Source organism: Siphateles boraxobius, unplaced genomic scaffold, assembly GCF_051911475.1.
Source record: "Siphateles boraxobius isolate OS27281-9 unplaced genomic scaffold, OSU_SipBor_1 66, whole genome shotgun sequence".
Lineage (NCBI taxonomy): Eukaryota > Metazoa > Chordata > Actinopteri > Cypriniformes > Leuciscidae > Siphateles > Siphateles boraxobius.
In genome coordinates, this window is record NW_027509193.1 from 13,300,994 (window position 1) to 13,511,103 (window position 210,110).

General features: G+C 39.0%; 6 protein-coding genes across 22 annotated transcripts; 2 read left to right on the forward strand and 4 right to left on the reverse strand.

Moving 5' to 3' along the window:
* Positions 1–431: 431 nt before the first annotated feature.
* st8sia6 (ST8 alpha-N-acetyl-neuraminide alpha-2,8-sialyltransferase 6) lies at positions 432–69,853 on the forward strand. 7 transcript variants are annotated; one of them, XR_013196769.1, is made up of 15 exons: positions 432–1,217; positions 21,533–21,604; positions 21,834–21,914; positions 22,179–22,323; positions 22,407–22,519; positions 22,749–22,841; positions 25,856–26,332; positions 40,792–40,954; positions 66,109–66,165; positions 66,574–66,605; positions 66,882–66,932; positions 67,193–67,257; positions 67,661–67,725; positions 68,069–68,228; positions 68,713–69,853. XR_013196769.1 is itself a non-coding variant. In XM_077212426.1 (8 exons), exons 1-8 carry the CDS (start codon positions 1,123–1,125, stop codon positions 40,799–40,801), a joined length of 1,086 nt encoding a protein of 361 aa, XP_077068541.1. In that variant the 5' UTR covers positions 474–1,122; the 3' UTR covers positions 40,802–41,444. The 7 variants fall into 7 exon arrangements, 1 of the variants encoding a protein (XP_077068541.1); XR_013196770.1 differs by lacking the exons at positions 66,109–66,165; positions 66,574–66,605; positions 68,069–68,228; positions 68,713–69,853 and having other exon boundaries at positions 474–1,217; positions 67,661–67,724; XR_013196766.1 differs by lacking the exons at positions 66,109–66,165; positions 66,574–66,605; positions 66,882–66,932; ... (2 more) ...; positions 68,069–68,228; positions 68,713–69,853 and adding exons at positions 40,456–40,526; positions 57,186–57,841 and having other exon boundaries at positions 474–1,217.
* Positions 38,056–75,569, reverse strand: gjc1 (gap junction protein gamma 1). 2 transcript variants are annotated; one of them, XM_077212413.1, is made up of 2 exons: positions 75,431–75,569; positions 38,056–39,681 (listed from the first exon to the last, which is right to left on the reverse strand). In XM_077212413.1, the coding sequence occupies exon 2, from the start codon at positions 39,625–39,627 to the stop codon at positions 38,194–38,196; it is 1,434 nt and encodes a 477-aa protein (XP_077068528.1). In that variant the 5' UTR covers positions 39,628–39,681; positions 75,431–75,569; the 3' UTR covers positions 38,056–38,193. The 2 variants fall into 2 exon arrangements, with proteins under 2 accessions (XP_077068528.1, XP_077068529.1); XM_077212414.1 differs by lacking the exon at positions 75,431–75,569 and adding an exon at positions 40,466–40,599.
* A 5,929-nt stretch (positions 75,570–81,498) lies between these two features.
* Positions 81,499–134,278, reverse strand: eftud2 (elongation factor Tu GTP binding domain containing 2). 2 transcript variants are annotated; one of them, XM_077212379.1, is made up of 31 exons: positions 134,193–134,278; positions 134,016–134,063; positions 118,836–118,887; positions 115,772–115,937; positions 113,660–113,772; positions 113,383–113,548; positions 113,221–113,299; positions 113,065–113,140; positions 112,896–112,961; positions 111,178–111,213; positions 110,990–111,080; positions 106,927–107,009; positions 106,564–106,730; positions 103,495–103,619; positions 103,338–103,401; positions 103,168–103,258; positions 102,907–103,042; positions 102,676–102,803; positions 96,971–97,164; positions 96,134–96,245; positions 95,902–96,042; positions 95,576–95,677; positions 95,396–95,478; positions 95,175–95,261; positions 90,046–90,172; positions 89,565–89,652; positions 88,211–88,329; positions 87,892–87,986; positions 87,574–87,727; positions 82,043–82,150; positions 81,499–81,944 (listed from the first exon to the last, which is right to left on the reverse strand). In XM_077212379.1, the coding sequence occupies exons 5-31, from the start codon at positions 113,759–113,761 to the stop codon at positions 81,849–81,851; spliced, it is 2,916 nt and encodes a 971-aa protein (XP_077068494.1). In that variant the 5' UTR covers positions 113,762–113,772; positions 115,772–115,937; positions 118,836–118,887; positions 134,016–134,063; positions 134,193–134,278; the 3' UTR covers positions 81,499–81,848. The 2 variants fall into 2 exon arrangements, with proteins under 2 accessions (XP_077068494.1, XP_077068495.1); XM_077212380.1 differs by lacking the exon at positions 118,836–118,887 and having other exon boundaries at positions 134,193–134,274.
* kcnj12b (potassium inwardly rectifying channel subfamily J member 12b) lies at positions 134,220–152,100 on the forward strand. 7 transcript variants are annotated; one of them, XM_077212421.1, is made up of 5 exons: positions 134,468–134,567; positions 134,728–134,819; positions 145,075–145,428; positions 145,536–145,785; positions 146,820–152,100. In XM_077212421.1, exon 5 carries the CDS (start codon positions 146,894–146,896, stop codon positions 148,160–148,162), a length of 1,269 nt encoding a protein of 422 aa, XP_077068536.1. In that variant the 5' UTR covers positions 134,468–134,567; positions 134,728–134,819; positions 145,075–145,428; positions 145,536–145,785; positions 146,820–146,893; the 3' UTR covers positions 148,163–152,100. The 7 variants fall into 7 exon arrangements, with proteins under 7 accessions (XP_077068538.1, XP_077068531.1, XP_077068533.1 ...); XM_077212418.1 differs by having other exon boundaries at positions 134,276–134,819; positions 145,093–145,428; XM_077212419.1 differs by having other exon boundaries at positions 134,370–134,819.
* A 2,401-nt stretch (positions 152,101–154,501) lies between these two features.
* LOC143721692 (uncharacterized) lies at positions 154,502–169,592 on the reverse strand. Of its 3 annotated transcripts, none has more exons than XM_077212337.1 (23): positions 169,331–169,592; positions 169,035–169,112; positions 168,856–168,921; positions 167,262–167,419; positions 166,574–166,658; positions 164,700–165,123; positions 164,059–164,155; positions 163,041–163,161; positions 162,437–162,541; positions 162,218–162,274; positions 162,045–162,113; positions 161,864–161,953; positions 161,681–161,790; positions 160,853–161,360; positions 157,629–160,043; positions 157,399–157,546; positions 156,119–156,224; positions 155,785–155,944; positions 155,593–155,700; positions 155,232–155,318; positions 154,848–154,953; positions 154,694–154,767; positions 154,502–154,612 (listed from the first exon to the last, which is right to left on the reverse strand). In XM_077212337.1, the coding sequence occupies exons 1-23, from the start codon at positions 169,451–169,453 to the stop codon at positions 154,541–154,543; spliced, it is 5,367 nt and encodes a 1,788-aa protein (XP_077068452.1). In that variant the 5' UTR covers positions 169,454–169,592; the 3' UTR covers positions 154,502–154,540. The 3 variants fall into 3 exon arrangements, with proteins under 3 accessions (XP_077068452.1, XP_077068451.1, XP_077068454.1); XM_077212336.1 differs by having other exon boundaries at positions 164,700–165,126; XM_077212339.1 differs by lacking the exons at positions 164,059–164,155; positions 164,700–165,123; positions 166,574–166,658; ... (2 more) ...; positions 169,035–169,112; positions 169,331–169,592 and adding an exon at positions 163,777–164,046.
* A 2,313-nt stretch (positions 169,593–171,905) lies between these two features.
* On the reverse strand, positions 171,906–183,109 carry eps8l1a (EPS8 signaling adaptor L1a). Its single transcript, XM_077212412.1, has 16 exons — positions 182,996–183,109; positions 182,640–182,687; positions 181,269–181,356; positions 181,092–181,144; positions 179,544–179,685; positions 179,364–179,452; positions 179,148–179,222; positions 178,817–178,965; positions 178,307–178,451; positions 177,913–177,944; positions 177,722–177,830; positions 176,503–176,640; positions 176,285–176,411; positions 175,116–175,281; positions 174,885–175,017; positions 171,906–172,275 (listed from the first exon to the last, which is right to left on the reverse strand). The coding sequence occupies exons 3-16, from the start codon at positions 181,354–181,356 to the stop codon at positions 172,189–172,191; spliced, it is 1,533 nt and encodes a 510-aa protein (XP_077068527.1). The 5' UTR covers positions 182,640–182,687; positions 182,996–183,109; the 3' UTR covers positions 171,906–172,188.
* Between the last annotated feature and the right edge of the window lie 27,001 nt (positions 183,110–210,110).

The following is a 210,110-nucleotide window of genomic DNA, read 5'->3' on the forward strand; positions in this document are numbered from 1 at the left end:
AGTGTCATCATTTACACTCATGTCATTCCAAACCTGTATGATTTTTTTGTTTTTTGTTTGTTGTTCTTTATAAAATGATAGTCAAAGAGGTCCCGTTTTGTTTTTTTGACTTTCACTGTATGGGAAAAAAAAGTTATCCAAATTATATTCTTATAATACATGTTTGGAATGAGGTGAGTAAATGAAGACACAATTTTAATGTATTGGTGGTCTATCCCTTTGTGTGTTATTTATACAGTTTCACTTACTAGAAAACAGCACATGTATACTACATTCACAACTTCTGCATGTTCCCTTTCTCAAACTACCAGGAGAAACTGGGGTGGCTGAGGGGGTCACATCAGATGAGCATTTGATTGGCTGCTGCCTTTTGCATTCTTTGACCATCATTGGCTACTGCCCCACATAACCGTTACTCCCAGTCATGAGGTGCTGCTATGGGCTAATTCTGTACTCTACACTCGTATTACCCTGGGAGAAGGAGAGAGAGAGAGATAGAGAGAGTTACTGTGTGTGTGTTGAGTGACACAGAGGGAGGGGCAAGCAAGTTGTGCCCAGGGTGAGGGAGAGGGGGAGGGCTTGAGAATGCAGGAGAAGCAACAGATTTCTAGGGAAGTGGACGGAAGGAAAGTCTGAGCAGATTCTAAGACAAGGAAGTACAGAGGAAACAGGCTGAGGTGGAGAAGTATGGGGAAAAATGGAAACACGTCTCAATACAGAACATAGGGGACAAGAGAGGAGTGGAGGAATTTGTTCTTGTGTGAGCCAAAAAGACATATGAGAAGAAAGTGGGCTGATGGATTAAGGGGGAAAGCAAAGCAGCAGAGCAGTGACAAAAAGCCAGGCCTGTCAGAGGAGAAAAGAAAAAGAGAGAGAAAAATAGAGAAAGGGGCAGTAACATTTAGAGGAGGGAGGGAGAGTGAAGAGATTAACTGTCTGAGAGAAAGAGAGAGAGTAAAGAAAAGGGTGCAGTTGTCAAGAAATAAGCGCACGAAGGAAATAACGAGAGGTCAGCAGAGCAAGAGAGGAAGTCATTGGCAGCAGCAGCATCTGCTTTTGAAAGAGAGTTTACCAGAACACATGCATGTCAGCGGCTATGTGTGCGCTTGTGTGTGAGAGTGGATGCACGTTATGAAGACTCTTATGCTTTGGATTCTTCCTGTTATCCTTCTGTGCTCCTTCTGCAGTGTGGCCTTCTGGATATTCCTTTCTAACAAGTGAGTATATCAGTTTCAGCCTGTGTGTGTTTATCCTTCTATTTGGAGTGAACTTTAAAAGACCTGAGTGTTTAAAAATATCGTTAAGGTTTGCTGGCAGCCTAGACCGAAATTAAGTCTTTGTTTCTGTCAAGTAAGCAATATATTTTTTGTAAAGTTTTTTTAAACCTCTCTAATCTTTGCACTGTCAGATAATGGTTTCCCCAAAGAGATCTGATTAGTAAAAGAGTATTACATCATTACAGAGGAATTTTCATTGAAGCAAAACAAGAAGATAATTCTCACATTTTGGAAAATGGTTCAATGTTTCAAAATCCTGAAAGGTCTAAACAATGGACTTTAGAAGTTCATTTTTACTTTGTTTCAGTAAAGTTTCGTATCACATTACACATTAGTAAATAATTGCAAGTTTTATTTTTTTGTCTGAACGCTTATCTCTTACATTCAAACGATTATGTCAGTAAACTTTTTACATTTTAAAGCAAAAAGATAGATAGCTATACAAAAAAGCTTTATTAATTATTTCAGCCAAAGACATCCATTCTGCTCTCTCTCTATACATGTAGACAAATAATATTCACTCATATTGCATAATGTATTAATATTATAGCATGTAATGCAGTCATGTATGGAAGCTTGTTTCCACCACAGAATGAAAAATAAAAAAGGTAATTGGGACTTTTTATCTCACAGTTCTAACTTTATTTCTCAGAATTGCGAGATATAAAGTCAGAATTGCGTGAAATAAAGTCGCAATTGCGTGTAATAATGTCAGAATTGCGAGATATAATGTCAGAATTGAGAGATATAAAGTCAGAATTGCGTGATATAAAGTCGCAATTGCGTGTTATAAAGTCAGAATTGCGAGATATAAAGTCAGAATTGCGTGATATAAAGTCGCAATTGCGTGATATAAAGTCAGAATTGCGAGATATAAACTCAGAATTGTGTGATTATAAAGTCACAATTGTGTGTTATAAAGTCAGAATTGCGAGATATAAAGTGAGAATTGCGTGATATAAAGTTGCAATTGCGTGTTATAAAGTCAGAATTGCGAGATATAAAGTCAGAATTGCATGATATAAAGTCGCAATTGCGTGTTATAAAGTCAGAATTGCGTGATATAAAGTCGCAATTGCGTGTTATAAAGTCAGAATTCTGAGATATAAACTATTCTGAGGGGAAAAAAGTCAATTCCCCCCCCCCACCCATAGAATTGGACTTTATAACTCGCAAATTGCGACTTTATATCAAGCAATTCTGACTTTATAACACATAATTGCTAGTTTATATCTCTCAATTATGACATATTTCCTCAGAATTGTGAGTTATAAAGTCGCAATTGCGAGTTATAAAGTCCAATTCTATGCGACTTTATATCACGTAATTCTGACTTTATATCTCGCAATTCTGACTTTATAACACGCAATTGCGACTTTATATCACGCAATTCTCACTTTATATCTCGCAATTCTGATTTTATAACACACAATTGCGACTTTATAATCACACAATTCTGACTTTATAACACGCAATTGCGACTTTATAATCACACAATTCTGACTTTATAACACGCAATTGTGACTTTATAACACGCCATTGCAACTTTATAATTACACAATTCTGACTTTATATCTCGCAATTCTGATTTTATAACACACAATTGCGAATTTATAATCACACAATTGCGAATTTATAATCACACAATTCTGACTTTATATCTTGCAATTCTGACGTTATAACACGCATTTGCGACTTTATTTCACACAATACTGACTTTATATCTCGCAATTTTGAGAAATAAAATCAGAATTGCGAGATGTAAACTCAGAAAGTCAGAATTGTGAAATAAAAGTTGCAATTATTATTATTATTTATTTATTTAGTGGCGGAAACAAGCTTCCATAGTCATGTGATGAATGTCTTTTGATGCAAACTTATTTTTTTATATAAAATATATTTTTTTCAATTATTTTTTAGTTATCTTTTTAAACACCAACTGACCTTTAAAACATTTAAGAAACTAAATGAATTACTCGTCCTGGTCTATAGTCACAGTTCAGCTCATGTAGCACGGCGTTCGTGGTTCGACTGGTCGAGACTTTTTTCCAAAGATGGCTCCTGTTTGTATACGTGAAGTGAACTGTCTTCATAAAGTATCTTCTTATTAAACTGTCGGTACACTTATAAAGTTCTCAATGCTTCGGTTTGCAGGTAGAGACCCTAATTATGCTACCGTGTTCGTGCGGGGCTATTTTGAGCCTTGTTAGTGGTATTAACTAGTGATTTCTATTTTTACTTATTCTATGCCCTACACCGTAAAAACAAATTTGTTCAGTTTACTTAATTAAATTGTGTAAACTCGTTGCCTTAATTTAAGTAAGCATAACTTAATTACATCAAGTTCTTCTTACTTAATCTATTTAAGTTTTGTCAACTTAATTCTATCTGTGGTCTTAGGAAGTGTACTCCCAGAGTGCATTGCGGAATGAATAAATTAATTGCTTTGTTTTACCATTTTTGGCTTTATTTTACCATTAAAAGTGTATTTGCTATCATTATTGGGGTTATACTGACAAGATACAGCAAATAAAATTGTAATGGTCTAATTAATTAAATTAATTAAAAAAAAACTTGTTACCATTGTCGCCTGCCTTTTTTTTTTTTTTTTTTGCTTTGGCAAAATGGTACTCAAACCAGTCAAGTAATGTTTACTAGGGTTTTCTGGGTAATGAAGGCATAGCATGCAAACAGTACAGATTAAAATTTTTTTTAAGTAAGTTCAACACATTATTGGAGATTAATAATTAAGTTAAGTTAACTAAACAATAGTTAGTACGAACAATGTTAGATTTTACTACTAGCGTTATAAGTTAATCTGTGGTAAAACTAAAACTAACGATAAAACTGGGTACATTCGATTATCATGAAAACGCATCCCAGAGAACGATCGACTCGGTACCCATGTGTTATTTACCCCTAGGTTCATTTTTGGCCGGAATTGTCCTTTAATATTAATGTAATATTGTTGCGTGGTTTTCAATCCTGGTCCTGGGGACCCACAGCTCTGCACAGTTTGTATGTCTCTCTCATTTAACACACCTGATTCAGATCATCAGCTCTTTAGGAATGAGCTCTATGAACTGAACTGGGTGTGTCAGATAAAGGAGACATATAAAATGTGCAGAGCTGTGGGTCCCCAGGACAAGGATTGAAAACCACTGCAGTGTATAAGGGTTTATTCTGTAACAGTAACCTGCTGATTACACATTTCACTCTTACATAACAAAAATGAACTCGGCTGCGTCCGAAAACTGATGAATGCTGCCTTCGGAGGACGCATTCCAAGGTCAGAATGGCATCAAGACACGTCTGAAAGCAATGTTAGCTTCACTTTCTGTCTCCTGAGATAACTTCATCTGATCAATTTTTAAAGGCAGCATGTAGGTTTATCCTCTGCTGCCTTTGATAACCCACAATCTTATGCTTTCCATTCTGTGACAGTTGAGCTACAAAAGTAAAGATCGTCTGAAAGTTGCGGCTGGTCATCAACTGGTGTTGCCTAAATGTAGCCTACTACATTTTTCATGTAATTTCTAGCGCGAAATCTCTATTGTAGGCTTTAAATATTTACTTAGTTTTCACCGAAGCGCGCTCTATTTTTCTGTAGATTATTAAACCGTTACACTGCCTCAGAAGTCTGTCCGAAATCAGTTTTGTGGAAACGTCACGCTCATAAGCTGCCTGCAAAGTCATTGCCTGATAGGGCAGCGAGGCAAAAAGTCAGCTGCCTACGTTTCAGATGCATCCAGAGTGTGTAGCCTAATATCGGAGTCGATAGGAGAAAACCCGGCTGTGATCAGAATCGTTTTGACACGACGAATTTACCAATCGACAATTGTCTCTTTTATTCAGAGGCGGGACTTATTCCGACATATTCCTTCTTTCTCACGTTTTTCACCCAAAACGGCAAAGTCGCATTTGTCATCTGTCACGTGACAGCAAGTCGACTTTTGAAGCTGGAATTATGAGTGGATTAAACAAGCTCTTTCAGTCGGCAAGAGAGGAATAACGTGATGCAAGGAGGAGCAAATCTATTTTTATTTCTTAGAAGAAGATGATCAAATAATAAATGAGAATAATTTTATTTCATCATAAACAGGGTTAAAAATTTAATAAGGAAACATAACATGAACATTTAAAATCCCTACTAATATTAATCTAGTCTAATCTAGTCACACTCTGAGTATAATATTCTCGCCTAAAGGAAAATAAAGTTGTTGAGAGATCTTTCTTTGAAAAGACAGGTTGCAAAAAAGCCAGGTCTGCGTCCAAAGGATGGACTGACTTATGCAGAAATCTATCTTCCTTTCAAGCAGTTAACTTAGAGGCACAGAGCCAATTTCCTCTTTTCATTGTATATGGAGCAAAGCAGTCTTGCCTGATGCAGCAATACAATTAAAATATCGGTCACACTCTGATGGTTTCGCACCTTTGAATGAGAATGCAAATTGTTCTGGACCAAACCATAGGTTCACACCATAGTGTGAAATTGTTCATCTTAATACAAACAAAAACATAGAGAAACTGCTTTTGCTCCTCCTTTCGTCTAGCCAGATGTCTTTTCTGCTGACTTTATATTTAAGTATGGCTTTAACAAAAACATCTTGTAACAATGTGGTCTGTCTAGTGGAACTTTTAGATTTCTGCTCACATCTTACAGAAAGAACAATAGGTTAAAGGTGCATTGTGTAATATTTCTGAGGATCTATTGACAGAAATGTAATATAAGATCCATAACTATGTTTTCAGTGGTGTATAAAGACCTTGCATAATGAACCGTTATGTTTTTATTACCTTAGAAGGAGCAGTTTCTATCTAAATACATCGCAGGTCCCCTTACATTGAAATGCGCCGACATGTTTCTACAGTAGCCCTAAACGGACAAACGCATTACTATGTTGCTCTTCGTGCAAGGAAGCAAGCTTAGTTCAGCAAATAAAACACTGACACAATGATGAACAAGTAACAATAATATTCGCAATAACATATAGATTTACTGACTAATTAAGTAAACATAATTTCTTAATTGTAAAGAAACCTCATTGCTGAACTGGCTACTCTCTGCTGTCTCAGACGATGACATGTTTTCCTGTCGGCCACCGTAACTTTTGTTGGTTGCAATTCGTAACCTCACCACCACAAGATATGATTGATTGCATTTGATTAAATGAATGAATGATTAAATTATAAAATTTCTGATTCATTATCATGGATACAACTTTCTTGGCAAGGATTAAATGCATCACAGTCAGGTAAGGGCAAATAAATGCCTTCTGAAGCATGCGATGTTCTTTTTTAAGAAAAAAATATTTATATTTAAAGCTATAAACACTAATCACTGGCTTCCGGCAACGTCAGTGTTCACGAGACATGTTCGGTTGGAAGGGTGACCTCTGACATGATGTAGGACGTAGACGTAGCGCAAGCTCAGGTGAGAATCAACGAACTCAGAAGCGCTGAGGATAGAGTAAAACAAAACAAAACACTGTTCACTTAGAAGTCTAAAATGAGAAGTTTTGAAAAAATGTCAGAGGATTTCAATATAAGAGAAGAGGAGAGTTTTTTTCTTACAAAAACCCATTGCTTAGCTTCCTTTTAGCTCATTTACTAACCCACTGGATACTTCAAAAACTGGAGCTTCAAAAACTATTCCGTGCATTACAAAGCTGTAAAGATCCAGGATATAATTTAATATAACTCTGATTGTGTTTGGCTGAAAGAAGAAAGCCATATACACTTAGGATGGCTTGAGGGTGAATCAATTATGGGGTAATTTTCATTTTTGGGTGAACTATTCCTTTAACACACACATTTTTAGATAAAGTAGAAATTCAAAGTCATCAGGATATTTCTTTATTTAAAGTATGTTTCCTCAATCTTCCATGCTTCACATTTGTTGTGGCTATATATCATACTCTGAGACGGCCTCTTATCACTGTCATCATATTAGATGATCAAATTAGGCAATGAACTCTCATTATAATTTTTTTCCTACATAGTCGTAAACGTCCCTCCTTCATTATGCTTGTTTTCGTTTTGTTTACATTCTCGCCCTCAGTCACCTGTGACAGACAAAACATGCAATAAACCTGCAATATGCAAGGGTTGCATTAGATTAGAGCATTCTGAATCTTGACTCATTGATAGAAATTAAGATACTGTGTATTCAGAGAAATGTCAACAAAATATGTTAATATGTTATATGGAATTATTTACTGAATTTTGAAGTGTCAACGGTAATAATATCATGCATATTAATTATGGTGATAATTACCGACTCTCATCTTGCAGAATACCGCCACATTTCTAATATTATAATAGTACATTTACTGTATATAATACAGTATAGTATAATAATTTGTATAGCACAAATATATTTGAGAGTCAAATTGAAATTACATTTTAAAATGTGGTTTCTAGTGTTGTATTAAATTGTGTGTCTATTTGTTTTTATTCTTCGCCAGTTATATTACATGCTTAATAATTGTGTGCATTACTGAAATCAAGAGGAACTATACAAATGTTTAGCCATTGCATTAATTATGTTGGGTGTTTGCTGCCATGGCTGTGACCTTTCCCTTATTATGTGCTGTTTCACTGGCAACAGCAGCCTTTAATCACAACAAGGCATGTGGGAGATTAAACTCCCTGAGAACTTCACAGCGACACAGAATCACTAGGTGCTCTGCTCCACCATAGGGAATGTGAATTAGGCTTCTATTTTGATGCCAAATTACAGGAAAGACAAAAGTCTTTAAAGGGGGGGGGGGGGGTAATAATGCCCTTTTCACAAGATGTAAAATAAATCTCTGATGTCCCCAGAGTGTGTGTGTGTGAAGTTTTAGCACAAAATACCCCACAGATATTTTTATAGCATGTTAAAGTTGTCACTTTTTGAGGGTTAGCAAAAACGCACCGTTTTGTGCATGGCCCTTTAAATGCAAACGAGCTGCCTCAGAGGGCGGGGTTTCAAGAGCTCGTGTGTGTTTGTTTGTTAGCAGAGCGATTACCTCGCTCAGACACACTAAAATGACAGAAACTGTTCTGCCTTGAGTCAGACAAAGATGGAGATACTCAAGAAGAAGTGACAACATGTAGAATGCAACAGGACGTCTCTGAATGGTTAGTTGATGAATTTATGTTGCTGATGTGGAGTTAACTATCTTCAAATAGCATATTCTGTCCTGATAATCTATAAATCGCTCATATAGGAACTGTTGTGAGATGCACACAGAGTGACTTTTTATTGCATGTGAAAAGAAGGATGCTAAAGTTTGAGCTGACTCACAAATGTACTCTTATACAACAACTTTACCTCTTCTCAACATGGACTGCGTGTTCCGAGGGAGGGGTTTATGTACATTTTATGGTTGCTGATGTCACTAACCCGGGAGGAATGTCGGGTAGTCCATACCTGCCGTTTGTTGTAGTCCTTTTCTTTAAAAGCAAATATCTCCCTTTACTTTGAACTTTGAGCATTGTAACTTTGCAGATGTTGTTTATGCTCAAACAGCAACATTTCACACTAGCTAAAGATAGAAAAGTGAAATCGTGTTTTACCACCCCTTAAATATTTACTTGAAGATAAGTATAATGATTATATTGAATGACATCTGTAACTTTCTAATGCTATATTGATACATGGGCCTCATAAAGAGTAAACCTAGACTCTAGCCAAAGTTTGGAAGGTCAAAGGGTCACTTGTGTGGCCTACAAAATCTCAGTAGTATAAAAATCATTTTAAGCTTTGTTTTGCCAAGGCTGTTTGTATAATTGCTCGTCTAGGGGAAATCATTTCTGGTTGAAGTTTAGATACGGGTCTTTGGTTTTGATCCATGTGTGAATTGCTCAGAGGAACAGTAACCTATCAATCATTAAATTTAACATTAACATTTCAACTCCTGGCTTGAAAAATGTAGTACTTCAAACAAATGAAAGATACAGCACCTTTATGCCAGGCTGTGTTTACACTGGCACAAAAAAATCCATTCTGAGCCACTTCCAAATGTGGTTTTAAATCAGATACATATCCGATATCTGGACATCTGACCTACATCTAAACACATATATCCGATTCCCCTTGGAATTCCAAACCACCACAAGGCTTGGGCAACATGTTTGCCCACAAAGCTTTTAATGTCGTATTATAAAGCAGACGTGCCTGTAGCCTATGCACTCGCACTAAAACTCACAGCTTTGTTTTTTTTACTGAGGTGGAAACTTTTATAGTTAAATTCCGCACACACAGAAACATCCAGGAGCATAGAAACTGGTTTTCAACCTCTGCCCCGTGAATTTTTTAAATAAAACAGCTTCACTACTGAAAGCTACATTATAGGCCATTTCTCAGCAATGAGGTCATAACTTCGCTGTTATTGTAAATAAACTAACGAGCTTCACTATTACATTCAGACGCACACAAGTTAACCTCTCTCGTTAATTCCTTCTAATTCATTCAAATAAATTAAACCTTACCACGCTACTAAAATAAACGAAAATTATCACTATTTTCTGGTCTATATCCATTCAGTCAGACCTTGCGCTGAAAACATCCATGACAACTTTAACTTATCCATGCTGGCAAATAATCATGGCCACCCAACAGGAATTATAATTTTAGTACGGCCATTCAAACCCTGACGGTCAACCATGTCACAGATAGTAAAGCGATCACCAATAGAATCATTTAGATATCGGGTGCCAGTATCGTCTATAAGTGAATTTAAGCAGGCGGGACCCCTCCCCAGACCCCCCCCCCCCCCCCCCCCCCCCATCGGTGCATTGAGACTTGTAGTTTAAATGCATAACATTCAGCTCTAACCAGTATAGTTTATTTATTCTTAAAGACGTCTGGTCTGGCTCCATTTAGCAAACAATGCATAAGGGAGACTGATAGTGTGGGCGTGGATGAAATGGAGTAACAGACAATAAGTGAGGGACAGTAAAAACAAAGATAAGGAGACAGAGGGAGAAATATATGATGAGACAGACAGGGAGGGAAAGAAACACGCCTTATATTTGTAACGTTAAAGAACAGATGAGTTGTTTTCTTTTTTTAAATTGATTGGCTGTTTACAGTAGGCCTATACTGATAATTAAATTAGTCATTAGAATGAATGACCAGTAAATGTAAATATTGTACATTTGTACTACAATTTTTACTCAGAAATTACTAGTAAATTTCACAAATAATTACAAAGAAAAGGAAAGCAACAACATGAAATTCTTAAGTAGAAAGACTGACAGTATGTTTGTAAAATGTACTCTATAATAATGTTTTTTATTTAGAAATTCTATTTTTTTTTTACAGTGGTGTTGACACCTGTGGTACAACATGTCTTGGTTGACTACTGTGTATTAGTTACAAATTTACCATTGTGTATGTATAGCCATAACAATGCAGGCTAAATGGGAAGATGCAGCAAAAGACAAAATGCTGCCAGTGAGCCATAAGGGTAGGCTACATCATGAACTAATAGCAGTGGATAATAACACTGAATTTTTCTAACCTAATTTGCAAAGGGCTTCATGCAGTGATGAACATTATCATCAGAGGAAGGATAGACTGTTAGCTGAAAAACTGCTCTAGTTTGCTGATGAGTTTCTTCAACTTGCTTGGAAAATGAAAACAGCTGAAGATGGCAGTAATAATGTATTGTACAAGAGTTTGCTATAGCTTAAAGGTTCATGAAACCACCCTCTTTCCGCTCAATTCTAGCCAAAGAGTATAGAAGAACAAGAGGCGAAACTCAATAAAACGTTCCATTGCAACAAAAGCGCCCAGCAGCAGCGCTATGCCCCTGCCATTTTGGGGTGAAAGCGACTTGGCAGTCCACTAGTGTTGATGTGTCGTTCGTGAACGAGCCGCTCTAAAAGCCGATTCTTTGAAAAGAGCCGGACTTCCCATCACTATCCACTAGCTTTTTGCTGTCGCTATGGCAATATCAGCTGCTTTATACATTTTTTTTTAAGTACATTAAAGATCAAATCCAAACTGAATGATGACAACACAGAATAGGACTAGTGATCATCAAATCTCTTTTAACAGTTTATTTCACAGACTTAGTCAAATTTTCTACTTTTCCCCCACAAAACCTTTAGTATTAGCATTACAAACACTGAATAAATACCAACACATAAAATGAAGTAAAGGACATGCTATATCAGATAATTGGAATGTTGGGCAATAAATATATTATAACAGCAATAGAATAGCTTTACGGTCAACTGTTTTTTTTTTTTTTGCAGTACTATCTTATATTAATGACCGTCAAGACTATGTAAACAAAAAAACAGCCACTGTCCATCATGTTCTATAAGATCATCATGTTTGTAGCATGATCCAGGGGATTAAAACTTACAAAATATATTTCAGGCCTAGTGGAGTTGGTAACTAATAATAGTAGTAAATGTGTAAAGTTGCATAAAATGGAAATACTCAATAAAGCAAGAAAAAAACTACCTCAAAAAACTGCTATCTGTGCTGTTGTCCAGTAACTCCAGTTGGAATTTTCACCCCAAAATGGCGGCGCGTTTCCAAAAAAGCATCAGAGTTTCGCCTCTTGTTCTTCTATACTCTTTGGTCTAGCTCACAATCTTTTTGAAAAATGCAACTAAAATGGGCTTGGACCTGCAGAGGGAGGAGCTGAGGCGCTAGGAAAGGAAGCGAGGAAAGGAAACGAGGATGCACAAATAAGAAATGAGAAGCACCCATAGTACCGCATTACTCGCAAGACGTAACTTGCATTGGTCATCAACAAGGCTGAAGTCCACCATTCTCCAGTTCTCGAAGCTCTCTCGAGAAAAATGTTTGCTGGCTGCACACTTAGAATTTATATGTGTCCGTGGTTGATGGCCAGCCTTGGCAGCACCGCGAGGAAACATATTCAACGCACTTGAACTTTTGCATCATGAAAACAAACACTTGCGTCCCACGATTGGCTCTCTTATCTACTACGCGATATCACAGTTTGACATGTCTGTGATTGGAAAGATCCACGTGGTGTTATAAATAAATATGAGACAGTGTCTTCTCATAGGATATGAAAACTCAGTCTCATTAATAATTATGAGACATCGATGAGTCATCAAAGCACTTACAGTGCTCTGCCACGTCACAGCCAGTGACGTGGACACGATGAAGATTTTAAACCCAGAAGACGAAAATAGCGGGAAAAAACTAACATTAACCATTTTCACCCTACTAATAAATCTAACAGATGCTAACATTGACTACGTTTACAAGCATCCAATATTCGGGTTATGGTTGGGTTAAGGTCACTATTCGGCTTTCTGAAACATTAGGAATAACCCGTTTACATGCGTGAGCAGAGAGAGTTACTCCTGTATACATAGAATTGCAATATCCCGATTTAAACGGCGACGCATGGTTAGCGTCTGGACGTACGGACAACCTCAAAATGCAAACGTCATTTCCGATTCTTCTTCCTGTATCCAAAGACAACAACAACAGCAGCAGCACGCGGATAATGAATAGTTCGGGACAGATAGCGATTGCCTTTGTTTGCGCTTTGGTGCTGGTACTGACCTCGCTCCAAAAGTATGCTGTGCTGCGTCTCGCCCAAGGGGGTAATCCATCAGCCGGAAACTGAAGCCTCGCGGGACCCGCCATTGTAGCAGAATTTCACCTGCTGTTAGCATTCCATTGACTCCCATTCATTTTGGCGTCACTTTGACAGTGAATAACTTTACATCTGAGGCGTCCAAAGACTTCATTTGTCCATTAGTTATTTCTAAAGAAACACGACAATGTATAAAAGGCTCCATTACTATGTATCTTACGTTATGGCCCGGTAGAAGCCGTTTTTTGTAAAAAAAGGCTAACGATTGTGTCATAACCACGCGACTTTCTGTCGCACAATAGAGACATTACCGTACAGACAGGAGGAGTAGCTCGCGACAATCTTTTACTGTTTATGAGGCAATCAGGGGGACATAGAGGCATAAAGTCAAGGGAGAAGCCCATAGAGAGTCCATAAAAGCAAAGGGACAAAATATTTCAACAACGTTTTTGAGGAATTAGGTGATTCAGATTTGTCTAACTCTCTGCTTAATAGTACGATGCATCGTTGAAGAAATCAACCACGACTGTTTTCCGAAACCAGTGTCGCAAATTTGTCATTCAACCACGTTGGTTAATGATGTCATGAACTTGGAGTAACTTCTTTTAAGAAATCGTTTGAGATCGAATTAATACTATAATTTTTTCTGCAAATTACGGACATGGCACCAGATCGAGGACTAATTCCAAATTTTCTCAGTTATTTTCCTTTATTTCCAGCTCAGAGACAGGGCGCATTTAGGCCACGCCCACACTGGGGGTGTACTCTCCAACCGTCTCCATTGACTTTGTATTCCTTTAAGTTGCCTCCTTGTCATTTCTGATTTACAACAAAAAACAAAACAGTGTCTAAAAGCTGCTATACTGTAGTTTTGCTGCAAACAAGCTAAAAAACCCAGAACTACGTTTTTATGAGCTACCGAAACGTAAAAGCCAGCCTTTGAGGAAACAAATGTGGATGCAGGCAATAAGACGTGAAGCATCAGCAGGAAGAATGGGTAAATTGTGGGATCCTGACACTCAGTAGGCTATGAAAAATACATTACGTGTGCAATACAAAACATGTCCCTTCATTCTCCCAGCGTCAGATTGGTGTAACAACCCCACCCAGTTGCCAGAGGTGTCTTACCTGGACATTTACTCGTAGTTGTACTCCATCGAGTAACCATGGTAAGCAGTGAATGATTTTACTTCGATTTTGAAAGTAAACATCTTTAAATATATAGATTATGTCTTATAATATACATTATAATATATATAACCCCACTGGGTGGGGTTGTTACATCAATTTGATGCTGGGAGAATGAAGGGACATGTTTTTAAATTGACCAAATTAAGTTTGTTGATGTATCTTTCACGCTCTATGGCAAGCAGGGTGTAGGCTACATATAATTACTTCACGTTTAATGTTAGTGATTTCTTAAGTTATTCACGACTGCTGGCTGTGTACAGACTTTGTTTTGTGACGCTATTTTGTATTGAAGTCTATGTGAAGTCTAGTTTATTTTCCCCTAAAAAGGGGCGGTGACGAAATCGACAGGTAAGTTCCCGGATGTGCCGGTAGTACGTATCGCCGATTATGTTCCCCTCCAGTGGGTGTAATTCAATATGACATGTTGCGCTCTTTCTAAATTGCCTGTATCCTCTTTTGTATCCTTAAACACTTGTTTTTTTAGGTCAACCAATAATAAAAACTTAGATAACGACAGAACTTGCGACCATAGTTTGATGCTTTTGGGAAACGCACCCAGTTCAGTAAATGAATGAATGACAAACTCATAAAGGCTGTTTGTCCCAACTGGCTAAATGATGCATCATGCAGAAAGAGTCACTGAAAATCCCCAAAAATCGAAGACACAAGAACTTCCTGGTTGCGTATGCAACCCACCGTTCCACGTAGTCGACGTCGACTGAATGGGGATCACGCCAGGGAGCCTATCATCTTCGAGTACTATTGAACGAGCCAATGTAATTGGTGTGCATGATTCGCATCACACACTCCGCCCCCACGGTGCTGGTATAAATACGGAAGTGGATGCACGCACTAGTTGCTTTTTCGCTGAGGAGTCGAGTGTAACCCGGAGTCAGCGGTGGTCCAGCGGTAGTGGCAAGGGGACTACGTCCTCCATTCCCTCCTTCAGGGAACGGTGGGTTGCATACGCAACCAGGACGTTCCCTTTCAGTCGATAACGTCGGAGGTAGTCGACGTCGACTGAATGGGGATAACCTTTGAAAACGGCACTAAAGCTGCCACCTTCCAGTGCCTAAACAAAAGCCCCTGCAATTTTAAGGCGGGGAAGGACAGGGCTTAGGCCACGGAAGTCACTGCTGTTCCTACAGGACCACTGGGAAAGCGTTCCCGACATTGGAAGGAAGGGACGCTGTGGAAGCCACATCCTACCCTAGGGGAGGTAAAGTGGAGAATACACATATGAACTGGGCAGATGGCTCCAACATAAGACTTTACACTCATCATAGATGAGCTCAACACTTAACTCTAGTCTTCGGGGTCGCTGATCACGCCGGCGTGATCAAGTTACATGACCAGTTTAAGACGTCGAAGCATAAAAACAAAGTCACGTTGAGCACTGCCGTCCACTTCTGTCGAAAGTGCTGGCTTGAAATTCTATTTTACTTTTTGTTTTGTGTTGATAGACCAAGTAAAAACGGAGATATGATCATTTAAACTTTATATAAAAAAATACTGACGCGTTCGAAAAAGAACGCCAGATGGGATGCGACAGGCGTTGCATTTATTCTAATAACTTTGTCGGTTTTTGTCATAAAACAAAACAGAGAAAAATGTGTGAATCTGCTGACTCGGCTCTTCAGGCTGCACATTTTAGGGAATGGAGGAGGAGCCAACTGAGCAAAGACGCGAAATTGAAAGGCAGAGGATTTACGGAGTTGATAAAGAGAGACATATATACGTTATATATAGAGAGAGAGATTATTGCTAGTTTTTGGAAGAGTTTGAGTAGATTTTGAGAGTAGTTTAGAAGCAGTGTAGATAGTTTAGGTAGTTTAGGAGTAGTTTAGGTAATTTAGGAGTAGATAAACTGTTTTGAGGAGTGGCACAGATAAAAAATAAAAATAAAAAAACACCTGATATTTGTTGTATATAGTTGTATGTATAATTTGATTTTGTGTTCATTTTACCTTTTGTATGGTATATTTGCACTATTGAGGACCCTCTTACTCAAGGAATGAAATCCCTGTAATGTAGCTATCTGTGTAATTGTACATGAAGTGTTTTGTAGAGTTTCTAAGCAAAAAAGAAAAGAAAAAACGCCTATTGCCACACCTGCTTTTTGCTGCATATAGTTTAATTTTATCTCAATTTTACATTTGTTATGTTGTATTTGCACTATTTGCGAACCCTCATACTCTGGGAATGCAAGGCCTTAAATATAGCTCTCTGAATAATTGTGTGCACAACATTTTTTAAAAAGTGGCTTTGCTAAAAAGAAAGAAAAAAAGCCTATGGCTACACCCGCTTTTTTTTTGTAAATCATATTTTTTTTGTATATAGCTTGATTATATCTGAAATGTACCTGTATATGTTGACATTTACAACTTGTGTTTACATTTTAAACCTTTTAAAATGCTTCATTGAGCATGTTTGTGTTTTTTGTAGTAGAAAAGCTATAATTTTTCTATTCGGATTTTGTGTTTTTTGTGTGATTTTGGGTCCAGTATGTTGATACAGTACATCAAAGTGAAAAACTAATTATCTGATCGTATAGGTTATGTTGTGCTGAAAATAATTATACTAAACATTGGTATGGTAAACATTTGTTTATGTTGCAAAATTTAAAAAAAATAAAAGTACTCAAAAACGGCCAAAATAGCCCAAGACTCCGAAGGGTTAAGTGGACATGTTGCATCTCGGAATTTTTTACCGAAATGAAAGTAAGCACTAAGTGGCCAACTTTGCTTGGAAACAGCCTTCCCTCTTTGCTGAATTCCTAACAGATAAGAGCTGGTCTGAGGTCTATAGCTTGCGTTCTGGTCACGTCTAACCGCTATAAGCGAACGGACAGAGAAAGCCGGGGCTGGATTTGCCTCCTCCGGGGCAGCGCTTGCAGGCTCACCACCTGCTCCTATTACGGGAGAGTTAGGAACCTTGGGCACAATCCAGGCCTGGGTCTCAGCTTGTGAGAGTTAGCCGGCCCAAACTCCAGGCACAATACGTTGACCGAAAGCGAACCCTCTAGTAGAGACCATGCGAGAAGGATAACTGATATAACAGAATTTTTAACTCACTGCCTGCAGTGGCTCAGGGGCGGTCTCTGCAGTGCAGTTGCACCAGAGATAAGGCCCAAGAGGATAAAGAGGTACGCAAGGATTTACATTACCTTGCTCCTCAGGAACCTGTCGATCAGGACGTGCTTCTCCATACTTCTGCATCACGATGAGCGTTGTTTAAACACCGTGGCAACATCACTTTGAGGGTGAAGGAAAACAGCCTACTCCAACCCATCTTGCAGGAAAGAGAGCACTGAAATGATCGAAAGCTTTCAGGATCTCCTCTGGAGAGAAGACCCACTCAAAAACTAGGTTCAACTTCTAAAGGTGTAAGCACGCTACCCATTTCTAGGGGGTGCTCGCAGAAGTGATGGTAACTATCACGTTCCCTGTGATAGCCACCTAAACCTCCGCGTTCAGACGTAAGACTGCCCGGAATCTCCAGGGGTAGAACGCGGGTGCCATCGTGCCCCGTCCCTGAAAAAGTGTTCAGGGGAAGTCAAGAAGGCTGTCGATGGGAACCAGGTCTGGTTGGGCCAATAAGGGGCAACTATGAAGACCTGCTCCCTCCTGACTTGGCACCAAAGGTGTAAGCGATGGGCTCAAAAAGACAGGAGCACTGCTCAACACAACATGTGAAGATCACTGAGCTTCAGGAGCATTTCTGCTGAGCACTTGAGTGTGATAAGTTCACTGAACTTCATGAGCATTTCTGCTAAACACTTGCGTTTGTGATAAATTCACTGAGTTACATGAGCATTTCTGCTCAACACTTGAGTGCGAAGAACTTCACTGAGCTACAGGAGCATTTCTGCTCAACACTGAGTGTGAAAGAATTCACTGAGCTTCAGGAGTACCGCTGCTCAACACCTGAGTGCGATGAATTCAGTGAGCTACAGGAGCATTGCTGCTCAACACCTGAGTGTGAGGAACTTCACTGATTTTCAGGAGCATTTCTTCTCAACATGAAGTGTGATTAATCCACTGACTTGAGCAGGCGCCAAGCGACCATGAGTAGCAGTCGCTTTTAGGAGGCTCACTGGGGAAACGCATTTCTGCGGGCCCCGGGGCAGCTGAGAGCCAGTGTCTGTCCAAGGGTCGTCCGCTTGGACAGAAATAACTGGCAGGGAGACAAAACCAGAGAGGCAACTGAATGGCCCCGGAGTGGTCATGACTCAGCTGGACCCCAGGGGATGGAGTCTCCACTCACCCTGGCTGTAACTGTTGTGAGGCTCGTTGGCGGCACGATTGAGTAAAGCGGGAAGAGTGGAACAAAGCGTCCTCAGAAGCTTCTGACTCCAAGAAGGAGGTGACGGGTGAGTTGTGACATGCAAGCGAAGCTTGCGCAATGGTCGCAATGTCTAACAACTCGAAGCATGAATGCCTGTGTAGTCGAGGGTCACCCCCGTTAAAACACGCCCTTTATACATGGCCCCTCAGTTGAAGAGGGTTTGGCAGCAGACCGGGATGACTATAGTCAAACAGGGTGAGCTGCTCTGCCACGGTCACCTCGGGACTCGATCATGAAGCTAGCGCTGAAGTGGTCATATATTGAGGAAGCCAATGGCTGCACCTACCATATGCCCCAGGAGCCTCTGAAAGTTCTTTCAGTGGGACCCTTTCTCACTTCAAACACCAGCTGAACACATTCTCATTGGAGAGACGTGTTGGACCGAGTCCATCTCCAAAACTGAAAAAGAGATACTCAGCCTGTGGGCGAGATTACTCTCTCCCAGTTGACCTGAAGACCCAACGGGCTCTGGAGCACTCGAAGGGAAGGACTGATACTTCAACCCTCACAGGCAACACACAGGATGGCCTGCAGTGCGGAAGGTAGAGATCTGAAGCACATGTCTTTCAGGTCGGAGCTGCAGACCAATCTTGGGCCAAGATGGTCACGACCCACCACCTAGTAGCACGAAGAACGAGTTTACAACTGGCCTTCATACCGGCTGGAGGAGGGGCTATATCAAATCCTTCCAAAGCCAGCAGGATAAGATGAGCATGCACAAGTCAGGAGCACTGCTCAACACTAGGTGTGATGAATATCACTGGATTTTCAGGAGCACGTCTTCTCAACACCTAATGTGATGATTATCACTGACTTGAGCGGGATAGCCGAGCCTGAGGTGGGGCAGCAAAGTAGAAAGAGTGGGGTTAGTGTGCTGTGCAACACTTACCTGTCTCCACTAGCGGCAGGGGGCGCGTGAAAAGGCGGATGACGGGTCCTCGAACGCACCAAGCTGCCTGCTGGCGACCAAGGGCGAGCTGAGGGGTGTAAGGCTATACAGGGTGACCCTCTTGGGACCCACAAACAGATGAATTTGCTCTATCTTTGAAGTGTGGGTACTGCTTGCTCCGCTTTTTTTGGGGGGGGGGGGGGGGGCAACTCCAAGAGCATCTCATCCATCCCTGGGCGGCCCGCTCCGGAATGCTTTCACTGACGGTTGCCACCTGGCTTGGCAGCGCCTGGAGCGGGCTGGTCGTCTCTACTGCGGCCGGCTCCATGCCGAGGTCTGGGTGGAGGCTGTTGCGGAGGCCCAGCGGGAGTGGCAGCCGGGGAACCCCCCCTTGCCGACGAGCAGGCGGAGGAGCTGCCACTGGCAGCGGGTGGAGGCAGCAGCTGGCCGCCGGGGCAGGATGTGCCGGATGACCTCCGCCTGCGCTTGAGCGGCAGAGAACTGTTGGATGCAGTTCTCTGCCGAGTCGCCGACCAGCCCAACCTGGGAAATTGGGGAGACCATGAACCGAACCTTGTCCGCATCCGCCATATCAACCAGGCTGAGCCAACGAGCCAACGACAGACTGCTCCATTGGGGGGATAGCCTTGCAAACCTTCACCGCTCCTCCATCAAGGGTAGTGAGGGGGAAAAGCTATTCAGGCAGTTTCTGGCAGAGAAAGGTGCCGTCCACAACCTGGTAAGCTCTCCATGCATTTCGTGAAAGAAAGGCACTGGGGCGGCGAGCTGAGAACCAGCGCGGCCCGCCCCGAGATACCAAAGCTCCAACTGAGACTGAACGGGACACGGTGGAGGTTCCACTCGAGCCCGGCAGCCTCGGTGGCCCGTTTCAGCATAGCTGACATTCCTGGATCTGGCTCGGGCAATGTTACACTCCCAGAGGGAGATAACACAGCCGAGTCATCATTTCCAGAGGCCAGCTCACCCTCGGATGCTGCTATCGACATCTTATCCTCTGGGGGAACCCCCATTGAAACAGCTGATCGGTCCATTACAGAGGGACCAGCATGCTCAACAGGAATTCCATCGGCTGCGGTGTGATGGAGGAGTGAGGAGCCCACAAAGAATGGTTACTGGGCAAGACATCCATCACTATCCTCCGATTACCCATTCCCACACGGCACCCGGGGGTGGGGCATGGTAATGGGGACTCGCGCTTCGCGGACTAAGGCAAGTCTCGATCTCAACACCGCAACAGTCATATTCCCGCAATGAGAACATGAGCCGTCCACAAAAGCTGCCCCAGCATGCCGAACATATAAATATATATATACATATTTATATACATATAAATACATAGCTCAAACACGTGATGCAACAATTGTGACCGTCAGAGAGGAAAAGGGAATGACCGCATCCAGAAACGCACAGGTGGAATGACATGTTGAAAAAGACTTTCAGAAAATAGGACCATCACCAGTGCCGGAGAACACAGGGGAATGACCGCGGCAACACTGAACAGTGAACTGAAACAGTGAAGCACTCACTTTTCAGCCCTCTAACCAGCCGTCAACACACACAAAAATTTTAAATTTGTTGCTGTTAGAACAGCAGTTGAGAGCTCAAAGCTCGCGATCACCGCTGCACTCGCGCTGTAGAACACCAGCACTGGGAGAGTCTTCCTGAAGAACACCGACACACTCGCTCGTTGTAAACAACAGCACTCTCAGAGACATCAAACGATCGGCTCCGAAGCGAAAGGCTACTAGTGCGTGCATCCACTTCCGTATTTATACCCGCGCCGCGGGGGTGGAGTGTGTGATGGGAGTCACGCACGGCAATTACATTGGCTCGTTCAATAGTACTCGAAGATGATAGGCTCCCTGGCATGATCTCCATTCAGTTGACGTTGACGTCCGACGTTATCGACTGAAAGGGAACTAACTGATGTATGGTTAATACTCTCCCAATAAAGCCAATAGCCTCTGGCATTTTTCCACTGTTTTGTGAGCTGCAAGCATGCCTACATGTATGTAAATGTATTCCTGCAATTCCAAAAAGAGTGACATTTGCGGTTATTATTATATGATAATTTGAATTCCCACTTAAATATTTCAGTGGTTTTGTTTGTTAATTTTCTGCTATTAATGAGCCACTGAACAATATTTGAACCATGAATATTCAATAACTAATGAGTGATCATTTTTGGTTTGTAAAAATTTTAAATCTATTTTTCTTCGCAGTAATGTAAACCCTAATCCTTCATCTAAGATTCCTCAAAAAGTCTCAGATACACAGTCTTGCAAGGGATGCAAGTAAGTATGCAAACCTGCTTATTACACATTACACGTAACCTCTTTTTACATGGCAAACACCAAAAGTAAACACATTCAGAAGAGATCTTTCATGTTTTATCATTTATTTTAATATTTAATAATTTCATATTTATTGACTGTTCATGTTTACATGTTAGATACTTAAATTAAACCATATCATATTTTTTAAGTTTAATATAAGATGTTTGATTGTGTATTTAATTTTCAGAGAGAATGTATTCATTTCCAAAGCACTGGGGAACTACTCTAATAGATGGAAAAAACACGAGACAAACTTTAAAAGATTCAGGTAAAACAGTAGCCCAGAGGAGACCATGAGCTGTTCTCATAAAGGTTAAACTTAGACATCTGTGGCAAAGCTTTGTTAAAGGATGAAAGTAAAAGTACTGTTCTGTTGATTATGGATCATATATAAACCAGTTTTTAAATAGACAAATACACTACAAAAAATGCTTACTTCAAGGCATAGTTCACTTAAAAATTAACAAAGGATCTATTCCTTTAAGGTTAGATTTTATGTCTTACATCAGACTCAGTGTCTTTTTCCTTCCAGGTCATTGCTGAGTGGCAAATGCCATGCTGTGTCAAAGGCTGTTGTCACACAGAATAACACCCCACTTGGGTCAAATGTTATCTATGATGGAGAGAGGAGAAAGCCAATACAGGTGACACAAGCCCTGTTCAACATCTTGCCTAAGGTAGTGTATAAGCATTCAAACATTGGTGAATTACAGTTTCTCTGAAGATTTTGCAGTTACATTGTGTGCGGGTCTGTTTGTAGGAGCAGCCCTTTGGAAATGCTACTTGGGAGTCATGTGCCGTGGTGGGGAATGGTGGTATTTTGACCAATAGCAGCTGTGGAAAAGAAATTAATTCTGCCTTGTTTGTCATTAGGTCTGTATCAGATCAAATCATGTGCCCTATTGCCTAGATAAATATCAAAATTATCAGAATCTCAATCCTCATTGGCATCAGTCTGTAATGTTGGTGCAACAATATTTAGGCTATCTATGCTTTTTAAGCTCCTAAGTGTAGCCTTAACACTGTATTTGATGTAAGCCAAAACTTTTATTTCCTATCAGAGCAATGGCCTAACTAACCTCTGTCCACCCCTGCATTTTAGATGCAACCTTCCACCACTGGATAGCAGATATGTGAAAGATGTAGGCAACAAAACCAATCTCGTGACTGCAAATCCCAGCATCCTCCATGAGAAGTGAGTCTGTGTGTAATAAATGTCCATTGAAGACAAGCTGTTAGGAACCCACGTGCTGCTTTATTCCAAATAAACATGCACCCAATAAACAATGACTTGAAACAACAAGAAACATGAACTAAATATAAACTTACCAGCGGTACGGGGGACAAAACTAAACAAGAGCCAATGGAAACATGGGGGCTACATACACACAATAGCCTTGTTCGACTTGAACCGGCACTGCACAGAACGATCGGTTTATCACAGTACCGCGAGAGCGATTCTAAAGCATGAGGAGCCGTCTACTCTCTATTAGTGATGGCAATTTCAAAACACTGCTTCATGAAGCTTCGAAGCCTTTACGAATCTTTTGTTCCGAATCGGTGGTTCGGAGCATGTATCATTAGGTATGTTCTCGGCTACGACTGGATGTAACTGATCGGCGAGAGTTTCCGCGGGTAGGCGGGGAGGAGCTGCAAACGGAGACGTGAAGTCGGACACTTTCTGCTTCCCGTAGTGACCGCTCACGTGGTGTTTGCATACTTTATCACACCTGAAGTGAAATAAATGCAATATTTGCAAAATGCACAGATGTTTCAGAGGCATTTTCATTCAACAATTTATGTACTGCTTCATACAGCGTTTGTTTGAACAAGAATAAAGTTCAACATAATCCTACAGCTACTATCAATGAAGTGGAGTCTACGTTTTTCAATCAGATTTATTTTGATAAACATGACACAATATAACATCCCGACTACATGAAAAGAGTGCTTACTGCAATAAAAAACAGATTTGTGTGCTTTAGTGGAACTAAAGGTGTGAGAATAAACACGAAACACACGTGATTGTTGTCATGCAGTGAATCCGGGCAATCGTGGAACAGCGGTGTCGTCATCAGAGCTCGTGCAGCCGCTCTTGAGAAGCTGTGCTGGCTGAGTTTTCCGGCTACTCTCGAATCGCTCTCGCAGTACTTTGATGGCAAACTTACATGAAAGATTTTACTTTCAATAAAAAAATTGCAATAGATTTGTAAATGGTGTTTTTATGCATGTTTGGCACAGGTTTTTGTTGCATTTACACTGTTCCGACCACTAGGGGTCACCGTGGAGTTGGGTGTCAGATTTCTTCAAAGCCTCGACACAATACGGCACATTTGCTTCAACTGTTTCAGTGTTCCACGAAGCCTCGATCTGCTCACCCCTACTCGCTATTTCGCTCTCGCAGTACTTTTATGTCATTCACCGATCAGTCTGTGCAGCGCCGTTTCAGGTCGAACAAGCCTAAGGACTAATGACTAACAAGAAACACCTGTGAACAGTCGAGACAATAAACCAATCACAAAACAGAACAGAGAAACACATGACCTGAACAACCAATCAGAACATGACACAGGAACAGGGGAAGCACATGACAGGATCACATGAGGGGAAAAGTGGATCACATGACATGACCAGGAACTAAGACTATGAGAATTACAAAATAAAAGGCATGAAAACAAACTTAAACAAAACCACAAAACAGCACCTATTGCTTGTTTGCCACTCACCATAAAACGCCCAAAGAAGAAGATGACACTGCAAAACAGACATGACACTGTGGTTGTGGGTTTGGCTTTAGTGACAAAAAAGATGTCATACTGTTTTGCCAATTAATCAGTTTTCTTGCTTAAAAAGTTGAACATTAAATTCCAGCAGTGCCTAATACATCATATCTTTGACAAGGAAGACGATTATCAATCCATCATTTAAACTCACTCAGAATGGTTATCCATGCGTAATTTTTCTATATGATTTGATATTTTTATATATACAGATGAATCACTGGAATAAAAGCTGAGCGATATATCAGATACCGTTTGTTGCATGTGTATTCTTCTGCTGATGTGGACAGAACATGGTACTAAAAGAGTTTCCTCTTTTTTTCTTACACATTCCGTGAATCGGTTCTTTACAATGAATTGAGAATATATGACCAATGTAGTCGGACAAAAGACTCAAATGACTTGAAAACAAATGACTTGGTTTTCATTAGTCAATCAAACACAGACTACAACTTTGAGATCAGTGTTACTGGTGAGAAACGTACCGCAAAAGTAATGTAATTACTTTACTTTCCAAATTACTTTCATTACATACATTTCTTTCCAAAAAACGTAACTAACACAATTAGTTTTTTTTTTAGCGAGTAATACAATATTGTTACGCATTTCTTTTAAAAGAACCTTTCACCAACATGGGCATCCTAACTTGCCCACATTGAGCCCATCAAAGTGTCCACTCTGACCACATGGCCAGATGATGCCCATATAACTCAGATAAATCCAATGCCCACATAGTTCACTGGTGTAACGTGGGAGCAGTGACGAGGCAGAGAGAGAGAGACTTCAGATGCAAGCACAAGTTTATTAGAGAAGCATACAGGTAAATGCAGAATAATCCAAGAACAAGAATATAATCAACACAGAGACGAAAGGAGAGCAACAACAGAAACACACATGCAGGAGCAACAACTGACAGACAACAACTGAAGCACAGAGGTTTAAAGAGACTAGTTAAAAAGGGGCTGACGAAGGACAGGTTTCGGGTATTAGTCATGGGAATTAATGAGGGTAACTATGGTGACAAACAAGGCAGGCAAGACAACAAGGGAAACAGGAACCAAACACAGGAAATGAGTAAGGAAACAATGGGAACGGAGTATACACTTCAACATAAAAGTCCTTACAAAAACACAAGACACAAAATCAGGATAATGACAGCTGGGATTATTTGTTTAGTTTGGTTGTGATATAGTTAAGGCCAATTATCAGATTGCATGTATGCATGCAGTCTGAATTCAAAGAATTCAAAATGGATTTAGGCCTATTATTGATATTGTTTTATAATTTGTCAATGGAATTGCATTTCTTTTTTTCACAAATATTTATTCCTGAAAAGTACTAAAATTTTTGCTAATGGGAATGGTATTATTGAGTGGAATATTTAAATAAAACACACACTTAGGCTTTTCTTTATCCTCATCTGTTACAGGTACAGTGGTCTGATGGAGCGCCGTCGTCCATTTGTTGAAAGCCTTCGTCCTTATGGACAACCCTTAATGCTTCTGCCAGCGTTCTCTTACGGTCACAACACGGCTGTATCCCTGCGTGCCTTTTACACACTGGAGGACTTTGGCAGCAATGGCCCAGTGCCTGTTTTCCTGAATCCAGAATATTTGAGAAGTTTGACAAAGTTTTGGCATGAGCGAGGCCTTAAATCGGTTCGTCCCAGCACAGGACTAATCATGGCCAGCTTAGCACTAGAAATCTGTGCTAACGTCCATTTGTACGGTTTTTGGCCTTTCAGTAAACATCCAAATGACAGTCGACAGATCACCAACCATTACTATGATGATCGGCAGAGCAAGAAGAATGTACATTCCATGCCGGCCGAGTTCGAGCATTTATTGAAACTCCACAAGCAAGGTGTGGTTCGCATACACCTGGGGGATTGTCAACCCACATACAGGTAAAACACGAGACTGGCTGCAATCTAGACCTTGCCTGTAATGTACATTGGAGCATGTACTGTAAACCCCTACAGAATACTTCTCCATTTGATTAGAAATACAACAAGCCACCTGGATGAGTGTCTGGAAAGACACAGCTGTGAATGGAATTGTGCACTGAATCTATATTGCTTATAATGCTGTGTGCACACTTGCTCAAAGAAGAAGCCATGACCATGTACAACAAATTCATCTTTTTTAAGTTAATTTGAGATAATCTTGCACATAAAATTAGCTGAAAAGGAATGTACTGATTAGCCTTGGTTTACTGTGAAAGAATTGAATTAGGAAAATGACTCCTAGAGCAGCACCCCTAAACACTCCTAAGTGGTTTTGCCTTAATCAGCCTTTAATGTGCTCGCTATCGGTGCTTCTCCAGCTCTGTTGCATTCATCACAAGTGCCAGTCTTTCCTCTTTAGCATGTATTAGCAGTGAATGTGAATTTGATCTCAGGTGTGGAGAAATAGCTGTAATGGCAGCACTGTATTTAACTCTAGACTTTGATTCCAGGACTAAGATCTCAGCTAAGAGATTGCAGAAATGTCTGGTGGTTTGGAAGCATGATGTCACTATCACAATGTGAAACAATAAGAAGCATGGATGTAGTTAGTGTAACTCAAAGTAAGAAACTAGAGGTGTAAAATCTGAAAATAGGGGCAAATTTCAATGTGCCAATTCTAAATGCCTTATCTGAGTATGACATTACTCTTACAGCAATCACTCTAATGTAAATAAATAAATGGTGTAATAAAGTGGTGTAGTTTATGCTTAGACATAAGATTTCTCTGTTTCTATGAATAATTTAATTGACAAATGAAAAATAATCATGACAAAATGACATCAAGGCTTGATTATTGTAATGCTCTTACAGGTGGTTGCCCTGCACGCTTAATAAACAAACTCCAGCTGGTCCAAAATGCAGCAGCTAGAGTTCTTACCAGAACCAGAAAGTATGACCATATTAGCCTGGTTCTCTTACGAGAGGTTCTCTCGTATTGCGTAAGTTTAGCTTACGCTACGGGAAAGATTCATCTTCTCGAGATACTGAAGCCAAAAAATTATCCTTAATTTTGTATACCTTGTCAACGCAGTGCAGCAGCTAGCAGACTTAGAGCAGGCCATCTCGCGTGCTCATTGGCTGCCCTGCGGGCAACAGCTGCAGCATACCAGTGAGCCCGGCGTGACGTCACACCCAATGAAGGGCGCCCGTGCCTTTATAGCGTCACAGCCCGCCAGATAGGCGTGGCTTAGCGTATAAAAATAGGGGCTGTAGGCTGAATTCTCTGATTTTTCGACTCTTCAGCGAGCTCTTCGCATCGCTGGATCTGAGAGAAGCCACCGCCGCGTCGAACAGCGAACAGCCAGCCTAGGACAGCGCTGAGGAAGCCGGCCGTCTTCGCCACCTTCAGCCATCCGTGCGAGCTACGCTATCCGGCGACGTATCCTTTTGCCTTGCATATTATTCTAAAAGAGCAGCAAGCGTCTTTTTAAAGATGCCTCGCACTTCCTGCGGCTCGTGTAAAGCCCCGCTCAGCGCCGGAGACCGCCACCTGATCTGCGCTCTCTACCTGGGCCTGGAACATGCAGAGCTCGCCCTCGCGTCCGGGGGCTGCGAGCTCTGTGAGGAGCTTCCGCTGTCGACCCTGCGGGCTCGACTCGAAGCTTTCAACACCACAGCAGTCACTCCGTCCCCTGTGGGACCGTGCAGGAAGAAGCGCCGTTCCCTGAGACAGCCGGAACCTGTGGCCACAGCAACGCGCTCGCCGGAGAACCTCCCTCAAGCCTCGCTCTCGCCTTCCCCACCTCTCCTCACTGACGCGCAGCTGCCGCTTGCGAGCCTCACTGCCGTCGCTTCGGAGGATGAGTCCGAGGGACACGTCACAAGAGACTGCTGCTCTATCCTGGCATCAGACAGCGAGGAATGGTTGCTTCACTCCGCCACCTCGTCAATCCAGGAATCCACCCGTACCCGTGCTGGAGCTGATGCGGAACTTATGCGCCTGCTGACACAAGCTGTTGACGGTCTCGGGCTCGAGTGGTCGCTGCCGAAGGAACCTGCGCCAAACAGGCTCGACGGCTGCTTCCTTCAAAGTCGCCGCCGCGCAGTTTCAGAAACTAGGCCCGCTCCATTCCTGCCGGAACTTCATGCGGAGCTGACGAAGTCATGGAATACACCGTTTTCTGCTAGACTTCAGTCACAGGCCTCCGCGTTGCTCTCCCGAGTGAACGGCGCCGCCGAGAAAGGGTACACAGCTATTCCCCCTGTGGAAGAGGCGGTCGCAGCGCACCTTTGCCCGCCCTCCGCGAGATAGCGGTCACGGTCAGCCCTCCCGTCTAAAGCCTGCAGAGCCACGTCCGCCTTGGTCGGCCGCGCTTATGCCGCCTCCGGCCAGGCCGCGTCTGCTCTACACTCGATGGCTGTGCTTCAGATCCTGCAAGCCGACCTCCTCCGTGAATGGGATGAGAAGGGCCGGGACCCAGCTAGGGTTACGGATTTGAGAAGTGCGACGGATCTCTCTCTCCGCACCACCAGAGCCGCAGCCCAAGCCATCGGACGAGCCATGGCCGCGTTAACCGTGACGGAGAGGCACCTCTGGTTAACGCTTGCGGATATGAGGGAAACTGAGCGAGCCACCTTTCTGAACGCGCCACTCTCCCCCACTGGTCTCTTCGGCCCAGCGGTGAACGGGATTGTTGACCGCTTCTCTATGGTGCAAAAGACCACGCAGGCCATGAACCTCTTCCTGCCGCGACGCTCGAGTTCCGCTACAGGCCGCTCTCGCGAGAGACAAAGCCAGCCTCCTGTGCGAACCAGCACCCAGCGTCCAGCACAGCCTCAGCCTTCGCAGCGACGTCAGGGCGGCCGCCCTAGATCGCGCTCAGACAGCCGTCACAGACCGCCGCCCCCCAGAGGGCCTCGGCAAAGAATCACGCTGAAGTCCGAGCACGCGAAGCCCTCCTAACAGCGAGAGAGAAAAGACGCGCGTGTCCCGCTGCGGCCGGACCGCCGTCAAAGTTCATTTCCCTGTCAGTCCCCTTCGAACAGGCTACTGCAGTGGTTCAACTAGCAGCCAACGAGCCGGTTTATTCACCCTCTCGCCTGCACAATAAATAAATAAATAAAGCAGGGCTATACACTTCAATTCATTCGCCGTCCCCCGCGCTTTCAAGCCTGGACCGCGACGATAGTGAATGCGGAAGTAGCACACCTACTTCACGCAGAAATAGCAAAGCTGCTGTGCAAAGAGGCTATAGAAAAGGTACCGCCTTCTCTGAGCGAGTCAGGCTTTTACAGCCGATATTTTCTCGTACCCAAGAAGGACGGAGCCTTCAGACCTATCCTAGATCTGAGATATTTGAACAAAGTGCTTGCGAAAAGACCGTTCAAAATGCGATTGGCTGATATTGGCACAGTCAGAGACAGAACTACTATCCCACAGAACAGTGCTTCTCAGTCGTCTGGAAAGCTTGGGTCTCACAGTCAACTGGACCAAGAGCTCATTACTGCCCTGCCAGTCAATTTCCTTTTTAGGAATAGAACTGGACTCGGTGACCATGACGGCTCGTTTATCGACACAGCGCACGCGCCGTGTTCACCACCTAGCCGCATCTTTCCAGAAGGGCAGCTTTCTCCCTTTGAAAACATTTCAAAGGATGTTGGGCTGTATGGCATCAGCTGCAGCGGTGCTCCAGCTGGGCCTACTGCGCATGCGCCCGCTCCAACACTGGTTGAACGCTCGCGTGTCTCGCCGAGCCTGGGTGTCTGGCGGCCAGAAAATCAGAGTGACTCAGACCTGCATAGCAGCTCTGCAGCCCTGGTTAGTGGCCGACTGGTACCAGCAGGGAGTAATGATGGGAACCATCTCTTATCGGAAAGTCATCTCGACAGACGCGTCCAACTCGAGTTGGGGCGCGCTGTTCGAGGGCAGTCCGGCCTTTGGCCAGTGGTCAGACCAGGAGAAGGGTTTTCACATAAACTGTCTGGAAATGATAGCGGTCGAGAACACGCTGAAGTGCTTCCTCCCGTTCATACAGGACCAGCATGTTCTTGTCCGCTCGGACAACACATCTGTGGTATCCTATGTAAACCGTCAGGGCGGTGTCAGATCCAGAAATCTCTGCAATCTGACGGAACGCCTCCTTATTTGGTCGCAGATGAACCTGCGCTCGCTGAGGGCGGCGCATGTGCCTGGCCATTTGAACGACGGCCCAGACAAACTGTCCAGGGACAATGTTCCCCCAGGGGAGTGGTCCCTGCACCCCCAAACGGTCCAGAAACTGTGGCGCCTATTCGGCAGAGCGGAAGTCGACCTGTTTGCGTCAAAAGACAACGCTCAATGCCCGACGTTCTTCTCGAAGGACGAGGATGCGCTGGCCCAGGTTTGGCCCAGCCTCCCGCTATATGCTTTCCCTCCGGTCTCTCTGTTGCCACAGGTGATCAAGAGAATCAGGGAAACGCGCCACTCGGTGCTCCTCATAGCCCCGCGTTGGGAGAATCAGATTTGGTTCCCGGAACTGGCACGGCTGTCACATACAGCTCCGTGGCCGATTCCGGTGAGGGCAGATCTCCTCTCTCAGGCTCGCGGCACGATCTGGCATCCCCATCCAGAGCGCTGGTCTCTGCATGCATGGTTGATCAACAGGTACTCGTTGCCCTGCCAGAAGGAGTGATGAACACGATCACGCAGTCTAGAGCCCCTTCCACGAGAAGGCTCTACGCGTCTAAATGGTCGGTGTTCTCTGGATGGTGCACCGACAGAGGTCTGGACCCGCGGACATGCGGGGTGGCGCGGCTGCTCACCTTCCTACAAGAGCTGTTGGATAAGGGAAGGTCCCCATCCACGCTCAAAGTATACGTGGCGGCCGTGGCAGCGTTCGCAGAATCGACGCACGGCCAGTCACTGGGAAGACATGAGTTGGTCATCCGCTTCCTTAGAGGAGCTAGAAGGATGAATCCGCCGCGCCCCCCGTCGGTTCCCATGTGGGATCTTTCATTGGTCCTCGAGGCCCTGAAAGCTTTTCCATTTGAACCACTAGACTCCGTGGGGTTGAAATATCTATCACTAAAAACCGTCTTTCTGACTGCACTGTCGTCAGTAAAACGTGTAGGGGATCTGCATGCGCTGTCTGTCAGCGCGTCGTGTCTTGAGTTCGGACCAAATGACTCTAAAGTCATCCTCAGACCTAGACATGGTTATGTCCCTAAAGTGATGGGCACTCCATTCAGAGCGCAAGTTATTTCGTTGTCAGCTCTCCCAGCATCTGACAGCGAAAGTGATGTGAATCTCCTCTGCCCTGTCAGAGCGCTGAGGTTTTACATTACGCGCTCCGCCTCCTTCAGGCGTTCGGAACAGCTTTTCGTTTCGTTTGTAAACAATGCATTTGAATTCGCCACTGAAGTAATAACATCGCTGCGAGATCTAGTGAGAAGCGTTGCAATTTCTCCGTTATTAACGGATCAAACAGCGCTGATGTGGAAACCAGGAGAAACATCGTTCCATGAATGAACTATAGGTTTTAAGTCCACAGATAATTCACCATGGATCCAATGTAGTAACACTAACTTGTAACCATGGAAGTTTGGCAGAAATATTAAAATGCTTTCAAGTACGTCACATATCTTTTCCAGCACTTCAAAACTCAAATGTTAAATGTTATTTAAATGTTATTTTTAATGTGATGACCAAAACATTATTTGTTCATCCTTCAAAGATTAGGCCTACCCCCATTTGTAAAACTAAAAGTTTCAAGTTGTAGGAAAACTCACTTATTTAAAAATAATTTTTCTTTTAATAAATAGGACATTTCTATGGCATTTCTTTATTTTTGCTGTATCGAAAACGTACCGACACCACTGTATCGTATCAAACCGAACCGTGAATTTTGTGAACCGTTACACCCCTATTAAAAATATAAAAGAACAATAAAGACTTTATTGAATAATATTTTATTATTTTAAAAAAGTTAAGTGTTTTTATTTTTCCCCCCGCAGAGCGGAGTATCCGAGATCCCCGCATTGACAGAGCCTTAGGAGTCTTTAAATCAATAATGTCTCATATCTTTATGTAGGCTAGCCTACTAGTAATTCTATACAATTCTTACGGATAGGTCAATTGCGTGGGTTATGCGACAGGGGGCGCATTCTGGTGACATGCCCAGCCCATCTGAGTCGAATGAATTTTAGGTGGGAGGACTTTTGGTCACTTTGAACAGTTATTTATTCAACGTTTTATCCTTCCTGGTCTTACCGATTATAAACCTGAGGCATCTAGTATGGAAGGCACTTAGCCGACTCTCTTGATGCCGATAGGTATCCCAGCATTCAACGCCATACAACAGGGCGCTCAGAACACAGATTTATTTGCCTTTCTACTGTATAGGCAGCCACGTTTTTTTGAAAGCCCAGTTTGCCAGTGGTGAAGTAGCCCTTTAAAAGCGCACTGGTGGGAATGGTTTCAGTGAATAACAGCTTAAATGTCTGTTTGTCACTCAAAGCTATGACTTACAAAGACATCATATAGTGCACGAGTCATTTGGACTATTTTTTATTATACTTTCACAGTCAAATGAAAGCAGCAGTCTCATGTTCTTTCTGATAATGTACTGGTTGCTTCTTTCCTTGTAATTACAATAAATGAGGCATTGTAATTACAAGGAAAGAAGCAACCAGTACATTATTAAAGAGAGTTTAGACATGAGTAAATGATGACAGAATAAAATTTTTTAGGTGAACTTCTTTAAATCATTACCACAGACACCTTTCAAACGCAGATTTATTAGAGTCAGTTCATTTGGTTCAGTTTTAATTGGCTTCAGTCAAAATATAGTACAAAGTAAACTCCTGCTGACTCTTTCCATTCAGGGACAGTCTGATGACAGTGAGTTGGCCAGTAGAAAGGCTTTTCGCAGTCAGATGTTCTCACTGGAGATTCTTCTGATTGGACAGCTTGGCAATTTGTGCCTTCTGAAATTCCTCTGTATGTGAATAAAAAGTAGGTGTTGACAGATGGGCTCCTATAACTATACAATCAAACTACTAAGTCCATTCTCTTGAAAGGTTGGTACTGTTAGTGATCTACATCTGTTTTTGAAGGAAATGAGAGTGGCAAAGTTTAATATAATATGATGCTGACTCAAAAGACAATGAACTATATGTTTTCATGAAAACAAGCAGTACTAAACTACCATATACTGCTGGCTGCTGATAAACCTCTTGGTTTTCCTTATTTGTTAAATGAATACATGTAAATGCACATTATGCACAAAACTAAAAAAGATAATCATTGAAAAAATGTTTAAAGTGAAAGTTCATCTGAAAATGAAAATATTGTTATACCCCTCCTCGTCTTTCCAAACCTGTATGACAATCTTTTATTCTGTGGAACACAAAAGAATATTGTTTGATGAACGTTGTCCATACAATGAAAGTCAATGGAGTCCAAAACAACACTTATTAAACGTTTTGTGTTTCACAGAAGAAAGTAATTTTTGGGCGAACTATCCCTTTAATATTTGGAGCTGTGTCCTGACCCTCAAGACCTCTCACTGCGCAGCGCTGCCATGAATGTCAAAATATTTTTCTTGTGCAAAACTTTCACTAGATTAACATTTAATGTAAACATTTAATTTAAAATTAATTTATTTTAGTTCTATTACCGGGAGTACACTTTTGTTGTTCTAAACGTTCCGCAAGCTGTTCCGCACATCACACTCAGGGGATTCCGCTCATGTTGGCCCAGTGAGAGGATTTTTCTGCATCTGAATTACACCCTTTTAAGGGAAAGACATTCCCATTGGGATCCTCATTTGACACTACTGACACAGGCCAATCTGATGCCTTATGGAATCCATTCTGAGAGAAGAAACCTGCTTTGACAAATACGGAGAAACAGTTGATGTTCTGGACATGAGTTAGAGCGACAAACGTGGCTCGCCCCCACACAGATACATCATCTGTCAAAGATAGGGATGAATAATAGGTTGACCCCTTCACGAACCATCAAAAATATTCGATTGACACGGGTGCCTTTAATACCAAATGCACATATTCGCTCTCAGACACGCACACAATTCCTATTCATTTAATTTTATTAACAAAATAGCTCTGAACATGCATTTCAAAATCCAAAGAGAGGGTTTTCAAAAATTGGAAATCACTGAACAATCCAACAATCTGAACAATCTTGGCACATTAAATGCATTTTTCCTCATTTTCAAACACAGTGACAACATTTATAGAATCACATACCAGTCAGGACAAACAATGGTCTTATCAAACACATTACTGGCTTGATGATAACCAGGAAGGACAATAAATTGAAACGCATGCTTTCACACTCACACATACACATCAGTAAGAAGAATGCCATCATACTTCATTTCGACCAGCTGAGAAGACTTGCTTTCAAAGCGATGTGTCAAACTCTGAAGTAAAGTAGCTTACTACTTCAGTTTCTCTTTCTCAGACAGCTGACAAAAGTACGAGAGAGGTTTTTCTTGAGGATTACCTCAGCTAACTCCAACTCCACACAAACTCACATATTAAAAAACACAAGCGTAAACACACGCAGTGGTGCTCAGATGTGGGACAGAGGGGCCTCTTATATTCACTCCATCTGGAGCGCTCGAATATACAGCTGCTAGAAACTCCAACACGCACCCACACATAAAAGGTAGTTAAAAGTAGTTACACTGAAGAATCCTTTTTTGTGTAGAGTTTTCCATTGGAAAGAGTGCTCTGGACTTTCCCCTAAAACATTCCTATTTTCCCTCCCATGCAAAGTCATATTTGAAGGGATCGATTATGAAAAAAGGATTCACGGAGCAAACTGGCTGACTACAAAGTACATACATCAGATTGTGTTGTTTTTGCTACAAGTAAAGGCAACAAAATTATAAAAAAAATCCAACAAAACGTATTTTGTAATAATCAAATCATATGGGCACTGCTGAGTTCCATGTATTAAAAAAGCTAATAAAAAAAGAAACATAATTGATGTTTAAAAATACAAACAAGTCAAGTCTCGCTTATAGAAACCACAAATCTAATGCCACAATCTTCAGCTTCAATAAATACTGCTGAAATGCTGATATATAAAGGGATTATCTTTTATTTCTTTAATTCGTTAATCAAAAGTGTCTCACATGCACTCATGCAATCACCCCCCCCCCCCCCATCTTCTCATCCTCAGCTACACGCAAGCGCGCACACATGCAGGCACACACAATTGTGTTCTATGGCGTGTTTTCCTCAGTCCGCATGACTGCATAGTAGCTTGATGTCTTTATTGTGACAAACAGTATTTGGTCTCCCATGGCAATCGTCACAAATTGAAACATCCCACATAAAGGCAAACGTCTCGCAAGTTGGAATGTGGCAGTAAGAGATAAAATGGAAGACTCAACACAGTGTGCATGTGAATATGCTTGTGTGTATCTTGGATGTCTACATTGCACTGTAAAACTCTCAACCTCCAGTTTAGACCTGCTACTTGGATCTGCTATATCACGTCTCTTAGAGCCAGAGGATGTTCCCACAAAAACATGTTCACTAGAGCATTAGCAACAATAAACAGTGAGCTTCTGTCAAGTCAATCTTAATGACAAATTATTTTCATATGCAACTAAATGTACAGGGTTCCCACACTTTATGACCAATGAATATCCATGATATTTTCCCTTAACTTTTCCATTCAATATTCAATTACTGCATACAGGAGAAAAAAAGAAAAAAGAAACGAGCACTGAAATTAATTTCTTGCTAATTTTCTATTCCTTTTAAGTTTTAAAAATTAATTTCCATGATTTTTTTTTCAGGCCTGGAAATCACACTTTTAAAATAACTTGTTATTTCCATGTTTTCTGGGACTGTGGGAACCATGTATATATTTATATGGCTGATAAGAGTAGACTGCAACTACTTTCTTCACCAGTAGGGGATAGTACAAGAACAGAGTAGGCTAAGGATCCATCAACTAAATACCCAAGTCTTGGTGGCTACAGAGATCTAGAATGTCAAGAACTAAAAGACATTGTATTGATGCTTCTAACACCCATAGCTCCGAGTAGGGATGGGCATTCGATTACATTTTCTTAGTCGATCGTCGGGAGAATAAACGATCGACTATCGATTAATCAATAATATTTTTATATTCAAATTCATTATTTATTTAACTTTTTATAAATTAAAAATGCAATGAAAATACAGCTTGTTTTTCCTCAATTAGATCTTTATTACAAGATGATCAACTTGTGGCAGTAAAACTGGACGTTTGGTTAGGCTAAACTTGAAGATATATGCGCTGCGGTGCTCGAAAGCAACGGAACCTGCAGCTGCGAGTTGGCGTTCTTAAACAGAGACCCTCATTTGTTCCAAAATAATACATAATAAAAAAAATCATGTTAAACAATAACTTAACCAAAAACATAATAATACTTAGATCTGACAGGTTTTGTCAAAATGTAACTCAAAACTATCCAAGAACGGAGTCGAGAAAGAGGGTGAGAGAGATTAGCCTACCTACTGTAACAATCAATTAGGCTAGGCTACTTAACAAAGCCTCATAAAAAATAACTAGTAACTCACATACAACTTCTACACCAGTCTACTGATTTTTGTTGAGAAAGATAAGCATGTTGATGACATGATCAGGGGTCAGACGCGTCCGCAACCTGACCGCCAAGCCTGGTTTACACTTTCGCCTGGCTCTGCAGCGCGAGTCTCCGCAGACTACGCGCACCTCCCCAAACAGACGAGGCGTTTATACCTATTTTTTTACAGTCTATGGTTTATACTCGACGCGCTCTCCTGTGAAACACCGAATACCACAATGACGTCATTTTTGCCGCGCTCACCTTCGCGCTCGCGCGGACGCGTCGAGTGTAAACAAGGCTTCAGTCCAGCCCCTGAAAACACCCGCTCTGAGGGGACTGACGTTGCCGGTGTTGTGCCGAATTTCGACCCCCTGCCAAATTATTACCCCCCTCGTTGAAGTCAGTACCTGATTGCCTAATCCTAACCCCACCCCTAATCCTAACCCCTCCCCCACAACTAATCCTAAACCTACCAATGCTAGGGGGGTAGTAATTTGGCGGGGGTCAAAATTCGGCACAACACCGGGATGCACAGGTACCTCCGCGCTAACTTGACCAGCCCGGGGAACACGTTCACTTTCCACTCACACTAACGTTACGCAACGCAGCAGCATTAGTTTAATGATAATCGATAACAAATTAACGTGATCGACGAAATTCTTAATGATCAATAATCGATCGTCGATTAATCATGCCCATCCCTAGCTCCGAGTGTGACCAAAAATTGCACTGAATGTGTTTGTGTGTTTTTTAATGTAGATTACAGTTTATCAGCTTATTTCACAAGACTGTTTTGTTGTGTCCTGAAGACCACAGAGTACCACCACTACATTGGTGCATCATTGCATTGTTATAGCATTGTAATGTAAAAGTTATTGTTTAACACTGGAAATAAGACAGCTGGCTTGGAATCGGATTGTAGTGTCATCACTCTTACGAAGGGATCCGATAGGAAGACTTTCTCTCACTGAGTAACTCAATGAATAGTTTGAAACTTTGAAAACGGATGAGTTTTTTCAGGATTATGAGGGAATGTTCTTAGAGCTTAACATAATCTTGAGAACACAAGATTATTTTAGGAAGATCAAGTTCCTTTAAGGCACTGAAAGCATTTAAAAATATATATACAGTATTTTCCAATTGCGAATGCGCAGTCTTTGTAATCTGTGGGATACACAAAATAAGAGGTTGCCCATTGAGTGTAATGTTCAGGTGTGCGTGCAAATGTCAGATCCAGACAGATGGTTTGCCTTCTCCTGACTTGCTGCTACTGCTGCTCCCAGCGCTCCCAGATTTCCCATGCTTGGACCGCTGTTTTCGCTCCTTCTGAGGTACTGTGGTGATGTTACTCTGAGGCTTCTCATCGATGTCATTAGTGTCGTTGAGCTCATCGTGGTTATTGCTAGCATTGTGCTGCAAGGTATAGGCTTGAATCGCCGCCTCTAACTGTATCACGTCTTTGTTGATGGGTGGCGGCTGCGCCTCACCTGCAGATGGGAAGTTGTCCTCATTGGAGCCGTACTGTTGCTGCTCTTCCTGTGCAATGTTGGCACGGTTCTGCTTGCATGCCATCTTGGCATTGCTCAGGTCTGTGTACGGCATCGTCTCGGGCTTCACCACAATGTTGTAGCCTGGTGGCGCAGAAGGGGTGTTCCAGGAAAAGGGATAACCAACATAGTCCGCTTCTCTAGCACCACCCCCAACCCCACCTCCTAGTTCCCCCTCGCTGAGCGAATGCCCGCCTACTCCGATGGACACGCCACCCGTCGCAAGCAGGCCAAGCTGGTACTCATCATCAGTGGATGCTGCGTTTCGCTTGCGCAGTACATCGCCGATGGTCCCAACTCCGAGATGAATCATTTCCCACAGGTTTAGTAGCAGGCAAAGGCAGCTGACACCGTACATGATTCGTAGGAAGATGGTCTTTTCAGTGGGGCGTGAGATGAAGCAGTCCACATGGTGCGGGCAGGGCTTATCCGAGCACACAAAGATCGGTTCCACACGAAAACCGTACAACAGGTACTGTCCCGCCAGAAAGCCAGCCTCCAGTGCGGAGCGTGTCAGAAGCTGTAACACATATACTCGCATCAGGCCGTCATCTCGGATACGCCGACGGCCGTCGTGACGCTCTTTGGGTTTGGGTCGTGGTGGCACCAGCTCCCGACGAGTGTTGTTTATCTCAGGCACTTCGTAAATCATGGGGTCGTCTTCACGTTGTTCTTCCCCATCCTCGTGTCCTGGTCGATGCTGTCGTGCCCCGAAGTACATCTTCCTAGGTCTACGCTGGGTGTATCCGCTCTCTGCCGAGTCACCTGCAGCTGGATCACCGGCCCCTGTGCCACCCCGCAAGTTCTCGTTGTGGGAGATCTTATTGGCAGCGTAGCCCATGTAGAGCAGAGAGGGCATGGCGGACAGGATGATCTGAAAAACCCAAAATCGCACGTGCGAGAGTGGTGCGAAAGCATCGTAGCAGACGTTTTCACATCCCGGCTGGCCCGAGTTACAGACAAACTTGCTTTGCTCATCGTAGTATATGGATTCACCGCCCACTGCAGTCAGCACAATGCGGAAGACAACTAGCGTAGTGAGCCAGAGTTTCCCCACCGACGTGGAGTGGTGCTGGATCTCCTCCAGCAGACGCGTCAGGAAGCTCCAGCTCATGACGTCTGATGACAACGGGGCAGACAGCGTCCCACACTGCACAGCTCACAGACTCTGTGAACAAACACAGAGAGTTTCAAATATAAGTGCATTATAATGAAAAGTGAATCTTTTTTTACAACAGAAACCTACAGAAACCAGACCAAAATGCAGGGTTATTTAGAGTTATACGAGCTATGAATACAAAATTATACAACCACTGTCATATTTTATTCATGATTTTATGTTATTGACAGTGTTTTGGATATTTAGGTATTTAATTATTGAAGTAGATATTTGTATTTACATAATTATAAATACAATAAATCAAAGTAAAAATTTTAAAGTAACTAAATACAGTCTAAGTTTTAGACTAAGAATAAAGTTTTATGCAAATGTGAATTATGTGAAATTGAACAGCACTTATGTCAAGGATGTGGTTACAATTATTTTCATGTCATGGCTGAAAACCAAAAAAAGGCCTTTATTAAAATTATAATAGTTGTCTAAAAAAATGTTTAAGATATTTGTTATATTTATTAGATTATATTTAACAGTGTTATCAAATTATAAGTGTTTTTATATTAATTTCTAGTGAATGTTAGATGAAGGAAAATATAATCTAAATGAAAAAAGAATAGAGGAAATTAGCACCATTAAATATCCAATAATTTAATCAAAACTGAAAAATAAAAACGACAACAGGCAATAACCAATATTGTACCAATACATAGTTCATCCACATATAGTTCATTGTAGATTCTGCTAGATATATTGCTTGATAAAAGGTCAACCTAGTGTTAATAGACTCAATGAACGGAACTCTCTCTTTCACACACACATACGCAGACACAATTACCTTGAGCAGTGAGCCTGAACCACACAAATCTTCCCTGAGGGAGAACAGCTGTGGTGAGCGGGTGAGTGTGTGACCTCTCTGGTTTGTCTCTGCATGTTCTTGTTTTGCTTTTTTTTAATGAATGTTTGGATTTCTCCATCCAATAAATCTTATGAGGTATTGATTGTTATGAACATATAAGGTCGCATCTGAGCAGTCAAACACAAGGGAGACATGTAATATTATAATATCTCATAAAATATCTTAGTATAAATCCATGTATACAGTATATGTTTGAGAAAGAGACAGAGAGAAAAGAGAATAGACTAATTTATTTCTTTTCACAGGTCACTTTGAAAACAGGACCTGACATGGTTCAACAGAACCAGAGGGTCCAGGGCTTTCTTGTATCTCCTGCCCAGAAGAGGACCTCAGCGGTGGGCATGCGCTGATGTGTACTAGCCCTTCACCTTTAATCTGCATCTCACTATGCTGGTAGAGGCACTAGGGGTAAGGAACACAAGACTTAGAATGTGGCTCATATGTAGGCACACAAACAATGAACACACATACTGAAAACGCAAAAGACGCACAGAACACGAGACAGATCCACTGGTCACTCTTAAGCATCTGTCCTTGAATGACTGCTGTTGCTGTAATGCCCCAATCATCTCACCATCACTTGTTTGTTTCTCTTTCTCTATTACACTCTCTGTCTCTCAAGGTTGAAATAGCCCTCACTCCCAAATGGAATAAAGGACTTTGTTTTGTATCTGTGACTGTTGAGCACAAACGGGCATACGCACGCTCGCTCACACAAAGACTGTGGCCACAGGGAGTCAATTAACAACAATTAAATAATATACAATTATTTTCCATGTCAGTATTAGATATGCTCGTACAAAATAAATTGCGACTCAGCATTAGTATTGTGTTATATTTATGTCAAGGGACAGGACATCCTCTGTGGTTTCATGCCAAGTTTGAAAAAAAATTTGAATCTGTTTGCCATGCATTTGTTTGTTATACTAATAACATTACTTAATGAGAGATAAGAGTTATTTAATATAAAACAACAACAACAAACAACATCATTAAGATAGGATATCTCATAACTAATAGTTTTGTGATATCCTCCTTTCATAATTTTCAATATACAACATTCAAAACATTCAAAAGCTTGGGCCAGTAAGAAATTAACTTAACTTAATTTACTTTTATTCATCAAGGGTGCATTGAACCAAAAGTGACAAAGACTTTTGCATCGTTACAATTTCGAATAAATGCTGTCCTTTTGAACTTTCTATTCATCAAAGAATCCCCAAAAAAGTATCATGGCTTCCACAAAAATATTAAGCCGCTAGCAGAACAACTGTTTTGAACATTGATAATACTAAGAAATGATTCAGCAAATCAGCTTAGAATGATTTCTAATGGATCGTGTAACACTGAAATCTGAAGTAATGGCTGATGAAAATTTAGCTTTGCAATCAAAAAAATGAATTACTGTGAAAACATATTACAATAGAAAACAGTCATTTTAATTTGTAATACTATTTTACAAAATTACTGTTTTTTTGATCAACTAAATGACCAAATTGATGATCAATTGGTGAGCATATGAGACTTGTTTTAAAAACATCTTAAAATTCTTACTCACCCAAAACCTCTGAACAGTACTAGTATATATATTTTTCTAAACCAAGAACAAGCTCATACAGCACAACCCAACACATTTTGTCATTAATGCATTTATGCATTCCTTCAATAATTGTTGATACTATTCACTGATTAAACCTGAGCCCCTGATACTCTCGTGGGTCTCTATATCCACGCACGCACGCACGCACGCACGCACGATACAATTTACAAAAAGTGGAGAAGAGGACTCAAGTGCAGTAAAAGGATATTTATTAACAAATGAAAACAAAAACATAAAGCAAAAACCCACAAGGGGGAAAACATAATCAATGAAACATAAAATAGAACTGAACTAGAATGACAAACACTGACCAAGAACACGAAGACCATCACAAGGAACAGGGGTAACATAAGACAAAGATCCGACCAAGACAGCAAACAAGAAGAGACTTAAATAGGGAACAAATCAAGAGGGAACAGGTGGAAGAACTCAAACACTAATCAGGTAACGAGGGGGAGGGATCAAACAATGACAACAGCACATGGCCCAACATAACAAAGACACCCATGTGCAATACGAGACAGGACAGACACGTGACACACACACACACACGGATGCACACAGTTCTGTGCCCATGTCAAAGCCAATCTATACCCTTCATCCATCCATGCACCCCCCCCCCCCCCCCTCTCTGTGTCACAATCTACCATCTCATTTACAGGAGTGTGTCCTTTTTTGTCTTATGTACCCACAGAGGTGCATTACCCCCTTTACAAAAATTTGACCAGAATTGTGCTCCTACTACCTTATAATATAGTGGATATCATTTAGGATTGTATTAGTATTACTGCACAAACAGATAATAAAAATAAATGAATAAACAAAAACAAACAAATAAATAAATATATATATAAAAAAATTATTTGTTGACACAGTCCTAATATTATTTAAACTTTACTTTTAATAACATTATTTTATAGGTTTAGCAAAGCAAAATGAATCCCATATATTAAACCAGAAATATGCTCCAAACCTCATAATATAGTGCACTGATTCTCAAAGTGTGTTAAGCATACCAATAGTGGTTCGCAGGCTCTCTCTTGTGGTACGCAGAAAAATCACTGTATTTTGCACGTATGATCAAACCGGTGTGATCATTCTTGGCTGGTACCTGGAGTGTACGATCAAACAGTACGGGGTAAAACGGTCAGTGCATCAGGTGATCATCACCTGCTAAATTCAAATGTGCTTTCACAATTGGCTGGCGCTAAGCCAGACACAGACCAGCGCTGTTTAATCAACCACATTATGTTTATTTTAGGTTTCAGACATTTAAATTCACATAAGTACTAAAAAAACAATACATTTAGAGTTTGTAAAATACACACTGATGTCTACGGAAGCAGCAATAATAATAATTTCCATTATAATTAGACGACGCGTTTTATTCCTATCAGATACACTTACACATTGTGTAAGTAACTTTAAAGTTTACTCTATTCTTCTCCCAGTTCACCGGCCACTTTCATGTATTTCGGGAGAAGTGGATGAATTCACGAGTTGTAAATCCAACAGATCTAATTCCCTTTCGAGAATGTTCACTTCGTATTGCATAGCTATACGCAGTGGGAAAGTTCCTTTTCCCGAGAATATTGAAGCCTCGCCTTGCGGTTCCTGCCTAGGCATCGGACATGCAGAAGCGAAAAACTATGAGAAACTGCCCCCTCCAGAGGAGGTGTCCGGGCACCTTTGCCTGCCCACCGCCATTGGATGGAGAGCCAAGGCGGTTCACTCGCCCCTACTCGGGCAAAGGCCTCGGAAGCCATCCCTGATGTGTCAAAATGGGTTCTAAACATAATAAAACGAGGTTACGCGTTGCAGTTTGCTCGCAGGCTACCATGCTTTCATGCTGTGTTCAAAACTTTGGTGTGGAGCAATGTAGATCACGTCCTCAGCACCGAAGTGCTAAGTCTAATAGCGAAAGGGGCTGTCAAGACAGTTCCCCCACCATTACGCGAGTCAGGCTTTTACAGCCGTTACTTACTCGTCCTGAAAAAGAATGGCGGCCTCAGGCCCATCCTAGATCTCAGACACCTGAACAAGGCCCTCATGAGACGGCCATTCAGAATGCTAACGACCAAACAAATCCTCGCGCAGGTTCGCCCAGGGGATTGGTTTTTCTCAGTGGATCTGAAAGATGCTCACTTTCACATCCAAATAGCCCCCAATCACAGGCCATTCTTGCGATTCGCCTTCGAGGGGCAGGCTTATCAATACACGATACTGCCATTGGGGTTGTCCCTGGCTCCTTGCACTTTCACAAAGTGCATATACGCAGCTCTTTCCTCCCTGAGACAGTGGGGAATGCGCATCTTGAATTACCTCGACAACAGGGTCATTCTAGCTCAGTCGGATGCCGAACTAATAACCCACAGATCCTTGCTCCTTGGCCATCTAGAATGCCTCGGCCTCAGGATCAATGTGTCCAAGAGCAAGCTGCTCCCCAGACAGCGTGTAACCTTCCTTGGGACACATCGACTCTGTCAAAATGAGAGCTTGGCTCACGCCAGACTGCGCTCTCTCAGAGCCCTCAGAACGTTTCAGAGGGCACTGGGCCTTATAGCCTCAGCATCGTCAGTACTCCAACTGGGCCTGCTGCATATGCGTCCCCTTCAGCGCTGGCTAAAACCTTGAGTCCCGGCTCGTGCGTGGCGACACAGCCACTTAGGCATCAAGGTGAGCCACGGCTGTATCAGAGCCCCGGCCCCTTGGAAAGTCACCGGCTGGTACCAGTCTAGTGTGAGCATGGGTGTGGTCTCAAGGAGAAAAGTGATTGCAACAGACGCCTCCAACCTAGGTTGGGGAGGTCTGTGCGAGGGCAGGCCTGCCTCTGGTCGAGCTCGGAGAAGCGCCTACATATCAACTGCCTCGAAATGAGAGCGGTCTTTCTAGCCCTGAAAACCTTCCTCAAAGACCTGGCGGGCCACCACGTCTTGGTTCGAACAGACAACATGTAACGTTTGTTACCTTCAGACAGCTCTAATATTATTAAAACTGTAATTTTAATAATGTGGTTTTATTAGTTTGTAAAGGCTAAATTAATCCCCTGGTTGGGATTTCCTGGTTCACAGCAGTGGCACATAATACGACACATACCATATCTACTGAGAGACACAAGGTAAAAGTCCCATCCTGTTCACAGAAATACTGACTTCAAGTCAAGTCAGGTCAAACAGCACTGATGTATTCGCCTGTTAAGTCACACAAGCACACGCCATGGAAGTTGTACTCACACATACTCGACATTCTGTCTTTCGTGCCTTTCCTTGTCTGCCTTTCCTCTTCTCATTTCTGCATCCTTCTCTTTTGAAGAGCAGTCTTGGAGATCAGAGACAACTGACCTTACAGCAACACAAGAGACCTACACACACATACTGTATGAGTGTACACAAGCATGTGTCGCAATGAAGAATGCGCGAGGGGGAGACTCTCAAAAGCGCACAATAGCCCTTTACCCCAAAAAACTGGGTCAGAGAGGGTTGTGGTTTGAGGGGGGAGTGTTATAGTTTTGATGTGGGAGGCTGGGTGGGTTAATATCCCTGACGGCAGGGGAACAGTCAATGATGAGGGGAGAACAAGAGAAGAAAGCCAAAATTACAGATGATGTTCAGCCTGTAACAAGAAACCAAGATTTCTGCAACCTCCTTCCTCTACACACACAAACACAAAGACATGCACACTTGTCACAGATTAGCGAGTAAGCAATATCACTCCCATAACCTTATCGCCTACCCCCTCTACTTCCTCTCTGAAGCCTCTCTCTCTCTAGCACTTTTACAGCACACTGCTGGAAGGAAGGGAACTTCTTGATGCTTGCTCTTCTATTCATCTGACCATCTTTGGTCATGGCTTAAATTAGAGCTTCCAGCGATCTCCAGCGGTCACATTCTTATACAAACCCTGTTTTCCCCCTCGTTCTTATCTCTCCCACTCTCTCTTTATGTGTTTCTCTCACAGTAAAGAGTGAGGTGAGATTACAATCGTAGGATTTCACAGCTACTTCCACAGACAGTCAGGGAAAAATCTCATTAAATTCGACACATTCCCCAAGTGTGATAAGGAAACAATAATTTAATATGAGTACATTAGTTTGTAGACTGTGAGGCGTTCCTGTGTTGGAATGTTTAATGAAAACATTTTCCCAGAAATTATGATGTTATGGAAGACGTTTGTTGTAGATTTTGGCTCGGGAATCAATGCGAAATACTTCTCAGTCAACATGAAATGTTATTAATTCATGACAGAATCTGATAATGCCTGCACAATAAAGGTTTTATATTTTGCTCTACCATATAGACCCTTGTTCTGTGCTTTTAACGTTTTGGGTGAATTATCCATTTAAATCAACAACAAGAAGCTCCTAAAAACAAAAAGATTGCCAAATTTAAAACAAAGAACAGTGTTTTTACACTCTTTTCAGTGATTTTTTATATATATATATATATATATATATATATATATATATATAGTTTCTTTCACAAAATGTCAGAAGACATTCGTAGAGCCATCAAAATCTTGTTTTATTGACTTTAAAATTCATTGTAATGTACTGGTTACAAAACGGTGCAAAAGAAGAGAAAAAGAAAAAGTACCAAAACAAAAGACATTGTGAATAATGAATGGGAAACTAGGAAATTACTGAATTCTGGATATCAGATTATTTCTCCAGGGATACCAAACCAGAACTAACTCAGCCACAGAAAATGGCTGAGTTAAAAAACCTGAAGATGTAATGCACTTTTGAGCACATTATATACCCGCTCTGCGAAGGCAGAGCAGCTGCTGCAAAGTCCTTTCATAGAAACAGACCAAACAATTTTATAATAACGGGTCTCACACAATCTTAATTCAAACTTCACTACATAAACATATGAAATCAAATTCCCCATAAAGCAATAATAAAAACAAACTCAAACACACAAAAATACACTTTATGCACAACACATTCAAATGAACAAACGATCCAAACAAATAGTGTCCCAAAACCTACATTCACATAATTCCCGGCAAAAGATATAAAGAATATCAGGAAATGCCAAGCCCTTTTAATAACAGGCCTCTGACCCATTATAATCGTCGCCAGCTGGAGTGCCCTTGAGAGCCACCAGAGGGGACTCCACATCAGAATATTGTCATTCCTTAACAAACTACATTTCTCATAACTCACTGCCCGGACTCATCATCCCTGATTGGATCCACCTGTGTCTCATTACCTTTTCAGTCTCTGCCTATTTAAACCATGTACACTCATTCATTCCCTGCGAAATCTTGTTTAGTGTTTCTATTGCAATTCCAAGATAATTCCAAAATAAACTGCATTTGGATCCTCAACCTTTGTGTCTCAGAGGAGTACGTGAAACCCATGCTGCAGTCAGAAAATTTTTTTAAACCCATATCTCTGTCTAATTGTTGTTTTATTCAATTACTAGCATGTACTCTAGTAACAAATTATTGGCACCATCACTCCTCATATTTAATGCGTGCATAAAGAGTGCAATGTACCACCTAATACAAATATTAAAGTAAAATAATATTAAAGAAACAAAATAAATAAATATATACATAGAAATGTATAAACAAATAAAACATTAATCTCTCAAAAGGAAACGAAGGAAAAAATATTTAAATATTTATAAAAGAGTAATGTGAGGTGGAAATTTGACTACGTTTTTGATTCCATAAAAAGAACTGGTTCAGAGAGTCATTCATTATGTTCTCTATCAGTCGGGCATTCTCGGTGTACGTCATGGCCGACGAATAAGAATCTCGCCAGAGAGCCAATCTACTCAATGAACATTGGCATGCAATGATTTGCAGCAGCTGCTCTGCCTTGCAGAGTGGGTATATAATGAGCAGCAGTTGCATTGCATCTTCAGCTTTTCTCTTCAGAGCCGAGCGTTTCATGTATGCTCTTGTCTGGAAGCAGTGTCTTCTGAACGAGCAAGATCCTTAAGGAGAACCTCTCAATTTAATCGGTGTTGGTGTCATGGGACGGCAGCGAGGTCGATTTCCTCTTTTTTTCTTATTGTTTGCCTTTCATTGAGCAAAAAAAAAAAAAAACAGCTTGCAGCTGGTAACTGCGCTGTTCAGAGTGCTGAAAAGCTGGTAAGAGTTGTGCCTTCAATGAGAGTGAGTGCAAACTAAAGGCTGCAATTCCCTGTCAGTGTTGCCGCTACCTTTCCCCCTGTGTGCTTCAGCACAGAGTGAGCGAGACTCCTAAAAGAGCTTACATCGGTGTGAGTTGCGACTTTATAAAGATGACATTCCACCCGAGTGTTTCTGGATGCGGTCGTTTCCTGTCCTCACTGACTGCTACAATCACGGTCTCGCATGCCTGGGCAAACATGTTGAGACTGTGTTGGAGGGTGGTTCATGGTTTCGTACAGGAACATGACCACGTTGACACGCCGGTAGCGACTCTTCTTTCTCCGGAAAGCTTGAGTCCCCTCTGTTGTTGGCTAGCCGCCGCTTGTGTGTAAAAACACAGCTGCAGGTCTGCTCAACACCCTGGGAGATCATAAAGATCAGCGAGAGCCTCCGCCGGCCAAAACCCGGACGGGTCTCTCACTCCTCAGCGTGTTGTGTGCCGTCGAGCTGCCGGGCTAAAGCCAGTGCTCGCTCAGCGCTCTAGGTGCGTAGTCCCCTTGCCTATTCTCCTTTGCAGAGCCCTCGCTATTGGCCAGGAGAGGTCTACTTCGGTAGAATAGCTTGGGTGACCTGAGCGGTGAGAGCTTCTCCTCCGGGGAACCAACCCCCTAGGGCCCCTATGCCTCTAGCGCATCACAAGCCATGCAGCTTCTGGATGGGATTGCTGGTCCTTAAAAAAAATAAATAAAAAAAATATGGGGGAACCTAGCGTTCCATTCAGGGCACCAGCTGAGGATCAGATGTCGATGGCTACATTGGAGGGCTGTTATGCTCTGGAAATGAGGGTGATGCTGAGCTTCCCACTGCAATTGTGTGTGCTTATGCTGACTCAGATTCAGAGTTGACAGCCATGCTTTCGCGGATGCGCATTGAAAAACTGGGCAGTATGGAGCTATATTGGTGCCAAAAATATGGAGTGTCAAAAGTGCTGAAATCTGCAGTTTTCCTCTCTCATTAGCCTCAATGGTGGGGTGGCTGTGCGCAGACCTTAATGCACAAGGGCAGTTCTGAGCCGGGGTTGAGCTATGCATGTGGACTAACCGTGACAAGGTCACTGCGCAGGCCCCTTGGCCAGACGATGTCCACCTTGCTAGTTCAGAAGCAACCCTGGCTAACCTTGCAGAGGTCCGAGAGGTCATCAAAGTACGCTTTCTCGACACTACCATCTCATATGTAGCGAATGTGAAAACATTGGCCTGCACATGTGTGCACGTAGTGTCTAATGACATGGATTCATTGATTCTAATGACATGGCTTATGTCTAATGACATTTTGTCTTATATGGATTCAAGGTTTTCTAAACAAAACTTATCATCAAAAGATGGAGCAAATCCGACGCTGGGCGACACCTAACACGTTCGTTAGGTTTTATAGCCTACGTATAGAGCCCTCTCCTCCCGGGTTCTCACCCTAAATGGGTAGAAGCACTGAGAGGCCCGGCTCTGTCTGCTTGCTGCGCCCTATTGTGCGCCTATATTGCTGAAGAGTGAAAAACTTGAGTCCTCCACCACCCTCGGAGCCGGACGTGGCGGAGCATCCGGTGCCAGGCCTTTATCAGTTGAATCCTTGACAAACAGATCTAGGCTGGGTGCCATATGTGCGACCCTGCGGGGATCCCCATATGTGTATTCTTCCTCGGTTGCTCCTAAACGGAACTCTTACCCTTGGGCTAAGTCACCACAGTATTTCATATGCAGTATATCCTTCGGGTTAGTCCATATGTATATCTCCACATAACTTCTTCGGGGAAGAATGTGGCTTCCGCAGCGTTCTCCTTCCTAACGGAAAGGGCATGCTTTTCCAGTGTTATCCAATAGTCGTAGTGTATGGGTTATCACGGAACAACAGTGACAGACACTCAAGGCAAGAAGGAGGCTTGCACAGGGCACTGGAAGGGGGCAGGAGCTGTGGCGCTTTGGTAGGGATTTCTATTTGTCGGTCACGAGTCACGACGCACGTAGAGAGTGACCGACTGATAGGGAACGTCTCATTTACGTATGGTAACCCTCGTTCCCTGAAGGAGGGAATAGAGACGTACGTCCCGTCGCCACAACTCCTGTACCCGCTGCGTGGCCGGGTCACCTGCTCGGCTCCTCAGCGAAAACCTGAAGATGTAATGCACTTGCTGCTCATTATATATCTGCTCTGCGGAGGCAGAGCAGCTGCTGCAAATCATTCCATGCCAAGGTTCATGGCTTGTTTAGTTACACTCAAAGTAGATTGGCTTTCTGGCGAGATTCCTATTCGTCGGTCACGACGAACGCCTCCAAGTACACTGATCACGCTGTTTGTTTCATACTGTGGATTTAGCGGTGTTGCAGTGTCACTGAATAAGTAGTGCAGGAAACTTTCAGAGTGTTTTACTACTGTATTCTGTCTGCATTAAGAATTCGGTTACAGGGGCCGAGTGACATAAATAAATATATATAAATCAATTATGAATTCCAAGATGGGTTATGGTTCCCTAGATCCCCAACCGTAGTCTGTCAATTTATAATGCTACAAATATATTTCTTTACAATTCAAGCATTTTAATGCAGGCAGTTAGGTTTATTTGCCCAGAAATATGTATTTGATCATTTAAATTGGTAAATTTGTAAAACATTTTGGACAGCCTACTATACAAACACAATGTAAAAACCTCAATTTTGTGTTTAATCATCCAAAGTGATCCATTAGCCTATGCTATTTTGATAGATGATGACTACTGTGGTTGAATCAGACCAGCCTGACAATATCAAACATGCTTTTGCATTTTTTGATTTTTTATCTGTTGGTATTTGCTAGAATCCATAATACCCTGTATCTTAACAAGAAGTCCAGGACCTCCAGCAAAAAAATAGTCCCACAACATCCAAACAAGATCCAGCGGTATATTTAACCGTGGGTATGGGGTACTTGTTATCCCAGTTTGCACCAAACCCATCAGGGGCCTCATTTATAAAACTGTGCGTAGAATCCTTACTAAAAGTGTTCGGGCACCCGAAAGCCAAAAATGGCGTACGCAAACAACCACCCCTCCACCCCGAAATAACCATATATGGAGCATACAACGCCTAGTTTTACTATGCATATCCTCATCTGCATATCATTTGCATATGATTATTCATCCACGTGATAACATGTTTAACGGTTCCAGACATTACGAAAATCTGAAATACAGATGTCATTAGTAAAAAATATTTAATAGCCTATCTTTGCCTTGTTTTTCAATAAATCAAATAGTGTAAAATACATTTCAGAGAAAGTTTTTCTCAATCTTTTCCACTGGCCAAATAGTATTTTTAATTGATTTATATTTTTAATAGAAAAAGATAGTTTTGTGCAAATAATGCACAACAAGGTCTATTTTCTCAGACAATCTGCTATTATCATGATAAGCAATTTATCTCTGTAGTTAAAACATTAAAACACAGCATGCCAGAGAAAAGTGTTCAAAAGCATTGAATCCACAACAAATATTTATATTTATTGAATATAAAAATGTTGTAACTTCTCAGTAATGATTTCATGTAGTTTAAGTGTTTAACACCATTAATGAGAATGGCATATTTATTTATGTATATTTATATACATATAAATGTTTATATCAGAAAGTAAAACATAGTTTAAATCATTCTTTTATTTATTTAAACTGTATTGTGAACATAGTGTATAGTGTGTAAGCGTCCCAACCCCCATAGATGTAAAAGATGATGAAAAGATTAACAGTGTTGGTACATTTCACCAGGCTCGATGCCAACAGGGCGCGATGCAATATTTGCAACAAGATAATTGCTGCCAAGACCAGAACACGACAAATCTGATGCACCGTGCTCTAAACTTAAGAGCAAAAAGTTGCTCCGTCTTCGACTGCAAGAAGAGCATCACAAAATTAACCGAAACTCGGCGTATAGGCTAGTTGCCTCACAGACATGAGGAATAGGCCTATAGAAAGCTTGAAATCTCTACTTTTAAATGAACCAATTCGAATAGAAAACAAATACTCTCTGATTATGTAATCCAAATGAAATGTGCATTTCTTTCTATAGGTGCGTGTGCGTTAATTAGACTGCAAAGATGACGAGTCAGCATCGTCAACATCTTTGCAGCCAACACTGACTCACAAAACACTAGTTCATTAATAAACAATATGTCAATATGTCTCCTTGCTATATTTTCCCTACACATTCCTGATCATTAGTTCAGTCAGGACCACTATTGTCAAATACGATTGACAATTAGCATACATTTTGGATTGGCGGTATGGTTCCGTTCTGGGCGAAAACACCCTGCGCATCCATGCAGCCTAGCATGGAAAATAGCACGGAGAGCAGCAATACCCCCCCCCTTAGGGTAAATAGAACAGAACCAACATGAATGCATGCAATATCGTTAATTCAAGATTTTGAAGTACAACATAATTCGAGAATTTATTCTGATTCAAGGGGAAAACCAAATCCTGACTGACGAGAGGAGGAGCTGGGGGTGGAGGAGGGTAATTAGCTCCTGAGAAACGCGATAGCTGCGGATAATACTGAAGGAGCTTATATATGTATACAGTGATAGGCGTCGTATTCCTATAGGTAGACGTGGTTCAGCTGAGAGTCAGCTGATGCGAGCTTGACTAACGTGACCTGTCAGAACTAAGGTGATGCTTGATGTTACTTTTGAAAGTGCTTTGCGGCAAGCTTTATGCGTCCACTTGAGTGCGAGGCATATATCCCCCCCCCCCCGCCCCCGCCCCCAAGTGTCATTGAGTCTGTAAAAAAGTCAAATCAAGGTATCGTATCGGTCTCGATATCGAACATCTTTGAACAATACCCAGCCCTATATGCAGTGATTTTACATTTGATTACTTTATGTTGATAAAGAAGACTTCTCTGTTTTTTATTTTTATTATTTATTTCACAGGAATGCTATATTTTTTAAGCTCTAAGTTTTTCCTAATCACCTTTAAGAGAAGGAATGGAATATGTTACACATGTTGCTTGCCAATAAATAAAGAGTTGTCAATTCATGATACTTTCTCATCTTTACATTTTTTTACACTTAAAGTTCATTGTTGTTAAGAGTATCTAAATAACCCCAGTGGGTCTATTTGAAGCCTTCTTTTATCGTGTAGTATTATTTATTTATCGGTGATCAGTATCGGCCAATTCTACACTTAGGAAATACTTTGTATATGATTCTGTATGTATAGAGGGGAGGTGTACTGGAGTGTAAAAATAATGTGTTGAAGCACAGCTTGAGGCGTTTGTAAGCGTCATGAATACACAGTTACTCACACATAAACCCTGCTAAATACATAACGAACAGAGAAGGAGAAAGATTGTCATACCTCTACCTCCCCAGGCATCCCAGCACCCGCCTGTGTACCTAACACTTTTTAATAAGTGGTGGGAGGGCAGATATTTAATTAGTGTTAAGAAGGCAGACATCGCTGTGAAGAACACATTGGGAGGTGTGTAGTATTAAAATGTTTGCTGTTACAATATGAGATAAATGCGGTGAGTTTTACACAAATTTTGCACAAACAGCAGCAAATATTTACCAACATTTGGTGTGCTTGCTTGCTAGCGTGGTATGTTTATTAAGGGACATAAAAACTAGCTGGAGTTTATTGCTGGAGATCATTACAATTCACTACCTATTATGTCTATAATCCCTGATAAAACCCACAGCACACAGCCCTTAATCAAACTTTAGCGGTTAAATATAGAACATCAGTGTATTCAATCATCAAATATTAATTTAATGATTAATTAAAACATTAAAGTTTAGTAACAAGATGCAGAAACACACAGACTTTCTCTTTTATATCTGCAAGAGGCAATTCATCTTTCCATTATTTATTTTATATTCCATTTTTGAGGCATTAAAGGGATTGTTCACCCAAAAATGAAAATTCTGTCAGTATTTACTCACCCTCATGTTGTTCCAACCTCGTAAGACCTTCGTTCATCTTCGGAACATGAATTAAGATATTTTTTATGAAATCTGAGAGCTGGATCACTCCTCCATAGGCTTCTTCAGGGATTGAAACTTGCCAGCCCCGAAAAGTTATTAAAGACATCGTTAAAATAGTCAAAGTGACTACAGTGGCTCAATCTTAAGTTTATCAAGCGGCGAGAATACTTTTTGTGCGCAAAAACAAACAAAAATGATGTCTTTTTTTAACTATTTATTTCCTTCTCTGTGGGCCTCTAGTCAGTTAACGTAGTGTGATAGCGTAGAGCTACGTCACATGTAGGCTCACTATTTGCCAACGCTGGTCGTGTGTGATGCGTGTGACGTACAACAACAGAAGCTTACGCTATTATACTAGTGAACTGAGTCGAGGCCCACAGAGATGGAAATGAATAGTTGAAATAAAGTTGTTATTTTTGTTTGTTTTTGCACACAAAAAGTATGCTCGTCGCTTGATAAACTTAAGATTGAGCCACTTTAGTCACTTGGACTATTTTAACGATGTCTTTAATAACTTTTCGGGGCTGGCAAGTTTCAATCCCTGAAGAAGCCTATGGAGGAGTGATCCAGCTCTCAGATTTCATCAAAAATATCTTAATTCGTGTTCTGGAGATGAAGGAAGGTCTTACAGGGTTGGAACAACATGAGGGTGAGTAAATACTGACAGAATTTTCATTTTTGGGTGAACTAACCCTTTAACCTCTTTGATTCTTCCCACTAACTCAAATTTTTTCAATGCATTCACTAGAAAAAACTCCCATTCATTTGTTCAATGGCCCACATTGTTATGTTGAGTTGCATCCACAAATGATTAAGCTTTCAGATTAAGATTTCAAAACTTTGAATTTCAAAACTCTTTTAGAAATTGTAGTCCGGGACTTGATTTTGTTGCAGTTTGCTATTGCTGTGAACTCACATGAGTGACAGCTTGTACCGCCCTCACCCTGGTGAACATGTCAGAAAAGTGAAGAGATGTCGTTTTAGAGATGGAACTTATTCTTATTTCGGAGTACAAAGATGTGCACAGATAAATCCCTCTCTAGCTCCCTTTCTTGGTCTCTCTCTAACACACAGTTGCAAACAGCAATCTTTGTCATATACCACAGTCAGCTTTAAACCTTTAGAAAACTCATCAAAAAATGACTTTGTTCCAGAAACATTTTTGTTATGCTGGTTTAAAGTCTCTTCACATCCTGATAGCAATCAAAAAGTTAAGTGATATAAATGTATTTATATCTATATATATCATCTGTGCAAGGCATAGGACCATAAAATGTTCGTCCAATCATTGCATTCGGTCTGCTCTTTAAGTTATGTTCATTATTATTGTAATGTTATGTGCTTTTAGACATGAGGAAGTTTAATTAGCGTCTCTCGTCTCATGACGCTTTGCAGACTCTGCTGTGTTTTGTGTTTTGAAGAAGGCGTTGCTTTGGAGACACTCTGAAGGGAGGGTGGGATCTCATGCTTTCAAAGCTAACTTGCTATTACTAGATGCTCTGAAAATTCCCATCACTACCAATAAGAAATTAGGTGAGATATTAGGTACATGTTGACTATATAGTCAAGTCATCCTCATTTATATAGCGTTTTTAACAATGTAGATTGTTTCAAAGCAGCTTTTTAGAGACATAAACATATAATTTAAGGTAACAGATTGGTTTGGTTTTATAGTGGTTCTTGAATAATGTTATTTCCAGCTAAAGTTAGTTTCGATTGATTCACTTCCGTCGAAATGGTCATTGGTTATTAAATTAGGGGCCGCTAAGATGACGGCGTTGTCTCTAAACAGACTTTAAACGCGAACCTGTGATAGACGATAGCAGGAAGAAGATTAATCAAAACACCTTCAGGGGAAAAATAGCTGTTGATTACATCATGAAAATACCTCATAAATGGCAAAGTTTGAGTCAGCTAAATGTGTGTTTTCTTTCTAAGTATGTTTTTCATACTGACACCCTGACAACTTTGATTACTGACAGGCTTTTAGGCAAAAAATATACATATTGTTACGTCCAGAGCCGTAAGGTTTTGTTTGTGTGCCCAAGCTGTGCTCTGTTTCTCTCTCTCGCTCCCTGTCTCTCTTTGTAGGAGAAATGGTTTCCACCTGATGCCAATAATCAATGCCCTGCTGTGATTGGATGCTGGTAGTAGTAGTAGTCGTCCCACTCTCACTCTATGATTAAGACTTAAAAGGCAGAATTTGGGATTCGGGACAACAGCTTAGATTTCAGGACTGTCCCGAATTTTTCGGGGCCTCTGGTCACCCCAACCCACCCAATTAATTGAGGCTGTGTTCCTATGTCTTTTCATGTATGATTTTATTTTATATATATTTTTCCTTGCCTAATGCATAAAATGTTCAGAAATATGTTTTATTATTATGTTGTTTTCCCTGAGGGACGAAAATAATAAAGAATTGCTTCGATGAGTGCTGACGTCACATGCGCACCAGCTCATTAAAGTGAGAGATGTGAGCCACATGTGTGGCTATCGTTAATCTAATCCATCGTCGTCAATATTTTTCTAAATAGATGTCTGAACTGTTTTATTTTATTAGTTAAGTCACAATTGTTTCATATTTTCATAAATAATGTTTAATTTTGTGTTTGTTCATATAAGAAACTGTCAGGACTGGTTTGATCTTCAGCCTTTCTGCTGTGTTTATCTTGTGTCTTGATTGTCAGTTCACCTCACTCTACGTCACAGCTGAATCCTATCCTAATTAGTGCTCTCACTCTCAGTGCTCACATGTTTCCCATTTTCTGCACTGAATTTCTCCACTACTTATGCTTCTCTCTTTCTTTGTTTCTTTGTCAGTGTGTCTTGGTTTCCGTCTGCTTCATCACTGTCCCCTTGCCTGAAAGTCCTGTTTTGGTTGCTTCTAGACCCTTTAAAGCCTTGTCTGATTATTTATTTTGTTTTGTGGTTTTATTTGCCTAGCCCTAGTTCCTGTTTCCTATCTCATCTCAGCTTTTTCATCCAGTTTGTGACCCCCTGCTCTCGTCCTGGATTATTGCCTTGGCTTTTTCCCTGAAACGGTTTGTCCGCTACTGGTTTTGACCTCAGCCTGTCCATTGGATTTCGCCTCTGTCTCGCTCCCTTACTTGGTGGCTCAGCTACCAGTTTATTTTGTTTTGTATTGTGTTCCTTCAACCTTTTTGGACAATAAATCCTATCTTCAGTTGATCTGCTCTTTGGTTCCTGTTGTCTCTGCTCCACCTTAACACTGTGGTCTTAATGCTGTTCATAATTGAGTATAAAGTGTGCAATAGAATACATGTAAAGCGTTTATGCTGTAGTAGTATACTTGTTAAAACCACTGGAGGAATTGCGTCATCTGGGAAGTGGACTCTGCATTCATGAGGAAAAAGATTCATTATCATTCATTCCTGCAAAGACTGTAGTAGGCATGGTGTGTTTGACATCGGCTGCGGCTGGATGTAAACGATCGGCGAGAGTTACTTCGTGCAGGTCGGAGGAGCTGCAAACAGAGACATGAAGTCGGACTCTTTCTGGTTCCCATAGTTACCGCTCACTTGGTGTTTGCATACTTTACCCCACCTGAAGTGAAATAAATGCAATATTTGCCAAATACACAGATGTTTCAGAGCCATTTTCATTCAGTACTTTATGTACTGCTTCATACAGCCTCTGTTTGAACAAGAATAAAGTTCAACATAAGCCTACAACTACTATCAATGAAGTGGAATCTACGATTTTTAATCAGTTTTATTTTGATAAACATAATACATCGCGACTACATGAAAAGAGTATTTACTGTTATAAAAAACTGATTTGTGAGTTTTAGTGGAACTAAAGGTGTGAGAATAAACACGAAAGAAACATGATCATTGTCATGCGGTGAATTCGGGCAATCGTGGAACAGCTGTGTCGTCATCAGAGCTCGTGCAACCGCTCTTGAGAAGCTGCGCTGGCTGAGTTCTCAGGCCAATCTCGAATTGCTCTCGTGGCACTTTGATGGCATACGTCACAGTCACGTGGCGTCAGTGCTGTATCAAGTCAGACAAAATTTCGAACCGGCATGAACTGCTTCAAGTCAGAAGCCGAACGGTCTTTGCAGAGCTGCATGAAGTCGAACAAGCTTAACCACTTCCACACGAACTTGTGTGGAAGTTCTGGCTCGCCCTCTTTTTAGAAGAACATCAGGAGATAAGTTGTTAATGAATCTTATTGTAAATTGTTTTATTGTGTATTAAGTGGAATACATCAAATTGTCTTGTCTGCATGCTTAAAGTGATTCTTAATTGTAGCGGGTATGGGGTGGAACATATATGATTTAATAGGAATGACGGGCATCAAAATCTTTTGTTTATTTGTGATAATCTTAGCAATTTATTATTATTGTCTAACCTGTATTATGACTGATAATTGCTTTGTTCCTTTTTTGTAAGTTTTGGACAAAAGCATCTTCAAAATATGTAGCCTAAAATGTAATAATAATAATTATTATTATTTGAGTATATAACTATATTCACTTAGTAATACAGTAATATTTTTGCCATAAAATAATTTATGAATGCTTTATTTTTAAGCAAAAATTATGCAAATCATTTAGGCCTATTTTATCCAAAACTGTAAAAGGTTAGGTTATAGCCTATAAAAATAAAGCATTGATAAATTATTTTATGACAAACATATTACTGTATTACTAAGTGAACTCATTTATAGTTATAAACTCAAATAATAATAATAATATTACATTTTAGGCTACATAGAAAATGCTTTTGTCCAAAACTTACAAAAAAGGAACAAAGCAATTATCAGTCATAATACAGGTTAGACAATAATAATAAATTGCTAAGATTATCACAAATAAACAAAAGATTTTGATGCACGTCATTCATATTAAATCATATATGTTCCACCCCATACCCGCTACAATTGAGAATCACTTGAAGCATGCAGACGCAGTTAAGACAATTTGATGTATTCCACTACACAATAAAAATTATTGTCTAACCTGTATTATGATTAAATTATCCATTTAAAAAAAAAAAAAGTTTATAAACACAATGCAATGTGTACGTATCCTACGTATCCCGCACCGTAACAGATTGCCTGGTTGAATCTGCCGGCACAGACTGGGGGAGGAGCTACAAATCCGTGAGTACAGTTTACAAACCCGTGGGAACGGATTGCGAAAGCGTGGGCACGGTTTATGAATCTGAGAGTGGTTTATAAACTGAGCGGACAGATTGCAAAACCGTCGCCACGGATTGTTTTTTTTTCTCTCACAGGTGACTTCCCGGGCTCCGTACTTTCACACAAACTGAATTTTTGAGTCAGTTACATTGCACTCAGTCTTCAGTGTACACAGGTTGATTCTTTATTTTATTTTTCCTTTGATTGTCATTGATGAATGATATATTTTGTTTCCAAGTGGTGATTTGTAAAGGGCAAAGATATTCTCCTGTGATGTGTGCAATGTAATACGTGCATGTTGAATTGAAGTGAAAGGGAAATTTCAGTGAATACAGTTACTGTTCAGTGAACTGAATGTTTCATTCATCAATTCATTTTATTATTATTCATTAATTCATTTTATTTCATATTTTATTTTATTAATTGATTTAATTATTATTATTTTTTATTTATCTAGTTAGTACTGTAGACAACAATTTAAGCAAGTGCAGAATGCAGACACATATTTAAAATTATTAATCATTTTTTTCTTTTGATTAATGCAAGGTGTGAGAACCCGAACCAGGGACTCCAGATACTATCATAAGTTGTGATTATGTATTTGGTGAGCTCAGACCAAAGTAGATATTTTTTCCTCCTTTTCTTTTTACGGTTTTAAAACGTACTAATGGGTTACACTCTCATTAAGGATAACTCAAGATCTTTTGGTGGGGGAACATCTGCTCAGTTTTAACTAATTTTAGGGTAAAATGATTAATGATCCCCTACGGAAGTCACACACACACACCAGCGTTTACACATTTATGGTGTGTTTGTGTTCAACTGCTGTAAGTCTAATACGCTGAATCCCCTCAGAGACACTGTTAATTAAACAGACAGACTGGCATGTCCTGCTGAAGCTCTGGGGGAAGCTGGAAGTGTATAATGTATCATTGCACAACTATGTCAATGGAGTGCTGTTACCTGGACAGAGATGCTAGTTGAAAATCACACATGGGGCGAAAAGCTGTGCTGAGAATTTGCAGAGACAAGATGTGTCATTAGAGAAAGAAGGAGCCACAAAGGAATACAAAGAAATCAACACATCCCTCTATCACTTTGTTCTGGCTAAGTGCAAGATAAAAAAAACATACGAGTGAATAGTGATTTGAGGCTGGTTCTTCTTAAGAAATTTGTCTGAATCAAACTCATGAGTCTCACTGGTCTGAAACATAATCAGCTCAGTGAGTTGACAACTTACTCAGTGCACAAGATATGTCCAACTTAAAATGAGGACTGTTTCTTTCAAAAAGTAACAATAAAAATGCAAATTTGTATTATTTCCATTTTGCATTAATTAATTTAAATTAAACCAATTAGATTCTTCGCGAAATGTGACATACATAAATATTTTCTTATTTCAGTTTTGTCATTTTAAATTTGACGTAAACTACTGTTAAAAAATTTTCAGGTCATAAAGAAATTATTTTATTCAGCAAGGATGCATTAAATTAAAAAGTGGCAGTTATTCATCAGATAATCCAGAATTTTTTTCTTATCAGTTTACACAAAAATATTAAACCACACAACTGTTTTAAACATTGATAATTCTAAGATATATTTTTTCAAAACATTAACAAACTAAATTATTACAAAACTTTTTTTAACGGTCGTCTATTTACTTTTCTCACACAGTAAAGGGTCCATGTTTTTCAGTACTTCCTGTCTCACAGCAATTCCTGGGACCACAACAATCCAACAACAAAACTGTAGAACAAAGCAATTAGAGCAGTAGTGGGCTTGTGGTTCAAAATAACAAGCTTCAAAACTATTACACTAGAAAGTGCAAGTGTGTACACTTACGTGTGACGTTTGTGTATACGTGTGTGTTTTTGGAAAGCCCAGCTAAGGCAATGTGCTCTTTACAGTAGAGCTCCTTCAGGCATAAGATTTAAATGGCATAATTCACATTATTTAACAGAAAACACACACACACACACACACACGCACGCACGCGCACGCACGCACGCACGCACGCACGCACCCACACACACACACACACACACACACACACACACACACACACACACACACACACACACACACACACACACACACACACACAAACACACACACACACACACACACACACACACACACACACACACACACACACACACACACACACACACACACACACACACACACACACACACACAATGCATCCAGGCAATTTTTGTCCATTTGTAAGACAGCAGTGAGGTGACAGAGGGAATCCAGAGGCAAGAAGAGAATGCCAGCACAAGTGCTCCAGAGAAGCATTTTATAAATGAATGCAATAATAATATTTCCCAGCATTTCTATGAATGGTAATGTACTGTGATGAAAAAAAGAAAGTGGCCAGCAGAGATGTCATTTTTAAACACAGAGCATGGTTGAAGATAACCGTGTATATTTAAAACTGAGGTCAAACCAAACCTCTCTCTCACTCTCTCATCTATCTATATAAACACACACATCCACACAAACACTGGAGCTTATTCATCAAACCATGCAGAAATTGTAAATGTCTTGGGGGGAAGAGAGACAGACTGCTCTGAATAGACACACGCTACAGCCATTTACATACACAATACTGCTCACATTCATGTACGTTTAACAGAAAACGCCATTATTTTACATCTATAATCCTCACACACACATGTGCACCATGCATGCACACATATTATATGCTTCATCTTAAAAGAGAACTGTTAGAAAAATGGATCACAGACTGTGTATGTACTCTATGTGTCTATGAAAAAAGGGTGAACGGGATTAATCTCCCCAGCAACCCTTCCCCCAATCCCTTTCTCTCAACTCTCCCTCGTCCCTTATTCATCTGTTCATCTGCGCCTGTGTGTCACTGTTAACTTCATCCATCCTCTTCCTCTCGCCTTCACCATCTTTTCCATCTAAGAGGATTTTTTGGTGTTATGCAAAGCATGTTTGCTGGATTGGTAACTTCATAGCAGAACAGTGTAAATCAAATTAGACACACTTTCTCCAAAACTCTGATAAAGAGCCCTTCACCCACTTTTTCAAGTTTCATGACAGGCATCTATTGATGATACAGTGAATGACCAGTGTAAGCACATCTCAAGAAGGTGTGTAGTTCAGCAAAAAATATGAATTGATGAATTAAATGAATAAAAAAAGAGCTGAGATGTGCAGCAAAACAAAAGTTCATACAAAATCTACTCAAAATCACACACCCCTTTACACCCTGTGAAACATAATTCATTTATCATTGGCAGGTTTATAAACACTTACATTCAAAAGTTTAGGGTCGTAAGGTATTTTAATGTTTTTGAAGTCTCTTACGCTCAACAAGGCTACATTAAGTTAATGAAACGGTAATAATATTTTACAATATTGCTGTTTAAAATAACTATTTTCCATTTTAATATATTTAAAAATGTAATTTATTCTTGTTTCGGCGAAGCTGAATATTCAGTAGACATTAGACACAAGTCATGACCCTTCAGAAATCAGTCTAATATGCTGATTTTATGCTCAAGAAGCATTTCTTATTATTATCATTGTTGAAAATAGCTGTGCTGATTAATGTTTTGTGGAAACCATTAACTTAAATTCAGGATTCTTTAATGAATAGAAAGTTCAAAAGAATAGCATTAAAAAAAAAAAATCTTTTGTACACATGTAGCTAATTCTTCTGATTCTTACGATATGACTTCCACCATGAATTTTACGATTGGAACCTGCTGAGGTGAAAAGTCACTCTATTGTACTTCATTGCCAAAGACAATTTTTACTTGCATTTGCCACCCTGCTCACGTCCTTTGCCTTCATCATCCCTATCTCACCCTAGATGTCCATTATCATCTGCTGCTTCACCCTAATCTCCATTCTGCATCTCTGATCATTATTCAGCCACCATAGACCAGTACTGTACTCTTATGAGTCTATGACCCTCTGACATTGTGCTTGTCCTGCAATGTAAAAATTGGTTCATTATGTGTAGAATGTAATATTAATTCTAAAACATGTATGTTTTATTTTTTACACAGTAAATATGCTTACACTAACACACAGGTCCTGCTAATGATGTGGTGGAGTATGCGCTGCTAAAAAGAAAAGTAAAAATGCCTCATGATTCATAGGATTGTGCAATATCAAAAAATACACACACACAAACACTTAGATAGATTATAGTATTGATTGCTGTCATTTCTGGAGCTCTTGTCTTTATTAGACTGCTGTTAAATTGATGAGAATCAAAGCGATAATCGTTAACGGTTACACAAACACACTTAAATACACAAGCTAGAATCTGGAAACCATGTTGTTGTCTGAAGGTATTAATATGATAAATATAATAATTAATACAATATAAACTTGCTGTAATGATACACAAACAAGCATTAGACATTGTTTAAAATCCATCACCACCTTAAACTGCTTGTTATAATGACCAAATATCTATGCTCAGAGCCCACAGGATTAAAATCCCTACAGCTCAGCGTTCTGGCAAATTATCAATCATTAGCAACATTTTTTTTTGATTACAACATTATACCTATATATTTTGCATTCAGAATGACGTAAACAACTGATCCGTAAAAACAAACTGAGCTTTTGAAGTATAAATGGGGAAGTTTATCAAGAACTGCACTGTACAATGGCTACTGACCTGAGAGGCCATTTCTGTCACTCCATGAATTTTTGACCAACGAGGCTGATGAGACAGAATGGAGAAAAAAAAATGTTGCTGTTGTAGTCAATCAACAAGTTACTCAAGTCATTATATATTTGTTATAATATTTCTATATAATTTCAATTCAAAAAATGTAACAATAAAACCATGCGTGAACAGCAGAGAAAATAATACTACTAGTCTTTGACTATTGTTTCCTAGTTTTATACCAGTGTGATAAAGCTTAATTTTTAATGACTGTTTTATTAAAATACAACAAATCCTATTTATGAATCAGTATCTTTAAGTACACATTGTCATACAAGTCAAAAGTTTGAGGTCATGCTGTTCTTTTTAACTTGAGCTAAACAAAAAAACATTACAAAAATCCAGAGAAATCATGGATTACACAAAAATATTAAGCAGCACAACTGTTTTCAACATTGACCATAATGAGAAATGTTTCTTGAGCATCAAATCATCATCATGTTAAAATTATTTCTGAAGGATCATGTGACACTGAAGACCGGAGTAATGATGCTGAAAATTCAGCTTTGAAATCACAGGAATGAATTAAACTTTAAAATAGATTAAATAAGAAAACTTATTTTAATAATACTTCACAAGGTTGTTTTTACTGTATTTTTGATTGAATAAATACAGCCTGAGTGAACATAAGAGACTTCTTTCAAAAACATTAAAAAACAAAAATCTTTTGAAAAGATTCAATAAGTAATTCATTTTACTGATTGACAAAGCAACAAGTCATTGGTCTTTTTGAATGATTCAGTAAAAGAAAAGGCTGATAAGAGTCATTCGTGTGTGAATCGGACTGCGTTTGAGCACTGTATTTTTGTGTGCAGCCAGTAAAGACATGATGAAGTGTTGTTTACTTATTGTCTTGGCATAATCTTTTCTTCAGCTAGTCTTAAAATCTCATCACATTCACCTTCAAACACACAACCTAGGTAATATATTTCCGTTGTTGTGAAGCAGCACTGCCCCTAAATAGCGATGCAGAAAACAATGCTGTATACACACACACACACACACACACACACACACACACACACACACACACACACACACACACACACACACACACACACACACACACACACACACACACACACACACACACACACACATACATAATTGATCAGTTAGTGAATTAACTCAGGGGAACTATCAACATAACCTCAGGTCACCTCATTATCTCTCTCTTACTCTCCTTATGGACTCACTCTCTCTTCTTTCTTGTTTTGACCTCTACTTATCACCCATGCATTTCTTCATTCTGATCTTGTTTTCTATGGTTCCTGGTACTAACATCTGTCTCAGTTGATCAGATCACAAATGGACAGATTTCACTTCCACTTGAAACACCATGAATCTGTGTCTTTTCTTAAAACATCAAAATTTGTGTTCAGCTGTACCTAGCTAGTGAAGTACAAAACATTTTTGGAGCAATAATTGCATTACGTGCTATGTTGACATTGGCACTATGTTCGCCATTTCACAGTGAAGTAAAGATTTAGTGAAGGTTCTCAATTACGGTTTTCCTTTGGAGGTAAATTCAGCAAGACTGCACTGGGTTTGACATCAATTTCTCCCCTGCAGATAAAAAACAAAACAAAAACACACACACAACACACACCAATTCTCCGGTAGGCCATATGGTCAAAAACCCGATATTCTAGACACATTGTTGGAAAAACTTTCCCTTGCACGTCAGCATTAATATATATACACAGCTTGGCCCTAGAACATCTTTAACATAGTTGTAAACAGTGGAGCTACACTAGCGGTTTTCTAGACATCAAGCTGTAGTCACTGTTCGAAATTACGAGAACCATTACTGGTGTCATCATCTTCTAGTAGGTACTGCAGGAAAGCCCCTGAACACAAAGCCATGAATGCTGACTGGGAGCTGTTGAAGTAGGACAAAAATATTTACAGCTACTCACTGTTGTACTTACTGCATAATACTAATATTCAGGTCTCAAACTATTCTCTGCACTTTAGGGAGGTAAATGATGAGAGCGCATCAAATCCCAAATTCGTAGGCTCCAGCATTCACAGGTTTGACTCTTAATAACACGAATTATGTATAAAATAAGTGTGCCATCATGCACCTTGACAGCTAAATCTAATCCACAGCTGAAGCATATTATGCTGCATCTCCTTTTGTGACATATTAACGCTTCTGCGTGTGCTTTACCGTACCTTTAAAAAACCTTTAAAGCGTCAGCTAAATGTAATATGTAAAACCTTTCTCTATGCCTCCATAATCGTGTCTTAAAACTTTTTTTAGCTTCTTATGCTAAAATATCTCTCACCTGTGTGTGATATTTGGATGGCTTAAATCCATTTTTATAATCCATATTTGAACCTTGTTTTGACCCGTCAGATTTTTTTCTTTGAAGATGAAAATGCTTCCAAGAAGACTAAAAAAAATCTTACTCTGTATTTTGTCTGTTTTTTTTTTAGTACAAAAATCTAAACATTTTCCTGTCCATGAGGTAAGAGATAACTTAAGTCTAAGGGAAAACCAGTTTTTCTTACCTCATATGCACTGTAACAAATTGCTGTAGATTCTACAGCAAAATTCCACAGCAATTTATTGCTTTATCATTTTACAAGTTATTACTGTAATTCGCAATCCATTGTGGGTCAAAAAGAGTATTACAGTAGTTAACAGTATATTTCCATGTCAACTGTAAATTGATTTACAGGTAAGAGTGTTTTCACTGTAGTTAATTTTTACAACAATTTACTGTGATGTGTGATGTGTACAGGAGCAGAGCAAAAAGAGTTGAAGATAAAAGGCACTATTTACTAAATTTCTGGTAAGTTAACTTAAATTTACGTCCATAAATATTATAATCGAATGTATTACTTAATGCTCTTTAAGCGATTAAAATTTTGAACAGAATTCATGACATAGGCATGTCAGATGCAATTAATTTATCGACTTGTTAACAACTGCGTGTTATCAGGACATATAGTGGGATGTAAAAGTGTTTGATTCCAATATTTTTCCCCCCGAAACGTTACGTTTATTTAGTAAGTAAAAGAATGTGTCTTTAATTTATATGTTTTGTTTCAGGCGAGGCATAGAATTGCGACGGGGCGCGCCATAAGAGTGGTGAGACGAAGCTGGACTGTTACAAGGTAAAACGGACGAATGCTGCAGTTTGTTACAGTTTTATTCGCATTTGCTCTCAAGAGAGTATTTTTAGAGCATTTACAGTTTGGCAGACAAGACAAATCCACTGAAGTGTTGGTGAGACAAAACTACATGCAGGAAATACGCACGTGCAGTAAGCTTCGCTGATGAAAAACATTAGAATATATGATTTTAACATCGTTGGATGCTGCTATTTTCTCATTTATTTTACTAGTTTGGATTTAATTCTTATTGAGAGCAATTAATTTTATCGACTTGTTAACGGCTGCGTGTTATCAGGACATTTAGCGGGATGTAAAAGTGTTTGATTCCAATATTTTTCCCCCCGAAATGTTACGTTTATTTAGTAAATGAATGTGTCTTTAATTTGTAATTTTTTTGTTTCAGGCGAGGCATAGAATTGCAATGGTGCGCGCCAAAACAGTGGTGAGACGAAGCTGAACTGTTACAAGGTAAAACTTATGGATGAATGCTTAAGTTGGTTACAGTTTTATTCGCATTTGCTCTCAAGAGAGTATTTTTAGAGCATTTACAGTTTGGCAGACAAGACAAATCCACTGAAGTGTTGGTGAGACAAAACTTTCACGTGCATTTAGCTTTCTTGACGAAAAACATTATAATTTTTTGTTTTGTTACTGTGTTAAGCATAAACTAATTTTAAAAGATAAGTATTGATTTCTGATCAAATAAGTAATTTTGCTTCTCAAGTAAATGTATCTTGATTTAAGAATGTTTAGATATTTGTACTGGAAAACAAGAAAAAAAATACTGAGTAAGAAAATCCATTTTTGGCAGTGAAAGGAAGAAGGAAAGAAAAAGAGAAGAAACACACAATAGTACCATGAAGTGAGGCACAGCTCAGAATGAGTATAGGACATATTTCAGTCTCCATGGAAACGATGACTTGCCATAGAGGGGATTTCTCCAAAATCTGAGCTTTAGGCGTTTGATCAAGGTATGTGCGTGAATGTGTGTCTGTGTGTGTGTTTTTAGAGAGAGAGAGAGAGAGAGATAGAGAGAGAGAGAGAGAGCAGCAGTAGCAGCTGTGTTCCTCCACTGACGACTCACAATCCCATACCTGCAGATGATTCCATAATAAATGAAATGCATGCTGCATAAAAACGGAGATTAGACTCTAACAATGGAATTCCATTTCCATGGACACAATCATTTCCAAAGGCAAACAATGAAATTCCATTACAGTTTAGAGTGCATTAAACCATAGTAAAATTCAGTTGTTTGCCTCAAGAAAAATATTTTCAGAAATTGCCCTCTACGTAGTAATAAATCCTCCAGCAAATGTTTTCTTTTTCTCTCTTTCCTCTCTACCTTACACACTCTTACAGTATAAACACCCCGTCAGACAATATAAATCAACAAAGTTTGAAAGTAGGAGAATCTCCATGGAACGCGTCTCACCTCCTTTTCTATTTTTACAGTTGATTTAAAGCTTGTTTGTCTGAGGAGCACTTGTCTCTCTTTCCCCTTACCTCTACTTCTACCCCTAACTGTTATAAATACATCAAGCTATTTAAAACTAAAGAGAGATTTAAGGTTCAAGGACAGAGGGGATCAAAATGAGTGAGAAGGCCAGGGAGGAAGAGCTGCGGAGCAAATGCAAAGATGCTGGGTTAGCGTTAGCACGCTAGCATATGTGTCGCCGGCGGGCTTTTTCCTCGTCTGGAGCACATGGTGACCCTGCGCTCTGATTGGCTCGGCCCTTGTGGCCATGGAAACCCAGCCATGGGTGAACATGCCCCCTCTGAACATGACTTGGGGAAAAGACAGGAAACAAGGACATCACTCTTTCACACACACACACACACACACACACACACACACACACACACACACACACACACACACACACACACACACACACACACACACACACACACACACACACACACACACACACACACACATCCTGTCTAATACTTTTTGACCTGTGTTGGAAGACTCGTGTTTATGTTGATGATGCAACCAAGGGGTCTGTCACTGTGCTCATGGCAGGATCACTGAGGGGGAGTTAGAGGTGAACAGAGAGGAGAAACAGATCACATGGAAATGAAAAAGAAATAAAAAGTGCAAGAACGCCTTGTTTTTCTTCCTTGTAATTCATTGTTAATTTACTCCTGTTGTAAAAGCACAACTATCATAACACTTCTAAGGAAGTATTCACTTCACAGAGCCAGATACTCTCCATGTGTATTGTAAGAGCCATATTTCATATTTCAAAATGTATATTTTTATTATGTAAATTTGATACAATCATTATTTATGTTAATTAGTAATTTCCTGTTGAATATACTTCTTTGCTTTATATTTGTTCTTTCCGCGCATGTGCAGTAACGTCCATTTTGTAGCACATATAAAAAAGTTTGAAGCTCATGCAATAAGTGCAGATGCTCGTTGGGAGAACACAAAGCTTTTGACCGTTTATTATAGCATAAATTGCTTTATAAATATAGTATCTCTTCAAACAAGTTGTTGAGAAGACATTGCTGCACAAGAGGATTATGCTGTATGTAAGAAATGTGATTCTTTGTTGATTTGAAAGAATAAACAGTGATAAACGAACTATATGGATTTCGAGTGTGAGTACAAGGCTAGAAGATACGCGTCAAAACTTGTGGAATAAATAGAAGACGTTCACATGTCCCGTACATGTATGTTCGTTTTGGCAACTACCCACATTATATTTGCTTTACTGAGTGAAACAGCCCCAGTTAAGTAAATACTAAACAAAACAATATTATTATTTTAAGCATACGTTTTTTTTTGTTTTGTTTTTTTGTTAAAATGAATGTGTACCTTTAATATGTTGTCATAAACATCCAGTCAGAGACAGAGTCAGATGTTGATTCAACTGACGGATTGAGCAAGTAATTTGTTAGACTGATTTGAGTCAATGACTGTGATTTTTTTGTCTGATTTAGCAACAGCACCAGAACAAACAAGCCATTTAAACATGAATCTGATACACTACTCATGTTTTTCTTTTTTTCTTCTTCTTTTTTTGTTGTTGCTTGTAGCCAGCAAAGACAACCCAACAAAAAGAGTATAATTTTAGATTTGCATTTATAATATTAAACTTCACATTTTATAAGTATTATATTAACAATTAATTAATATTTTTAAAATAAATTACATGCATGTGAATTAAAAAAAAATATATATATATAAAAATAGCACCCATCCTTCTTGTCAAGCCCTTATGTACTTTTTAGAATGGAACATTTTCCCCATCACAAATCAGATGACAAACTTTAAAAAATGATTATTTTTTTAATTATTATGACAAGAAATAAATGAATAATAATTTAAATAACCGTAATTTTTAAATAAATTAATTCACTATGGTACTGTACATTCAGAAGCACTGCAAACACTTCAGATGGAATGTGTTTAAATAACTCACTAACAGGGTGCATATCCTGGGGGAACATTTGGGGATTATATCAAACTGTCACTATAACTGTCAGTATTGTAAAATGTCCTGGTTGTTTCTCCTCCAGTCGGACATGAGATCTACGCCTCTGCTCTACACTCATATCACCCAAGCAAGATAGACAGAGAGGAAGAAATGCACAGAGTCTGCAACTTAATATATTTCTTAAGTACAGTGTTAATTTTGACAGGAAATTTTGATTTAGTTTTAGTCATAGTCTTAACTAAAATGCTTTTTAGTTTTAGTCATTTTATCTCCATCTGAATTGTTTTAATCTCGTTTTACTAGACTAAATATCACATGATTTTAGTCAACTAAATCTACAGTAGATTTAGTTGACTAAAATCTAAAGGGTTTAGTTAAACTGCAATGCATCAATTAAGCATTTCTCTAAAATGTCCAAACTCATGATATACTCCTGGAGAAAACATCTATTAACCTGTTAATATGAACGATATTAAGGTTTGAACATGCAATACAGACACAGATTTAACTACTGACATATAACATCACTTTATTTATCTTAAAATGTATTCATTCATTTGTCTTTTCAATAACTAATGATATATGCATTTTTTATAACAACTTGCATCATTGTTTATTTTTTAAAGTAGACATATTTATATTTAATATAAATTAAATATAGATGAATCCTTTTATTTTTCTTTTGTTATTTGATTAACATTAATGACAGCAGCAGGTTTATTAGACTGCTGTCACTTTAAGGCTGAATGCAAGGATCCAATACACTGATACAAATCCGATGTTCACATTCCCTTAAGACATAACTGACTGCGTTTAAGTGAATACTCGCCAAAAAATATATTTTTACATAATTTTCAGCGTATTTGTCCATTTATCCATGAAAGAGAGCTCAATTCTCTATTCGTGTGCTGAGAGGCGGCTTTCTGTCACATCGTCACGCTTTTTCAGATTTATTGTCTTTTATGTCTGATTTATGTCTGCTCTTCTCTTTCTCCCAGACGTTTACATTTTTTAGTGTAGGCCAACTTATGTTCCGCTGGGTAGATCAGAACTTTACAATTCAAATGTGCGCATCTACAACGCAGGACATCAGTTCTGACTGCATAATTTCCCAAATCGTCTCTCCCTAACATTATTGCCTCATTTTTATTAGTTGACAAAAATGTCAATAGATTTTCATCATAGATTTAGTCTATTTATTTTTAATAAGTCAGTGTAAAAATGAACACTGGTTCAGTATGCTTTTTCTTACTCTGTATTTCACTATCTCTTTTTGACAGCACCCAGACCTGGCTGGGTCAACAGAGCACATGTACTTGTCTTTGAAACAGGTTGTGTCACCACAGAGACTTGTGTATGAGAAAGAGAAAGATTCGAAAGAGATGATATTGGGCAGGCCATGGGAGGGAAAGCTGTAAATCAGGATGGCTTGTGTTTGTGTGTGTGTGTGCGTGTGTGTGTCTGTGTTTTACGTGGCCTCGGTTGTCTCAGTGTGTCCTGTCTTTGCGGTCATCCCTTGCTGTCAGATAGCATTAATACTGACTGCAGATTTACTCACTCAGCCACAGAAGCTGAGAATGCACACTCACGTGTTTGTCTGTGTGTGTTTTGGATGGCAAAGGTTCACTTCGGCACTGAGCTGAGTGGAAGAAAAGAATCATATGAGACTTCTTCCCACTGGGAATGTCACCGAGGATCTATAACTACACACACACATAAAAGACGCATGCTGCGTCTATGGTGTGTGTGCATCAGACAGAATGATGGAGTCATTATGAATCACCATGATGATAAGTACAGCAGTCCTTTGTACGAAACACAGTGTGCACACAGAAACTCACATAATGCATTACAGATTCTCTTTATAGTGTGTGGATGGTTGGTGATCAAATGTTACAAGAAGAGGGCATGATAACCATTCTACATATACTACATATCTGTTCGCCATCGTTCATTTTAATCTCCATATGGATGATAGATTGACATTGACTTTGTAACAGACTTGCTGAGAGGCTTCAGAGCCTCCCCATATATCTGATGTCGCCTCGATCTGGGTGGTCAAAACTGGCCTTGACCAGCCGGAACGAAGCAGTCTGTTTTGTCTCTTGATGCGTGTGTATGTTCACAACACATTAGAAAGCTGTACACAGGCCAGGTTCCTCAGATCAGGCTCCTGGACAATAGTGTGCATGAACGTGTGTGTAATTGCATGCCAGACAGAATGTGCTCCTCATCACTCTTTTACCCAAGCAAAGTGCAATTTCCATTCCTTCCTGTACTATTTTTCTTTCTACAGTACAGTCCAAACGTCTACTGTGTGTATGCATGTAATAAGTCACATAGAAACACTGTTGTCTCACACTTATGTCCTCCTGGTAGACTTGGGATGAAAAAGAGAAAAATAGAAAACAAAGAAAAATAAAATATGATGGGTGTATGCGTGAGAGGGTGTCTTGACATGGCATAAAGGCATTGTGTCTGTACGCAGAACACTCACAAAATGCAGAAATGTTTGAATTTAAAAATGCTAATTATTCATTAAATTTTTTATTAGATACGATCTTTAAGTGGAAATCTTATAACATATATTTAATAAACAGGTGTTTCTTAAACTATTGGCACTTTTTTGTTATTAGGAGCAAAATTGTTTGTTTAGCACTCTTTGTTTCATTTTTTAGGAGAGATTTTCATTGTTTAAGATTAAAAGTTTAGGTCTGTTACAGGTGGAAAGTAAAATCTATACATAAAAAAAAAGATTAATTTAAGGCATGGTAAAAAGAGTTTCATTTTAATCTGACCTTTGTCAATTAAAAAAAATTAAAATAAGAATTTATAAATATATTATTTTTGGATATGATTTTTCAAAACTCACTGACGCCTTTAACATGGCATTATGCAAGCTTTTCAGAGTCATAAATGAAAATCAGTGGGAAAATCAACAGCTTCTCATGACTGATTATTTAAGCAAGTGGTCATTGTAATTTGAAATAAAATGTGTGAGCAGGCCATACATATAAGGTGCCTACAAAAACAAAGAAACTTGAAATGCAAAGAGAGAGAGAGAGAGAGAGAGAGAGAGAGAGAGAGAGAGAGAGAGAGAGAGAGAGAGAGAGAGAGAGAGAGAGAGAGAGAGAGAATATGCAGAATGAAGGCGTAGGCAATTTGGAGTGAAGTGAATGTATGATTGAAAATCACAAAGTATATTGGCTATACTTCAGTATCAGATAAAAACATGTGTTTTCGATGGTTTTAAGATGACCGACAGTTATAGATGGATTGTCTATGACACATTACAATCTGCCTGATGTGAATTTTAACAATTGACAAAACAGTTGCACTAAATCCTATTAACAGCTTTTTTTATGAAATAATATAGTAGAAAAAAAATTAAATAAATGCTAGAGGTATTTTGTGACTTTACGCACCACCACCCCACCTCTGCTAATTAAATACTTTTCATGCTCCAACATCAGCTAATTGCCTTAATCAGATGTTTTGGTGCATAGCTGTTACAAATACCTGCAAGGCTTGTTGCTGTGGAGCAACAGCAGTACTGTACAGTGAATGTTTAACTGAAAAAACACTTAAAGACGTTAAACAGACAGACTCAGACCAAACAATAAATAAAACTAGCTGGTCACTAAAAAACAATGCATCTAATGCCTTTTGCAAAACAATGGCAAAATCAATCCTCTCCAAAACAAAGACAGCTAACACTTTAGTTTAGGGTCCAATCCTCACTACTAACTAGTTGCTTATTGGCAGTTTATTAGTAGCCTACTAATAAGTGAATATTAATGCCTTATACTGCATGACCATAATATCATACCCAATACAACTTAACAGCTTACTAACTATTAATACGCAGTAATCAGGAGTTTATTTGATGCAAAAGTCGCAGTTAATAGTTAGTTAATAGTGAGAACTAGACACTACACTAAAGTGAGACCCAAAAACGTTTTTATTCCCAAACTATATTCTGAAAGCATGGACATGAGGGAGGGAATTTCCTGGAGATCTCTGCTTTAATTGAGGGTAACTTTAACAAGTATCTTCCTCTTTTTTCAATCATAACTTATTTTATTTTTAATTCAGCTGTTGTCGTGATTATTTATTAAAGAAATAAAAAACAGAGAGAAAGACCAAGAGAAAGGAAAAAGAGAAAAATATATGATGTTGTCTCAAGTTTTAACTACTTTATGCTCCGTCATCAACACATAAAATACATAAAATATGAAGGCTATATAAAGTATAAACATGTCCATCTCTTCACGTAGGCTATAGGCTACTTTACTGCGCACAACGGCACCACAGAAAACATTTAATAAAATCTCAACTAAATACACAATTTCAGCTTTCACTCTAAGACCAAGTAAAACCAGTGAAAAAAAGAAACTGTTAAGTCTGTAATGCCGTTTTGTTTCTGTTAGCAGAAAATAAATAAATAAATAAACCAAACCCGTCGTGGGTAAAAGTGTCATTATTTGCGATAATTTCTTACAGCGGTAGCTGCTAACCACACTATCAATGCGCCGGGTTTCACACAAAAGTACATGTTTAATTGTCTTCATTAAAATAGGCTATGCTATAGAATTGCTTGATATTCATCATAACCTCGTCAAAATGTGGTAACGCGCTTCAGTTCTGTCATTCACGTGCTGTTTCTCCACACACATTATCTTGTTATTAAAATTCAAATATGGCTGAAATGTGATTCTTACCGCTCTGCGAGTCTGTGATGATTATTTTATGGAGAAGGATGCCGAAATGACGGAAGGTCCCAGTATTTTAATCGCTGCCCAAGTCCTCCGTTGTTGAACCTCGCCTTCGCTTCTGTCTTGTCACCGTTGAACCCTTCACGAGACCTTAGAGCGTGACTGAAATTATCCGAATTTTATCATACTGTTCTGTAACAAGCTCTATTTTCCGAGGCATTGTGAGTGTTGTAAATGTTCATTTGCCATATGTCGTTCTGTTCATAAATTCCGTTTGATAAATTCAGTCATTTCGAAGAAATCACTGCTGATGCTCGCTCACCGCTGAATTCATTTTCGCGCGTCTAGAGAGAGATAATAGACAGCCTCGTGCCCGTATTTACCTGGCGAAATATTCTCTCGCGCTTGAAGTGTCATTTTTAATCGCGCGCCTAAAGTCACTCAATTCATTGCACACGTGCGACCTATCCATCCTATTAACTGTCAAAAATAAATGACTACGATTTCAAGTGGTGTCCGCATCTCCTCTCCGTCCTCGCGGGGAGGCTGGGACACAATGACTGCTTGCAGGGCTTTTACCCACGCCACTTTTTCGGTTGTTTATAGTAGAGAAAGACAAAAGTGCACGTCCTTGTCTGAGGGATGCTACGGCGTATAAAACTGAAGGGGAAGCATGACGGATGGTTGCACACTGACAAGAGGCATTTCTGACGTTCACAAAAGTGGAAGACTGATTGACTTGGCGCAAGCACGATGCGCGCTGCCGCCCGCTCATGCATGATTTCCTTTGGACATTAAAAGCCGGTGTGTTCTAACTTCAATTTAATCTGTTAATTAAATTATTTGACATTTGTAGTAAATTGTTTTAATACATTTAATAAGTTGTTCTAGAAAATTATCAGAGAAAATAAAGCAAAACCTGAAACATTGGATAGGTTTTAACTTTTAAACAGAAAAATATAATTTTCTTTTTTTATGATTCCTACCAACATACTGTTATTGTACTCTTAGTCCATTATTTCCTTCAGCTTAATTTAGACTTCTAATACCTGCCCAGCCCTATATCCTCAATCAGTATTTGAGTTGATAGTTCTTACCCTGAAACCGTGTTCCATCAGTCTCAAGTCTAAACGAGCCATTGTATCCTCTCCATCGGCTTCTCTGACATTCAGGCACTCTGACAGGAACTTTGACAGGCTAACTGGTTCAGATGCATTGGCTGACATCTTACACAGACAGTGACATTGGAAATGGGGTTTCCTCCAAACCAGAGGCATCTCTCTCTCCCTGTTTTCTTTTTGTTCTGTCTCTCTCTCTTTCTCACTTGTCAAATGATGGCAGGGCTTAGGTTGGTAAGAGTCCAGGGCATGAAATAATTATTGTTGCTAGGATGGCATGATCAAACTGTTCACATAGTTTTGACTGGGAGGTAGGGTGAAATCAGGCTTCCAAAAGTTTGTGTAGCCTACTCTGTGGTTTTGATGAACATAAGGGTTTTCGGCATATGGTGCTCAAAAACAGCCTGAAGTGACACGGAGGGCTCCAGTACTTCTCTTTGTCACATTATCTTGTGGTGTCTGCCAGAAATTCCCTGGCGCCCTGTTTAACATGAATCTCTCACTCTGACTTGTGGGAAAGGAGAAGGGAGGCAACACTGAGACGTTGGATCAAGATGGTGACATTGTCACATCAAATCACTCCATTAATCACTCCATTAATCTGTCACTCAATGTGATTGAACAAATGATCAGACATCCACCGCTCATTTCAGAGATTTTCTTTCTACCATTGTGTAAAGTCGAAATGCCAGAGTTGAATCCCAAAACGTTCTTCAACCTCTAAAATATAATTTTAGGATATTCACATTGTGATTGAAATTCCATTTATTATCATGACATTACAGTCATCATAACCAATATTTTGACAGTATCACATTTTCGAACACTTTATTACATATTCATTATATTTATAAATTTTTATGAAATATTAAATTAATATTTTGTATGCATTTTGTGAAGTTGTGCCTGGAGTGTAAAACGAATGTATGCGTTCCATGTTTCAATTGTATCATTTGTTATAATGCAATATAACTGTCACGGTTTGGGTTTTGTTCCTCGTTCCTGTTTCATGTCATGTGATCCCTTGTTCAAGTCATGTGATCCTCTAGTGTGTTCCCTTGTCTGATGTTGTTATTGGTTCGTTGTTTAATTGTTCACAGGTTACCCTTGTCTTGTAATTAGTCTGTGTATTTAAGCCCTCATGTTTGCCCTGTGTCTTTGTCTAGTATTGAATGTTTCTTGTCCAGGTTTCCTGTCATTGTTCTTCTGTTTCATGCCTTGCCTTTGTTTTATGTTTGATTATGTTCTGAAGTAAAGTTGCATTTGAGTTCTCAACCAGCTTGCCTCCAGTGGATTCATTCATTACAGAAACATACCTAATTACCAAATTGCTGGCACTTTGAAAATGGACCAATACAATCCTTTTGAACACAATGTAGCCAAGTGTGGAGGATCTGTTTTGAAATCAAATGTGTATTTTTCAACATGATAACGATCCCAAAAACACAGCACATGCAACAAAGCTGTGCTCAATAAGTTCATGCTTAGCATTTTGAAGTCTTGAGTGGTCTCCTCAGTCCCCTGACCTTTGAGCCATTGAAAACCTTTGGGAAATTATAAATCTGGATTGTGATAAGCCATGCAGGTCTTTCGATGAAGCTCAAATTTGAGAAGAACTTAAGGAGGATTGGAAAGAAGTTTAGCAGACAGCATGTACAAAGTTTAATGAGTCAATTCCCAGGAGAATGGCTGCTGTAATCAAAAACAAGGGAGAAACAACAAAATAACTGATTAAATTGTAGTCAGTGTATTCTTTATTTTCTGTAAGCTTTTTTTTCTTTGCTTTTTTTTTGCATAATACAAAAAAATCCAGATTTAATTATATGTTGGTGTGTACCTCTCTTGCCAAATAATTTTGTCATTTTAATATCTTAACCAAGTTCAGTGTATTCTTCTTCCCAACATATTTATCATATTCTGATTGTTTAATAGAACATGAAGTGTCCTTAATAAGTATTGTGCAAATATCCCCTCCGGACATCACTTTTTGTCCACTACTGTACATCAGATTTGTTGCTAGCAATTCATAAAGTCTAGCTGCATACCCCTTCAGGCTGTCTGGGAGGGGTGAGGAGTCTAAGTTGCAATATCTAGCTACAGGGGTGCCTCAGGGCTCAGTGCTTGGACCACTTCTCTTCTCCATCTACATGTCATCATTAGGTTCTGTCATTCAGAAACATGTTTTTTCCTATCACTGCTATGCTGATATCACACAACTCTACCTCTCATTCCAGCTAAATAATACAACGGTAGCTACTTTCATCTCAGCCTGACAGACATTTTCGGACTGTATGAAGGAGCACCACCTTCAACGCAACCCAGAGCTGCTTGTGATCTCGGCCAACCCATTAATATTAACACTTTCTATTCTATTCTATTTCTATGTTATCTATTTATATATGCTGTTGATTTGATTACTTCTGCTGTCCTCCTCAATTTGAAGTCGCTTTGAATAAAACCATATGATGAATGATTAAATGTAAATGTTAAAACAGTAGGCATATGTATACAATGCAGTATGCAGTTAGCAATATGTTGCATTCCAAACAAAGCCCATGCACTCTATATGTCTTTTATATTGCTGCAAGAAACGCTGCCCTCATGTGGTGTCATGACTGGGATCTTTGCAGTTCTTATGACAGAGGTTCATGAAGAGGTTAAGGTGTGAGTGGAGAAGAGATGTGAAAGAATTAGAGGAGAAAAAAGCAGTAGTAATTTAACTGGCCATGCAAGGAGGCATGACTTACAAGCCTAGTTCCCTCAAAAACAATAATTTACGTTGTTCCAAACCCGTATGCTTTTCTTGATCATGAAAGGGGGAATTAGGCAGAAAATAAATGTTCCTCTTTTCCAAATCATTAAAATTAAATGTTGACCAGTGTCTTTGAAGCTCCAAAAATGAAAAAAAATAAATAAAATCATATAAAAAACTAGTAACATTTAGCCCATATCATTATTGCACTCATACAGGTCATACAGTATAATCATACAGGTTTGGATATTAAAGATATAAAAGTCTAATAAATAGAAACATTCATTCTTGAACACTGAACCAAAGCAATGTTAAAGCACTATGGAACAATACCAGATTGTCAACGCCATCTTTTTTGATTGGCTGAGCTAGAATGGAGGAATTATGTCATTGGATGGAAGAAAACGTCTGGAGATACAAGCTGCCAGAGAGGTAAACATGCTTAAATACAAAAGCTTATACTGACAGCAATGTGAAAGTCAACGTAAAGCAAATATTTGACTTATTACTTAGAAATGAACTGTACATATTTCTGCGTTGTGTCAATCATGAAGTGTGTCTAACTACTTTGTGAAAGTATTATGACAGTTTTCTGACTCTGTGTAGAATATGTATGTGTACATGCAGTGTGACTGTGTGAATCCCAGGGCATCTGCTCTGATGGCAGTGAATGTGAAACGTGCCAAAGCACACATTCACACAGAACCTTTGAGCACAATTAGAAAATCACTGCTAAATATAGAAAAAACACACCAGTAAGCCAAAACCTTAGGAGCAGACATTCAATCAGAATATCATTTCACCATTCATCTTGTGAGAAAGTGATCCTGGTATTCAATCCTTTCTCCCTGTTCTCTCTTTATCTTTTCCCCTTGACATGCAAGTTAAATTTGTTCATTTAACCACTTCACTGCTGACTGGAGTATAAAAACCTTAAATTTTCCACAGGTGTATTTCTTTGTGGTGAGATTAAGAAACACTGTTCTCTGACACGTTTCTGGCAACTATAAGTTTTGACAGATATTTTATTATGCAAGTGCAGTGCACCAGAGAGCCTTTTATAAAGTCTGTCACTCATGCTGCCAGAACCATCTCACATATTTACATCACACACACACAAACACACATCATTCATGAAAGCAGCAGCAACGTAGTCCGACCTGATTATTCATCACCATTTTACCCAATGACACATGCATGGAAACTCCCCGTCTCGGAATTAAATCAGATTCCCTCTGACATTCAGAAAGTTCTCTTCAGCCAGACTGATTAGATAAAATAATGTAAAAAATATGGCAGTTAAGTTCAAAATATTAACATACTGTTTACTTCCTTTTTTTAATAGCTTTATATATTTTTATTTTTATAGGGATAACAATAACACTTTATAAGGTCCATTCATTATGGTTAATGCACTAACTAACAATAAGCAATACATTTGTTACAGTATTTATTAATCTTTGTTAATAAAGATATAACTGTTAATTCATGTTAGCTCAGGTACATTAAATACTACTATACAAATTTTGATTTCAATTATGTACTAGTGAATGTTGATTAAGATGAATAAATTAAAGTATTTATATAGTTAATGTAAACTAATGCTAACAAATTAGACCTTATTGTAGTGTAACCGGGATAGTACTAAAAAATGTAAATGAAATCATTCATTCACTCTCATGTCATTCTGTATGATTTTCCCTTGTTAAAACTTCATTCATAGATTTATTAGTTTCTGGTTTAGGTTAGTTTAAATGCAGAACTGAACTGAGTTTCATTCAATTCAAATAACCAACTCTCATAACTCACAGGTGAAATCATGAAATACAGAAAGCCCCTGTGACATTCACTTAAATGTCAGACTTATGTCTGTTGAATGGCCTTCACTCATGTCAACCTTCCTCAGTTCTGCTTCTGGCAGACAGTGTCACAGACACAAACCAATCTGTTTTTACCCGTATGTATGCAGATGTACATCTCCTGCCCTTTGTTATGTACTTCAGTTTTATTCTATATTCACTGAATGATCCCTAAGTATCTCCAGTGTTGAATATTCTCCTCCAAAGTTTGAGCAAGCTTTCATACTGCATATCAAAACCACTTTTCCTTCACATCAAAGTGTCTGCAAGCCTTGAGACGTACAATGGCTATCACCTTCATGGATATCACAAAGAATTCATCCATAATGAACTCAAAAACAGATCCACAGGCCAAATCCTTTTAATCAAACTTACAAAAATTATGTAAGATTTTACAGAGATTTTAGACACATTCCAAAAGACTTGCCTGTCCTCGCATCATCTTATACTACAAAAACACTTGTCAAATATAAAAATAAACAGAGCAAGACTGTAAGGATGCACATGGAGGTCACAGGTTAATTTAGGGGAGTTTGAGGTAACAGCAACAGAAATCTGTGTTGATGTTTCTAGCACTTTGCATATAAAAAAAAAAGTTTTTATATTCCATCATACAGAACTGGATTGATTCGTAATAGGGGCAAGTCCGGTAAAGCTGAAAGGGAATGATGGGTAAGTTAAGTTCATTTGTTTCATCACATTGGGTAGTTGAGCACCACATCCTGTTTGGCCAGCTCCAACAACATAGGGTCATCGAAGAACTTGCTGATGCTAACGTCCTCACTCAAACCCTGGAGGAAGAGAGATGATGTTGATATATGATGATATATGATGCATATTCACACTAAACAAGTTGATTGAAACTTCAGAGACGTCAAACATTTCTTACTTTGCGCCTGCGGGTTTTGATCATAAACTCTCTGGCTAGATGAGGGGCCGGCTGAGGCTCCAGAGGACGAATCACAATGCTCTTATCCAGAGGATCACCGGGAACAATCTAGAGTGATGGCAAGAGACAATAATTACTCAGGACAGTCGTGAAAATCTAATACCATGTGACAAACACACACACAGAGACAGTGTTAAAGGCAAAGAGAGTCCGAGATAAGCTGCTGCTGACTCGAACTTCTGCTACTCAACATCAAACACATCAGAGCACATCAACTCTCACTCTCTCACACACACAGACACACGGGAGAATCCTATGTAGTGGTCGACTAAGATATCCGCATCAAAAAAACAATATCAGAGCAGGGTGGCCAATATATATATATATATATATATATATATACACATACATACACTTTATATTTATTTTAATCAATATTTATTAAATTAGAAATAAATTAGAAAACAAATTCTTAAAATAAACATGCTTATACTTTAGATGGCAACTTCTTGAATCTGCAATCCTATTACAGTATTTTTCACAAATAAAGTAATTGTTTAAAAATATATGAATAATAATTAAGTAAACATTTTTCGTGATTTTGATCGTACTGGTAATCATATTTTTTCAAATAAAGACAAGGTTACGCTAATTTTACATACAGCACACAGTGAAAACGATATGAATATGACAGTGGGCAACTAGATACAGCACAGCATATTTTAAAATGAATTTTTCCATCGCGTCTCCTGTAAAGCTGATCTTCTGTTCGCATTCACTCACTTCTCACAGACCGACCGTCACTCGCAGGAACTCGTTTATGCAGAATGTAGGGCTGCAACTATCGATTAATCGGACGATTATTTTTTCGATTAATCGATTAATCGGATAGAAATTAAATTAGATATTTTTTTTTATTGTAACTAAATAAAACCGTAAATCAGGGTATTTATGTGTAAAAGTGTACTTTAAAAAGTGCAAAAGCCACACATTGAGTTTTACTAATATCAATATTTGCATTGTTTTTAATGATAATTGCTGATGGCAAGTTGACAAACATGATTATTGTTAAAAAAATGATATCCAACATATTATGTTTTAACAAAATTTTTGTTAAAACAAATTTACACAGACATGTTGTTCAGATGTGAATATCTGAACTAAAAACAAACTAAAAACATCTAAAATATATAATTCATTTAATTTATTTCAAATTAATTATATATAAGGAATATAAGGATAAAGAATATAATATATATTATATATATAATATAGAAAATAATATAATATAAGGATAAATTGATTAAATAAATATAGAAAGACTGAAAACAATTGTGTGAATGTAGAGCCGCAGTAGATCGCGTTTGAAAAACAATTAAAACTTAGTAGACAAATGCTATAAAAAGAGAACGGAATGGAGGTAACGTTACCCAGCAAGCTAACAGGCTTGAGTAAAGGACAGGAGAAATTATGCATTAGTGCACAAGCATTCGCTGAAAACCACTGAGTACAGTGACTAAAAAACAATATTTTACTGCTGCTGTTATTAACTGCCTTTGTATTTAATGCTTCACTTTGTAAACACCGTTTTAATTTAACCTATTTCTGCGGTAGCGCTATTTTAATCCATCACTTACGTTGGGAGCGAACTGATTGCACAACCTGATGCTCGAGACAAAATACAGACATCCCGGAAGTCCCGGGAGTCTCCCGCATATTGATTGCGGCTCCCTGATGCCCGCGAATTAGTTCAAACTCCCGAAATCTAGAGCGCGCAAGCAAGAGCGCGCATGCGAGACTGCTCCAAACCGTGTAGCGCGCGCGCTCGGCAGAGCGCCTGAGGGAGAGAGACCTTGCGTGTGTGTGCGTACCAGTAAACGCTCCCCGTGACGTAAGCAGACCAACTAATCGATAATGACATTCGTTGACAACGATTTTCATAATCGATTATTATCGATTTTATCGATTAGTTGTTGCAGCCCTAGCAGAATGCTACAAATGCACACTTCACAAGATATCACAGCTGGATTAAATCTGCAAGGTTTGTGAAATTAAATGTTAATTAGATATTAAGAGATTTGTTTAAATTATGTAGATGCGCATTTGTTGAATGTTGACGGTAAATGAGAAAGTATTTTAGCCTGATTGTTTGCCTTTTCTGTTACAAATAATATAAAAGCAACGCTTTACTTTTTCGCATACCATTTACTTTCTATGTTTACCAGTTCTTTCTAACAAAGTTTTAGTTAGATATGACTTTATCAGCATACATTAAAGTAGTACAAAAAAAAATACTACCGTTTCTTAAATATTTCTACATTCCAGATTTTCATTACAGTAACGCATAGAAAATTTTATTGTAATTTTCTATTACTAATTTCAAATGGTAAATCTCATAAGGTTCTTGTAGTAAAAATACTGTAATACAATCTGTAATAAAAAAACAGCAACTGTTAAATAATTTAACAATAGTACAATAGTATCTATTAACAAAACAAACAAAAAAATCATAATTTATCAAAGATCAATTTAAATATATTTCTCACATTACTGTGCTTAATTGCCATACAAAAAGTCATAATAGAATTTCTTTAACTAATTTATCTTTTATTTTCCAATTGGCAAATCTCAGTTTCTCACCGTAAGAATACTTTAATACAATCTTAATAAATAATAAAAAACAGAAAACATTAATAATGTATTAATAAAAATTTAATAAAGGAATAATAATTTAGAAAATAATTAATGTATATTTTCCTATTGGGTCTGCTCGATTATGGAAAAAAATCAATCACGATCATTTTGGTCAGTATTGAAATCACGATTATGTAACAAATTCGTGGTGTTCCCTTGCGTTGCAGCCACTAGCATGTAGCAAATCTTGCACGTAACATGTTTCTGCTCGTTGTCAGATTCCTCAAACTGTTCCCAGACAACGGAGTTGGTTTCGCCTTTTTTGCTCAACAAACGCTGCTGTGACTGCTCTCCTTCTGCCATCTTTACTCGCGCTGAGGTTTTAAATTCCAGCGCATGATATGCATATGACTTGCCTCCCTGACTGTATAGGCTGAGAGAGTTTTTGGCTTCGGGAGGGGCGGATGTGCACGTGTCATTCAGAACACAAGACAAAATAAGAGTGTTCTTGCAAAACAGAACATGGAAAAATAATCGGTTTTACTCTATTTTGGTGATCGTTGGGAGCCAGAATCGATATTCAATTAATTGCACAGCCCTATTTCCTATTTCTATGCTTAATTAAATACCATAAAATTGTCCTTATGAGAAAGAAAGATCATAAAAATCAAAAGTAGAGCCCGACCGATATGGATTTTTGGGGGCCGATGCCGATACCGATATTAGGGAGTAAAAAAAGCCCGATACCGATATATCGGCCGATATTATTTATGTGTATATTATAATACAGTAGCAATATTATTTATGTGTATTATAGTACAGTATACCAGTCAAAAGTTTGGACACTTTCCTATTGGTGTGTACAAACTTTTGATGGGTACTTTACACAGTAGCTATAAACAGAATAAATATATTTTATAAACACGTTTTGCAATGATCACTCAAATGTGGTAATCAAACACTTGTGTGACACAGATATGTAATGGAGGCAGGGGGAATGATAGAATGAGAATTATACAGCTGAGCTGTAACCAAACTAGTTTGCATTGCATGTTATATTATATTATATTATATTCTAAATACTGTTGCATAATCTTCACTAACGACGACTTTGTCTTTTAATTTAGTCATAACTTGTATCAATAAATATATAAAAAGTGTCACTGACAAAACCTTATTATCTTCTATTTTTACTCTAAATTCCTCTAATCTCTACCAGTGGAGGAAGAACTCAGATCTTTTTACTAAAGTAAAATGAATAATATCATAATGAAAACGTTTTTAATTACGTGTACAGTATGTACAGTACTTTTATACTATTTTAAATAATTAGTAAGCAAAATGTACTAAACGTGAAACTAGGCAACTCTTAATGCAAAATGGCCCTATATAAAGTGTTATAATTATATACATTTTTGGAATATTGCTTGATGTTGTAGCGTTATCAGGCAGAATGAGCTTTAACACTGTGTCTACACCGGACGCGGCCGTTACTGCTCGCGTCGCAACAGCTGTTTACCCTAGACAAAGCAGAATCAGTTTACTGTCGGAGATCGCTCGCGCCACGCATTTTAATCAATGTTTCATCAACCAATTGCCTTAATAAATAAGAAGACGGCCTAAATATAGCAGACAATATAATCAGGACTTCTCAGCTGCGCGCTTGCAATAGTCACAAGCTCACACAATACGTGACAGAGGCTTGTAGCAGAGAAATCAATTCTGTGAATTACACTGCGCAAATCACAAGTAGGCTACTACCCACCGGATGAAGAAGGGTTGGCTCTCAGTCTCCACAGGCTACATAAAATATTCATTTTATTTTATTTTTCGTGTTTGCATTTATGAGGAAAAAACAATGTTACAGACGCGACAGTTCAGCACTACGGACGTGAGCGCTCTGAAAGCGGCACTAATGCTTTGAAACTTTGACATAGACATCAAACAGAGAGCACAAAACCTTTCGTTTCAAAGTGAATTTCGTTTTGTATTAATTGTATCTTAATTTTAATCAATGTTTCATCAGCCATTTGCCTGGATTTAATTTATAAGAAGTAAATTTAGCAGACGATAGATAATCTCGACACGGAGGCGCCTGCGGGTGAACTGGAGCTCGTCTCATGAACCGAAACTCAGCGTATAGACCTGAGAATTGAAATATATCTATATTGAAATGTCTACTTTTAAACAGAACAATTCAAAACGAAAGACAGACAGACTCATGTAATCGTATGAAATGTGCATTTCTCTCTGGCGCGTGCTCACTGAAGATCGCGAGTCAGCATCGTCAACTTCATCTTTGGCTGACACTGACTGAAAACACTTGTTTATTAATAAACAATTAAAATGTCTCCTTGCTATATTTGTTGTATTCAAAATCATTATTTTTGCCAGTTCTTGTGACAGCTTTTAGGTGCTTTATTGGCAGCGCCACCCTTACATGAATCAGCGTACCCACATTTTTTAAAATATTCATTTATCGGCCATTATAAATGCCGATACCGATAGTTAGGAAAATGCCTAAAATCGGCCGATAATATCGGCCCGCCGATATATCGGTCGGGCTCTAATCAAAAGGATGCCCATGTCACATTTTTCCCTTAAAAAAACTATAATTTTAAATAAATAAAAATAAGAAATTAAAACTGAAAATCATATTTTGGTTAAAGCAATGGAAGACTTTCTAAAATATTTTTTTTAACCAAAATTTTTTTTTTTTATATTCTTATTAAAAATTCTTATTTTTTAATATTTTTAATATATAATAATATATTATTTTCATTGTGGGTGAAATGGGCGTGTTTTTGACAGGATTTTTTACATACAATCCCTCTTGTACTTATTCAAACGCACGCAAAAGAAAGAGAGAGAAGGAAGAAACGTGGGTGCGATTGTACCTGCCAGTGGTGGAACACACTGAGCGCAAATGCCTGGCCCTGCGTGTGCGTGCGGAGATCGGTTTCAAAACCAAACGAGTCAATAGCTGGTATAAAAGCCTTGATGGTGTAGAGAGGAGAGCCAGGAATTGGGGCATCCTGCGTCACATGACCTCTACGGGACACAGAGACAAGAGATCAGTCAAAGGCTCATTTTAAAAGGAGACCGTCTTTATTAGAGACTTGCTGACTTTTGCTGCCTTGAGCAACAATTTGCTTAATGCGAGTGTGTGTTTACTGACAAGTCAGCAATGTCCTCATTCTGTATGTGTATTTTACCTCCTGCGTGCCAGCACTGTGTACACGGCAGAAACGCAGTCAGCAGGAGCCTGAACCTCCACAAAGTAATAAGGCTCCATCAGCCTGGGCGTGGCCTGCAGAAAACAACCAATCACAAAGTGAGGGAAACAAAACGGGGTGAGTGAGTGAGAAACCCATTACGATAATCCACTTAATTTACTGAACCGATTTAATGGATCACGTAATTAAATGAAACATCCAAAAAGACTAATGGAAACAATGATTAAGTAGAAAAGGAAACAGAGGAAGATGGGAAGAAAGAGAGGTGACTTAACAGAACTATTAAAGGATAGATTACCATGAGAAAGGCAGAGTAGACGACTCTGCGAGCTGTAGGGATGACCTGTCCTCCTCCTCTGTGCAGCGGTTCCTGTGCGATCACGGCATCTAGGATCTTAAACTTCACGTTGCGGATTGCTGAATGCAAGGGTTGACAAAGACACATTTGTTATAGACTATAAAATATATAATATATATGTATGTATATATATATATATATATATATATGCTATGACATTGAATTTTGAATGCACTAATATTAACATTCTGGTTTATATGATAAGCCGATAACTACTGTTTTCCCCCCTCAAAAACACAATTTGATATGTGATAGAAATATTTTCTGTAATGGGTATTTTCAACATTAAAATGTACAGAGAAATGCAGACTAAGGATGCTCAGGTCAAAGGCCATATATACTTAACCAAAAAGTGCTTAACACAGTAGAACTAACAGTCATATGATTAGCTTGGATCATTACAAACCAATTACCAGAACAAATCACAGTGAAGACGACTTGGATGTTGTGGCCAGTGATCTCCCGACTGTGAATAAAACTTAATTTCTACAAAGAGCAACCTGAGAGTCGTGTCAGATATTTGCTGCGTAGCTGTGGAAAAGAAGTACTAAAGATTCTACGGTCAAAAGACCACCACAGAGACAGTGATAGTGTTGGAAGACTATAGAGCCGCCCTCGGGTTTGAGGCTGTAATACTCTGAGTTAGTATTAATGATCCTGTGATGAACCAGCGTACACCTGAGAAGGATGGTGAGAGTGTATAGATGCTAAAGACCTGTGTGCTCTTGTGTGATTGAGGTAGTGATAGTAGCTTCTTGACGGGACGCCGTCACTTTACTTCATGGAAGTATTGTAAGTATCCAGGTAATTGCCTCGAGATACTATGGTTATAATTTAAACAACCGAAAGTTGTTTAAATTGTCCGTGGTGAAGTCAGATTAAATAGGTTGTATTCGTATTAAGAATTTCCACGAAATATGAGCAGTATTTTTTTAAAACATGCAGCAAACATTTTTAAACACATTGAAAAAATACTTTAAATTACCTTTTAAACCGTATTAATCAGACAAAATTTGGTTCAAAGAGTTAATTATGAGCATCCCTAGTTTTTACATTGGTGTTTTTAAAGATTAACTTTAATCTAAACATTAAAGCAAGGAAAATGATCATGCGCAATGTCCAGTACTGACCGATATATGTGAAACATCAACCATTAATGAAATATAGTGGATATGCATTTAAATATTTATTTGTCATTCAAGACCATTTAATTGACTGCATGGTGTTTTTTAACACCTATTTTGCCTTCAAAATCACAGAGAACTCTCATATAAAATGTTTTACAATGTCTTACGTTCATCACATAAAGGACCCTCACGTGTGCCCCACTGGAAGCCCTGTACAATGCTGTCCTTCACTGAGCCGAGGAGAGCTTTATCCACCTACAACACACACAGAAAAAGAGAACAGATCATTTATCGAGTCATTCAACGGTCAACAACTTGCATGACCTCTCACAAAAACAGATGGTGTCACATGCAATCTCACGCAACAATATTTTTCACACCCTCTGATTGCCAGACAAAACAAACACCAAATAATAACACACCAACACATCCATGCCAAAAGACTTCAACAGAAATGTGAATTAAAATGGCCAAAGGCACTATTTTTAAGTATAATGTCAATACAGTCGTCTGCGAGATGACGTTAAATATATTCGAAATTTCATTTTCATTCATTTGCAATTCAATTATAGTAGAATTGTATGAGATTCAATGAAAAATAAATGAACCTCGCCTAACACAATTAGTGTCAGCTGATGTGTAAATTACCTCAGAGGGCAAAGTATCGTCTACTAAGATGTTGGGCCCAGTCGTGTCAGGTCCAAAAGCCCAAATGGAACGAGCTGCTAGCAAATCCCAGTCATACTTGGTCTGGAAAAACTCTCCCAACTTTTTCCTATAGGGAGAAAGAGGAGTATGTTTTAAGTTGGTTAACAGATTATAGGTGAAACAGCACCATATATATTACACTTAAAAAGTTTGGGATTGGTAAGGTTTATAACAAAATGTTTTTGAAAGAAGTCTCTTATGCTTACCAAGATTAAATTTATTTGATCAAAATACTGAATAAACAGTAAACAGTTTTAATATATTTTATAATGTAATTTATCAGTCACATGATCTTTCAGAAATTATTCTGATATGCTGATTTGTTGCTCAAGAAACATTTATTATTATGTTAAAAACAGTTGCTTGCTGCTCAATATTTTAATGGAAACCATGATTTTTCAGGATTTTTGATGAACAAAGTTCAGAAGAACAGCATTTGTCTGAAACCAAAATCTTACCGACCCCAACATTTTGAATATTAGTTTATGTTGGAATTAGTTCACCCAAAAATGGACATTCTTTCATCATTTACTCACCATCATGTCATTTCAAACCTGTAAGCCTTAATTTACTTAATTTCCCCTTAAGTAAATTAAGTGGATTATCGTAATGGGTTTCTCACTCACCCTGTTTTGTTTCCCTCACTTTGGTCACCTTACAAACCTGTAAACCTGTAAGCCTTTCAAACCTTCATCTTCACAAATGAGGATCTTTTTGATGAAATCTGAGAGCTTTCTGTCCCTCCATTGATAGCTACACAACTGACACTTTGACACTTCAAAAAGGTTATAAAGAGATCGTAAAACTTATCCATATGATCCAGTTTAGTTCAAAAATTCTCAAGAGACACGACTGCTTTATATGATGAATAGACATGAGGGTGAGTAATTAATGACAGAATTTTTTATTTCTGGGTGAACTAACCCTTTAACCCAGGAGTAGGCAAGTTCGGTCCTAGAGAGCCGCTGTCCTGAAGAGTTTGGCTCCAACACTGAAAAAAACCTCACCTGCATATAGCCTTAGTAATCCTGAAGACATTGATTAGCTTGTTCAGGTGTGTTTGATTAGGGTTGGAACTAATTTCTGCAGGACAGCGGCTCTATAGGACCGAACTTGCCTACCCCTGCTTTAACCCTTATGGGCCTCGAAGCAGAGCAATACAAAAATTATGTTTGTATGATAGCTGGGTTTCCTCTAGGATTTTTCCAGCTGTGGTGGCAGGCCTATTTCCAGAGAGGAGGGGGCATCGCCCATGAGTGATTCCCATTGAACCTTACACAAGAATCACGAGCACTAACACACAGGCCACTTTCTGAGGAATTGAAAAATTAAAACCAACCATCTCCATCAAAACAAATTACGCAAAATATTTCTTTGCAAATATATAAAGGTATTAAAGATATAAGTATTTATAATTCTATTATAAATTAGTTCAGTGGATAATACAGCATAAAAAGTTATTTAAAAAAAATATTGAATGCACAATAATTTTATAAAATCTGCACATTTAGTGCAATAAACAAATAAAGGGTAAAATGTTCCACCTTGCTCTTTGTATTGTTACAAAATACTTTGATGAAAAACAAGTACATACATGTATATACATATACACACACACACACACACACACACACACACACACACACATACATACATACATACATACATACATACATACATACATACATACATACATACATACATACATACATACATACATACATACATACATACATACATACATACATACATACATACATACATACATACATACATACATACATACATACATACATACATACATACATATATATATATATATATATATATATATATATATATATATATATATATATATTATTATTATTATTATTATTTTTATTTTTTAACATTTATTTTAGGGCTGGACCCGAATATTCGAAATGTCCTTCGGTGGGTTGGTACTCGATTTGAAAATGGGACATTCGAATATTCGTTGTTGTTTTTTTGCACACCTGGCATAGGGATGGGACGATTACCGGTTTCACTATAAACCATGATAAAATGTACTGACGGTTAGTAATATCGTTTAAAATTCAATTATCATTAAAACCGTGTTTGATTATCGTGATTTTAATAACTCACTATAAATCCTGTACAGCCAGCAACAGTCTGACGCAGGCGCGCAATGTTGGGTTTTTTTTTATTCGAGAAGGAATAGCGGAAGGCAGTGACCGTGCTCGGGAGATTTTTCAGCCTTTTAAGAGGACCACAACTGAGGTGTGTTCATATTTTGGCATTTACCAAAATCCTGAGGGAGACTTAATCAAGGATGGTCACTCTGTTTGCAGAACATGCACAAAAAAAGTCGCTGCGATAGGGGTAAACACGTCAAATCTGCCGAGTCGTCTTGTGTGACCATCATCCACTGTTGTAGCGAACGCAAGGCAAGTTAACTTTGACCTCAATAACAAAACTACGTCTAGGAAATAATTGGGCCCAAAATGTTGTTTTGAGTTGAAATATAATAATCACACTCACTTGAAATAAACTTGAAGAAAGGTTTGCAGCAAGTGTCTTTGAGCCAAAGACGAACGAACAAGTTCAAACAAGACTATTAAGAGTGACATTTAAGAGATAATAATGTATATTCATTGTACACTTATAACATCAATTTTTTTTTTACCACATAATTACAGGGACATATTGAATAGAGATTAATGTCTCTATTCTTACCTGTTAAATCCATTTTTTACAGCGTACAAAACTAATCCAGACAAGATGATCACAACAATATTATCAAATTCTGTAAACAATAAATCAACTCTGATTGGTTGAGACAAGTTGTATTTGAATGAAATGAGAGCGCGCGTCCATTGTGATACATGGATGTGTGCTGCTGTGTTATGTTGCAATTGACGACGGTCATTAGAAGGAAGGAAATGCCACAGAATAGAATCTTACTTTAAAAAGTGCATAGAGCTGCTTGTTTTATTTGTTGTTTGTTGATTCTCAAATATAAAACTTGTTGAAATGTTTTCAGTGTGAGCATCAGTTCTTTTTTAACACTTTCATCTTGTTTTAAGAAAACCGTGATAACATTGACAATCACGATAATTTCGGTCACTATAATCGTGATATGAAATTTTCATACCGTCCCATCCCTAACCTGGCATCCCCCTCGAAACGGTTCTCATTTGCGCTTGAATATGTTTTACACTATAAAATCTGGTGAAATATAATACTTAACATAAATTCGTTATAGCTACTTAATAAATAGATATTTGCTTCTTATTGGACTGCTAAAAATGTTCCTGCAACGGGAGTATTCTCTGGCTAGAGCGCAGAACAGCGGAGTTTGTATGGACAGAAATGTCTGAGCTTGTATTTTGGTTTAAGCTGCATTGCTTTGACATTGTGGAAAATAGAATAATAGAAACTAAATGTATTAAAATGTATGTAGTATTAAAATGTATAAATGTATGTGTTAGTGTGTTTTATATCACTAGTGCAGTGTCCATTCTCAGAGCATATAAGCTCTGCTTGCATGAGACGCACCGCTTCTTTATTTAAATCTACCCTAGTAATTTGTTAGTGAGAAAAATATTAGACTACCTTATTAAAAATATTGCTCAAGTTAACAGACCTGTGTGTGTGTGTGTGTGTTTATCACTAGTGCAGTGTCCGTTCTCGGAGCATATAAGCTCTGCTCGAGTGAGGCGCGCCGCTTCCCGCTCGTGCTGTTCTGTAGTTTATTAATTCTGAACGTGTTGCGTCTCGCCTGTCCATCTAGATTGCACCAAATACACTAAACTCCCTTGTGAAGTCGTTTTAATGAACGGTTCTCGAAATAATCATGCGCTGATGATGATCATCAAGGTCTCTCGCTCTCTCCCTCTCTGCTGTGGGCGCTACACGGTTTGGAGCTCGCGAGCTCTAGATTCCGGGAGATTTGAACTAATTTGCGGGCATCAGGGAGCCGCTATCAATATGCGGAAGAATTGGGATGTCTGAGACACAGAGATTCCGAAGCTTCGAATATTCGATGTTCATTCCTACCGAAGCTTCGAAGCTCAAAAAATGGTATTCGGACCAGCCCTAATATATATATATTAGGGCTGGGAAACGATAAAAAAAACACAAAAATTGGACATAAAATAGCCCTATATTAAAACAATATTAAACATCAATGTATCAATATATTATTCTTCATTCAGTTCTATGCAACATACTCAGATTTAACAGATTTATTATGTGACTAATTATCAAAATAAAGTAGGCCTATAGTCCTACAAAGCTATTATTACCAGAGCATGTGATCAGAGCAGGTAATTTTACCATTGTTGCCCAGCATGGCTATACCAGCTCAGTAGGGGGGACTCTTGCAAACAGAAGTCTACTACTGAGAAATGCCACATTATTTGAGCGGACTTTGCTTTTTCAGTGCGTGATCACTACATGATTGGAGCGTTTGGGCCGTGAACAACAGAGCAGAACTCGCAGAGCAAACACAGAGCGGAACATTGAGCAGATAGCGCTGCATAGCGCGCTGACACACACACGGAGTGGAAAAGACTTGCTCATGAAGTTACTAAACAAGCTGAGCAAGAATGAAACCGGGTCGTTTTATTGCATATTTCAGCTTTTTTTCTCTTTCGGCCAAAATCAAATAAATTTTGCGACGTGCTGTTTGAATGCTGAATGGAGAATGACTGAGGAGAGATAAGATTAACTTAACGACTTAAATATTCATTAGTACCTCATTTTAAGCTATTGAAATGGCTCCAGAAACCTTGGAATATAGTGCACAAAAACCTTATGGTGGTTTACAATGTTCTATGTATTTAGTGGGGCTTAACTATAACACAGAATAGTGCGCACAATATCGGACGCCACTGAGAAGCTGCAGCCGTGGCGGGAGGATTTTTGGTGTGGCGGCCCGCCACCACAGAATGAATGTAGTGGAGACACTGTTATAGGCAAATACAATTTTTTAAATTAATTTCCAACTTTTTTGTACTTGGCTAAGCGAGACACATTTGTGTTATATATAACCCATAAGTTTTCTATAGTTCGAGATGTTATTCTACCTGTTCCATGTGATCTGCACCACCTCGTTCTCAATGTCTTCGGCTAGACCCTTCTCCAACGGCTCGGCAATCATAGTGATCTTATTCCTGCCAATTACATATACACACACAGAGTTACAAATGAGACAAACATATCTGAACCAATTTGTTATACTGTCAATTCTTTTACAAATCACATTTCAATTAAACTGGATTTCTAAAAGGTGGTGTTTGTTCCTCACTTTTTATTGGGTGTTTCAGCAAAACACTTCAGGGAGGATGTCTCCACCACAGTCTCGCAGAAAGTCACCACAGGGTCAGCTACCTATTGAGAAGTCAAAGATAAAATCACATTTAAATGAAGTTAAGAGGGCAAGAAGGGATGAGAGTAAAAGGAAAATTGTATGAGAGCAAAAAAGCACCTTGATATCAATCTCAGAGTACATCTTCCGCAGGTCGTGCATTACACAGTCCAGGTACAGCTCACCTGTGCCGAGAATTACATGTTCACCTGACTCCTCCACCTGAACAAACAAAGAAAGCAGCACAGATTAATACAAAACAAATCAGTAAAACGGTTGCAATACATCTCCATACACTAAACAAAGAAACCAAAATGTTATCAAGTAACCCTGCTCATTGCCACTCAAGTATATGCGGCACCTAGTTTGGTCTCAAGGTTTAATACATGAAAGAAATGTGGTTTTAAAACAATATTAGTAGTGTGAGTTGTTCTAAAGTGTGTTACCTTTGTTGTAAGTGAAGGATAACTCTTGTTGACTTTTCTGAGTCCATCCAACATCTTGGGCAGTTCTGAGGGATTGACTGGCTCCACAGCTATTTTTATCACTGACGCAGTGTTAAACTTCAATGGCCTGAAGATCTGAGCCTACTCACAATGCAAAGCACATTCAACATCCAATCCCTCATAAATGATCACTGCTTAGTTTCAAATAGATATCTCTCCCTCTCTTTCCCACCTCTTCATTTCCACGGGGCTCTGTGATTGTGGCCGTTTTAACGATAGGCTGGTCGCAACCCTCGATCAGCACCCAGTTACCAGCAGGAACACGATTCACTTCAATCTGGTACCTTGCATAAACACATTAAACATAACATTTACAAACCTTACTTTTGGTGTAGGATTTACTTTGAGTCAAGTCAACAATATTCCCAAACTTTGAAACAACATTCGAAACGGAACGGAAGATAACACAATGAATTAAATATGAAAGACTGATAGTATTTTCTTGTAAAACATAGTAACAGTAATCTTTTTCATAGTAATCTTAATTGTTTTAATCAGAACTTTGAAAAAAAAATTTTTACAGTGCATATAACAAGCGTTTCTCAACCAGGGGGGCTCAGCAAACATTCAAGATGACTTAAAATATTTAAAATAAGCCAGAATTAAAAATCTAGATATTTCTTAATTTAATTCACCTCTGTCTACAAAAAACCCTTCTTGAAAAACCTGAATATGAGGGGAGCCTAATTTTTAAAGTGCGATTTCTAGACCTGGATATGTCATGTAAAGTCATAAAATCATAAAACTGCAAGGGCATTTTTAGAATGAATATACATTTTTCTAGATATGCCAAGCTCTAAAATAATTGATGGGCTAGAAATTGAGTGCAAATACTTTTAAAAATCCTTATCCTTAATACTTACCCAGTAAATAATTAACTGCTGGAAAGGTCATAGAGCCTTCAAATATTGTTGTGGATATTGAGTCAAAAAGCATTGAGAATCACTGCTGTATAATGATGCAAGCAAAAAATTAGCTTATTATCAGAATGTCAGAGTGTGACAGTCACCTAGCGACAGAAATCCACAGGCGTCCAATAGTGCAGATCTGTGAGTCCTCCTCATCCTCCAGGCTGTAGTTTTCTCCCAGAACCTTCACCGGCTGGCCCGCCTGCAGGGTTCCACTCAGGACTCGACCAAACGCATGGAACTGAACGCCGTCATCTGTGCTGAACATCTTAGTTGTATGGCACATCAGTGGACCCTTAGAAAGGAAAACAAGTTTGACGTAGTACTTTGTGATTTTTTAGTTTGTAGGCTTGCTTAAGGTGGATACATTTTTATTTTTTATTCAGTAAGATGAAATTTGCGTTAACATTTACTGGATAAATTCAAGAAACGGCCATCAAAAAAAGTCATGTGACTGAATAATTGACTCAGAGAGGAAAATACAACATTTTTCTGGTCAGACTGGTCATTCTGAAATGTTGGAGCCTTGGCCTGTCATCAAAATGATTTGGTTACTCCAGAACTGTCTGACATGCTGTCGCTCCTAGAAAAAGCATCAGCCACAGCGTTTTGTCTGTGTGCTCTAAACTAGTGCTGGGCGGTTTGACCAAAAATTTATATCACGTTTTTTTAAAAATTATGCCGGTTTTCCGGTTTATGACGTTTTTTTTTCATGCATAATCAGGTGTTCAAAGCATTTTCTACTGGTTGAGAGAGGAATTACTGCAGTAAATTGACTTAGGATGGTCTTTTACTGTCATTAGTGAATATTGTAGAATAGAATAGCGCCCAGTATAACCTAAAATTGTTATTTCTTAACTTTCTAATAACGTTCTTATAACCAGGAAATAAGGTTAATACAACGTTTATATAACGGGAGAATTGTACGTTCTAATGACGTTTGAATGATGTTCTTATAACCAAGCAAGAACGTTAATACAACGTTTATATAACGGGAGAATTGAACGTTCTTATAACGTTTTGAATAAAGTTCTTATAACCAAGAAATAACATTAATACAACGTCTAAAAAACTGGACATTTTGAATGTTCCTAGAACATTCAGAAATAACGTTAACGTTTTTATAACTTAATGGGAACATTATGAAAACGTTCTTATAACCTAAAATTGTTAGCTGGGGAAGAGGAGAGATTCGCAATTGCACTGAACACGTTTTAAGTGCAGGATTCTCTGAGCGAGCCCAGAGAAAATAGACCTATTTTAACAAGAGCAGCATGTATCTGAGAGCACGGCACATTATATTCCGCGCGCGAGCAATAACATAATGCGCTCTCGACATTTGACAGGAAAATAATGCCATAGTTCCGCAGCATCCATCTTCCCTGTAACGTAACACCAGAGCACTGCTGTTTACCATCGCCTCGCAGTCGCTGCATAGAAGTGCAACATTGTAAAGGGTCCGTCTGAAACAGTGTCGCGCAGCGTAACGTTCGTTCCGAACGTTGTGTAATTAAATAAATCTGTATGGCGGTATATTCAAAATTAATATCATAAAAATATTAAGGTTTTCGGTATGAACCGGTATACCGCCCAGCACTACTCTAAACCACATTATTTATTATATATCTAATAGAAGAGCTATAGTTGCTTCCCCAATAGCAATGACTTCCATTTCCATTTTGTGCTAATTTATATTCACATATACTACCAATCAAAGGTTTGGGGTCAGTATGATTTTTATTTTTAAAGAAATTAGTACTTTTATTCAGCAAGGATGCATTAAATTGTTAAAAATTAAAGTAAAGAAGTTTACAAAGTTACAAAAGATATCTATTATTATGATTTCTGAAGGATTATGTGACACTGAAACTCAGCTCTTTGGTTAAAACTCCACCTTTGTTTAATTAGTTCACCAAAGACGGTCCCAAGCCCGGGTAATGGAGGAGGTTTGCAGACCCCAGCCCATAAAGAAAAAAAATCTCTTTCCACTAAAACGACTAGTAAATCTAAACGTACTCAAGGATCAAAATGCAGAGGAGACAACTGATTTGCTATGCCAGTAGAGGAGCAAAGCCCCTTGGGGGGTGGGATCTGTTGCCAAGTGAGAGGCTCGATCTTTGACGAAAAAAAAAAAATCACGAAAATCGGAACATGGAACACGTGTACCTTGTACCAAACCGGCAATCTTCTACAACTTCTCCACAAACTGGACAAATATCAAATGGACGTTAATGACGATAAGACTATCATTTTTTCCAACCACAATGCAGACCATGTGCACGGCGTTGGCATTGTGCTGTCGAAGTGAGCAGCACCTGCCTTGGTCACTTGGAAGCCAGTGTCCGACAGAATATTAACGGTTCATTTACAAACCCAACACGTAAAGATCACGGTGGTCCAGGTATATGCACCAATTGAAGACGCAGATGATACGGTCGAGGACACCTTCTATGATCAACTGTAGGAAGAAATTGGCAGCGTCCCACATCACTACCTTCTCCTGCTGATGGGAAACTTTAATGCCCAGATCAGCAGAAACAGTAGCCAGGTTAAAACCAGACCCTTCTCAGTCGTAACTGAGTTAGGGTCTGGGGAAGGTTCATTCACAGCTCACTTCCAAAGGCCTCAAATGCCTCTGGCCGCAATTGGATAGACCTGAAACCAATCAGATCGATCGTAATCTTGTAAAGCCCGCCACAACGTTTGTGATTGGTGCCTAGATTTGGAAAGATTGGAAATGAGCTTGAATGGGCTCTTCACCAGACTAACTTGCAGAGCAAATCTAAATTTGCCGGAAGTTCATCTGGGTTTTCCCAGGCTACGGAAACAGACAAGGTTTTGAGAGAAACATCAGGCCCTTAGGTTCAGCAACAATAAAAAATGATAACGGTATCAGACTCTCCACTTTCTGCGCTGCAAATGATCTGTGCGTCAGAAATACATTCTTCAACCACAAGGAAATCCACAAGAAAACTTGGCGATCCCCTGATGGCCGAACACTAAAGGAGATCGACTACATCTGCATCACAAAGCGTTGGCGATCGTCTGTTCTCGATGTCAGAGTCCAACGCAGTGCAGATGTGGCGTCTGACCACAACCTCCTTCGTGCTCAGCAACGCTGGCCATTCAATGTGACAAATCTCAAAGATCGGAACGTAAATAAGCGATTCCAGATCGAACTTCGAAATTGATTCCAGGCGTTGGAACAGTCTGAGTCCGTCGACCTGGAGGACCGTTGGAAGCTTTTTCGAGAGACGGTGGTGGAGAGCGCAGAGGTTGTGATTGGTCGCCGAAGAGGGACCTACAAAGAGCGATGGATACAGGACGAGACATGGGGTTTGATTGACGAGAGACGGCACGTGAAGCAGCGACGGGATCAAGCGGCAAATGAAGTCCCTGAAGACTGGCAGAAAGGGGTGATTGTCAGCCTGCCTAAAAAAAGCAACTTGTATCCGAACAGACGATGGAGTGGCAGAATCATTCAATATCAAAACCGGAGTCTGACAGGGATGCATTCGATCTCCATTCCTGTTTCTGCTTGTGATCGATTTCATTATGCGGCGAGCTGTGGACAAGGCGGACTTTGGATTATCATGGACGGACATGCGTTACCTTGCAGACCTCGACATCACCAACAATATCGCTCTCATCGACCGGACACAGAGGATCCTCAGTGATATGACCGGAAGTCTGCGAGAAGAGGCCTTGAGTTGGATTACGAATTAATACCTCAAAGCCTAAGATTATACGCATTGGGTATGGATGTTCAAACATACCAGTCCATATTGGGCAACTACAGATTGAAGAAGTCGACAGCTTCATCTATCTGGGAAGTGTCGTAGCCAGCGATGGGGATGCGGAACGCGATGTGGTATCTCGAATCATAAAGGGTTTTGCAGTTGATCAGCAGCTCTGCCCCGTCTGCCACACCAATACCATCAGCCTAAAGATTACGCTTTGCATCTACAACGCCATCATTATCCCGACTGCAACATGCATGCTTGAAAATAAAAAATGGCAGCAATTATTAAACGTTGACTCAACGTTTTTTACCAATGCTGTCATCACCGCATCCTACAAATACCATACCACGATCACATAAAGAATGACGAAGTTTACTGCAGAGCATTGTCACGGCCCCTCACAGACAGTTACAGAACGCTGGTTCCAGTTTGCGGGCCATATCCTGCGAAAACTGACAACGTGTTTAAAGGGGTCATATGCACTTTACATGCACTTTTACAAGTTGATTGTACTGAAATTTGTGTTGGCAGTGCCTGTACACAACCATCATATAATTATAAAAATCCATCCAGTGTTTTTGTTTTAATCTCCTTATATGTTTTCCCATGCCTCAAATTGAGCCGTTCGATTTTGTGACGTCACTAAATCAGACACCCCTCCCACCATTGATAATTGACAGCAGCGTTTCAACAAAGACCCGCCCTGATCGAGCTGTCATCGTAGTCCGCCATTGTTGATACACTGAAGCAGAATGGCGTCTAAGCGATTGTAGTGATCTGTTTTAAGGTGTTGTAATAAACACAGCAGTCATTTTAATGTTCCTAAATTCGAACCGCTGAAGACGCAGTGGCTTAGTTTTATTTTTGAAGGGAATATTCCCAACGATCAACATAAATGCTTTTATGTTTACGCTAATCATTTCTCACAAGACTGCTTTCTAAATGAGGGTCAGTGTAAATCTGGTTTTGCTAAGAAGCTGGTCCTGAAAACAGAATCGGTACCAACTATTCTTGTTCCTGCTGCACCACCAGAAGAAGTGAGAGTAACGTTTTACTAAACTTTAAATATTAATCTTTGCAAATCGCTTGCACGCTTCACGTTGAATGCAGCTAATGTTTACACTCAGCGTATATTACAGCATGTTTTCTATGTAACGTTACGACGTTCTCAATATAATTGAGAATATTTGAGAATTGAGAATATAATTAACCCAACTGTGATAGTTTTATTCTCATATATTTATATTTTTATTCTTATAATTTGTAGTACTATGTTTCATGTTGTATTTGTATATGTCCACTGGAAGCCTCAATACCAAAACAAATTCCTTGTGTGTGCAAGCACACTTGGCAATAAAGCTCTTTCTGATTCTGATAATTCATAATCCCACATTTATAATGAACAAGGCGTTATGGTTAATGTGTTATTAAAAACTGTGTACGCAGGTGTACATTACGTTAACCAACCATTCAGAAAGTTTTCATTTAGACCCTAAAGATTCATATTAACTTGTTAAAGGGGTCATATAATGCCATTTTTGTACAAGGACAGTCATGATGTGGAGGCCCATGCAAGGAAAGCGGAAGCGAGGCCGCCCAAAGTTCACCTGGCACAGCACATTCATTCAAGATCTGCAAGCTGTCGGTCTCTCATGGGAAGAGGCTGAAACCTTAGCATTGGATCAAGCACAATGGAGAGCTCTAGTCGCCCAATGCACCATACGGCGCCGGCGGAACTAAGTCTAATCAGTCATGTGATGATGAAAATTCAGCTTTGACAAGAAAAAATTACACATAAAAATATATTAAAATAGAAATTATTTAAAAGTTTTTAATATTATTTTGCAATGTTACTGTTCTTCCTGTATTTTTGATCAAATAAATGCAGCCTTAAAAGAGCATAAAAGTTTTCTTTAAAAAACATTACAAAAATCTTATAAGCCCAAACTTTTGAACAGTAGTGTATAATGTGATCATTTTGTTCTCTTAAACACAAGGGATGGAAACTCTTACAAGTTCAACATCAAAACACTGATATCAACCTCTGTATATCCCACACTTACATCAGGGTCACACTCAGACATTGTCTCTCCGAGGTCTGAATCCAGTCCCCCTGTGTAGCTGTGCTCTATCTTGGCTCTGGCACCCCCCTGAGGAGAAGGTATGTGTTGCACACACATGTCCACAAAGCCTGTTGAAGTTGCACACATTATTAGACCGAACACCCCCCGCATGGTCAAGAACTATAATTCGACGCAATAGCACAGCAGCACAAAAAAAACAATGACACTCACCTGTAAACTCTCCAAAGAAGCGGTTACAGACAAGACGTAGCAGAGGTCTGATGTTGAGCTTTAACTCCTCTTTGGTCAGATGAATGCCGAGCTCATCCAAGACACGAGGGAGAGACGTATCCACATCCCCCACCACCTACAGACACACCACAGTTGCAGAGCCTGGATATGCGTGCTTGTTTGACTGCCCACATCTGTCTGAATGTTTAGAAATATTGCCCAAGTTAAAGATGCATGAACAAATTTGAGTGTACATCTTACCTGAGAAAGAATCTTGTACAGTGGCTCCAGCACAAACTCAACAAAGCTGCGCTGAGAGTTGCTATTGGGGGCTTTCTTTGTGAATTTCCTCCTTATAGGCACAGAAGACAACCAGTTACAAAAAAAAAGAGAAAATGCTGCTATTACTCAAAATATATTTTTTGTCTCACGTTTTAGGGTTGAAGTAAATGTCCCCCCACAATCTTTTAGAAAACTCCATGTAATTGATATCACCTGTAAAACAAAAGAGTAAAAAACAAAAGTTTATATGTTTTCAGACAAAAGCATCAAGTATGCATTTGAACTATAGGTTTGTGTATCTCTCACCGTAGGTGTCTGAATAGATTTTGGCGAAGGAGCCAAGAGTGAAGCAGATGCTGTATTGCGAGGAAGCGAAACACACGTTTCCCAACAGGGGAGACACAATCACAGACTCATCTGTGGAGTATGTGCTGCCAGAGAGAGAAACAGAGAGATTTAATCTCTAGTATTTCACACAAAACTGTTCACTAAAACAATTCAAATAATGACCAAATTGAAGCGGTCTGGTTAAACATTCTGTTGCCGGAGAGCAAGCCTATCTTAGTTGGAGCATGCTACAGGCCACCTGACCAGACAATGTTTTATGAAATTCTGGAAGTAGTCTGCTTAAAGTGTATGATTGTCAAATTGGAAGTTATCATGATAGGAGATTTTAATACTGATACTCGAAAAACGGATCTCTCTGGCTATACCAACGCTCGTCTGTTCTTCCACTCAAACTATTATTGACCTTGTTCTAAAGTCAGAAAGGTCTAGGATAGCAGAAAGTGGGGTAGTTAATTATGGATTGAGTGATCATTTGATCTATTGTTTTCTGCACTCGAAAGATAAAGAAAACAGTGCTCAATTGTCATAACTCTATACAGGGTTCCCAGGCCTTGGTTAACTTTAAATTCAAGAACCTTTCAAGGACTTTCCAGGTCCAATATCCTCAAATTCAAGGACTTAATGTGGGGACACATTTCACGTGAGAGCAAGGTTACATCATGTTACCTTGTAAGTTACATTATTACAGTTTTGCGTGTGTGAACGTCATAGCAACGTACAACACAAAGTAGGCTACCTCACGCGGAAAACACTTAACGTAACGTGTAAATGAGTAACTAACGTAAATCAAGCAACCTAGTATGCATATTGCATAGGCCACGAAGTGTTCACGAAATAACACATTAGCTGACCGGAGGGAATAATATGGAATTTTTCACAGAAAACTTCTTGCACAAAATAAATTCAAGTACTTGCAAGGACCTGTATCTATGTATGTTTATTTTCAAAAACTTTCCAGGGCCATAAAATCTTTTTTCCCATTCACAAACTTTCAAGGATTTCAAGGACACGTGGGAACCCTGTCTATAAGAATCAGGTCGCTGAAAAGGTATAGCAAAGAAGCACTTGACTGTAACAGCAGACCAGTTTATTAAATTCAAGCAATGTAAGGAGGTTGAAAAAGGATGGTGCTTTTTTAAACGCATGTTTTTAGAAGTTGCAGACAAATTAACCCCGTTTAAAGCTGTAAGACTTAAACAGAGGACAGAACCCTGAATAAATGATATTCTTGTTGCAATTAGGATGAAAAATAAGTAGTATGACACATTGAAGAGGAAAAAGGATGATCAGAATTGAGCAGAGCACAAAAAGGTGAGAAATTAAGTGAGCAGATTAGTGGTCAATGCTAAAAAGCCCTATTTTAATGAGAAAATTGTGGAATATAGAAACGATTCAAGTAAGTCCCTCAAGCAGCTTGGCTACAGTAACAGGTTGAAAACAAAAACTAATAACATAACTCTGGATTTGGGGAATAATGTCATAGCAGAAAAGGTGACAGTGGCAGATAGTTTTAACAACTACTTTTCATCAGTTGCTAGTAAACTAGAGGAAAAACTACCTGACCAGTCAGGGCAGTACGGTGAAAGTCAAATCTTTGACTTTTATTCTCAGCAAGAGGTCAAAGCAGATGGCTTCTCTTTAAAAAGGTGTCATAGACAGCTGTACTTGAGAAGCTTAAAAACCGAAATAGCTCCAAAGCTACTGGCTTTGACAATATTCCATCTAGATTCTTAAGAGATGCTGCTGAGTTTATCACCCCATGTATCAGCAAGATCATAAATATGTCTATTGAGCAAGGACATTTCCCCAATGATTTCAAGCTTGCCAGAGTAATTCCACTTTACAAGAAAGGGAGTAAATTAGACCATGGAAATGGTATAAAAAAAAAATCATTTTTGTGATATGGTCATGTTAGACCTACAGAAGGCCTTTGATACCGTTGACCATGGTATTTTGGTACGCAAATTTAAAGCCATTGGTTTTAATGACTTACCAGTCAGATGGGTGAGTTCTTATCTGAAGGATAGGAAATAGGTGGTGGATATTGGAGGAACAACATCTCAACCACAATGTATAGAAATTGGGGTCCCTCAAGGGAGGGTCTTGGGTTCACTTTTTTTCCTTCTATATATAAAATTACCTTAAGTCTATGTTCATGTGAACCTTTTTTATATGCAGATGATTCTGCGAATATTGGTTTCACATAAAGATAAGAACATAGTTGAAATAAATCTCAGTGTAGAACTATCGAATGTCAGCAGGTGGATGTCAGACAATAGGCTATCGCTTCACTTAGGGAAGACGGAAGCCATACTGGTTGAGTAAAAAATAAAACTGAAAAGATCCCCCGGATTTAAGATTTTAGTTGGAGATGAGAATAATGTAAAGGACTCAGTTAGTTACCTAGGTTGTTTGCTGGACTGCCATTTGTCTGGAGATGGCCAAGCAAAAAAGGTACTTGCCAGAGTAAATCAAAGAATGCATTTCTTGGCCAGAAACTGAAGGTTTCTGGACATGAAAGCGATGTTAACTCTGGCAAGTGCTCTTATTCAGCCTTATTTTGACTAGCATGTTGCTCTTGGTACAATGGTGTCTTAAACCACTTGAAACATATTCTTCACAATTCAGACTGCTCAAAATAAGGTTATAAGGGTTATTTTGAACCTCCCTATGAATTCTCATCTTGAGACTATTGGGTGGTTAAAAGTAGAAGATCGAGTCTCTCAGATTCACCTGTGCATGGTACATAGGACGGTGCATGGGGCTGTCCCCAAATATTTAATCAATTATTTTAATAGAGTGAGAGATATTCACAGCTACTCCACCAGGGGCAGCTCTACTGATTTTGTACCTCCTAGAGTTAAGAGTAATTTAGGTAAAGACTCCTTTTTGTTTGTAGCAACAAGCTTGTGGAACAGGTTGCCAGGAAGTCTAAAGATGATCAGAAGTTTAGGAGGTTTTAAGCAGGCACTAAATAAATGGCTTCTAGCTCTACAAAAATGTTTTCTTTTCAGTATTGTAGGGTACCTCAGCAAGCCATTGACCTCATCCACAATATGGCGAAGTTTGTAGTAGGCATCAGTAGGGGGCAGCTTGAGCTCCACGATCAGACGATCTACTTTATTAATACAGATAGTGATGGCCAACCTCTCCTGCACTGCATGCTTGATCAGTCGCTCAGTGTTCAGCATCACCTGAACACATGCAAACAGACTGTTAAAAAGTTTATACATTCATAACAGCTAGTTTCATTTGAAAAATACAATATAATATTAAGCCTAGACAATGATTTATTTCTTGAATTTCAATAATAAACACATACTAATGACAGTCTTGAAGCGAAAATCTAGACATCAGCAGTAAACCATGTATGTGTGTATGTGAACTCACCCCCTCGGCAGCATCGATAAAAAGCACAATGCCGTCAGACAGTCTGACTGCAGATGTCACTTCATCAGAGAAATTCACATGACCTGAAGAGGCGTATAAGACATAAGTCACTTGTTTTTGCACAGTAGTGTACAAATATACTGTGTACTTAGTGTACCAAGTGGAATTTTAAACAGATAAGCCATGGTGTAAAGAGATAATGTAATTAGTTACTGTATTTTACGGTACACTGAGTATCAAAGACATTAACAACTTTTACTAATGCAACTTCTCATTACATTTTGAATGGGACCTAACTTTTTCTGCAGCACTTTGTTACAAAAGAAGCAATACCACCATCTACAGGGCAATGAAGGTACCTAATGAAGATATCTGGTGCATTTTAAGGCTACTTTACACGAATGTGAGCACATTAGCAGGTAGTTGTGAATCGCTGGCTTTTCATACATGAGATGAGGACGTGGCTGTAGCCAGTGATGAGGCTAAAACCAGCACGTCCAGATGTTTCTTGTTTTTCAATGGCATGTCTATTAAGGCGGGCATACACTGTGCGATTTCAGAAAGGTTACCAACTCACAATGTACGAGTAGATCGCATGGGATGTAAAGCCAAAGCTCAAGATTTATATGCTCACACTATACGGTCCAATCGTCGAGCTGCGAGTTGTCTGCTCACACTATACATGTAAAATATGCCCGATATAGCCCCATGCCGGGTTGCGCAGATAGACCATAGGGCCTAAGACTATATCCAGAGATAGTCAAAAGCATTAGCTATCGATATCAAGAGGATATACCATTTTCAATTTATGTAGGCTTATTTAAATATAAATATTATAATTATTAGAGTATAGGCCTGCATTTATTATTAAATTGATATTACAATTCATTTGCCCCACATTAATTTCATAGCGCATCACAGCATAACTGACGCGCTGCGAGGATAGTAAAAAAAGATGAGCTAGATTAGCTTACTCCTCAATGAAAATGATTTAAAAACATTTAGGTCTATTATACAATGAATTACAGGCCTATAATTAAAATTATTAACAGTCTATAATAGGGCTGCACGATTAACCGAATTTTAATCATGATCACGTCTTCCCACGATCAAATTCGCGTGATCGAGCGATATTTAAAATGCGTCATTCCGTTCACAGAACGCTCCATATCAAAGTTTTTTTTTTTTTTGCTAAACCATTGTCTGATCACGAGCCACGGTGCGCGAGAGAGACCGAGTGCAACTGCGCGCGAGAGAGACCGAGTGTGTCTGCGCGCGAGCGACAGAGCACGAGAGAGAGCGCACGAGTGTGTTTGCACGCGAGAGAGACCGAGTGTGAGCATTAGTAAATTGCATTAGTAAATTGGTACATACTACATAGTAATATATAATTACTATATAAGAGGCATGGAAGTTTGATTAATGGACTCCAATTATCAGTACTACAAATGTCTTGTTTTTGAAATATTGTTTAATAAATAGAAATAATTTGAGCACATAAACTTTCATATGGAGGATTAAATAAGATTCAAATTATGCAGTAAGATTTTACAACCAATCACTGACACTGTACCACAACCAGGTTTTAAGTTTCTTAAGCGTCAAATAACAATGACTCTGAATTTTATCCATTAATCGAACTTCCATGGTTCTGCCTTGAAATGCTCTTATTTGGTTAGATTCTGTTATTTATGGAATATTTGTTTTTTATTGATTGTATATTTTGAGTTCACATCCATTATGCAGGTACAATGCAAGTTTATATTTTGCTTCTTAAAATATATTTACACAATGTAAAATAGTGTCCTGTTGAAGTTTTGCTACATTGTCTTTAATGTTTTCTTTATTTTTCCTTATTCTTTAAGGAGATGCACTGAATTTTGGTGAATAAGACAACCTGTTTTATTTTGATGCACATATTTGTACATTAGCAGGAATGTAGCACAATATGGATGTGAAAGCAGTTATAATTAGCCAATGTGCCAATAAAATTTGTTTTGGTTAAAATCAACAAACAATCGTGATAATTAATCGTGATCTCAATATTGATAAAAATTAATCGTGATTATCATTTTGGCCATAATCGTGCAGCCCTAGTCTATAATATGTCCAAACACTGCAATAATCAGTCATCAATGAAAATTAAGAGCAGCTTTATTTCAAAAACAACTTGTTTAACACAAAATACTTCTCTTGTCATTTTTTCACTACGTATATGGGCCACAAGAGAAATATTATGAAAATAAATTAAGATAGGCCTAGTAATATAACTTTATCAGCCTACTGATGTAGGATTTATCTCTTGTTTCTCTGAGAGAAATAATTTTATTTTCTGTAGTGAATAATTGACTGGGGTTTGAGATTTCTACACCGGCATAACTCTCGCGCAAAGTTTGCACATTGCTTGTGTGATATGCATTAGCTCACTTTCACGGTTTAAAATGGAAAAAATTCCAATATTGCGACATGACTATCCCCAATTGCCAAAGGATGGACAACGGTTCAGATTTCCTGTGATTATAAAATTAAGTACATATTAAATAAATGAGTAAATAAAGTGAAAGTGAAACAAGTAAATTAATGATCATGTAAATTAAAGCTGCCTTCGGCAATTTTTTTTTAATCATATTCAGTGAAATCGACACTATAATCCGACAGAACAACATAAATAAAGTGGTTTTAGAAAAAAAAACGAGCTTCTAACTCCAACTGGAGCGTGTTATTTGTTTTGCAAAAATCCACTGCTCCCGGATTATCGGGTCCAATCAGCGCAGGGGGGTGTAAGATCTGACTGTCAATCACAGGTCATGCACACGCCACCCCTTGCGCACGTTACAATCACATGCACACGCCTGAAGTTCGCGCAGTAAGGAAGAGTGATGGCGGAAAAGATTCCAATTCCTCGGGTAACCTCAAGAGCTAGGAGGTCAAAAACAACACAGGAAAAGGGAACACCTGCTGAAAAGAAAGAAGTAAAGAAAGAAAGCATTTGAAAGGTGGAGAGATTTACGTGATTTAATTGGGTTCAAGCTGGATGCAGAGCTTGCAACATTTCTTCTCGACAGGTAATTGTGCTTTATCAACCAGTTACTTTATTTCTTAGTGTTATGTTAGTAGTCCAAGTATGTGACGAACAGTAGTATAGCTACTGTTATTGTATGTGCTATCTGACTAGCGCCAAATACTCCATGGTGTTGATGGATGCTGATGAGACGGGCGCGTTCACAGAAAATTAGTTGCACATGCACTGAAGAGCACGAACTCGGTGGGAGGGTATTCGTTGATAGTAGAGGAGAGACATGAGAGTTGTAAACATTCGAAATTTTGCCTACGTCCACTCAATCTGCCAGACTTGCCGACTGCAGCTTTAATAAAAGAGGCGCTATGTATATGTACCCACAGGTGGCTTGGAAGATGTGGGTAATATGGTTTATCCATTTTGCAACACGAACTGAAGGTAAGCAACAGTTTGCTAAATTGCAGCTAGTTTGATAGCTACAGAACTTAAAGATCTCCCTATTTTTCGTTTTCTTTCTTGCAGAATTAAAGATGAAATTCTTTAATTTATGTTGTTGCGCAGGGAGGAAAAAACACAGTCTAGAGCAATCGGTTGTAGCTCTGCTTCAACTAGAGCGATACCCTCACGAGGGGCGACCAAAATTTCTGGCATGCCAGAAATTCATCCGATTGCTGGTCAGGAGATGGTTATCGCCTAACGTTTCCCACTGCACAACAAACGACGTATGAAAACCGTCCAGACTCAAAAAAAGAATTGCACGAGTCAAAATCGGACGAAAATCGCACAGTGGATGCCCAGCCTTAGGTGTTGACAAGTGCACCTTTAACCAAACATTCAGTACAAGTAAAATACTTAAGTATTGTAAAATCAGATACTCTAAGACTTTTACAAGAGGTATTAGAATTGGTGATTTGTAGCTTGTAATGTAGTCATTTTCGCTGTGAGGTATCTCTCCTTTTACTTAAGTATGGTTTTCGGGAACTCTTTACACCCCTGTGGATGTTAGCTACTTCACAGGGAACAGGGAGAGAAGGCAGGAAGTACCTGGCGTGTCCATGATGTTGAAGAGGTAGGATTTGCCCCTTGAGTCAGGTAGCACCATGGTTACAGGAGCACTCTTGATGCCAACTCCCCTCTATGAGGAAACAAAAAGATGATTGAATGAAACTATGAATACCATGAGAACACAAGATAAATGCTTTCTTGTAATCTTATTACAAGTCATTTCTTACCTCTTGCTCTGTGAAGAGGATATCTGTGTATCGTAGCTGCAACAAATAATATATCAATACTTCAGTATATCCTTTGCATGACTTTAGTGCTGAACAAATATGGTATGCCATCTTAAAAACAGGACGCCTCAGTCTGCACGTGCAAATAAACATTGGTAACACTTTACAATAAGGTTCATTAGTTAACTACATTATTTAGTATGAACTAATAATGAATTGCACTCATACAGCATTTATTACTGTTAATTTCAACATTTACTAATACTTTATTAAAATATTGTTAAAATTAGTTAATGCACCGTTAACTAACATGAGCAAACAATGAACAGCTGTATTTTTTTATTAACTAAAGTTAACAGAGATTAACAAATACTAGGGCTGGTTGATTAATGGAAAAATAATCGAAACCGAAATTCAGAGCCTATAACCGACATAATTTTACCATGTCGGTTATTTAGTTTTTTTAATCCTATTAATATTTCCGTCCACTGTATGTTAATGTACTTTCCCCTTAAAACATATTACTGCGTGTGTAGTCACATAACTCCGCCCCGTCCAGTCTGCGACATTGAAGCAACATGAGGCCCTTTCACACAGCGCGTTGATCCCGGGAAATTGCCAGAACAAACACCTTCTGTGTGAACGCAAACACGACCCGGGATTGATGCCAGGTTGGGGACATAGTATTATATTAGTAACATTGCCGTGTTCAGTCCCGGAACGCGCGCTGTGTGAACGCCAGCTTGAAACGGTTCGTAATGCGCTAGTTTATGATCGAATCAGAGAAAAAAAATGCACAAGCGTAGTTTCTCGAGAGAAATCGCAGCTCATAAGCAAACTATAGACGCCGCTGGGATATCTCACGTGTCTTTGCGGGTTGTATGTGTCTGTGTGTACGCACTCCCTTGATTCCGGAAAATCACTGGCAGTGTGAATGAACCAAAGTCAAACGAACCCGGGTCAAATCCCGGGCCACTTTATCCGTGTATTTTCCGGAATCTCTGTGTGAAAGGGAACTCAAACACTGAGTCAACTCAGCAACAGGAGCCGCTTGTACCAAAGAAAAACGCGAAAAAAGAGAGAGACTGACAAACGCCCAGCAACAAGTGCCTCCACTCCACAAAGCAGGTTTCGAAAACACAAGCATTTAAAAATGCTACACAATATGAAAAGGATTAGTTTTATACAAGTTATATTTTACTTTTAAGATGGCAATATTTACAATAATTTATTTTGTTTACAAAAAGAACTATTTTCTACATTTTGAGGAAACTTTCTTTTTACATTAAAACTTAATTACTTTTTTATTAGACGTTTTTATTTCAAGCATTGTATGCTTTGTTTGATTCAATTGTTTGAAATATTTAATAAGTAAGCATTAAAAGCTATCTGTGTGTTTCCTTATTTTAGAATCACAAAGATAGGATTATGCATTCTTTCATTCAAAAAAATAACCGTGAACATATTTACAGTATAAGCCTTGCCAGTGACAAATGAGAAAGATTTTTTTTTAAATAATCGTTCAATAACTGTAATCGAGGTAACTTGTTCGATTAATCGCGATTATGATTTTAGCCAAAATCGTCCAGCCCTAACAAATACAGTAACAAATTTATTGCTCATGGTTAGTTCATGTTAGTTAATACATTAACTAATGTTAACTGATGAACATTGTAAAGTGTTACCGAAACATTTATATTCATTATCTGTATACTTACATCAGAGTCATCTCTCTTGCGGATTTCAGGATGAGTCTGTTCAATGAGGCAGTCCACAAAGCATGTCTGGGATGGGAAAATAAATGCATATAGAAAAAAATGAATGAAATCACCATAATGAATATTAGATTTTTCACCTTTGTCTAATAAGCATGATAATGTCTTTTACCTTGCCATGGTGTAAGTGTCCACACAAAGTGACATTTCTGATCAGTTCTGAGCTGTCCATTAAATCAGCAAGGAACCTGCGGACAGACACATGTCTATGTAAGAATATGCAATTCAAACATATGGGGAGAGAGAATCAACACAATACTGAACTCACTCCATGTCATAGACTGTGGCTGGAAGCTCCTGCTCCATCAGAGTAAACTGCTTCAACTTTACGGGTTTTATGATGGGCTCTGAGGAGAAAATCAAATTAGAAAAATTGGATTTTGCACTGGGTGTGCTTGTAGTGCATAAACTCCATCAGCATGTCTGTTACCTGTCAATGGTTGTGTATCTTCTTCTTGCACGATGGTCTCCACCTCAGGACCATAAACTTCCTCAGCTGTGGGATAATACTTTTTATCCTCATGCAAAACCACCTCCATACCACCACCCTCCTCATCAACTTCAGCCTGGTCTTCATCATCCTCCTCCTCATCTGCCTGTAATAAGAACAACAATTCTTATATCCCACCATACACTGTCTTGCAACTAGCACATAAAACATAATTTTTGGCAGTTATTTTTGTGGATTTTATGTAGTTTAGACACACCTCATCAGCCTCCCGGTCCTCTGCATCTAGTTCCTCATCTTCATCAGAGTCAAGCTCCGGTCCTATATAGTTTCCAAACTCATCATAAAGATCCGTCTCCATGCTGACGAGCGCTGATGGGACAAAACGGATTGGAATGGCATTTTCCTACCACCAGTACTACAGTTGTGCAGAGAACTATTCGACATGCATGGGAACTCATTCAGTGCAGCTCATGACAAATGTACACATCTGTAATCTAGGAAACCACTGGCTACTTTCAAGATGCCCAAATATTAAATAGCTTTAATTTATATAATTCTATTTATGTTGTTTCATAGGCTTGATGAAGTTACTGTAATTCCTTTACTAAAATTGTCCCCAATTTTGGTGTCTTGTCCTTGACTAGAGCTGTCGCTGAAAATGTCCCCGTTTAAAGGTGCAATGTGTTCAAATTTTGAGTATCTATTAACAGAAATGCAATATGACATCCATAACTATGTGTTCAGTGGTGTATAAAGAACTTACTTAATAAACCGTAATGTTTTTATTATCTTAGAATGGAATGAGGCATTTATATCTACATAGGCGCGGGAATCCGAACAAACATCGTTACAGAGCGCGTTTCGTCACTACCTTGAAAGAGAAGCCGCAGAAAGCTAGAAGCTAGCCATAAACACCGTGAGTAGTGACTTTTCCCTTGTCAGTGGTGTAAAATATGTAGTTGGATTGTTTCATGTAACTTAATTCTTCTCCCTCGCTGTGTTATGGCTTTGCTATGTGGGGATAAATGTGCTGGTTACGTTCGTGAGACCGCTGATTAGTACTCTTGTCATTGACCGTAAAACAGTTACAGGAATCACCAACACGTCGATCTCGGAAGCATTTTAAGTCGATCGAGTTTCCAAAATCAGAGAAAAAAAAGCCTATTGTGTGCAGTAAATGGTGTCTAGGGGATGCGGAGGCGCGCGCGCTGTTATAATCACGTTATTTTTGCCGCACGCACCTTTGGGCTCATGCGGACGCGTCCAGTATAAACCAGGCTTAACGCTTTAACCAGCTCAGCCACAGTAACAGCTCATATTAGCCAGCTAAACTTTTACTACCCTGTTAGAAAAAATATATAGTTGCATAGTTTCATGTGGTTCTTCTCCCTGGCTGTATTATGGGTTTGCTATGTGGGGAGAAATGTGCTGGTTACGTTCGTGAGAATCAACTAATTACTATTATTATATTACGTATTAAGACCCTTGATCCTCACCTGACTATGGCTTTGTAAACTTTATCCATGATGTGGTTTATAATGGACTGTGGTACAAAAACTTGGTTTACTCTGGCTATTCTCCGCCGTCTCCAGACGACGATGTTTGTCCCGTTTTAGCCACCGTAGCTTCTTCGAAAGGAAGGGGTGAGCGGTGGGCTGAGCCCTTAGTGTAAACTCGCAACCGAACCTAGATGTGCTAAACGTCACACACTGCACCTTTAACAGCATGCAAATACTGAAAAAAGCCTGACAAATGCTAACTTTTTCATGTTAAAGTAATACTATTTAGTAGGCACTATATAACAGGACATAAACAGCGTGCAGTAATTCCCACACACATCTTAACTATACCACGTGGGTGAAAGTATAACCCGATATACGAATAATAAAACAATCAACTAAATATTCACACTTGCATCAATTACATTTGTAAAATTCACATACTTTCTGCTGAAAATGAGCAAACATTCAAAAAATAAGCGTAATTAGGGATAGTTAAGATCAATTTCCAAAGGCACAGACATAAAATAACATTTGAAAAGTTAAACATTTTGTAATTATTGGAAACAGTATGTTATTCAGTTTGAGATTTCAATGGGATTTTGAACACTGAACTAGGAAATGTCCCCGGTTTCCATTACAGAAATCTGGTAATAGTAGTGTATATTAAATTCATTATGCATGTGTAAGACAGTAAAACAATTTACTAATTTACTGACAGTTACAATATATACAGCCTTAAAAGAAGCTGTTAACGCAATTGAACGCGCAACATACTAAGACAACAAATGAACGGATTGCTCATTTAATTCATCTTTCATTTCTGTCTATCGCATTCTGTAAATGCACAATGTATAATAGTGTTTTACCTGTACACGAGTCTATATGCCTGTGGTGATTTTATTGTTGTTTCAAAGAAATCCTCGTACTGTTTCCAAACCATGCACCGCGAGGTCCTCACCCAGTCCAACGTACGGCGTACGTTGGTGACGTCATCATCCGTCGCCATACACGTTGCCCGATTGAAAAATAAGGCTACAAAAAAGACGTTGCACAAGTCAGTATTCTGAAATATTTATTTGATCATCACATTCACTCTGTTTAGATGTTGAAATCATCGGTTGAAATACAGAAATTAATTAGAGTATTCAGCGTTCAATACCCAACTTAATATTGTGCAAAAACATACTTCAAAATATTATCTTAAGGAATATGATTAACACATTTAATTTAAATCATAATTTTGCAAATGTAGGCCTTCCTACAAATCCCAACTTAAGTTATAGTAAGCTATTAGAGACGTTTTTTAATTTTAAAAATAGTAAGCCCAACTAAATATTTGCCTTTAAAAAAAACAAAAGAACAACAACAGCAAAAACAAACAAACAAACACTCTTCATAATTATCTTCGCAATTAAGACACTATCCCCTCAAGAATACAACAGGTAAAATAATAAAATGTAGGCTACTGACATAAGATGGCACCATATCACTGCATGGTATGCATTTGTGAACAGAATTTAGGTCTTTTATGGGTTTCACTAATTGGGTATCTCTAACATTTTCAGTCTCACATGGGCTAGTCTACGATGTCAAGTATGACTCAGGTTCTATTAGCTAATACAGGGATCTCAAATGGCACTTCAACTTTGGCAGGACTGCGCGTGCGTCTCCGGTGCCGGTGTGTCCCGCATTACGGACGCGCACGATCAAAGAGGGAATCCGACACAAAGGTCTGTGACTGTCTATAACAAACAAACAAACAAACAAACCAAAGAAAACGTCCAGGCTTTTCAAATACAGGTAAACATTATTGTCCAATTTAATCCAACTGAAATATACAATAGGCCTAATGTTGTAATCAAACTTCTAACACTTTATATCCAAAGGTCTGACAAGACGATGAGGAAGTGTACAGTTTGTACACACACACACACACACGGCGAGAGCCTTTGAATGTTTACAATGAGAGGTCAATACATAATCTATCTATCTACCTATCTATGTATGTAGAGTAACTGGCGAGCGAGCGCACACGCACGCGCACACACGCGCGCGCTTTTGGAATGTTTGCCTTAAAAGCCCTGAGGAGAAGGGAATTGTATATAGTCCAACCATAATATCAACAGTCTCTCATGATAATCTTTCCTTGAAAGAAAATTTAATGTGATCTTTCATGTGTGCAAGAGAAAAAGCCAAAGAGAAAATGGCGGAAGAAAGAAAAACAAAAGGGAAGTCAAACATGATTGCAGAGAAGAACTTTATATCAATAGAGTCTAATTTAATTCATTAATAAAATGGAGAAGAAGAGGAATGATAGGAGGATAATCAGAGAAAAAGACTTTAACATATCAATATGAATGTTACGTTAATGTTATGTTAATATGTTAATGAAATACACAGTTATGTACTGTAAAATATACAGGCACAAAATGCCAGTCCAGTGAATTTAAGGCTGCCAGTTTTATCACACATTTAACAGGATTTCTTTTACAGTGAAGCATGAAAGCAGCATAGAGAGAGAGAGAGAGAGAGAGAGAGAGAGAGAGAGAGAGAGAGAGAGAGAGAGAGAGAGAGAGAGAGAGAGAGAGAGAGCGAGACAAGCCTACACAGAAATTAGTTCTGCTCGTGTTTCATGAATGAGGCCCAAAGTGTTTCTAATGCTAGCAGTGGTCTTGTCTCAGTGAGGCATAAAGCATCTTACTGTCCATGTTGTTGTTTTCTATGAGATCAAACTCAACATCATCTCATCCAAATTGTTGCATCACTTACAAATGGCACAAAGAAGAAAGAAAAGGAACTTACTTCTGTATGAGTGTCTTTATGAATCAGCAACATGTGTAGGCTAATGCATCTAACAGACCTTGTAATCATGTGTAGTCATCAACATTATGCGACACTACATGTTAAATATGCATAAATGTTTTTACACTAGTCATCGCTATTCTTAGAATGTATTAAAAACAACTGCACATCAACAGAGTATTTTAATAAAGCTATTGTTATGTGTTGACATCATATATGCAATATAATATTGTGTCTACGTGACTGCATGTAAACCCTCATATTATCAAAAATAGAATACTAGATGAAATAAATCATTCTAAGGGCATGGGTGAAATAACAGATGATGTTTTCCACCATCCCGATCTGTTCGTGCAGAGGTTCTGGAACGGGACGGTACTGGAACGTGTGTAAGAAAGGGAGCTTCCCTATTTGTTTGCTGCAGGGCTTATGTGTACCATCTAAAATCTATCTGAGGAAATGGCGAGAAGACCTCTTGGGTGTGAGAGATCTATTTTCCAAGGGCTTGATGCCAAATGTCACAAGCGCAAACAGGATGCTGCCAAATGCAAACACCACGTATCATAAGTGTAAATAATCTGGCATAAAGAAGAAATGTATTGCGCTGTAGAAATACTGAAGTGGACAAAAAGGGTTACTGTAGTGTAGATCAACAGAGCATGGTGTTGCAACAGCCTGGTTCAATTCCCATGAAACATGCACATTATATTTCATGTACTCTTGAATGCCCTTTCCTTCTGAGTAGAATGCTTGTATTTTGTTCCATAATTCTTTTTTTCGTGAGTTTTGTGTTTGCATGTGCATGGGGTGTGAATGTATTCTCTGAGGTGCTGCTCCACTAACTCTCTCATTACTCATTTTGATCAGTACACCTGGGCAGTGGTGAAAATAAATGACACACTTTCCCCCATGCACAATCTCTCTCTTATTTTCTGTATCAAATAATGTCTGTTCCATTAAAGCTGCATGTTCATTTTCTGTTCCGTCTGTGCTGTTGATGATGCAGCCTTATCTCTAACATTATGCATATATGCTATACTTAGGTCTCACTATATCTGCTGTATCATGATTGATTACTTGTGTCTGTGCTGTATCTTGACTCTACTCCATTACTGGACACGCACACACCTGTTAATCAGCAGTTGCTCCTTGTGACATAGTTGATGAGACTCTTGATTGTCTGCAGTGAGGAGAAAATAGCAGAAGAGCTCATCAACCCCATTTACATAATGGAAACACAACAAGAGGCTCAATTAATGCTTGTTATTCAATTCTTTTGTGAAACTGAGGTGTTACGTAAAGCTCTTTTGTGTGTTTTGATATTTTAGCATTTTCTTCTTTGTCACTAGCGCAAAAATAACTAAATATTACAGGCTATTAGAATACACATACCGTATTAGAATTATTTCTGAAGGATCATGTGACACTGAAGACTGGAGTAATGTTGCTAAAAAATCAGCTTTGCCATCACATGAATAAATTACATTTTACAATATATGAAACATCGCAATTATATTTCACAATAATACTGTTTTTATTGTATTTTTGATCAAATTAATGTAGCCTTGGTAAGCCCAAACTTTTGAACACCAGTATTTGGTGTATTAAAACAGTAGCACTAAAACAATGACCTTCACTTTTAGCAGAGAAAAAGAGACAGAAACAAATACAGTTAGATACTTTGTTGCACTTATTGTTTTGCCTTTATGTTGCACATTTTTGGTTGTTATTCCTGCAGGTGATTTTTTTACTTTGATTAAGCAGGATGGATCCAGGTCTGTCAGAAAGATGTAGAGAAAGATGAATGGCAAACAAGGTGAGAAACTAGTCTATAACAGCACAGCACATTTGGGGTCACACACTCACACACTCCTCTAAGTAGATCTTGCTCAGTGTGCCACTGTGTGTGTGTGTGTGTGTGTGTGTGTGTGTGTGATATTTATCAAATTCACATTGTATAAATGGATGTGCTCTTTAAATTTGGTATCATCCCCTGTGTGAAGCATACTGTACACCATTCATCTTTAAAAAGAAATGTGTGAGAACCTTTCAAAGAGGGCTGCAGTGATTAAACACACAGCAAACAAAAATTAGCCTAAGTGGCAACACATAAGAGAGTCTGTGGCCTAAATACAAAACATGACATTTTTTGTCCTATGTGAGTTTGTATTGATGCACGTGGGAATCAAATGGAAAAACCAACATGTCTGTATCACTCTTAAAGGGGTGGTTTACTGTTTTTTTTCTTTGCATGATTGTGTTTATGGGGTGGAATATAACATGTCTTTGTGTTTTAAAAATTTTTTTAAAGCCTTATTTTTCATAAATTTCACCTTTATTGTAAGCCGCTTTCTCCTCTGTCATTTGAACGACCGGTTGACTTCCTGATTCTATAAAACCGCTCCCTCAGAAACAGGCAATGGGCTCAAATTGGTTATTAGGGCCGGTGTGTTGTAATTGGCTAAACTGCGTAGCGCACGTTGCCAGAATCAGACCCAGAAAGCGGCAATTAAGAGAGTTAAGCAGAACCTCCCCAAACACGGCTCTTACAAAACGTTTCTGAATGGTACATTTTTGTATTATTATTATTCTATTCTACTATTATTATATAAGAATTTCGATACGCTGTTACTTGAAAATGCTACTGCTGCTTGTTAGCTTTTGAGATACGGTTTTCTCCTGATTAAATATTTAATATAACTGAATAAATGACTGAGTAATAACGTTTTTTAAAGTTATTGTTTTATCGATATAATGAAAAACCGTTTATCTATTCACAAAACTTAGTTTACTCGGTGTATCGTTTTCTTTAGGTGTACATGTGGCACCTGTGTTAAAATGCCACACAACGTGAAAACATCTGATAACAGCAGCTGAAGTTTGCTGTTGCGATTACATATAATTTTTTTAACTTTATACACGTTTTTCTTATACACACAAAATAGCATCGAACTAACTGGCTACTATAAACAAACAGCACTGGCATTGGTTTACGTTCTTGATCAAATCGAAAAATTCTGTCATAAAGTATACATGGAAAATACATGTACAAAATTAGTACATAATTACAAATTCAGGTCCAAAATGTTTGTACGCCTTTGTCATAGACACACGAATTAGCATAACTAATGGCTACTAAAGCCAGTGCTGGCATTTGTTTACGTCCTTGATACAAACTAAAACATTACGTCTAAAATTATACATGCAAATACATTTAAAATTATTAAGTCTTTCTTACAGGTTGTGGCCCAACAACTGCTGCCTCTGGTTTTAAAGTTGGAACTTATTCATGCTTTAGTAACAGTTAGTTGTTGAATCCGGCATTGAATTTGTGGAGATGTGCAGCACAGAGAGCTAAATTACGATTGTAATTTTCTGGAACATAATCAAACATAAATTGTAGCCATTGTTGACTAACTACAGCGTCCGTAGGAAGACCTGACAGCTGGGTGAAAATAACACACTTTTCGATGGCATAGCTACTGCTCTCCACTATAGCTCTTCCTCTTCGACAAAGCGCAGAAATATGGCCATGCTTGATTATGGGTTAGTAACGTATAAAACCCAGGAAGTATCTCGTTGTAGTCCATTCGAGTTGTTTTTATAGGCATTAAACTTCCTGATTTTTAAAAGACGAAATTTCTGCTTACGTTGAACTTTCAGCGCAGCAACTTTGCAGATGCTGTTCATGCACCAACAGCAACATTACACACTATTTAAAATGAAAAAAGTGAAATCGCATTCAACCACCCCTTTAAAAACTAAAGGTTCCAAAATGTTGTTTTTGTAGTGATGCCTTATAATAACCATTTTTGGTTCCCAAAAGAATATTTCAGTGAAAAGATCTTAAAATAACCATTTTTTCTTGAAGAACTTTTTTAATGACCTAAAGAACAATTTTCTACAATAAAGAACCTTCTCCAGTAGTCAGTCACTACAACGTTATGTTGACTATGACAAATGTGGTCTCACTTGGAAACCCCAACCACCTCGAAGATTTAGAAAAATGACTAATCGCTAATGGAATTTGTGAGTGGAATTTGCATGCTGAGCCACTCCCCCGTATACAGGTATATAAGATGGCAGCTGCCGGCTTCCACTCATTCAGATTTTTGCTTCAGAGCTGAGTGGTTGCACACAGCAATAACTCTTTCCAATCACGTACTAAAAGAGTTGTAGAATGGATCTCTCTTAGCTGGAAGATCTAAGGTGCATTCAGCGGTGTTCCACCAGTGGATAAGTGCAGAAATTCCTCCTTGGGCGCTTCAGTATAAAAGAGCAGTTCCCTAAAAGAGCAAAACGAATGGCAAGCATCTTTTTAAAGTGTGTTTCTGGATGCTGTGGTTTCCTGTCTTCATCTGACGGCCACTATCGCTGTTTCACATGTGGCGTTCGTGGATGGTTCATGTCCTCAATGCGAGAACATGACCATGTCGACACTGCGGTCGTGAATCGCCTATCCCGTGAAGGCTAGGGTCCCGTTTCATGTTACCCAGCCCGCTGCCTCTGCACAAAGCAGAGCCATGAGTATTGTTAACACTCTGGGAGACCTGAGGGTTACAGTGCGAGCATTTCCGCTGGGCTAGTCTCCATGGACCACAGGCTCCTCTGTGGTGCCATGTGCTGTTGATCTGCCGGAAGGTGTGGGTCCTTCTCATGGGGGACCCAGTGTGTCATTCTGCACTCCTGGATCAGATGTCGTAGCTGCAACGGAGAGTAGGCTATTGTCCTCTGGAGTGGAAGATCTGGGCCACCGTGGGCATCGGGGTGGAACCCCACACCTTGTCCTCAGTGCTCATGGTTGGATGAGAGGGTTTCTGGGTGCAGCGCACAGCGCACAGCCGCATTCCGCCCCAATGCCTTTCTTCTCAGAAGTGCATGAGGAGGTTCAGAAGTCATGGAAAGTACCTTTTACTGACTAAAGTAAGTGCCCAAAAAGTGCCGCCACCTAGCGGAACCGTACACATATCCAGTCCAAGGCCTGTAAAACGACGGCAGCCGTCTCCGCCTTGCATTTGATAGCCAGCCTGCAAGAACACCAGGCCAAAGCACTGAAAAGAACTTCAAAAGGTTAGTTCTGAGCCGGGGTTGATCCAGGAACTGCACGGGTATTGACCTTGCTGTCCCAAGTCACAAAATTCATAGAACGGGCCTTCAGCCATACGATGTCCATCTTGGAGGCCCAGGATCTCCATCTCTGTCTAAACCTCGCTGAGATGGGGAATGTCAAGAAAGTAAACCTTCTCGACACCCCCATCTCGCAAGGTGGCCCCTTCAGCGACAATGTCCAGGACTTTTCCCTACAGTTCTCTGAAGTCCAGAAGCAGACAGACACCATTAAGCACATCCTGCCCCGGCGAGACACCTCCACCACCAGGCAACAACTCTGCTGCAACGTCGAGCCCCCAACAGGAAGGCGACGCAGCCCGTCTCTCAGGCTGCCACTAAACCCTCCAAACGTCCATCAAAGCGGCCCTGATATGGCCCAGAGATGAGGGGAGCAGCTCTGCATCAGGATGGGGTTAACGCACCACTCCTCTCCAGGTGGAGGTACAAAAAAAAGAGAAAAAAAATCTCCTAACTTCAAAGACAGTTCACCCATCAAAATAAACCACATAACATCTAGAATAAAGGTATATCAATGCGCATTTCCGGTGTAAACTACAACATGTGGAGCGGAGCACAAGAGAACAACGGAGTCTGAAATAGCTGTTCGCTTAAAGGGATACTTCAGCTCTGGGAAGATTAATGTGTATTTAATAGTGCTCATTTATATAGTAGAAATGTGAAATTATTTTTGAAATTGAAGCATTCTAGGCTGAGAAAAGGCAGAAAATATATTTTTTACTCATGTGGCTGAAAGACAACAACTCCCAGAATGCACTTGCTTTGCTGCCCTTACGAGGCCAGGCCACTCCCAAACCACGCCTACCGGTTACAGGCGGCAGTATCCGAAAAATTTCTCCACACATTCTCAAGGCTAATACATACTCAAGTAACAGTAAAGGTTTATAAAAAGAACCACAACCAATGTGAGTTATAACTTTTAATTAAAAAAATAATTAATATTAACACTTTTACACTCAAAGCTCTGCCATAGCTGCCAGCTGTCAGGAGCTGGATATCTCCGTCTGATATCCTGGACAACACAGGTGGGCAAAACGAGACGACAGCCTTTACTTTACAGTCTCTCGCCTTGCAGGACCCATTCCATAAAGTGACGGTATGGCTGTTAGGCGATATTGTCTACAAAACAGTAACGTTAAGCACAACGTTAGCAATGCGAACTATTTGCACATACAGTATGCTAGCATAGATATAAATATAACAACAATAGCTCAGCTGACTACGCGTGAAGAACATTGTGATAATGCCGAGTGTCCAAACTCTGTTCATTACTGTGGCGAGGGGGGCGTGGTTTTGCGAAGTCTGTAGCGAGAGACGAGTCAGCGAGCTGTGCGGTGAGTAAGTAGGTCAAGTGCAGATGATGAACACCTGTGTCTCATTGCAGTGATTGGCGTGGAGACCGCATATAAGCTGCCGGGAATGAGAGAGCGGGAGAGAGAGCTGGGACTCGCACGCGACCCGCAGCACACACGGGCGAAACGGACTGAGTGATCGTGGAGAAGTGTTTTTGTATTTTATGCTGTAGTGTTTTACTACGGTGAAAGCGCACCTTTTGTTTTCTTTATAAATAAAGTGCGAGTCCCTATTCCCGCCGACCCTGTCGTCTTCTTCCTACACCCACGCTGAGTTTTACTACAATTACGTCTTAGTAAAAAAAAAGAAAAGAAAAAAGAAATACTCACTTTACACTAAGCCGTCCGTTTGTCCCTGCGGGCTTTGGGTGGCGTTTCCAATTGATCTCGTCCAGAAGAAAATGGCATCGCTGAAATTCGCGACAGCAGTATCTGTTTTCATAGGCGCACAGCGAGAGCACTGACACCACCGGTCCGCCCCAGCTCGAGTCAGGACTTGCTGCCCTGCTGCAGCAGCTGCTCCGGCCGCCTCTTGTTCCTCCATCTCCCGCAACTCTTCATTTCTGTATTGCGGCTCGTACAGGTAGCCGCGAGCATCAGATTCGTGCAACAGATATTCGAAATCCCCTTCTGCCATTTCAACTTCAAAACTCGTAAATCGTGATTAGACTGTTATACAAACTTTCTACACAGAGCAAGTGCCTGTTAGCTCAGCTTCAACAGAAAGATGGCTGACACTATCTTTACTTTCTGTGAGTGACATCCCGCCCCATATGGGCGTGGTGAAAACATGCGTAACTAGCTAGCTTGTAGCCTACTGGCTGTAGTTTTAAGCATCGGGCCCAAAAATCCTCCGATGACGCAAAAATGACTAAAAATACATAAATCTCTCATATCAGCGGGATATTGGGGATGGGGATGGGGATGGGGATGGGGATGGGATGGGATGGGGGGGGGGGGGGGAATTGCACGGTAATTCGAAAATACTACTGGTTTTCTACTGATACAAAGCTTAATGCTAAATCCTGAAGTATCCCTTTAATAGTGAAGCAGATTAATGGCATATTTCAAGAGAATCATTCAAATTATTATAGAAGCATGACATTTGGCACCGATACTCTCTAAGGGTCACTTTTTGGGAAAAATTAAACATGGCGGCCATTTTTTCAAGATGGATGCTATTTCTGTCAAATGCTCATTGTGTCAATCGTTAAAACTGTGATGTAGGCATAACATTTTGTGAAAATACTCTCTTCAGAATGTTTTTTTGGAAAACGGTGCTTGTCCCTCAAATGCAAGATGGCAACTAATTTTCAAGAAGGCCACCATTTTTCTTGAATCCTTACATCTTTTTTTCAAACGTTGATGCTATCATGAAATTTGGTACAAATATTTTTCAAGGAATATTCTCATGGAAAAAGGTTTGTGCCACTCAAAAATTCAAGATGCCCACCATTTTCAAGATGGCCACCATTTCTGTCAGAGCTCAATTTAATCTGTTAAGGAAGGTTTTGTTTAATAGAGTGAACGTCATTATACAACCAGGGAACACTGGTAACTTGTTGTTGACCCAAACCTAGTTGTATCACTTCCTTTTTCTAACAGTGGCCCTTCCTCTCTGTGGACTGCACCTTGCCATGGTGGAGAGGCTTGTCTACTCCAATGAACCTGAGAGCTATGCCGGCGGAGATTTCATATCCCTGGCAAGTTTAACTAAGCCGGACAGGTCAAAGGAGAGGAGGCAGACAAAGCAGACATTATGACTATTTGACAGAAATGGTGCCCATCTTGAAAATGGTCGCCATCCTGAATTTTTGAGTGGCACATACCTTTTTCCAAAAGAGTGTTCCTTGAAGAGTATTTCTGCCTAATTTTATGCTTGCATCACCATTTGAACAATTGAAATAATTCATATTCGACAGGAACGGTGGCCATCTGTAAAAATGGCGACCATCTTAAATTTTTGAGGGACAAGCATCTTTTTCCATTAACATGTTCTTTAGAGAGTATTTTTTATCAAATTTTATGCTTGGATCTCTGTTTGAATAATTGATATAATAAGCATTGTAGAAGCAAAGGCGGCCATCTTGAAAATTGGCCGCCATATTGAATTTGAGTGGCCAATGCCTTTTTCAAAAATAATGGCCCTTAGAGAGTATCTGTGCCAAATTTCATGCTTCTATACCAAAGTGAAAGATTTTTTTACTAATCTGCTGCACGATAAAAGATCTTGCTCACCTCTCAATCGTCCAATTTCAAAACGGTTTTCATCGCATCCATTTTGAGTTCGAATGATACCTAATATATGATGAATACTAAAATATGGGATATGAAAAAAAGGCAATAAAAAAGCGCCAATCGTCCGGCTAGCAGGACGTGACAGTTAATTAAGCCTGTTTTTCTCAAAATTCCGTTCCTGAAAATCATAGCGATCAGTCGACTTCAGATAACCATAACATTTGTTATACTGACAAACGATGAAAGAAATAAAAACAGAATTGGAAAGGGCTTCAAGCCAGCTTTAATGTGCTACCAAAACCATATTTTACCTATAGGCTAATAAGTCAAATTTCACCATGTGATGGGTGGGTTTTCCCAGATCGCATTACAAATGTATATGTACATTTTACACTTTTGCTCATATCGCTCTTTTTAAAACAGGCTATTTTCCACTCATGTTATTTTCATGCTCCATATGGCGTGAAGTTAGAAAAAGGGGTGCGCGCTCACACACACACACACACACACACACACACACACACACACACACACACACACACACACACACACACACACACACACACACACACTTCGATTAATAATCTCTCAGTGTTTCGTTTCACAGAGTAAGGAGGACAGCATATAAAAGTGGAACTTCCTTCATCTGCAGAGTGCCAAGATTGTCTTCAGCGGAGAAAACATCCACACTGTTACTTCATCGATAAAAAGGGCACAATGACATGATTGAGTCTAAGTGTGTGCGTGTGTGAAAGAGTCTCTACAGTAATAATTTAACTCTAGTCCATATGGACCCTTGAATTTCCACAACAGACATCTGTTCCACTGCCTCAGGGCCAACACACAGACATATTTCCTAATAAATATTACAACAAAATCACATGCACACAAACACTTGACACCCTGGAAAGACAAAATTCCTTGTGCAGAAATGAGCAATTATGTAATGGCTGAAATTAGTCCTAATTAGGTGTGCTGTAATAGCATTTCTAATTCTTTCTCTGAGAGCTTAGATGCTTTAACTATACCATTCTGCATGTAAAAAGTGTTTTCTTTTTCTTTTTCTTTGATAGCCATTTAAAGTATAGTTGTTTGAATTTTAATGACTTCGATTATAGTGCACAGGTTCTTTGAACAATTTTTATAATACTTTTATGATGCTATTTTGAAGTGTGATATCTTCAGTCGCCATTCCCTTTCATTGTTTTGAAAAAATACAGCCTGGATATTCCTCAAATATTTAACTTTTGTGTTCCACAGAAGAAAGACAGTTTTATAGGTTAAGAACGACACTATTTCTCATTAATCTCACATGCTCTAAGCCAAACTTGAGAAACTCTGAGCCAACGTCTGATAAAAATAAATAAATAAAAAAACCTTTTTTTTTTTTAGAATGTTAATTGGTGTTTGGGGAAGGGAGGGCCATTAGTTATAATTATAAGGATTCAATTAAACGTACAGAAGTATTTAAGAGGCAGATACTCTAAACAAATGGTACTTAGACTCAATCAGGCAGCATGCAAATAATATGATCACAGAATCTTAGACCTGATTGGCTGGTTAAATCACAGTCAGATACATTTTTGTCAGAACCTTTTTTTTGTGTGTGTTTGCAAAACTCTTGTTATAATATAAAATATTTAAATAATTAGTTACTTTAAATTGTAATAATACTACACAATATATATTATACCCTTTGTTTTTACTGTATTTCTAAAACAAAGCCTTGTTGAGCAAGATACTTTTTTCAAAAACATAAAAACCGACCCCAAACTTTTGAACAGTATATAAAGCATGGCTTAAAGTAGTTCCCTTTCGAATGGTCACTTCGTATTGCGTAGCTATACGCAGTGGGGAAACTCCTTTTCCTCGAATTACTGAAGCCTTTATGTAAAGCGCATTTGCAGCTGCACAGCTAGAACATGAGCGTCTGGCTCTCTCATAGGGTGCGCTGCGGCAACTGCACATCCAATGGCGCGGGCGCCTCTGACGTGCGACCAATGAGATCACCCTGCGTCATACACGTCAGAGTCCGCCGAGGGGGCGTGACCTCAGTCTATAATAGTCCCCGAATTCGCCATTATAGCAGATTTTTACTCCTTCAGCGACAAACTTCACGTCTCTGACCATTTATTGAGCCTTCGCCGTCGAACAAGCCTTCAGCCTGAGCGAGCTACAGTTCAGCAGACGACACATTCAGCCGTGTTTCTCCTGACGCCGTCTCTCCTGTGGCTATCCGGCGATATCCTATTCATTATTCTTTTCATATCTGTGTGTTTTATCTGTACGAGCGTTGTTTCAAATGCCTTGTGTCAACTCCTGCGCCACGTGCGGATGCAAGCTGCACGAGGCGGACGAACACGTGGACTGCATTCCTTGCCTGGGACTTCACGCGGAGAATGCACTGTCGGCCGGCGGATGTGCGGCCTGCGAGAGCATGCCCATCTCCGTGCTGTGAACTCGGCTAGCCGGAGCAGCGGAAAAAGGCTATGAGTCGTTGCCGCCCCTCGAAGAGGCGTTGGCCGACTAATCTCTGTCCGAACACAGCTGCTAGCTGGCGAACTAGAGCTGTTCATCCTAACAGGCCGTGCCGTAGCACTTCAGCCCTCGCTTGACGCGCGTATTCCGCCTCCGGTCAGGCTGCATCGGCCCTGCACACGATGTCCGTGCTGCAGGTTTACCAGGCCAAACTCCTCCGGTCTATGGACGAGGCTGGCCCGGACCCTGAGGCCTTTTGGTACCTTCGAAGTGCCACGGACTTGGCCTTGAGAGCTACCAAGGCCACAGCGCAGGCTATCAGGAGGAATATGGTGAGTTTGGTCGCGCTCGAGCGCACCTCTGGCTGACCCTCACCGACATTAAGGACGCGGAGAGAACGAGGTTCCTCGACGCCCCAGTATCCAGCACCGGCCTCTTCGGCCCGGCAGTGAAGGGGTTCTCGGAGAGATACACCGAGGCACAGAAAGCGTCCCAGGCCATGGGTCACTTCTTGCCTAAGCGCTCTAGCGCGGCGGAGTGCTTACAAGCGAGCCCCGTCAACGCCTCGGCCGGCAAAGCCCGCGAAACAGGCCTCTCAGCCCCACTCTGCGGCTGATGCCCAGCGCCAGCCCATAGCAAACAAGCGCTTCCCGTTTCCCCAACGCCAAGGCCCGAGACCAAGCGCCGCGCCCCACTCAGCGCCGCCGAAGTCGTCCTAGCATGCAGGGGAAAGAGAGAGGGCACGGGTCCCGCACTCGCCGGACCACCCTCGAAGAAGCCAAGAAAACTTCCCACAGCCCCCTGTTCAGTTCAGGCGGCTGGGGATTTTATTACTGCAAACAGGCCCGGAACAGTAAGCGCGTTCTTGCAAACAAACGCCGTTTTCACGGCGACCCAAATAAAGCACAAAAAGAGCATGTTTCACGATCACAACATATGGGTTCACGGTCCCCCTTCATCAGGCGGCCCCTCCCCGGTTGTAATACTGACTTCCCAACACGCAAATGCTTGTACAGTCAGTCCAATACTCAATATGTGCACAAATCACAATATAAGGGTATCAGGTCCCCCTTCACTAGGCGGCCCCTCCCTTGTTGTAACACTGACTCCCCCACATGCAAATGCTGGTATAGTCAATCCAATACTCAATGTGTGCAAAAATCACAATATAAGGGTATCAGGTCCCCCTGCGTTAGGCGACCAGCCCCAATCTGTGTGTCAAGCCCTAGCCACACGGGTTCTAACCTGGCAAGCTATCTCCGGTGTGTCGAGTTGGGTCATAAACAATATAAAACGAGGTTACTCTCTCCAATTCGCTCGCAGACCCCCAAAATTTCAGGCGGTTCTCGAGACCTCGGTGAGAAGCAACGTGGGTCACGTGCTTCGCACCGAAGTACAGAATCCTCTAGCAAAAGGGGCGATAGAGTTAGTCCCCCCCGAGCTAAAACATATGGGTTTTTACAGCCGCTATTTTCTGATTCCGAAAAAAGACGGCGGTCTCAGACCCATTCTAGATCTGAGACATTTGAACAAAGCTCTCATGAGGCGGCCGTTCAAAATGTTAACTTTCAAACATATCCTCGCGCAAGTGCGCCCGGGGGATTGGTTTGTCACAATGGATCTGAAAGATGCTTACTTTCACATTCGAATAAATCCTCGTCACAGGCCATTCTTGAGATTCGCCTTCGAGGGCCAGGCTTATCAATACACCGTTCTGCCGTTCGGTCTATCTTTGGCACCCCGCACATTCATGAAGTGTGTGGATGCAGCGATTTCTCCTCTGAGACATCAGGGAGTGCGTGTGTTAAATTATCTCGACGACTGGCTGGTGCTGGCACAGTCGAGAATCGAGCTATTAGCTCACAGGGATTTGATTCTCGGCCATCCAAAATGCCTGGGTTTCACAATCAATGTTTCAAAAAGCAAACTAACCCCCAGCCAGAGCGTGATCTTTCTGGGCACAGTTTTAGACTCGAGAGCTATGACAGTGCGACTCACACCAGAGCGCGCGCTCTCAGTGCGAGCGCTTGCGGGCACTTTCAGAGCGCGCGAGCGCGCGCCACTGAAGAAATTTCAGAAACTGCTTGGTCTCATGGCAGCAGCATCGCCAGTACTCCGCTTGGGATTACTGTGCATGTGCCCGCTGCAGCATTGGCTGAAACGCCGTGTGCCAACTCACGCATGGCAGTCAGGCAACTTGCGCGTTATAGTGAATCACGGTTGTTTAAGAACCCTGATTCCCTGGCGGGCTCAGAACTGGTACCACAAGGGGGTGACAATGGGAACAATTTCCAGGAGGAAAGTGGTTCTTACAGATGTGTCCAACCTGGGTTGGGGAGCGCTGCACGAGGGCATGCCTGCATCCGGCCTCTGGTCGAGCACGGAGCAGAGCCTACATATCAACTGTCTGGAGATGAAAGCAGCTGGGTTGGCCCTGAAGGCATTTCTGTCGAACCTCAGAGATCACCATGTTTTAGTCCGCACAGCCAATATGTCAGTGGTGGCCTACATAAATCGCCTGGGGGGCATCAGGTCAGGAAACCTGAATGCGATGGCCCTTTATGTCTTTCCCCCCGTTTCAATGATTCCACAAGTCATCAAACGGGTCAGAGAGAGCGGGTGCACAGTCCTTCTGGTGGCCCCTCTCTGGAAAACCAGACCGTGGTTCCCAGAACTGGTTCAGTTATCGGACACAATCCCATGGCCTGTTCCTCTGAGGAAAGACCTCCTCACACAGGCGAACGGGACGTTGTGGCATCCGAGACCCGATTTATGGGCCCTCCATGTTTGGCCCCTCAACGGGTACCCAAGGACCTTCCTGAGAAGGTCTTAAGCACCATATCTGAAGCCAGGGCCCCGTCGACTCTGTGCCTTTATGCTTCGAAATGGTCTGGTTTTTCCAGCTGGTGCTCAAAAAATCAGGCTGACCCGGAGTCATGTGAGATATCTGTGGTTCTCTCATTCTTACAGGAGCTGCTGGATGCGGGTCGCTCCCCGTCCACGCTCAAAGTGTATGTGGCAGCCATAGCAGCACATCATGTTCTGGTGGCTGGCCAGTCACTGGGAAGTAACGACCTGGTCGTGAGATTCCTTAAAGGTGCTAGTAGAATGAACCCCTCCAGACCTCCGTCTGTGCCGTCTTGGGTTCTCTCCATGGTCCTGAGGGCTCTGAAAGGTCCGCCTTTTGAACCGCTCCAATCGGTTGATCTAAAACCTCTCTCACTGAAGACCGCTCTCCTTATGGCGTTGGCATCTATCAAGCGAGTGGGAGATCTGCAGGCGCTCTCTGTGAGCCCTGCATGTTTGGAGTTGGGTCCAGATGACTCCAGGGTCATCCTCAAGCCCAGACATAGTTACGTTCCTAAAGTGCTCTCAACACCGTTCAGGACTTCTGCAGAGGATGGAGAGGTTAATCTTCTCTGCCCTGTCAGAGCACTGAGAATCTATCTGGAGCGTTCTGCGTCTTTTAGACAATCAGAACAGCTTTTTGTCTGCTTTGGTGGTAGATCCAAGGGGGATCCAGTCACTAAGCAAAGACTGTCTAGATGGATAGTGAATGCTATTTCTATGGCTTATACCGCAGCGGGTCAAGTTTGCCCTATCGGCATCAAGGCCCATTCGACCAGAGGTATGGCCTCGTCATGGGATTGGTCATCTGGCATTCACATTAGTGATATTTGTTTTCGGTTTGATTAAGACCCGTCGGTGGCCGGTCTTGTCATGTAGTGCTGTGCACAATCACATTCACATATATATATAAAACCCGCTGCTGGCCGGTTGTATTCATGCATAAACCCGCAGTTGCCGGTTAAATTCACATATATAGAAAACCCGCTTTTGGCTGGTTATATGAGATATATAAAACCCGCTTTTGCAGGTTATATTCCATACATATATAGACCAGCTTTGGCCGGTTATAGTTCATATATAAACCCATGTAATATTTTAGACCTGATGGTATCTGGTCTATTTATACATAATTATGCGGTTATGGCTTGTTCTGTAGGCTCAGGGGTCCTGAGTTGCAGTGCAGCCAGTTACCCAGTGCAGCGTTTTACATGGCGTCCCCACTGCGTATAGCTACGCAATACGAAGTGACCGTTCGAAAGGGAACTACTCGGTTACTCACGTAACCTCAGTTCCCTGAGTTAGGGAACGAGTATTGCGTAGCCAGCCGCACTATAGTAACATGGCAAGTTGTCGCTTCAGTCGTTAAACCTGCTATAATGGCGAATTCGGGGACTATTATAGACTGAGGTCACGCCCCCTCGGCAGGCTCTGACGTGTATGACGCAGGGTGATCTCATTGGTCGCACGTCAGAGGCGCCCGCGCCATTGGATGTGCAGTTGCCGCAGCGCAGCCTATGAGTGAGCCAGACGCTCACGTTCTAGCTGTGCAGCTGCAAATGAGCTTTACATAAAGACTTCAGTAAATCGTGGAAAAGGAGTTTCCCCACTGCGTATAGCTACGCAATACTCGTTCCCTAACTCAGGGCACTGAGGTTACGTGAGTAACCGAGTAGTTTCCTTACATTCCATTGATAACTCAACATGGATTCACTTGAACCATTTGTTGTTTACAGTAAACTTCTCAGCCCTTCGTTCAATAGCAGATCAATAGCAGTCATTGTAGAACAGTTCCAAATATAGCAAGCAATGCACAACATGAAACAGTATCAGGACAAACCACTGCAACCCAAGCTGACATCACGGCGAGAGCCTAAGTATGTTTACAATGAGAGGTCAATACATTATCTATCTATCTACCTATCTATGTAGAGAAACTGGCGCGCGCGCACACGCGCACACGCACACACACACACACACACACACACACACACACACACACACACACACACACACACACACACACACACACACACACACACACACACACACACACACACACACACACACACGAGTCAGATTAATTAGCCAGCATAACCATGCATGACAGATGAGCAAATACATGTGTTCGTTTGTGCTTATTTGTAGAGGCAAATGTCCTGGTTCTGTCATCATCCTTGTGTGTGCAACCCAAACCAAAGAGCCAGCCTCTTTAAAACAATTATTCATCTCATGTTCTCACACTCACATATACACACACACTAACCTTATGCAAACACTATGAAAAACCGTGTCCACAAATCCCAGTTCACAACTAAGAGAAAACAGCACAAAATCATTCAAACAAGATCTTTAGGATTTGCTAATTTCATAAACTCACGAGAACACATTTGTCAGTCTGTAATCTATTCGGCCAACGTAGAGGGCAGTAAAATGTTCTTACTTTGGTTTTGTGCATGACCACCAGGCTGCTTTTCAAGAGCATCGGTGAGACTGTGGTCCCTGCAAATGCCAACTTCAGAGAGAGAGGGAGGAAATGAGAGAGAGAGAGAGAGGGCTGTGAAAAACTGCAGCAAAGATCAGATAGCAGAAAAGGGAGAGAGAGAGAGAGAGAGAGAGAGAGAGAGAGAGAGAGAGAGAGAGAAAAAAAGGAGAGAGAAAAAGGAGAGAGAAAGAGAGAGCAGTTTTTTTTAAATGTTCAAAGAGACAAGGTGGTGCACCGAAACATTAGGGAATCTCTGGACATGCGAGGATGACCACGGCAGTGCTGAAGATTACTGAAACGTCAGAACAACACTCGTTGATGGAACATTCTGAGGTTGTTAGCATATAATCTGCAGGCTTTAGATAAGAACCTCCTTCGAATACATGCGTACATGTGTGCGAGTCTCCTTCTGTGTATGTGACGCTAAAGATGAGGACCACGTTGAACAGTCAGGATCCCTTTTTTTCTTTAAAAGGGTGTTTTTTTCCTTTAGGGGATCTGTAAGAAATTCAATGGAATCATCCTTTAGCTCAACTTCAGATCTCTCTCTTACCTATTTCAATGCACACAAAGGGAAGAAAAAAGGTAAGCAGAATATGTTTTGTTGTTATCTTAAGTGCCTGTTGACTGTACATATTCCTTCAGCTTCTATCGGCTCTGTCTCACTCACATGGATAGTCTACAGGTATTTTCTGCAACCTGTAGGCGGTTTGCGTTTTTGATGTCTGCAAGTGTTTTTTTGGTGAATTTAATGTGCCGCACATGAATAGAGTCATATAGAGTATGTGACGGTCATCAACATTGCATGTCCTGTACCTTCACTGTGTGTTATCAAATCAATGAGGGGGCTGTCACAGCAGTCCCACAATGACAGATGACCCTTGAATGCTGGAATATGTTAAGAATATCTTTGTTTTTAAAAATCAATGAGCATCATCTAAAAAAAAAAAAAAATCTAAATCATCTCAAATGTAAATTCAAATAAAGTCTAAATTTAGATTCGGTCAGATGTAATCCAAATTGGGATTGTGTAAACGCTGTACATTCAACACTCAGACACCTGTTTGGATAAATATAGCATGACAAAAAATATAAAATCATAAAAATTTTATGATTTTTGAAAACCAGACTGAATGTCATTGGCAAAAGAAAAGTCACCAGATGCAACTCTGTGGATCCTTTTCAGCACTGCGCAAATGGCGAAGGTGATACGAGTCTAAGTTCATAAAGTTTGTTAAAGGAGACTGATGCAGCTCTGGGCTGTTTTGGAAATGTTTGTTGGGAGGAGCAGTGTGGAGTAATATCTGTCAAAGTTCTCACAAACTGCCATTACTTTAATTTCTCATCATATTTGCCATTTTGGGACTGGAGGAGCTGTTGGATGGGTAGAATGTTAATTATGTCTGAGAATTAAAATGACAGCTGTCTCGTTTGATTCTAAGTGTGCATGAAAAGAAAAAAGGACACAGAATGTTCTCTCCAGATTAAGTTTCCATTGACCACCACCATAGGGTACAAGTATTTACGACAGACTCTCATAACCGAGATCATCTTTTCCCACAATTCTTTCTTAATAGAACTGCCTCAGTACAAAACCTTTTCCCAATCATATATGTTTCTTGCTTTAAAACCTAATTTATAGTTTCATTTGATCTTATTTCATTCTACTACATGATCAGATGATCTGCTGACATTTAGAATGGAATTATCTGACATCACATCAGGACGCAGTGAAGATACTGACCCCACTGTCTCCCATCAACTGGAAATCTACTTTGTATTCTCACAGCTATCACTGAAAAACTTATTAAGTGCTCAACTGTCTCTCTCGTTTCATGTCTCTTCTCTCAGTTGAGTGATTGGCCACCTGGATGATGACTAAAATAACACCGCATGAAGCCGACAGTCGCCCCTCAAACAAACACACACACCTACACACACAATTTCTACCAGACAGGTTTCCATGGAAACCTCTATATCCCTCTAGTTTTCCTTGTGATTCTTTTATTTTTGAGAATTGTAAGAACTATGCTGCATTTCTTTGCTTTCATGGGTACACATGAAGGAAATGATGTGTTTTTCTCATTATCACTCTCGCCGAATCTGAGGCTTCTTAGCTATTCGCACTCACCAATATAGCACCTGACACTACCCAGCCCCCAGTGTGTGAGTGTGTGTGCGCACACATGTGGAGTCTGTGTTTTGATGTCTCTCTGTCAGTACAGTATGTCTTGGAGCGCAGATTCTTGCAAGTGTGTGCGTGTGTGCTGTAGCCTCACTGAGACAGGCATCTATTATTAGAAAGACTGATCACTTGACTCAGGCACTGGCTAGACGCCTAAATCTGGACCCCACTGGCAGCTACCAGCTCAGAGCTCTGTAAAAATAAAAAAAACAGTAGTGAGAAAATCTGAATAATGATGATAACAATAAGAATAGGGACCGCACTCCAACTCCTCTCAGGCTCTGAGGTGTGCGCACTTTAGCACTTCACTGTACGAATGAGTTTCACAGGAAAAGTGTGAAATTACTTTAATTAGCTACATCTGCTGTGAAACAACCAGATGACAGTTCTGCTCATCTGCTCTCTTACTCACACTCACAGAACAGCACTTTTACACACACTCTCACTGAGGAGTAACACACTTCTTTTTTTTTAGCTGCAATGAAGATTCATAAGATTCATTTTGGGACTACTTTTCCTCCATCACACAGGTTTACCTTTCATTGACATTTTCAGTATTCTAATACTAATATTTTATATATATATATATATATATATATATATATATATATATATATATATATATATATATATACACACACACACACACACACTCACCTGAAGGATTATTAGGAACACCTGTTCAATTTTTTATTAACAATTATCTAATCAACCAATCACATGGCAGTTGCTTCAATGCATTTAGGGGTGTGGTCCTGGTCAAGACAATCTCCTGAACTCCAAACTGAATGTCAGAATGGGAAAGAAAGGTGATTTAAGCAATTTTGAACGTGGCATGGTTGTTGGTGCCAGACGGGCCGGTCTGAGTATTTCACAATCTGCTCAGTTACTGGGATTTTCACACAACCATTTCTAGGGTTTACAAAGAATGGTGTGAAAAGGGAAAAACATCCAGTATGCGGCAGTCCTGTGGGAGAAATGCTAGAGGTCAGAGGAGATTGGGCCGACTGATTCAAGCTGATAGAAGAGCAACTTTGACTGAAATAACAACTCGTTACAACCGAGGTATGCAGGAAAAGCATTGGTGAAGCCACAACACGCACAACCTTGAGGTGTATGGGCTACAACAGCAGAAGACCCCACTGGGTACTACTCATCTCCACTACAAATAGGAAAAAGAGTCTACAATTTGCAAGAGCTCACCAAAATTGGACAGTTGAAGACTGGAAAAATGTTGCCTGGTCTGATGAGTCTCAATTTCTGTTGAGACATTCAGATGGTAGAGTCAGAATTTGGCATAAACAGAATGAGAACATGGATCCATCATGCCTTGTTACCACTGTGCAGGCTGGTGGTGGTGGTGTAATGGTGTGGGGGATGTTTTCTTGGCACACTTTAGGCCCCTTAGTGCCAATTGGGCATCGTTTAAATGCAACGGCCTACCTGAGCATTGTTTCTGACCATGTCCGTCCCTTTATGGCCACCATGTACCCATACTCTCATGGCTACTTCCAGCAGGATAATGCACCATGTCACAAAGCTTGAATCATTTCAAATTGCTTTCTTGAACATGACAATGAGTTCACTGTACTAAAATGGCCCCCACAGTCACCAGATCTCAACCCAATAGAACATCTTTGGGATGTGGTGGAACGGGAACTTCGTGCCCTGGATGTGCATCCCACAAATCTTCATCAACTGCAAGATGCTATCCTATCAATATGGGCCAACATTTCTAAAGAATGCTTTCAGCACCTTGTTGAATTAATGCCACGTAGAATTAAGGCAGTTCTGAAGGCGAAAGGGGGTCAAACACAGTATTAGTATGGTGTTCCTAATAATCCTTTAGGTGAGTGTATATATATATATGAAATGTTTGAAGAGGCGTAACCAAGTGGCTTCGAATTTAACACTCCTTCAACTTCTGTCAAAACTGTCCGTAGGACTTCCTCTGATACTGTTTGACTGCCAAGTACCACCCGCAAAGCTGAGCTTGTGGTGGATTAAACTTGAATTTAATCTCCTGATTTTCCAACTTGACTTGTAACTCAGTGGTAAGGTTCTTGAGAGCTTCCATTAATTCTCTTGCAGCTCCACAGAAATTACTTCCTTGATCACAAAGAATCTCATACGTCCTACCTCTCCTGGATATGAAGTGGCGTAGGGCCATTAGAAAGCTGTCCACATCTAAACTGCTCAACAAATCAAGATGCAGACATCGAGTGCTTGGACACTTAAACAAAAGGCCCCATCTCTTCTCCGTTCTACGGCCAATATTGACATGGAAGGGACCAAACAATCCATTCCGGTGGACCAAAAGGGAGGTTTGAACAACCGGAGCTTGGAGAGTGGAAGATCTGACATTTGAGGGATAGATGGCTTAGCTCTCCACTTCCTACATTGCAAACAAGACCACTGATGTTTTTTTACAGCTTGCCTCGTTCTAATTATCCAGTAATGGCGCCAAAGGTCTGAGAAAACTCTCTCTGGACCAGGATGGAAAAGTTTCTCGTCACAGTCCTTGATAATTAAATGGAATAATGGATGTTTGGGGTCGAGGACGATTGGATGAACCATTCCAGGTTCCATATTCTCTACACGTCTGAACTTACCACCCACTAAAATAAGTCCTGTTTCTTCACTGAATTTGGGAGAAAGTGTAAGGAGACAACTTTGAGGTTCAATGGGCTTTCCTTCCTTTAAACATTGGTACTCAGAGAGAAAACTTTGGGGCTTGTCTCAAAAGGAGGTCATAGGGTTCCTCCCTATGTTGTCACAGTAACTCATTTGTTGCGAACTAACTCTGACCATGATTTGAAACCGGAAGGATTTGGGAGTACAAAATCATCCAATTGTGTTAACCCACAAAAGAGTAGTTTGCGGAGTTCAGGATCACGACTAGCAGGTCTAGATACCAGATTGTTGGGACATTCATGTGGAAGAAATTTCAGAAACATTGGACCTTGTCGCCATCTATGATCAGGTTTGCCTAGCTCAATAAGAGTTTGGCCTCTAGTTATGTAATCTGCTAGATTCTGTGTAGAAGGGATATACCTCCAAGAATAGGGATCAGTGAGTTCCAGGATTTCAGTGACTCTATTACATTTACATTTATTCATTTAGCTGACGCTTTTATCCAAAGCGACTTACAATTGCTATATTTCATAGGTCGCACCCTTCTGGAGCAACTAAGGGTTAAGTGTCTTGCTCAGGGACACATTGGTGTCTCGCAGTGGATTCGAACCCGGATCTCTCACACCAAAGGCATGTGTCTTATCCACTGCGCCATCACCACCACATTGTGATAATCAAATGGATCAACATTTAGCAACAAAACTATTAGCTATTAGCAACAAAAACTTTGTAACGGCAAGAGAGGGAATGCAGCCAAGACAAGACAGTTGTCGAATCGGACCATAGGACAATATTTGTCAAAGGAGGAATCAATTAATTCTGCAGGAGTTTACAAAAGCTGTGCACCTGTTAGAGAAGCGCAAAGTTCAAGACGAGGGATGGATATTAACCTTTTGGGGGCAACTCGAGATCTTGCCATGATGAAGGAAATATGTACCACACCCCTGTCAGTTTCCATTTGCAAATATACTACTGACCCATATACGCTCTCTGAGGCGCCGCAAAAAATATGCAACTCTCTGAATGTAATTTGGTTGGAAGGTAAAGTTAAATAACAACAAAGAAGCTGTATCAATGAAAGGTCAGGGAGCTCGATTTCCCAAGCCTTCCAGGCCTGTTGAATAGAATTTTAAACATAGCCAGACTCCTCCAACTTAGCAATTTCTTGGTCATACACAGCAGCAGTTTTAGGATTTCTTTGGAGGCGTCACTCGTTACATCTGAAGGAAGACAACTGCATTTGGTGACGCTCGTAACCTTATGGCGGAAGCAGCACGCAATAACGGAGTGGCATATCTTTGCACACCATCCACATCAACTCTTTTAGACTTGGAGGCCAACAATTCCATAGCTTCTTGGTCCTGCTTGGACCTAGTAATGACTTTCTCATTTCTGAAAGGAAGAATGTCTACATTCCATAATTTCTCCACATCATGGCAAAGTTCTTCTAGTGGGTTAGCAATGGTAAAAAGACACTGCATCTCATCATATCTTTGCACACCATCCACATCAACTCTTTTAGACTTGGAGGCCAACAATTCCATAGCTTCTTGGTCCTGCTTGGACCTAATAATGACTTTCTCATTTCTGAAAGGAAGAATGTCTACTTTCCATAATTTCTCCACATCATGGCAAAGTTCTTCTAGTGGGTTAGCAATGGTAAAAAGACACTGCATCTCATCAGTGTTAGGAATCAGTATTGGGCCTTGAAGTACCCAGCCTAACCTGGTCAGGATTGCGGCTGGGGATTTAGGAGGCCCGAAATACACCTGGTCAATTGGATTTATCAGGTGTGGGTAGTCTGCACCAATAAGAATAAGTGGTCGGACATTAGCAAAGGCTGGAAGGGTTAAGTCTCGAAGATGTCTGAAACGTCTCTGCAAGATCTCAACAGAATAAGTCTGTTCTGCCAGTCCCAATCTGGCAGCAGAAAAGGCATTGGAAATAGAATACTTCTTTTCTGGATTGGCCATGGAGGATATTTCAAAGGTTACAGAAGAGCCTTCAAGTGCAAGAGTATTTTAACATACAGTTCTAACAATTAGGGACTCAGTTACCCCATTGAGGCCCAAAAAATCAGATGGTTGAGGTAGCAAAATGGTACGTTCTGATACATCATCCAGGATGGCATAGGTTTGCAAGGATCTGCCTTTATAATGGAGAAGTACTTCAACAACTTTAAGCAGTACATTGCCAAAACCTCCAAGGTGTCTAAGATAGAATGAAGCATTATCCTGATCACGATAATTGACTCCATGAAGGATACCAAGATGTCTTCCTTTGCACTGTGGACAGGGTTTTTTCAAATCACAGTTAACAGCTAGATGGTTAAGCCCACATCTCCAACATCTTTTATTCTCTCTAATCCATGCATCCTTCCTGGTGTCTTCTAGAGATCTAAAATAGCGGCACAGGCCAATGAAATGATCTCTACTGGAAAAATATGCGCATGAATACTTGGAACTCCATTCTCCATCTCTCAAATTCTGGGGTTGCTTATTTGTGGATATTGGCACAACAGAATTACCGTTGACTCCGTACAAGACTGTTCGAGTGTTAACGTAGGTGGTTGAGGTTTACTCGGGAGTGGTTTTGGAAAGTCACTAACCTGGTCAGCCATTGCTTGACACCCAGCCTCTTCTTGCAGCCAAGCAGAAAAGTTAATCAGGTTGTAGCTTTGACCCTTTAGGATCGTACGGGCATAACGGGCAAAGTTGGTCACATGCTCTGTGGGCAGTTTACTGAGTAGTTGCTGTATATGAGAAGCACAGGATAATTCAGATTTAACTTGGTCTTGGCCCAAAGCTTGGACCTTTAGTGCAAAGCTACCAAATGCTCTGCTATCACCTGGTCTCACCCTGGGGAAAGCTAGAATGGTAGGCTAGGCCTAGGATCGTTAGCATAAGCTAAAGCTAGATCACAAGCCGGAGACAATTTAAATCGTCCAGCAAGATATGGAATTTGTAATATTCTGGCTCATGGGGTGACAACAAATTTGTCAAGGCTAACTGCAACATTGCAAATTCTTGTGGGTCGTCATTCACCAAGAAAGGAAAGGAAGGTCCCTGATCACGAGAAGTACACTACTCAATGGAAGCGGACCAAGCGGTGAAGGAACAGTTGAGGAATTACATTTCTGACATGTAGGTTTCTGTTCAGCTTTCTTAATACATGCATTCTTGAACAATAGATGTAGCCTATTAGCAAAGGCATTATCATCAGAAGCATCATCAAAAGACTCAGAAAATTCAGAATGTTTAGAAGAAACTACTAACTGTAACATTCTAGACATCTCACCAAGCATACTCTTAAGCCCAAGTATATCTTGTTTAACATCCATATCGAGTAAATCATGTTGAGACTGTTCACAAGGAGCAGATGAGCATGGGGCAGGTCTTAAAGAAGATGGATTTTCAAACTGGGTTTGGTGATGATCACTTACAACTAGTGTTGGTGAGGACGGGGAAGAAGGAGCATATTCTCTCACCATAGAGTCAGGAAAATGGGCAGGAGGTCTTCTCCTTCTTAGGCTGCGCCGGACTGCAGGTCTTGCATGGGAATCCATTCCACCAAATTTCTACCTCCGGCTTGAAGGACCATTTGTTGGATATCAGATGTTAAATATATCCAAAGTTCGTTGGAGTTGCAGAAACTTGATGGCTGATGTCTGATTAAAACACGGGACAAATACCAGTTCTTTGCTCTCTTTTATTTTAAGTTCAGGATGATTAAGTCTTGGGTAATTCACATTAGAGCCCGAAGCCATTTGTTTTGAGAATCATGGCTGGCTGATGAAGTTATTGGCTGGCTAGCCGGCTCAGCCAAAACCTAAATGGCTGATGCAGCCGCCAAACTTTTCATAGCTGCAAAGGGCTGAAGCTGCCACTTCATGTCTACAGATGTCTATGTTATACTGATTTACTAGATCTCAATATTTCCTAAATGTGTATTTCGGATTTTTTTTCACTACACAAGTCTGAAAGAAGACATGTTATTGAAGACAAATCCCGAAAAATCTCAAAATTGACCAGTAAAAAAAACAACGATGTTTTTGCCCGCCGTGTCTCGCCTTAATATAAACACACACTCTTATCAGTATTATTTTGGACAAAGTTATTTTGGACATTTCACTTCAATGTACACTGAAGCATGCGTCGTGAATTAGCAATGTGGAAACGGTGGTTTGTTACTGCAGTAATATCACGTTCAGTGCTATTTATTTAGAATATTTGGTTCATAACATCAATCTTTGATTCAGGTGTGTGTGCAACCGTGCCCTGAAGATTTAACAAAAGTCTGGGCAGGCCTAAGTTAAAAAAAAAAGTAAGTAGGAATTAGGAAAGTATGTGAGAAGTGAGATCAAAATTACCTTGCTTGCTTCTTTCCGCGATTTCACCTCAGTGCGAGAAAAAAAATGCATTGCTTCTTCTGTACGGAAAACGAGCAATTTTAATTAGTCGTCAATTCACTGTGAGCCTGTGTATCGTAGCAACGAGCACAAGACTGTGCTATTATGAATCCAGAGGGAAAATAGATCTCGTGTATTGTTTTTATATTTCGTGTGTGTATGTCTCTGTGATAGAATTATTATTTGATGCAAATAATTCTAGCCGGCTCAGCCAAACTTTATCAGATGGCGGCTCAATTTGGCTTATGAAATTATTGGCTGGCGGCGGCTGAAATTCTAAATGGCGCAAATGGCGGCGCCTGGCGGCGGCTTTCGGGGTCTAATTCACATGACATGTCTTAAGTCACAACAAACAATACAATAAAGGAAATCAAACTCATATAATTCATCAATAAACATATCAACAACATATACAGTGTATATATATATATATATATATATATATATATATATACACTCAATCCAAACAATACAAATAAACAAATTCAAACAATACAATTGGCAAAACAAACTTACTTAACACATGCTAAGGAAAGGATTTAAAGGACATGGTTGGGTGTCCATTCAAACACCCACACCTCACCAATGCAAAAGAAAAAGAAAGGAAGTGAGGTCTACTTATAGACCTCGACCAGGGGGTGTATGGTTAATGTAGTGCACTAGATTTAGTAGTGTAGTTTGCTTGGAATTGTGGGATATGTAGTACAAATATATATATGGGAAAAAGGTACAATTAAAGAAAAGGGCCAAATTCACAACACAAATATCTTTTAAGCGCTAAATCACAACGCTACACAAACCGTAAGGCGAAACCAAGCATGTTTGGTATCATTGGACTGGGCAAGGATTCAGGAATCTAGGAGATGTGAAAATAAGTCAACCACACCCAGAGTTATAACATTTGAAAATTTAATTTTACCATTAGGTGGCGCTGGTTCGAAACTTTTCAAGCTCCTTCAGGGCATAGTACTGATGACCCATATCGTGTTTCGTAAAGATAAGTTCATGTGTTCATAAAATACAGCATTATGGTACAAAATTCAAAATGGCCGACGCCTAAAATGGTCGATATGGAAAAATTGGATATCAGTCGACTCGACATGACGCCCTAAATCTAACGGGACTTTTATGATTTTTGGACAAACCGTTCAGAAGTTATAAGTCAAGTCAAGTAAAAGCGTTTATTGTCATATGCACAATGAGGAAAACAAGTTTCCCAGTACAATGAAATTCTTTCTTTGCTGTCCACAGTGAATGCCAAGACAAGTGCAAAGTATGTATAAAAATAAATAAAAAACACATACACACAAACAAAATAAAAAAGCTGTAGAATAAGAATTAGACTGTATAAATATTAAAATATAGTACATCTATATATGCAAATGTGCAATATTGACTATGTGCAAAACAATAATTCATTAAAGTGCAACTTGACTGCAGCTCCATGATAATAGCAACCATAACATTAACAGATGTGCAATTGATGCAACAATTAGTCCAACTATTCTCTGAGATAGATGAGACTTAAATAAATAGCAAGTGGACACAGATTAGAGTCTGATAGCTGGGGGGTAGAACGAGTTCTTAAATCTAAAGTCCTGCATTTCACACAGCTATACCTCCGTCCCAAGGGTAGATGTAAGAACAGTCCATGCTGGGGCTGGGTGGAGTTCTTAATGATGGAGGCAGCTCTCCTGTGGACTCCGCGATGGTAGATGGCCTGCAGAGAAGGCAGTGGAGTCCTGATGATCTTCTCAGCAGTCTTCACAATTCTCTGCAGACGTTTGCGGTCCCTCAGAGAAGTGTTTCCATACCACACGGTGATACAGCTGGTCAAGACGCTCTCCACAACACAGCTGTAGAAGTTATTTAGGATCATAGTCGACATGCCAAGCTTCCTCAGTCTCCTCAGGAAGTACAGCTGCTGTTGTCCCTTCTTAACCAGCTGGGTGGTATTGAGTGTCCAGGTGAGGTCCTTACTGATGTGGACCCCCAGATATTTAAAACTACTCACCCTCTCCACTTCAAGCTCTTGGATAGACACTGGCTGATAAGTTCTCCTCTTTTTCCTCAGATCCACAATCATCTCCTTTGTCTTGTTCGTGTTGAGGGTAAGGTTGATGTCCTCACACCATGCTACAAGACTGGCCACTTCCCTCCTTTAGGCTGCTTCATCCCCGCCAGTGATGCATCCTATCACTACGGTGTCGTCAGCGAACTTCAAGATGACGTTATCCTTGTGGGAGGCGACACAGTCATGTGTGAACAGTGTGTAGAGGATGGGACTGACTGAAACACAACTGTTTGTTGTGATAGTGGCTGAGGTCCTATTTCCAATCCTATCTATCATAATTTTCCAGCAAGCAGTTCTATAGGCTTAAATAGACTACCAGAGTGGATGAAGAATAAGAATAAGAAAACCTTCGGTGCTTGGCCCCTAATAATGGTTTTATATTTTAGTATATTTTAGCGGTCTTCAGTGTCACATGATCTTCCAAAATCAAGAAACATTTCTTATTATCAATGTTGAAAAAAGTTTGTTGGGTAACACTTTACTTAAAGCCTTTATGTATAATGCATTATAAAACTATTCATCATGTATGTTATAATTCCTTATATCTTTTAATAAATGATTGTAACCAAAGTTAAAATGCATTATAATATTTGCAGATTCCCAGTTACATCTGAAATTAATTGTCTGTCATGTGTTTTAATGCATTATAGATTATAAAGGTGTAACAGTGAATAGATACAAATTATAATGTATTATAACTGTACTATATTATTATAAAAGTACTGATCCCAAACTTTTGAATGGTAGTGCATATCTACAATATAGGCCTATTTAGGAGACAAAATAACTCAATTTACACAAGTTTTACTGTTTAAAAGTTTACATACCTTTGCTTCAATATTACGTGTTTCCTCCCTGAGAATCATTGACTGTTTGCCATTGTGACTGTTCTTGCCAAATTTCCTCCAGGTAAGTTCTTCAGAATCCCAGTATGCCCTGCAGATCTGAATATTTCTTCACAGTGGTTTTATTTTGTTGAGATACAGGTTTGTCACTATCACAAACACAAAAGGTTACAATCACACAAAATATTGAGAACAAATGGTGTGGAAACATTTGAACAGGAAAATTTGTGAAAATATGTTTGTCTTTTAATTTGTGTACATTTATTTTATCTTATGGGATATACTTAAAGTGTGTTATGTAGCCTTTTCAGGGCAATCTTTTTGAAATGCTAAACATTTTACAAGGAGTTTGTTAATGTATGAGCATAACTGTATGACAAACAATGTACAATGAACAAAGACTACATAACTGATATAATTTTTTTATCTTCATCTTCAGGCATCACAAACTGATCCAGAGCTGCTTTGGTAGTCTCTCCCACTTACGGATTGGTTCTGGCCAGGCAGATTGGCATGAGTGTGGGCAAGCCCCACCGCTACAACATCGTGTCATCGGAGGAGGAGGACGTGTTCCGCCACGGCAACATGCCTGCCCTCGGCAATGGCTTTGGTAATGGCAAGATCCAGACGCGCCGGAAGGTGCGAAGTCGCTTTGTAAACAAGACAGGCCAGTGCAACGTCAGTTTCTCTCATATGGACGAGCAATCCCAGCGCTACCTCGCCGACATCTTTACCACCTGTGTGGACATTCGCTGGCGGTGGATGTTCGTCCTTTTCTCCCTTGCATTTGTCCTGTCCTGGCTAGCATTCGGGTTCGCCTTCTGGCTTATTGCTCTTGTCCATGGTGACTTAGACCGGCCCACTCAAGATGACTTCACACCGTGTGTCATGCAGGTGAACAGCTTTGTCGCAGCATTCTTGTTCTCGGTTGAGACGCAGACAACGATTGGTTACGGATTCCGCTGCGTGACTGAGGAGTGTCCTTTAGCTGTGTTCATGGTCGTCTTCCAGTCCATTGTCGGCTGCATCATTGACTCTTTCATGATCGGTGCCATCATGGCCAAAATGGCACGGCCTAAGAAACGGGCAGAAACGATACTGTTCTCGCAAAATGCTGTCATTGCTATGCGTGACGGGAAGCTGTGCCTCATGTGGCGGGTCGGGAACTTGAGAAAAAGTCACATTGTTGAAGCTCACGTACGGGCGCAGCTAATTAAGCCCCGAATCACTGAGGAGGGGGAGTACATACCTCTCGATCAGATCGACATCAATGTGGGTTACGACCAAGGTCTTGACCGCATCTTCCTGGTTGCTCCCCTCACCATTCTACATGAGATAAGTGAGGAGAGTCCGTTGTTTGGAATCAGCAAGCAGGAGCTGGAAACATCAGATTTTGAGATAGTGGTCATACTGGAAGGCATGGTCGAGGCGACTGCAATGACGGCTCAAGTGCGCAGCTCATACCTGGCCAGCGAGATCTTATGGGGCCATCGCTTTGAGCCTGTGGTGTTTGAGGAACGCAACCAGTATAAGGTGGACTACTCGCACTTTCATAAGACCTACGAGGTTCCCTCAACGCCTCGTTGCAGTGCCAAAGACATGGAGGAGAACAAATCCTTGGAATCTGGCGCCAACTTCTGCTATGAAAATGAGTTAGCCTTCATTAGTAGGGATGAAGAGAAGCAGGAGGAGGACAGGGGTGAGAGGGGGACTGAGCTAGAGACCCTTTCAGCCAATCTAAACTTCGATCAGAGGTCGTATCACAAAGAATCTGAAATATGACCACTGATTGTCACCTTCAAAGACTTTGCTTTATTGTAGAATCAGCCTATTCTTTCAGTGTCGGTTGTAACGAACAGATACAGAGCAATGCAAGTGCCATATGAAACCGTGACCCACTGTCCTAGAGCCATGTTGTAGTCGAGGGCAGGTCAGGAAAAGAAAGTGCTTTTTGTAGTTGTCGGAAATGTGAGGCCTTCCTGTAGGAAAACTTGAAATCTGATTATCTGTTTCATACTGTAGTTTGAAGTGATAGCTTTAAGTAGTATCATTATGCAATACTAAGCTAGCCTGGGTGCCATTTTGACTAAATCCTTCTCTTGTACACACAATTTGCACAAAATAGGATGTTAACCACTAGTGTGTTTGCTTGGATCTTGAGTAGAATCTGATAAACTCTTGTTTGGTGTGATTTACAGCAATAAAGTGACTTGAAGACTTTATCCATGCTCTCCATATTCTACTGATTTTTTTCCCACTACGTCAGAGCAAAGACTATTGTCTGATAGCTTTATTTTAAGCATGTAATGAGGTACTACTATAGAGGTGTGTGGAAGATAATTAACACCTAAATAGACACTGCTAACTGACAATGAGCATGATGGCTCCCAGGCTAGCAAACAGCAAAGTCACAAAACTATTTATTCAGTATTAGAAAGTGAGTAGATAAATATACAAGTATGTGAGCGGATGATTGAAAAATAGGATAAACGCTTTTTCCCCCCACAACATACCACCATTTACATTCATGCTCAGGGCAAACACCCTTGTATAAAACCGCTTACAATGACAGCCAGAGGAACAACAGGTTTAATGTTTAGTGATATATTAAACCCACAAGTCCTGGTTTTGTGTTGTAGCCTTTCACAAACTTTGAAGTTATAAAACAGGATATTTACAATGTAACATGTTTTGCTATAGCAACGGCTACATTTAGCTAGTGTGTGTTTTATGAGCTATGACCTTCAATGTGACCTTTCTTTATTGAGTTTTTGTCCTCAATATCAAAACAGCTGCCCACCTGCGAATGTGAAAGGAAATGATCAATACTAAAAGCTACTTCTATGGTAGATGCTAAAGAATAAAACGTCAGTATCGGATTAAGGGAACACTGCAAAAAAACTTGCTTTCCAGAAAAAAAACTTGTTAATTACCCTTAAAACAAAACCAAAGTTTATTTTGCTTACCCAATTGGTGCATTGTTTTCTGTTTATTTAAGTATAAGATAAATCATTTTTATATCTAAAAGACCTTACATCTTGTACAATTTTGCTTAAAATAAATATAAATAAAGAAACAAAAATTTATTTATTTTTTGCAGTGCAATTTAGGTTGCAATGCCATGCAATATTTCAGGGTGAAACTAAATTGTCAACATTCAGCATAATACAAATCAATTTAATTACTCAAGTACTGTAGATTTCAACTCACCAACTAATCTAAGAGTTTAAAATTAATTTCAACAAGCAACTAACAACAGAAGAACACTAACCACCCACCTTGGGTATATCTTACATGATAATTAGAGATCATGACATTCTCTCTCCTTTTCAAAATCAAAGCTAAGAGAATTGGAGAGGTAAGAACGAGACGCGGAGACAAAAAAGGAAGAAAAGAGAAAGCGTTCACCCACTCACCTCATCCATCACTTTGCTCTGTGGGGGCAAAAAAGAGTGCCTGATTAAATAAAGAAGGCATAAAAAAAAGATGATTTAAATAAATTAAACGTTTCATCAAGTTAGATTATAGCCAAAGTCATCCACTCTCCCAGAGTAAGAGAGGAAAAAGAGATGATCCCCTCAACATCATCCACTCTCCAAAAATACATTATTACACTACACTACGTCATGAAACCATCATACAACCCAAACCCTCAAAGTTGATTGTTTTTAAAATGCTGTCTGGTCATGAAAGGAAAATGGAGTCATTATTCACACTATGTTATGCAGCAGCTTGGCTGATTTCAGGTCACGTCCTCATAACCTCTTCAGTTGGCTTTCTGAGAGTGAAAGCGAGTCAGCTCATGCTGATATCAGCTCTTCAGAAATGAAGGCAAGATAGATATAAAATAGTAATATACTTAGCAAGGAAAAACCAGGTCATACCAGCTCAAGCTGATTTTTTTGTTTGGTCCAAAAAGGTATACCAGCTCTAACCTCCTGCTTAACTAATCTGGTCTACAGGTCAAAACCAAGTCTACCAGCAGGTTTTACAGGTGATCAACCAACCAGCTTAAAGACCACTAATGATCACCTTGGACCCACAACCATGTAAAACCATCTCTGACCATATATGGATTTTCCAGCAGAGAGAGAGAAAATAAGCAGGGATACAACTAAAGACAGCACAGAAATACAAAACAATATCAACACCTTTTTCTGAAACGCAATAAAATGTCTTCTCAGCAATAAGATCCAGAAGTGTACCTTAATGAATCAGAGATACCTGCATAAAATACAGGATTTGCATTATAATATTAAACAGAAATAAGTATCCTGAATGATGATGTGTAACTTTGGGCAGCTGGAGGTGACATGAGATTGAAAGAAAGCAGAGGATATTTACACCAATGAGTTCCTAAAAAGATGCATTTTATTAAATCCGTGTCAAATGTCACCTAAGGCTGCATGAAGTTATTAAATGACATCATTAAAACCGATTCAACACTGCCATGACATGAGGATATAACTGATTAAACTGTTTAAGTACATAACATATAGGCGATTCATTTTCTGTCAGAAGCAGTGCAATCTAGCATGAGACAAATGTCATTGCAATACTCGGGAGTGAATTATGGGTTCAATGAATATTATCTATCCACACTCTGCACTCTAATGTAACTTATTTAAGCACAAAATAAAGTAAGAAACAAGAATGAAACTTAATTTGCGTAATAGAAGTAATTTATCACTTTGCAACTATTGTAAATCTAAGAGCTATATGAGTATCCCACTGTCTGTCATCGGTGGAGGATCATAACACACATAGCCATGGTGACAAACGTAACCATGGTAACAGTCTATCTATAATTATTGGATCTATAGGCCTATCTATAGATTTGTTTCTTTCTTGTTCCACTGTTGCACCACGCACCTTACAAATCCATCGTTTATTAATAATAATGCAACATTCAAATTACAGATTTAAAAACTTCCATTGCCACTTGACAATCAAAGTTTTTCAAATCTGTAATTTATCTAATTCTAAGCATAACAAAATAAGAATGGATTGAAACTTTAAAATCTGAGAATTAAGCCAACATATGGGCTACATACTCTGTTCCTGTGGCCATTTGGAAGGAGAGTTAATTCTGGTCAACTCAATGGGGAATGTCTCTTAATTGCCATCCCTCATTCAGTACATAATAACTATGGGAACTAGAAGCATGTGTGCCCTATAGGTTCAAGCCTAAAATACTTGTCACATACAAAGGTCAAAGAGATCATGTACATTTGCCTTCCGAGAAGGCGGGTAATTAACGCCACATATAACACAAAACCAGGAGAGGAACCGCACGTGTACATGAGCATTCCTTACATAATTCATAAAAATGGCAACGATGCTAGGATTTAAAATATAGATCAGAGTACTGAAGGCTCAACATTAACATTTTAAAACAATTTAATGTGAACTTTACATTTTGATATTGAGCTCAAGACTTTTGGAAAGACAAAACAATCAATCAATGCTTTTACAGCAAAACAGCACGCCATGACATTGACAAGATTTCATCTCAGCAATAGGATCTAGAAGTATACCTTAATGAATCAGAACTGCACAATCAGTGAGTTTATATTCTACAATTAAAAAGGAAAAAGTATTAGTATGTCACTTAGTGTAGCTGGATGTAAGAGAGTGCAAAAGATGAGGATACTAGGAAAACAGGTCCATTCAATCTGTATAAAATTCAACTGCATTAAGTATTAAATTATGTGATTCCAGTACTCTCTCTCTTTCTGTGTGTACGCATGTCATGTGACGTTTACTGCCGTGTTACTGATAGAAAAACCAAATTCTCCACTGTACGATTCTCCCTCCTATTTTTACACTTACATTAAAGACATGATTTAGTAGTTCTCAACCGTTTGGACTTAAAGGCCCCCCAATTTCCAACACAATATTCAAAGGGCCCTAATATAAGCAATAATATATTTCCTCTGATATGTTTAGTTTTAACTATGATAATGCGGCTAATATTTGCTAATATTAATACTTTATAAACTATATAAATATAATCTAATATATTTTATATTGATAAACTAAAATCAAATAGTTTTAAATAATATTTATAATAATTTAATTCAATAATTTAATAGATTTCTGAGGCCATGTCCCTGATTGAGAAACACTTTATTATATTTATTAAGTGGGTTTCCGTAACTGTAGGCTGTTGGATATATTCTGATTCTGGCTGTTGGATATATTCTACATAGTGATATAACATAACCTGATACACTATTATACTGCATATATTCATTGTCTACTAAGTTTAATGCACGTTGTTTGTAATGGCCATCCGTATATTTACTAATAGCCAGACAATATTAAGAGAATCCCCCACTAACTAGCTACTTTTAAAGCGCTGGCCTCTCTATGCTGAGAAGCTGTCAGTCAGTTTTAAACCCGTTTTCCTTTTCTTTAACCCAAGATCTGGTCTAGACAAAAATGAAGAGGTTTCACAAACAAAATGCACAATATAAGCCTCAAAGGTAGGCTAAGCTTTGCATCCATAACATGAGCTTAATAGACGATTTTGTCAGTGAGATTTAGAGCGTGTTAATAAATTAAAATGTCAATTTACCTGTAATAAAAAAAAAAACTTAACTTTGCTTAGCATTCCTGTAAAACTATAAAAGCATGTTTCAGGAGGAGGTCTGAGACAGAGAAACTTGAAGAGGCAGTCAGTGAGTGACATGCAACTTAAACACGTTACCCAGGTAACACGAACGCCCTGAAACGAGCTGAATAGGATCATTGACATTTTGTACACACTTTTAGTTAGAGAGAAAAGATAGAGAGAATTAAGGGATTGTCATTTTAAAATTAATCAGTGTTGTGAAAATGTAACATAATGAAGAGATCATCGTTTCAAAGCAACATGAATTATTCATTAGTAATTACTGACAAAGAAGCAGTCAGAAATTTAATTAGAAAGCGCACACACGCCGCGCTCCTCTCTCCCTCTCTGTAGCTACAGCTTTACACGGACCCCAGACATGAAAACACAGCTTTGCGCCTGAGGCTTATAAGCAAGCAAAAAATCAAGACCCTTAAGTGATGTGAAGCGATATCGAGCCCGTATTAAATGAGGGAGATAGAGCTGCCCGACGCCCCGACCGCATGTTCAGAATACTATCGGTTTAATTGTTTTTTTGGCTAAATGCTTTCACGCTCACATTCAGTAGCCCATTATGAAACGCATCAAATACCTCGGTCACTTGTGACTTTTGACATCTCCGACAACACATGCTACAAATACAAACAATAGAATTTGACTACCGTATGAACATTTAGTTAGCAAGTAGCTAGGATCTTTGCACTGACTTGTGCTTGTGCTAAAGATTTCATGAATCCAGGCAAAGCACGACATCTAGTGGTTAAGAAAAAATACTACAGAGAATTGTGACTCGCAATCGCGAACCACTTTTAAGTCAAAACTTTTACATATGCCCTGAATAGTAAACATTCACTTTCGCTAAAAAAATATCTGTAAAAGCTTGGTAAAGGAAGACACCGTTTCATTTACACGATGAGGACTGTTTATCAGAAGTCTTAAACATTAACAACAATCATCTGAAATAAAAATGATGATAAAATAGCTTATCCTTTGGAATATTTTCTACACAACAGCTGCACCTATTGGCCGAAAAGTTGACTATCCTAAACAAACAAGAAGTTCAAGACAGGAAAACTTGACTTTATTTATAATTAGAGATAAAGAAAATCAAACATATGCTCAATCAGGCATAAACATGTAAATATAAACAAACAGTTTAAGATTTAGAGAGACATCCTCATATCAAAAATTAGTTATATTGTCTAAAGTAGCAACGAAACAAAATTAAAATGACTGATGTACACACACACCTGTGACTAAAGGTATAGTTATAATTCATTGTGTAATAAAGATATACAATTAATTTAATAATTAATTAACCCATAATACACTAAAATGCCTCTCTCTCTCTCTCTCTCTCTCTCTCTCTCTCTCTCTCTCAAACACACACACACACACACACACACACACACACACACACACACACACACACACACACACACACACACACACACACACACACACACACACACACACACACACACACACACACACACACACACACACACACACTCTCTCTCTCTCTCTCTCTCTCTCTCTCTCTCTCAGATCTTTTGCGTGCTAGTTAATTCAAAGAGCTTCATCCTCTCCAGAACAGTGAGTCCATCCTTAATACTCTGAGAAGAAAATAAGAGAGAATGTTTAATTTTTAGGGAACATCAGTATTTTGTACCATGTAACTGCACAGATAATCCCACCTTGGATTTGGCTGGCTGTGTGAGTGTTGAACAGTCCTTCACAGAGTCTGGGTTGCTTCTGGATTTCATCAGATCTGCATGTGAATAAGTGCATGTTTATGCACTTATCCATTTGCCTTCAAAGTAACATGTCTGTTATTGTAGATTTGCTTACCATATTTTAAACACTGCTGTCGAGCTGGCACCATCCTCAGTTCAGTGAAGTCACTTTGACCTTTGACTTCTAAATGGCTCAACTCAGAGTCTAGCTCTTTAAAATGCTTAAAAAACAACAACAGAAAAACAGAGTAAAGAAAAAACAGAGAAAACACTATTTAAAATTTGTTTTTCTATTTAAAAGTTATCCTATTAGGAAACTGTTATGGGTAAAAACTGCGAATAAAACAAAATAACATCACAAATGTGTTATACTCATAATGTGTTTGTGTTGCTCTACTAAAAAATTAGTCCATATTCTCATCCCCAGTATAATGTCCTAGTATAGTATAGTATAATAACCCAAAACTATTTATTTTGTTTTAAATTAAAGACGTGTTACCATATTTCCTGCCAGCAGTTCCAATTTAAGTGAGTTGATCTCCTGTTTCAGACACTTAATCTCTGATTCCTTCACTCTGAGATTTACCTACAGCATCATAGAACGAGACAGAGCACATCTGTTTTTACACATACAGACTTTATAACACCTTTGATGGAATATTCTCTAACATAATCTCATTTGAGTGGTAATATAATCCATGAAGGATTATTTAATGGAAGCCGGTTAAATGTAGTGAACTCAGAGTGCAGATAGTTTTAATCTGTGTTCAGTCAACCATCCCCAGCTAATTTTAGTAGTACAAGTCATGTGCATATCTGAAATTTGGGCACTTCGCCACGTGAAGGGTGTCAAGTTGTACCTCCAACTGATACATGTCTTTCTCCTGAGAAGACTGGGAGTGCTTCACCTCCCCATTCATGCGTGAATGCATCAGGGATAATTCAGCAGCCAAACACTCATTTAATTCCTTAAAAAAAAAAACATATGTGAGGCAAGAAGCAAAGTAATGACTGTATAAATATGCATATTTTTTGTGTGCATGAGCATTTACCTGGTTGTGAGTGCGAAGCTCCTGGTTCTCTCTGTGTGTTGAACTCAATGCCTCTCTTTCTGTTTCTATAGTCCGTGTCAAATGAGCATTTTCCAGACATTTCTGAGAATACTGCTCTGACAACACCTCCAGCTCCCTGTGCAACGTTTCTAGCTCCTCACTGCAGAAAATGCACCAAGACACATGCACTTCTCAGTGGACAGAAAAAAATGCAATTATCCCAATAATGAGTGGATGAGGCATATGGTTATTATATAGTTCTGCAACCCTAAATTGACGTTTGATGGTGTGGCTGACACAGTTCTCAGATTAATAATAGACGTCACACACGCACTTATAATGTGCACGAAGCTGGCGGATGTCCACATTGGCTCCATTTTGCAGGGCTTTCTGAGTCTTGTCCATTTCCTCTTTATGAGCTTTCCTCATGGCCTCAATGGCTGAACAATAACAAATATTATTTTAAAATAAATGTCAGACAGAACAGAACAGAAGACAGAAAAGCATAAATGCTAGATCACGCTTTGTATTTCTTAGCATGCAGAGCACAAATTCACATTTATTAATTTAACAGATGCTTTTATCCATAGTTAAAGCTGCAGTCTGTAACTTTTTTTTGTATTCAAAATTTAAATAAGCGAGTACATCACAAATCCCGTTTCCAAACCGTGTTTTTGTCTTATCCTGAATTAAACAAGGTACACCTATAATAATTGTTTATTATTCAGACTTTTGTAGACTGGTATGGGTCGTACCACTGCAGAGTAGCCCAGTACCTGCATGACTTGTCATGGCCATAAACAGAGAGAAGTAGCTCCAGGTACAATGTTCTTACGCAAGACGCATGCAGTTTTGTTTAACCGCTAGAGCGCCAAAAGTTATGGACTGCAGCTTTAAATACAAGAGAGTAGTACAAATTCAGAAAAAAACCCATGTATTTAGCTCTGTAGTTTCCTTATGCATGTTTCTGCTCTCTTTTGGTGTATTGTCCATGAGTGTTAAAAGGGACAGTTCACCCAAAAATGAAAATGGTCATTAACTCAAAATTACGATGTTTCAAATTTGTTTTGACTTGCTTACAAGAAACACAAAAAGATTTATTTAGCAGAATGTCCAAGTTGCTCTTTTTCTCACAATAAAACCCAATGGTAAGGTGACCAGAGCTCTCCCCGTTTCCCATCCAATTTCACAGAATTGCAAAAAAGCAGAGAGAACATTATGTAGGATTGCAATGAAATGAGGAATAGTAAAATGACAGACATTAAATTTAAAGGTAAACTATGCCTTTAACTTTGTTCAGCTTAGTGCATAGTGCTATGTACTCTATTGTAGTCTTTGCTGTAAGCCAAAAGTACTTGTCTGGTCTGTTGTGTTATGACAGAAACCTGCTACTGGAGGGCCACTGACATGCAGAGTTTGGCTCCAACTTGCTTTAACACATCTGCCTTTAAGTTTCAAGTATGCCTTGTAAGACCTTTATTAGCTGATTCAGGTTTGTTTAATTGGGGTGGGAGCCAAACTCTGCAGGACAGTGGCCCTCCAGGAGCAAGACTGGACACCCCTGTGTTACGCTATGTGAGCTGAATGAATAGGAGCTAATGCTGAGAGGAGCACCTGCAATGGTGGCGTTCGTCTCTTCCTGCAGCACTCTTTCTCTTTCCTCTGTCAGCCTTTCCACCTCTCTCTGATGCTGCCTCTGCATCTCCTCAATCACTCGCTGATGGCTGTCCTCCATAATGCTGAAACCATGCTCATATGTGGCCTAAGACAAAAATTTGGAGTACCTTAATTTTTAGGTATAATTACATGTTAATCTCATGCTGTAACAAGAAGGCTGTGGGCACCTTAATGGTTTCCAGGTCAAGCTGGAAGGCTTTGAAATCCTGGTTGCTGAGGTCTGCCCTTAAACAAGTGACCTCAGTCTCAAGCTCTCTGATTCGGTCTTGCAGAGAAGTCACAGAAACCTGATCAGTCTTGTCACTCTCGTCTAATTCTGAAGGGGGTGCAGCTTTTGGCTTTGACAAGTTCTGAATGTAGTATTCATGAAGACGGCTCATCTCCTCCTCATGGATTTTCTGGAGCACCTGCAGCCTCTCATCAAACTCCACCTGCAATCTTTCTGCTTCTTCTGTCCTCAATTGAGCATTGGTCTCAGCTGAAACACGTTCCTGTTCTGCCTTTTTGACAACAATGCGCTCCTCACGCAGCCTCTCTTCATAACACGCCGTTTGTTCCTGGAAAAGAGTCTGCATACTATGACACATGGCACGACACTCACACTGAGTCTGCTCTCTCTGTTTGCGTAGGGCACTCATCTCTTGCTGCAGGGCCGAACGCAGACGACAAGCCATGTATGCCAGAGTGGCCTGATACATTGAAGCCCTCAAGTTGGCTGTAGAAGTTTCACCAGGAATGTCAGCCTCTCTATCCTCAGACTGTAGCTGTGTTGAGAGGTTGTGCAGTGACTTGGCCTGAGCTCGGAGCTCTACCACCAGACTCTTTCTGCAGGCAAGCTGTACCTCAGAGTCCTCAAGGAGTAGATCGTTCGCCAGCTCGTCCTCCATCTGTTCACTGTAAGGTGCAAGTTCTGGTGGGCTAATGTCAGCAAGTTTGGACCCCTGCTTGGAACCGTTTTCCGTTTTGGTTCCAGGCGAGGAACTGTCAGATACTGGCCAAGGCAACACATAAAAGGGCTTCAAACCCTGTTGTTCCTTTGAGGGATGAGTACACAGACTATGTAGTAGGTATGTCATCTCTGCTCTTACACACAGTGTATGGATCACATTTTCACTCAGCGTATTGTCTAACAGATCTTGCTCTAGAGGGTCCAAGAAGATCTGAGAGTAACAAGGTTTCACAGCTCCATTATGACATCCTCCTTTAGCCATCCTAAGCACTTGGATGTGCACCTCTGACAATCTATTAAGCAACCTTGTACTGGGATTCTCAAGTGCAGAGGCAATCCTTTGGACAACCAGTGCCTCCAGCGACAACACTCTGCTGGCCATGTCCAGAGCTTGACTTCTCCCTGGACTTACATCATCATAATGGGAGATATTAGGTTTGTCTGAAGTTCTGTCTAAAGTGGTTCCCTGCAGGCTATGCAGAGCTCCAGTAAAACTCGGCAGAGCTTCCATGGAGAGTCGACCTTCTGGATTATGGAGGGATTTGTGGGAGCACCAAGAATCACTGAGTGTGTGTGGTCCAGTGTTGAGTTGTTGTTGTTGTTGAAGATGCATGGTAAGCTCCCGGAGTCGGTCTTCTGTGTCACACAACTTGCGCTCTAGTGCCTGGATCACAGAGATCACTCTGTGTGACTCATCTCCCTGAGTAGTAGATTGTGTTTCCAAATCTTTTTTCCCTTTCTGTCTGTGTTGTTGCGCCTCAATCAGCGTCTCACATAGAACATTAGTTTCATAAGGATGGGTTTGGGCTTCCTTGAGCCTTAATTCAGTCTCCTCTAGACTACTGCCCAAGACTGCCATCTTAACAAGCACTTCCTGGAGTTCACTTTCCTTCTTATGCAGCTCCTGCTGTTGCTGCACCAGCTGGGTTTGGAAGCGCTCCTCACTTACTCTCTCACAGTCCAGCAGAGCACCTCGCAAACTCTGTATTTCTTCACAAGCTCTTTCATAATCATGCTCCATGTCGTAATAAAGAGTCTCTTCAGTTTCGAGGCGTGCCTGCAGACGACCGACCTCACTGTCGGACTCCTCCAGCTGGTTTTGTAGCTCCTGGCACTTTCGTACAAGGTCATCATTAACTTCACCTGTTGGCTTCTTCTGCAGCTCAGCCTCTTTCTGCCTTAAACGCTCCTCTAGTTCCTTCGATCGCTGTTCTGATTGGTCGAGGCTGTCACTGAAGCTCCTCCTTTCTCGTTCCTGGCTCTCTTGCAGGAGGCGCAGGTGCCTCTGTAGCCGGACCTCCTTTAAGGCTTGCGCTTCTTCGGTTGCTTTTAGACGGCCCGTTACCTCGTCTAACCGTCCATGCAGACTCTCCAGCACCTCCTCGCGCTCCTTCAGAAAGGTTTCTGCCTCTTGAATCCTTGATTCTGCCCTCTGAAGACATCCCTGGCTATCGTTAAGCTCAGCTTGTAGTCGGGCCAAATTATGTTGTAACTCTCTTTCTTGAGTCTGATTCCTCTCATGCTCAGCCTTCAACTCTCTGCGCAGGCTCTGAAGCTCCACATCCCACTGCCATTCTGTCTGGGTTGAGGATGAAGAAAAGGGGACTGGCAATGGAGAAGTGGAGCTATCAACCTGTAATGAATTGCAAGACTTTATTTCAGCTATGACAAATGATATGTAATGATGCAACCAGGGTTTGAAATTAACCTTTTCACTTATCAGCCAATTTGGCTACTAAATTTTTAAGTTACCAGCCATTCAGAAGTTCAACTAGCCAAAATAAAATATCAGACATAAACCAGATTATCAAAGTCAAATTATATAGTCACATATAATTATTATTAAATCTGAATTACTGTACTGCTTTCAGCTTTAGAAAATTCATCCACTGTTTGCAGAAAAGCCTACCATTAAAATAAAATAAATAAAATGGAAATAAAAACAAAATGATAAATTACCATGAGTTTACCTGAACATAGCAATATGGACGCTTGGGCACTTTTTGCCCAAAAGTCTTAGACATGCAGCATTTATGAGAAGGGGTTGGAAAAAGTGGCCTCTTAATTGTACGCACATATATTTGTCCTAAATCGATGTATTTTGAATGTGAGGGACGCTGTGGTGCAGCGTGATTTTGAACAGCCGAAGTCGTAGTTGGGCATCCCAGGTGTGTGTACGGTCATTGAATACAATATGTTCGAATTTTAAATTAATTTCTCTCTCTTTACGTGTTGTTCTGCTAATGTTTGAGACTCCTTTTAGGGGAGGGGCTCTGATAGTGATTCCATGCAAAGTGATATAACAATTTGTGAACCATAACCCGCCAAATTGGCTAGTGTTGATAAGCGTTACCCGTCCCAGTGGATTTTCACCTGAATTTGCCGGGTTTATGGGTGTTAATTTCAAACCCTGGATAAAATCATATTTGCTTGTTACGTTACCTGCTTTTCTTCTTTGGGTTTAGCTTTGAGTAGTTCACCAGGGCTGTCACAGTGGACACGTACAGTCCCTGCATCGACCTCTAAGCTGTCTGGGCTGATTGATTCTGGGGAGGTGCGACCTGACACTGTCATAAGTGATAAGTGTGATGGTATATCAGCGGACATGATGTTTAAGCTTCGCCCCTGAGAGAGTCTAGTCTTCTGAAGATATTCGCTCTCTGATACCTCAGAGACAGAACGTATGATAGGCTCTTCAGGGGATGATGCAGGGGCAGGAGGCACAGAGCGCTCACTGTTATAGTTCCATTGCCTTCCTGACAGATCATTTGACAACTCATCCTTGTGCGGTTTACAACTTAATTCTGCCCAATCAAAGGTTCTGTAGCGTCCCTCTCTACGGCGCTCACAGATGCGACTCCTTTTCTCCTCCTCCTGGGGAACTATATTGTATTGGGAGGAGCCAGTACGAGCAGGTGCACCAGTCAATGGCACCTTTTGAGGAATAGAACTGAGGAAAGAAAAGATGTAGCAAACTATTATTTAGTTATTTCAATTAAAATTTGTTTTTATGCGTTTACCATATATACACTATTTAAATGAAAAAACACTTATGGTTACAGCAAAAATTCAAACCTGGATTTTATAGTAGGATTTTTCCTTGTATAGCATTGGAGAAAAAGAAAAACAGCAGATTGAAAAGTCAATCCCATAAAATGGGATTGTTTTGTGAGCAAATTAGAGCAATAAATGTTTCAGGATTTGACAAAATATTTGTAACAGCTGGATTAATGCACTCCTGAGAATTGCAGCTAGCTTTAAAGCTGTTACCATGTGACATCAGGGGCAATTCTGGGATGAACATTTTTCATTACTGCCTGGACCCAGTTCCGTCGTATCCCATAAGTCATTGCACAGAGGGTGAAGACCCCATCCTTTGTCTGTATGAAAAGATTTTTTTTTAATGAAATAGACACAAACACATAAGCTTAAATATAACTAATATACACTCACGTGAATCTGAAAGCCATAGTTTCTTTGTACAGGGTAATCTGTAACATCGTAACAAGTAGACAAATTGATCTCACCATCCACATCAGCTGCCTAGGTGACAAAACAGAGAAAGATCAGTTAATTTCTCTTAACTGCAAAAGGCAAATAAGTCATTATGATGATTCTTTATAAATCAATTTACCTCTTCTGCTACAGAGTCACGGTAGAATCTCAGAGTCTTGTCAGTAAGAACAAACCAATGTTTCCTCCACTAGAGAAAAGAGAAGATCAGACCACTTTTCATAGTAAAAAACATTAACAAATAGATTGACATTCAAATATATGTGCCCTGAGACACTCAAAATTCAAAATCACCTTTCCGTCTTCTCCCAATCTAGACATCCATCCCTTTTTGAAATTAAGGAGGTCAGGCTGAGAAGAAAAGAGCATTAGCAATGTCAAATGTGATATGCATGGTTAATTATGATTAACTAACTTAGTCGCTACATCCCGTAAGTCATTTAGTTAAATTTATTTGCTGGCATAATACAAATACACATTAGGGTCATTCTGATCTGTATTGGATGTCCTTACTGTGGGTGTGGGATCAAGATGTCTGCTTTCCAGCGATTTGGAACGGAGGCTGCATGACGTGAAGGGTCGAGAGTGATCAGGAATGTCATCATTAGGGGAGGAATCCTACTTAGAGCCAAAACAGAATGAGAAAATAATTCACATTAAAGAGTATTACATAAAACTATAAAATGTAATTTGACCTTATTTCAATAATGATCCATTTACACTACCCATTCAGAAGTTTGGGGATAGTAATTTTACTTTTATTCAACAAGGATGAATTAAATTGATTAAGTGTCACAATAAAGGCATGATGTTACAACATATTCTATTTAATTATTTCTCTTTAGAAATTTCTACTTAATTGTTTTCAGGATTCTTTGATGAATATAATCAAGGTTTTCCACAAAAATATTAAGCAGCACAACTGTTTTCAACATTGATAACAAAAAGAAATGTTTCTTAAGCACCAAATCAGCATATTAAAAACCCACTACTAAGTGCACTGGATGCAACAAGTGACTTTTAAAAATTCTTACAAACCTCAAACTTTTGATCTTTAGTTCATGATCTTTAGTTTTAGTTTTGATCTTGGTTCAATTAATACAGAATGAGTTTTCACCTGAGATGTACTGACAGTCGTCTTCTGGTCATTTTGTGCAGAAGATGAGGAAGTGAAGGTCGATATGGGAAGCTTGTTATCTAGAAATGAACCCTCCTGTTGATCAGCATCCCGAGATCTCCTTGAAACAAACATAGAAAATATTCTAAAACAGTGGATATCAATTTCATATTCGACTTTAAGCTATACAAATTCTCCAAAAAATCTAAAGTTTTGAGCCTAATAAACAAAAAAAGATAGACATTGAGAAGACAAAATAGAGATGGATTGTAATTTGTAGTTCAGACCAACTGGAATTCAGTATGTACATATTATAATGGTAACATTAAAGTTAAGATATACATAGAAAATACAATGAACACCTAAAACTGAAATGAAAACAATTAACAAATTGCAGACATTTGTTAGGGAAATCAAAAAGCAAAAGCAGAAAGTTTGAGGAACAGCAATGCAGTGCTGCAAAGCGATTTAACATTTAAACACATTGAGAATTGTGCCTTGTAGAATATGTTTGTAGTAAAATGGCAAATGGGAAAGCAAGCAGGTCTGGTTTGATTTGACTGATGGAGATGGGATGAGGTCTCCTGAAAGATAAACAAAAAAAATGGTTGAACACTTTTTGCAAAAATTGCAATAAAATGATGAACACTAGAGGGAGCCACAAACATTATACATGAAAACCAACTCTGTACAGTTGGTGTAATGAGGGAATCAAGAGTGAAATGCACAGTCTTACCTCCTCCGATTTCCAAACAGCTGGTGTACTTTTCTTCTTGGGCTGGGTGTTTGATGTGCTTCATGTCTGTGTGTGTGTGTCATGGATGTGTGTGATTGTCTCTTCCCACTGGACTCCAAACTTTTCTCCCAAGAGCAACCAACCACATCTTCAGGATCACCCTCACATGCCCCCTGTGAATTGTGATTGGTTGGTGGAGGAAAGGGGCAGGGGCTAAGGGACTTTAAGGTAGGAAACATACAAGGATGTGAGGCAGGTGAACAAACAGGAACACAGTCACACCTGGAGTCAGTGTGTGCTTGTTCATCAGCAACACGAGGACTTGAGGACTTCTCCAGAGAGGAATAGCCGCTTTCAGTGCCCAATCGACTCTTAGTACCTGACAGAGCAAATGAAAGCAAAGCAAACTCAGTCCAGAACTAATCTGTATTTCCAATTCTTACTTAGCCAGTGCACTGACATGAGTAACATATTTTTGTCATGGCAGATAAAAGTGCCATTTGAAAAAGAAACATAGTTCATAGTTCACCCAAAAATAAAAATATGGCATAAATCATTCACCCTCATGTCTTTCCAAACCTGTATGGCTTTCTTTCTTCCATGGAACACAAAAGGAGAGTTTCTAAAGAATATCTGATTCGGATAAGATGTATGCAATTACAATAAATAATAAATCCTGGAGCCTTCAAGTTTAAAAAAGGACAGAAATTATCATAAGTTATGAAACAGAATTATCATAAAAGTGGTCCAAACCAAAGTTAAATTGTGCAAACTATTCTAATTCTTTACTAGAAAAATTAACAATAGTTTTAGCTACTACCCACCTTTATTTCTTAAGCCGACAAATCAGTAAGGACTAAAACCATAAACAAGTACATCCAGTTAATGTCATAAGCCCACACACAGACACTCTGAGGTCGTACCGTCTGTGCCGGAGCAGCTCGAGAGCTGATCGAGTGACGAAGTGAGACAGGAGCCAAGATTGGTATTGAGTGAAGAAGCATTACCACTGCTGGAAGGAACCTCAACTCCACCATTGAGTGATTCCTCCTCCAGCTCTTTCTCCGAAGAAAGCAATGAGACCTCCTCCACCGTGCTCAACATGCTAGTTGTTCTGTCTTTTTTGGTGGCCCCTTTAGTACCGCCATTTCTGCTGCTGCCATTAGTGGCACTGCTCGTACTCGTGCCAGCATTGTCGCTGATGGACACTTTAACACGACTATTATTACTAGAAGTGATGCTGCCTTGTCTATTGATGCTGCTGGTGAAACTACTTCCAGAAGTGCACGTTTTTTTAGCACCACCACTGCAACTGCTGCTGCTGCTAGAGGTTTGGTTTTCTGCTGTCTGCTGAGAGAGAAAGACAGAGACAAAGAATATAGGAGAGTAAATCAGAGTGACAGGTTGCACACAAGCGCTCGGCCAGCAAAATCCAATTGGCATGGATGGTGAAGGAAAAGCCTATATACTTTCTATATACAACCCGCTTGACAAACAAGCACACAAGTCTCTGCTCCCACTTTTCAAACTCTTTACCCTCCCCGGGGGGATGCTCAATAATCCCGTCCAGATCACTTAAGTTAATTCTATTAAACTTCCATCTGACTAGCGCTTCAAATTACACAAAAACAAAAAGCACACACACACAAAACACAGGAACACAGCATTTCATCTACATGCTGTTAATTGTTGCAGCACAGTGGAATGGCACTTTCACACACTAGATCAATTTGGTCTGCTGTCAGCAGAAAGAATATGCAGAAGGTAGAGGGGGATTAGTAAATCAACTGGACAGAAAGACAGGCACAGCACTTAGAAATGTAATTAAAGTAAAGAACAGAGGAGGAGGGCATTTAAAGGAGCAGTACACCAAAACAGCATTATTCTATCAACATTACTGTGATCATCTAAAAACAAACCTGTTCCAGGAGCACTTGAATATCCCTTTTACACTTATTGAAGTGTACTAATCTGGTGTAACAAATAATAGTACAAGTGTCCATACACACTTATATGAAATCTATATGAAATAAAGTGGACTTTACTGTGCTTAAGGAGGAAAAAACATGTTAATTTTTATTATAAAAGCTTTACTGGGTAATTTACCTCAGTATATAACTAGTTTGCTGATATATTGCCCTAGCATATAATGTACCAGATCAACAGAAGAACATTTACTCAAGATACCATTTTCCCGCACAGAGCTTGGCAGATCTGCCTTTTCCAATCATGCTCCGTATGCATGGAATGAGCTTCAAGGTATACAAAACATGGAATCTGTGCCATCTATTGATCTGTTTGAAAATATTTTAAAGTCCATTTTTATAGAACAAGGTCAATTATAATGACTTAAAAATGACTAAGTGTGATTTCAGATATTATAATCATCTGGATATCTAATCCACCTCTAGTTTAAGAAAAGTTTGGTTTTTAATTACTTTCTGAATATTTATAAAAACACTGAACCATAGTACTAAATCCTGCTAAATGTTTAGTGCAGCTACACCTTGTAGATCTCAAATGAAATGCTGACAAGGTGTAGCGCACAACAACAACAAAATAACTGGAAATTTGTTGACAAAACGAAAACATCTAAAAACACAGTCAAATAAATTTCAGTGCGAATTTAAATGTTTTCAAATACCCGCCATGAATACTACATTGAATGTTTCTGTTCATATTCATATTTTACCAAAGCAAATAACTAGAATGTATATTGAAAAGATATTAGATAGGAACAGGATACATGCATTGCATGTCACATAACATGTTTTTATGAAATATGAACAAGACTCACTTGTGGTGGGTGGACTTTATCCTTCCCTTTCTTCCTCTGATTTGATTTAGCAGCTTTGGGGTAAACAAACAGATTTTCCTGCCACCTAAATAAAACAAATACTGTCAATTTCATATATATGACAGACCCCAAAAAAGGACCCAGGCTGGAAATCACACTAATCTGCAAACTCAAACAAGCATTCCGATTTCTCTTACTTCTGCTTTTTGGACATCACTCTTCTAGAGTGAAAACCTCCGGTTGCAAAGAAGTAGAGAATTACGAGCAATAAAAGAACAAGCCTGAACAACCCCAAAAGAAACAGTTCTAAAGCTGGTGTTCTCAACATGCACACACTAATCCGAGACTCCTTGACACCTTCTATTACACTCTTAAGGGATTAGGTCAGCCTGGCTGAGATTTACTGACTTATAACACTTAAGCAGAAACAGAGGGATCAGACAGAAAGAGAGAGATGCTTTTGAACTAGATGCAATTGAACTAGTGTACAGAGCTGAGATCGTGACACAAAAACAGGACATTTAACAGCCTGACTTCGCCTCTTTTGTTCCATTACATCACAACATATATGATTGCATACCATAAACGTTAATGGATGTATAAATCAAGAGGGGTCAAAATTAACTAATGACTAAGTAACTGTTACGTGGGGCTCACAGTTCACACTACAGGTCAGTAAGTGTATTACCTACAAAAGCTCAAGCTGTTTGTGTTCTCTGTTCGGATGTAGTAGTCTGTGTCAGTGAAGCACAACCTCAGACAGTTTTGGAAGCCAGTTTGAGATGAAGCGTCAAGAATCTCACAACACTGGATCATATTCACACTTCCTTGAGGCAATGTACCTGGCTAGATAAAACATTGCATAGAGCAGGAAACATTTTAAAGTCAACATGAAATTGGACAATTTGGAAAATTGGACAATTCTTGATTTTTATGGAATATTGCTGTATTTATTATAAATGATTGATCTGTGCACATCATTCTTTTTTCATGCACCCTTATAATATTTACTCAAAATAACTTTCCCTCGCTCTTGCAGAGACATCCCTTCTCTTCTCTGATGAAGTGTTTACAGGTACGAGGACGGGACAACCTGTCACTCGCATGAGATCAAAGCAATGGCAAACCACAACTATCCAATCAATTCCCACCCTGCATTTTTTCTTGTTCGTGAAACCGTTACACTTTGATATACATCACAATAGGGAAGAAAAGACTATCGCTTCATTAGTTTCATGCTAACTTTACTTTTTTGGGGGATAATTGTAAGCCTTACCTTCTTGTTTAGGACAATGACAAGCAGTGTTATTTGCTAGAAGGTGATTTTCATAAATGGTGAGCTTTTATTTATACTAATGTGATAAATAGCTTTTTACTTCTGGTGATTGCATTTAGGCTTCGAAATTCATAAAAGTTCGGGGTGTATATATACATTGTATATCATGATACTGAACTCGCGATACAATATTATTGCGATACTCCATCCAAGACATGGTAAAAGGTTAACAAAAAATGTACTGTTGATTAAAATGCAAAATATGGTATTACACTGGGGGTGGAAATTAATAGACTTGGTGCTGGTAACCCAATGCACAGGACAATGGTGACACCAGAATAAAAAATATTCATGATTCTTAAGCTTGAAATACAGAATTATTTTAAACAAATATGCTTGCACTCTGTCACTGACTAGATATATTTAAAATAATGTAGGCCACTTTTTACTGGTAACATAAGACATTTGGCATTATCAGGACCCCCAAATATTCCCCCATTGCATTATTATCCATTATATTCAACATTATAGTAGTTTAATGTAATACTGTCACTAAAACTCTGTAAACTTTTTTCCTCACACAGTTATTTTCATGTTGGGTGAACTATCCACAATATATATTGTCACTATCCACAATACTTATTGTTGCATTTTTGTATTGTGATATACTGTGACACAATATACTGTTACAACCCACCATTTGTTGAGGGCACAGAACCTATTTTCTGCAATAAGCCAAAAGCCAGTGGAAAAAAAGCCTATTGGGTTTTTGTAGAGGGAACCAGGATTATGCTAACATCCAGGTTGGCCTACAAAAATAAATCACCACAGCTCTCTATTAAAGATAATGCTAAATGGCATTCATTATGTATAACATCAGTATGTATAACATCAAAATGAACATTTCTGGTCTGGTATCAGTGATGGGGATTCATAAGCTTGATATAGTGGGGAAAATAAGATAAACAGTTTGAAAACACTGGATGAAAAACAAGTTAAACCTCACCATCTCATCCAGAGAGTAGCGTAGAAGCCCATGCTCGTAAAGCACAAAATATCTCCTCTGCCATTTCTATAACAGGAACGGGCAAGAAAGATCAATGTTACACTTACAACATAATGATATATAAATATAAAGGACAGGTATCTGATGGAAATAATCTCTAGAACTGCCAGTGCCATCACCTGTTTCCTGTGGCCAGAACTGCTGAAGTCAGTGTCCTCTGGGGCCAAGAGGAGCCACCCCACATGAACAGGCTTAGGCTGGGACAGAGAGAGGGACAGAGGGACAGAGAGAAAGAGAGAGAGAGAGAGAGAGAGAGAGAGAGAGAGAGAGAGAGAGAGAGAGAGAGAGAGAGAGAGAGAGAGAGAGAGAGAGACTATTTATTTTTTTAATAAAATAACATTTATGTCCAATGTTATAACATAAAAAGGATAGTTTCATTTCTCCAGCATTTAAAAAAAGTAAAGTATATCCTCACCTGATACAGATCTGATTCGCTGAGTTTGTGCGAATCCACGGTTTTAAAGCAGTTTTGACATTTACTTTTATTAAAGATGTTGGCCTGAAAGCGATGGCACCGATTCTTGCGTGAAGAAAACATCACGTTTTGCAGGTGACGACAAAATGTACTTTTAAAAAAAGTAAAATCACAGGGAAAAAACAAGTAATGAGCTTACTAAACGAAAGTGACGACGGTGGATTTTATTTTCTTGAAAAACAAGTAAGGGGTTCACGTTGTCTTCATTTATTAATGGTGTCGGTGTCGTTCATGTTTTATCTTCCTGCCCCGCGAGCAAAATGCCTTTCAGTCACTTAACTGATAGGCTAATTTGTGGATTAATACCTGAGTGATACACCGATGTAAACGCAATATAAACAATGGGTGGAGAGTTCAACTCTTCTAGAAACGTTTAGATCCACAGAACTTACATTACAAGTTCAAACAAACCACATCACAAGCGTGGTTGCATACAAATTCGCTCACGACAGACAGCCTTCACCGACAAGCCACTGGCGAGTGGCGACATGACACAGGAGGGGCCAATCATTATCGGGGGCCGGTGCCACCCCTCTAGACACGCCCCTGCTTGGATTTCCTTTGGGGGTTCAAACCAGATTTAGGGGAAGGTTTTTAATGGTTTAAACTTTTTTTTTTTACTGTGTAGAATACTGCTACATGTGCACATGACGTCACTAAATTTTATATTTAATCCAGCAAGTGACATCCAGCTATCGTTTTTACTATTTTTGAGTAAAATACCCTGAACTTGTACATCTTTCAATTAATTAAAGCTCCAGTAGGTCACTTTTGTAAACAAATATTTGTTAAAACTGTCATTATGTCCTGACTGTAGAATATGAGACAGATAATCTGTGGAAAAAATCAAGCTCCTCTGGCTCCTCCCTGTGGTCCTATTGCTATTTGCAGAAATACACCGCTCCCGGTCAGAAACAACCAATCAGAGACAGGAGGAATGTCTTAGCAGTGTCAATCACGCTCGTGTACGCTCGGATCGCCCCTCTCTTGCACAGCGCGAGCGCGTACCGTCGTTCGTGACTCTCCTGTTCAAACTCGTTCATCCAAATGAACGAATCTTTTTTCGAGTCATTTCGTTCATTCAACGAACGAAATGACTCGAAAAAAGATTTGTTCATTTTGAACGACTCTTTTTCGGAGTCATTACGTTCATTCAACCATAGACATCATATAGATAGACGCCCTATCGACCGCTACTGCCTATTGTCGCGGACGAGCCGTGGGGCCGCCATCTTAAACCGGTCACCCGCTCCGCTCAGTGTAATCTGTTTGGCAGGTGCAATGAGCTGCCAGCGCATTTAATTAATCATATCTCACTGAATACCGAACTGATTTTCACGCGGGTTTTTTTACTGCAAAGGTCATACACGTAGCTACGATACAGGACACATTGAATATTTTGTTCACAAAATACAACTATTAGTACGGTAATGTTAAATGTTAAATCTTACTTGTGTAAAGTAATTCCCGAGTGATGGTCCGCCGATTTGAGCAGGAATATACTGCACAGTGCTCTGAAATCTACTGCTGCTATGCAACGCAAATAGGAGTATGACCTGCTTAATATGGCGGCCGCATTTCTTGCGCCACAGCGGCCAATAGGGCATCTAGTCTCTATATGATATCTATGCATTCAACGAACGAAATGACTCGAAAAAAGATTTGTTCATTTTGATGAACGAGTTCGAACAGGATTACGAACGTGCATCACAGAACAGAGCAAGGCGAGCATTTGTGCTTATAAAACTTAAAGTTTTGTATTTATTTTTGAAATGACCGATCGTTTCGCTAGATAAGACCCTTATTCATCGTCTGGTATCGTTTAAAGCCCTTTGAAGCTGCACTGAATCTGTCATTTGGTCCTTGAAACGTTTGTGTCCTTTTGAAGTCCATTATATGGAGAAAAAGCCTGGAATGTTTTCATCAAAAACCTTCATTTCTTTTCGACTGAAGAAAGAAAGACATGAACATCTTGGATGACATGGGGGTGAGTAAATTATCAGCAAAAGTTTTTTTTAAAGTGAACTAATCCTTTAACGTTATCTTACTAGCTATTTATAACTTATAGAAAGAGTGCAACGTTATAAAGTTACATGTATTGCAAAATACATAATGATTTGAGGACCAAGTTTGTAGTCAAAGTATGGGCAGGCCATAGTCAATGTAAAGGATATTGTTGATGTTTCGTCCCTATTAGTGAATGTTCCATAACTGTTTATAATCCGCCGTCATCGGTGGCCCTGCTTACTAGCCTGCGCGTTCACGGCAGGCTCCGCTGTGGGGGAGGAGCTGTGGAGGGAGGGCTGTAGCGCAGCAGAGAGCAAGGGGGTTGGACCTGTAAGTTGTGCTTGTTCAAATTTTCAGGCTAAGTCAACATTTTCTCAAAACTCCCTACTGCAACTTTAAACTAGCGATGGAAAGGTCAAGTTGCATTCTGGAATACAATACCCAGTGCGGTGTGCTCTGGTTGTATTGCACAGTGTTTTTAAAAATGAAAAAAATAAAAGAAGAATAGTTTATTTTTTGCATTCACTTTATTTATCATTAAAATACAATATTTAAAGCAATATACAGGGTTGAATTTATATATGTTGAGTTAAGCGGTAATGGTGATAATATATATATATATATATATATATATATATATATATATATATATATATATATATATTATCAATAACATAAAAACAACAGAGATCATTATGGTTAAATAGCCTAGATCTTGATTCATGCCACACTTGTCTGTTAAAGCATTGGCATAAATGCTTTTCTGAACGTGTGAGTGAAAGTGATATCCATTAAAATTCTCCACCCTCTGCTTTCAGATCAACTTTCATCTTCTGTTTCTTCATTATGGTCTCCAACTCAGTGGCCTTCCGCACATCCTGCAAACGAGTACAGATACGAAGATAATCATCTTTCAATTCTTATCAATTCTCTCTCTTTTTTCGTTTGTTCTGTTTATTTCCAGACACTTTAACCATTCACTGAGAGAAATCAAGTTTGAGAAGTTCTGACAAATTACTTTATACTAAAGACTATTCAACTTTTATACTGTAAGTGAAAATGCTATTTCACTACATTTTGCTTTTGGTCGAATTACCTAGTTAAATATGTAATTTAAATTGAATATTTATTTACTTTGTTTAATGTTTCTTTGTTTAAAGTCAGCATGAAATGAAAGTTGTGATGGTCTATCTCCCTATTGTGACATATATCCGAGTGAAACAGCTTCTTGAACAAGAAGAAATGTACACTCCTGGGCAAAAAAATGGGCCAAGCCAAAAATGGCACAATATTTAGTGGTCTTTTAATGATCTTAACCATTTTAATCACAAATCTCTGGTCAGTAAATTACTGGAGATAATGGCCCTCATTTATCAAAAGTGCGTACACCAAATTTTCAGCGTACACCTGGCGTACACCCAAAACCACAGTGACTTTGATATTTATCAATATGGACGTTGGCGTACGGCACGCTCAAATCCTACGCCAGGTCAGGAGGTGGTGTACATGTACGCACGTTTTGAGTTAGTGAGGAAATGCGCAGAAAAACAATTCCTAACACCACAAAACGCACTGACAAACTAAAAGATATGAGGAGCTCTTTTCCAAAACGCGATTAACGCCATTTTTAAAAATAAATTTGTATTTTATTTCTATTAATAAACTAGTGTTGTGTCTGCAAAGATTAAATTGATGATCACCATCTCCGTAGTCAACGCGCCTTCTTTATCATTTATAATTGTTTCGTTTAAAGACATTTCAAGCTTTCTTTATAGATATATTTCTCATGTCTGTGAGGCATATACTGAGTTTCGGTTAATTTGTGAAGAGATGCGCTCCAGTTCACGTGCAATGCAAGGGACCGCGCCCGCGCCTACATGTCATGACTCATGATTATATTGTCTGCTATTTGCTTCTTATTTATTAAATCCAGGCAATTGGTTGATGAAAAAAATATTAAAATTAAGATACAATTTATACAAAACGAAATTCACTTTAAAGAAAGGCTTTCTACAAAACAAAACTTAATTAAGTGGCCAAAATCATGTCTGAGCATGTCTCCCCATATATTGCGCATCCTATCTTAGCCTATGTTCACTTTTCATAATCAACATAGATGGGGAAAAAATAACATTATTATTTTTTAACAAATATGAAACTAAATGCACTTAGTTAATGGCTACAACACGTAGCCTAATAGTAGACCTGAATATTGTTATCATTACTTTTTTCAAGTTCGGCACGAATTACTATTAGCCTAAATGTGTTACTAAATGATTTGAATGTATTTTTAACATTGTTGTATTTAAGGACTGTATTTGTGTGTTATTTTTAAATTATTTGTTTTATGTGGTGGACAATATTGGAACGTGACATTGGAAATATTTATTTTATTTTTACTATTTAATTTATTTTACTATTTATTTTGTTTGGCTTTTATTTATTTCATGCAGTTGCACTTACTTAATTTATATTAATTTATAGTATGAGTCCTTGATTATATGTTGCATGTTCTCTTGTTGTTTTTGTTGTTGTTTTTTTAGACAAAAAATGGATGGATTTATAGCGTTTTGAAAAAAAATACAATTAACTTTGAATTTATCATCAACAATATTGTTGTTTGATTTAATAATAATTTTTCATGATGGTGATGGTCTCGATCTCCAGAGAAGTGTCTCCTCTTTGCCGTCTTCCGTGTGTCCATGGCGTAAAATGAGGGTGTGGGGGAAGCGGATACTTGATATAGGGGCGTGTTATTCTAATGACGATCGTATTCAGCCGCGGCACTTATCAAGGGCAGGTATTGCGTACACCTGGATTTCAAAGGTACGCACAGCTTCATAAATCAGGCGGTGAGAGGAGTGTAAGCATAATCTTACTCCAACATATTCGCCCGTTTCTACGCAAGAATGATAAATGAGGGCCAATGACTCAGTCTCTTCCTCCATACTTCACTGAGGTGGAGATGCATTTTTCACCATATTTCTCAGCAGATTTTTGAAGACACCGCTCTGGAGCATCACCGTGCAACTGGTGTTTCATTGTGATTCATCACTCCCCACACAACTTCCCATATTCTGCCTAAAACTTCATTCTGTCTCTGATGTTTTTCTGAGACAGCAATGGCTTTTTAAGTAGTGCATTTGCTTAAATTTGGCTAATTTCCTGACCATTCATTTGTGGGTAAGTCAATTAAAAGCCTAGTGTTTGGCCATTTTGGGCTTGGCCCATTTTATTATGCCCAGGAGTGTAGGGTGGCACTTGATTTTGTCCATCTGGAAATATTTGGATGGTTGTGATTTGCTATTGCTGTGATCTCATGTTGGTGACAAGTTGTCTTGCTCTCGCACCAGTGAAAACAAAACAACACATCTTCAAAAAAGAGAAGTTGTTGCAAGAGCGAGGTTTTTTGTGTAACTGCCAATGGGAAACATTAGAAGGTATGAGAGGTATTCTGTGAGAATGCTTCTGGGAGTGAGCGATGTACCTCCAGCAGTGCTTTCTGCACCATGATCTGGCTGTAGACTCTGATGCCCTCTTCTGGACAAACGTGACGCAGCTCCTCCTTATTCAGAGAGAAGAGCTGAGCTCCCGTTAGGACACCCAGACTCTTTACAGTGCTGAGACAGAGATATAGATAAAACACGAGCAAATTTCAGACGTCTTAGATCAGTTTTAGCTCCAGATCATCATGTCCAGATGTGTGTGTTTTACTCACTAATTTTTGAAGCCTTTGGCCTTGAGCCACTCCTGAACCTCAGCTGTGGGAGAGTGATAGTCCAGCGGTGCTGTTGTGTCATTCGCTTTATTAATTACCACTGGCCGTACTGATGCTGCTCTACCATTGGCCAGTCGCTGCAAGAGCTCATCATTCATCAACATTGCTGTTCACACATATAAATATTACAGTAAGAAATAAAATGAAATAAAATATACTTTTGTGAAATTTGAAGATTTATGACATTCTCTGATGAATATAACGTAAGGGACAACATAAAGTCAGTCGGTCAAGAAATCGCAGAGAGTGTAATTATTGAGTGTTATTATTGTTAACTAAAACTAGAGCTAAAGCTGAAATAAAATAAACCATATATTCGATGAAACAAAGTTGATTTTTTAAAGTTACCTAACTGAAATAAGTTTATGTTGAAGTAATAAAATGACTCTAACTGAAATAAAAAATAATTAAAGATATATAAATATAAATATAAAACACTAATAAAAATAACAGAACCACATACAATTAAATATAAAATTAAATTAAAATATAATAATAATATTATTAATACTAATAATATTCAAATAAAAGATCATTTAAGATATAACTAACAACTAATAGTATATAAATAATAATAAATGACACTGTTATTATTCTGAAGGGGGTTTCTTATGTGATACTGGCCATATTACAATACTTATCCAGCTTGTTAAACAACTAACCAAATAAATTATTATAATATAATAATTAATATAATCAACATTGATTTTAATTGATTTATTATTTAATTATGTGAGGAAAAAAGAACCCCCAGAATGCTACATGAAACAAGGACAGTGTTTAAACACTGCTGCCAAAGAAAATGACCAAACATACAGTTTAGAGGCCATTATATAAACATATTTGATTGAAGAATGTAACGATTAACTTATCAGAATCAAGTATTCCTGAGAGCTGTGTACTATTTTATGAATAAAATGAATTTTGAATGACACAAAGCAGGTTTGTTCATTTTCTTGTATGCAATACTGAGAAATAATGACTTGACCATCCTCTATAACCCCAAAGTATTTCACTTTGTAATCATACTTAGAAAAAAAAGGCATTTGTGAGACTGTAGTACTGGTTAGAAGTGACTAATTTACAAGTACTGCGGTAAGAGACATTACCTTTCTCTCCGTCGCCTCCAATTGGTGGCATACTTTGGGGGCGTGGATCAGGGCGGACTAGTTTTTCACCTGAGGAATTGGGTGCAGCATAAAAAGAGATTGCTCTCGGTGGAGAGATTGGAGCTTTCTATAAAAATATGATTGGAATTAGTTTGTGACTGAGCATGTGAGTGTGTTATGGGTTGCTGATTGCATGTGTGCGTGCATAATTCCTTTACCATGGACTGGTTGCGCATTACTAAGTTGGAAGTGTCAACTTCTGCGTGATTGATCGGCTCAAGGATATTGTGTGGAACAAAGCCAATCTGACCGTAATCATTCTTACATTTCCACCATCGCTTTGATGACTCTAACACCTGAGACAGAGAAAATAAGAGAGACAGAGAGACAAAGTGATAGAAAATGAGGGGAAACGGAGTGAATTGGGAGCATGTGTCAGTGGTGATTTTCAAGAGGAAGCACTGATTACTATACAGATTAAATAGGCTATATTAAAATGTGTGCTAAGAACTCTTTTAAAATAATAAAAATAATTTTGGTCGGCAATTACAGAAATAATTAACCATACTCAGAACTATTTTAAATGCTAGTAGGCAAAAGATATGCAAGAGATAAATTGATATTTTACATAATAGCCTAATATACATAATTGTAGGCTATAATAAAATAGGCCTACATATACAATAAAACATGTAAGGTGGATAAAAACCCACCATCATGTTGTTAGAAACTTTTATTTTTATATAGCCATGTAGGCTACTTTAACTGTCATATTTTATATAATATATAATAAGAATTTTATATTATAAAATATATGTAATAAAAAAATACAGTTTTTACCCAAAGTTTGGGTAAGATTATTTAAGATTTTTAAGATTATAATATTTACAATTATTATTATAAAAAAGATATTAAAAGAAGGCTGCATTTAATGATAAAACCCCAGTAATGTTGTGAAATATTATTGAAATAATTTTTTTTTGTTTGTTTTCTATTTCAGAATATTTTTAAATGTAATTTATTCCTGAAATGGTAAAGCTGAATTTTCAGCACCATTAATCCAGTCTTTAGTGTCTCATGATCCTTTAGAAATCATTCTAATATGATGATTTGCTGCTCAAAAAACATTCCTTATCATTACCAATGTTGAAAATAGTTGTGCTGCTTAATATTTTTGTGGAAACGTTACATTTTTTTCTTCAGGATTCTTTGATGAATAGAAAGTTCGAAAGAACAGCATTTATTTGAAATAGATATCTTTTAATAGTCATTACTGTCACTTTTGATCAATTTGCATCCTTTCTTTAAAAGAAAATCGTACTGACTCCAAACCTTGAATGGTAGAGCAATATAGTGTATAGGAATACAAATTGTCAAAAAATATAAATGGAAATGGAAGTTGTAAGCATTGCTGTTGTGTATGTCTATGCAAGGTACCTCCAGAGTATCTCCCTGCAAGACTGAGAGCTCACTACTGTTTCGTGCCACAAAGTCATAACTGCAGAGATACATCCTTTCATCATTAGGAGGCAGAGAGTCTTCCATCCTAGACCATAAGCACACAAACAATAAGACAAAGTGCCATCACAAAGGAACTGGACACACACAGGTGACTGGTCCATACTAACCCATCATGTTCCTGGTGTACAGTTAGACGTGTCTGATTAGAAAGAGAAATGAAGGTGATGAATTGTGGTTTATGCAATACAATACAATACAATGTTTATTTATAAAGCACAATTTAAAAACAATCCGAAGTTGACCAAAGTGCTGTACAAGAAAGAGAGAAGAAAAATGTATGACTTGACTTGAATTTTTTTTTTCAAACAATAAAACACAAGCTCTAAAATAGGTGGAAAGCATAAAAGTAAAATCATAAAACAGCAAGTCAAGATATATTAAACTCCAAAGAAAATAGATGAGTCCTAAGAGTAGACTTAAAAGTAGATAAAGTTGGGGCAGTTCTGATATACAGTTCAGGTTTTATTGTGGTTGTGCTTGTTCTTATATCAGGTCTCACACCTGCTGAGTCTGTATAAGAGCTTCATGTTTGTGCTGGGACTCTATGGGGTCCTCAATTGGTTGTCCATGCGCGTCTATGACCATAGGCTGCCAACCATCCAGAAAGACAGGTTTGTATGGAGACACAGTTGAGTTGAGTTGAGAGCTGACAAACACACATTATAGATGGTCAACCAATCTTAACTAAGGGAGAATTTACCCTTTTACGATGTGCTTTTGTGCCTTTTTTGAAGCTAAAACACTACCATCCCCATTCATTGAATGTATATAATCATAAATTCAATGTAGCAACTAGCACTTATTTGTTGTTCTTTTATGTTCCACAGAAATAAGAAACTTATACAGGTAGTGGAACAACATGAGGGACGGTGAGTAAATAATGAAAGAATTAACATTTTTAGGTGAACTATCCATTTAAGCCGGGTAGCTTAAATGGATATCAAACTGATAGCAGATATTCTTGTAGTATTATTTCCATTCAAGTTTAAATTCAACAGTTTTGTTACTGACAATGGCAGGGTCCAGTTTGGCCCGAGTGACATCCACAGTTGTTTCTCTTGCTCATTTAGATTCTGCTGTAGTATAGAGATCGCTCCACTGGTCAGAGCGGGGCTGGAGACCGTTGCTGCCATCTTAGGACCACCTGTGGTCTTCACCATCTGGTGAACATATAACAACAAACCATATACTATATAATATATACCGTATAATATGGCGATTACAAATCCTTTCCTTATTTTGAGGAAAACTTAATATGTTAGCTGTAGTTTTTGAATTAAGCATGTGCATTTGAGTGTCTAGGTGCATCTCTGTATGTCTGCTGTGTGTGTAATTCTATTACCAAGTGCAAAGGGATGAAGACGTGGTGCAAGAGTTCTTCTGAGGTTGGCTCTGAGATTTTCGTCTTTAGGCGGTCCTACAACAAACACACAGACATACGCATTAGGCAAGCATTTTTATGAAGTTCTTAAAGCTGTGATTTCTGCACAACTAGCCAAACCACCCCACATTGCAAACTCAAAACAATTTAAAACGATTTATCAATATGTTATCTTACCAATAGACAGAAAGAATATTTAATCTTCTGAAAAATATCCACAAACTCCTGTTCTGATGGCGGGGTCGCTGTTTGCGTGAGAAGACCAACTAAAAACATAGATATAGTTTAATATTTATGATTATGATTTTTTTGAAGGTCTTGGATAGGCTTGTGAATTATGGAGGTCATCTCTCTCACCATCCTGCTTTTTATTCTTCTTGCTGTTCTTTTTGCTATTCTTTTTCATGCTCCGTTGCTCCAGATCATTCTTAGCAACTGCTGTCACCTGCAGACGGGCCATGAAACGCTCCACATCAGCAAAACAGTGATTCACCAACTCCTAACAGAGGGAGATATAAAAAAGGAGTAAGCTGTAAGGTTTTAAGCGATAAATAGGCTACACTTACACAAATTCAGTGGCTTTCCATGTTGCTTTTAAGCACTTTCATTACTCTTCCTTCTAAAACTAAAATCCAAGTAAAATCATATTTTTCAGGTTGGGGCAACTTGTTACAATTTTTATTGAGGTAAGTTGTCATGTTTAATGGATGTTTGTGCTGTAAAATGCCATAAAACAGATTACCATATCTACCAAAAATAACAGGGTTTGTTACAACGTGCGTTCAATGAACTCTACTTTTTTTCTGGGTAATAATGGTGATAATAATTGCATATTACTTATAGTTTATACAGAAACTCTTTTTAAATAAATGACTGAATGAAAAAATAAATAATCCTTAGACATATTCAGTGAAAAGTGTGACAACTAAAAAATGAATAATGAGTCTCATTAAAAAAATTAAGTTGATAATTAAAAATATTATGTATATTTTATTAGGAAAATTGTGGTTCAGTGTTTTATTGAAAATATTCAGAACATTTTACTAATAAAACCAAGAGATAGGCCAACATTTTCCTAATTATTTAAGGAAACATACATAATTTTGAGGCTTGAATTGAGGAACTGATAAACCTGAAAAAATGAAGGAAAAGGGCTACCTTTTAAGGGCTAAGAGAATTAGCTCAATTATGTGGTTCTATTTAGAGACACCATTGTTAGTTCCCAGCATGCTTTGCACATGGCTGGAAATGAAGAGTAAATCTTGAAATTAAGTGTTATTTCATGTGTTTTTGAGTAAAGGGAAACATCTGTTAATATGTTCAGTTATGTTTGACATTTGAAAGAGTTTCTATTATCTTAATGTTTTTATCGTTACCATTGTGCAGAAGAGTGGGGCTTATGGTTAGGTTGTGAATAACTGCTTATATTAATACTCTGAATTATATTGCTTTGTTCAATGAGGATTAACTCTGTTAATAATAATGTAACAAGTCTGTTTCTGTGCTGTGCAGCACACTGTCTTTTAATAATACAAAATAGCACAAAGTCAAGTTTAAACAGGTTATGTCCATTCATTAGAGTTCACACAATTTTGAGTAAAAAATAGGCCTACTTAAAATAAAAAAGCATATTTCACTAAAAAATATTAAATTCATTACGTCATAGACTAAATAAATTAGGGGATTTTACATGATTTAATCAGGTAGATTCCATGAAAGAAATCAAGCCTTAACTACTCAAAAATATTATGTCTAATATTGTTACCATCATTTTTTAAGTAAATAGCAGTAACATTTTTTACAGTGTAGTACGGTCTCTGCTAAACAAAACTAAAATACTGATGGATTTTTGGGGTCTGCATTCTATCAAACACAGGCAATGTTTTATGTAACAGTCAAACTTACAACTTCTCTCTGTGCGTGGATCAGATGTATATCCGTTTTCACTCCTCCATTTACTAAGATGAGCAATGAAATATATATAAAATGTACATATATTGTCAAAAGTATATATTGCTGTATAACTTTAATCAAACAGAAAGACAGATATAAATGCATAAACATATTCACATGCATATATACCTGTGGGACCGGGGCTAGAAGCTGTGTCGTTTGGAGGTACTTTGATCGACTTTGACAATCTCCTGGGAATAACTTGAGGAGCAGCCATCTTAGAGATTGAAAGGGAAACGTAAAAAAGAAAAGAAAGAGATAAACGAAGGTTATATAGAAAGTATTTAAAGTACTGTGTCTGTCATCCAATTCAAAACTTTACCTTGTCACCTGCTCACACGAATGTGAACAAATCATTTTTAAAATCTAAATTAAATTATATCTCCAGTTCCTTTGTCACCACTTTATGTGAGACAAAACTTTCAACCTTTTAGTTAAACAGCATTAGGCTACCACAGCCCATATCAAAAAGGACTATTAGGCAATGGACTATTGGGAAGAAAACATTAGATGCTGCAGACAGAATTTCATTTTGTTAAGCTGGCAAGAAGACAAAAAGTGAGAAGAAGTGCCAAGAAGCTTGAGAGAATCTCTTTATATGGTTTAATAAAACAATCCTCAAGACTCGGACTACCACAACTCCCTATAATTAAGACACGTCTGTTCAGAACTTTTTTTTTTTTTTTGCCAAACAAACAGAATGAATCTCTCTTTTGTAAATCTGGTCTAGGCAAGATTGCTTGAGAGTTTCACTCATTCATTGTTGATAAAGAGGGTTGACATTCCACACATAACACATTAGTCCACAATAGCTTTTCATTCACCAGTTTGTGCAAAAATAAATTATCCTGTTCTCCAGCATGATTTGAAATGATCTACTGAGCATCTTGTGCTACAGTGGAAGCAAGAACATCTTACTGTCTGTACAAAAGAGTTCACATGACCAATGTTACAAATTTACTTATTTGATTAGTGACCTAAATAGTGCAGAATCTAAAACATTTGTTCTTATTACAATTTGAATGTTATAATTCTTTGTTTAAAACATCTCAGAATCATGCACCTTCCTTTTTATTTCACGGTTAACTGTATAACTGAAAACTTCAAGAACTCCATTAAAAGCCCAACACAATCACTATGTCAAAATCACAGCATTGACTGAACACTCTTCTGCTGTTTAGGAGGTGTGGCAGCCTCTATGCTTGGGATTTCTAACACAGCATTAGCTGAGATCTATTCAACGATTTGTTTGTCATATCATTGTATCGCCGAATAGGAACCAGACACAAAACACGATAAGATAGGAGATTACAGCGCACTGAACATTGCTGTAGTTCAGCTAATCATTTTTAATCCTTGATGGAAAGCATTGATTTATTACCAATGTGCATCACAACTAGCCTCTGCATGTGACTATAAAAGCAAAAGATCAGTTGCCTAATTGTTAATATTAATGTAAAGTCTCAATTTATTTAAATGTTTGGTTTAAAATAGTCTTACCGTGTGTTAGATGTGAACACCTCCTTCTGTCACATATTCTGTTTACACCTAATGGAGGAATACAAGAACAAGAAAAACTAGTTGATCTGTTTAACTTGAAGAAAACCTGGACTTCCTCTCTCTCTCTTTCGCTCTTTCTCTCGCCTGAGTTTCAGGATATGAAGAGTATAGAAACCTAGGTGGAAGTGTGTTAATACATTCCTGCATTCCTCTGAGAGGCAGTAAACGCAATAGATATTCAGATAGATTTTTATGAGAAACTTTGATGGGCTAAAAATAGATTATTAAATAGGAAAATATTAAAAGTAATACATGTATTCGCACATAAAGACAAGTGATAAATATTAGTTACTCACAGTGCCACAAACTGTCTTTGGTGAAGAACTGCGTTGTTGCTGCTTCAGTTCAGAGTGTTCAGGCTAGGCTTGTTTGTCTAGATCTGTCATTCTCCTCTCACCCTCCCTATCTCTTTATTTTTTTTCCTAGTCCACTGTTTCTCTGTCTCTCACAGGTGTTAAGAAATGAAAGCTTTAGTGTAAAGTTCTGCTAGGACTCAATGTTCCGTATTACTTCCTGACCTATCCAGTCACTAACTTGAGTATAAAAGATCGTTACTTACACATGTTTGAGTTCACAGGTGATGTCGCATTCACCTCCATCCTCCCCACCACCATCAGGATGGTCCCTGTCCATACCTCCCCGGGGGTCGGCTGCACCCCTGCCTTCATCCTCAGGATATGCAGAGTCCGCTACCCTCCGAATGTGAACTACGGACGGGGCCTGAGAACTTTACCATCCAATATTTTGATTTTCATTATCTAGTCTTTTAATTAAAAAATGTCATTGTGACATCATCTCGCCTTCCGAGTCTTTCTGGTAGAAATGCTGTTACCTCAGTGTTTGCCATATACTTTTGTCTGTCTTTATCAGTTTATGCAGTGTGTGCTGTCATCACCCAATACAATTAGTGATAATATCTTACAACAAAGTACTTGTTGCACAGTTTGTATTACTAATGTAATGGTGTTGTTGTTTTGCTTTTCAAAAAAAGAAACTTTCTTTTTTTATTCTGTAAATGTTTGTTGTAAAATTTGCAAAACTATCGGTTTATTATTTCAGTCAAACATAATCAGGAAGCAGCTATCATTAGTTGGGAAGAATTTCATACACTTCCCACACTTACGTAACCTCTCACTTGCAGTGATATTTTGATAAGGATTCTATCTATTGCCTGGATCACCAAGAGCATAAATGCTGTTCATCCTTCCAGGAACTGTGAATCAAATTGCACATGACACTTAGGCCTACAGTAATTGCATTTATTTTTCCTCTCATTCACAAAGGTACACTATATCTTAATATTTTAAGCGAACAAATAATTATACACTCTTTCTCAAATCTCAAAATAGATTTAGACACGCAAAATTTTTAATAAAGTAAAATAAGATGTTTCGTTGATGAAAGATGATACAATGATTCACTCGAAAAAGCTTGCTTGTCACCACCTACCGTCGTCATATCTAAAATTCATGAGGCTGCTGACTGCCAAGCCAATGGGTGGAGTTTGTCGTCTAGCTTTACTCATTACATCCAGTGAGAGGTCCAACCACACCCTAACCCTACCCATAACTCCACCCATTACGCCCAGAGAGGGGGAGATGGACGTCATTTGGCTCTGCAGTGAGGATGTGTTAAGCTCTATGCCTTTTGTTTTAATAATAAATAGTTAGCAAATTTATAAATCCAGATTGTGGAAAATAGTCTTCCATCTACCATTTTCAACAACAGTGCAAACCTGCATCTTTGTTTGTGTTCTATAAATTCAGCCGAGGTGGTCAATCTGTGACATCGTCTTCTCCTCATATAAATTTGCGGGTCAGGATTCACCATACGTTCTATTAACAAAAAAGTAGAGAGTAACTAATTGTAATGACACTGCATACAACTTAATCAAACTAAATTCCTAACCAAACAATAAGCTTGTATTTCTTGTCTCCCGGATCCTGTCGCACATGATTGCAAATGAATGGTAGTCGGGGCAAATGCAATGCCTGCAGAAAATGTTACAGAACCAGGGTTCAAAAGATTTGACTCACTGGATTCAATTAAGCTCAAGCTAATTTTATTAAATATAGTTTAGTAAAGTTCAATACATTTTTAAGTATACTTTATGTAGTATGTATACTAATATCAATATACCAGACTTGTAAGTGTACTATTTCAATACTAATTGGGACTAAATTGGCCAACTTTTTTAGTGTATATAAAAGTATACGTTTAAAGTATACTTTAAGTGTAACAGTAGTAAACTTTGAGTACACAACTATTTTACCACTACGTTTTTCGTTTGTACTGCAACTACAAGTGAGCAGTCTGATGCTGCATCAGGAAATGCAACTTGAACTCTGTTTGGAAAGGAGAAAGCTATAGTTCAATGCAGAGATGCTGCTGAGTTCTCTGGGCCTAAGCTCATCTCAGATGGTCTAAAAGACTGTGGAATTCTGTGCTGCGGTCTCATCTTGTTTTTGGGAAAAATGGACATTGAGTTCTCAGTCCCAAAGATGAAAGGGTCGACTTTCATCAGCGACAGGTGCAAAAGCGAAGATCTGTCATGGTATGGGGGTGGACATCAGTGCAAACGGCATGGGTGACTTGCATATCTGTGTACTATTGATGTGGAGGCATAGCCTATATTGGGATTGTACAGAGACATAAACTGCCATAAGATGACCCCTTTCCTGAGAAGCAAGACATTGCCAGGTCTCATTCAGCAAGTGCTACAACACACACACAAATAAAACACACACACACACACACACACACACACACACACTCTCTTCCGGTGTGACGTGTGACTGTTGTGTGAGCGGAGCGATTGCGAGTGAATGTGAGTGAGTGAGCTTGTGAGTGAATCTTTCTTTCTTTTCTCGCTTTTCTTTCTTGTTTGGGTTATTGTTAAAAAGTGGTGGTCTATTTGTTTGTTCGGGCCGCGTGCTACCGTTTTTTGTTTTGTGGGTAGCATGACGGCCCCACGTATGCACGGTTTGAGTAAACTCATGCGGCGCCATGGAGTGAAAGTGGCGTCCGCGGGGAGTGTGAAGACTGTAGCCTGGCTGCAGGAGAGGTTGTTGGGCATGAAAATATCATGTCGGCCTCCAGAATGAACAGTGCCACCTTCATCTTTCTTAGCTCTGTTGAAAAGGTAAATGAATTAGTTGAGACTGAAATAGTTATTGAGAATCTTTTTACTCATGTTCTCCCAATTTTCCATGCCATCCAAAAAAGTGATGTTGTCTAATATTCTGCCTTTCATAAGTGATGAAACTTTAGTGAGAATTTTGTTCCGATATGGTAAATTGGTGTCACCTATCAAAATGATAACAATTGGAAGTAGATCTCCTCTTTTAAAACATGTGGTTATGTTTAGGCGATTTGTTTATATGATCATAAAAGATGATGAGGATCTAGATCTTTCACTGCATCTCAAAGTTGACGAGTTCGACTATGTTATTTATGCTACTATGGTGGTGAAGTGGGCCACTTAATTTGTGGTTGTCCTGGTAAGAATAAGGAAAACGGCTCAGCGGCTGATGACATTGTTAATAATGTCAGTGAGCCGGGGTTAGGGTTAGGGTGTGAGTATGACCCTAACCCTGTGAGTATGAACACATTGGAGACCGACATTTTAAAACTTCAATAATTAGCTGAGTCGACTGGCCAGGGTATTTAGATTCTTTGTCAAATAAATGGACACAGTTGGCTGATTTACTGGGTATTAAAACACGGGGGGCTCTGGTCAGGCCGAGTTTCCAGAGTGTGGACCAGATAAATGCTCCATCAGGTTCTTTTTCAACTTGGAGAAAAAGAACGGTCAGAGCAGTCATCCATGCTCTGCGTTCTGAGTCTGGAGGATTATTGACAGACCCTGCGGACATTCGTAAGAGAGCAGTTGTGTTTTATGAAAACCTGTATAAAAATGAACTTGGGGCGGAATACAGGAGTGACTGAATTTTTCAACGACTTACCCCAGGTGTCTGAGGAAGTCAATGCTGAGATCTCTGGTGCTTTGAGCATGGGTGAACTGTACAAGGCCCTGCAAGAAATGGAGTCTGGAAAGGCGCTGGGCATTGATGGCCTGCCAGTAGATTTTTATAAGTCTTTCTGGTTTAGAACTGAGAGAGGACCTTCTGGAGGTGTTGAATGAAAGTTTGGCTGAAGGACAGCTGTCTCTGATCTGCCGTAGAGCAGTGCTTACCCTCCTGCCAAAGAAAGGCGACCTTACAGACATAAAGTGCTGGCGGCCCGTATCACTACTCTGTAGCGACTACAAACTGCTCTCGAAAAACCCTGGCTAACAGGCTAGCAGGAGTGATGGAGGGTGTCATCCATCCTGACCAGACCTACTGTGTTCCTGGTAGGTCAATATCTGACAATGTTTCATTGGTTCGTGATGTTGTAGAGGTCTCCAAGATGTTGAATTTAGATTGTGGGTTAATCTCATTGGATCAGGAGAAGGCATTTGACCGTGTTGAGTATTGCTATTTGTGGAGAGTTTTAGAGGCCTTTGGGTTTTGCCAAAATGTTATAAATCTTATTCAAGTTCTTTACAGTGGCGTTAAGAGTATTCTTAAAGTGAACGGTGGTTTATGTGCTCCTTTTAAAGCTCATAGAGGTGTTAGGCAGGGGTGTTAGCCAAACTGTAAAAATAATCTTATATTGTCAGTTTATGCCGACGACATCATAGTTCTGATTAGTAGGCAAAGTGACAAACAGATTTTGTTAGATTTACTTAAAACTTTTAAAGATTCATCTTCTGCGAGTGTAAACTGGAGTAAAAGTGAAACTTTATTATTAGGTAAATGGACAGGTGGGAAACCAGATCTCCCTGAAGGTTTAGGTTGGGGAATATCGGGTTTTAAATACTTAGGAGCGTATCTTGGTAATGATTTTACAGTGCAAAAAAATTGGGAAGGAGTCATTGAAAAAGTTAAAGGTCGTCTGGATAAATGGAGATGGTTAATTCCAAAGATGCCATATAGAGAGCTTATATTAATTATAAATAACTTGGTTGCTTCTTCACTATAGCATGGGTTGCATGTATTGATCCTCCCTCACATCTGTTAGTGAAAATCCAGGCTTTTAGTAGATTTCTTCTGGGATAAATTGCATTGGGTCCCACAGAGTGTGTTATTCTTGCCAGGTGGGCATGGCCTAATACATCTTCACAGCAGAATAGCAACTTTTAGGTTGCAATTCATACAAAGACTTGTTGGTTCAGCTGAATTTAAATGGTGTTCTGTTGCATACGTGATTTTACATAATCTTGAGAATCTGGGATTGGACCAAACTCTTTTTTTTACTGGACCCTACGAAATTGAACACTTCTGGTCTACCAGTGTTTTATAGGAACCTCTTTAAGCTGTGGAGTCTTTTTGTTTTTTAAAAAAAGTAGAGGGTTCACAGTCACTTCATTGGATATTAGAAGAGCCATGGACTTTTCCCAGGACTTAACAAGACACTCATTGACCCGTAAAATCACCACTTTGGGACAATTACTGGGAATATCAGGACTTGATTTTAAAAATAAAGCAGCAACGACTCAACATCTGGGAATTCGATCAACCCGTCTAGTTGTGCAGCTATTGGTGAAATGGCAGACGGTTTTTAATACAATGGAAAGAACTTTGTTGACTGAGTATTGTGATGGTCTCTGTAAACCAAATCCTGAAGACTCTTTTCCTTGTTTGTTTCTTTCATTGAATCTAGAAGAGGTTTCTAGAGTGTTTTTAAAAAATGCTGAATCCTTGTGTGTAGACTTTTTTTCTTGTGCTGGGAAAAATTTGTATAAGTATTGTGTTGTTATTTTTGACAAAAAATGTTAAATAAGAAAAGTGATACTTCATGGCGTGATTTTTTTTTAAATTGAATGTGGATAGAAAACCTGAGTGGAGAGCACTTTATAAACCACCGTTGACGAAAGAGACAGGTGGTTTACAGTGGAGAATCCTTCATGGCGCTGTCACTGTCAATGCTTTTATTTCAATTTTAAATCCTGAGATTGATGCTTGTGATGTATTGTGGGCAGTTCCGGCGGAACTGAATCGTGTAGCCGAGCCTGATGGTACGGAGGAGCCAGCTGGACGGGTTGGAGAGCACCTTCCAGGCCTCGACGAACCGGACCAGGGGGACCAGAGGCACCACAGGCATACCCGGGGTGGGGCAGCGAGGACAGGGACCCGGCTCGGAAGGTCCGTGGGCGGCCCGAAGCGGGGTCTGAGTGAGCCGTGCTGCACTTACCTGACTCCACGGGGCAACAGAGGATGGGTGAGAAGGCCACAGGGAATGGTTACCGGGCGGGACATCCAACACTACCCTTCGGTCACCCATCCCACACAGCACCCGTGCAGGGTGGGGCGTGGTGATGGGGACTCGCTCTCTGCGAACGAAGGCGAGTCTCGCCCTCAACACTGCGACAGTCATGTTCCCACAGTGAAAACATGAGCTGTCCACGAAAGCTTTCTCAGCGTGCTGTAAGCCCAAACACGTGATACAACAATTGTGACCATCAGAGAGAGACAGGGAACGACCGCACCCAGAAACGCACGGGCGGAATGACATCTTGAAAAAGACGCAAACGCACCCGCGTTGCTCTTTTAGGAAGTGAAAAACTCTCACCAATGCCGGAGCACACAGGGGAATGACCGCGGCAACACTAACACAAGAATGGTGCACCCTGTGTCAGTGAAGCATTCACTTTCTCGCCCTCAACCGACCGTCAGACAAACAAACACAAACAGAAACTTGGTTGCTGTGAGAACAGCAGTTGAGAGCTTGAAGCTCGCGATCACCACTGCACTCGCGCTGCAAACACCGACACCAGGAGAGACTTCCCAAAGAAGCGCCGACACACTCGCTCGTTGTACAACAACACTCTTCAGATCCAGACATGAAGCTCGGCTCCGAAGCGAAAGGCAAATGGTGCGTGCATCTACTTCCGTATTTATACCCGCGCTGCAGGGCGGAGTGTGAGATGCAGATCTCGCACGCCAATGTGTATTGGCTCGTTCAATAATACTCGAAGACAATAGGTTACCTGGCGTGATCCCATTTCAGTCGACCGTCGACTACGTCTGACGTTATCGACTGAAAGGGAACTGGCGAACCTGGATACAGAATTTGGAGTTGTATCTCGTTGTAAGCGGAACATCTGAGAAATCAGGCAAGATAAAACATTTTTTTTTCACATACAGCAAACATCTCCTCACTATCCGCTAGCTGCACAGCAAAATCCCCAGTGTAAAATTAACACTGCTCAGTGTTTATATGAGTCCACATCCATTATAACTAACACTGAAGCAGTGTTGAAGTTAATGAGACAATTAGGTTATTAATTGAGTGATGATTGAGCATTATTGAAGACACCTGATGTTAACAAGCAGAATCACCGAAGGAGAAATAAAAAAAGTCACCATTGTGGTGATCAGTGTTTGGACTCTTGACCCTTGCGTTTTTTATCTTTAGATTTTTTGATTTTGCTTGGCTACTGTATTGGCTACTGAGTTATAACTGCCAGATGAACAAAGAGAAAATGTGATCGGGTGGTGTTGGTTATGTTTTAACAATCATTTTTTACCTGAATCACTGAACTCATTTAAAGCCTAATCTCTGAGTTAAATTTACTTTATTGATTATAGCTTATAGATGTATTGATTAATTATACAGTATAATATTTTTAGCATTTTCAATTTAATCCAAAGTATTTCTTAAGTTATTCTGATACAAAAAAAAAACACTTCCAAAAACTTTTCATTTAGGCACACAAGAATCAGCGTATGAATCTCAGCAATGGTGACGAACGGCATATTCAGAAAAACAGATCAACTCTGAACATTAGAAAACAAGCGACTAAAAAGTCACATAAAAACAGCAGAAATAAAATAAAATAGTAAGAATAAAGAAAATTAACAATAAAATTTACCTAATCATTATTTGTGCAGCAATGCATGATGGAAGCCATGAATGAGTTTTGGTTGGTGGTACCCAGAATGCACTTGCAACATGCTTTATAATTGTCAACATTGTTGAGATTCACAGGCTGATTCTTGATGTCCAAGTGTCTAAATCAAAAAAGAAAACCTTTGGTTTCAGAACAACTTTAAGAAATTCATTGGTTTACATTGAAAGTGCTAAAAACAATATTATGCTATGCAAGAACAGTGCTGTTAAGAAAAGTAAACCTAACTCAGAGATTAGACTCTAAATGAGTTCAGTGATTCAGATTGAAATTGATTATGTTAAAACACAACCAACCCCATCAATCAATTTTTTTCTCATCTGGCTGTTATAACTGAATTACTGTAGCCAAACGAAATCTAAAGTTAAAAATGTATGGGTCAATAGTCCAACTAATGCAAACACTGATCTCCATAATGGTGACTTAAAATTTTTGATTTTCTCCTTCAGTGGTTCTGCTTGTTAAAATCTGGTGTCTTCAATAATGCTCAATCACTACTCAATTAAATCACATTAACTTCAACACTGCTTCAGTGTTACTTACAACACTTTGAGTGTGGACTCAAACATATAAAAGAGCGGTGTTAATTTAACACTGGGGATTTTGCTGTGTGCCTTTCCCCTGAACACACTGTAAAAACCGCAGTCTCTGCAGACACCCCAGGCTCCAAAAACGGCAACAAAAACAAACTGGGCTAACCCGCACCACAAAACATAAACTGTTCCAGCCAATAACTGACAAGAAGGATGTGGGGGTGGGTTTGGGGGGTTAGTGCGCGGATAAGGAGAAGGGAGGGTCTAGCTAGCCTCCGATTTGTTTGACAATACTTCAAACGTCAACAAGAAGTGACGTCAACCAACATCGCTTAGAGCACCTTTAAGGGAACCGGATCTGGATATGAACAAAGTGGATATCTGCAGAGCGAGTGAAGTCACAAAAAGCCAAATCAAAGCACTCCACGAGGAAACTGAACTGACTGTGAACAAAATTAGCAAGCTAAAGCTAACTAAAAAGTCACCTGGGTAATAGTTTTGCTCCGAACGCATGGTCAAAGAAAGAAGAGGAATGTACATGTCACGACACACACAGGAGATAGACAGCAGATCCAAGTGCAGTAAGGATGTTTTAATGGGTAATCCGTAAAGCGTAAATCCAGTCCAGGCAAAGGATAAATACCGTGTAAACAATCCAAATACAAAAATAACAAAACACAAGGAACAATCAGGAACAGACCAAGAAGTGTCAGAAATAACAACGACTCCGTAACACATACTGACACAGACAATATATACACACAGATCTAACAAGACTAACAATGAACACCTGGGACAATGATTACAGGGAACAGCTGAGTGTAATGAACAGTGATAAGTGACAGACAGAATGCTGGGAATTGTAGTCAATGTGAAGGACACCGTGAGAACGAGGATCTCTAGTGACACCCGGGGAAACACAAACCAGACACTGTGACATAACCCCCCCCCTCTACGGAGCGGTTACCAGACGCTCCACGACAACAAAACACAAGGGTTCAGGAGGGAGATGGAATGGTGGAGGATCAGGGGGAGGGATGGTGGGCCAGGTCCATGGAAGGGAACCGAAACAGGGGGTGATGGTTTAACCGGGGACCAGGGCAAAACAGAGAGTCTATCGGGCAGCCAGGGCGAAGCAGACGACCCATCGGGGGCCAGGGCGAAGCAGACGACCCATCGGGCGGCCAGGGCAAAGAAGACGACCCATCGGGCGGCCAGGGCGAAGCAGGAGACCCATCGGGCGGCCAGGGCGAAGCAGGAGACCCATCGGGCGGCCAGGGCGAACCAGGAGACCTCTTCGGGCGGCCAGGGCGAAGCAGGAGACCCCTTCGGGTGGCCAGGGCGGTGAAGACCCCTTCGGGCGGCCAGGGGGGTGAAGACCCCTTCGGGCGGCCAGGGCGGTGAAGACCCCGTCGGGCGGCCAGGGCGGTGAAGACCCCTCGGCCGGCCAGGGCGGTGAAGACCTGTGAATATTTAGTCGGGGCGCTTCCTCCCCAACCTGCAACCCTCCTTTCTGCGGCCCCCTTCCTTCCCCATATACGGGAGAAGGATTACAGAAACCCGAACTGCTGGATCTGTTCATAAGGACGGAGTCGTTCTGTCACGACACACACGGGAGATAGACAGCAGATCCAAGTGCAGTAAGGATGTTTTAATGGGTAATCCATAAAGCGTAAATCCAGTCCAGGCAAAGGTCAAATACCGTGTAAACAATCCAAATACAAAAATAACAAAACACAAGGAACAATCAGGAACAGACCAAGAAGTGTCAGACATAACAACTCTGTAACACATACTGACACAGACATGGAATATATACACACAGATCTAACAAGACTAACAATGAACAGCTGGGACAATGATTACAGGGAACAGCTGAGTGTAATGAACAGTGATAAGTGACAGAAAGAATGCTGGGAATTTTAGTCAATGTGAAGGACACCGTGAAAACGAGGATCTCTAGTGACACCCGGGGAAACACAAACCAGACACTGTGACAGTACCAGATACGGCTACAGGCATGGACCGAGGAACTGTCCAGCTTATGGACAAATATGTGTGTCATCTGAAAAATCACTTCGGAAGAATGTGCAAAACGCAAATACATGATTCGAAAAAAAAACGACAAAACAAGGTTCACAGTGAGAAAGGTTCATGAGATTGAACAAGAGGATCATACAGAACTGTTCGTGAGTGCCCTTGAAGAGAAGAAGACTGGAAAGAAAACTGAGACACAGGTTAACAAAGCAACTGATGCCACAGTTGGGGGGAAAGACAAGTGGACAGAAACACTTAAAGTAAACAAAAGAGCACTTTTTTTTAAACTGGATACTGGAGCGGAGTGCAACGTGATTTTATATAAAGACTTCAGAGCCATCGCAGGAAAAATGCATGTCAATGTGCAAGTCGAACTGCGCACTCAAGCCACAAGATGGAGCCAAAGGGCAAAGGAAAGCTCATCTGCCAGTTCAAAGAAAATGAAACTGAGATTGAGTTCCATATTATAGAGAAAAACTCACCAGCAATCCTGGAAAGGGCAGCGTGCACAGAGTTAGGACTAGTCAAAAGAATCTACAAGATGAACTGTGAAGAAAACACTGACATTCTGAAAGAATTCGATGATGTGTTCAATGGGTTGTGGTGCATACCTGGAGTGCATCATATCAAGACTGATACTACAGTGTATCCAGTGATACATCCACCCAGAAAAGTGCAGATCACACTAAAAGCCAAAATAAAAACTGAACTAAATAGAATGGAAAGTCTTGGAGTGATCGACACACAGACAGAACCAACGGATTGGGTCAATAGCATGGTGATGGTTATGAAGCCGAACAAACTTACAATCTGCATTGATCCCAAAGATTTGAACAAAACTATAAAAAGAGAACACGTTCCACTCAAGTCATTTGAAGAAGTGGTGAATGAAATGCCAAATGCAAAAGTTTTTTGTGTTGGATACTAACCATGGATTTTGGCAAATTCAACTGGATGAAGAAAGTTACAAGCTTTGTACATTTAATACACCTTTTGGCAGATACTGTTTCAAGAGGCTACCTTTCGGTGTATCATCAGCCCCAGAAGTCTTCCAGAAGTGCATAGCACAAAGGCTTGAATACCTGGAGGGAGTCGTGAATATCATGGATGACATACTCGTGTGGGGAGAAAATGCGTAACAACACGATGAAAGGCTCAGGCAGCTTTTAGAGAAAATCAGGAGTATAAATCTGAAATTAAATCGGGAAAAATGCAAGATCAGAATGTCTGAAATAAAGTACTTAGGGCATTTACTGAGAGGAGAAGGTTTGAAGCCAGACCAAGACAAAATCAAAGCAATTGTGTTGATGCCTATGCCACAAGACAAAGCTGCCTTGATGAGGTTTCTTGGCATGGTTCAATATCTCGCAAAATTTGTTCCAAACCTGTCGGAAATCAGTGCGCCTCTGAGGAAACTCCTGGAAAATGGTGTAGCATGGCACTGGGAAACTTCACAGCAAAAGAGTTTTGAGATGCTAAAGTCACAACTGAGCAACACCCCAGTTCTCAAATTCTTTGATGTCAACAAGGACGTGACTCTTTCTGTGGATGCAAGTTCAGAGGGTTTAGGTGCTGTCATTCTGCAGGAAGGACATCCTGTAGCATATGGTTCAAGATCACTGACTGACTGCCAGAAAAGGTATGCTCGGATTTTAGCCATTGTGCACGGCTATGAAAAATTCAGCCAATACCTCTATAACCAGTAAGAGTGCAGTCAGATCACAAGCCACTGGAGACGGTGTTCAAAAAGCCTCTAGAAAAAGCCAACCTGACTGCAGAGGATGTTGATGAAACTTCAACCGATCTGTAGGTAAAAATCGCAGATACCCTTAGCAGAGCCTACCTGGAAGAAGAAGCAGAACAATTACTGGACAGTTACTTGGAAGTTCATCAGTTGTCAGAATGTTTACCAATTTCAGAAGAAAAACTTGAAGCAGTCAAGAAAGCTACAGAAGCAGATGGAGAACTGCAGATGGTGATGGCAGTAGTCAAGACAGGATGGCCTAAACAAATCAGACATGTGCCATATGCAGTGAGAAAGTATTGGACATTCAGAGAAGAGCTGACCATTTCAGGACTGCTGTTTAAAAACAAAAGACTTGTGGTTCCACAAAGTCTTCAAGCAGAAATGTTGGAGAGGATTCATGAAGCTCATTTGGGAGTTGTTAAGTCTAAAGAGAGAGCAAGAGATATATTGTTTTGGCACGGCATGGGAAAACAAATTGAAGGCGTGGTGTCAAAGTGTACTGTGTGCAACAGGAACAATACCAAAAAAACTCTTGTCAATCATGAATTAGCAGACAGGGCGTGGGCAAAGGTAGGAGTTGACCTCTTTCACTTCAACAAAGCAGATTACTTTGTATGTGTGGACTACTTCTCAAAATTTCCTGTAATTAAAAAGTTGACACAGACAACAAGCCAGAATGTAATAATAGCACTGAAGTCAATATTTGAAAGACACGGGATTCCAGATGAAGTTGTTTCAGATAACGGACCACAGTTTTTCAGTGCTCAATTCAGCAACTTCAGAGATAACTGGGAGTTCAAACACTCGACTTCAAGTCCAAGATATCCTCAGTCTAATGGTCAAAGTGAAAGAGCTGAACAAACCATCATAAACCTACTCAAGAAGGTGCAAAAAAGTCAAGGAGATCCGTATATTGCTCTTTTTGAGAACAGGAATATGCCTCTAGGTGGAGTGAAGTTATCTCCTGCACAGCTCATGGGCCGTAGATTGAAAACCAGACTACCAACAGCGAGTAAACTGCTACAGCCGCAGCTGCACAAAGGTGTTCAGCAAAGCCTAAAAGACAGGCAGCTGAAGCAAAAGTTCTACCATGATCGTGGGGCTAGAAACCTGCCTACTCTGAGTGAAGGTGAAAGGGTGAGGCTGAGAGCTGAGAATCGTTGGCAGCCAGCTGTAGTGGTGACACGTCTTGACAAACTGAGGGCATGCCTCGTTCAAACACAGGGTGGAGAAATCTACAGAAGAAATTGAAAACACCTGCTCAAGACAAAAGAGTTGAGTTTCCAGAATTCACACCTTCAGGACTCATTCGATCCAGTTATAAATGACTGTGTTCCCGATGTGGTTGATACAAAACAGGCATTGCTGCCTGTACCAACACCTGCAAAGATGTCTTCGATGCCTGAAGGTTGCTGTAGAAACTGTGAAGGTGACGGTTTCTGGTAGAGTGGTTAGACCTCCAAAGCGTTATTCTTGCTGAAATACGCATGTAGTTAACTAAAGTAAAGAAGAGGCTGAGATCTGTTCATCTGCCATTTGAAAAAAAATTGCAATAATGACTTTCTAATTAGCAATAAGAGTTCAAGTTTATAGTTGTGTGTAAAAAGAAAAAGAAAAAAAAAGATGTGAGGTATTGTGGTGTATGCTGTTGCTTACCACTAGGTGGAGCCCTGTACATGTATCTTTGTTATGACAAGAAAAGGAAAGAAAACAAGAAAGAAATTCATTGACAGTGAACAACTAATAGGCCCAGTCCCAATTCGCCTACTTATATACGACCTAAAAGTATGTACTCTTTTTGTGAAGAAAAAGTACATACTTTTGAGTGTAGCAAAAGTATATGCAAGCTTTGGGACATACTATCACGTCACCTTTAACGGACAGCTCTATCGCGTGTTCCTGTCACCGTAAACTGTCCTGTCAATCATCTTGTCGCAGTTAAAATCCTCCATTCAATCTAATTTTATTTCCTACCGTTTCGGAGAGCACGTTCATCTGCCAGTCGTGAGTCTTTCATGCGGAGACTCTTCTCGCGTGTTTGCAATTTGAATATAATGATGCATTTAAAAGGTAATGGCTAAACATATCTTTACAAAAGTTCACAATGCTGCTGCAGATACGAATATAATATAGACAACGTTGAATAAATACCTTTTAGTCAGGTTAGATACTGATAATTAATCACTCAAACCCCCTTTATCTAAATCTCTCTAAATAACCGGCGGACTTGCACGTCCTCCATGTCTGTAGTTTTTTAACACTTTCACTCGTGTTTGTAGTTCTAACCGAATCCTCGTCCAACGCGCATGGGTTGTGGGGAATATTAGCCGTTCAGCCCCGTTCACACTACAAGCGACTTTGTCGCTGCATGTCGCAGTGGCTGGCGATGAGGTCGCTAGTGGGCGTTCCCACTACTGGTTGCCTTTATGAATGACATCCAATGATGTGGAGAAGGATCATGCTTGCTCCACTCCTATTGGTTGTCACTCCCGAAAGTCTCTTCATTTGCATAAAGTTAAACAGATCTCAACTTTGTCCCGTCGCCAGACACGCGATCTGGCGCCAACGGTCGCTGTCGCGCGTGTCGACGGAAATCGCCCGCTCCCCATTGAAATGAATGGTATCGTGTCGTTTTTTGTCGCTTGTAGTGTGCATTGATCTGCACTTCGGATTCTGACCGGAAATAGTAGACCATCCGGGTATCTTTGGAACACTCATTTCAACATACTACGATTTGGGACGTACTAATTCTATTTTCGAATATTATTTAGGACGGATAGTATGCAAATTGGGACTGGGCCATGATGTGTCGTCTTTATTACTGGGCTCTCAAGTGTCACGCATTGAGCGTGATGGTCTTGTGTCGCGCACTCGCGCCACACATTGTATTTCTCACGCGGAAAAACTATTTATAATATATTTAATATGCGCAGCGGCCAAAAATTTCTCTGGCCGCGCCGCTCTCACTATGGACCCAGCAGGAATCAAGCCCCTGGAGTTCTTAGTCGAGCCTGCCACTTATGAGCCAATCAAAAAAAGAAATCAGAAAATAGCACAATTGTATCTGGGTAAGATTTAACACAACCAATGAAAAAAAAAGCACGTCCTGGAATTGTTCATGTGATTCTGCTACAACCTTCCGAAAATTTCGTTCACCCAGAGGAAACTGGTGCTCCGAGCATCACTTTGATTTGTCACTCATGCCTATTTATAGGCAAGATTTTCGCGCTAATACACTTTTTTTCCTTCGGGAATGTAAATAAGAATATAACTTAACCATGAACACAAAAGTCACACCACACACATGGCTTTTAATTGGTTTATTTCGTTAGCAAACATATCACTATAATTGTTAAGTTCTTTCCATCGATCAATTTTCTGCAAAATTAACGATCGACATGGTTGTTTGCTTTGCGGCCCCTTTAAACAAATGAAGTTTTAAAAAAGACCAAGCAGACGATCTACGTCAGAGCATCAGAGCGTCCACGAATCTTTGCACGGCGTCACTGGCAGGGCGGCGAGAGCGAATTTTGCTCTGTTAGCAACTGTTTGTTCACACCGCCGCCGACTTGAGCGGCAAAGAAGCTCTGGCCGCCCTGTCAAGGACACTTGTCAAAAAGTTCAGGGAAGCTTAATTGTTAACGCTTTGGCTGCTCTGACGTAGCAGGGAGAAGAGAAAGTGTCACAACATGAAATGTCACATGAGATTGGTGTTTTTGCATTCCACTTCACTGCTTTTCTATTTAACTATGTAAACACGCGCTAGACTGTGTGCTCGACCTTCGTGTCTTTTGCCACGTCTCGCGCATGTCACAGCGTTTTAAAAAATGCGTCATTCAAGTTAAAATAAGTTCAACTTTAAGAACAAAAATGTAAACTATCCCAGCTATTTTATCCCATGCCTCGTTCTTATGTAACTGATCCCTATAAGCAAACAACGTCATCATAAATTATAGGAAACCCAGCAACGGCGATTATTAGCTTCTCCTCCATTTTCTCTGAACTAATGTTTTGGTAGGAACAAAAGTTTACATCGTGTGTTTCTCCAGACGTATATTCCGATTGGTTGCTGCCGTTTTCATAGATGGGGGGTCAATGATCATAACAAATGATCATTTAGACGGAAGTGAATCAATCAAAACTAACTTTAGCTGGAAAAAACATTTTTCAAGAGCCACTATAAAACCAAACCAATCTCTGTTACCTTAATTTATATGTTTATCTCTGTAAAGCTGCTTTGAAACAATCTACATTGTTAAAAGTGCTTTATAAATGAGGATGACTTGACTTGACTTGATAGATATAAACACTAGATGTCGCCCTGGGGTTCTAAACATGCGTCAAAACCGCCGCCTTCTTGGAACAGGGGTCTTGTCATAGGAAGTAGCTAGGTAACGCTGAATTCATGGATGATGCCGGACTTTTGTGCTGCGTATGGATGTTTACACGAACAAAATCTAAAAACCATACAGCAAGGGATTACATTTCACAAGATTGTGAAATTTTGTAACTTTTTTTAAATTTCTCTGGACTCTATAATAAATACATGTCTGACCATTGGAACGAATCAAAACAACTAGAAAATCGCATTCATGACGATTTATGGTGATTTTATTTCCGTTAGACCTTTTCCTACATTGACGCTGATGAGGGGTTCCCCTGTTTCAAGATGGCGGCTCTATTGACGCATTCGTTCCAATGAACTGCCGTAGCCAAGGTGACATCTATGCAAGGGGGTAATTCATCAGCCGGAAACTGAAGCCTCGCGGAAGCCGCCATAGAGTGCCGAAGTTATGACGTCACTTTGTAGGCCAAAACGCGGAAGTGAGTTAGCAATTTAGCACTTCCGGTTCCCTCGCCCTAAAGTCTATTGTTTTTTTGAATGGGTTTTTGCTAAATCGCCTGAAATAAGGTCTGTGGTTAACAAAGCCTCTAAATATTTTCACGTTTTGATCTATGACATAAAACACACCAGTTATAACCTGCTTGTGGTTTTTTAAACTTTATTGTGTCTGCTTGTGGTTTTTTAAACTTTATTTAGGCTTCAAAATGTATACATTTTGGATTAACTTGTAAAGATTATCTTGATAGACAAAACATGTAAGGGTCACAACTCTTTGTTGAACACAGATCTTATTTTTAGTGATTTTCCAAAAGTCTATGGGGAAAATGCATAGCTTTTCGATCGAGGGAACCCATGCGCCGCTAACTTCCGAGTTGTCCTACAAAGTGACGTCATAACTTCGGCACTCTATTGTAGCAGAATTTCACCTGCTGTTAGCATTCCATTGACTCCCATTCATTTTGTCGTCACTTTGACTGCGAATAACTTTACATCTGAGGCGTCCAAAGACTTCATTTGTCCATTATTTATTTCTAAAGAAACACGACAATGTATAAAAGGCTCCATTACCTTGTATCTTACGTTATGGCCCTGTAGAAGCCGTTTTTGTAAAAATAGCCTAACGATAACCACGCAACTTTCTGTCGCACAATAGAGACATTATCGTATAGACAGGAGGAGAAGCTCGCAGGCCGTCTTTTACTGTCTATGAGGCAATCGGAGGGACATGGAGGCATAAAGTAAGGGAGAAGCCCATAGATATAGAGTCCGTAAAAGCAACGGGACAAAATATTTCAACAACGGTCTTGGCACAGCTACTAGAAGATTTACAACTGTCAGACTGTCGTCAAGCTCAGCTTGAGCCTGCGCAGTCGCTCAGCCATCAGGCAGGAAATGCAATAATCGGCTTCAGTCTTCTCCGTTGAAATCAATGGGGTCGCTGTGTCCATTTCTTTTACTGTCTGTGCTTGCCGCTGAACCGTGTCATAGCTCATTACCATAACTCTTCACCTTTCCCGTTTTCTATAACTTTCTCAATTTCTATTTAAAGTTCTCTTTATCAAGTTACTGATTTTTTTATTACTCATTTGACTAGTTAATTAGATAAGTCATAGACTCTTTGAATGTTATTTATATTATTAATATTTATTCTTAAATTATTCTTATATTATTAAATGTTTTCAATAGAATACTAATTATTAAATTCAACTCTTTCTTTAATTATATTTATTTTTATGAAATGTTTTAACTGAATACTACTGTAATTAAGTACAACCATTTAGGTGTAATTATTTAAACACTTGTCAAAAGTATATTGTTTTGAGTAGCCTACATTTGTTGTTGAGTGTTTAATTTACCTTTGAGTTAATAAGAATTGTACATACTGTCAGCTGTATGTGGGCCACATAGGGGCCTTTAAATTTGATCAGAACTCAACCAAACAAGGCTCACATATGGGCCACGTGAAATTGTATTATTTGGATCATGCTTGGTGGAGTTATGGCACTCCTTTGGTTCAGTTCTGGCAAAGGAGATGTGGGCCATATCTGGGCCTTTTTGTGGACCAAATCTGTGCCAAAGGAAATTTGCTGACTGGGGTGCAATGGGTCTTCTTGGCAGAAATTAGTTATGTTATGTAACTGTAACACCTAGAACCATTTGTCGCTGCTCTTCTACTATTGTAGCAAATGCATCTTTACCCACACCCTGCCCCTTTCTATAGGCCAGTGAGCTCTCTAGGGTTGCCACCCGTCCCTTAAAATACAGAATCGTGCCGTATTTGTGAAATAAACAGCGCGTCCCGTTTTGAATCAATACGGGACACGGTTTCGGTTTGTCCCGTATTTCCGAGTTGTCTTAAACGCATCATCCCATGCAAATCATTCCACCCGCATTCCGTGGAGACTCGTCCTATTCTACCCTTGATTGGGTAATACTCGCTGCCATTGTTGGTTTGATTGGTTTCTTTAATATCACCACCAGGTTCAGGGCCGATCAGAGTCAGAGGAGGGCGGGTCTTTTGGCAGAGAGTTGATAGCAATGCTATAGCTCAGAGAAATCAAAGCACCGGCTCACAGTTCTTCATACCTCAAGCATCTCCCGAAGCAGAAAGTGTAAATACAGTTTTTTAATCAGCTCAATAATGTTCTGATTGATTACGTTTTCATATGCTGCCTATGCCTATTTGTTAAGAAATAATGTTACAATGTAAACTAGATGGTAAAGTTCGTAGACAAACTTTAAGTTGGCTTGGAAAAGCCTAGCCAGAAAGTTTGAAAAAGTTTGCAGAAAGAAAGAAAAATTAGTTTGAAAAAAAGAAAGAAAAGAAAAAGGAAAGTAAAAAAGAAAGATAGTTTAGTTAGAAAGAAAGAGATAGATTAGTTAGAAAAAAATAATGAAAAGAAAATGAAAAAAGAACGAAAGGAAAGAAAGAAAAGTAAAAAAGAAAGAATAGTTAGAAAGGAAGACAAGTAAAAAAGAAAGAATAGTTAGAAAGGAAGACAAGTAAAAAAGAAAGAATAGTGAGAAAGAAAGAAAGAAAGAAAGAAAGAAAGAAAATGGATAAGAAAGAAAGATAGATTAGTATGAAAGAAAGATAGATTAGTTAGAAAGAAAGAAAGGTAAATTAGTTAGAAAAAAGAAAGATTGGTTAGAAAGAAATAAAAATTAGATTGAAAAAAGAAATAAATAAAAAGTAGTTAGAAAGAAAGAAAGATCAGTTTGAAAAAATAAAGAAAAAAGATCAGCTTGAAAGAAAGATTAGTAAGAAAGAAAGAAATTAGTTTGAAAAATAAATAAATAAATAAATAAATAGTTAGAAATAAATAAAGATTAGATTGAAAAAAGAACGAAAAGAAGGAATGAAAAGTAAAAAAGAAAAGAATAATTAGAAAGGAAGAAAAGTTAAAAAGAAAGAATAGTGAGCAAGAAAGAAAGAAAGAAAGAAAGAAAGAAATCTTAGAATAAAAGAATAGTAAGAAAGAAAAAGAATAGTTAGAAAGAACGACAAAGACAGAAAGAAAGAAAAATAGATTAGTTAGAAAGAAAGAGATAGATTAGTTAGAAAGAAAGAGATAGATAGAATAGTTAGTAAAAAGGAAAGATTAGTTAGAAAGAAAAGATTAGTTTGAAAAAAGAAAGAAAAGTAAAATAGAAAGAATGGTTAGAAATGTTAGGAAAAAATAAAGAATTGTTAAAGAAAGAAAGAAAGAAAGAAAGAAAGATGGATTAGTCAGAAAGAAAGATAGATTAGTTAGAAAAAATAAAGAAAAGAAAATGGAAAAAGAACGAAAAGAAAGAAAGAAAGAAAAGTAAAAAGATAGAATAGTTAGAAAGGAAGAAAAGTAAAAAAGAAAGAATAGTGAGAAAGACAGAAAGAAAGAAAGATGGATTAGTTAGAAAGAAAGAAAGATAGATTAGTTAGAAAGAAAGAAAGATAGATTAGTTAGAAAGAAAGAAAGGTAAATTAGAAAAAAGAAAGATTGGTTAGAAATAAAGAAAGATTAGTTTGAAAAAAAGAAAGACAAGAAAAAAAGAAAGAAAGAAAAGTAAAAAAGAAAGAATGGTAAGAAAGGAAGAAAAGTAAAAAGAAAGATAGATTAGTTAGAAAAAAAATCAGTTTGAAAAAAAGAAAGAAAAAAAGATCAGCTTGAAAAAAAGATTAGTAAGAAAGAAAGATTAGTTAGAAAGAAAAATTAGTTTGAAATAAATAAATAGCTAGAAATAAAGAAATATTAGTTTGAAAAAAGAACGAAAAGAAAGAAAAGTAAAACAGAAAGAATAACTAGAAAGGAAGAAAAATAAAAAAGAAAGAATAGTGAGAAAGAAAGAAATATTAGATTAAAAGAAATAATAATAAGAAAGAAAGAGAATAGTTAGAAAGAAAGACAAATAAAGAAAAAAAGAAAGATAGATTAGTTAAAGAAGAAAGAGATAGATTAGTTAGAAAGAAAGAAAGATAGAATAGTATGAAAAAAGAAAGATTAGTTAGAAATAAAGAAAGATTAGTTTGAAAAAATAAAGAAAATTAAAATAAAAAGAATGGTTAGAAATGTTAGGAAAAAATAAAGAATTGTTAGAAAGAAAGAAAGAAAGAAAGAAAGAAAGAAAGAAAGATGGATTAGTTAGAAAGAAAGAAAGATAGATTAGTTAGAAAATAATAAAGAAAAGAAAGTGAAAAAATAAATAAATAAAAAGAAAAAGAAAGAATAGTTAGAAAGGAAGAAAAGTAAAAAAGAAAGAATAGTGAGAAAGAAAGAAAGAAGATGGATTAGTTAGAAAGAAAGAAAGAAAGAAAGAAAGATAGATTAGTTAGAAAGAAAGAAAGATAAATTAGTTAGAAAAAAGAAAGATTGGTTAGAAATAAAGAAAGATTAGTTTGAAAAAAGAAAGACAAGTAAAAATGAGAAAGAAAAAGAAAAAAGAAAAAGAAACAAAGAAAGAAAGAAAAAAGAATGAAAGAAAGATTAGTTAGAAAGAAAGACAGGTTAGTTAGAAATAAAGAAAGATTAGTTTGAAAAAAGTAAGAAAAGTAAAAAAAAGAAAGAAAAGTAAAAAGAAAGAATGGTTAGAAAGAAAGAAAGAAAGAAAGAAGAAAGAAAGAAAGATTAGTTTGAAAAAAGAAAGAAAAAAGTTAAAAAGAAAGAAAGAAAAGTAAAGAAAGAAAGAAAAAAGAAAGAATAGTTAGAAAGAATAGTCGAAAGAAAGAACGAAAGAGAGAAAGAAAGAAAGAAAGAAAGAAAGAAAGAAAGAAAGAAAGAAAGAAGAAAGAAAGATTAGTTTGAAAAAAGAAAGAAAAAAGTTAAAAAGAAAGAAAGAAAAGTAAAGAAAGAAAGAAAAAAGAAAGAATAGTTAGAAAGAATAGTCGAAAGAAAGAACGAAAGAGAGAAAGAAAGAAAGAAAGAAAGAAAGAAAGAATGAAAGAAATGTTCGGAAAAAAGAAATAAAAAAAGTTAGGAAAAGGAAAGAATAGTTAGAAAGAAAGATAGTATAGTTAGAAAGAGAGAAAGAAAGAAATGTTAGGAAAAAAGAAAGAATAGTTAGAAAGAAAGATAGAAATGTTAGATAGAAAGAAAGAAAGAAAGAAAGAAAGATGGATTAATTAGAAAGAAAGAAAGATCAGTTTGAAAGAAGAAAGAAAAAAATCAGTTTGAAAGAAAGAAAGATTAGTTAGAAAGAAATAACAATTAGTTTGAAAAAGTAAAGAAATAAAAAGTAGTAAGAAAGAAAGATTAGTTAGAAAGAAAGAAAATTTTGTTTGAAAAAAAGGAATAAATAAATAGATAGAAATAAAGAAAGATTAGTTTGAAAAAAAGAAAGAAAAGAAAGAAAAGTAAAAAAGGAAGAAAAGAAAGAAAGAAAGAAAGAAAGAAAGAAAGAAAGAAAGAAAGAAAGAAAGAAAAATGGATTAGTTAGAAAGAAAGAGATTAGTTAGAAAGAAAGAAAGAAAGATAAATTAGTTAGAAAGAAAGAGATAGATAGAATAGTTAGTAAAAAGGAAAGATTAGTTAGAAATAAAGAAAGAAAAGTAAAATAGAAAGAATGGTTAGAAATGTTAGGAAAAAATAAAGAATAGTTAGAAAGAAAAAAAAAAGAAAGAAAGAAAGAAAGAAAGAAAGAAAGAAAGAAAGATGGATGGATTAGTTAGAAAGAAAGAAAGATAGATTAGTTAGAAAAAATAAAGAAAAGAAAAGTAAAAAAGAAGAAAAAGAAAGAAAGAAAAGTAAAAAAGAAAGAATAGTGAGAAAGAAAGAAAGAAAGAAAGAAAGAAAGAAAGAAAGAAAGAAAGAAAGAAAGAAAGAAAGAAAGAAAAATGGATTAGTTAGAAAAAAGAAAGATTGGTTAGAAATAAAGAAAGATTAGTTTGAAAAAAGAAAGACAAGTAAAAAAGAAAGAAAGAAAAGTAAAAAAGAAATAATGGTTAGAAAGGAAGAAAGGTAAAAAAGAAAGATAGATTAGTTAGAAAGAAAGAAAGATTAGTTTGAAAATAGAAAGAAACAAATAGTTAAGAAAGAAAAGTAAAAAAGAAAGAAAGAAAAAAGAAAGAAAGAAAGTAAAAAAAAGAATAGTTAGAAAGGAACAAAAGTAAAGAAAGAAAGAAAGAAAGAAAGAAAGAAAGAAAGAAAGAAAGAAAGAAAGAAAAAAGAATTAAAGAAAGAAAGAAGATTAGTTAGAAATAAAGAAAGATTAGTTAGAAATAAAGAAAGATTACAAATTAGAAGTTAGAAAGAAAATAAAGAAAGATTAGTTTGAAAAAAGAAAGAAAAGTAAAAAAGAAAGAAAGAAAAGTAAAAAAGAAAGAAAGAAAAGTAAAAAAGAAAGAAAGAAAGATGGATTAGTTAGAAAGAAGGACAGATTAGTTAGAAAGAAAGAAAGATTAGATTGAAAAAAGAAAGAAACAAAAAGTAAAAAGGAAAGAAAAGTAAAAAAAGAAAAAAGAAATAATGTTAAAAAAAGAAAGAATAGTTAGAAAGAAAGAAAAAAGATGGATTAGTTAGGAAGAAAGCTCAGTTTGAAAAAAAATACCAGTTTGACAGAAAGAAAGATAAATTAGTTAGAAAAAAGAAAGATTGGTTAGAAATAAAGAAAGATTAGTTTGAAAAAAGAAAGACAAGTAAAAAAGAAAGAAAGAAAAGTAAAAAAGAAATAATGGTTAGAAAGGAAGAAAGGTAAAAAAGAAAGATAGATTAGTTAGAAAGAAAGAAAGATTAGTTTGAAAATAGAAAGAAACAAATAGTTAAGAAAGAAAAGTAAAAAAGAAAGAAAGAAAAAAGAAAGAAAGAAAGTAAAAAAAAGAATAGTTAGAAAGGAACAAAAGTAAAAAAGAAAGAAAGAAAGAAAGAAAGAAAGAAAGAAAGAAAGAAAGAAAAAAGAATTAAAGAAAGAAAGAAGATTAGTTAGAAATAAAGAAAGATTAGTTAGAAATAAAGAAAGATTACAAATTAGAAGTTAGAAAGAAAATAAAGAAAGATTAGTTTGAAAAAAGAAAGAAAAGTAAAAAAGAAAGAAAGAAAAGTAAAAAAGAAAGAAAGAAAAGTAAAAAAGAAAGAAAGAAAGATGGATTAGTTAGAAAGAAGGACAGATTAGTTAGAAAGAAAGAAAGATTAGATTGAAAAAAGAAAGAAACAAAAAGTAAAAAGGAAAGAAAAGTAAAAAAAGAAAAAAGAAATAATGTTAAAAAAAGAAAGAATAGTTAGAAAGAAAGAAAAAAGATGGATTAGTTAGGAAGAAAGCTCAGTTTGAAAAAAAATACCAGTTTGACAGAAAGAAAGATAAATTAGTTAGAAAAAAGAAAGATTGGTTAGAAATAAAGAAAGATTAGTTTGAAAAAAGAAAGACAAGTAAAAAAGAAAGAAAGAAAAGTAAAAAAGAAATAATGGTTAGAAAGGAAGAAAGGTAAAAAAGAAAGATAGATTAGTTAGAAAGAAAGAAAGATTAGTTTGAAAATAGAAAGAAACAAATAGTTAAGAAAGAAAAGTAAAAAAGAAAGAAAGAAAAAAGAAAGAAAGAAAGTAAAAAAAAGAATAGTTAGAAAGGAACAAAAGTAAAAAAGAAAGAAAGAAAGAAAGAAAGAAAGAAAGAAAGAAAGAAAGAAAGAAAGAAAGAAAGAAAGAAAGAAAGAAAGAAAGAAAAAAGAATTAAAGAAAGAAAGAAGATTAGTTAGAAATAAAGAAAGATTAGTTAGAAATAAAGAAAGATTAGAAATTAGAAGTTAGAAAGAAAATAAAGAAAGATTAGTTTGAAAAAAGAAAGAAAAGTAAAAAAGAAAGAAAGAAAAAAGAAAGAAAGAAAGTAAAAAAAAGAATAGTTAGAAAGGAACAAAAGTAAAAAAGAAAGAAAGAAAGAAAGAAAGAAAGAAAGAAAGAAAGAAAGAAAGAAAAAAGAATTAAAGAAAGAAAGAAGATTAGTTAGAAATAAAGAAAGATTACAAATTAGAAGTTAGAAAGAAAATAAAGAAAGATTAGTTTGAAAAAAGAAAGAAAAGTAAAAAAGAAAGAAAGAAAAAAGAAAGAAAGAAAGTAAAAAAAAGAATAGTTAGAAAGGAACAAAAGTAAAAAAGAAAGAAAGAAAGAAAGAAAGAAAGAATGAAAGAAAGAAAGAAAGAAAGAAAAAAGAATTAAAGAAAGAAAGAAGATTAGTTAGAAATAAAGAAAGATTAGTTAGAAATAAAGAAAGATTACAAATTAGAAGTTAGAAAGAAAATAAAGAAAGATTAGTTTGAAAAAAGAAAGAAAATTAAAAAAGAAAGAAAGAAAAGTAAAAAAGAAAGAAAGAAAAGTAAAAAAGAAAGAAAGAAAGATGGATTAGTTAGAAAGAAGGACAGATTAGTTAGAAAGAAAGAAAGATTAGTTTGAAAATAGAAAGAAACAAATAGTTAAGAAAGAAAAGTAAAAAAGAAAGAAAGAAAAAAGAAAGAAAGAAAGTAAAAAAAAGAATAGTTAGAAAGGAACAAAAGTAAAAAAGAAAGAAAGAAAGAAAGAAAGAAAGAAAGAAAGAAAGAAAGAAAGAAAGAAAGAAAGAAAGAAAGAAAGAAAGAAATAAAGAAAGAAAAAAGAATTAAAGAAAGAAAGAAGATTAGTTAGAAATAAAGAAAGATTAGAAATTAGAAGTTAGAAAGAAAATAAAGAAAGATTAGTTTGAAAAAAGAAAGAAAGAAAAGTAAAAAAGAAAGAAAGAAAAGTAAAAAAGAAAGAAAGAAAGATAGATTAGTTAGAAAGAAAGAAAGATTAGATTGAAAAAAGAAAGAAACAAAAAGTAAAAAGGAAAGAAAAGTAAAAAAAGAAAAAGAAATAATGTTAAAAAAAGAAAGAATAGTTAGAAAGAAAGAAAAAAGATGGATTAGTTAGGAAGAAAGCTCAGTTTGAAAAAAAATACCAGTTTGACAGAAAGAAAGATTAGTTTGACAGAAAAAAAGATTCATTTGAAAAAAGAAAGAAAAGAAAAGTTAAAAATAAAATAAAAAATAGAAAGAAAGAAAAAGATAGATTAGTTAGAAATAAAGATAAATTAGTTAGAAAGAAAAGTAAAAAAGAAAGAATAATCAGAAAGAAAGAGAAAGATTGATTAGTAAGAAAGATTAGTTAAAAAGAAAGAAACCTTAGTCAGGAAGAAAGATAGATTGGTTAGAAAGAAAGAAAGAAAGAAAGAAAGAAAGAAAGAAAGAAAGAAAGAAAGAAAGAAAGAAAGAAAGAAAGAAAGAAAGAAAGAAAGATTGATTAGTAAGGAAGAAATAAATAAAGATTAGTCAAAAAGAAAGAAAGATTAGTTAGAAAGAAAGATAAATTGAAGAAGAAGAAGTGGAAGAAGAATAATAAGTTTAAATACAACATCATTAAGTTGGCTTTTCCAAGCCAACTTAATGAATTAGAGTGAATTAAATGAAAAATGAATAAAATAAAATAAATGAAATGAATTAAATGAAAAAACAACCAAATGTTGTTTTTATTATATATCAATGATATTTGTAAAGTATCTGAAGTATTGAATTTTGTATTATTTGCAGATGATACAAACATATTTGGTTCAGGGGACAGCTTACAGCAACTCTTGGTTTGACATAAATATAGGTTATCAATAAATTTGAGTAAAACTACATTCATGGTATTCTGAAACTGTAAGTTAAATCATCAAGCACAGATACAGATAGAGGCTGTTAACATAGAAAGAGTACATGAAAATAAATTCCTTGGAGTGATCATAGATGAAAAGATTTGCTGGAAGCCTCACATAAAATACATCAAAACCAAACTGTCCAAAAGTATTGCAGTCCTAGCAAGAGCTAAGCACACACTGGAGCATAAATCACTTCGCATTTTGTACTGTTCACTATTGTTACCTTATTTGAATTATTGTGTAGGTTTGGGGAAGCACTTATCTACATTCAGTACAGCCACTATAGTTATAATGCAAAAAAGAGCCATGAGAATCATTCACAACGTCGGATTTCGGGATCACACAAATTCATTATTTTTGCAGTCTAAATTTCTAAAAATTCAAGATCTAATCGAATACCAAATTGCAGTATTCATGTTCAAAGCAAGAAATAGCTTATTGCCTGGGAATATACAAAAGATGTTTTCTGAGAGGGAGGGAGGGTACAATTTAAGAGGAAGGGGAAATTTTACAAGGAAAAGATTATGTTTATCAATTTTGCAGAGTTAAATTGTGGAATAAACTAAATGAGAAACTAAAAGAATGACCAAACATATTCCTATTTAAAAAAAATGTACAAAGAAATTATTTTCAAGAGGTATCAAGAAGCACTGTAGTAAAAGTAGGAGTGCTCCATTGTTTATGT

Bases quoted from the DNA above. Each gene is read 5' to 3' on its own strand.
- st8sia6 (XM_077212426.1), top strand. From the start codon at position 1,123: ATGCACGTTATGAAGACTCTTATGCTTTGGATTCTTCCTGTTATCCTT. The intron at 1,218-21,532 runs GTGAGTATATCA...TTTTCTTCGCAG, and splicing joins TGGATATTCCTTTCTAACAA to TAATGTAAACCCTAATCCTT. The intron at 22,324-22,406 runs GTAGTGTATAAG...GTCTGTTTGTAG, and splicing joins TGTTCAACATCTTGCCTAAG to GAGCAGCCCTTTGGAAATGC.
- gjc1 (XM_077212413.1), bottom strand. From the start codon at position 39,627: ATGAGCTGGAGCTTCCTGACGCGTCTGCTGGAGGAGATCCAGCACCAC.
- eftud2 (XM_077212379.1), bottom strand. From the start codon at position 113,761: ATGGAGACGGATCTTTATGATGAGTTTGGAAACTATATAGGACCGGAG. The intron at 113,141-113,220 runs GTGAGTTCAGTA...GTCTGTCCGCAG, and splicing joins GCCACAGTCTATGACATGGA to GTTCCTTGCTGATTTAATGG. The intron at 90,173-95,174 runs GTAGAATAACAT...TTCTCCCTATAG, and splicing joins GTGCAGATCACATGGAACAG to GAAAAAGTTGGGAGAGTTTT.
- kcnj12b (XM_077212416.1), top strand. From the start codon at position 146,894: ATGAGTGTGGGCAAGCCCCACCGCTACAACATCGTGTCATCGGAGGAG.
- LOC143721692 (XM_077212336.1), bottom strand. From the start codon at position 169,453: ATGTTTTCTTCACGCAAGAATCGGTGCCATCGCTTTCAGGCCAACATC. The intron at 162,275-162,436 runs GTAAGGACATCC...TTTTCTTCTCAG, and splicing joins ATCTTGATCCCACACCCACA to CCTGACCTCCTTAATTTCAA. The intron at 155,701-155,784 runs GTAAATGCTCAT...TTTTTTTTTAAG, and splicing joins AGCTTCGCACTCACAACCAG to GAATTAAATGAGTGTTTGGC.
- eps8l1a (XM_077212412.1), bottom strand. From the start codon at position 181,356: ATGGCTGCTCCTCAAGTTATTCCCAGGAGATTGTCAAAGTCGATCAAA. The intron at 178,452-178,816 runs GTCAGTAACAAA...TGTGTTTGTCAG, and splicing joins CCAAACTGGACCCTGCCATT to CTCTCAACTCAACTCAACTG. The intron at 175,018-175,115 runs GTGAGTAAAACA...TCTCTGTCTCAG, and splicing joins GCCAAAGGCTTCAAAAATTA to CACTGTAAAGAGTCTGGGTG.